The sequence below is a fragment of the Mchenga conophoros genome, linkage group LG7 (genome assembly GCF_057382185.1).
Source record: "Mchenga conophoros isolate Kocher_MC1m ecotype Shallow Benthic linkage group LG7, M_conophoros_male_GT1.1, whole genome shotgun sequence".
NCBI lineage: Eukaryota > Metazoa > Chordata > Actinopteri > Cichliformes > Cichlidae > Mchenga > Mchenga conophoros.
The window spans coordinates 51,593,454-51,863,453 of NC_140532.1; the positions used below are offsets into that span (position 1 = coordinate 51,593,454).

The following is a 270,000-nucleotide window of genomic DNA, read 5'->3' on the forward strand; positions in this document are numbered from 1 at the left end:
ACAACAATATAATGATTAACATCTGGGCAGTCGGGGAACACTTTCTGAATTAAAACTTAAAATCTCTGAGTTAGAAATCTAAATTAAGATTATTGTGTATGTGATGTGATATTTCTGCAACAGGTGTTTTGAATTTATTTTATGGGTTGGGTTGAACCATCACTAAGAAAGCTGTGAGGTTTTTCTTCAAGACACTGTCACACGTTGCTCTTTCCCGAAAAAAATGCTGTTAGGAAACACATTACATAGCTTTTTAAGCATGACTAAACCATTTAAAAACATGTTTGTAAATGCCATACTAGGGAAGAGGATATAAGTATTAGCTAATACCTTACTAATACTTACTAATAAGTCTTACCAGCACTTTTTTTTTTGACTGATTCTATAAAAAAGTAAAAGATGTTTTCTTTTTTTTCCGGGCACCTTGCACACAGCCTATCAAGCTTAAAAATAAAACCAGGACAAACAGATTCAGGGATAGCTTCTTTCCCAGAGCTATCACCGTAGTAAATAAGCTCAAAAACAACTGAACCTATTCCATACTGTCACTGTCATTATATTATGCTGCTATTCATACTGTCATTATATTATGCTGCTATTCATACTGTCATTATATTAATGCTGCTATCCTGTATATATTGTACATACTATTGTTTGAGTACTTACGATTGTTTTTTTTTGTACTTTTTATATTTTACATTTATATTTATTATTGAAACTTGCACCAAGGGAGTGGCACTCCAATTTCGTTGTACTCTGTACAATGACAATAAAGGCTATTCTATTCTATTCTATTCTATTCTATTCTATTCTATTCATTGATTAAAGGTTCATGGTATAATATCATCTTTTAAATCCTATAAAAGCAATAAGGCACAATGATGATAATTATATAATATAGGAAGGCACAGTTATGTCTATAATGGCTTTGCTCTACCACCTGTTTTTAGACCTAACTCTTCAGAGCGTGTCGTGATGTTACGCAATTAGACCATAAGTTGAACCCACTGGCACGTAGAGGTGGCTTGCAAGGAATTCAAAGGTGAGCCTCACACTGTCCTGCAGATTATGTGTGTTCTTTCCACAATCACCATTTTGCTCTCAAACTGTGTTGTGGCTCTCAGAAGGCACCAAGGCAGAACCAGCTCCACACTATCACAGGCAGCAGCACTATTAGCACATAAAAAGGCAGGTAGAGAGAATTTACTGTGGGCGCACTGATTATTCATTCATCAACGCATAGATACACATTTTTATTCTCTCCAGTGCTTCATATTCAGGCTATTTTCTTATGGAAAAGCCTGAATCTGGACGTTAGCAATGTTATTAGATTTTTTTTTTCTTAAAATGGCGTCTTCTTAAACATGCCTGGAATGCTATTATGAGCAGATGAACATAATGGGGCATTTATGGGCTTTAGGGCCCAATCTTTCTTAAGGAAGTGATTCAGAGAGCAAAAACAAGTGTGCAGGATGAGCATGAATTTGCTATGAGGCCTGAAATGCAAGTCCACATGAATGATTAATGATTAATTAGCATGTCTTCTCGATGTGCAAACAGGCAACTGTATACCAGCAGGATTATATTTTTCATTGGGCCAGTTTTCATCTTGTTTCATCAGTGCACGAGATAAAGCACCCTATAGAAAGCGATTCCAAACCAACTTCTTCATTAGTCATTCTCGTGCACTTTAATTTTGTTTTCTGAATTTCCCTGTAGAGTCATTTGGGCAACATATGTAGCTTGTTTACCACAAAAAAAGCCTTTTAAAAAATCTTTTGCTTATTTTTTTTAATCAACCCACATAAGTTTGTTATTTCTATCATTCCCATTCCTATATAATCTGTCAACAACGCTGTGGCGTTTATAATTCGCCTGGGAAGTTGTTACAGCTTAACAATTCCCTAAAGGAGCCACGGTATGCTTCAACAAGAAGAGCAGGATAAGTGCGAGAAGTGTGGTGATTGTAAATGAGGTTACAATTATTTCATCATGCAAATTCCCCTTCTTTACTGTTTTAACCTGAATGATATCACTTGTTGCAATGCAAGGAGCGGATCAGTTTTCAGTCTTGTCATGCTGCCGGCTGACTTCTTCCTCATTATAATGAGATGGGATTGCTTTAATACACAGAATTATTATATTAATACCTTCTTAAAGATAGTCATATTTATGTCAACCTTTGGGTCAGTCAGCACTCTGAATACGAATGATTCACTGCAGGATGTGTGGATTGTAAGTGCTCTGCTGTGCAACAGAAAATTAGTGTTTTTTAGAGTATTTAGTACTTTTATAAAAGATACTTGACAATATGTTGAAATTTGTTGCATTTATATACAAATCACAACATACTGATGCCAGCTGAAAAGCATGTATTTGCATATATTCACTTAATTTCAAAAGGTGTATCACAGATACAGCAAACAATCCTTCTTTATTTTTTATTTGTGCCTGGTTTTTGTTGTGTTGAGCCTGTGGCATTTGACATATCTGACATTTATTCTTCTCTTTGTTAAGAGCCTGTTTAATCTATACACCCTGCTTATGGCGCGCTCGCACTCAGAGTCATTGTGTGATCGCTTGACACCAAAGCAAATAAAAAGGGATGAGCAAAACGGTTCTTGGAATCAATTTTTCTGATATTACAAGCGCGGCAGGGCTCACGGTTTAAAAGTGAAGATGTTTTGGGTGGCAGCAGGGCGCACAAGCATATCAAGTGTCCTTGAAGCGACACAGTAGGGGGGGGGGCGTGTCATGTCTATCTTTGATGTTAAGGATTTGCAGTTGTGTTGCCTGCGCAGACCATGTCAGGCATGTTCTGCGCTTTTCTTTTTGTGATGTGGATTTACATTTTTGAATTTAAAACAGTTAATTTGACAGTGTGTGTTTTGTGTGTGAAGAGGGGGTATGTGTGTTAAAAAACAACAAAAAACCACTACATTGTTTTCAGTTTAGTAATCTATCCCCTGCACATGGTTGCTGTGTGAATGACATCCAAGATATGAGAGTAGGCATCTTGACACACAAAGAGAAACGTGTGCAGGTAGATGGATCCTATACGCATATGTCAAGGAGTGGCTGGCAATTACCAACTCACGAGTAGCTGAACATGGCCACTTTCTGTTTGGCTCTTAGCCGATTATGTTTGAACCAACTCCCACACTGAACACCACTCCTTTTGGATGAGAACTTTTTAATGACATGCATCACATCCTCTCCAACCAATTTAACATCGTCTACCTCCAGCACCTGCTCACGGTGAGTCCGTTTTCATCGACATGGCTTGAAAAAAAAAAATAAAAAAAATAATTTTATATATATATATATATATATATATATATATATATATATATATATATATATATATATATATATATATATATATGTGTGTATATATGTGTGTATATATGTGTGTATATATGTGTGTATATATGTGTGTGTATATATGTGTGTGTATATATATATATATATATATATATATATATATACATATATATATATATATATATATATACATATATATATATATATATATATACATATATATATATATATATGTATATACATATATATGTATATATATATATATGTATATATATATATATATATATATATGTATATGTATATACACATATGTATATGTGTATATATATATGTATATATGTATATATGTATATGTGTATATATGTATATGTGTATATGTGTATATATGTATGTATATATATATATATATATATATATATATATATATATATATATATATATATATATACATGTGTATATATATATATATATATATGTAGTAGCTTGTTTACAATAGAAGTATCAAGTGAAAAAGGAAAATAGCCACATGCTCACACTCTAAAACTCACACTCATCAATGTTACCACCCTTCCTTCTAAGGCAGAGAACTAAGAGATAAGAACTAAGAGATACAAACAACATGTGAAAGAAGCTTTGGGGTTAGTCATTAAGTGTGCGTGGAGAAAAAATGAGAGATTGAACTAAAGGGAATTAATTTTGTTCCTCTCATCCCTAAGAAAACACATCTAGGGAGCAATCTTAAAATATCTGGAGCACTGGAAGGGGCACAGAGATCCACAAAATGATGATCTTGAAAGAGATAACCACCAGCCCACTCACCACAGCTTTTATTGCATAAGCTAATTTGCAGTGCTTAACCTTTGACGGGGTTTTAAAGAGACAAAACTGAGCAACATGCACACAAGCCATGATTAGACATCTACACAATAAGTACATTAAACACAAAGCTCAGAACAAATTATGGGCAGACAGAGGAGTGCAGTGCAGTGGAATGAGCGGTAGATTGTTCATGACAGTATGCAAAAACTCATTCAAGTTCAAAATCACCCCATTCATTGTCCAGTTTGAGAAAAGAAGCTTTTTGTCCAAATGAGGATTCATATATTGCCACTTTACAGCTCCCACTAGATGATGCACATGTTGCTGACTCAAGAGAGACTGATTATGTAAGCATTTACAATCTGTTTAGGATTAGCAAATTTAATAAATTGTTTTTCTTGCAAACATGGCAGTGGTGTGATCTTATCGGCTCTCCTATCCAAAATTTAATTGCTCGATTAATCCTTTGTGAAATTATCCCCGGGGCCACTCCTGTGCAGCAGTATGTGGGATCATAAACAAAACTCTTTCAGTATCAAAAGTGTTTTTTTTGACATTTGATTCCTAAATAGATCTCCAACCTGCACTCACTGCAGCTAATATCAACTGATACACAATATTTCCTACAATATGAATAATTGTATGAATATTGTAATGACTGTAATGACTCAATGATATTCTTTGTCTCCCTGCTACCTCTCAGCAGTCATGAAATTTGTTTTCATTTTCATATGATAATGATAATCTTCGCTGTTTAGCTGCTAAACTGAGTGGAATTGACTACCCTTAATTCCTAATCCAGAGCTGTGATCATCCCTATGATGGAGTTTTTGAGTCATATTCTTTTTAAAACTCGGATATTGCTCTATAGTTTCACTGTTCTTCTTGTAATCCTAATTACAAAACTGATTATCACTGCAGAGTGTTAAACACAAACACAGTTTTTGGAGCTTTGACCTTGTAAACTAAAAAAAAAGAAGCGTTACTTTAAAAACAAATTACATGACGATATACAGGATCTGCACTTTTCATTGCTGGTGTGCTGGGACCAAATTGCTGACTAGAATAGACTCCATTAGACTCTCTAATCTGTGGGCGACCCATTATCTTGCATTGCATAACGTTGAATTTAAAATACTTAGATGTTCTACTGCAATTTTCCTGTCATGAAAGACAACACATTACATCACCTTACATAAAGACAATGGTAGCTTCACAACTGCACTGAGCACTTAAAGCATACTTTTTGGAAGACCCTTTACTTTCCTGTTTATTCAGATGAAAACGATGAAACTATATATTATAAATTTGATTTATTTTTTTATGCATCTGTAAACCACCACAGTGGATATGAATCTAGAGTTAATTCTAAGATTTGAAAATGGATTCTGTAGAAATTGACCCCACGCGAATATGGTTTTATTACTGGGAAGCATTTATTGATGTGACACTCATGTCTGTTCACACCCTGCTCCTCGACTTTTCAGCCAGTTGACAGTTCCCTCTGGTCTCTGGCTTCACTGTATATAAAGGGAGAAGCCTCATTAGACCGATTGCTGCCACCTGTCCCTCCAGCCTCCTTGGTACTGCCCCACTCCTCCCCTGCAGCTGAGCCAGGGACAACGCCTCCTCCACAGTAGCTTTCACTCTAACTTTAAATATGAGGTCCAAAAAAAAAAAAAGAGTTAAGGAGGTAAACATTAGGCTGAAAATCCCAAAGGAACATTTTTCTTTAAAAGAAGGAGTGCACTGACCAGCTCAGCAGAGCAAAAAGGCGCAGAAGACCACAGGAGACAACAAAAGTAGATGGCAGCAAAATTCCTTCCCCTTCAAGAAAAAATGCCTTGATCGCTAATCTAGCCGCATCAAGAATACTCTCGTCAAAGTGTAAATTCAAGAAAGGAATTGATGATTTGAGTGCTGCTTGGATTAGCAGGATGAAGTGTACAAGGCTACACTCTCTGCTCACATTCAGCCAAATGCTGCAAAAATGGTCAGGCGGCCCTTCACGGTGTAAATGGATAATGACCCAAAACATTCTGAAAAACAACCCAAGAGTTTCTCAAGGCAAAGGAATGGGATATTCTTCAGCGACAAAGTCATTCACCTAATCTCTATTCAATGGAGCGTGTTTTTCAGTTAGAAAAGACAAAACTGAGAAGGGCCCACAAATACACAATAACTGAGGATTGTCATACAAGAATTAGAAACAAGTCCATATGATTAAATTAAATTAAATTTTAGTTATATAGCTCTGAATCACAACATGTGTAACCTCAAGGAGGTTTATATTGTAAGGTAAAGACCCCACAATAATACAGAGAAAACCCCAACAATGAGATGACCTCCTATGAGCAAGTACTTGGCAACAGTGAGAAGGAAAAACTCCCTTTTAACAGGAAGAAACCTCTTCAATTAACACTTCAGTTGGGCCTTGATTGTTTAAAATCTACTGATGTAAGGAGTCATAATTAACAAAAATACTTGAGTGTCTATAAATGTATAAACCTAACTGTAAATGTTTATTTTATTTAAGACAAAAGCTGATCTGTTGTTGGGGAAAAAAACAAGCAAACAACAAGTAAAGAGTTGTAGATAGGTGAGGGTTAGTGTGGACTGGCAGGTGATTCCTCTCCCCTTGTGAAGAGTCAGACTAGGTAAGCTAAGCTAATCGACCACTGGCCTTTATGTTTCGTCCTGACACCCGAGAGTGATAGGAGACTTTTTTGCTCACAAACAAAAACAGTAACACAACTTTGTACTAAGAGAAAATGTGTTTGTTTAAAGGGCTAAAGTTATAGTGTCATATATGAGTTTGTCTTTGATCCACTTTCTGCTGAACCTTTCCTTTCATCGGTCTTAAGTGTACTCCCGGGAGTTTTACTCCCCCTTTCAAAAACAAATTGTCATCCACTACAGCAGTTGTAAGGTTTAGTCGAGACTTGGGCTTGTGGTAAATGGTTCTGGTTAAGGGAGCTAAGAACTTCAGCACTTTCATAGTTTTTCAGAAACCTTCTTCCTTCCAAGGCTGCTGGATTAGTGACTTCTCTTTGTTTCACTTCTAGACAAAAAACAACAACACAAAAACAAAACTCAGACAAAGGAAAGGAAGGAAGGAAAGTAAATTCACAAATAAAACAAACCCATTTTTATAATTTTATTGTGTTCATCAATATGTTACTCACCCATTTCCAGATATCTGCATCTACTCAGCTTTGAGCAGCTCTTTCATTTCCATTATGCTTTGTTGTACAATATTACACAAAAATGTCCACTAAGAATTCGATACATTATGCAAGACGGACGTATCGTGTATATTTTATTGCATTATGGTTCAGGCCTTATACACTCGGGCATTGTTACAATTATTACAAGCAGACATGTGACTGGGGCACTTGCATGAAAAACAGGTATAACTTTTGATTTGATTAGACTGAGCATTCATAAAAGCAGAACAATGTAATTTTTAAATAATATCTTCGCTTCATCATTATCATCGCTTTACAAGTCTTGCACAGGGTTCCTGCACCATTTTAAAATATCCAAACCTGTATCTTTTGGGACCTTTTAAGACCTCAATGTCCAAATTATGTGTCACAGTCAGGCTGTAAACAGGCCATAACCTGTAGCTGGGTATACAACTATGAAGGAGTACAATAATCCTTACACAGTGATATTTTTACGTGCCACAAATGAGAGCAAAGTGAATCTGTTTTTAATGATATCTTAGACAGAATCTACATATGTACCTTAGCTATCATACTTGTATGTAAAAGATGTTAACAGCATTATTGTTTTAATCTCATTATATTTTTCAGTAACACACTAATATATGCATGATGCAAGATTCAGTGATTACATTACAGTTACTATTGTCTTGTTAGGTTCTTCAGTTTTCTGCCGGGCAGATAGAAAGGAAAAGAAAAAATCAACATGCTACAATCAGCTGATTTCAGTTTCTGGTGCTGGGAGGTGGAAAATGGTGTAGTCTACATTTTTGCAGATAACTTTTGTTTTTACTGCATGAAAGGACAAGCGATAATGAAACGCAAACTGAGTCCAGAATAGAAACACAACTTTAGCTCCTTGAAGCCATCTGCACAGACAGCATGCTAACACAAAGCTAGCGAAGAACCCAGAGTGATGTTAAAGCTGAGCGCTGGCCAGCCCCAGCCCCGCAGCCAGACACTTCAAAAGGTAGCAAACTCATGCTTGTAGCATTGTAGCCTACGTTTCTATCTTTCATTTCTATCGTTATGGCCATCACTTTAAAGTTTCTTTGGTCGGATTTTAAACTTTGCTTTGTGTTGTTGGTTTTGTGTTCATATTGTAAAAAGTAAAAGAAAGATTGCTCGTGTTTCTGTATTCAAATAGGGATTTATATTGGTGTGTGGGACTGTAGCCTCAGGCTTATATTTTTAACTAGTAATTATGTGACAATGCATTTCAGGTTATTTTATAGAGTAGCTCTATAATGAGTAGTGTACTTTCTCAATCAAGTAATTAGCTAACATAGTGCATTTCTTTTAAGTAAAGTAATGCGTAATGACCCAAGCATTGGCTGCGACTCTCTTGCAAAAGAGATTTTTAATCTCATCTCGTGTTATTGTAGTTAAGTAAAAAGAAAAAAAATCTGACATACTAAAAGCACAGTTCTCAACTGTTTTGTTAAATTAGAAATGTCATGTGCAGCTACAGCTGGTACCAGTAGTGGCATTATTGAGCACTTCCATGAGTCAATCTGTAAAAGTGTGTGTTTAGACTCAGGCTCGAGTATGACAGTGCAATTTACAGTTTTCTTTCTTATTTTTGTCTTTACCCTGAAACGACACTTGAAGCTGTGAAAACATCTGAAATTGTTAATGAAATTAACCAACACTGGTTAACAGTAATTTGGTGATCATCGCATGTTTTAAGACCAACAGCAAAACTATTATTACGTTTTCTAATGAACTTGCTGGAACCCTGTTGTAAGACTTGCGCAAAGACCCTTTGCTTTTATGTTTTAGTCATCAGGAGCCACGCAGTGTGACGAAGCGCAACTCCAAGCAAAGTTTGTCCATTTGACAGAGGCACAGAAAGACAGAAATATTGAGAAACTGCAAAAACAGAGAGGTAGGCACTGTAATAATCCTGAAAACAGGTTCTGTGCTGTCGAAGCCTGACCTGAACTCCACTGAGGCCAAGGGGACTAATTGTTAATTAAGCAATGGTGATGAAAAAGAGCTCAAGTGTAAATGAATGTGTCAGTCTGAAGGAGCACTCAGACACACCTTTTAGCCCCACAAAGGAAAATCAGCATTATTTTAAACTTGACAGTGCACTCCAGCAGTTCAGAATGGCTGCTTATTATTCATGGTGAAATTGAAGTTCGGATGTTGTTACTAAAAGAGAGTTGAGTAAAAAAAAAGAAAACGATAAAAACAAGAAGGAGAAGGAAGATTGGTTATAAATTATGGGAGGCAGTGGAGAAGTCTTGGGCTTTTGGCTGTTGTGTGTGTGTGTGTGTGTGAGTGTGTCGGTCTGCTGTGGAGGTAAAATGAATTGCACCTTGGGGCAAAAAAGGAAAAATCTAAAAAGACTTTTTCTGAAGTTGAACACAAAATCACTGCAACTCCTTCTCTTAACAAGATCATCCCAGACTTTTCTGATGTTCAGCTATCAATGATGTAATGCTCGTCATCTATAGCATCTATCCTTTGCCTGCTCCGGTTGCCTCGGGGCAGGACTGGGGCAGGTTTAAGGCAATGTCTCTGAGACTGTCTCTCTCCTCCGTGATCTCCTGTATGTCCTGTTCAATGAGGGACAGACGGCTCTGCTGCTCTTTAGCGGCCGATTGCAGCTTCTGGATCTTTGAGCCTAGCGTTGGGCTCTCTACACTCCCGCGAAGCATGCTCAGACGGTGCGCTGTCTCGTTCAAGATCCGGTGAAATCGCTCCAGTGGCACATCCCCATCTGGAGGGAGGACAGAAAAAGAAAACGCTGCATAACAGACTTGAAAAAGATCTGTTTTTTTTAGACTGTGGTTTATTAATGGCTGTCCTACTTCACTTATTCAAACAGCACATAACCCAGCATTGTGACCTAATTGCAGTGATTGGATGATTATTCTCTCAAGCACAGTAGAACTGACCACAAAGTGCAAAACCTCACCTTTCTAATGAATTATAAAAATGATTTGACCAAAGAGGACATACAGTAGGTCAGATATATATGTCAGACCTAAAGGAAATGCTGCTCGGACTTGTGCACAGCAGTTATTCGTGTTTTACGGTCTGAGGAGTATTTCCATGTTTAATGAGGCATTAAAAGGCACCGAGCTCTTTAGTGGGCTGATATTTAAGGTATAATGAAAATTTATGGGTTTTATAGACACAGAAGAGCAAAAAGTAGTGACTTACCAATCTTGCTGATTAGCTCAGTTAGTGTAACAGAATAGGCCTCTAGCTGGAGCTTGGCTGCTTCCATATCTTCCTTTACGCTGGCCAGAGACACCCCAGGCTGAGAATTACAAGACATGCTCTAGAAACAGTCTTTTAAGCTGCACGCAGGATGAACAGATCGATATGCATAGATTTTTTCCTTCAAATATGTGTATGGCTGTGTTAAATACCTCTGAGGTAATCTGGGTGTTAGCTCTATCAGTCAGCAACTCCTGCACTGACAGCTGCTCTAAGGCAGAGTCTATATTGGAGCTAAGGTGAGCAGATGCAGTCCTGGTATGCTTAGCCTGGGTCAGAATGGCTTTGGATTCCTAAACACAAAAATGAGGGAAAGGTTAGCAAATGACTACTGGAAATATTCTGAAATGTTTATGAAAAACCACTAAGAGATCTATGGATCTGTGGATTGTGAGTGCTACTTTAATGTTTGCTTAGCTTTTTATTTTATATGTTAGCATGCTAACAATCGCCTAATCAGCATTTAAGTACCGCTGTGATCGGCAATATGTGACAGCATCACATATGGCCTTTTTTGATAGTGAGTAAAAATAAACATCAAAACTGAGTGAAAACATAACAGTCAAACTCCCATCAGTAAAATGAACCTGGTGCCCTCGTAGACAAACTTAAGATTTATACCAGCACAGACTTGGCTAATCAAAAGAGCACCATTAGATGTTAGCCTTAAGGCACAGACACTTAATATCAGCACTTGACAGAACAGCAGTATCATGTGATGAGAACTTGTAGTAGAGAGATGTGGCACTCAAGGAATCCTGATGAGAAATTTTCTGGGGAATTCTGTAATGTCAGAGATGGCGATCGTTACATTTCTTCCTCCAAAGAATCAATAATCTGCAACTGATGCATGCACACAGCTTGGGGTTGGGTTTATGTAGTGGCTGTAAAGTGCATTGGTGGTTGATCTTGGCTGTGTGTTTATCATCTGAATTAGCACAGTAGCTGGTCGGGTGTTGATATGAGCCAAATATGCTGATTGTATTAACACTTCGAATTGAGCTTAAATTAATCCTTGGTGTAAAACGTTGCAAAAAAGTAGGAAAACACAACTTATTTCATAGGGTTTTTTTCACATTTGACTTGTGATATTATACATGCAGTTTTTATGCCTCAGTGACTATTGAGTTTAAGCTACGGCTCTCCATTAATTCATTGACTGGGACTTTTAAAGTCAAAATAACTTCCCAGAGTTGTTACTCTAGAAGGTCTTTGGGTGAGATTAACTGGAACATTATTATTTGTGACATCATCTAATCAGAAGCTATACTTTTGAACAAATTAGGAATTTTGTTTTGTGTATCACACAAAAAAATGATTGACTTACTGCAAAAATGTTGTCAATTCCACAAATTAGCAATTCTCCAATTAACATCCATCATTTATAATCCCATTTGTTCAGTGTTATGGTTGGAAAAACAAGTATTCACACCTTTACCACAGCATGCGCTTTTTGTTCGGCGTCCTTTGCCGTGCTACTTGAGATGTTGGAGTGTTCCAGAGCTGGTTTAAGCATCTTCTCGGTCTCTGCGACTTTCTTCCTGACATCAGGCAGGATCTTTTCCTCCAAGGGTCTTGCCTTCTTGATTGCAGCCTTGGTCTGCGCCTGTTGACGGGGCCACTGTGTAACCATGCCTGAATGGAGATTCAAGCGGATGGATGTTATTAGGATTAAGGCATAATCAAAGTTGTATTAGATTAAAAAAACATTTGACTAAAAAGGTCACTGTGTACTGGGTGAATTTAATTTTTTTTATCCACTCTTTATTACTCTCTACTATTACTGACTGTCCAAGCAGACAAAATAACCTAAGACTCTCTTTATGTTTCATAAATGTCAATATTTAATTAATGAAGTTTAAGCTAGAACAACTCAAAACATTCTGGCTCTTTCTGTTTTTCTACAGAAGCCGCTATTGTGCTCAATACGTGACAAATGGGTCAAGACATTACAACCGTGATGACATATCTATTATATTAATACACGAGTCTCTGGGTCATACGGTGGTTTTCTTTTCATCTCAGTACTTGACATTTCAATTTAAGCAAAATAATTTAGTTGTACATTCAACAAAAGCAATAATGTACGTCAAAAAGATAGAGGCTTACGTTCTAGTTGTCTGTGAAGAGAGATTGCTTCTGATTCCACCTCTTTGCCTGTCACAACTGATGACAAAGTCACAACTTTTGCTCCGTGAGCTTGAGTTTGCAGCTTTAGTACAAGAGAAGGAGGATAAAGCAAGAAGTCAGTAAAGTCAAGTGTAGTTTATTAAATCTTTGCAATAATGTTTATTGTGTTTCATGTTATATTTTGTTCAATTATTGTGTTTGTAACAAAATATTCTTCTGTAATTTTCTATCTATCTATCTCTCTTCCTTCCATAGATAGGGTAATTGGAAACACTAAATTGCCCATGTGAGTACAAATGGTTGTCTGTGTCTATGTGTTAGCCCTGTGACAGCCTGGTGACCTGTCCAGGGTGTACCCTGCCCCTCGCCCTAAGACAGCTGGGATAGGTTCCAGCAACCCTGAAAAGGATAAGCGGAAGAGAATGGATGGATTTGTATTAGCTGATCTCAAAACGAACAGTGACGACGAACATTACGCCTACGTTGCTGACATTGCACGTACCTTACGTCTCCGTGCACATTGTTGATTGTAAATACTTTTCGCTAAACTCTGGGGTCTGTGAAATGTGTTGTCATGCATATCTATAATTGATTACTTTGCCTTATACAATGAAAATGTAGCTTGCAAAGAAGAAGAACAAAAAATATGTTTATATGACTCATTTCTTTTGTGTTTAAGGTTTTGCTGTATCACTATACGTAGTGATAGAATGAACATAGAAAGAATAACAATAAATTAACATACATTACTGTGTTTTAATAATTCACAGAACTATGCTGTTAACATGGCTAATAACCATCAATACTAGCAAACACTTAGTGTGGTTACCTTGCTGACGTTATTCACGCTTTCCATGCTGTTGTTGACTGTCTGTAGTAAAGGCTCCACCACTTCTCTGACCTTAGCAATGAGACCGTCTTGAGTCTGAACTTGCTGGTCCAGTTCTTTTGTCTGTTTCACCAGGGTCTCACCCCACTACACAAGAAAGGGGATAACAAGAAGCAACAGTTCTATTAGAATAAAGATCTTTTTTTTAATTGCTTTCTCTACTTTTCTCAACTACCACGTACACAAAGGGCACCTTAGCATATTTCTGGGTCATTTAACAGTGTATTCTGCTCAGACATGCTGCTGTGGTAATCACCCCCCCTCCAGAACAACATGTGCCCTGTGAGCAACAGAAGCTGCCAGAATCTTCTCTCCTGTGCCTCAGTGTGCGTCTTTCCTTGCAAAATATTAAATGAGAAAAAAACGAAGTGACATTAACTTCCAATTCCCCATACCTCTATCTCTATATGACCCAAGTTAAACAAACCAGAGTGGTTCCTTATATAAGCAGCACCCACACTAATTAGAATGAAATGATTGATTTATTGGTTCAAAATGCAACAGAATATGCTTGAAATCGTAGTGAAGATTAAACTGACCTCTGTTGTAAAGTTGGTTAGATGTTTGGTTTGGTTGAACTGAGTGTGATCAGCCTCCGGATATGGGCTGGCATCTGTCAGAGCCAGCTGATGTAAGAATGATGTGATGTTACCCAAGGCAAGCTTTAAACCAGCAGCTTCTTCCTCCAGGGCCAGCTGTTCGGCTACAGTATCGTTCACCTGCACCGTCAGGTTCTCCTTCTGCTGCTGCATCTGTGTGATTCTAAAATGAAAGAAGTACAGTAAGAATGTATCAAAACATATAATATATCCCCGATAGGTGGGAAACATATAGAAAAGTTTTTTTTAAAAAAAGTTCTTGTCTCTGTTCTACACAACCACCTACGTGCACATGCATGCTAAAAATGTGCTAGTGCTAACTTCTAGCTTCACATTGGCTTTTAACCACACTTTCCAAGGTGAAAGTCCTCTTCTAAAGCCACTGCACATTCTGTCTCTTTCTTCATTCTCCTCTTACAAGTCTCCTGTCATGAACTAGATTTTCTACAGCAAACGGTTCCCAGATGCAGTGCAGGAGTTCTCTCACTGAACATTTACATAAAAATATGGTGATACTGATATCAAAACATGATTGACTTACTGACAGACTGACTGAAGTCCAAAACATGTAGTCTATTTCAGCTTTAATGTAATATATTATGGGTCATTTATAAGTGTTCATATAGTGAGATACTATACTACAGGATCATTCGAATGTCACATATACTGTAAATCATTTTCCAAATAATAAGATGATCACAGCGTGCAATACTGAATGCAATAACAACCTTGAAACTAATTTAAAAAGTGCTTTTTTAATTAGTATGCGAGACAAATGTTTTTCTTTTGAATCGTGTGAACACAAAAGCTCATGCAGCGAAATTTCAGCCTTCTGTATTATCCTGTTTAATAAAAAGCCAACTTAAAAAGACAAAAAGTGAAAATAAAAAAATGGGTTGATTATATACAACAGCAGCTTTATACTGCTGAGGGATAGCTCAGTAGATAAAGTGATCACCCCATGGTTGGAAGGGTTGGGGGTTCAAATCCACTGAACGGCTACCATGAGGTACCCCTGAGCAAGGTACCGTCCCTACACACTGCTCCCCAGGTGCTAGATTGGTGGCAGCCCACTGAGTTGATGGGTTAAATGCAGAGAGAAACATACATTATTATTTATTTTGCAACCTATCTGACCCAGACACATTATCATATAATGCTGTATATTATGATGCATCAGTTGCAGAAACTGATGCACCAGTGAAATTAGTGTTAAAGAGTTTCCTTGTGTTTTAGACTTTATTTGCAAGAATGTACAGGACGTATACAGAGGTCCTCGTTTCTAAATTTAAAAGAAAGACGACCCACACAACAACTTGATGTCTCTCCCCTTCTCTCTGCTGTCTCAGAAACCCCCCTTCTTCCTGTAGAGCCGACTTCACTTTGCACTCAGCAGTAGGAGGTACTTGGCAGAGGGAGAGGAAATGGTAGGTGACATCAGTGTTAAAGAGGTGTGTTTGACTTTGTGACTTATGCTCTTTCTTTGACCAGCATGCAGTTTGCTGCTTGCTGCGGCTCAGTCACACTAGAGCAAAAATAGGACTTCGATTGAGAATAAGAGAATAAGCAAACATTTTCTGTTTAATTTATAAAACTGGACAGTTTTCCAACAAATGTCAGTCAGTGTGAAGCAGTCTGGAGTTTGTTTTACTTGTCTCTTTGCAATAGAGGACTGAACTCAGTCGGTTACCAGCCAGTTGTATTCTGGTTATATTTCTGTTTATAGAGAGATGTGCCTATGTCATTTTGCATTAAAGTATCTGTCCTGAAGCATCTATTTGTGGAGGAACTTCTGCTTCTGTCCATGAGGTTCTGACGGCAGTCAGGATACATTTTAAATGTTAATTTCTGTGTCTGTAGACCGATTAATTCCCCTATTATTGCAAATAAAATGGAACGGATTACCAATGACTACATTCAACTGCAGACTCACAGTTGATGCGTGAAAGTCATTTTAAAAAGTGCAAATAACTGCAGATGGTCACAGATCTAATCTCCAACTTCCAGGAAAACATTTCAGAGAGGTCTTAAGTTAAATGCAATAGTTTTTGTTGTGTCCAGTCTCCAACCATTGTTTATCCTGATGTGACTGTAGCATCAGAAATGGTTTGAGATGGTTCGAGCATCTTTGTAAAGCTATTCATAAAATTCTTCCTTTGCTCATGGTTTCGCATCCCCTCCATGTTTATTGTTATTTCCCCAACATCAGAGAAAAGAGCTTGTATAGTTAACTTGCTTTCTCTCCCTTGCAGCACTGTGCACAATATCTTGAGAGTGACATGAGCACATGAATTGCTTGTATGTAGTATAGTACATACAGCAAAAGTATGAATGCGCTGTGTTATCAGAGCACAGCTTTCAGGGTGGCTTTATATATGTGTGTGTCACTACACTTTTATTCTCCGCAGTCAAGACTTCTTGTGTGTGTGTGTGTGTGTGTGTGTGTGTGTGTGTGTGTGTGTGTGTGTATAAGACATCTGAGTCTCCTGAAGTTCTCCGTGAAAGAATAAACCTGGCCGCATAAGATATCCCCAACAACAAATCCATTTGTACCGCTGTAATTGGTCACTACGTTAAATACAGCAAGGCTCAAAGAGCCCAACCACAAATTTAATTTTTGTCCCTTCTGCCTTATCTCTTTCCCCACTCAGTGATTAATTTCATACTTTTATGTCTTCATTCAAAGATCCTCAAAGGCATGTTTTAAACCTATAGGGAGCCTTTCTTCATCAGAACAAGAAAACAGCCTGCTAGTGTGAAACTATGCAAATATATCACTCTGTGTTGTGAGAAAAAGAAAAGAAAAGGGAGGGGCAAAAAATGACTGCAGAATAAAAACTGCAACAGTAACTGTAGCTGCTTTTATTAAGAGATCTGAAACATGACTGGGGTTTCAACTAGACACTACATGTCTGCACAGATTTTACAAGACAGACTGGCTGGAAAGCTGTGGTTTAAGCTTTTAACGGTGACCTAGCATTGGCTAAAAATCATTTTTTGCTTATTTTCAGTGATTTAACTTTTCACTTTGCAATAAGGATGTACAAAATTGCCCCGAGACCTGGTGACATTTCTACTGGATGGTTCTGACTATGTTCAAAAAACCAGAAAAGGCAGTGAACTGCTGTTCAGTTTGTTATTTAAATTATTCTTCAACATTCTACTTTATGTAAAAGCTCAATCAGAAAGTAATAATATCTCCAAAAAACATGCAGGAAGGTAAAAACAAGTACGCAGTTTCCCACTAAAATGTAAAGTCCATTAATGTAGCTCAAAGTTGTGCTGAACAAGTGCTACTACCCCTTTGCTGTTGATGATTACAAACACTGAGGTGAATTGTTTCTAACAGTTGCAGTGCTGCCGAGTACTAGTGATACAGACCTTTTGTTGGAGACAGGTTGAATACCTTTGTCATTTTCTGATTGGGTAGCTTCCTGCCTATAAAATGCCTCTGATCTGCTTAAGTGCCACCACATGGGGAAATATGTGTGGGAAATGCAATTTTATGCTGCCCATCTGTGCGTAAACTGCTCACTTTGCATCCTATAAAGCGACACACAAACGCACGCAGACACACACACACACACACGCGAGCACGCACACAGTGCTGCAGTGCTCCGAAGATGAACACAACTCCTCTGAATCAAGCTGACTACTGGTAGAAGGGAGTAATCAATTTGGAGCTCCTCACTTCTTGCTCTCATCATGGCCACCGGAGGGCTTTTTGCATCATTCTGTCTAGCATCCAGGATAATCCTCAGAGCAATCACACGCTAGGAGATGCAGCAAGCGTGTGGCAAATCCAAGAAAGCAATAGGCTTACAGTTGAGAGAAGCTGTCTCCCTGTGGCTAAATGTCTTACTCCTTAACTCTAGTGTGCTTTAAGAGGCAGCAGCAAAGAAGAGGACCTTGAGCTATAATACAGTGATAGGTGCACTTTGTTATATACACACACATGGCAAAAGCGCAATAATCCAGGGAGTTGTAGAATGCTTTATGTGAATGTGAATTCATACAAAGCATTGTTTCTGCCTGTGCATGTCTACAAGAGCATATGTTTGTCGTTGTGCTCACTGCTCCGTTAGGTTCCTGATGTACTCCTCTGTAGAGTTGTCCTGCAGTAGATCCATCAGTGAGCTATAGGTCTGCTTTGAGGCTCTTACTGCCCTGTCGGCTATAGCCTCGATGTGGTCCGCTGTTTCCCTGTGACTACCAGAAGAAGAAGAAGAAGAAATAAAAAAAGTTAAATAATGTAAAAGAGGAATAAAAAGAGCATTACAGAACAGTAGAGTACTGCAGCTGCTGCAAGGAAAGAGAAAAATGGATTTCCACTCTGGATATTTTTAACTAGAACAAAGGTGTGACTCTAAAGCGCCGAGAGCATCGATTCACAGTAACCTAACCACAATGTATTTGACAAGCTAAAAGCCGGGAGTGATGAAGCTCCGTAAATTACTATTGCGGTCTTTGCTTTTAACTGACAACTCAAAGTCCATTGACCTAACTTACCTTTTCATTAGCACCTTTGAGTCATTGACCATAATGTTCCATTTGTTGGGTCGTGACACTGCCTCAAAAGGAATGAGCTGTGAAAAAGGTAGTGAGAGAAAGCGACATACTGAGCAAATGACAAAAAAAGTACAGCTCTGGTCTTGGAATGGCTCTAAGCTGTTTGGACGTGTTTAATTAAATCATATGAGGTCACGTAATTTAAAGGATTTTTCACACTTCAGCTGATTATTTTTAAAAGTGTTTTTGACACAGTGCTGTTTGCAGTCAGAGAAATTTTCATTTGTGTGAAAACTGTGTGTTTCTGAGAGTTATTCAGAAAAATACAGCATTGCGCTAAAATCTTGAACCACCTCTCATTTCTTTATATTTTGCTAGAAAACTAAAAATAGCTGCATTGATTTATTCAAATAGGGTAATCATGGAAAAACAGCACATGAGGAAAAAACTGAGTTTGAAAGTCAATATTTGGCATGGACACAAAACACAGCCTGAACTCTCTCTGGCAGCTTTCTTTAAGTCAGGGGTCTCCAACTCCAGGCCTCGAGGGCCGGTGTCCTGCAGCTTTAAATCTGTCCTTGATCCAACACAGCTGATTTAATAATAATAATAATAATAATAATAATAATAATAATGGATTGGATTTATATAGCGCTTTTCAAGGCACCCAAAGCGCTTTACAATACCACTATTCATTCACTCTCGCATTCACACACTGGTGGAGGCAAGCTACAGTTGTAGCCACAGCTGCCCTGGGGCAGACTGACAGAAGCGAGGCTGCCATATCGCGCCATCAGCCCTTCTGGCCAACACCAGTAAGCAGTAGGGTAAAGTGTCTTGCACAAGGACACAACGACCAGGACAGAGAGCCCGGGGATCGAACCGGCGACCTTCCGGTTACGGATGCGCTTCCTGAGCCACGGTCGCCCCAATTTAAATGGCTAAATGACATGTCCTGAAGCTCTCCAGAGGCCTGGTAATGAATTAATCATTTGATTCAGGTGTGTTGACCCAGGGTGATATCTAAAACCTGCAGGACACCGGCCCTCGAGGCCTGGAGTTGGACACCCTTCAGGAAAAGTTCTCCAGGCTTCCCGAAGGACATTTCAAAGCTCTTCACTGGATGTGAGCTACCTTTTGTTCTGTTCTTTGTCTACCAGTTGCTTTCCACATTGTATTGCATGATGGCTCAAAATCCACACTTGTCCTCGTTCAAAGGTTTATCATTTCTGATAAGATCTGAACCACCTCTGAATTAAACGTAGCCATAAACCATGACAGTACCTCCGCCGTGTTTTACAGATGAAAACAGATGCTCAGTGGTGTACCTCCCCCTGAACCTGTCTGTACATATTGACTGTTAGATAATGATTTGAGCAAAAAGTTTTAATTTGGGTTCTCATATGAACATTAAAAAATTTAAAAGACTGTCTTGAAAATACAAACCCCAAAATAGAAACTCAGTACATCAAAAATAAATGAACTTCTATTTATTGACATGTACAGTTCTGCCCTGTTTTTTTTTTTATTATTTTGCAATATTTGTCATATTCGACAAAGATTTAAATACAAAATGCAGATTTATTAGATCTACTTTTAAATACATCAATTCCTTTTTCACAGAGGATTAGATATGGTTGGATAGTTTAGACCTTTGTCTAATATGACATTATGTCTGATGATCTTAAACATGTAAGTGTAACAAATATTGCAAAAAGAAAAATGACAAAAGAAAGAAATCAAAAAGGGGGCGTAAACTATTTTACAGCACTGCACGTTAGAAAAGTTGTGATCAGCGAAACAAACCAGAGATTTTCTGGGATTTTGAATGAGCCTAAATACATGATCAGCGTTACAAAATGACCTGTGAACATAAGAGCTTTGTCATTTTGGGCTGTGACTGTCTGCATTCTTGCTCCACGTGGAAAAGAATTGCTGGTGAAGTTGAGAAATGTGATTGTGAGACTTCACAACACTGGAAAAGAATACAGCAAGATTTATGGCCAACTTAAAAATCAGTCGAAACAGTTTCAACAGTAATCAGAGGTACAGTACATGCCCTAGTACTACAAATCAGGATCCTTTTAAATGAGGTAGTACTTACACAATCTAAAAAACCCCAGACAAATGAAACCTTCAGACTTGGCACATGGGTTATCAGTAAAAAATTTGATTTTCTGTGACAGCTCAGAGAGCAAGCAACTCTCTTGCTTTCTCTCTGGCACAACACCGCAAGATCAAATTTGACTTAATTAACAATAAACAGGGAAAAGAAAAAAAAGTTTAATGAACATGGGGAGTGATGGTCATATAAGACCAGGATCAATTTGTCCAATGTATTTGGTAAGAACAAGGCCAGGACTACCAGAATGAACACACAGAAGTAAACACATGATGATGATGATGATGATGATGATGATGATGATGATGATGATGATGATTATATGAGTCCAAAAAGGTGTTGGGGGGGATTTGTTTTATAGCTGGAACCCCAAATATGCAAGACTATTAATAAAATAGCAGTAAAAAGTGTAATTATGGCCTCATTTGAGTCCAAAGACAGTCTTTTTAAAGATGTGGGTGGACACAGAAAGCATTATAAATAAGGCTTGAAGCTCAGTAATGGAATACTTAGAGCTTTGTTGTATTGAGTGCCTACTGTGTGGGATATATTTACAATGTAACGCCTGTAAGGTAATACAATTGCGAATCAGCTGACATGAAAGTTATATTGCACTGGAGAGTACTCAATACTTTTGCATGTTTATATAATGAACCTCCTTGTATAAATGTATGTAATCAAGCAGGTTCAAAGCAGGGGCATATGGGGGGGAGGGGTCCTAAAAAGGTCTGAAATTGCCTGAAGTTTTGTCTTAATAAATGTAGTGTTTATACGGTTGAAACCAGAGTCCTTCCCAGAGTGGCATTCAATTTGAAAAAATGCAAACAAAACGGGCAAACTGAATCAACAATTGACACACAAGCATTTTTCTTCATTTTAGTGGAAGGGAGGTGGCCGCTGTGCTTATTAATATGAAATTACATTGCTGTTGCTTCAGGCATACCCAGGTGATAAGCACAATGGACACACACACACGCGCACACACACGCAATCAGAAATAGAGAGTTATATATTGGCAAAACAAGCTCACTCATCTCTCCAAACCTAAATAACATGGCAGGAGTATCTATAATAAATTCCTGCAAGCGTCATGAAGAGACCGTGAAAAGCCTTGAGGCAGGTGAAGAACAAGTTGTTAATTTTAGCGTCCATCAACATCTTTGGGTTTTTGTTTCAGAGGGAGGAGTGTGCCACTCATATGGAGAACGGTGGGGGTGTGAGGGGGTGGAGTTATGGTTTTGCCTGGGGGGAATCTTTGTGGATCTACACAAAAGAGCAGCATCTAGCAAGGTAAACTGCAACCTCCCACACTAAAGACAATAAAAAAAATAATAAAAAAAAACATGCTACATACAGTGTCAGCATGCTAGCACACAGTATATAATGCAATGGCATAAAAGACTGATTATTGCTTACAGTAATATTTATAGTACTTGATTTAATATAAGCATATGCTTGAGCTATCATGTGCAATACCTTCTAACCCAGATAACAATAAAAATGTTCCAAAGAGGTTAGTTTGATGTTAGGACTGCTTGTTTTTGTCAATCTTCCCTCCAAAAAGTTCTAAGGAGGGCTACTTTTGATCAATTTCAAATTCCCACTACCAAACTTTGCTACACATTTGATACACTGCAGTATTATTCTCTGTCTAGCTCGCCTTGTTAAATCACTGGTTATCTAACTGGGAGTGGGCTTTCACTGTGAGGCACACAGGCACTCTACAGGGGTCGTGTATAACCGGTGGAAAACGTGCCGTGAGACTGAGTAGAACGAGTATGAATTATGCAAAGACAGTAAACAAGCAGGACTTTGCTGATGCTGCTGTGCTGACCTTTGGTGAATCTGTTATTGTTAATGTCATTCATGTAAGCTCACATTTGGATTCACTGGCAAAGGGGACTTTCTTTTTCTCCCAATCATTCACTCATACTATTGATTTTGACATTTTTTCTTCCTTTGTGGTGTGAAGGCCACTACCGGTGCTGTGAAACCACTCAGCTTAGCAGTATCTTAACTAAATCTTGTCTTGTTTAACTAATTTTGTTAAGTTTCTGCAATGCTGGCCTGCTGCTTGTGCTAACGTTTCCACACAGAGTACTATGAAGTACCCCTTTAAAACCAGTGGTATATCTATGATTTGGCACTAAGAAAGCCTAAGTCTTTACTTAGAATACCAATTTAAAATTTGACAATAGTGCATAGTTATGCTTAGGTCTGCTGTTCTGCTGGAAACCTGGGGCACGGCAATATTCATCACAGCTGAACAATGGCTGCAGGTTGATTTACTTCATGAAGTCTGTGATGGATAGCTCAGATCCACATGTCATCAGTTTTCTTCAGTGAAACTGTACAGAAACAACCAAAGGAAATTTGTACTGCAGAGTTAGCATAGTCAGTGCTACGAGCGGTTCCCACTTGAATACAAACCTTAGACATGATGCAGCACCATAAGCGCCCCTTCACTTGTCAGAACCTGTGTTTTTGTTAATGTTTCTAAATCTACAAACTCTATTTTTATCCTGGAAATAATCAGATTTTTAGTCGTGACACACTCACAGCCCACTCACAGGCCACTTTATTAGGTACAGGTGCACATCTAATCAGCCAATTACATGCCAGTAAGTCAGTGCATTTAGACATATTGTCATAGTCAACACCACCTGCTGAATATCAAATGAAACATCAGAATGGGAAGAAAGGTGATTTAAGAGACTTTGAATGTGGTGTGGTTGTTGGTGCCAGATCAGCTGGTCTGAGTATTTTACAAACTCCTGATGTACTGGGATTTTTTCCTGAGCAATCGCCTCAAGGGTTTACAGAGAATACTCCAGTAAGACACAGCTCTCTGGTTTGAAAATGCCTTATTCATGCCAGAGGTCAGAGGCGAATGGTCATGCTGCTTCAAGGCAACAGAAAATCCAATAGCTTCTTATTACAAAAAGGTATGTAGCAGTGTTAATTCTGACAGCAAATGTTTGTTTAGTTTTTTAGTCAATCTTTGGACTACAATTTAATTTAGTTTCAGTCATAATTAAGGCATCTAAATTCTATTAGCTTTAGTCAACTAAAGATTAAGATTTTAGTAGACAGAATCTTAAGTTAGTTTCCTCCGTGATTTCTATCCTTCTCTCTAACCTTACCGCACAAGGAGATTACTTCAGTTTAGATCATTTCCAAAACCCATTCCACCTTCCTGCACAACTTAATTAGTTCTGATTGGATCTTGTCTCTCCAGAATCCTTTCAGCAAAATTGTCATCATCATCAATGTCATCATCGTTTTCTTCCTTGTGTGTTCGTTTTTATTTAGTTATTGTCTTGTATTTGTCAGGAAAAACAGGTCGGTGACAAAAATGAAATTATTTTATTAACACACAACATGCCAAGACTGGAAGCAGATGAGCTGCAGCAGCAGAAGACCACACTGGGTGAACTCTCACAGGAAAACTGAGGCTACAGTTCACACAGGCTTGTCAGGCAGCAACTATATTTCCTGATCTGATGAGTCTCAATTTCTGCTGCAGCAACTGGATGGTGGGCTCAGATTTTGGAGTAGCCCACATAAAAGAATGGATCCATCCTGCCTCGTACCAACAGAGGCTGGAGATTCACTTCATGGAACAAAATCCAAGGAACGTTTCCAGCACCTTGTTGAATCTATGCTATAAAGAATTAAGGCAGTTTGGAAACCCAAAGGGTGTCCAAAGTGGTGCTAGCAAGTCATAACTGATAAAGTGTTTGAGGTGGCTACAATACTGAGGACAAAGTGTACATTTAGGTCACCTACCATATTGTCCAGGTCTTGTGTTGCCTGCTTCAGTTGTTTCTGAGACACTCTGATCATGTGTAGAGTGTCTGTGAAGGTCTGACACACAGCCCCGCTGCTTTCATCCTTCCTCCTCTCCTTCCCCTCTTCCTCTGTCATGCTGATGCTGCAGTTCAAAGAAGATGTAATGCCATGCAGCTGGGCTAAAAGTGTGCCTGTAGAGGCTTCCAGCAAGGAAAATTGTTTTATTAAGGCCTCCCGTGCCTCTGTAAGAACAAAGCAAATAAAACCACGTTAAGTCTTTCATGGATTTCTTCACCAAGAATACCATTCTTCCAACTCTTTGTAGCTGGAAAGCCGTATTTTGACACATCTCTCATTCTCGGCTCCCTCATTTACTGTGTTAATTCATGTGAGGACTCTCATCCATTCTACATATCGGTAGTCAGAATAAGCAGAACCATATGGAAATTTATCCAGATGCTCGTATTTTTTTTTTGCAATTTCACTTTGTTTGCTGTCGTGTTTCTAATTTAACTGGCTGCAAAGGCATTTTACAGAACAATTAGTACAATCTGTCCGCTTTGTTGCTTCATTTTGGGACATGCTTTACTTGTAGCTTTGACTCCGTGTCTGATAAAATGAGAAGGAAGGAGCTTGTGTGTGCCCACACAGCGAGTCCGTTGATTCCACATACTCATTAAATCATTACTGGGCCATCCAGTGCCTTAAAGAGCACGACTGGTAACAGCGTGTGTGTGTGTATATATAGCGTGGGTGATGGGAGGGCGATTGTTGGGCAACTGTTATCATGATTGCAACTATAATCATAATAAGCAGGGATTAGCGATGCCCTGGCTGTCATATAAACAGGGATTAAGTTGGTCACACGGCGCCCTGTTCTATATTGTTATGATTTGTCTCCATTTGGCTTGTGCAGCTGAGCCTGTAAGCCTTTTCCCCTCCAAAGATAATGAGGATATATCAACATTGTGTTAAAGTAATTGGGAGAGGTTTGCATTGTCGCCTTGCTTCCTGATTTAATCGCTTTGTTGCGTTGTATATGTAGCCCAGTCACACTGGAGGAGACAGACACAGAGCAACAGCAGCAGATTTTCGAAACGCCGGGAGCGGTTTCACATCAAGTTTCTGCGGCTGGTCTTGTATGTACTGATATGGCATGTTATCATCTCATAGCCAAAGCGTGACACAGCGGTTACAATGGCACATTAAGCGAGCATCATGTTTCACAAGGCAAAGGCTGCCAAGTGCCTCGCAAGATGTCACGACCACGGAGGAAACATTAAAAGGAGTGACAGCGGAATTATCTCGGCTCCTGGCTGCTGATACCTTGGAAGGCCAGAAAATCCTCCAGAGCATTGGGCAGAGTATCCTCCCTTTGGTGCTCATGCTCATAAAGCCTGGCCATGTGATACTTCAGCAGGTGGTGCCGCTTCCCGAATCTACCTCTGCAATCAAAGTGAGCCAGGAGCTTTTCCAAATCCTGCAGCCGAGTCCTGAGCTTTTCCGCCTGTAATAGCATCGAGATTTTTCACCGAAGGTGTGAATGAGAATACGGGTTTAAAAAAAAAAAAACAAAAAAAAAACACAAAACAAAAACACCACAACAGAATATCTATCTACCTCCATCTGTATTTATTTATTCAGATGCAAGGATTGAGATAGGACTCAGATTCTTGGTGCACCAAAACATCAAAATTTAGTATTTCACCAAAAGCAATGAATAAATGAATACCAAAAACAGGATAAGCACAGAACACTGTTTTCATGTCCGCATCCACTCACTATTCCCCGCATAGCGTGCGGCCGAGGAAAGCATTTCTGCAGATAACTAGATTAGACTTCTTAGAGAATGGAAGTCCGGGTCTGAAAATGGAATAAAAGTGCCGTGATTGGCAACAGTTTGCTGACCCCGGCAGTTAAAAAATAGTCCAGAGCTATATAAATAGAGCCTGCGATCTGGCTGTGATTACACCTTTTGTTAAGCTGGTAGCCGTACGTTGTGCACGTGTGTGCACATCACGTGTGTTCTGTGTTAGCAGGAATTTCTTGCCGATCACTTTAGAGAGCAATCATCAGTGTATTAATAAGGCCTCGTCAGCTTAACACCACTCAGATAAAACAGTGAGTGCTTTTTCTGAGTTATTCATTCTTGCATTTAATCAAGTCCCGTCCATTTTAAAAATATATAAAAAATAAAATAAAATTCTCCTCTAAATTCTGCTGTCATCCACGGGCTTTTTCACACCGTTCTTGATCGTCCCTCGCACGTCTCTGTCTTTTCTCAACCTCTCTCTCTCTGTGCTCGTTAGTCTTTTTTCCCCCCCTTTCTATGTTTGAACCACAGGAAAAGTAGGAGCGGAAAGACAGAGAGCGCGAGCAGCAGAAAGCGAGAGCTGGGGGAGACTCAGGACAGTGAGAGTAATTGCAGGTGTTCGCAGCAGACAAGGGTTGGGATGTTCACTGAATCGCTAACACTGTGGAAATCACAGCATGCATTCACACAGGTACAAGTCGGCCCGGTGAGAACATGCAGCCACTTTAGCCGGAACAAGAAAATGCACAGAGAACAGAAAGAACACATCTGCGCTATTGGATTGTCCTCAGAAGGCAAATCCAGAGACACGGCACCTTAGCATACAGACGTGGGCTGCTACAAATCTAAAGGGACAGAGAGGAGCAGCGCGGGAGATCATTTTTCTGTTTCACTGCACAGCCACTGTTTACTTGCAATCTACAAATACAAAGGAGCCATATGGCTGCCATGAGGGTCTACAAAGGCAGGATGTACTATGGGGACTGTGTTATTTCAGGATCAAATTGCCTCTCACGCATTAAAAGTGTGCCAAAAACACCTTGCGTAGGTGTGCAAAACAATAATATGGACTAGTGCACGGACCTGCAAGGAACATAGTGAGAATGTGGGAAGGTGCAGAAAATAAAGACCCAATGCAAGGTCAAGAAAGCTATAGTCTGAAACACTGACACCTAAACTGAAGCGATATTTTGTAAAATGCTACACGTCACTTTTATTAGAGTGTTTTAAGACTGAATTGTAGGCTCCAGTCGGCACAGCAGTTAGTGGTTTACAATATTGCTTCAGAGTAAGCTTGTGTGTGGCGTTTGCATGATCTCTTTTTGCCTGCGTAGCTTTTGCCCTGCTTCCACCTAAAGTCTGAAGACATGTTAGGTTAATTGAACGTGAAGGAGATAAAGTGTTTTAAGTTTATAGAGTAAAGCGCTGCATGTATATAAGGTTAAAATGTGACTCGCAGTCTTTAAGTGGTTTGAGTCATAAGTAAAACTAGAGAGTGCTATAGAAATGCACATAAGTACATTCAATCTGATCAGAATTATCTCACATTTTGTAGAAGAAATTATTGATTAAATAGTTGCAGAGTCAACACAGATAAAAAGGTCCATTCCTAAACAAAAAAGAATTCATATTCAATTCATGATGTCTACTGCTTCCTAAGTAGGAAAAGCAGGACTGCGAGGACCAACTGCAGCTGGTTTTAATTTGTACTTCTTTATTAACCTTGCACTATATTAAAACTCAACATTATTGTTTTTCATTGGGTCATTATTGCCAGATACTTTTAATAAAAAAGTTAAAAATCTATCCAATAACCTGCCAAAGATCAAATTACACAGTTAAACCAACTATCGAGCATTAAATAGCAAGACATTTTCTTTTGTAGAGACCACATAGAGCTCACAGAGGAATGAATATTGATGGACAAAAACACTATCGTGAGAAAAGGACTCTGTGCTGTCCTTCGTACACTCCAGATCCACCTTTAGCAGTAATAAATTGACGTGATTTTTGTTCTGTATGATTTTATCAGCCTCTCACATCCTTGTGGAGGAATTTTGGCTTGTCGTTTGCAGGTATATGCACAGCTCTCTTAAGACAAATTGTACTATTTTGAACTTTAACATTTAACATACTAACTGACACCTGAGATGTAGCTCTCAGGTTTTTTTTGCAATTTCTCAGCACTGCACAACTTGACCTTGGGTTGAATTTGCTGGGACGCTCTGAATGCTCCAGTAAACTCTCAAAACTCCTCCTTTTATAGAGGTGTTCACACCTGCTGATGATGTCTGTCAAATGCATTTCATTAGCAGCACCTAGCTGCACACAATCCTGTGAAAAATGCTTATTCATATATTAGGCCAGTGTTTCCCAACCACTGCGCCGCGGCACATAGGTCTGCCGTGAGAATTGATCAGGAAGATTATCTGGGAAACACTGTATTAGGCCATCCTAGCTGTCATGCTAACATCACATACTTTCAGAGACATTATCTTGGCAGTTGAAGTGTATGTAAACTTGGGTCCCGTTTTAACCGTGACATCCCATATAATTTCTTCCTTATTCTAACTTGAATGTCTTGTATGGCGATCTTTACCTGCAATGATGCTTTCTGACCAACAGATGGCACTCTTACAAATACCAAGTGCTTGTGTCCAGTTACAGCCGTCAGTGACGGCCAGCCACGCAAAGCAGATTTAAGGAATACACATTCCCAACACAGTCAACTTGTGTAGCTTTTTTGCTATCATGTTTGCCATTTGACTACAAATGCTTATTTTTATATGCTGTGCCCTAATTTGTCATTCGAAGCAGTAAAAATTTAAAAAATCCTGATTTTTTGTTTTTCTTCCAAACGCAAATATTAACGAACATAAACAATTTAACGAAACATAGACCCACCTGTTTCTTGACAAGGCCATAACAAACTGGGCATTCCTCGCACTGGTGTGTGGCTCTGTTGTGGAAATAGTTTAACTCACATTTGTCACACTTGTAACCCACAAAGCCCTGGCGGCAGTGGCAGGTGCCGTTACTGCGACACTGCATAGAAACGGAGCCCATCGGGTCACAGTTACAGGCTTGGTGAGGCAAGATGGGACCACAAGGGGATGGCAGAGCCGGGGAAGCAACAGAGATAAACATTTATAGAGTTAGAAATGCCTTCATGTGTGATCTGTATTAGAGGAAGTATTAGAGGATTAGAGGATGGCACATAGTGCAGTTGTGATGCCTCGAGTAAAGTACTGTACCTCTGCAACCTCGTGATGAGAATCCAAAGAAGCCCAAACGGCAAGTATCACACAGTCTCCCCTCCACTCCTGTGCGACACACACACTGCCCTGTGATTGGATGGCATGCCAGTGACGATGAGCCAATTGGATTACATTTGCATCTGAGGAAGGCAGGAAAATGACACATTAATGATAGAGTCTGCTTCTAAGAATAGTTATTACTGCTTTTCATACAAATCAACTCTGAAGCGCACAGGGGATCTGTTTACATTTCACATCCAATGCCTGGTTGGAGGTTGAAGAAGCCAACTTCGCAATAACTGCAATCCCGTCCGGTCACATGACTGAGGCAATGACAATTTCCTGTCTGAGGATGGCATTCATTTACATGCCCAGATGTTCCAGCAGAGCTGCAGCTGCATGCTAAAGGAAATAAACACAAAACTTGAAACAAAAAAATCTGTTTGCAGCTTGCAAACAGCTTGCGGTACAAGATACGCCTACTTTGTATATCTTCAACTGGCACACTGGATTTCTTGTATTTGTCATCTATTTAAATAGGCTAGTATGACGAACAAAGATAAATAAAGTTTTGATTTTAAGAACAAGCCACAATGATCCAGGAGAAACATCTAGGGATATGCATCTTTGTGTAGACCAATTTTAGTGCAGAGTTTGATACCTTTACATCGATCAAAAACGTGTGTTTTGGAATCTTTATTGTCTCAATAGGAGATGTGGGTTACTTGTTCGTCGTGTTCCAAACACATGTTGCTAACAGGGAAGCTGCAGAGTGCCACTGGTGGCCAACCTGTGCAACAATCATAACATAACAGGGTTGAAGTGTTTTTTTTAAATTTTCATTTCTCATCCTTTATAAATGATTATAGTAATATATCAGCAAATAGCTAACACAACATCTTGCTTTCACATCTGCAGTTATGAGTGATTTGTTTATGTTATACAGCTTGATTTCAGTCACCAGCCAAACCAAATATTACATTTCCCAGTTTATCAATTCATTATGAAAACAATAAGAAAAGACAAAGAATAGAATAATAGAAGTCCTATATCCCTCTGTGGTGTTGTTCTGTTCTGTAGAGGCTCAACTGTGGTAGAATGAAGCATAAGAAAAGGATAAGAAAATCAAAGGACAAACACGTCACAGCTATTACTGTTTCTGCTTTTGTAACTTCAGTTAGTTTTTTTCCCCCGCTTTCCATTCTCCCAGCCCAGTGAGTCTCTTCTTTTTTGTGTTATCTTTCTGACCCACAGCCATTTGTTCAAACCATTTTCAGCTTTTGCCTTTCATGACTCAAGACAGCTATACCTGTCAAGATAGAACTCTTGAATTGAAGGCAATTTGAATGGACTATTTTTTCCTCTTTTTAAAAGTCCAACCTGAAGGTCAAGTAGCCTTTAGTAGAATATGTCCATTAGCTTTCTGGTTGTAAACACAACAATATGACAGTATGAATTGTATGCTGATACAGTTTAAATGCAACACTGCCGGAAAAAAGGTTGAATGCAGTGGATGTTTCCAAGGGAAGCAAGCCAAACACATCTATAAGTGCAGGGGAACTCTTTCAGGAGACCCATCTTTCATTGCTCATCTTGCACTGACATCGTAGCGTCATAATAAATTACCGGCACACTCTCGGTTACTCACACTTGCACTTCTGGCCCACTGTCTGGTCCAGGGCGTTGCCGTAAAAACCCTGCTGGCAGCGTTCACAGTGATCTCCCTCCGTGTGTCCCAGGCACTTCAGACAGCGCCCAGTGACGTGGTCACATATTCCCACCGCGTTGAAGTCCACATTACCATTGCAGTTGCATCTCGCACATGGCTGAGCTGCCCCTGAGAGCCCTAGGGGGTCACCATAGTAGCCATCTTCACACCTCTGACAGCGCATTCCTACACAGAGAATGAGGTGAGAGAGAGACGGGCAGGAAATAGATGAATAGATGAGAAAGAACACTGCTGGAGGTCACCGTCACCCGACCTCAGCTCAAATTAAGGTGGAGTGCGCTACAGCCACCATCTTTTCAGTATCACGCTGTCGTGTGGAGACGCTCTGACTGCTTTGATCTTGACATAAAGCTCGTTACTCAGTGTGCTTCCCATCCATACGAATTTGTTTAAATTGTTCACGTCACCTGTCTGTCCTGCAGGGCAGTTGGTACAGACCACCTGTCCTGTCTCTGCAATTTGGACACAGCTGGTCTGGCCTGGGCAAGGGCAAGGCTGACAATCACCAGGTGTGCCAATCAAAGAGTTGCCATAGTAACCATCCAGGCAGCGCTCACAGGTCGTCCCGGTGGTGAAGTCTGAGCATTCACATACACCTGAAAAACACACAAAAAAGACACATTGGTAATGCACATGCACACCTGCTTAGACAGTGTTGTTTATCTCACAAACAGGGGACAGAAAACAACGTTTTCCTCATCACCAGCAGAGGACGCTGTGTCTCTGACCATCACTGCACCTACTCCCCATAGATACTCCAGCTCTGTTAATAAAAGGGAAAAAAAAGAAAAAAAAAAACATAGTGCTCTCCACAGCCCACCGCGGAGAGCGCAAGACAACTAAATTCACCCAGTCTATAATTGCTTTGGGAAAAATATAAGCCAAATGTGGTCCGAAAGACCTTCAAGAAGTAAAGCAATTCCCCCTCCAAGTGGGAGAGATTACCAATTCTATGATGTCCTAAAAAAAACAGAAAAAACAAACTGTTGTTTTGAAACCTCTTTTGAAGAACAACTTGCACCTTTAAGCCACTCTAAAGGATTTACTCACGTGCAAAATGTGTTGATATACATGCGCGTGCATAGAATCCCCGATGAATTCTGCTCGATTTACTGAGCTGCTTTTTGCCCTCATGTCACATTTCAAAATCCATTAAGCTACGGGTAGTGCTGAATGATATGACATGATAATCGTAGAAAATACCCACAGCAGTGGAGGCACTGATATAATGTATGGGTATATGGAGTGAATGTAAAGCAGCTTTCGGTGACCTGCCGTGGCTCTGAAGTCACACGCTGAATCGAAGAGACCTACGTAGCGGTTTGAGCAACAACTTCTGAAGCCATTAAGACAAAAAAAATTCTCACATGATTTAAAGTGGCACATTAGTGTACCACAAAATAATAAGTGCTAACATTCTTGGAAGACATTAATTATAAGGTATAAAAATAGTATCTGCATTTGAGTTTCTTTGTGTGACTGCGCTTTTTTTTTTTTTTGGTGCACTGCAAGATTTTTTTTGTGTTTTAGTATTAATCAAATATTATCTATATAATAATTAATTATATATATTATTTATATCTTCTACAGAACACCAGTAACATGAATCACAAATAATCTGCAGGCATGTGATTTTCTTTTTTTTTTTACTGAGTCCTCATTAAAATTTCCCATCACTCCCCTCATAGCCTACGGTGTAATTCAGTGAAAAGCTCTCTGCTGTGCATTTTTAAATCAGCTCACACTACTGAATATTGGAGTAAATAAATTCTTGCCTCTAGTTATGGGGGGGGGGCGGGGGGGGTCACCGCAACCAGTGTCCCCCCCCCCATCGTGAACCTGCGAGTATATGAGATGGAATAAAAGCTGCAAAGTCATTAGCGGTAACAATTATGCTTTTGCCTCATGAAGTGTAGACTTCTGGGAAAAAAAAAATTATTAGTTCTTCGACGATGTGAGGTGAATGATAGTAACTTTCAAGCATGTAATGCCAGTCATTTAAACAGAGCATTTAGCAATAATGATTGTTTCCAGCATGAAGAAGTGAGTCTTTCTTGAATTTCACAAGGCATTCCAATGACACTGATGTTGTGCAGTGTCAATCCCCAATGAGCCATAGTAAATTTAATGGCAGCAGAAATGTGCTGACTTTACTGAGTGTGAAGATGACTGAGCGTGATATGAGGCAGCGGAGCCACCGAGGGCCTCCTCGACGCTATTATCATTTTATCGGCTCCTCAGAAAAGCTAACGGCACGGATCGCAAAGTGACGCTGAATGGCAGGATCACGTGACGCTCCTCATCGTCATGCCAACCGCATCCCTTGAGAATCATTTTATCAATGGATCAATGACCGCTCACTCGGCCTGTTAATGAACTGGGATTTCTGTGATGCTAACGTCTGGAGCAGTGCGTTTTGAATCCTTTGACAAATCCACACAATCCTCCTATTCTGCTTTCACCTTCTCGCGCTCCTCCCCTTTCAGCTAAGGAGCCCTGCACTTCAGTGCTCTGCTCTCCTTGTCTCTTTTGTGATGGCAGAGCAATATTTCTCCTTGTTTTTTTTTTTCTTAAAGACGAGTCCTCCATCATATATATACATCACACTCCAAAAAAGCTATTTTCTACCAGTGCTTATTCTACCTGCGCCCCATCCCTGCACTCATTCTCTCTGCAGGAGCGCATTCATACCCAGGACTAATGCGCTTCATTAATGGAGCCACTTGTGGCCAATAGAAATACAGTGGAATGCATCACTGAGAGATAGCTGCAGGGGCGCAGGCGGCCACTGTGGAACAAATGAAAGACAGGCGGCTTCACTCATTTCTCTCGTTCACATCTGAGCATCATTCACTGCTCCTCTCTCAAACGGAGTCGTTCTTCCAAAGATAGCGGTTATCGCCGCTCGTGGTAGCTTGTAATAACTTTAGCACCAGATGGAGACAGAAAAGGAGGAAACATATTCCAAGGAGAGATGGTTCTTAAATATTTTTTTTGTGTGTGTGTGTGTCTGTTTTGTTTTGAAAGAGATCGTAGCCCAACTCTCCTCTGTTATTACATTTGCCTCTAAAGTCTCAAGATTTATTTTCTGACTAAATTGAGTTTCTTAAGATCACCGCGTGTCATCTGCACCATCTTGGGAGGTCTTTCTGAGAATGAAGGGCGACGTGTGGGGCCCTTGATGACGTGTGAAGCCAGACACACAAGGAAAACAAGCAACTCAGCTGTGCCACTTAAGTGTTTAGGCTACTCGTCACTTCACGACTCAGCACAAACACGCATGAAAATAATCGTGGACTATAACAGATTCCTACATTTTCTGCCCCCCCTCCCATGCACATTAAACAATACTGCCGCACGGATGTGATTTCACAAACATGAGTTTTTCAAGAGCTCCACATTTTCCAGGAGGCTTGTCTCCTTAGCCCACTGGAACATTAAAATGCTTCTGGCCAAGGAAATTTATTTACTAATGCATGTGAACACACTGCTTTAATGAAGGGAAGGAGGAAAGAAAAGCAGAGACAGAGAGAGAACTTTTTGGCCTGCCACTTTAAGGCCTCAAGGGTGGAAGCCGGGTTAAATCTGCTGCGCGACTGTTATGGCGATGTTGTTCTCTAATTTAACACAGATATGCTGCTAGTGACTGCTGCTGCAGATGTGGCTTGTCATGGGCTCTGAATAAGTGGACTGCTGCAGAGGAGAGAGGGAGGGGCAGTATATTGTGTCCAGCGCCATACATAATGTGTGCAGTACGGATGACTGGGGAAATACGTTCTGTCGTGCTGTGACTGTGGAAAATAAATGCATCAATTGCTGTTTTGTGTATAGACGCTGTCAGCCAAATTGTTACAGCCAAGGCCCCCTGGGTATCCCGGGGATGGAAACTCTAACAGCAGTGGCTGTAGCTCATGTTGCCTCACTCTGGCTCTGGGTTACCTAGATGTTAGGGAGGAGCTGAACAAGAGATTTATGATGTCTTATTAAATGCTAATTCCATAAAACTGCTTAAAAAAGCCAATCAATAATAATCTTAAACTGCTTATTCTTTTTTCATGTAATTAAAAGGTGAGACTGTTATCTGAGACTTAACTGTAAGATCCACGGTGAGCCGTGTTATATGGCATGAAGAGACAAACTCAGGATGTTTGACTACTTCAGCCGTCCCCTAGACTAAAGTACCTCAACAACTAAACATTTATGTTTATAGGTTTGGAAGTTTATCCATTTTTTTTTGTCTTTGCACATGTTAGATGGATTCCCATGCATTAAATTTGAATCGCAGCACTCACACTGTATAGATGTTAACCTCAGGATGAACTGTAACAACGTTGGCAGTTGCGTATATAAAGTTTTATCATCAGGTTAAAGCTGTTTAGTCTGTGAGCAAATAGCCATCAAACTAATGACAAACAAGCTCAAGTGAAAAGGGGGAACTACTAAACATTATAAACCCAGACTGCATATAAATGATTGATGTAGCAACCAGGATATCACACGTGCTTTGAGATGAGCACTTTGACCTCCACCATCTTGGTGCTTTTGAAAGTGGACCTGCCGACCGAGCAGTGCACGCTCACACTTGGCAATCAGAAAGTGCTTGCTTTGGGTCAAATCATCAGTAAACACGATATTTCCTTTCACTGCTTTGCTGATGATATTCAACTATATCGTGTCCTCAATCCCAGGATGGATAAAATCATCATACGCTTTGAGGGCATCCAATTCTTAACAGAATTTCCTTTAGCTGTTGACAATAAAACAGATTTTTTTTCTGAGACATTGCAAAATTGAGATTCATTTGCTTAGACTAGTGCATTTCACTTTACTCTGGTCTCAGTCAGTCCTCTCAGTCCCGTCTACAGCCTGTCCATAATGCTGCTGCTGGGGTCCTCATAGACACACGAAAAAAGAGATCATATTGCACCTCTGGTAGCTTCTCTCCACTGGTTGCCAGTGAGGTGTGGAATCAATTGCAAGAGCTTCCTGCTTGTTTACAAAGCCTCTCATGGCTTGACTCCTTACATCGCTGACCCCTACAACCCTATTCAGTTTCCAGGTCCCTCCGGTCAGATGCTTCTGGCTTTCCCCCACTCTAGATTTAAACCCAGAGGAGACCGTGTCCTCTCTGTGTTTACCCCCAAACTGTGTAACAGCATTCCCTTCAAAGTCAAATTTTCTCCTTTCTTTTGAGTCTTTTAAAATTATGCCCATACCGCATTCCAGATACCTTGGAGCGCATTCCAGAAAAGGAGAGAAAAAACTTGTTTTGGTTCATAGCATCACTAGCAAAACAGCACAAGACTGCATGAGACTTTGCACTTAAAAAACACATTAATAGACAGAGTCTGGTTAGTGCTCTACATATGGCTCATTTAGTGAGTCAATAATACATAACAGTGGCAGTACAAATGAAATGTTTACAGTTTTACTACGGTTTATGTTCAGTGCCGCCATCTTGGATTGCTAACTGGATTGGATTTACCACCTCAGGGTGTTATGGTAAGACTTTCCAAGAGGAAAATTGAAGTTAAGGGGGCATTCCACAAAAAGTTCTGACTGGGACTACCAACTTCTTCAGGAATGCACCATTAAACTTATTTTTACTTACTAGCATTTGAGTCTGTCTGTATCTTTTTTGTCCATGACTGTGTATGTTTAGCACCTACTAAGATATATTTCACTTATTTCTTATCTATTCTTTTTTTTTCTAATCCTCCTTTTGTACAACACTCTGATCTTCTTGAAAAGATACACTACATAGACAAAAGTACTGGGCAACCTACTGATTACACCTACAGGAGCTACTTAGCCTTAGAAGCCCACTCAATGAAGTTCCTTGTGCTCATGTTAATACCAAAAATGGTTTGGAACTCAGCAGTCAGTGAATCAGTAGAGCGTTGGTGACTGAGGACTAGACGACGCTGCCCTGTAACTTCACATGTTCTGTACCAATGAAGTTGATTGTGGAACATGTAGGAGAATAGACCTTTATGACTTGTTGCAGTGGCATCCTATTACAGCAGCATCGGTGAATTACCCATTCTCTCACAAATGTTTGTAAAGGCAGACTGAATGGCAAAAATCTTGATTTTATGGACCTGTGACAACGTGACTGAAAACACCAGAATTTGAAGATACAAGGTATGGCCCAATACTTTTGTCCATGTAGTGAAGGTTCACCTATCATATCAGGACATATACACACCAATAAAGTCTTGGAAGAGGCCATAGAAAATTATAATTGAAAGGCTATTTTCTCACATAAGACTATACAATCTGATTTGCAACCAGAGGAGTTGGCTCTTGCTGGCTTTTACAAAATATGCACATTTCCAAATTGGCTTCACTCGGAAGCTGCTTCATCTTTTGAATACAATCTGTGATTAAGCTTAAATAGTTAATTCATTTATTAGAACTGACATTGGCAATTAGTGCAAAGTCCAAAGCACCATCATGGCGGTAGATTTTTTTCCCCTCTTGTTTTTATTCTTTAAATCTTTGCCCATCTGTAAGTGGTCAACCATTCTGAATCCAATTAGTACCTAATGTAAGGAGCGGTTTTAATGTTCAATCCTCAGTATGATCCTTCTCAGGGCTTTTCCAATTGTTTCCAGCCAAAAGCATATTGCCACATCATTTTCATTATAAAATAATTAACACAAACAACGCAATAATGGGTTCATGTGGCACAAAACTGCAATTTAATATTGTTATTTTAAAAGTCAGGCATGATTAAAAACAACACTGGGTCTGTTTTATTCAGTCATTTAATTATTCTCTCTTTCTTTGCACAAATAGAATATTATAAATGGGAAATCACACACGAGGTAGGTATTTGTGCATTTTTATTAATGTGAAGTGATGGGATTAAGTATTTAGTTTATAGGGATTTGAAGAGGAAGCTCAGTTTGATCTGAGCGATCGTTAGCTGTGTTTGTAAGTCCACGCTGTGCATCCACAAACTGGGATCATTGGGCCAGTTTATAAATGCAGACAAATCACGTGTTTTCAGCACTTGGCTTTAATATTCAGGCGATGAAGACGGCCAGCTTCATTCAGTCTATCACACGCACCTGAATACAGCATGTGCATCTCCTCCAAAGCCGCTGAATAAAAAGGTCTTTCTTTTCCTTGTTCTGTTTCATAACAGCATATGCTTGTTTCTCACTTTGACATTTGTGCAGGGCCAAATTTTTGAATAATGTGCACTGGTTTTGCATAACTAAATGTCACGCCCACTGCAGTCTGGTGGAGGAGGTCAGGGAACTGAAGCGATTTTTTTTCTCCTGGTCTGGGCTTTTGAGCAGTGAAGTACATTGAAATCAGGCTAATAAAGGCCATCACCCAGAGTACCTGTCTCCTTGCATCAATTAAGGCACAGATGAAGAAATGACCAAGTGTGCTGCTTACTGCATGCTCATTAGAATGCCAAGTTAAACTGGAGAATGCTGTGAGTCCGTGTTTACCAACAAAGGGGCACTTTAGAAGGAGATAGAGGAAGTCAGGGCGCGCATTTCCCAAATGCCTCCTTAAATGCCATCGTCAGCCTCTCTAAGGTCATTAGTTGGAAAAATCTTTCAGAGAAAGTTGAGGCAGAAGAACTGATACAGAGGGAAGCTGGCTCTAGTGGTGGTTTATTCAGCCCCTTAATCTCTCTGGTGGGTTGCATTTGTTGCAGGCTAAGCCCTGAAATGCCTGGCCTGTATCAGCATGATGGGATATGAGGAGCGACAGTGAGGGGAAAAGGAAGTGAAAAAGTGCAAAATAAGACAGATGTAGTCCGTTACAAAGCATCTTTCCATGTAATTTCTACTGCTGATCCTATTTGGCACGCTTTACTTATCTCCTCACGACCAGCACATTTATTCTACACAAAAATAAACAGAAAGATAAACAATGTGCACACTCTCTCTGCCTGTCTTAGCTTCTAGTCACACTGTCAGTGATTGCAGATTTGAAAAGGTTTCGACCTTTCCCTGATGAAATCAGTTCAGACAAGGAAAACTCAGTGCAACGAACTAGCTACATCCATAAAATTACACAGAAAAAAGGAATTTTACCGACCTGAACACAAACAAAAGATATAAAAAAGAAAAGAAAATTGAAGCAATGTCCTCAGAAATCCCCCCACAAGTATTTATACTGGTTACTGAATTTGTTGGTTTGCACTCACTTTCAAAAAAATCCAGAAAACAACAGATTAGTAAAATGTAATAAATCGATTTGCATGTCACTGAATGAATTAAGTATTTGGTCCTCTACATCCCAGCCAGAATTCTGGCTCCCACAGACTGGCTGTGTGTCCAAGAGGCACACAGATTACAAGGAAACAATCAATCAATTACCGATCCTGCTGATCTCAACTTGTTATGTGTACAAAGTACACCTGTCTGCATAAACAATTTCTTCAATTCCGACCTCTCCACCACCATGGGCAAGACCAAAGAGCAGCCAAATGATGTCAGGCACAAGATTGTAGACCTGCACAACACTGGCATGGGCTACAAGACAATCAGCAAGAGGCTTGGCGAGAAGTTGACAGCTATTGTTTGATTATTCAGAAATGGAAGAAATGTAAAATGACCATCAGTTGCCATCTGTCTGTGTATCTACATGCAAGAGCTTATCTCTTGGGGTAAGGATGATCATAAGAAAGGTCTATTGAATATGAAATTGCAACCCAAAACTAGAAAGGTGGAACTTGTTCATGATCTGAAGGCAGTTGGGAACACAGTCAGCAAGATCATTGGTAACACACTGCACTAGATTGAATTGAAATCTTGCAGCGCCAACAAGGTTCCCCTGCCTAAAGAAGCACATGTACAGACCTGTCTTAAAAAGTTTGCCAGTGAACATCTAAATGAGTCAGAGAAGGTTTGGGAGAAGGCGCTGTGGTCAGATGAAACCAAATCAAGCTCTTTGGCATCAAACCGACCCACCATGTTTGGGGGAAGAAACTGGCTGAGTATGACCCAAAGACACCATCCACACAGTCAAGATGGAAACATTATGCTTTGTTCTAAGGGTTCAGGATGACTTCACTGCACTGAGGGCCAATGAAAGGGGGCCTTGTGTTGCAAAATCTTGGACCAGAACCCCCTTCCCTCAGTCAGAACACAGAAGATGGGTTTGAGTAGGTTTTCCGGCATGACAGTAACCCAAAACTTACCACCAAGGCAACAAAGGAGTGGCTAAAGAAGAAGCACATTAATGTCATGGAACGACTTAACCAGTCTCCAGACCTAAGTCTGATAGAAAATCTGTGGAAGAAGTTAAAGCTTCAAGTTTCCAAGCAGCAGCCAAGAAACCTAAAGGATTTAAAGAGTTTCTGTAAAGAGGCTGAGAAGGGTTCTTGTCTTCTTGTACTAAGTCAAGTTTTGCTGGAGGATCAAACACTTATTTCACTCAATGACATGCAAATCAATGTATAACTTGAAAACCCAAGTCTTTTGCACAATGCTGTACATGAGATGGATGTTGCAGCTTTTATATATACCGACCACCTCCCAGTGATGGTAGTGTTTTCTTAAGACGTAAGTATAAATGTAACGCACCCTGTAAGAGAACACAGGCCTATTAGAAAGAGGCGCTAACAGGGGAACTCAGATAAAGCTCCCTAACACTCACTAACCAGCACAGTGTTGAGAGCATCGTGTGTTTCAATTGTTTCTTTGATTAATGAGCGCTCTCCTGCAATATGGGGTGCATAGAAAATTGAGTGTTCCCATTTTATCTATACATTATAATTATGCCTCCATATCCCCCTTGAGATCATAAATTAGGGCCTCTGCCCAGTTTTATGGATGGTGTATATGCAATTACCACAGCCAACATGCTATAAAGAAATGCGTCCGGTCCTGTGGTGTGGTGTAGTAAAGTAAAGGTTTGTGAAACTGTGGAAACCTATAGTGTACACACATGTTCTTTTTTTTTTTTTTTTGCATTCTAACAACATGTGTCTGACTTCATCGGCCCTGCAGCACAAGAGCTCGGCAGAGAGTTCCACCACAAATATTAACATTTCCAATCTGTTGTGCTGCTCTACAGCAAATAGGACCGACACGACTCAGGGAGTGTTAATAAATCATGATTATGAAGCACCATTGGCTGCAGCTTCCCTCGGCAGCCAGCGAATAAATTCCATCCCAGTTTTGTCTGTGGGCACACCCCGCATGATGATACAAGTCGTTAGGTAATTATACAGCAATTAAGATTCTGATAGAAGAAACAGCAGGTTGGTCCGCCCTCCTAGTGACACACGATGAACAGGATGTCTCTAATCAACTTACTTTGATAGTTCCCCTTGACCAGAACTTATAGATTCATGGAGCGCCTCTCTTGCTTGTTTGCTTGCTGTTATATAAAGGAAGCCGGCTTGTGTTCACAAGGCGACAAGCCATCATCATTCATTTCCAAAAAAAAAGAAGAGGATAATTTTAACTAGCTTCCTTTTCTAATAAACAGCCAGCGCTATTCAAGTGTCAGTCCAGGGGACACATCATAAGAAACATTTATAATACATGACTCAGAGGACACATTGCTTTCCTCTCATTCATCATTTGCATAGTGTCTGAGCCAGGTATATATTTTTAACGCATCCTGAAAAGTGTCTGTGTGGGTGTGTATGTGTGTGTGTGTTTGTTCAGTGAAAATTGTTCATAATTTGAGGAGACCTGACAGGGGAAAATGATAAAGATACGATTACGACACTCCAAAGTATCGCTTGCTGTGTATAAACCACTTTGATGCCAAAACTGTTAAGCAAGTTCATGATTGAGTTAATAAAAATTGCACGGATTGTGTTCAAACGATGCTGAAAACACAAAACTGATTTTCATTTATTACCTCCCCACTTTCCCTCTCTGTGGTCCAAGTTGAAGTACTAATGCTACTACCTCCTATTTAAAATAAAAGCATTTGTTCGCCTTCGTAAAAGCATAAAAGAACAGCATGGACTACTATGCCAATATAAAGGAAATACAACAATGAAAGACAGAAGGCCACATAGGGAGTAAAAACTGGAGAACGCTCCCCACAGAGGGGAGTAAAGGACGTAAAAAGGAGAAGAAAAAAAACATAACAAAGTCAAGGTGACTGGTGAGAGCAGGTGGAGTTTTTAGCTGACAGGAAGAAGGAAGCGGGAGAGAGCAAGAGACTGACAAGGGAGTCTGCCGAACAAGAAGAGGCAGAGAGGGAGAGAGAAAGAGCGTGTGACAGAGAAGGAGACAACCAGATTGAGAAGAGACATAAGAGACAGGAAATCTGCAAGCAAATTAGACATCATTAGCCAAGAGGCGGTTAACAAGTCTAATTAGGGGAGAGGCAGGCAGGCAGTGATACTAGACTTGCTTCCGGACCTCAGACACATGCACACAGAGTCAGTGATATAACCCACACACACTCACACACACAAACATAATGCGCACTCTCAGCCAAAGCTCCAGGCATCTCTTAACTAGGTCATATCTCTGAGTCTTCAAGTTGTAGGGTAGGAAAGAAGACGGGTAAGGAGAGGAAGAGAGAGATTGAGGGAAGATAAAGGATGGAGGGTGAGACCTTGGATGGGATAGTTGTCTGCTCTTGGTGAGATGGAGTCGTTTAAAAGCTGTGCGAACGAGATAGCGTGGAAAAGGCTCAGGGAGGAAAATAAAGAGCGCACGCTGACAGACATGTAAGCATATCTAAATAAGCGCACACAGGTTGACTTGTTTACACACCCAACAGCTGCCGTTTTACTTCTGTCATTTATGGAACGTTACATTTGGGATGTGAATGTGAAAGCGTGCTCCGACTGCTGTTATTGTCACCCACAAGAAAAAAAGTCTGGTACTTTAAATACAGACTCTTAGATTATCTGTTATTATAAAGATTAGTTGAAATGAGGATACTGCTGTATTAGTAGAGCCACCCAGTTTTTAAGTTTTGAGTGATAGCTTGCCAATGCTCCTGAGGGATGGCTGAGCTACATTCCCTTGAAGTGATGATGACTGAATGTCAGTTCTAGAAAGACTAAAAAAAAGAAATGTTTCAGTCAAAGAGCCTCCATCTTTCTGTTCTTCCCCTCTCTCACGGGCCCAGTGATAGAAAATATTGTCTCAAGAACCCGTGATGATCCCTCGTGTCATGTAACACTGGCTGAATACTTCAGACTTCATTTTAGAACTAGAGATTTGGATCTGTATTTTATTGAATGGCATTATATTGAAATGCCCTTTTCCCAAATTCATTTGGAAAAAGGGCATTGCAGCTCCCTCCTCGTGGAATCAGATGCAACATCTCTTAAAACTTTAAGAGCTGGTCTCGCTAAATGTATTTAAGGTGTTTTTAGGTAACCTGGAGGCAGTTACTTCAGGCTACAAATGTTTTTCATGAATATTACGACTCACCCAAGACTATGCCTTTTACTTATGTTTTGGGCTTTATTGACAAAGAACTTCAAGAATTTTGGTGGTTTTTGCTTTTTTACTACTTGTACTACTTTTTTTTATCACTTGTAGTAGATTTGCATACTTGCCTGTTCTGTGTGTATTTACTACTGTTGATTGTCCTGGACATCATTTTGGGGTTGGAACACAATGCTAAATTTTGCTCTACAAGGGCCTGATATCCTCCCTCCTCTTAGAAACTATATCAGGTAAAAAGACAATTCTTTGTTTTTAGATTCATCAGGTCACAATAAGCCCAAATAGCAAAGAGAAATTTAAAAATGCATGCCATGAAAGAGTTTGGGTCTTAGGAAGTTAATTTTAGATCCCATTACATTTTTCAGTAACACAGTAATGTAACGCATTACTGGGCTAAATACAGTAATGACATTATAGCTAGAATGACGGTGTTACTTGCGTTACAAAGCTCCTTCAATTATCTGAGGAAGATTGAGCAAATAAACAAATAAATAAAAAAAAGAAAAAGCAAAAAAATCAAATGACTGCTTTGAAGTCTCTTTGGGCTGGCTTTTAACTCTTTGTGTTCTTGGTTTTGTGTTCATGTGTAAACACTAAAAGAAAGATCCTATTTGCCGTCATCAGGACAGGGATTTGTGTCAGTGTGTGGGACTGTAGCCTCAGGTTTATTCTGTTAAGTGGCTTGGTAATGCGTAACTAATGTAGCAAACAGCGTAACTGATTACTTTATCTGGCAAGTAATTAAGTAATGTACTACATCACTTTTAAGGAAAGTAATGAGTAATGTGCAAAACTTGTTTTTTTTTAGTAATGCCTCCGACATTGAAAAAGAGACTCTATAAACAATAAACACTAATAGAAACTAATCGTGGCATTATTGAGCACTTCCACATGAGACTAACGGTAAAACTGTACTCAAATATGACACAATGAAATTTACACTTTTCTACTTTTTTGTCTTGATTCTGAATTGACACTTGAAGCTGTCAAAACAATATGTGAAATTATTCACAGTGGTTTGTTACTCTTATCTATCAGAAAGAGCATTTCTCATTCTTTGTTTGCAAATAATGTTTTAGCACATTTAGGCAAATGACCAGACACAGCTGCTGGGAATTGCGACAAATGTCAGTTGGATTTGTTTTTGTCAGCAAAATGCATTTTACTGTTTTTCTATAAGACGAGTAGTTTAACTCTCCAAAGTTAGTTTTTTCAACGTGCAGGTCATCAAATGTAGAATAGTACAGAAAAGCCGACATTTCATAAATTGCATTGTTATGGAGTGGCTGATGTGATCAACCAGTAAATTTGTTTCCAGGTGAAACGCAAGGAAAGCTTCAAGGAAGGCATATATTGCCCAGCTAGCTTTGCTCCTTCAAGTCACACTACATAGAGACTGTTGCTGACTGGATGTTTGGTAAACTTAGTATTCTTTAATTGATTTTGAGTGGTTGCTGGAAGTTTCTGCGTTTCCTGGCAAATTGCTGGCAAGATGTGTAGTCCCGGACTAAGTAATTAACGGTTCTGGTAGCTTGCTTGCTATCGCTAGCTTAAATTGGACACAAAGAGATATACGGTGGTGCACCAAAAAACACCTTGCGGTTACTTTGGTTACTAGGAGACTTTACAGGTTTAAGTCATGAGTATTTTTTTTACAATTTTATGACACTTGAGAGACACAGAGTTACAATCATTTCTGATTCTGCTCAGAGAAAAACATTGAAGCTAAAGCGTGCCCTTGGAGAAGAAACAGGAGTAATAATGTGTGATATTACAGTATATGAAGGGGGAGACAACACAAAATAGGAAGATGTATTTTGATTTGTTTACTGTTTTGTCTCCTGTTACACTGCAATAGAAAGCATTTAGCATCAGTAGTTTACATGTATTTTTTTCTTTTCTATCCAGTGCAGTGTTATTGTTTTCCATTCTCAATTACATTACTATCCCTGCAAATTTACATGCAAATGTGAGTGCTCTTTTGCCTGACAATGTAAAACGTTGTGCTCCTGAAATCAGCATCTAAACAGTATTCAATTAGCAGTCAGTTATCATAATAATATTCTGGTACAGTGGGCATTCAGCAAGAGGACAAAAAAAAGGAGGACAAGAATTAGGACAAAAGGAGATGAGAAACACACTTCTAGGATTTTCCAGGCTCATCTTGTTTCCTCCCACAGCCCAAATACAGTATTTTTGGTTAATTAGTGATTCACAATTGGCTGTAGGTGTGGATGTGTGTGTTTCTCCATTATCCCTGTGATGGACTAGCATGGTGTACTCAACATTTCTCCACTGTATGCTGGGAAAGAATCCAGACCCCCCTGGTAACTCTAAGCTGGATAAGGCCCCAATCTCACAGGCTTAGAGACCAGTCGGTGACCCCCTTGCTACTGCTGATGATTTGGAAAAAATGTGGAAGGGTTGCTGGCTGGGTGAAATCAATTGCAAAAATACTTGCTGAATACTAGAATCCCGAGCCTCCTAGTAGATGCACCTATGATATCAATTTCAAAATCCTACGTTGCCTTGTTCTCAACTTATTGCATTCACAAGATTTTCAGGAAGCCTGGCCTTTGACCTGAACCTTGAGATCGAGGTCACTGAGATTTGACCTCGCCCAGGATTTTTAGTAGAGACACTTGTGGTATCAATTTCAAATTCCTATGTCTCTTCATTCTTGAGATATTGGATTCACAAACATTACCAGATGCAATAAATAAGGAATCTGCAAAACTGCATTATGCGAATCATTACTTCTTCTTCTCTATTGCATTTTTCAGCTCTACACCTGCCCCCTAGGATGAGGAGGATGTGCGTGGACTCTTTTGCACTTCTAAACCGGACGCCATTACCTCCCTGCCTGCTGCCATCGGCATAGCCCGCATTGGCTCTACATAGATTCACCACAGACCTCCAGTAAATGGACCCTGTGACAATGGACAGATGGACGAATAGATAGCGAGCTATAGGCTATTTACAAAAATCCACCTCTATTAAAAAGGATTATTCTTTATTATTTAGACCACTCTTGACTTCTGAATTCCATGTGAAGTTTGCCATATGTGTTTTCTTTTTTATATTTATACTCTCCAAACTTTAGTTTACACTTCTGACCAACACTCAAGATGTTTTCTCGTATACAACCAAGGCCCCCCAAAGACACAGAGAGATTAAAAAAAGCTGTTTTGACAGACTGTGGCACACTCCCTATAAGTAGTACGTTGACTGTGAAACTAGTGAAGTGCACCTTTAAAAATGAAATGCACTTGATTTATGAATTCAACATTTTCATGCTTTTTTTTCCCTACTTCAGCTGGAGTCGCTGAAACAGAAATACTGCTGACTGGCTGTCAGTGAAGTGGCACCAAATTCATTATGAATTCCTGACATTTTTCTAATTTATCACATGAACACAGCTGTGTACAACGCAATGTCAATGTTTCACTTATTACCTGTCTCTGGATGGCACGTTCCATGCTGGTGGCAGTTGCATGGAACGCATGCCGAGAGAGGCCCTCTAGCAGGCTCTTCCCGGGTAAATCCGGGGGCACACTGTTCACAAAACTGGCCCGCAAAGCCCGGGGGACAGGAACAGGATTCCACCCACAGAGCAGGAGGAAAGGCTGGGTCAGCTGAGACGACTGCTGAGGTCATGGTTACTCCTGCGAGCTGTGATGTGTCTGGCAAGGAAGGAAAAGGAGGAATGTCAAAGATGTTAATACAAATCTTTCTCTGGAATAAGCGACAGGTGCAAGTGTGTGTGTGTGTGTGGTGGTGGTGATAGTGGGAGATCTCTGCATCTTGTTAAGCAGTAGGTTATTAGCATTTGTTGCAGTGCCGTCCCTCTCTCCCTGTCTCATTATAGGTTTTGGCCTGTGTTTACATTTTACAGTCAGATACACACATGCACCCACACATACACACTAACACAATAACCGATTCATCCACCCACACGGCCATAAATGCCGCACTTAATGCTTGCTTACACACATGTGCCTGCACGTGCCCACACACGTACACTTGTGATCCAGGGACTCTTTGATATAGCAAATGAATAAATCACTGCAGCAGAGCAAGACAAGAAAAAAAAACCAGACAGGAGACTCTGTGGAGGTATGTCAAACGTGCAGTTCCTGTGGGGTTTTCAAGATCCCGCTCTCCTCTCATGAATAGTGATGGGAGCAGGCCATGCTGAACTGTATCCCTCTCACCCTTTACTGCCTGAGCCACAGCCGCAGAACACAAAATTACTTTTGGTGTACATTACCGTGTCCGTTTTCAATAGCCAGACAGACGATAGACGGACAGATTCTATGCACGTATGACTATGTAGCAGTTGTCAGATAAGGAATAAACCAAGTGTGGATGAGCGACTGCATAATGACCTGAGTGGCAGAAACGGCAAGGGGCAAGACAGTGGAAGAACCAGAGGAGAGGATGGACCTTGACATCTAACAAGCCATGATTCAGAGATTCCTTGAGCGGTGATGAAAGACGGTTCATTTACACCTCTGAGGGATAATCAGTAGGCAAGCCAGTCCTCTTCCCTTTCCGCAACTTGCCTTAGCCTCTACCCTTTACTCTCCAGTAGCTCCTGAATTCTATTAGCTCGTTCAACGGGTGGAAATGTGCAATTAAAACAGTTTTCAGATACTGAAGCCTATATTTTGGTTAATTAAAAGGCTTCCATTTTAAGTCGTGCTGCGCAAGTTCTCTCCATCAATCCTTTTTCTGCAGGAAACCTTGTCAGAGCAGTTGAGATTTTACTTGCAACAAATGACTTTACAGCAGCCTGGCAGACTCTGACAATTTAGGTCTCCTTAGGCGCCTGTACATTTAACCATTAAGCCATTGATTTCCCATAAACTTTCAATACAGCCACACTTGCTTTTCAAACCTAATTTTTTTTTGTGGTGGGGAAAATAAAAGCTCTTTACTGCGACTGTCATCACAGCCTTGCCTTAGTAACCTAAAGACAATACTGTCACTTAAGTAATACAGTTCTGTTAATAAGACACTCTCTGTGGTGCAGGGAGAATTTTAAAGAATGAAGGAAAATGTGAGAGGCAGAGATGAGAATGATGAGAGGACAGCTTTATGGGGTTTGGATATTAAAGTTTGTTGCACCGCCTGCAGCGATAAAGCACTTCTAACACTGTTTGAGAATGAGTTTGAGACCTAACACAAGTTATTAACAGTTTCTCCCCCATAATGTGCAAAAGATGCAGTGTAAACTGTGTGCTTGACTTTGATACCACGTTCATGTGGGTAGGTAGGTGGGTGGGTACAGAAAACAGCTTGATGGAATATGCATGAGTGTGCCTGTGTGTGTGGGTTTTTTTTATTTTTGTGCCTAAACGCCATGCATGTGGAACTACATAAGAGTCTGTGTGGTGACGCCTGCACCAAGCAGCTAATTAAAATGGTGTAAGTAAGTGTGAGGAAGCTGGTGATTTTGTCCAGCTGTTCTGTCTCCTCCACGCTTTAATCCACCGTAATGCCTCTCAGATCCCGCTGGTTCATTACAATACAAACTATCAAATTTAAAGAACTCATCGCAAACATTTGGGAATAAATGTCCCGTTCTGTTGCAGAGCCAGATAGGGGACAGTTGAACGATTCCTCGAGCACAAACACCAACACCGATTTACTAGCAAGTTCTGCTGCAGCTTGAATAATGTGTTCCTGTCTGGTTAAAGAAAACGGTCATAAAAAACAATGATTTTAGTAATTTTGTAGGCCTCTAAATGTTGGCATTATTTGTAAATAGTGCTTTCAGAAAAATAGATTTGATAGATTTTATTTGCTCCTACAGCACATACCACCCATTTAAGGCTCCAGTGTAAGTCATGTAAAAATGAATTGGATATGCTTGTTGGGACAAGTTCATAAACACAAACCAACACTTACAGTTGTGTCCCCCAGCATTGCTGATCTTGAGAGCCGTCAGGTTGTAAAGGAGGAGTTGGAAGTCAAAGGCAGAAAGAGCAGGTTTAAATCTCTTCTCGTTTTCATCAAGCCTGTCAAAAAGGAAAACAGCAAACGTGTCATTTATTTAATATTTGCTAAAAGGCCTGCAGGGCTTTATCAAAATTTTAATTTCGAATGTAGTGACCTGTCGAACAAATTTTAAAGACTGTTGGACACATGAAACACATGCAAATGGAGAACATTGCATGGCATTTTTAGGGGGAAGATAATATTAACCTATTATATATGAAAATCCAAAGAATTGGGATTTATAATAAATGATTTCTAAAAACATATAAATGTTAAGATTTGCTGACAATGTTCATTCATTCAATCATACTGGCTCACCCAGACATATATACACAGAGATAGGGCTGCTCGATTATGGCAAAAATGATAATCACGATTATTTTCACTGAAATTGAGATCTCGATTATTTGACGATATTTATTTAACCCTTTAAGACTTACCATAGAACCAAGTCCGCCAGAGCTTATATTATTTATTTTTTTACATGCTGTAGTGCCATTTTTGGGAGCATTTCAAGTTGCTATACATCAATACAACTGTTATAGCCCATATTTTAATAATATGTATGCATTAAGCCCATAGTAATTACATTAATTGCAAAAAAGTGCAATAAACTACAAAAAAATTGAAAATCGTTTTTGTTTTTTACATATATTTCTACTTGGAGAAATTTAAGAGGCTTATCCCTCAAAACTTTAAATACAAAAAAGTTGCAAAAAATAGTTTCCCACCACAGGAAATTTATTTTGAGTGTCTTCATAGTTTTATTTTGGAGATACAGCAATTTTTATATACTGCAGGAAAAACAAAAAAACAATCCTATGATGCAAATTTGCAAAGAAAACAGCATGTGCATCAAAATAAACTATTTCCAGCAGTGCAATATGAGTTCTAAGCATCCCAGCAACTATTCAGAAAAGTCAAACATGACTTATAAAAACACCAGTATAGGTTTTTAAGGCCTACAAGTAAAAAACTACATTTTCCGCGAAATGACGTCACTTCTGGTTTCAGACAGGAAATGGCGGACATGCGATAGTTCGCGTTGAGTCTTTTTCAATGTGGGAAGTGTTATGAACAGCTGATCGGATCGGCAAAGCGTGTTTCTGGAATATTATGTTTTTGTTCCTGCAAGCGCTTTTTATGCAATTTTTGCAAAGCTATATGTGGAAGGAAACCGTGACCGAGGACAAGCTGATGGCATAAGATGTAAGTAAAACTGTAACAAAGTTTACACACTGTGTCTACTTGATCCACGTCTGACTCCGCAAACCCATAATGTTTCCACACCACTGAAGTTTTTTTTTTTACCTCTCTTTTCAACCAACGGCAGTCACTCTCCTCTCCAAATAACTTCTGCTTAGCTTTCCGAGCTTCCCTCGAGTCCTCTTAATTGTTGTGAGGCGTGTTCGAAATGCAGAGAGGTGCGCTCGATTTGCCACACGGAGCAGCGTGAGAGTAAAGCACGAGGGTGGGGCTAATAATTGGCTCAGTCATTTTTAATGATCGTTGAAAGCCCAGATCGTAATCGTGATTAAAATTCGATTAATTGAGCAGCCCTACACAGAGACGTATGTTACAAGTAAAAAGAGATTTGTGTCCTACACATACAAAATATGATTAATCTAAACAATTCGATCAACTGTCTTATTGCCTCTTGTGATAGATCATATGATCCTTGCATATGTCTTGACCGTCTATGTCAGTTTACATCATGGCAACCAACTCTTTCTTGAGGGTTTTCTTTCTCCAGACATGCTGTTTTTTTGCACAAGCTCTTCAGGTTTCTTACACTTGTTTTCACACTGTTTATGTGCCAAAAGAGAAATGATTTAAACCAGTTTTGAAATGTGATTTCACTAATTCATGAGCCCGAGGCACTTTGTCAAGCTAGCCATGCAGTAGTGGTTACACTTTGACTTGGATTGTCAGCTTTGTTCTTCATATTTCAACTTGTGATCTTTAAAAAATATTACAACTTCAATCTTAATACTTTTAGCTCATTTTCCACATTTAACTTTGTTCCCCATGTTTTCCATAATGCACCCCTAAAAGTTGGTATGAAACACAGAAAACAATTCAAAAAAGAAAACAACCGAATGTAAATATGCTGACTTCAACATATATTCAGGGTCTTCATCACAGAGATTTGCCATCTGTTGGAGGATGTTCTGCTAAGGCAGTCAGCACAGCTGACATCTGCCTGTTTTACTTCTGGCATCACGCGTACTTTCCATCTTGATGACAGGTGCTGTGTCAGCTCTGCGCCGTGTTGTTGTGTTGAAAAATTTTCACCCGCTGTTGTGTCAAGGTCCCAAAGGTAAGGAACAGCCGAATTAAGTGATATATTCATATACTCTCCATTAAGGAATGACTTACAGGTAACGTTGTCTAATATATGGGACTCAGCACTGCATCATTACCAAATCGTGTTTCCCATTAATAAAAATATGCTCCATTAGTCAAGCTATCGAGTCTGCGGTTACAAACGCCGTCCCAATACATGGAATTTAATCCACTAAACATTTTTATAGTACAGATAATACCAAGGATGAAATAGTAAGAATTACACCTAGTATTTGCTGGCTATTGCTTTAAAATTTAATTTGAATGTCCAAAAAACCATTAGATACCTGTTTTAGAATACGGGGATTGCTTAATTCATCCAGCACCATCACCAACCCCAAAAAGTTTAACTTGTCCAACACTTTAACTTATTCTGAAAATATCACCTTTGTATTAGCCTCAGCTTTAATTTGTGTACCAACCTAGGACTAAAAAATATAGCACACATTGAAGTGCCAAGAAGTGTAGTTCCTCAAATGGACAAATGTAGAAATATGCAGTCTGTGGCCAGACAAGCTTGCTAGCATTAAGTGAAAACTTAGCTTTAACCATGTCCTAATATGATCATTTCCAGCTCCAAAAATTAAACAGACAAATAAATAGTTCATTTAAAAAAAAATAAATATGTGGAAACATACATGGAAATACTGTGTTTAAAGCAAAAACATTGTTTGTACAATTCTAATAAGCTTGTAAGTTAATATTTGGAATACTGAAACATATTTAAAATAAAAGCCGACACACTGAATTTAATATTTTTTATTTTATGTTTGTTTATTTAATTGTAATTCTGAGCATTTTGTGGCTTTTGGTGTTTTGGGAAACTAAAAATAATAATCAAAATTCAATAATAATGATGATAATAATAGCCCTAAGGTCTTATGATGTCTTTCTAGCGACTCTTCCACTGAGAGCATTTGGGATGAAGCTTCACAAACAGTAGATGAATCATCTGAAGGACCAGGTGCATCTCTCAGGTTTTTTGCCAGGTCATTAATTAGTTGAAAATTGTTTCCCTTGTTAGCTAAATGTAAAGAAATGGGGACTGATTCAAGACCTTTGCACAACACTCAATAAATAATTAAATAAATGAAAAAGCAATTGCAATAAAGCTAAAATACGGGCTTCATAATTGGAGTGAACAAACTAGTGGATGCCTTTTATCTTTTACAGTATGTGTTCAATGTTAAAAACAGCGCCATGCCTTTTCAAAGCTAGTGTCATTGTTCACGCTTGTTTAAAAAAAGAATAAACACGATGGTTGTGCCCCTTTCTGTCTTTTTTTTTGAAATTGGTAATACATTATGAAATCAAAACCTTGTCATCACAGACAAGAACCTTAAAAGAATGAATTGCGAAACCCTTGGTTTGTTAACCATATCAGGCTAAGTCAGGCTTTTTATGTGCAAGTGTTTGAGGGCCTCTATTTTATTAGGTCAATTGTTCTCAGCATGACACTAGCTCACTTTGAAAATGCTTTGTTTTCTGCCTGGCCTGGGTTGTAGCATTCAGATTCACACTGTGCATGTTTATGTGTATGTATGTGTGTGCGTGCGTGCGTGCATTCCTGGCTTGCCACACACTCTCGCCGGATGCGGCGGGTCCTTGTTCCCTGGCCTGACATGTAGGCACAGTAATAAAGAGAGGCAATTACAAACTGGGCCTCAAAGCCATGGTAATGGAGCTGGTCAGACAGCGATAAGCAGAGTGTGCATGAAAGTGAACAAACTCCCAGTCATGCTTTCCCCATGGAGCGTCAGTGTCCTTTTTAATCAGCACCAAGCAGAGCGCGAAGAGCCACACTGTAATTAAGGCTGCTCCACGGAGGATGAGAGGAGATCATCAGGAGAGAAAAGCCCAAAAGAATAGCGGGCACACACAAACACAAACGAGCACACACAAGTACCCTTAGAGAGGACAGATAGAGATACAAGGTGAGCAAGATAGCAAGACACAAGCAGTGTATAAAAAACAGAGGAATGATGAAGTACATGACTGCAATGTAGATACCAAAAGATACAGGCATACATGTGGGAACATGTTATGAGCTATCCATTGTGCCAATCTGTCGTTGTCTAATTAAAGTAACTAACTATGAGGTTCATTTTAATTACTAGGAATACAAATACATGACCCAAAAACTGGCATATTAAACCCAAGTTACTTGGAGTAAATGATGGTTTCAGACCAAGCTATGTTCGGCAAACACTCAAAGATATTTACAATATATGCTTCTAATGGAATAAAATAAAATATTTATTTATTTTGGAAGCAAGCGAGAGTGATGTTATAGACTATAAAAAATGGATGTAGCCATCATTTAGTTGCAAATTGGTTTGTGGACTTGCAGTTCTGATTTGAGCATTTAGGCCACTGAGGGCACTCTACTCTAACAACAGCGATCCCCTTTTTGCCATTAGAAAGAATGCCTGGAGGCTAACACCGTGTATATACTCGGTGTGGGTCTGTGACGCAGATTTGTTCTTTAATATTTCTTCTACACCTTCTGCACAACAGAAACATTTCAGAAACACAGCACTTAGTTTACACAAGGTCTTTTATTTTGAAAATGTCCTGACCCATATGCCTTTCCAAACTATACGGTTGGTGCTGTGAGGTAGAGAGAGCCATGGATTTACAAGCATTGCAATATGATGCAGCTGGCCCCAGTGGAAATCACATATAAGCCCATCTTTTATATACAGTCTATATGAAGTTTCTCAAACAGGCCTGAAGAGGGTCGTTGTATCATAAATAAGCCAAAACTACTTTTCACAAGCATTCATCTATGTAGTTTGTTGAAAGACTACTTTTAGCATTTAAAATGGGGAAGAGCTGATACTTTATGTTATGAATTGCAAGGGCTTGGCATCTTATCACATGAATATTACAGTTTTTTCTGAATGCTTAAACCCTAACTGTGATTCCTGTAGCACAATCTCTAAAACTATTCAGACTTATAGCAAAACCACTCACTGAGTTTGCAAAACTAAAAGCACAAAAACTGCTTTGCACTCAGTTTGCAATTTTGTAATACACACTTTGCAAAACTGTAGGCACAATTCACTGCACAACACTCAATTACCAAATTTCCAACACACTCCTAGCAAAAGTATACACATGTATGGCTATCATTAACACTAATTTGCCAACTGTCTGGCACACTTTCACATGTGAAAACTTTTTTAGATAATTAGTTCACTTTGCAATCAGCCTAAGCACTATAATACAGGTAAGCTGTGTGTGCGGAGTACAATGGAGGGAGCAGAAAGAGTGAGAAGTAGAGGAGGCCGAGGAAGAGGACGTGGAGGTGAAGAAGTAGGATGAAGAGGACGACAAGGACAAGGAGGAGCAAGAGGAAGACGAGGAGGGGGGAGAGGAAGCATGTTCACTGCAGACCAAGAAACCCATATAGTCATTATGGCGATTGCAAATAATCCTATACTTGGAAATAAACACTTGTGTTTGTTTTGATGTGTTTGAATAAACACCAGTACTTGAAGTTTGGATCCCTCTATGCTTATGGATCTATGACAGCAGTATGAGCTCAAACTGACATAGCCTACCTTGTGCACAGAGAAAGCAAAAGCCAGATGTGTTTTGTATTCATACCATCAGTGTGCAGTTGGCGCATTGTGTGCTTAGTAGATGATAGCTTGTGTGTACTGTTTGATACGGAAACACCATTTTTACGAAGGTGTGAAGAGTTAATCTAGCTGTGTTTGCTTTTGCAAGAGAACTACAATGCTTTGATGATTGGGTGACAGGTTTTCTTATTTGTGTGAAGAGTTTTGCAAAATTAGCCAATAGTTACAAATAATGTGCTTAAGCAATCAGAAAAAACTGTAAGCTTACATGGTGAAGCACAAAGCGCTACAGGCAAGTCAATAAAACCTCTCCGCCTACTGATTTCAAAGGAACAAAAAGTGAACAGAGAGAACATCAGAGAGAAGAGTGAAAGCTACCTCATATACTGTAAGCCATTCACCCCCCTCCTCTCATCAATCCCCTCCACTTGAATCCCTGAGCTTCCATATATTTCTTCTTCAACTGATTCCGAAATGATCTCTGCTATCAAGTGGGAACACAAAGCCACTTAACAGGTTAAGATATTTATCATTTCTGAATGCAGATGCTGTCAGTCAGGAGAGATTTGGCGCGTGTGTTTATGCTCATGTTTATTTATGCTTTCGCCCAGCTTTGGCAAAAACACTTAGAAGCACATATATTTTCACTTTCTGAGCACAATTATTTTTAATACTTGTATTGCATCTAATTGTTGCACATAAAAAAATTAAATGCTAAACTATTTGTGTATGTATGTGCGAAGAGAAATAGAGGGAATGATACAGCGAAGTGCATCTAAGCATGTACCTGACAAGAGTAATAAGTTCTGTGGAGAACTGTGGAGAAGAACATTTAATCACTGGCTCTTTCCCCAAGCTCCACTGCATTTCAGAGAGAGGATCAACAAGTCCCTTTAGCCAGGGCTTTTGGTGGTAAGAGAAGAGTCATTACTGGTGCACAGACACCAGTGACAGGCAGGGAAGAATTGGACAGAGAGTCATAAGCAGTGTGCCAGACGAAGGGCTGAATCCTTTTTTGATGGACCGGGCAAAGAAGACATGCTCTTCTCAGCTTAAAAAACAAGGGTAAACCTAAGCCACTGTTCCATAATAAGATTATGCACAAGAACCAGAGTACAGATAAGAGCTCCCTTTTAAAGCAAACAGATATTAGATGTACCAATATTGTAGATCACTGTCAACTTGTTTGCAAGTTTATCATGTAAGAGGCACTGTGAGTCAAAAAGAAGTCAAGAAAGAATAAAAACTGGAGCATCACGATTAGTAGAAACTGTAACTTTAATAATTCTCCATCCATCCATCCATCTTCATCCGCTTTGTCCGGGGCCGGGTCGCGGGGGCAGCAGCCTAAGCACACAATGCACCCGACCCCTATGGCGCCTCCTGCGGGTGGTGGGCCTGCGGGAGGATGGGCCCATGTCTCCTCTTCGGGCTGTGCCCGGCCGGACCCCATGGACTAAGGCCCGGCCACCAGACGCTCGCCCTCGGGCACCCTCCCCGGGCCTGGCTCCAGGGCGGGGCCCCGGTAACCCTATCCCGGGCAGGGTAAACTGTTCCCTCGGTGTCCTTTTCATAAGGGTCTTATGAATCGCTCTTTGTCTGGTCCCTCACCCTTTACTTCACTTTAATAATTCTGATTATTCTTTTTGATCAAAAAGTACTGAGTGTTTCAGTTTTAGCTAAAAACGATTTCCCCCCCTCCTATGAATTTAAAGTGAACCAAACAGAGAGCTAAAGGGAGGGCAGAATTGGACTTGGTATTCATGCACCAATCCATTTTCTTCCACTTATCCCATTCAGGGTGAAGGTTCAGAGTCGAAGAGCTGCTCCCAGTTGTCATGGAGTGAGAGGCAGTGTACCAATGGACAGGTTCCCAATCTGTAACAGGACTAACACATATAAACACACAATTCACATCTATGGACGATTTAGAGCCACCAATTAATCAGCTCTGCAAAACCTTCGGGGAGGAAGCAGAAATATCCAGAGAGAGCTGATGAAGATGTGGGGAGATGAATGCAAGCTTTAGTGGATTCAAACCCTGGACCATGTGGTGCTAACCAGAGGTGTGGACTCGAGTCACATGACTTGGACTCGAGTCAGACTCGAGTCATTAATTTTATGACTTTAGACTTGACTTGAAAAAATGTTCTAAGACTTGTGACTTGACTTGGACTTTTACACCAATGACCTGGGACTTGAATTGGACTTGAACCGGTTTACTTGAAAAGACTTGATATTTTACCCCAAATATAAAATTTAACATGCATATTATATAGAGATTGAAAATGTGACGTCATTCACGGGTAGAACCGCAAAGGATTCTGGGAACTCGTGGCAAGCGGTACTAGCGCACGCAGGCTTTCAATTGAAACCAGTCACACAGCGATAAAAAGAAACACAAAAATGTCAAGAAGCTGTTGTGTTATTAACTGCAATAGCCGGTCGCATGACAGCCACGGGAAGCCGACGGGTAAAGAGATCGGTTGTTATCGGATTACGTCGTTGAAGAGAAATTGTTCGAGCCATGTTTTCGAAGTAACAAAGAGGCGACTGGATTGCAGCCATTCAAAGATCAAATATAACGTCCCAGAACCCTCCAGCTCACAGGTTAGTCTGCTCCAAGCATTTACACGAAGGTCAGTGTTTTTTAGTAGTTAATACGTCATTTTCATAACATAATTAGTGATATAGGTTACAAGCAAGTCTGGCGCTGAACAGAAATTGTCGCGCTATGCTCCTTTATTTATTGTGCATAAATAGTGAATTGTCCTGACACAATATTGCGTTTCGCTTCTGTTATTATGGTACATTGACAAAAACATATACTTTTATTCACAGGATAAAACAGGTTTTTTGTATCACTAATTGCCCAGTATGATTACAGCATACAATATTATTGTCACTGCTACATTTCTGTGATGGGTACCAGAAATTATTTCCACTGCTAATTAATTACCGTTGAGCTCAAAGGTCCTATTAATAAACGGTTAACGAATGTGTATTTATGACGACAATTTGTGAGACTGGTAAACTTATGATACGTACGATGGTCTTTCGTTCTACACGGTGCATTTCAAGGTCCTGTACCCATCCGTCGGTAAACTGTACCTGGGCTTGTTGCAGTGACCTGAAGTTACTAAACTTCATGAGTGTATGCACTCACTCCAAGAACCGTATGATTATAAATATGCATATAAATATGCTACAATGAGATAGCTGACTTCATCTAACTAGCAAATGTTGTCCAGGCTACGTTGGTGATACAGTTTTTTTTAATGTGTATGATATTTTTGTCATGCGATTTTAAAGCTGGTCCTACAACCGCATCCAAGAATAACATGCAGCTTATCTCAGAACTGTCGGTGAAAATTATTCTTGGAGCTAGGTTTAATTGAGCTGCATTTTAAAGAGGTGCAATTTCACAATTTGTGTATATTTTCTACGTTCACTTTTGTCATGTGTTGAGAAAAACACAGATTTAAAATTACATGGTCTAATATTTACATTTAGCATAACTGCAACATTATTTTTTCGTTGTTTTTTTTTTAAAGACTCGAAAGGACTTGAAATTCAAAGTTTCAGACTTGTGACTTGACTCGGACTTTTACACCAGTGACTTGAGACTCGACTCTGACTTGCCTGACATTACTTGAGACTTGACTTGAGACTTGAGGATAAAGACTTGAGACTTACTTGAGACTTGCAAAACAATGACTTGGTCCCACCTCTGGTGCTAACTACCACACCAATGCGCCATCATGCAGATCTCAGTCTTTTATGATGAGTTGAAGGGGCTCACTACAGGATACATTTCAAATTAAAAGCACAATTTTTAAGAAAAGTTAATATAGTGGCAGTTTACAGGTAGCAAAAAAGCGGCCTTCATTATTTAAAATATTATCTTACACATATTATTGTTTACTGTGGTGTTACATTCTATAAACTGATTTTTATCCATCTGTGCTGTGTAGCTCACTCTGACAATAAGCATATTAAAGCTGTGTCCACACTGGAAGCGATTTGCTCAGCGTGCACCATTTTGAAACTGACTACTAGTCGCTTGTGGACATTTCAGTCTCCGGTTCCCTGATATGTCAATCAGCGGTTTCCTGCACTGACACTGGTAGTCGCTTCAGTTGGTTGCCTACAAGCTGAATTTGAAATTTGTCTCGCTTACCCACTTCAAGTCGCCAGCAGTTATTTTGCCTGCAGTCGCTTGAAGTCGCCAAATGTTATTGGTATATTATGCTCTCTGATGGCCACATCACTTCCAGTGTGGATGCAGCTTTAGAAGCTACTGCTGTAACAGCTGTGTGAGGCTGTAATTAAAGCAGTGCTTTGAGCTCAATGCTATTGCCAATAAGTTCCCGTGCTCTTAGAGGCGAGACTGTTATTTAGATGTTAAGCAGTTTGACCACAGCAGCTTAACATGTTAGCATTTTAGCGAGTGATAAATAACAGTAAACACAAAGCACAGACACTAAATAATGCTGCTAAATGTAGTTATGCAAACTGACCGGAGGAAAACATGAATGACCTACTTTGTGAATTATATGAATGTATTTATTTATATAAAAAGTGAAATAAAACTGGTAATAGGAGATGGTAAGTTTATAATAATAGTCATTACTCTGATCTAAATTTACTGCTCTTGTATTGATGTTTGTGTCAATGGCAGTGGCAGGTGGGTTTCATAGTTTGCATATGAATGGGAAGCTTTAACACTGGATGTTGTTTTTGAATAAATTTTTGAAGGAAATAAATCGCTTTCTTTTGTTGTCATGGTCCGCGGCCCGGCGTCCGGGGTGCTGCTGGGATGTCCACGCCCACGAGCGTGGCTGCTAACCCCACACCTGCATCCCATCCCAGGCGATCACCAGGTGGACTATTTAATCCTGCCCTACCTGCTGCTCCACGCCAGTCCGTAGTCGCCTCTCAGCGATCACAACTCGGCGTGTTTTTGTTTTCGAGCCACCTGCCTGTCCACCTGTCCGCCTGAGATTTGGTTCACATTCAGCTTCGCCGTCTCGACCCCTTTTGGAGCTCCACCCCCCTCTGGTTCACTCGGCCCGGCTATCACCGTGAGACGCACACTCCACCTTCCCTCGTATGCTGCCTTTGTTCCGCACCCCAGTAATCTGTCTCTCTTTTTGTTTTACAGCCTCTCACAGCCCCGCTCTCGGCGTTCCCTGTGCGGTCCCTCGGTTTCTTCTGGTTTCATACGTTGTTTTTCTGGCTACCCTCATGGGACACCTTTAGTTGCAATAAAAATTACTTTCTTTATTCGCTCCTACCCTAGTGTGTGTGTTCTGCTACTGGGTCCTGCCTGCGCTCGGAACTTCGGTTCATGACAGTACGGACTGGCCAGTATGGACCCAGCAGATCCACTCCGCTCCGCTATTAATAAACAGGGCGCTATCCTCGGTCGCCACGATCAGCAGCTCCAGTCTCTCCAAGACCGTTGTCAAGAGCTCAGTGACACTCAGAATAAATTACAAACTAGGCCGTCCGACCCCGTGCACCGCGGCGTGTCGCCTCCGCCGCTGGAAACCTTCCACGGGGAGCTGGACCTGTGTGGGGGGTTCCTTTTCCAGTGCTCCTTGTTTTTCAGTCGCACGCCTCACGCGTTCCCCACGGATACTGCTAAGATCTCCCACTTCGTGGGATTGTTACGGGGGCGTGCTCTAGCATGGGCTGAAGCCTACTTAAATTCTCACCCCATTCGTGATTGCGATTACGATGACTTCCTGGAGGAGTTCCAGGCTACGTTTTCCCCTCCGGTATCGGAGGACGATGCCGCGCAGAAGTTGCTGGGGCTCCGTCAGGGGCGGCGCAGTATTGCGGAGTACCGTTACAAACTGGATGAAATACGACTGCAGATCGCCACTCGACGGACTTTTAATAACTGTTCGTGCATGATTTTCACTGAAACCTGGCTGGACAGCGCCATTCCCGATGCGGCTATCGATCTAGCAGGCCGCACCGCCTATCGAGCCGACAGGTCTGCGGACTCGGGTAAGAAGACTGGCGGGGGGCTGTGCATCTATATTAACAACCTTTGGTGCACGAACGTCACGGTAACGGAAAAACTGTGCAGTACAGAGGTAGAACTGTTGGTGTTAAAGTGCCGTCCATTCTATCTCCCTCGGGAATTTTCTGCCGTTTACATCTGCGCTGTTTACATTCCACCAGATGCTAATGCTAAGCTAGCGTTAGCACAATTGAGCAGCAGCATCAATAACAGCCTGGTAGCACACCCGGACAGTGTCTTTATTGCGGCTGGGGATTTTAACCACGCGGACCTGAAATCTGTACTTCACAATTTCCACCGTAATGTGAAGTGTGCTACCAGAGGAGATAGAACGTTGGACCAGGTGTACACCAACATGGCGAATGCGTACAGAGCCCAGGCTTATCCCCACCTGGGTCTGTCAGACCATCTCTCCCTTCTGCTACACCCAATATACACACAAAAGATCAAGAGCACTGGGATTACAACCAAAACCGTGAGAACATGGCCGCAGGACGCTATTCCGATGCTTCAGGACTGTTTCCACTGCACAGACTGGGATGTATTCAAGGTGCAGGACACTGACAATCGTGTCGCATTGGACAGTTACACCTCCACTGTCTTGGACTACATCTGTTTCTGTGTGGACAATGTAACAACTTGGAAACGATTCCGTGTGTTCCCTAATAATCCACCCTGGATGACACACGGAGTTCAACAACTTATTCGAACAAGGAACAACGCTTTCAAATCCGGGGACCAGGAGGCATACAGTGCTGCCAGGGCCAACCTGAGAAGAGGCATCAAGACTGCCAAGCAGCAGCACAGGAGGCGTATCGAGGCCAGGTTTGAGAACAACACAAACCCAAGGCAGGTCTGGGAGGGCATCAGGGCTATCACGGACTACAAAAGAAGAACACCATCACCCTCAGCCGACAGTTCTACTCTGGCTGAGGATCTAAATCTCTTTTATGCCCGTTTTGACAGGGAGAACACCGACCCTGTCCTGTCCCCTCTCCCCTCAACCGACCCTGCTCCGGTCCTGAGCACTCATGAGCTGAGGCGTGTGTTCCGGAGCATTAACACCAGGAAGGCGGCCGGGCCGGATGGAGTGCTGGGCCGGGTGCTAAAAGACTGTGCTGCGGACCTGGCGGACGTCTTCACCTCTATATATAACACCTCGCTGTCCTGTTCACTGGTACCATCCTGTTTCAAAGCAGCAACCATCGTTCCCATCCCAAAACAGTCAAATGTCACATGTCTGAACGATTTCAGACCTGTGGCACTCACCCCCATTCCCGCCAAATGCCTGGAGAGACTGGTCATTAAACACATCAGAGCTGCTTTTCCACCATCCCTGGACTCGCACCAGTTTGCATACAGGGAGAACCGGTCAACCGAGGATGCGATCGCCACAGTGCTGCACACATTACTGAAGCACTTGGAACACAGGAACACCTATGCACGGCTCCTCTTTGTAGACTACAGCTCGGCTTTTAATACCATCCGGCCATACAAACTCCGTCCCAAACTCCACCAACTGGGACTTAACTCCTCTCTGTGCAACTGGATTGTGGACTTCCTCACTAACCGTAGACAGAGTGTCAGAGTGGGTAAGAACACCTCTTCCACCCTTGTGGTCAACACCGGTGCCCCTCAGGGGTGTGTTCTGAGCCCTCTGCTATACACTCTCTTCACCCATGACTGTATTTCCTCCTGCGCGTCCAATCTCATTGTTAAGTTTGCAGATGACACTACAGTGCTCGGACTTATATCCAACAATGATGAGACAAACTATAGGACAGAGGTGCAACAACTAGAGTCATGGTGCCACGACAATAACTTGGTCTTAAACACCAAAAAGACCAAGGAGATCATTGTAGATTTCCGGAAGAGGGGCCATAACAACCATCTGCCTCTCTTCATTGGCAGTGAGGCGGTGGAGAGGGTGAGCAGTTTTAAATTCTTGGGGGTAACTGTGACCGAGGACCTGTCCTGGGGCAACCATATCACCTCAGTTGTACGGAAGGCCCAACAGCGCCTCTACTACCTGAGGAGACTGCGGAGCGCACACATTCCCAGATCTCTGATGTTGAACTTCTACAACTGTGCCATCAGCAGCGTTCTGACGTATGGATTTCTAGTGTGGTTCCCCAGCTGCACCAAGGCCGATCAGCAAGCACTCCAGCGGGTGGTGAAAGAAGCTGGCAGAATTATTGGAACAAGTCTGCCAGAGATCAGTAATATCTTCCCCACTCGCTGTCTGAGGAGGGTGCACAGTATCCTGCGGGACCAACATCACCCTGCGCGCCACCTTTTCCATCTGCTACCCTCAGGGAGAAGGTACAGGTCTATACAGGCCAGAACATCCAGACTGGCCAACAGCCTGTATCCACAGGCTGTGAGGCTCCTGAACTCTCTGCCCCCCTCTCACGGACAATAACCATATCCAACTTCTTAGTAGCAATGAACTGGTCTGCATTGGTGCATCATATCTTTATTCTCTTCCCCCTCCTGCCCCCCCCCCCCTTTCTTAAATAGATAACTATCATATCTGATATCATATCTCACAGTACAATAATATTGAATGGGTTGCATTGTTGTATTTTGTCATGTTTCTCAGGTCTTTGAATTTCTACGAACATTATTGCTAAGGATTGTCTTATTGCATTGGAGTCACACTGGGTTAAATATGTACACTTGGGTTTTAAGGGGTATTTATTATTTTCTTCTTTTTTTGGGGTTGTATGGAAGCCCCAAACGCAATTTCATTGTTCTTGACAATGACAATAAATAAATAAATACTAAATACTAAATACTAAGCCTATGGGCTCCGTATTGCGCCCCGGGTTTCGCGTTTCTCCGCCCCCGCCCCCAGCTGCGTGTGCGCGCTCTCCGTCGCCGCCCCCGCCTGAACCCATGCAGATCGGACGCTCTCGGCTTTCTCCAGAGGAGAGGGAACGCCGATTTCGGGCTGGAGAATGTCTGTACTGTGGGAGGCCCGGTCACCGCATCGCTGTTTGCCCGGTCCGCCCAAACGACCCGGCCCACCGGTGAGTCCGGGGATACAGGTGGGCAGCACTCTAAGCACTACTAGACCCCGATTGTTACTGTCCGTTACTATCGTGACTTCTAATCAGACTTTTACATGCCCCGCGTTAGTGGACTCCGGGGCGGAACAGAACCTTATGGATGAGAAGCTGGCTAAGAGGCTAGCTGTGTCTCTTACTCCACTCGAACCGCCCATCCCTGCGTCTACATTAAACAACCAAGTGTTTGCATACATAACTCACCAAACCGCGCCTGTACGGTTAATCACATCAGGTAACCACCAAGAGCAGCTGTCCTTTTTCACTTTTCCTGCTCCTGACACCCCGCTTATCCTAGGCTACCCCTGGTTACAGAGACATAACCCACACATAGATTGGGCCGGAAAAAGTATCGCGAGCTGGAGTGTGTTTTGTCTGGCGAACTGCCTGAGGTCAGCCGTTCCCTCCGCCTCAACGGAACGGAGGCCCGCCCCGCCACCCGCGCCGGACCTCTCTTCCGTGCCCCCCGACTATCACGATCTCCAGCAGGTGTTCAGTAAAGATGAGGCGCTCTCACTCCCGCCTCACCGTCCATATGACTGTGCTATCGATCTGCTCCCGGGTGCATCGCTGCCCTCTAGCAGATTATACAACCTGTCTCGCCCCGAAAGAGAAACCATGGAGAATTACATCCAGGAGTCGCTAACTGCAGGACGTATTAGGCCGTCATCCTCTCCCGTGGCTGCGGGTTTTTTCTTCGTGGGAAAGAAAGACGGGACGCTCCGCCCGTGCATCGATTACAGGGGGCTGAATGACGTCACCGTCAAAAACAAATATCCCCTCCCACTCATTAGTTCTATTTTTAACTCACTCCAGGGAGCTACGGTCTTCACCAAACTAGATCTGCGGAACGCCTACCACCTGGTACGGATACGTGAAGGCGATGAGTGGAAGACCGCCTTCAATACTCCACTAGGGCATTTTGAATATCTAGTGATGCCGTTCGGGTTAACGAACGCCCCGGCGGTTTTTCAAGCCCTAGTCAACGACGTGTTACGGGATTTCCTGAACGTGTTTGTTTTTGTTTACCTGGATGATATTTTGATTTTCTCCAAGACGCTCGAGGACCATCGCATCCATGTGAGGAGCGTGCTACAACGGCTGCTCGAAAATAGACTGTACGTAAAAGCGGAAAAGCGTGAGTTCCACGCCTCATCCATTTCCTTCTTGGGCTACATCCTCGCTGGTGGGCAGGTGAAGACCGACCCGGTGAAGATCAAAGCAATATTGGAATGGCCGGTTCCGGAGACACGAAAGAAGCTTCAGAGCTTCTTGGGGTTTGCGAATTTTTATCGCCGTTTCATTCGAAACTACAGCCAGGTGGCCGCGCCTCTCACCCAACTCACCTCACCCAAGGTGTCTTTCACATGGTCCCCTGAGGCCCACGCAGCCTTCGCTAAATTGAAGCGATTATTCACGTCCACACCCATTCTGACCCATCCTGACTCTTCTAAACAGTTTGTTGTTGAGGTCGACGCATCTGATGCGGGAGTCGGGGCGGTTCTTTCCCAGCGGTCTGGGCCCCTGAACAAACTCCGGCCGTGCGCCTTTTTCTCACGCCGACTCACCCCCGCGGAGAGGAATTACGACATCGGCGACAGGGAACTCCTAGCGGTAAAACTCGCATTGGAGGAATGGCGTCACTGGCTGGAGGGGACCGAACAGCCCTTCGTTATATGGACGGATCATAAAAATCTACTGTACCTTAGAACCGCCAAGAGGTTAAATCCCCGTCAAGCTCGCTGGTCCCTATTCTTCGCCCGCTTCAACTTCACACTCTCCTATCGTCCCGGGTCACGAAACATCAAACCCGATGCGCTCTCCCGTCTGTATTCCCCCGACAGCGAGGCGCGCCCCCCCCCCCCCGCCACCATCCTGCCTGCCTCCTGCGTGGTGGGTGCTCTCACCTGGGAGATTGAGGAGACCATTCGCCAAGCGCTCCCGGGGGACCCTGACCCAGGGACTGGACCGCCAGGACGGCGCTTCGTTCCCGCCGCCGCCCGGGGAGCAGTCATCCACTGGATCCACACAGCACGATTCGCGTGCCACCCGGGCGTGAGCAGAATGGCGCGCCTCCTCAGCAGACACTTCTGGTGGAAATCGCTACTACGGGACGTGAGGGACTACGTGTCTGCCTGTGCCGTCTGCGCTCGTAATAAATCATCCACGAAACATCCCATGGGCCAGCTCCACCCACTCACTACTCCCCACCGGCCCTGGTCTCACATCTCGCTCGACTTTGTTACCGGTCTCCCCACCTCTTCTGGAAAATGTGTCATCCTCACCGTTGTGGATCGGTTTTCTAAGGCCGCCCACTTCGTCCCGCTAGCCAAGCTGCCCTCGGCTGCTGAGACTGCCCAAGCGTTAGTCACGGAAGTCTTCAGGCTCCACGGAATTCCCCTGGACATTGTCTCCGATCGCGGTCCCCAGTTCACCTCACAAGTGTGGAGGACCTTCTGCTCCATTCTCGGCGCCAAGGTCAGTTTGAGTTCCGGTTTCCACCCGCAATCCAATGGGCAAACTGAACGCCTTAATCAGGAGCTGGAGACTATGCTGAGGTGCGTAGCCAGTCAAAACCCCTCCTCCTGGGTTACTTACCTGCCCTGGGTGGAGTACGCCCACAATACTCACACCTCGTCCTCCACCGGCTTCTCTCCTTTCGAAGCGTCCCTCGGGTATCAGCCTCCGCTCTTCCCGGAAGAGGACCTGTCCCTCTCCGTCCCGTCGGCCCCTCATCACCTCCGGCGCTGCCAACGTGTGTGGCGCTGCGCTCGCCGCGCCCTCCTGCGCGCAAAGGAATGACAGGCGCACTACGCCGATCGTCGCCGCGCCCCAGCCCCTGACTACCAGCCGGGACAGAAGGTTTGGTTGGCTGCTGGGAACATCCCGCTCCGGGGCACGTCCCGCAAACTGGCTCCCCGTTTCATCGGGCCGTACGAAGTGGACCGAGTCATCAACCCGGTGGCAGTCAGGCTCCGGCTTCCGGCCTCTCGGCGTGTGCATCCCACGTTCCATGTATCTCAACTTAAGCCGGTCCGCCTCAGCCCCCTGTGCCCTCCTTCCGAGCCCCCTCCTCCCGCCCGGCTCGTCGGCGGCCATCCGGCCTATGCGGTCCGGCGGATCCTGGATGCGCGCGGGCGCGGGCGCGGCTGGCAGTATCTTGTTGATTGGGAGGGGTACGGCCCCGAGGACCGCCTCTGGGTCCCGCGCTCCTTCATTCTGGACCCTCGTCTCATCTCTGCTTTCCGTGCTTCTCTCCGCAGGCGGGGTCCCGGCCGGTCGCCTGGGGGCGACCCTTGAGGGGGGGTACTGTCATGGTCCGCGGCCCGGCGTCCGGGGTGCTGCTGGGATGTCCACGCCCACGAGCATGGCTGCTAACCCCACACCTGCATCCCATCCCAGGCGATCACCAGGTGGACTATTTAATCCTGCCCTACCCGCTGCTCCACGCCAGTCCGTAGTCGCCTCTCAGCGATCACAACTCGGCGTGTTTTTGTTTTCGAGCCACCTGCCTGTCCACCTGTCCGCCTGAGATTTGGTTCACATTCAGCTTCGCCGTCTCGACCCCTTTTGGAGCTCCACCCCCCTCTGGTTCACTCGGCCCGGCTAGCACCGTGAGACGCACACTCCACCTTCCCTCGTATGCTGCCTTTTTTCCGCACCCCAGTAAACTGTCTCTCTTTTTGTTTTACAGCCTCTCACAGCCCCGCTCTCGGCGTTCCCTGTGCGGTCCCTCGGTTTCTTCTGGTTTCATACGTTGTTTTTCTGGCTACCCTCACGGGACACCTTTAGTTGCAATAAAAATTACTTTCTTTATTCGCTCCTACCCTAGTGTGTGTGTTCTGCTACTGGGTCCTGCCTGCGCTCGGAACTTCGGTTCATGACATTTGTATTTTGTATTCAAAAGTGAAACACACCTAATTACCATCCTTACCAGCCTAACAACATAGAAATTAGAGTGGATACAGATTTTAGATGAAGCAAACAGCAGCACAAAAACAGAAACTATGTCATGAATGTAAATATGCAGTCAAAGCGACATGATTATACACACAGTACACTAATACAGATACCTGTTTTTCCTTTTATGCTACCGTTGCCTTAGCAGAAATAAATTCTCTCTGCTTTCCCCCTTACCTAAAACTTCAGTATCTCTGTAATGGGTATCTCTGCTTTTACCCACCACACCAATGCCAACAACACTGTTCTGTCCTTTGTCAGATTCAGTTTTCCACCATCAGAGAGAACACTGCACAAGTACTGACTCCTGCGTAGACTGTCAACATCCATAGTGAGATTCTAGACAAGCACAAGCAACGTCTGCGCACAGCCTCAAATGCAACCACAGCCTAATACTCCAGGTTAACACTGCACAACATCCATCAAATCAGCCTTTTCCTCTCTGAGGAACCTGGACAGCTCTTTGCTCATGCTCTAATCATCTCCAATTTGAACCACTGCAGCTTCCCTTCTAGCAAAGTACAGCTTACTCAGAATGTTGTAACCTACTGTAGCTTATTTCAGGTTCTTCAAAATGAAACCTTGCCTCATTTGGATGTTTTTTTTTTCAATGGGTGCCAATACACAACTTAATATTGCTACTGACACTGTAAGAGTGTGATCCCGATGGAGGCACTGCAGGACTGTTTTGAGCTAACAGAATAGAACATGGTCTGTGGAGTACAATCAGAGGACAAAGCAGAGTCCCCCAGCTATATAACATTGTATTTTTTTTTATGTGGACCCTTCAATTTCATTAAACGGTTAGCTGTTTTCTTTGCTTCACTTTAAACAAGCACTGGGAAACAAAGGAAATGAAATCCCGTCTTAGGGTAGAAAAGGGGTTTGAGGGCTGACAATAGGGAGGAAGTTAAGCTGGTCTGTTAGTGCTGAGAAGGAGAATAAAAGATTGATACAAAGGGACATAATTGAAGACAAACTACAACAAAACAGTGTGCAGGAGGTGTGGAGTGGGATGAGGATTACTTGGTACAAGATGGCAGGCCAAATGGGGAAAGTGAATAAAAATAGAGTGAATAACTTAAGCCCAGTATTGAAGAGGTTCATTGTGGAGACCAGGCTGCTTACACCTACTACCCCGGGTTGACAGGCCTAATTAGTACAACAATGTGACTGATTACAACGCTGCTTCCCTGCCAGGGTTCACCTTTACAGTCTCCGGTCATTCAGACTCCAGAGTTGCAGCTTTACTGAGAAGGGCAAGAATGAATCCGGGTAGAACTGCAGGAAGTCTAATGCTAGATAAAAGATCCGATTAAGGATTTCAGCCTGTGAATATATAGCTGAGGGTCAGTGTCATCGAAAAATGTTGGTTTTTTTTGATGATACCAGAAGATGGAAAGGCAGCTCATGAGCAGTGACACGAAGCTGCTTTTTTAGGATGGAGTGACGTATACTTTAAGAGTCTGCCTTTTTAGTATGCTGGAGAGGCAGACACTGAACAGCCAGAGAATCCAGAGAATAGAGTTCAGGATATGTTCATATTTCTTTGTCTGTATCATCATATAATATGCTATAATACTCATATACCCATAGTTTAAAAAAACCCCAACAACATTTGTTTCTGCCCCTTGTTCCTGTCTGCAGTGGCTGTATCGAGGCCACTCCTTAACTTGATTTCAAGCTAAGTGATGAAGGACAAAATCTGCTGTCAGCTTCAAAGTGATGGCAGTGGTTTCTTGTGGATGTTTCGGGCTTTGGTTACCTTGATAAGCCTCCAATGTATTTATGTCAGTAAACAGTGTCCTGCACTCTCATTGGTTGTCTATTGAATCACATGCCTGGAAATGAAGAAACTTTTTCCTGTCCAGTGTTTATTTTGTCCATAGCAGCTTGAATCAACAAATGTCATTCCGTTTGTCTGGTCTCTCATTACGATGTCACAGCGAATCACTTCTAGTGTGAACACAGCTGAATTATAAAGTTAATTCACTTTAATGTAATTTAAGAGTGCATTATTGCACAGAAAATGGACTTTATTAATTTATAGTGCATAGAAATTCTCTTATTGAGGGATCTGATCTTTTCTTCCAGTAGGTACAGGAGGAAAGATAGAGCAGGAGTATAACTTCTAATATATATTTATACTGACACAAACATACTGGACTCATTTAGAAGAAAGAAATCCTCTCATTATCATCATCGGGACTTGTTTACAAAAACAAAAACAGCTGAGGGTCTTAATGCAGTAAAGAGAAACTGCAGGCTGGCACAAGACAACTCAATCAGCGCGTAGTCTCAGTTTCCAAACGGAGATGCTAATCAAGAACACAAATGATTACAACTGACATACACACAGAATATTATAATCTAATAGAGCAACACCAAGAAAACAAAACAGCAGACTGCTGCAATGTAAACACCATCAGCTCTGTGCGGCAGGAACTGCGAAGCAGCTTGATTTTGATTGCCGCCATCTTCATCACAACATCCAACCTGTGATTGCTGCAGTGTTCAAAAAGTTGGTGCGTCCCTCAAATTGCAATATGAATCACCTGCCTGCAAGATCTACACATTAGAAAGATTTACCATAAGACGCATCAATGCATAAAACCGCTCTGTAAGTTTATGTTTATCTCTATATTTCTCTGCATGTAAATGTGATCTGATTGCTACAAGACATAATGTGCCTCCACATGTAGTTGTGGGAGGCTACAGTATAAATTATAGAGTAGCTTAGTAAGTGAAACTACTCAAACATTAAAACTGCAGCTGTTAACAGCAAAGGGTTGCAGTGGGTCAGAGATGCATTAACTCACACACTCATAGCGTCATAAAAAATATAGGAAAAGTATTTCATTCAAACCTAACTTTGCCATTAACGAAACTCTCTGCACATACAAACTCACACTTTCATTTCCCTCAGTAAACTGTCCAACCATCAAATCTTTACACTTCCGAATGATGAGAATAGAACTGTGACTTCACACTTGTCTGTACCTACACAGCACATTCTGGGCATGTTATCTATAGTTAAATTTAGCTCCATTTTGAGTTGATATACCAAGCGTCCTCTAGTTTCACCAACAGCTTCAATATTTTTGTTAATCTGTATGACCTGCTGTGATTTTTTTCTGATTTTCTGTCACATTAGCTGTCACAATAGCGGCTGCTCATATTAAACGAGATTTAATAATGAGGTCTGCATATGTGCATGAAATCTATGCGAGCCGAAAGCTTAGGCGTTACCCTGCTTTTAGTGCTCGATTCTTCCTTCTCTCTCTTTGGTTTGATTGATGTCAAATGGAGAGGAATGGATTTTCTTGCATGGTAAACACAGACACAGAAAGAGCTTTGGGTCTGAGAGCTTGAAACTTGAAAAATATTTTCCACTGCTGTGCTCGGGAGTACACTGCAAATAGGATTTCCACTTGTTTTGGTTGTTTAGGATATCTATATTTGTTTGACTTTTTCAAAGAAAGTACTACAGAAATGACCAACAACAGCCAAAAGCCAACAGTTTTGTTTCTTCCACTTCACTCTTTCATCAACAGAGCCCATAATGAAGCTGTAGCTTTTTCTTTCTTTCTTTTTTGTTGTTTGAAATTTAAATGAGACATTTTAATCACAATACAGACAGTAAGAAAAGCTTAGTGTTACATTATGGTCTTGTGAATTTTTCCATAGTTTTCAGCTTCAAACACGTGTGTGAGTGTGAGCATACTATATGTTGGGTCTCACAGACCTGTTTATATTGCAGTGTGTATGTATGTTGTCATATGGTCCTTGGAATCAGTGCTTTGTCAGTAAAGGGCTTTTGTATCTTTTAACAAAATATTAATATTCATTCATATTAAAAATTAATATTAACACTTTGAATATCCATCCATCCATTCGCTTATCCTTTTCAGGGTCGCGGGGGGGCGCTGGAGCCTATCCCAGCTGTCATAGGGCGAGAGGCGGGGTACACCCTGGACAGGTCGCCAGTCTGTCGCAGGGCCAACACACAGAGACAGACAACCATTCGCACTCACATTCACTCACACATTCACACCTAGTGGCAATTTGGATTATCCGATTAACCTATCCCCACAAGCTGCATGTCTTTGGATGGTGGGAGGAAGCTGGAGTACCCGGAGGGAACCCACGCAAACATGGGGAGAACATGCAAACTCCACACAGAAGGACCCCGGCCTGATGGTGGAAATGAACTCAGGACCTTCTTGCTGTGCGGCAACAGTGCTAACCACCGTGCCACCCACTTTGAATATAAATTACAAAATGAAGTTTTGGAAGACTGCCTGTGCCCATACACCCATTCCACTTCACACCTCTTCCTGGTCTCTGTCATCCAGCCAATATTGCAATTTGTTTGGCTATAACTGATAGGATACGTGACATCTTCACTCTCCCGCAGTCTTCAAACTGTTCATCTGTAGATAGAATTTAGTGCTCGAATCATGTCTGAAGTAGAAGGTAAGACCCCTCTCTAAACCAATCCTTTCCTGTCCTTTCTCAGGTACCTGCCTGACCCAGACCATAGCGTAGCTGCTGAATGTGAATCCAGAGGCTCATCAGTTTAATCTGTGTTCATGCCCACATGTCTTTGAATTGTGAGACAATTCTTTTTTTGTTTGCTGTCTGTATAGGCATTGAAACTAGTAAAGAAGAAAATGAAAATGAAGAGATTTTTATTTATTTTTTGTGCATTTGTTTGTTTGTTTGTTGTGTCTCCTGCTAATTCACTATCAGATTGTTATGTCACTGCAAATGTGCAATCAATTAATGTGTTAAGTGATGTGTTTTATTTTTATTGTTATTAGGAAAGTCCACTGTCAGTTTTCACATCTGTCTTGAGCTGACAAAGTGTAGTATTTGGTAGTAATTGGCATGAATATTTTTGGTATTATGTGTAGTATTTCTAAAACAAATTTGTGGAACTATCAGTTTATTTTCCTCACTGCTTTTTGTGTTGTGTAACTGCTCTCAGTGGAATTCACTGTTTATTTACCTTTTTTTTTTGCCTGTCCCATTTGGATCTTTAGCCATCAGAATTGCTGTCTGAAGGCCAAGAAAGATGCCAAGCGAATTTACTTTACCAAGTGGATCATCATGGCCTTGCCATATTGGTGCATATGATTGACCTTTATTATAATTATGTATTTATTTGATTTTCGGTTGTTACAAACGGGCAGACATGACTGGGGGACAGGACAGGGAGAAAGAATCAAATAAAGAGAGGGAGAGAAAGAAAAATAGAGGGGAGAAGAGATGGTGAGAAAGGTGGGACGAAAAAAAAGAAAAACAAACAAAACACCTGGATCACCTGTATGGAAATAAAAAAAAGAGCAACATAATAAATACAACACCATCACAATAAACTAGCTAACAGTAGATACTAAATATTACATGCTATTGTGCATCACGCAAGATCAACAGCGCACAATGTTCTTTGAGGTAGCAGCCAAGAAAGGTCTAGTTTGTGTCTGTGAACACCTGTGTGTACACCTGTGTGGATCAGCATGCTTGTATTCAAAAGGTTTCTCCATGTAACAATCTGCTAGGGAGTGTGGGGAGCCATAGCCCCGTCCCCCAGGGCAAGAAGCAGGTATGGAGGAGATCCAGGTACCCCCGCCCCCAGAGGGGCAAACCGTACTCGGACCCAGGAGATGTAACCCTTCTCTCTGGGGTGGAGGAAAGCAGACCACCTTGTTGTCTGCAGTAGCAGGGAGGCCCCGCATCCCAGACCCCAATCTGACAGCCAGCACCTCCTCCCAGCCCCGACGGTTAACAGAACGGTGAAGACCCCAAACCTCCCTCTGCCTGCTCATATGTAGTGTTACTGCGTGCTGTTCTAAAGTGCATTTAAAACCCAGGAGGGCATGGTGCTTCCTGCCAGAGAGCAGCACAGTTCCTCCCGAAAAAGCTGTAGCTTTAGATAGGTTCATGCTAAAAGACAAAGCTGTTCCATCTATAAAGGGAAATGTTAAAGAGTTGGAACTGCAAGCTGCAAGTAACATTTCACTGAAATCTTTGTACTTCATTAGACAAAATGGTTTTCTGTGAAGGGAATGCTTGTATTGTGTTCTTTATAATTCTTTGAAGTATTTAAATTAGTTTATGTTTTTTACAAGACTATTTTAGAAGTCTGAAATTGATTAATGGTTGCAAGTAACCTCCGGTGGATGAGATCTTCCTTGACTTCCTTAAGGCTTAACATGCTTTGGAGCTGAAAAGAAAAGGAACCAGAGGATAGATTCCAGCTTCAGGAACATCGCACTCCTCAGTCACTCCTCAGAACATCACATGCTGGAAAGTCTATGCCAGCGTACTGGAGATAAGAGTTCTTCCAATAGTCAAACTTTGGATCCAGGAAAAACAATGCGATTTTCATTCTGGTCCTGGAATGCTGGACCAGCTCATTATCCCTTTAAGAATATTCAAGGATTCGTGATAGCTTGCCAGCTAGTCTACATGTGATTTATGGACCTGGAGTATGTTCCTTTGGGTGTGGTTGTGATTATTTGGGTTCACTGAGCAATAACCTCCAGTTTGCACTGGGAAATATGCAACTCCCCAGTGGCTGGGATGAGAATTAACATCTTCGAGTCCTGTTTTTCAGCTGGAAAAAAGTGGAGTGCTCACTTTGGGTTGTGAACAATTTGCTGCTACAGGTGTTGGAGGTTAGGCATAGCACCTGCAGTCATGGGGATGCTGTACAAGTCTGCTGTGATGAAGAGACAGCTAAGTGTGAAAGCAAAGCTGCCAGTTTACCAGTAAGTAGTGGTGCAACAATATCTCACGGTTCGGATCGGATCACGGTTTTAAGTCACGGATCGGATCAATTTTTGGATCAGCAAAAAAAGAAAAAATTTTAACATTTACCTATTAACTTATTTAAGTATTTTTTGCCTATTAAAGACATTCAACTCAAGACTCATTCCACGCAATTATATAAAAACAAATTAAGGGCAATATAGGGCAGTACAGGGCTTTGTATCTACCACTCCGCTGTGATATAATGAGCTGTCATGGTCACGTAGCTTTCCGTTGACCTGGAGGTCCACCCATTTGTAGTTGGGCAACAGAAGATGCCTGGGACAGTTCAGCCACAACTTTAAACTTTTCCTGCTCATACATGCTGGATGTGCAACGGGATATCATAGCGTGGCTCAAGCACATTCATCATAGTTTAAACCCCTTGTTTTGCACAACGGAATACGGCCTCCCGTCTGCAGCTAAACACCCCAGTAGCTTTTGTAATAGCTTTAGCCCGGTCGGACTGGGCAGCAAAGGGCTGTTTAAATGCCGCAAACTCCTCTGCTCCTCCACTTGGACCACCAGCGCCGGCCATAACTATCACTTGACAGACTGACCACGCGCACCATACACAGACTTTTCTTTTTCTTCTTTTTCGAATCTTCGGATCACGTGCGTGCCAAACCGTGGAGTAGGATCGGTTCAGATTACGGATCAACTGTGATCCGTTGCACCACTACCAGTAAGTCTACACTCTGACCCTCATCAAAGCCAGTTTAGCTGGTTCTGCATTTTACTGGGATGCCCCCTGAAAGGCAAAGTTTTCCAAGTACATTCTACCAAGAGGAGGCCACAGGACAACCCAGAGCACACTGGAGAGTCTACATCTCTGGCTGACTTGCAAACACCTTGGAGGTCTAGGTGTCTCTGCTGACCCATACCCAGATAAGTGATGGATGGATGGATGGATGGATGGATGGATGGATAAACGTGACTAATAGTGATGTGAAATTTACTTCATTGGTGAAGTTTCAAGTGGAAAGAAGTGGAGTCCCAGGATAAATGTATATAGGTGGAAGAAAGCATAAGAGGCTCCCTTCAAAAAGGAGTCAAGACAGTACAATATAAACGCATGTATGAGTGGAGATAAATGCTTTAAACTACTTCCACACAATTTCAAGATGGTTTCTTACTTCAGTTTATGAGATTTACTTCTACTGTTAAGTCATTATGGTGGCAGGCTTCAGTATCATGACTCAAGCCTTACTTTACAGCTTGTGAAAATATATATGTTTTTTCCTGTTCTGGGATCATCACTTGCTCATATCCAAATACTGTGGAAATTGTAAATCATCTGATACTTATATATTGCTTTTCTACTCAATTTGAGCACTCAAACTGACTTCCATCACAAGTCTTTTTCATCCAATCGCACACATTCATACAGCACTTCTATTTTCTATTCAAACAGTATCAATATGTGGCAAAAAAAGGAAAAAAAGAAGGATGCATACCAGTATACCAGTCCTTCACATGAACGGAGGACTCAGGGATCAATCCAAGCACCTGAGCTACAGTGTTTAGGTTTCACTTAGGTTTACGTCTCTGATATTTATGTGACCATTTTCATATACTGTTTTTATTTGCTCCTTCAACAGACCAATTTTCTTCTTGGAAATCAATAATGTTTTTCATCCACTAGCTGTGTGTGGAAGCCTGTATCTAATTTCAAGCCTTGGTGTTGGCACGTGAGGCTGCAAAGGGACCACTACTGTCTGCATACACACTCTACCTCCAGGCTATAGACACACCCTACACTCCATCCAGTGCTCTGCAAGCTGTCGCTATAATCCACTTAGCTCTCCTTTCCATGCTACGACCTGGTCATCCTTCCAGCCCGACCCCCCTTCTCTGCCTCCTTGAGCTTAATAGTGGAGTGACCTCCCTACTCCAGCCAGAACATCCGACTTTTACAAGTTTCTTCTATTAAAGAAATACCTCATATGCCCTCTCTTTCCACTCGATAAATTCTCAAGGCTTTTCTATTTTTGTGGACTAACGTCCCCTTTTTCCACAAGATTCTGCCTTACTTTATAGTTTTTAATTGTTTAACTCTTTGATTTCTTTCCAATGATTTTAGACCAAAATAACACTCATCTATAATTGACTGAGACAGGACTCTTCCAGACACTAAACCAAGGCACAATGTACATTTCAATTCCTTTAATTTTAAATATGTTTATATCGTCTATCCTGTAAAATAGTCAGATGTCTATTCATATTAATGTACAGAATTCACCTGCTTGCTGCTACTACTGCACATTCACCCAATGTGTATATATATATATATATATATATATATATATATATATATATATATATATATATATATATATATATATATATATAATGTTCTTCCTCTACAGCCCCCCCAATTTTTTTGCACATGTCGAGGAGCGTGTCAGGCTACATTTCACTGTGTGTTATACTTGTATAACTATGCATGTGACAAATAAAGAACCTTGAACCTTGAACCTTTTGACCCCAATAGAATTACTATCAGTATCACTTTTGTGAATTTTGGATGCATTTTCTCTGCTCCACATATTACATGTCACTGCAGGTAAGACCATCTGCTATATGTATAAAATGTAAAAATGGAAACGCAACGTGTGCCAGATCTACATGACAGCCAGCGCATGAGGTAGTTGGCTCATCACCGCGTTCATATCCTGACACTCTGCTGGGACGGTGACAGCAAAGTCAACGTGGGTGAGCTGTAATCGGTACTGAATAGGATATACTCTTGTGACTCAGGCGACAGGGAGATGCACAGATTCAAAGCAAAACAAACATATCAACATACAAGCTAAGACTTTGATATTTTCTAGAGGGACAAAAAACTAGAACACATTCAAACACTCAAAAATTATGAAACCTCTCAGTGTGGTCTTGTACCTGATGGTGAAAGAGTGCCGTGGTGTGAGGCCAGGGTGACAACCAAGCACTGGTTGGGATGAAAGGTCAGCAGACAGAGTGATTCCAGAGCCCTCGAGGACCAGGGCAATGTGGTCGGGCAGCAGCTCGGGGGTCTCAGAGGCAAAGGTGATGAAGAGAAGCTGGCCATAGCTGTAGACTTTGTGACCCAGGAATTTCACTAGAGTGGTAAGGGCAGATGTTAGAAAGATGCATGGATGGAGTTTTATTACTGGAGTCTGAGTCAGCTCTGTGCCATCAATGTAGTAAATATAGAGCTAAACTTTTGTGTATAAGCATGGTGTTTTTGGAAGTAGGATTAATTGTTTTTGTGCTTTTCAAAGAATCTGCCAGTTCCTCTCACTTTGAGTTGATGTGTGTGTTCATGAGGGCAGTGGAGTACAAGCTTTTTGAGATCACGTGGAGCACTGCAGGAATCTGCGTGTAATTACCCACCCTCTAGGCTTTGGCTCCTCATATAACAGGACTTCAAAGCTTTTTAGCTACCACAAGATACCCCCCACTACCGCTACCACCCCAAACTGGCCAAAAGAACATCACACAAGAGTTATATGCTTCTGATGTATAAAAATAGGCAAAAATCTTCCACTTTCTCATTATGCAGATTTGAAAAATGTAAAAAGCCCAAGCCATTGTATAGATCCTGTACAGTTTTGCTCTAAAAATGCACAAATTATAACAATTTCTATTTAAAGAAAAAATAAAAAAACAGAAATAAAGCAAGCTGCCGTTCTCTACAATACCTGGATGAGTGAGTGGGCAAAACTGACAGGTTGCACGCTTGGTTGCCATCTTGTTTTTGAGCGTAATGGTGTGTGAAGTACATCCTGAACTCTTTTGGGGGTTGAGAGGGCTGTGGACTTGAAAGAATCGTTTTGCTTGCGAGGGGCCTCTGGCGTCACTCAGAACAATTCACCTGTCTTATCATCTAATATCTGCTCAACCAGGAGCTGGCTTTTATTATCTGGGCTGTGCCCTTACATGTGCAGCTTGCCCTCGCTGTGACGTCCACAAGCGTGTTAATCGATGGTTTTTACTTGACCTCTCTCTCACCTGCCTTTTTGCACTGTGACTTGAAGTGTTGCTTTTCACCAGTGCTGCTCGCAATTACCTGACGATTTGTTAAAGTGCCTTGGTTAAGTACTGTTACACTATTGCTTTAATAAAATGAAGCTTAATTATTATTTCGATTTGGTCTGGACCGTGTTTCTTCTTTTATCACAGTATGCAAATTATCATCAAGTAAATGATGTTTAATAAATGTATAACACAACAGATTCTTATATAGGTAGTCATGCTGTAGCTTCAGCAACTTTTCCAGTGAGACTTTTGTAACTCTAATGTAAGGATTATTTTTTTTCCAACATGAAGTGACAGACTATTATGTCTAATAAGCTGCAAGCTTTCACACATGTTTAACTCCTCTCTGGAGGGGAGAGGGAGGGGAAACAGGAGGACAAAGGAGGGAACAACTAAGCTGTAGTGCCTCTTCACCTCACTGTGCAATACCTTTTGTGCAATACTTTTGTAAATAGTCAACGGTGCAATAGACTCAATACTTGAAATGTGCAATTCACTTGTATTTTTATTTTTATTCCTATTTATTCTATTTATCCCCTTTGTATATTTTATTTATATTGTCTCTGTATTTATATATATGTGTGTGTGTATAACTCTGTAACTTCTGTCGGTGCTGTGCTTTTTTGGAAATCGAATTTCCCAGAGGAACCCACCCGAGGGATTAATAAAGTTCTATCTTATCTTATCTTATCTTATCTTATCTTATCTTATCTTATCTTATCTTATCTTATCTTATCTTATCTTATCTTACATAAGAAACCAAGCTCAAAAACCAAGCCAATGCATCACACTTCCATCACAGTTGCTAACATTTTTTTTTCTTTTTTGCAACAATGCATGAACGAGGGATCGGCACTGTGTTATTGATATGTATTAATCCCTATCAGTAGGATTAGTATTTGTGGGAAATGAAAAACAGGCAGTAATAAAAGGGAGAAGGCTTCAATTACACGACCAATCAATAGCACTCGTCTAAGTCTAATAAGGCATCATTCATGTAAACACAAGATCAAAATCAATTGAAACAGGCACAGCGAATCAGAACAAGGATAAGTGGTTTCACAAGCAGCTGCTGAGGACGAAACATTTACTCATTTTGAAATGAGCTGTCGCAGGTCTTAGTGTAATTTCAGAATCAATCGATGTTCCTAACTGTTAAAAAAACAGGTCAAGGTCAAGAAGGAAAAGAGGCTAAGCTAACTCATTGACCAATTAAAGACTAATTCCTTCATAGAGCACCTTCTAAACATCTAAACCATTAGAAAAAATGACCAATATTGCAAGGCCAAGATGTTTAGACCCAAAGACTGAAACACCTCCACATGATGCGGTGATGCAAGGTAAATAATTCAAGTCTGCATTTCACAGCAGTTGATAAACACAATTCTGTTTAAAGCTTTAACACTGATTTATGGATCACATGGGGCAACAGCTAGTTTTATTAGCATTAGTTTGCTGCAGGCTAAAATGCTCCAGCTTTCATTTGGCAGATCATAAGACAACAAATGACTCCAAATTCAGGACTGTCCATGTGGACTGGAGGTTTGGCAGCAATAAAAATATAGATAGTCAAGCAAGATGTGTAGCTGTCTGGCTTGTCATAATGTGCTCTATATAATGGTGTTGCATTTACTTGGTCAAAACTTCTCTACTGGTATAAATTAATATAGTTTTCTTTTCTAAATTTATTTTATTAAAGATGTAAACACAAAAGATTTTAGTAGAAAACACAAAGGTTATAAAAGAAAGAAAGAAATGATCATCTACTAATACACAAATAATGTATCCTAAGACATGCGGCCAAAAAAAGGGAAACATTATTTTGTGTATTTATTTGTATATGTTCAGATGTACAGTCAGTAATTTCTTACCTTTCTATAGGCTTCATGTTTTCAGCTATATTTCTAGTAAACGTTTGCTCATTTATATTTTTAATTAAATACATTTTAAAAAAAACCTTCTACAGATTAAATCAGCATGGACGTGGGGGTGTTAGGACTAAATATATATATTTAGTTTCACATAAATCTGTAACAAAGCATTGTTTAATAGACAGAGCATGTTTATGCATTCAGTGTTGCTCATGCTATGCGGGCACCAACGTTCAAAGTTACAATTTCCCTATAGCTTATATTTTTTCTCATACAGGGTGACATTTTCTACTATCTGAGCTGTTAGTAAAACTAAACAGAAAAAATGATCACAGCATAAACTACATTTTTCAAAACTTGTTTTACTGTTTTAACAATTGCTTTGGCACTTTTTGTCTGACCACTTTTGTTAACCAGTGATGGGTTGTACCTCACCAAAAGCCTCTAATTCATGTGTCAAAATTAAGCTTTTATTTCGTGGAATAAATGGTGGCAATTACCAAAATGACAAGTTTTTTGACATTGTGTAAGCCAGGGTGGGTGACTTTTTTTTTTAGATTAACAATTTGACTAAATGAGAGTGGACTTATTTGTGTCTCTAACGCTGTAGTCCTATTAGTTTTCTACCAAAGAACATTCTGCTATTGTACATCACTGTAAGGGAAAGGGTAAAAGAAAAAAAGGGAGACAGTTACTCAAGGACTCTCAGTAAAAACAAATGACGTTGTTGTGTCAAAGTTGTGTCAGTTGTATACAGTTTGAACATTCTTGGTCATGTATATCCTCTTAGTCAAAATTAATTGTGTTTCTACAAATGAATTAATTAATGTTTTTACCCTCTAAAACATCTGATCATTATTTCATTGTGTGAGTCATCACTTGCATAATAATTAATCTGTCAAAATCTGAGGTAATTGTAAAACATGCTTATAGAAAATAATGGTAACAGAGCTCTGACAATTTCTAAACATGGAGCAGACAAATTTGTCTATTATAGATTTTATTTGTAACGCCTGTTCATAGAGGAGAGAGAAGTGTAACAATTGGATGGGACGGATGTCCCATTCACACCATTTTGACCCTTTTGCAGTGCAAAGGAGAGCATTGGGTGTGGGGTTGATGATAATCTATGGCCAAACTGAGTGGTAAGATTTCCTGTCATTCCTCACACTGTTTTGTTCTAACAGCAGTTTTATTTTTAGCTGCGACCATGACTGATGTTTTACAAATCTTTGACTTAGCTTCATGTGTTCTTGAACAATACCTATGGATGCATTTCAATAAAATGGAACTTTATGTATTATCTCTGCCATCTTCTCTTTGAGATGACATAGATGAACTCTTTTATAAGGTTCTGCCTCGACCGTCAGTCTCTCAAACACTACACAACAAGGACTCAAAAATGTATCACCACCAGCACCAGATCATTGTTGCACTGTAAAAACAGTCCAGGTAGAGCTAATTTATTTTGGAATCAGACAAGTGTTTATTACCAACATTTGGGTAGTGATGCACTGTAATGAGTAATGTAAGAAACTTGGGCTCACCGAACTATTACTTTTGAAATGATTAATAGGAAATACATACTGAACATCCCGTGCATAACTGTGGGTAATGAGCCCAGTAATACTATTGTGTGACTAAGCTAATATTCTCTCCTAAAGTGCTCCCTTATGGTGGTGAGGGCTTCGTTTTCAGATGTAGCTTGTTGGCTATTATTCTGCTGGGGGTTTGATTTACGTCATGTGGTTCCCGGGAGTTCTCTCTCTGTCTGTAAGGAACTGAGGAACCAAGGGATAATTACTCACAATCCTAATAGACCATCGAAGAATAGCCCCACTTGCAGGCCAATCTCCAAAGTAATGAATCACTATAGAAAAAACAATGAAAGGATTATTCATGCGTAAGTGTGATTTGCAGTCTGTGTATTTCCAAGGATTTATATTCATTCATCATCTCACATGAGAAATTGGGGAGGATTTAAAAATGTAACAAATAAGTAAATAGTGCAGCGTGCTGTATTCATGTGCAACTTGCTTTTCTACTTCATGAAAAATTGATTACTCAATCAACTTCAGTCCCAAATAAATCAGCAAGTTACCACTAAAAATAGGTAACAAAGTAAAAAGTTACTTCAGAAAATGGGATAAAAACAAACATACATACATTTATTTTTTTTAAAAAAAGTCTTCCTTCCTCTTTGAAGTTTTAACTCAGCAAAGACTCTTGTAATGTATATATGGGCTTAGTACCTAAATTCACATTATATAGAAAGAAAGAAAGAAAGAAAGAAAGAAAGAAAGAAAGAAAGAAAGAAAGAAAGAAAGAAAGAAAGAAAGAAAGAAAGAAAATGGGACATGTAATTTCCAAAACATAAAATAAGGATTGTAAAGTAATCAGGTTTTGGATTTGCCATCAAAAATAACTGGGTGATGTTGTGCTATTCTGTACAGTTCATGATACAAAACATTACTGTATATACAAAAATAGATTTTACCCACTAGTTAGTGAAGTCCAGTTTTAAAGCTTTAATTTAGCATTTTAGCTGCTGATATTTTGGAATGCTTTCAACGAACAAGTTATTAAGTAAAATAACAATTTTAAGGCATAAGAAACTCAAGCAAGTTCAATTTTGTGTTCTGCAGCATAGGAGACCTTTTAGCTGCTCCCACAGAGACCATTAAGTCACCACATGGTTCCACCTACTGTTCGCATTTCATCCTTGTCATTCTCTCATAAAAATGTCAGTAAAGTTGTGATTGTAGTATTTCAGCATCTAGCAAGCTCTACTTATGAAGAGCTTGGAAAACAAATTAAATGATAGTAATTTTACATTCTTCAAAGGTCAGAAAGAGAAGGCTAATGGATGGATTATGTTGTACTGGTACACAACAGACTGTTACATCCATGGTCACTGCTCAGTTTGGTACATATAAAAGTGAGAGATGCCATTCGAAGAATTAAAAACGTATTTTATGGGAACGATCAGCAAATTGAAGAAATTTCTATCAGATTACACCAGATACTCTATACATATAGAGTTCATCATGTCTCACTGACCATTAAAACTAAAGCTAATGTAGAGTATTTTTCTAAAAAACTGCCAAGGTTTCCAGTTATGCTAGGAATTTCTTCTAGAAAAACTTTGGTATTATATCTTTAGTAAAACTTGCCAAATTCCACCTTTATATTAGTTTTACATTGCCTGGAGTTCGGAAAGCAGCCTAGATGTCTCATGTAACATCTGCCTGTATTGTAGAATGTATTTGGTTAAAAGACCAGAAAACCTCAAGGTGGCATCAGTACAGGTCAGCTGACAACAGCTGGTTTTCAAAGAATAAAAAATCCGTCTCTGGGCTGGGACCCGGACCGGGCCTCGGGGGCTTGGGTCCTGGTTGGTGTGTTGCCGGGGTTGTGGGCGGGTGGGTGCATGGGGGCCCAGCCCTGGAGCAGGGTGCCGCCGGTGCGTCGAGCCACCTGGGGGGCTCTTCAACTGGTGGGGGAGATTGTCACATCTTGCAGGAGCTTTCCTCTCCTCAGGAGCTCCCTCTGCAGGAGGGGGAGATACAGGAGAGGTGGAGGAAGATCTCAGCCTGGGTGTTTATTGTCTTATGTAGTCTGGAAGATGAGTGGATGGTGGGGTGGGTGCAGTTTTCTCTGTGGTGGGGTTGGGTGGACTGTCCCGGGCTCTGTGGGGCCGGGCGGCGCTGCTGCACTGGGCCCGGTCTGGATGGGCCTGGGCCCCCTTTCCCTGGCGGGTCGCGGAGTATGGGGGTGCCTACTGGGGTCAGCGGGGGAGCTGGCCCCAGGGAGGGGTCACTTGCCCCTCCCTTCCTTCCCTCCCCATCTCCAGCTGCCTCCCTCTTCCCGCTCCACCACAACCACCCACACATGCAGGGCCTTGGAGTAGGGGTATGTCACCAGGGTGCAGAGGAGGCTACCCCCCCCCCCCCTCTGTCCCCTTCTGGCTGCCTCTGCCTCAATTTTATCCCACAACTTAGACATTCACATTACTCACACTCTCATTACACATACATATAGGATCTTGGGGGTGGGCACGATACACGGAGTCCAAAGTACCATCAGGGTGTACACCCCACCCCTGGCATCGTTGCCCACCTCTCAATTTTAAATACACGTAGACATTGAGGGCTAGCAGGAGGGACCATGTGCTTACCTGCTGCTCCTTGGCAGGTAGCTCCAAGCCCTCCTGGGTTTTAAATGCACCTTAGAACACACATGCATCAACATTACAATGAGCGGGTGGAGGGAGGTTTGGAGTCTTCTCTCACCCCCATTCTCTGCGACCTGCTGGAGCGGGGGGACTAGGACTAGGAGGAGGAGTTGGCCGTCCGACTGCGGTCTGGAGTGTGGAGCCTTCCTGCTGCTGCGGAGTCGGGGCGGTCTGCCTCCCCCCACCGCAGGGAAAAGGGAAACACCACCTGGGTCTGGGTGCAGTTCCCCCCTGCAGGGGCGGGGGCACCTAGACCCGGTTTGTAGAGTACGCTTGGGGAGTGTGATCGTGTGTACAACGTCTCTTTATGTCTGTCTCCACGTTGGTTGAGTGTGGAGTAAGTGCATATGAGAGCATGAGGGTGGGAATGGATGTTTGTATCTGTGTGTGCCTGTATGTCTGTGTCTATATGTCAGGTTGGGTGTCAGGCGCCACCTCTCTGGGGACATCTCAGGCCCTCCAAGGTTTGGAGGCCTATCTCCCCCTACCACCACTTCCCCTGCCAGTGGCGGACCCCCTCAGACATCGGTGCGTTGGTGGTTCTTTGTGTCCGGGGATGGGCGTCCAGGTACACACCGGCTCACTCCTTGGCGGCCGCTTATCGGGGCCTGGAGCCTGGGGCTCGCTCGGGCCACTTCGGAGGTGGGGTGCCCCCGGGCTCTCGGCCTGGGGCTCGGTCACTCAGGCGCAGCTGGCTGCCGGCGGAGCTCACGGGCGCGTCACTGCAACTCCCCCTGGCTTCTGCTCCGCGGCTGCTGAGTGAGCCCTCATCTGGGACTCTCCTCAGCTCTTTCCGGGACAGTGGCGCAGCTGCCCCTCTGTTGGTCTTCCTTGGTCTCTTGTGTTCTGGGGGCCTCTGGATGTCTGGAGTTTTGATCTCCTCCACACCTGCTTCACGCCCTGGAGGACGGGGCTGTGGCCCCCCCACACCCTCTAGCAGATTATTACATGAAGGAACCTTTTAAAAAAACAAAAAACAAGCGGGTCCATGCTCACAGGTGTACACACGGGTGATCACACCCACAAACTACACCCTTTTTGGCTCCTACCTCAAAGCACACTGTGTTCTGTTGATCTTATGTGCTGCACAATAATGTTTAACATTTAGTATTTACTGTCATATTCCCATATATCATTGTGATGTTGTTTATTCTATTACTCTTGTTCTCTTCTGCTTGTTTTCTTTTTTCTTTCTCAGCAGGTGATCCAGGTGATTGATATATGCATTTTTTTTTCTCTGCCCGTTCTGTTGGTTTTTGTCTTTTGCCCTTCTCCCCCGTCCCTCTTCTCAGCTGTTTCTCTTTCCCTCTTTCTTTCTCCCCTTCTTTCCCCCAGTCAAGTCTGTCTCGTATTCAGTAAGTGAAAATAAAATAAACAATAAAAGGTGAATCAAATGGACCATTACGGCAAGGCTGGGATGGTCAGTTTGGTAAAGTAAATCCGTTGGGCATCTTTCTTTGCCTTTAGACAACAATTCTGATGGCAAAAGAGCCAAACGGGACAGGCAAAAAAAAAAAAAAAAAAAAAAAAAAAAAAAAAAAGAATAAAAAATATAAATATACAGTCCACCACATAAATTATTAGTCTTTTATACCTCTTCCCAAATCCGACATTCATCCTTGTGCTAAGTTATTAGCAAAAGCCAGCTTGATTAGCATGCTGCATAGTATATATTATAGTATTTTTTATATCACAGAAACAGATAGTTAGTGCAATGCAATGTAAAATGAAATATTATTATTTAACTCACTAAAACCGGGTAAAAGATTTCTTGGATGGGTTGCTAGTATAACTAACCATATGGCTATTTATAAAATTTTCTGGATAAGTGATAAATAGAAAAATAAATAATAGAGGTCCAATTTAGTGGCCTAATAACAGCTAGTATCCCACTATGCACCCACCTGACACTCAGCAGCAAATCTCTAATATATTTATTAGTGATTTTCATACCTTTAAGTCTTCTATAGCAGTGATTATAGAAATCACAGAAGTTCCCAACTGATAGAGGTGACCTCGAAGTATCCAAATACTAAGTAAACGAAGCTTCAATGCTTCTTTTACTGCTTCCTTTAGCAGAGGAGACCTGGGACCATGCTTTATTAAAAGGGAGGAGAAAAGGCAGTTCCATAATTCATAACAAAGGACCACCTGATAATTCATGAAAACAATCAACATAATAAACAAAGTGTATGTAAATGTTAACTGTAACTACCTTTTCTATTTCATGCCATTACCTGCAGATATATTTTGAGGTTTTAACAACTGCCTCTTAACCTCCCAGCAGAAGATTATGAGCTCTATTAAGTGATTAAAGTGTGTTTAAGGTTCTGTATAATCAGTTTGCATGAATGTCCTTTGCTGTACTGCAGCCTTTAGGATTATCATAATTTCGTTTTTATTTGAGGTCAGCTGCGATAAGTGATGGATAGAGAGAATTTTAATGCAGTCACAGAAATCCTAAACAGGGCGGTGAAAAAGAGTTACACTGGATAACAGCAGGTAAATATTAGAAAATAAGATGTATTGAATGTTATAGGCTATTGGACAGACTTACTAATCAGAGGAAATTACTGTGAGACGAGTGAAGGTCGTTCACATTCTCAGTGCACCTCTCTTCTGTTTTGCTAATTTTTACCAGTTCTACTCACCTTTCCTTCACCTCAATGTTGTTTTCATCGAGGTTGAGGAAAAGAGGTTAGGAAAAAGAAAAGGAGGGACTTTTCAAGCACCCACACTTTACTTATGGACACATGATATTAGTTAACAGATTGTAGACGATAGACCTGCCCTTAAGTTATTTTTTTTTTAAATAAAACAGCTTCATGATCATGTTATTTTTTCAACATTTGCTCATAAGAATTAATGTACTGATAAGTGTATTAGCCTCTTTTTTTGTTTAAAGCAAAAAAGAGGGTGAATGAACCTCAAAGTCTCTTACACTAATGACTCACTCTAAATTAAAATAACTTATATCTTGCTTGTTTTACTTTCAGATATAATGAGGTGTAAAAACGAGTAGATTTAATTTGGTTTGTGTCAGAAAAACCAGGTGAATTCAGGAAAAAAACCGTTTCAGGGCATGGGGCCTTCCACATTAAACATGCAAAATATGCTCTCTTAACTCATTGGTTTTCAAGGTGCAATTTTCATAACCTCTGAAGAGATGCCAGGTTGGAGTGAGACTCCCAGTGCGCCTTTTGTTAAGTTGAACCACTGACTGTCTATGAGCTGTTGGTGGCTTTGTAGAGACAAAACAATAGTACCATCAAATTTCTCATCCAAATCTTGGCAAGAAAATGATTAAATGCATTTCCTAAAATGTCAAAAAGTACTGCTCTAGGCAAAAAAATACCAAGCATTCACTGAGCTTCTCCAATTGGTTGGTGTTCTCTGTTTATCATTGTGCAGCAAATATCACTGTGTTTCGGACTGTTAGTCAGACAAAACAAGATATTTTAAGATGTCATCTTGGAAGCTGAAGGACAAAACTATCAACAGTGAAATATATCAACAGAGAAATTGCTAATAAAAATAATAGCTGCAGCCCTGGGTCATTGCAAATAAATGATGCGTGCATTTGAATGAACAACAACAAAAGCAGCAAAAAGAAACCAGAGCTGCAGTTTGAGCCACTTGATCTCCATTTTGTTTCTATGAGTCTGTCAGAATGATCTGAAGTCCGCTCACTGTGCCACCTTTGACACTGTGCCAGAAACACATAAAGCTGCCATCACAACAAGTGATAGATGCCCGTATAACTTTTGGGGAATGGAGAAGCAGTTCCCAATCAATCAGAGGGTTTAGACTTTGCTCCAACCAAATTAAATCAGCTCCATTTCAATTAAATCACTGCTGCCTCACACAAACCGGAGTCCCACTGAGGCTCTAACATCGACCACCATGCAGGCAATCTGACGGCAAAGGCTGGATGGACAAACCTTGAACTTTTAAACAGGTTCAATACTCTCAGGACTCTAAAAGTCTGACACTAAACTGCACCGCCTGCAGGCGCTCTATGGTCCCATGGTAGCTGCAATAGAAACGTGATTCCAGGAAAGGAAGGAAGATTTTATTCATAACCAAGCTGACTGATAAAGCAAAACACATCACAGAAAGTAAGCACATGCAGACTAGTGTACTACACATGAAATACAGAAGCACAAAGAGCAATTGTATATAAGAGAAATATACTAGGGCAGCGGTCCCCAACCCCTGGGCCACGGACCGATAGTCGTTTGATACCGGGCAGCGAGACCCATATGGAAAAGATATATATAAATCTTATAAAGTTTGTATCTGTCTTGTGTGAAACTTGTATGAAAAGCATACAAGAGTGAAAACAGATATAAGATCCCTTGAAAAATTATATAAATGAAACTTGTATGTTTTGGATGCTTACTAAAACAATATATGAAAGTAATGAGAAAGTGGCCACTTTCCAGAGTAAATCATATAAGTTTTTACTATTTCTTTTCCATATGGGGAGTTAAGTCTCGGATGTGAAATATATGGTTATCGCTATTTTTTTAAAATCTATCATTAACTTGGTTTCCCTGGGTCTTTTCTCGTGTGTTATGAATACATTTTCCTTTTTTTTTTTGTACCGGTACTGGTTTTATTTTGTTGTATTTATCTGCGAGACCTTAAAGACCAGTCCGTGAAAATATTGTTGGTCATAAACTGGTCCGTGGCGCAAAAAAAGATTGGGGACTGCTGTACTAGGGGACTGTGGCTCAGGTGGCAGAGAGAGGTTTTGCAGTTTGGTTCTTGGTCTGCTATGTGGACCCACAAAATCCCCACTTTGAAAAAACATTGACTGGTCTGCTAACTTTTTGGGGGGTTTCTATTGTATCAAGTGTATACCTCTCCTCAAAGTTTCTATTATGTCTTTTGGTCATTGTTAAAAAAAATTTAGATATGCTTTTAAATGGCTAATAAAAAAATTACATGTGATCAAATGGCACTGTATGGTTTCAAGATTTCATTCCTGCTATCCACATTGAGATATTTAACAACATGCAACCAAAGATGGCTTCCAGAACCAAAAGTCCCATGCCTAGAGATGATGTATATTCTAGAGATGGACCGATCCGATATTACGTATCAGTATCGGTCCGATACTGACGTAAATTACTGGATCGGATTTCGGAGAGAAATAAAAAATGTAATCTGATCCATTACAGTTTTTTACAGTCGCTAACAAGCGTTTGTCCAAACAGTTGTCACATTTGCAAAACTCTAAACACAATTAGCACAGCATCGGTCTGTTGTGGCCATACCATTCACACATTTCATGTCGTGTTCACCCAATATGCAGTCAGTGAACACATTTCCACAATGCTTACATTTTCTTAACAGACAAGTTATACCTCCCAACAAAACTATGGACTGTTCTTGTAGTATCTACGAATGTTAACACACAACATCCCACAATAGCAAAAACAATATTCCAAACCTTAGATACAGTATAAAAACCTCTGCTTCTGCAATGATATGTCGGTGGATCCGACATACCAGGCGGTTTTATCCCAGGTGCATCGACTTGGATAACATCAGATGTGATGTTGATGAAAACATGTGGCCTAACCCTGAAGATCGCAGAGATTAGATGCAAATCTTTTGCCTTTTTTTAGCCCCCCTCCCCCTCCCCCCCTTTTTATCTTGGCTTTTTGCTGTTGTTTTTTTGTTCAGAATGCTCTTGTGTGTTTCATGGATATTTTGTTCACTGTAAGCAATACTGTAAAACTTTCTCTGTCCTATCATACCGTGTTTCTACTGTACCTCCTGTGGTAAACAGTAAAGAAACAAAAACTTGTTTGCTTTTTACTGGAATGCTTTTGAATGTGAACATTACTGTACATGTGGACATACAGTTACCAACCAAGACATTTCTGGTGTCAATATGGTGGATTGCATGTTTCGCATGCAAATACCTGTGAAACTGAAACATAAAAATCTATGCAGTTTTTGTAATGTCAATAATAGCCAGTATTTTGAAACCTGGTGTACTTTGATTGACTGCATGTACCTTGTGAAGTGAAAACAAGTGTTATTCTTTGACAGACTAATTTCATTTTGAGTCAGATTTATAGTGTTTTTGTACAGTTAGTGTGTGCAGAGAACGATGTGTTCTAATTTTGAAATGAGGAGTTAGTATATATTTAACAAAGTGTATTTTTGGGAAGGATATTATCCATTTGGCCAATTGTGTTTTGTAGGTGTGGGTCTGTGTTAAGAGTTTAGAAAAAGTATCTGAAGTATGGGTAGGCGCTTGTTAGCGACTGTAAAAAACTGTAAATATCAAAAAAGCACCTCACAAAACTTGCAACACGGCGTAACTCGGCTCATAACAGTAGCATGTTGGAGCAGTATGCAGCACGTGATAGAGCGGCTGTGTGTATTTGTAGCGTAGCTACCAAACCAGCATTTCATCTCCAGGAAGTTATCCCAGAGAGAAGTAAAGCAAGTGTGTAAGTTCATCTCTGAATGTTTGTAAAGCATTCCCACGTTAAACTTAACAACCGATATATGGAGAGACGGCCTCTTCTCTCTCCCTCCCTCTCCTGCTGCTACTTCAATAGTGAAACTGATCAATGATCAGCTGATCGGCTTTTCTGTCGTGAGTCCGTCTCTCTTCTTTGTTTTTGGCCCACTTTGCACCAGAAAGAGGAAACCAGCGGCTGAACAACAGCAGCACGTTTAACCTTGATAAGCTGTTGTTAGAATTTATTTAACATTACTTTCTACACCAGGATCATTTTCTGCGTAGCTGACGGCTGGTAACTGTGCAGGGGCGGATCTAGCAAAGTTTAGCCAGGGGGGCCGATGGGGCATGAACTGGGAAAAGGGGGCACAAAGACATACTTTTCTTTCTTATTCTCATTTAAAATGTCTAGCTTTTAATAAATAATTATCTGAATCTTACACCCAAAGTCTTAATCTGATGTAAAATGTATAGAAGTCCATTACTTATATAGTAACTGTTAAGTCTAATATACCGTAGTAAGCTATACTACTTTTTCTTTTGGGAAGGTACCATCTGTGCAGTCTGCAATTCTGTAGAAGAAAGATGTTGAATCTATTTAATTATTTTTGAAAAATAATTTATTTCTGTGCATTTTTTTTCACACTGCATCAAACTAAAGTTCATTACGTCGATTAAGCATCATGGGGTGGAGGGTGGGGGTGGTTCCCTATTTTTTTATTTTGTTGGGAGTTTGCAACCCTATCAGTTAGGTTGCTTAATATTTCCGCTAAGTACTCTTTAAAATACCAAAATAGGGAGGATGGTGCAGGTTTAAGTTTATTAGATTGATCAGTATTGCTGAACTATGAAATATTTTGGGTGCAGTGTATTTTTTTACACACAGGTATAACAGAATAGCTTTAGTGTTGTTTATTTAAACTTGAATATGAACTTATACAAAATGCAGCAAGATATTTAAAAAAAAGTTTTATTGATTAAAAAACACACTATATCGGATTCATATCGGTATCGGCAGATATCCAAATTTATGATATCTGTATCGGACATAAAAAAGTGGTATCGTGCCATCTCTAGTATATTCATATGCAGATGTCCGTGTGTAATTAATGGCAGCTCTGCTGCCATTAGTGTGCGTGTGAGTAAATGCAAAACACATGCAATACGCTTTGTAAAAGTGATGAAGTTTAAAGATGCTATAAAGGCTAAGAGCAGACTATTTTCTGTTTTACAGTTTTTAAGAATTACAGCTGCTTCATATACTTCAGAGAAGAGGACACAGTGGAGTGTGAAGCAGCGTGAACCTGTGATCTACTCAGATTACTTGTGTTAGCTCTGAGGGCTCTTGTGAAACCCACACAGAACTTTTCTAAGAGGAATTCTGACATGCTGTTCTTTTATTAGAGTGTTTACACCAAAAGTATAACTGCAGGGCAGTGTGTTTGTGTGGGCAGAACATTACAGGTACACTGCAAGTGAGAAGATCCAGGAAGTCCACAGTGAATGATATATGAGGTTTATGGGGAAAGCTTTGGAAAGTTATCAATGGTGTGTTAACACCAATAAGAAGAGACTCACATGTAATAATATTTTTGCCAAGATCAACCTCCAATTTTAAAGTGATTCCAACACCAAGTGCCAAAAACTGCAGTTGCTCAAATGGCCACTTGAGGCCGGCTGCAAAAGTGATTCAATTCCTGGCAGAAATACAGCAGAAATAAACACGTTTACAGCCTGGTATAAAAAAACAGCTTGGGTCTTTATAGCTCTTTCCCTCCTTCATGACTGCACGGGGAAGTGACTTTCTAAAGAAATTATCCATTTAAGGCATAAAGTTAGGAAAGGTAACCAGTCTGAGTGACAGATGGCTGTCATTTTGTGTAAGGAGCTGGCTGGTTAGTTTTCCTAGCAAGTACTTTTATAAGCAGTTCTGATTTCTTCACGCCACAATTAGCATGGGATTTATTATCAGTGAATTAAGAATGTGCCCTACTAACAAAAGTACCTAGCCAGCGCTAGCAAAGCTCAGCAGTGGTCATATCTGCTAGATTAAAACTAAACACCCCCCCCCCCCCCCCCCCCACACACACACACCCAAAAAACCCCAGAAAACAACAATAGACATTAAACCACCAGGTGATTGCTCAATGCTCACAACCATCTTTTATTTACTGCCTGTGGTCAAGACTAAAGAAACTCCAAGAGGGCACAGATTTTTTTGCAGAGCCTGAAATATTGCCTGTCAGGATGTCTTTAGACGTTATCAGTTTATTTCAAGCATATTGAACTGTCTCACTCAATCACTCAGTCTAAATTGGCTGACTTTTGCTTCTGCTCTGTTTCTCTTCACCTCAGTTTTATTTTTATTCTCATTACTCCCTTTTCCATGTTTGCACTGCACTCCCCGATTTACATTTGCTGCATCTCCCTTCTGTTTTTGTATACCCTTCCAGATGATGAGGCCACTAGACTGAATTACATGCAGACTTAGTTGCAGGTAGTGCTCAGGCTGTGTGAGGCCCTTAGCTGCCACATGCAGCTTGAGTCAGACTGACAGGTAGCCTGGGGCTGATATCACGGATCTTCTTTCTCTCCCTTTCACTCCTCAACTATATGCTGCTCGCCTCCCTTCTGCTAGACATTATTGCATTAAAATTCACTCCCCCCCCACTTCTCCCCTGCTTAAGGCTTAGCAGGTTGGCATGTGGTGCATATACTCAAATCCACACTGCAAGCTTCTCCAACCCATGGCTGCAAGGACTTATGTTAGATGATGTCCCCTTCAGCATGAAACAGTGCTCAGCCAAGAGAACCGCCGTTACTGTCCAGCAGATTCAAGTGGTGACCACAGTTGCTGGAGGCAGGTCAAAGCAACTGTTTAGGGTGGTACTTCATGTTTGTCTGTGATAGTTCCTGGCAGCCACACTCGAGCGTTCCGTCTGTTGAGTCACCGCGGGGACTTGAACTCAGCCTGTGTCAACTGTCAAGCAGATGTCCAGGATCGGAAGGAGGGGAAGTGGCAATGCTTCAGAGAAACAGCGTCCTCAAGTACATACACAAATACTCGTTCGTAAATGCCCACGTATATTAATTTACTACTTGACAGACTAGCGCTGAAAGGAAAATAGAAGGGAGGACAATTTGAGATGTGAGCAAAAATGAAAAAGAAAAAAAAAATAGATCTTCACACAGCGCAGAAGAAGGAACAATTCTGACAGCCCAGCTGGTGTAAGTGATTGTTTGATTGTCATGGGGAATTCAGGAAACTCGACTGAGATTCTTTCTCCCTTTTTCGTTTCACATAGTGTCTAAAAAGGCTGCCAGCCTGGCCAGCAACTCCTTGCTAAACACTATTAAGGAAATATCTGTGACGCCCTGTCCTTCTCCTAGCTATGGCTGATATTTCTGGAGCAGAATGAGCCATGAAGATCCCCCAAAACGTGCCACTCCCTTGCTTTACCAGTTCAATAAAATAACAGATGATTGAATCCCGTCCCTCAAGTGACAGCTCAAGGCGAAAGCAAACTACGGTGACAAATACATTTGCGGCAATCACAGAAATTGTGTTTTGCATGATGTTCGAGGAGGAGTTGTCACTGAGAATTATCTCTTTCTTTGGTGACGAACACTGGAGAGGGATTTCAGCACAAAATACAAATAAAAAAAAAATAAAAGAAGAGGAGAAACCATGTGAGAGAATCTTCCAAAGCTGCTGCTCTGGTCTAATCTTTAAAAAAAAAAAAAAAACTGTACACATGCACAAATATGAAAAAAAGAGGGGAGAAAATTAGATCATTAATGGGGATGGTAAAGCAATAGATGTGTGCATTTATTATGTGGAGAGACAACATAAACAAGTACTGCACAAAGTAGATAAGCAGGCTGTCACAAAGCTGCTGTTGGCCAGTGGGGGCCACTAATCTGAGTGCTGTGGACTACAGAGGCGTCAATATAGAGTGTGTGAACAAGAAATGAACTTTTCAAAACATTATTAACTATGTTAATTTCTAATTACACACGCACACACACACACACACACAAACACACACATATACATACATATATATATATATATATATATATATATATATATATATATATATATATATATATATATATATATATATATATATATATATACACATATATATATATATATATATATATATATATATATATATATACACATATATATATATATATATATATATATATATATATATATATATACATATATATATGCATATGCTTGGGCATATAAGCAATCATAATGCATGTGTCAGGACATGTCACCACACGCGCGCACATTTGAGCATCCATAACTTACTAATGCATTTATAATGACATTATATAAATTATGCCCGACCACTAGGCCTTGTCACATCGTCTTTCAGCTGTGAGTTTTTCATCTTCCTAAAAAAAGACACCTCCAAATGGAGTCGTTCCCTGTGATCGCCCGTTTTGGGCATTAAACCTCCAGGATGCAGAGTTAATGGGATTGCTCCTGTTTTGCTTCGGGCTGCGGACTGCACAGTGGCTAGAGGCTGGTGGGGTGGGGGGTGGGGGGGTGGGGGGGGGGGATTTGATGCTTAGAAGCGACTTAGTGGAGACAAGAAGAAACCAAGCCAATTTTCACTTTGTTGCTTCTCCAGCATGGCCAAGACATCCAATTCCATCAGGCCTTTGCTCCTGGCACAGCTGATAGAAATGGGCCCTAAGTCCTGTGGCAGGGCCAGCTTATTCCCTTATCTTCTAATGGCTCTGATAAGGGATTGGTAAAAGCGGTGACAGAATAACCACCGCGTGACCCGCTGCCAAAAAAATCCTGATTAATCTCACTAACGAACAATAGGAACAAGCTATGGATATTACAGATACTTTACTAATATCATTTACATATTTGTTTTGAAGAACAACAGCTGGGGCTGTTTTATCACTAATAACGAATAAAATCTATTTCAGCGAAGCTTAAATATCTCCCTGGGGGATGCAGCCCACCTGTTGAGACTGCGGTAACAACAACAATCTGAGCTTGTGGATTCGTTCAAATCTCTATTATTTTTCTTGCCGACTCACCGGGGGCTTTGTAGAAGCCAGTGTCCTCTTCTGTAAGAGGCAGCAGGTAGACTTCACCTTCCTTCCACAGCAGGGGGTAGTCCAGCCCTCCAGAAAACTCTCCCAACCAGCCTTCTTGATCTGGAGGTGAAAGACATCGCATCTGCTAAATATTCATGTTCACAAAGAGTTTGTATGTTTATTCTTACAGGGGTTATCTGTCCAAACAGCTTTGTGTAGGTTGCAATGTATGTTTGTGTATGTTTTCTGTCTTTCTTTCATTTTTTGTTATCTAAAAAATAAAAGAAGAGAAAAAAACAGCTTTGTTCCTGAGAGCTCAGCACAGAGCCAAATGCTGAAAATGGAGTGAGGACAGAGGGTCAGGGAGAACAAAGTAAACATCGCTGGTCTCGTTAATTTTGGCTCAGTAATAAAGCTCCCAAGGCAACAGGGAAACCTCATTAATGGCTGGGAAGACAATACCTTCAACGAAGTCAGAAGTGATGTTGACAGCAGCATAGTGATTGGACGAGGAGCAGGCCAGCGAGTGGCCATAGCAGAAGCACGGTTGGCAGCCTGCTGGGTTTATTTGCTGGAGATTGAAAAATCCTGGCTTGCATCTGCAGGTACACAAACGCACACACACACATCCCCGTGCATAAAAAAAGTCATTAACATGCAGAAGCTTTAGTCACACCTGATTACAGCTCCTTACCTCATCCATGCTGCACTGTTATATTCACTATCTATTTAAGCTTTTTTTCAGTTCAGCAGTTTGGGCGCAAGTCGCTGCACACATTGCGGCGTTTTAAGAAGAAGAATGGAGCTCAGCTGCTAGCACCCTGACCTGCAGGCACTTGCTGCCATGTGGGTGGGACAGGAACACCGCTAAAAATCAGCCACTACACTAGTCACATTACACAGGAGAGGAGCTTGCTCAACCACCCGTGAAATCAGCCAAAAAGTCAACAAACAGGGAGTACAGAATTATTCAATAGTTGGAGACCTGGGGCTGTGTGTATTGCTAATGTCATAGTGAGGTTATCTGTTTGATCCTCTATCCCACAGGAGCAAGATAGAAGCAGAAAGGGAGAAGCAGAGACTATTGACACAGTTTAACAGTCGCTTGCACTGCTTTAGTTGTTAAAATGACAGATAGCTTAAAAATGTTCAAGCAAGTCTGAATCAAATTGTTCTTAAGCCCTCTGTTTCTGCTGCACCAGCCGACTGGGAATGAAATTTGCAAAGTTATTTTCCCCTTAGGAGCGATAATGAAAATGATTTTTTTTCAAAAGCGATGCTAAAAAGAGACCAAACATAGGTATATTACATAATGTTTGGATGTTTTATTGTAAAAGACCTTTACAGTTGGCTTGTTTGTTCTTTATCTGGGAAACAAACAACAGCACAATAACCAACCTGTTGCAGTTCTGTCCCTCCACATTTTGCTTACAGTAACAGCGTCCATCCAGAGCAGAGCAGTCACCCACACTGCCACTGAGGTCACATTCACATGGCCTGCAGAAAAGTAGAAAATAGTTTAATCTACTGCATTTAGCACGCATGTATAAAAGAGAAGCAGAAAAAGAAAATGGGCAGGAAACACTGAGATGAGGACAATTTGATGTGAAGACATCCCTGATGTCGGTTTCCTCACTTTCAAGACAGCAGATGTTCAGCTCTGAAAAACCACAGGGTGTCACGCTCAAGTAGATATTAACAACACGGGTTCTTGTCTTAAAACTTGAACCTGGGCCTTCACAGTGTTTCTGCCATCACCACAAAGTCATTTTCAAAAGTACAAAATTTTCTTCATAGCAAATCATTAACACCCAAATCTGAAATTTGAAGGCTGCGTAAAACGACCTCAATTAAAAAGCAAGTAAGTGTAAGTATATGGATCAGCAGCGTGTTGGATTTTTGTCAGATTTTGTTTGATCACATTTATTGACTGGTTACTTTTTGTTTGAGATTGAAACACAGGATCTATTTTTAATGAGGTGCAATTACAATAACTCAATTATCCCAAGGCAAGCAGCCTCTAGTTGTTTCTGCTCTAGTGGTCTGGGTAATTCACGCATCAACTCAATAGCCTGAGTTTTCAGCACGAATGAGAGAAAGTGCTGTGTGTTTGTTCGTGTGAGTGTGTGTGTTTGTGTTTGTGCATGTCAATATCATCTAAGGGAAACAATTGCAGATATTAATGTACCGTTTTGGTATGTAATCTTTAGAAAGGGAGGTTTAATATTCTCTTGATCAAGCCTACTTTTAAACCTGCATTTACAGACTTTTTGTTAGCTGAGATACAACCTACACAAATGGCTATCTGGATCATTTGCTTTAAGCTCTAGTTTGGTCTCCACCAGCTCTTGGGGAAAATATCTATTCCTTTAAATTTCCCTCTAATTTAGCTGATATTTGCACTGCTTTTTGCTTTACAGTGGCTTTATCAGTTCTTGTTTGCATTAGCTTTATCGGTTATAGATAACCAAAACAAATAGCTGAATGGTGTTAAAAAGTTCTGTAGAACTGGGGAAGCTATTCTGTTTAAATTTAGCATTTTGAGGCATAGCTTAATTTTTCATAAAGAAATGCTTACTGTAGAAGCTATAAAGTCAAATGAATGAGGCTAAAGCTCAATATCTATTCTTTTGCTTAACAGTCATCCCACAGCCTGTTGTCATAGTATCCAGGTAGAAGAAATAATATTAACACCAAACATTCATTGATATGCCTTTCAACACTATCGCAACTTAGCATTCCCCCGGCAGATAGAAGGGGGTCAGGGAGAGCTCGGATAGACTTCTTATGAATATGAATTTTACAACATACAACACACACACACAGACGCACCTACACACACAAACACACAGTTGTGCACACACACACATAGATACACCTTCCTATAAATTTACATGCAGGCTCATGTGCACTCATACTTAGTATGAGGCTCTCAGTTCAGACAAAGTTGAAATGCGCTTTTCATCATAAAAATGTATGCAGCTGGTCAGTGCATCTTCACGTTCCAATAAAGGTTGGAAAAAAAGTCTGACTGAACCCACTCCCAGTAAAACAGGTTGAAAGCAAGTCTGTATCTTAAACTCGGTCTGACCCAATGAGCTCTAGTATACTGAAACTTAAAATCAGAGCTTAGTAAAACACATTATAATAATATTTTACTTAATGCATTAGTAATGCATACAGTTAACACATTAAAGCTAAACAAATCATGATCAATAAAGAGTAAAAGTGTAATTATTAAATTATTTATTTATCATGAACAACTCTTCATTGTCAACTAGTTGCTGGCAGTTAAAAAAAGAAGAGGAAATGTTTGAGTCAATCATGAATTGATGAATTTGGATAAAACCAGATCAATGCTACCAACTACATAAAGACACTCAACTACCTTTGGAGAAAAGTAGAAAGTTTTACAGGCTAAGTTTCTCCTTGGCTTTAGCTGCAGCTCAAGCTGTTCTCTGAAGATTTTGAAGGCAGCAAGGCTGGATTCAGTCACCATGGCAACATGAAGAAGACTGCATGATCTCTTGCTCGGTTCTAAGGGGACTTCAAACACCAGATCTTTCGTTTCTGCTATTCAGGACTGCTGGCTCACCAATCTGAACAACGACCATATGCGGTAGGAGGGAATTCATGCAAAAAGTTTGCAATGACTTGGCAAGACATTAGACCAGCCTTTTTCTTTTCCCTTTTAAAGTTGATGATACTGGTAACATTTCTTTGGAAATGTATTATTTAAAGTTGAGTAGGAGGAAATGAAGTTAAAAAAAATTTCAGCTGTTGATATAGACCTATGGCAATGTATTTCCATGTTATAAGCAAATAAAATAAGGAATTGATTCAAACTTATTTTAACCTCCTAGGACCTGCGTCCACATATGTGGACATCACCTTTTGGATTATTTAGACAAAAATACTCAAATTTGCTCTTCAAGGGCCTGATATCTACTTACGAGGACATTATACTGCTACTGTTCTATCGAAATTTTAAACAAATATCCTCATATGTGGCTCTCATTTTTCTTTAAAACAAAAATTAGGTTAAAAAAATCTGGTAATTCTTTGCTTTTACATTCATCAGGTCCCAATCAGCCCAAATATCAAAGATAAATTAAAAATGCATGCCGTGAAAGAGTTTGGGTCTTAGGAGGTTGAGAAAGGGTGAGCAGAAACAGTAGATCTGGCATTCTAAGTCGATAGCAAACTGAACGAAATGTCTTAGGACTTTGTGTTTCTACTAGTTATATTTACTGTGTACTAAACATGAAAAAATGTTTTGTTTCATTTAACTAAAAATCTTACAAATTTCTTCAGTGAGTTCTTTGTTCTCCATCAGTTCTAAAAGAAAATCTGTTTCTTAAATGCAGTTGTGTCCACCACCTACTCACTAACTGTGTGTCCAACTGAGTCTAACTCCTTATTCGCCACAGAGTGATGCTTGGACTTGTTGTCTTTATATTGTGAAAACATCCCTTTAGCATTTTTTAGTTTTGGTGCTAATATATTTGGTGTCTAAAATAAATAAAATTAAAGTAATTTATTACCTAAATTTTAATGAAGTTTCTTATTGTTTCTATGCCGATGACATTCAGCTGTATATATCTTTTAAGCCTCATCATCTGAATAGGCTCTAGTCCATAGCACTCTAGTCCAGTGTTTAATCCAGGTTAGTGATTGGCTCTCTGATAATGAACTTACTTTAAATATCAACAAGACTGATAGATGATTATAGCTCCTCCTGAACTATTTCCTAAAATCAGTCAGGCTCTTACTTCTCTTTGGTCAAGTCCAGCATTTGAAATCATGGTGTAATATTTGATTCTTTGACTTGCATATAAAATCGTTGCTTCTTTCCTGATTCTTTCATTTAAGTAACATTCCTAATTTGCGACATATGGTCTACTCAACTGAACTATAAAAAATTTTTTTTCAAGCATTTGTGTCATTGCATTTATCATGTGTGTTGACCAGCTTGGACAAACCATGTCTTTTGTGCTTCCAAGCTATACAGTACAAAATTCTGCAGCCAGACTATTAACACATTCTAGCAAGCATGCTAAGATAGTCTTTACACTGGCTTTCAGTAGATTTTAGGATTTACATACAGGGCACTAAATGGCCCGGCACCACATAATATATCTCAGCTTCTTACAAAATACACTGATGCTTGCTGTCTTCTGATAAACGTGAAAAAGATTTTTTGACTTGTGTCACTGTGTGATGAGTTGGGGTTTAGAACATGTTGGTTTGTTCACAGTTTGGTATTTAGTAGGTTGTGTGCCATGGATTTATCTGAGCTTCTGTGCTGGATATAACTGCTTGTGGTGGCTGAATAGGGCACTAATGGGAAGAGTGAAACTGAACAAAAATAGTAAAAGATACTTTGAAAACAAAAACTTTAAAATATAGCTAGACAGGAAACAATGCATTTGTGTAATGTAGACAAAAATAATATGAGGTTTTCTTGATAGAAGTCAGACAACTTCTGCACACTTCCATAAAAGGGGATAACCATGAAGTAATTCAGTGGACTCCGAACATACATAAAGCAAAAAAATCACATTGGCGTAACTAATATTGTGCATGATGAATATACGTGACACCCTGAAATAAAAAGCTTAATAAAACTGAAATGAATTTTATCCATGTGGAAAATAACACTGCACTTGGTGGCTTGCTTGTTACAATGCTTGTTAGCAGTTTGACATTGTGTTTGGCACATCCTGGTACTTGCTGATAAGGTCACTAATTCACAGTAGTGTCACGTCGAGAAATTTGAATCCTTTTGTCCTGCTTTGCAGTTTGATAAATTCAGGCTTTGGGAAGTTAGGTGTCACATCTATAAAACAGGAAAGCTGTATGAAATGTAATGTCAGTGAGCCTTGTGTTCACTAACATAAAATGAATGCATGTATACTGTATATATTACTATATGTATGTTGCTCACCTGCAGCCACCGGGGCCTATCGAGTGAAAGCCAGCCTGGCATGTGTTACACTTTTCTCCTGTCACACCTTCCCGACAAGCACACCTTCCTTCTACATCACATTGTAGACTCACAGATCCTGGAAGGGTTCAAATAAAGAAAAATGTAATCATAGTGTTGGACAAGAATTATGAGTATTTTCTATAAATATCTATCTATCTTTCTATCTATAAATAATGAACATTTGTTTTGAATTTCTGTTCCTGGAAGAGAAGTATATAACCTTGCTTCTACACTGTAGCCGATATAGTGAAGCTTTAGTTAATGGAGAAAAAAGGCCATCTGGGGCAGAAAGAAGAGAAAAGGGGAAGCCTGATGGAGTCTGCTATAACCTTTGATCAATATAATGGACTCCAACAGCTCTGTGCCTTCACCGCACACTATTTATATGAAGAGGAAAAGATAGTTAATGTTTTTTGTTCACTTTTCTCTCTCATTCTCTGATGATGGGTGAAGCACAAACATAATTTGTGCTCCACCACCACTAATGCTCCTCCACCTAAAGTTAGGCCTTGCTTAATGAGCAATGAGTCTTTTCATTGATAATGTTCAGTGAGTCAACTGGATCAATTTACACCCGCATGGGTGAGTAAATCCATGGATTTCCTTAATGATCATCGTGGAAGCTAAGGCAATGATAACTAAGATGAGATTGAATGAATTATAAATTGAAAAAGATTCTACTCCTAGGCAAGTTTGGTGAGCTGATGGGACGTAGAAAATATTAATGCAGTGCCATTAATTTTTTAAAAACATTGGCCATAAAATTTGTAAAATTAATCCTATGAGTCCCATTCATTTGTAGCTAAAGCTTGCATATGGTGCTTTTTTGTGCCAGTGTGGCATTCCAATTTAAACATAATTACATTTTCTCATGCAGGAGAAAACAAAAGTAGCAAGTAATGACATTGGCATGGATCATAATTAGGGCTTCAGTTATTATCAAAACAACTGAGATTTTTGTGTCTGCAGTTTACCGTTGACATTGCAGTTGCAGGGTAGGCAGGGATCTTCTGTAGATTTCCGGTAGTAGCCATTTCTGCAGCGCTCACAGTGGGGCCCATCGGTGTTGTCTCTGCAGCTCACACATCGCCCCCCACTGCCAGTGCTCCGGTACTGTTCCATGTCAAACACACATTGGTCTGATCTCCCACTGCAGTTACACTCTGAGAGTGAGGTCGGTGGTGCAGGAAAAAAAAGAGAGAAGAGGTAAGAGGTCAAGAGAGGAGAGCTGCTAAGACGAGGAATGACCAGCCGCAGGGGAAGATACAGAAAGCAATGAAGTTAAAAAAAAAAAAGGATGGCAGAAATAGATGAAGTGGAGAGACACACAAAGGGTATATGCATGTGAGAGATTATGTGTTCTGGGATTGGATCATAATTTAGAGTCTCATTGCTAATCTCATTTCACACAGGCCTAATGAGGAGCCAATCGGCTGTCAGGGGGCACTTAGATAACAGTAATTCATGTTTGTACAAGAGCAAATTACTCAGCTGATAACACACCACCACAGCTCTCATACCCTTCACATCAAATCCCTCTTTAGTTTACAAGTTACCCTGAGGGGGGACTTAGGTGAAATTGCCCATTTTATTATGAATCAAGCTCCCAGTTGAGCTAGAAATAACCATATGATTACCCTTTCTTTTTAATATCTGCACACGGCCATAAACAATCAGAAGAGTCTGTTCAGTGACAGGTTGCTTCTCCCCAAGACAAGAACTAACAGACTTAAAAACTCCTTTGTCCCACACGCCATCAGACTGTTTAACTCCTCTCTGGAGGGGAGAGGGAGGGGAAACAGGAGGACAAAGGAGGGGGGAACAACTAAGCTGCAGTGCCTCTGCACCTCACTGTACAATGTTGTTTGCCTACTGGTGGTGGTCAGAGGGCCCGGTGGCGCCAGTGTCCGGCAGCCTCGCCTCTGTCAGTGCGCCCCAGGGCAGCTGTGGCTACAATGTAGCTTGCCATTGCCAGTGTGTGAATGTGTGTGTGAATGGGTGAATGACTGAATGTAGTGTAAAGCGCTTTGGGGTCCTTAGGGACTAGTAAAGCGCTATACAAATGCAGGCCATTTACCATTTACCAATACCTTGTGCAATACTTTTTGTAAATAGTCAACAGTGCAATAGACTCAATACTTGAAATGTGCAATTCACTTGTATTTTTATTTTTTATTCCTATTTATTCTATTTATCCCCTTTGTATATTTTATTTATATTTGTCTCTGTATTTATATATGTGTGTGTGTGTGTGTGTGTGTGTGTGTGTGTGTGTATATATATATATAACAGTTCTGTAACTGTAACTTCGGTCGTTGCTGTGCTTTTTTTGGAAGTCGAATTTCCCAGAGGAACCCACCCGAGGGATTAATAAAGTTCTATCTTATCTTATCTTATCTTATCTTAATAAGAAGTCTCATTAGTATTTAACTTATTTCACCGGTTGCTTTTAAAACCTAACATGTGATGAACTTGGGCTCGGTGGTTAAGGACTTTAATGTACAGAGCCTTCATTTGTTTGGCTGTAACTTATACTGCATAGATACAGTTACTAGCCACAAATCGAGGCTTCGCAGGGTTAAAAAACCTACAACTATTGTGACTGCTCTCATTTCCATATATATTTAGAATTTTAAAAGTAATGAGTTCGTAATTATTGTTGATTTAGCACATATTAATCCATTCCTTGGCTGTGGCTTAGCTCTTCTTTGGGTACAAATCCACCACCCTTCTGTGTGGATGTTGCAGTTGTTCTGGAGGTGCTAACATCCAAATAAACGCAGGCATGAATCGGAGCATGAATTTCTTTTGGTTTTAATCTTCGGCTTAGACTAGCAGCCTCTCACCATATGATAGCTTGTATCCGGCCCTCCTATGATCCAGAATTGGAGAAAGAAAAAGCATATAGGAACCCAACAGCAATCATTCCCAGCAGCTGTTTCCAGCCCTCTGACCACTAAAAGCCCAATTCTTTTTGTCCTATTTTGGTCTGTACTGCATCATTAAGGGAAACTCAGGCACTTTAGCTCCTAAATGCTCATTAGTTTTTCCATTTGGCTTGTGGCTGCCTGTATTACCTACAATCATACTGACTATGATCTTGCATCGACAATGTGATAAGCTACATACAGTTTGATTACTGATACCGCGTTAATTTGTACACTACATTAGTAAAAGGTTTACTTCAGTGGTCTCTATGGTTCATGTAAATGAGGTAAGAACGGCAACTACTAAGTTTTCTCATTTCTTATGCATTGATTATGTGAGTCCGCTGAGGTGCGAGTGACGTTAATTTCATCATCAAACACTGAGCACAGGGGTCTATGCTGACATCCAGGTGCCTAGCAATATTTTTGTGACCACACACGCTCATCTGCGAAGAATTTACATTTCAATGCACCAACTACGCACGCACCCCAGGTGGCGGATTTCAAGTGGACTTCAAAGAAGTATAACAGGAATGACTACTTGGCCGCTGTGTCTCCAGCTGTCCATGTCCATGTCAGTAACATAATAAAGGCTTTGCTGGTAAGAGCTTATGGAGTCATGTGGGTTTTGAGCGGGTCGGTGTGTGAACGCACGTCTTCACACTTAGGATGGGACTTCTTAATTGCTTTGTGCAGTCACTGGAACTAAGGAATTTGTGTTTAGTAAACATTCTGATTCCAGACTGTACAGACTGCTTATTAAAACCAAAATACCTTGTTTTCTTTTCCTTCAAGTGTTAAATACAGAAGATGAGGCAAGTGGGTGTGAAGTCTTTGAAGTTGTTTAAGGGCACCTTTGATGAAGTTGTTCTGAGTCAAAACATGTAATGTAACAAATCACTTCTGCTGCTGAATCATTAGTGAGGGAATGTGATTACATTTTTTATGAGAAATCTACACAAGGAGTAATTGACGACTGCTGCCTGCTGTATCTGAAAATTAAATTAAAGAGAATGGGAACTAAAACTAAAAGTCGTGGCTTTAAATCCCCAATGAATTTAAAAGTGCCAAAAAGTTTTTTCAATCAAACATGAACTGAAGAATCAAGTCATTATCTCTGGATTCATCAATGTGAGTTACCTGTTTGCGTTTAATAAATTAGGTTTATTCATTGCTGCAGCTCTAAAACGCCATCCTTGAGTTGTAGTTCAGATTATTGTAAAAGATACAGCAGGAACCAGCAATCTTTGCTAGGAGAAGACTTACAGATGCAACATGGATACTGAGGTTCTTGGGAGAATTAGATTAGGAGTATGGAGAATTATTGCACATGGGTAAACTGAGAGTTATAAACAGCAGTACCAGTGACCGATTAAATTATACTGTTACATATTGTACTGCAGTAATTCACCAATGCATGGACAAGGAGAACAGCTGGTTTTCTGGATGGCTATGATCCTTGATAATTCTGTCGGCCTTACACAGACATCAGGCAGATCTTTTTAATGGCGGGATAGCTCTTGGCAGTGACGATCTCTGATGGCTGCCCCAATCTCTGTCGTGATTTCCAGCTTTTAGCAAGCAACTTCCATTCCAAAACTGTCATACAGCCTGTCACCAGGCTGTCGATCGTGCTTCTGTGGAAGATTCAGGAGATAGTGTCTTGTAAAACTAAGTGTCCTCAGAAAGTATGAGCACTGACGGGCCTTTCTGTCCGTGATGTCCATGTGAAGGTTCCAGGATAGATTCTCAGTAATGTTCACACTGAGTAAGTTGAAAGTGCCTACCACTTCAATGTTAGCATAGCTAATATGGATGAGCCAGTGTTCTCTTCTGGATGATAGTTCACTATCATCTCCATTGTTCTGCTGATGTGAGAGAAAGGTTGTTGGCCTGTTTAGCTTTGTCGGCTGTCTCATCATTGTCTGCAATAAGGCCTACAACAGTCCTATTGCCTGCAAACTTAATGATGATGTTCTTGGAAGTGAAAAAGGAGCACAAGAGTACACTAAGAAATCGCACACTGTGTTTTCAGTGAGCGAGGAGGAAGGGTGTTCCCGTTTTCCAGATGGGTGAGGGCAGTGTGTGTTGCCAAGGCGACTGTGTCGTCCATGACTCTGCTCCTTCTGTGGGCAAATTGAAGAGGGTCCAGGATGTCGGGGAGCAGCAGATGTGTTTTCTGACCAGCTGCTCAAGGCACTTCATGAATGTCTAACTCTTTATATTTTTTTACATATACATTGGTATTTGTTCCATTTCTTAGTGGAGCAAATACTAACATTAGACAAATATAACCAGTCCAGTTTGTTACTCAAGTGGAAACATGTCCACCTAGCCCGTCTAGGCCAATGATATTTATGGCCTGAACTGCAGTTCTCATCCTTCAAAACACATCTGCTATCCCCAGTTCAACAAAATCTGACAACCACCCCACCTACAAAAATAAAAAGTTTCTGAATGACTCACTTCTGATTGACGCCAGTGGGTAGCTACAGCACAAATACAACTGGTTGTCTCAACTTGTCACCTCCCATTCACTCTATCTTTATCATGTCAGGTAGTGGTAGTGTGACTGCTGCACAGGCGAGCTAATAGCCAAGTAGAAATACTGTCAGAAACACTGTGAGACAGTCACATTTCAGCTAGTGCTACAAATACACATTGATATTTCAAACAATATTTACTCATTCATAAAGACAACGTATTACAGTGCAGTGCAAGATATCTGGCAACCAGGCTTTACTCTTTTACCTGTAAATGTGGTTCTCTATAGTGAAACAAGCTACAGGGCAATCAGAACATGTTACTTCTGATCATTCGAACTTTAGCATTGTTATGAATCTGTTTTTACTATAAAGCTCTATTTCTGGTGTTCTCTTTTTTTCTTTACTATTACATTTTGTAATTTTTTTAGTGCTATGATTTTTTTTTAGTGTATGTGACTATAATGGTTTCGGCTACCCAACTGTATTTTATATTACTCTACACTTTTTTTTTTAACATTAACTGCCTTCGATGTTGGCCGTGTTAGCCTCCTTTCTTGTGAGACATCAAACTGCTGAGCACATTATCATAAGCATGTTACAGTACAGCATCTTTGCCATCTTAGTAACGGGGTGTAAAATAACTGTAGCTGAGCAGTTAAGGTTTTATACGTATGTGGGACGAAGATTGCTACCAGCAGAAAGGGAGAGGGGAGCTGAGGCAGAACAAATCATTTGAGGCTGTTTCTCAACAAGTTTAACATGAAGACTCCCCCATACAGCTCTCCATAACTTGTGTTAGGTTATCTCGTCCACATTTTTATGTTTGCCCACCCACTGCTGTCTCTTTAACATGCTGTTACAAAAGTCCTGTCCTGGGGACCACACAGCTTGTGCGTCACTGTGGAGGCTTCATGCAAGTAAGTAGGCGCTGTTAGCTCATTGCTGAGTCTGATGATATAGTTCACAAAGCACTTTAAACCTCCCAGAATGCTACGGCTCATACATTCTTGAGTGGCCTTTAGGGTCGAAACCTACAGGATTACAACAGGAATACAGACTGTATTGCACTCTTGATTGTTTCCATCTATCAAATGGGGTTTTATCAGTTTAACAGTGGCACTAGCTGCACTTCTTGCTGGACCAACAATGAACAGTGCATTATGACAATCACAACTAATGGTGTGACTATAAGGAGCAAATAAAATAACAACCATAAACCTTACCATTTATGTCTTGTTTAATCTGAGCAATTAGGGTAACTCAGAACCTTATGTTTAAGAGTGGAAAATCTATCGATCACAAAGCAAGAAAGTTCAATATATTTATCAAGTAAATAAATAAATAAACACAACTTTTATTACAAATACTGTTGTAATTTAGTTTTAAAAATGATCTAAACCTACCAAACCTGATCTTTATCTGACTGCGCTGCTCACATAACGGGAGCGACAGTTTTACCGGAATACAAAAACTAATAAATGTTTATGGATAATTAGATTAAAAAAAAACAACAACAACAAAAAATCCCAAACAAAACTATGGAAAACTGCCAAATCTGGAAATATGGTTTCATTTCTGTCTTCTCAAAATTATGATTGTGTAACAGATATGAAACAGGAAAGTCTGTAGTTTTTAGTTGCTTCTAAGCCTCCCTGTATTTTATATTCCAGTCCATGTTGTTGTTTGTTGTTTTCTTATGTGCTCAATAAATCCTCCGTATTTAAAGTTCGACTTGTTCTTTGTCATTTTGCCTCTTAATAAACCCCTACTCACCTCTCCCTGCTTATCTCTTTTTCGTTTGTGCTTAGTTCTTTACGTTTGGGTTTTATTTTCTGTGTTAGTTTATCTTTCTTTTTGGACTTTTGCTGGCTTGGCTCTGTGACAAGGCTACAGCATCCTGTTTTTTGTTAATGTATTCATAAATTCATTAAAGTCGCTTTGTTTTTTGTGCAAATTGATAGTCTGTGCCCTTTGTATGAACTTTTTGAACCACCATACGGCACAATAATCTTTTGAGAGAACCACAATCCCGCATTTATGTTTATTCAATAAATGAGGCACCAAAAAAATCAAAAGTGACTAGAAGCACAAGATGTAACTTCTACTCTGTATTTACATACATGCATTTATAATTAAGGTTTGCTAGTTAGGACAGAACCTCACAGGAAGAAGGTTCTGCGTGTTCTCCCTAAGCGTCCAGAGGCATTCATATTAGGAAAATTATTGACTTTAAATTGGTTGAAACTGTGGATGTAATTGTCATGGTTGTTTGCCTCTCAGTGAAGAACAGATTTATCCCACCTCTAAACCAAAGGTCATCTGGAAAAGTCTCCAGCAACCCCTGAACTGGATGATGGCTCAGTCACACTAGAGGAAAAAAAAATCGGATGGCAACTTCTTTACAATAAAGAAAAATCAGTGGTTTTCCTGGAATCCCACCAAATGTTTTTGCACTCAGTGAATCAAGTTCAGTTTTGAAACCCAAACCTCTGGACAACCATTTTTTGATCACAAGGTGATTGCACAGGTTACCTGCTGAGAGGCAGCCTGTCTCCAAACCACTGGAGGCTGATAAAGTTGCAAAGGTTTGTAAATAACTGCAAAATCATGTATAGACACTGTCTAAATCAGTCTGCACCAGTAAGCACAACTTATCAGCAGCCAATCTCTTTGCAATATGTGACTTGTCGTACCTAGTTGCCAACTGGTTATATTCTGGTTAAGTAAGATTGTCAGCAGCTATGTCGTTTTGCAGTTAAATAACTGTCCAGTAACTATTGGTGGAGGCATTTCTGTTTTAGATCGTTGAGGTTCTGGATGTACTGTGAATGTAAGTGGACTAAATGAATTTATGTGTATGTAGATTGCAACAGATAGTAATTTTTGCCAATATTATCACTTAATTGTGATATTTTCAATTTTGGAAATGTGTGGATTTAAATGCTACCTGAAGCTCCTGCACATTGTATATCCAATGATCACATTCCTCCGTTGCTCATGCAGCACAGAAAGTGTTGCAGGTGACAAGACAGGTCAATAAGTCAACAAACAAAGGTCCAAGCTCTTCTGTGTGCATCTTTACTGTACATTAAGTGGATGTTTCATTACATTCTGCACTGTCCCTGTGAGAAACATGGACGGTACTGTGCCCTCAGTAAGACTATGAGCCAGTGACACTAACTTTTAGTGAGTGGCCAGTCCTGCAGCATTCAGACTCCTACTGAGGGCTTTCAAGGACTCTTTAATTTGCAGATTATGCCTATACAAGCGTGGACGATGCCCTCTTATTGCTCCTTAGGGCGTTGTCTCAGAGAAATTAATCTGGACATGCAGTAAAAGCGAAGTTCTTCTTTATCTCCTGTGGTTTTAAGAGCACATGACCCCTCATAGCCCAGAATCACCACTTATTTCTGTGTGGCATGGCAAAGCATAAATAATCAAAGCTAAATAAAAAGATGTGATACTGTGATATGAAGGCTGTCTCATCATTTTGATTATTTTGATTATAACTCCTGCCAGCATCAGTCTGGGAGTTAGATGTTTGATCAAAGATCAAAAAGACAAAAATCACATATGAGGTTGTATTTTATTTTGATTAATTTTACAGGGGCAGCCAAAATGTTCATGCTGATCATTTGTTTGATGAGGTATGTGATTTTAGGATGTGAGTGTTCAAAGATGTTGATTTTACAAACAATTTCTTCTTCTTTGTCCATTATTATTATTATCATTATTATTATTATCTTATCTTGTAAGCAATAAATACCCAAAGTGTCTGAGCGTATGCATAGTAAACATTAATATCAGTGCTGTGTATTTTGTGGCCAGTTTACCAAGCACTAGTCTTTATTTTTCCTTCTTTTAGCAGCAAGGAATGATTTTGGGAGTGTAAAGGAGGTTGCCACCCTGCGTCATCTGCAGGGGAGGTAATGTAAACCACTCTTACTGTCTTCTGCCCTTTATATGAATAATTTCTTAGTGCTGTTGCAGAACACATTGCAGAGAGGGACCAAAATCCCTGCAGGCACAATGATTTCTCATTTTTACATTTAATTTGCTGGATGAATGAGACGTCCTGCCAAGAGAATATAGAAAAGCAGCAGTGATGAAGCAGCCGAGGCAGAGTCATGCTTCACATACTGTATATGTATAAGACTTTTAGCGTACTACATGGGACCTGGCCCCCACGTGGTGATGGTCATCATGTCATGACCACCACCATCATCTCAGCTTATCCAAAGTACTGATGGTGATTATTATTTTTGTTATTAAGTCTGTATTTCTTTACAGGAGTCCTCCAAAGTCTCATCTCTAACATAATAATGCCATAATTCTCACTATCTACTTTCCTTCTTGCCAAAAGAATGTGTAATGACACACTCTACAGTAATACATACAAAACTGGGACAGGCAATTTCATACATGTTTTAATCTTTAATGTGTTTTGAGGTTCAATGCAGCAAGGCCTCATAAATGTGTTTTATATTGCATTTACTTCCAGGAAATATGCTTATTTGTTCTCTTGGCAAGAGTTAGACATTAAGGAGGCATCAATTTTTCATCTAAGCTTAAATATGAGACTAGAGCTCACTACACCCAACTTCAACATGGCATTAAACCACAAACTGATGTTTTTTGGGTTTGTTTTTTTCAGATAGATTTGTGTCACTGATCCAACAAACTTAGTGTGTCAATCAGCCAACTTAAGTGAATTGTTGTTTGTGTTTGGACAAAGTCAGTCTGGCTTTTCCCCCCTGCTTTCTGGCTTGGTTGGATTGTATATTTATCCCAAGGTTGATTGATTTTGATTTTTCAATTGAAAAATTCCACTCTTTCTCATCTAATTCAGTAAGAAAGCAAACAAACATATTCCCGGAAACAGTGCCTTTAAGAGTATGCTAAACCAGTGTGATGGTTTGGTGTATAAAATGATATAAAATATAAAGATTTCAACTTAGAAGCCATCATGTTTCGCTGCTGTGAGTTATACTGCTATGATAATAATGTTTGCTTAGTAGCTAAACATCCTATAAATCATTTTAAACCTTTTAAATATGTTGAAGGTCTTTGAGTTTTATTGGGAAAGCTGATTTCTCTCTTCCCCTCAGAGTCATTTACTTATATTATAAAACCACCGTTTAGTATAATGATGAGCCATGATGAATAACATAAAAGGCTCGCACGCCCCTGGTTTTCAGCCGGGTTTTAGGGACAGCAGGAGCAGCTGGTCCATGGACCTCAGTGATCTTGAGGGAACATATGGAGTTAAGAGCTCAGTATGGTGGCAGTGATCCATTAAAAGTTTAAAAAACAAATAATAAAATCTTAGAATGGATCCAGAACTGAACTGGGAGCTAGTGGAGAGATGCCAGGACGGGGAAATGTTGTCTCGTTTGCAGGTTCCGGCTAAAAGATGAGCTGAAGCACTTTGGTCTGGGCGTTAAGGGAAGCTTTTCTAAGGCTAATATAGAGCGCAGTGCAATCGTCCAAGGGGCATTATGACTGAAGTTGAATAAGACGTTCAAAGATTTTACAGGATAAAGTGGATTTGATTCTTTATGAAAGTCTCAAATGATAAAAATGAGCTTTAATAACAGAATTCATCTGCTTATCTAGTATAAAATCACAGTCCAGTGTGATAGCAAGGTTAGTCACGTATGAATGCAGGGGACCAGGTCCAAGACACGAGGAATCACAAACACCACTGGGTCTGAAAACAACGATCTCAGTCTTACTTTCATTAAAATTCCAAAAAATTAGGCCATCCATGCTTTGATATCTTTCAGACACTTCAGTAGTAATGTAGGACAGCTGACATTTCTTTATATATGATTTGTTTGTTTTCAATGATTCATTTCTCTGTCCTTTTATTATGTCTATAGGGAAGGACTTTTTTCTGAGTTTCCTCATCATGGGTGAGGTTACAAACCATTACTTATCTCTACCATCCAAAATATATTAAATTTAAATTATCTCAACATATTAGCACAGCTGTGACACAGGGTTTCATTTCAGTTGCTGAAAAATAGGAATAAAGCTTGTTCTGCTGTGGTCAGTGCTGTTCTGACTTGTTGTGGCCTGTAGGTAGTTAAGGTTATTTATGATGTAATGGAAAACAACTGTGATGAGTCCTCAGTCATGTGCCAGATGAGGCGAAAAAGTCTCAACGTAAATAAACTGGAGAGGGTTTTAGAGGGAAAAAGTTTTCAAATTTATGTGACACTGGGATGTAATGGGGTGTAGTGTGAAATAAGTATAGTACCATTCTGTACTGGTTAATGGTTTGAGGTTGATTGGACTGAGTTGGAAGTTTTGTCAGATAATGCAATACCTATTTTGAACTCAAAAAGCTCACACAAGAACTCCTTAGCTGTAGATTTTCTTTTACTTTTGGTGCACAAAAAGAAGAAACTGCATTGACTGAATGTGATGGGATATTTTTCTTCCACTGTACAAATCCCAAATATTATAAATTTCTACAAAACCATATGAACAATATGAGATCTGATTGTGTTACTGTATGTGTAATAAATATTATAACTATTTCTCAGACTCTGTAATCACTTATCTGTGGTCAGAGTTTCAGTGCAGGATTTGGTGAAAGTTGTGCAGACTGGTTTGCTAGAAAAATACTTCACATTGTTTCGTATGTCTGTATCAAAGAGTGAACATTTTCCAGTTAATAAATGACTAGACTACTTATTTAATGAAATTACCAAAATAAAACATTTTGACATGTGACCATACATTTAATATAACAGGATTATATAGCTGTATGCAAAAGAAGTACTATAATCCAAGCATCAAACACACATTTACTTTTTCCTTTTATCATTTATTCAAACTTTATCATACTTGTACTTTATTTAACTTCATGAGCTTGGGATAAAGAGAAGGTAAATGTCAAATTCAAAGGTTTTTATATGCTAACAAAGAATTTATTGTAATCTTTCTATTAAAGTCTTTTTGGGATTCTTTTCCTTTGTCTAGCCTAAAGTCATGTGAAAAAGAAAGTTTTCGCAGACCTCTATGCAGTATTCTCGATATATACACCCCATATTTCAATAGCTTGTAGAACTTGACTGTGTGACTGCAAAGTGCCCAAGAACTGTGGCTACAAAAACAAACACAAATTGCTAATCCTCCACCATTGTGTCTGTGAAGGTTCTCAGTCATCCAGGTCATCGTAGTCAAAGGAGCTTGCAAAGAAAAGCGTCTGGACTTCTTTAAGTTGCTTGAAGACGTTTCACCTCTCATCCGAGAAGCTTCTCGGATGAGAGGTGAAACGTCTTCAAGCAACTTAAAGAAGTCCAGACCCTCCACCATTGTGCTTGACAGTTGGTATGAGGTGTTTTTGCCGACATTTATATAGAATTGTTGTGGTTTCCAAAGCTAAGTCATGTTGCCAGGTTTGTTTTAGAGAGTTTCTCTGGCAGCCAAACAAGCCATACTTGTTCAGTCATTTTGTAATTGTACTATCAGGAGCTTTAATGTTTCACATGCTAACTGAGACCTAGCACTTGCGATTTGTCTGAGCATCATACAGTCTGACCTATGAGTGAACTTGCTGTGACATCCACTCCTGGGTAGATTGTGACACTATATTGACACACATCTAAATGCTCCTGAAAGCAATTTGACAAAACCTTTTACACAGGTGCACAAACTTACTGATGATCAAATACAGTTGATTAACTAATCAACTGCAGACTAAGTAAGTGTCTTGGTATTGTATATTCTACACCAGCTTATCATCATTTTCAGCTTAGTGTGAAATTAATGTTAGAAAAATTTCTCAACCTGCAATTGCTGATGATGATCTTGACCTGGCTACTTTAAAGCAAGCTAATTTCATGAACATTTAGCAGCTGGGTTTTCAATATTAAATGTTTATAGTTTATATATCTATGTGGGTTTTATGCTAACGTTGTTGATGCTAATACTATAATAAAACCTTATTAATGCTAAATAGCATGATTATTACTGGGTGCTACCCAACCATCTTTTTTCACAGCAGGAGTTTAGGGGGCCGAAATAAAATGTTAAGTATGTGATGTATCTACCTTGTTGTCGACCTCACAATAGGTATGCAACAAAATGATCACAGTATACAAGCTACAACGGGATCAGCAATAAATCAGTGGTTTAAAAAAGGGGATTTAAAGCATGTACCTACTGGAACAGCCTCAGGCTAAGCCACTTCCAACATCAAGCAAACAACAAAAAATGGTGAAGGCCCAAAGCAACCTGCCCAGGCTATAAATGATTTCAGTCTCAGAGGGGGAGAATCTTGATGAGAATGACGTTCCATTGCACTCCTGATACGCATGCACGCACGCACACACGCACGCACGCACGCACACACACACACACACACACACACACACACACACACACACACACACAGAGCAAATTGTAGCAAAAAGGTTTGTGTTATTTCTCCACACCTTAAGACCAAAAAAACCTAGCCAGGTAAAAAACAAAAACTAAACAAAATACAGTCTGAATTCAAGTTTGTATAAAAAAACCACACTAATATTAAAATTACTCATAAACACACAGAGTCACGTTCACATAATATTGAAAAAACTCTTGTAAAAAGCCACCTAAAGCTTCCATTTACCACCTGCTATTGCTGTTCAGACAAGAACAACAGCAAAGACAGCGGTAATAATTGCAAGATTGTCACACTTTTCTTCCTTTTCTTCTTTTAAATGAGGCTCTAAATCTGAAACTCCCCGAACATTGTGCCCTGTAAAGATCATAAATTATGACTGATGGAACTGTGACAGTTTTTTTATGTTTTTATGGCTGAAATAAAGCTAAGAAGATAAAACAGATGCTTTTCTGTTAATCTGCAAAACAGAAATTAGTCATCTTATTAACAAACCATTTATTTTAATCAGCCTGCTGATATTACTGCGAGCCCTAATTCTATGTCAAACATGATCATCGTCACATGGTATTACAAAAAAAAAAAAAAAAGGTAACCATACTCTTTCTTTAAAACACGATGGGTAATGTGTCAAGTGTCATTTTATGTGGGAAGATTATGCAAATTTTCCCAATTGACCAAAGCATTGTGCTGACACATTCCATCCAGGGTCAGCACTGGGTTATTTGGAATGACTGTACTTGTGCTTATTCGTGTTGTTTTAAGCATTCTGGTAAATGTGGGTAATCGTTTACTTAACACTGCAGTGCTTTATCTTGTGCTGAAATGGAAAGCCTTTGAGGAATCTGATCCTTCATTCAAACCCATTGCGTGTGCTCACAAACAAAAACTGCAATGATTAAGAGACAAATTTAATAAATTGGATTTTCTGAGATGATCATATATGATATGAAGCTACAAGTTAATTATTGGAAAGTGAGCAGTAGCTTAAGTTTTAAATCTCTGGAATATGATTTACTATATGCAGCAAAAGACGTGACTGCAGAAAATAGGAAGTTAATTAACTGGGTGTCACTTGGTGTTTGTTTTTAAAAATTCATGTTTTGTCTTTATTATTGCCGTATTGTTAGCCTTCAAGAGTTAAAAAATCTTTAAAGGTCTCATCTGGTGCAGTTTATTTTCAGTTCTAAAAGATTATCTGTGTAAAAATATCAATTAAAAGAGATGCTTGACTCACCAGAGTCTTCTGGATGTTTTTTTGTTCATTTTTTCTTAAACTGACGTTGTATAATCTGGGTAGCTAATTTTTAAATGGGCCACAAACATAACTTTAATATCTTTGTGTTACTATGTTTTTGCTCTGTTAGTAGCAGCAGCTGCTGTGTGCTAATCAATTTATATTAAGATAATGAAAACCTTTTACATTAAAGTCTATTGAGAAACAAATTTCTGTTGTTATCATTTTAGCTTTACTACCTGCTGATTTAGAAAAAGTTGGAAAACTGGCTTACTACTAGTACCACTAGAAAAAACTAATAATCATTAAAAAAAAAATTTTTTTGAATAGCAGTCTTTAAACAATGACCACATCAATCACCATCATCATCAATAAAATGATGTGGCACTCTCTCTGCCTGTATGGGTTCCCTCTGCATGCTACAGTTTCCTCTCACTGTCCACACGCGAGACATGCAAGTTAGATTTACAACGTTTAGGTGTGAATAGGGGTGTAAATGGTTGCCTGCCTCTATAGTATGTGTCAGGCCTTTGACTGAATGCTGACCCGCAGGGTGTGCCCTATTTCTTGTCCAGTGTCAGCAGGGATAGATTTCAATCCATGGATGGATGGATGGATGGATACATTATACATCCACAATAAATGCAGAAAAATGTGTTTAACAAGAATACATCTAAATTCTCTGAAATGATCCATATTGTTAACACACGCCAGTCTACATGTCGCTATGAATGTTTGCAAATCCAAACACTGCCCTTGCTAATATAATGGGTTGCATGGCTAATAAATTACAAAATATATATAACACCCAATGCCTGCCAGTGAATCATATCAAAACTTACAGTGTTTTATGTAAAATTATCATAATTGAGGAAAGGACGTTTTTATGTAGTCATAAAACTGGAGATAAAACACTAAATCTTAAACTTTGTACTGCAGCCTATATTATTTTATAGCTCGTATAATAAGGCATGTTTTTTAGTTTATGGGGTAATATATTTTAAAGGAAACTTACCCTGTAAGTCCTTCATTTACAGACTCTAACAAGATTTTGCATCGTGGGCCTGCTTACAACCCACTTTGATCTTAAGTGGGCCGGACAGGTTTAATCCATGAGATATCTCAAAATAAGAAAAAGAAGAGTTACTTCAATAGACTGTCTCAGTTTTTCTACATGATAAAGAAACACTATAGTAAATGAAAGACTCAGCATGACTCTTTGGGCTTAAACTGTAAGAAATTCATTTGTAAAATTACTGAAAAGTCTGATATCTCATTGCCAAGACTGCCCTGTAATCATAAAGTGGCAAGTTTCTGTTCATTCAAAGAAAATTCTCATTATTGATTTAACTGTGTACACACTGTAAAACAAACAGACGTTTCTATAGTACAGGAACTTTTTTTTGTCATTTAATTGTTTATTTATTACTTTATTAATGTAGTATGAATGGCTGTGGGTGAGGTGTTTGTCAGTACAATAAGTTGTTTATGAAAATGCTGTTAATAGTCCAAAATTTATGTCCTCCTTCACATTTTCCACAGCTGTCCAGTGGGCCAGGTTGGAGTCTTTTTTGGGCCGATTCTGGCCCACAGACCTTATGTTTGAACCTCTTCCATTCGACAACACTACATATGTTTATGTAGACTGTCCAGCCTTTTGATGATGAAGTTTAATAAAATAATATTTTGTCAGAAATTAGTTTAAACACCAAAAACCCTGTTTTTTTTGTTTACATGACTCTGTGTATTTAGTGTATGTTGATTTTGATTTGCTGATTGTAATCACAAGTAGTTAAAAGCAGTGATTACTGTTTCGGCGTTGGCTGGGGCAAACTCAGTCAAAATGAATCTTCTGCCAGACAGAGATGAACAATTACAATGAGCATTTGGTTTTTTGCACTTTCGCATTCTCTGGTGCTTTTATAAGGTGTCTATAGTAATGCACAGAATTGATTACCACCTCCTCCCACCACAACTCTTCATATTCATGAAGCAGATGTGAGGAAGCAGTTTAAGAGTCTGAATGCTCGAAAAGCTCCCGGCCCAGACGGTGTGTCTCCTGCCACCCTCAGACACTCTGCAAACGAGCTGGCCCCAGTGTTTTCTGGCATCTTCAACTCCTCACTGCAGGCATGTCATGTGCCTGCCTGCTTCAAGTCCTCCACCATAATCCCTGTCCCCAAGAAACCTAGGATCACTGGACTAAATGACTACAGACCCGTGGCTCTGACATCTGTGGTCATGAAGTCATTTGAGCGCCTAGTTCTCTCCCATCTCAAGACCCTCACGGCCCCCCTCCTGGACCCCCTGCAGTTTGCATACAGAGCCAACAGGTCTGTAGATGACGCCATCAACATGGCCCTACACTTCATCCTGCAGCATCTGGACTCCCCAGGAACCTACGCCAGGATCCTGTTTGTGGACTTCAGCTCTGCCTTCAACACCATCCTTCCAGACCATCTCCGAGGCAAGCTTTCCCAGATGAATGTGCCTGATCCCATCTGCCGGTGGATCACTGACTTCCTGACGGACAGGAAGCAGCACGTGAGGCTGGGAAAGAATGTCTCGGACTCCCGGACCATCAGCACCGGCTCCCCTCAGGGCTGTGTTCTTTCTCCTCTGCTCTTCTCCCTGTACACCAACTGCTGCACCTCCACCCACCAGTCTGTCAAGCTAATCAAGTTTGCAGATGACACCACCGTCATTGGGCTCATCTCGGACGGGGACGAATCTGCCTACAGGAGGGAGGTTGAACGTCTGGTGTCCTGGTGCAGCCACAACAACCTGGTGCTGAATGCCCAGAAGACAGTGGAGATTATTGTAGACTTCAGGAAGCACACAGCCCCACTCCCCCCCATCATCCTGACTGACACCCCCATCACCTCTGTGGACTCATTCCGCTTCCTGGGTACCACCATCACCCAGGACCTGAAGTGGGAGCCCACCATCACTTCCGTCATTAAGAAAGCCCAGCAGAGGATGTACTTCCTGAGGCAGCTGAAGAAATTCAACCTGCCAACACGGACGATGATGCAGTTCTACACTGCAATCATCGAGTCCATCCTCACCTCCTCCATCACCGTGTGGTACGCTGGAGCCACTATCAGGGACAAACAGAGACTGCAGCGTGTTGTGCGCTCTGCTGAGAAGGTGATTGGCTGCAGACTCCCATCTCTGCAGGACCTGTACACCTCCAGGACACTGCGGCGTGCAGCTCGGATCTCAGCTGACCCTTCTCACCCTGGACACAGTCTGTTTGACCTGCTCCCCTCAGGCAGGAGGCTCCGGTCCATTCGCACCAGAACCTCTCGCCATAAGAACAGTTTCTTCCCCTCTGCTGTCGGACACATGAACAATAACCATATGACTGTTCCCACCACTAACACATGACCCTACGCTGTGTCACTGCATCATTCCATGTTTGGCACTGATCACCACCTGCACTCATGTATATATCATGTATATATCTATCCACTTAGCACTTTTAATTCTTATTCTTATCTTTATATTTTTATGACAGTATGTTTGCACTGAAGCACCGCAGCAATTTCCTAATGTTGTAAACCTGCTCAACATTTGGCAATAAAACCCTTTCTGATTCTGATTCTGATTCTGATTAAGTTGGGTGCAGAAGTCTATTTAAGATGCCATCTGCTCGGAAGCAAGTGCAAGAGTAATTAGAGCAAGTCTGCTGCTTAATAGAATTCAGGGGAAAAAAAGAAGGGTTAATCGTCAGCAGGATTCAGCTGGAATGCATGGTCTGACGAGCCAAACCCGATAACACTCAGCTAAATCACATATACAAAAGCAACGGTGGGAGAATGCCTGCAAACATTTGTGCATATGAGCCAAAAATCAAATATACACAAATCTTCCAGGGATCTCTCAGCTGTTTGGCTCTGCAATCAGACAATTTTAAATACATCAGATTATTTCCTTTACTGGCAACTTTTGCACACAAAAATAGAAAAAAGAAAAAAAAGGTCATCTGCGGTGGCAGACGTATTGTTAAATTATGTGTAAAGCTGAGTTCAGCATAATAAAAAATCATTCAGCCTAGAGCATAATGAAGATCAGTAAAGTTCAGTGATTTCCACGAGGACTTCCAGACTACGTGCTTTTTATCCTCCCCAACAGTGATGAGTGGTTGTATTTACTAACTCGCACAATAAAAGACAAAAGGTGCATGTGAACATATCGAGATTTAAGAAATACTGGGGATTGATGTGAGGTAGCACACTGATGGATTAAGTGGGATCTCTGACAGCCTGAGAATGTCATTTGAATTTAACACTGGCACGTGTATTTTCCAGATGGCTGCACCCAGTGGGTTCACAGTGTCACCCTTGGATCAAGCTACTCACTCAAACACTCATTGGCAGAGTCCCCAGTGGCCCTGGCCCAGGGTCTATCCTGGTAAAAGGGGTGACATCTCTGGCAGTCGGCTCCCTCTGTGTGATGCTGGCAGGCGCAGACCAGGTTACCATGTTCTCGCTCAATGCACTCGCTGGCATGGCCGTTACACTTACATCTGAGGGAAACATCGATAGTTAGGTAAAGTCTGCATGTACAAGCTTTTGTTTGTCTCTGTTTTTCCTCCTCTTTTTACTCACACAAATTTGGACACAGTTATGCACACAGTGAATGAATTTGAAGGCGGAAGGAAAGCGGGAAGGTAATTCCCCCGTAAGAAGTTGTCACTTTCTATTATCCTCCACCGATGAAAACGTGGTCTGGGGTGAGGCAGGGCTTTTATTCCCCTTCAGCAACTACACTTTTCAACTGTGTTAATATGCCACTAATAATACACTCACACTCACCCAGTGTATCAGAAACAGCAACAAGTGAGTGCAGTATCTCTAATATTGGTAACCAGTGTTGGTCAAGCTACTTATAAAAAGTAATCAGTAACTAATTACTGATTACTTCCCCAAAAAAGTAATCTTGATACCTTACTGATTACTTATTTTCAAAAGTAATTAATTACTTAGTTACTTAGTTACTTTTTAAAAACACGATTTACAACCTGAATAGGTGATAAAGCGATAGATCTTTCAGCCCGATTCTACTTTTTCTGCATAATCCATCATACAAAATGTAATCAAATGGAAAAGTATCTTTTTAAAACTTCTCTTATTAGTTTTAATCTTTTAACTTTATGCATCAAACAAAGATTTAATTATATGCAACATTCTCTGACTGGAAGAAATTTGTTCAACATTTAAACCTATTTTCTGCACATTCCAGCACATAAAAAAAAAAATATATATATATATATATATATATTTGTGTTTACACTGACTCTTTCAAATAGATGCAAGTAAAACACAGCAGAAAAGAAATAAAGTCAAAGACTAGCAGTCCTGTTGCTCTATTTTCACCTGTATAGCAGGCGGAGATTTGCCCTGGTGCAGGTGTGCCGCAGCGGTCAGTTGAAGACTCTCTGTGAATTTCCCATTACGTCGTAGCGCACTCGGTGCTTGCTTGGAAGTTTAGGGGTTTTTTTTCGCTGTAAAAAGAAGTTTTCTTCCCACGCACAGCGCACACTAATGTTTTTGTCACTTTTTATGGAATCAAACTCAAAGTAAGGTCAGTACTTCCACGCTTTAAACGCTGCACGCTCATACTCTCTCCCGCACTCGATATATGATCCATTGTTGATCTGCACACAGCTGTTGTCACGAACGTCGCACTCGCTTACGTCACTGTCATGAGACATTCTCGCAAAAACGGTTTTAGTAACGCAGTAACGCAGCGTTCCTATGGGAAAGTAACAGTAATCTAATTACCGTTTTTGCAATAGTAATCCCTTACTTTATGCGTTACTTGAAAAAAGTAATCGGATTACAGTAACGCACTGTTGGTAACTGTGTTAGTATGTGCAAAAGCATTAACTCTATGCTTTTCTTTTTTTAATTTATAAATGAAATTTTGCGTCTTCAGTAATTATAATAACTTCCAAAATTAAAAGTCAATATTTGTGAGCTAAACGTGATTGTTTAGTTCAGTTTTCATAAGACTGTTATCTGCTAATTTCCTTCCCCTCTGCCTGTGGATTATTTCCTCTGAAGCATGATGACAGATATGCCTTCCTGTGTGCACTATTTCCTGGCAGTGTCACTGGGTTTGTCAAGTGGCTGTGACAGGGGTACAGGCACTTGTCGCTGAGTGGTAAGCTGTGTCAAATTTAGCCAGCTGTCCCAGAACCAGATGTATGCTTGCCTGAGGCTCACACCCATTCGTTTCCGTTGTCTCTGAGGTGCTTCCGATCTACATATTAGACTGCTAGAAGTGAGGTGTGAATATGAGAGTGTTGATCTGAAATATACTGGCAGCATGTAATGTGTGCACTTTAAATTTTCTCATAGATATTTAGACATCTGTCTCATGAGTGGGTTGTTTCCAACATTACTTTATTTCGCTATACTCAAAATATATTCACTAAATTCTGTCTTCACATTGACAAAGTTAGACCCCGAAGCTTCCTTATATAACTTAAGCATACCCTGCTGACCACTGAGCACCTCCGCTGGAGCACCTGAGGTTAAGGGCCTTTCTTTGATGAGACAGAGGAAAGTGCTGTTTTCTCACTCCAGGGTCCAAGGTTTTAACTAGCGAACTTCTGGTCGTAAGCTTGTTTTTCTTACCTTAAAGCCACCACAGCTCTTTTTGCACTATTGATATATTGTAGAAAACCTGGAGGATTTTTTAATAGCATTTGGCTTGCTGACTTGACCTGTAGCGTGTGGTGTAAAAACACGTGTACTTGGGCAGAAAGCACCAGTATATGGCTAATGGCCATGTGGCTCTCTTACCCACGTGCTGTGACATTGGTGGGTAATTTGTCATCCAGCTGAAAGATCCTAAGTGTTTATGACAGATGTCAGATCAACTTTGCGTTCTTTGTGAGGGCTTCATCTCAGCTGCTTAATCGTTTGGTTCTATCTGCATTGCCAAGGTGCAGCCTGGTCTTTGGTACCATGTCCCCTTTCATTACTATGAGTAATAAACCCGAGGATGTGGAAGGAGAATTGAGAATTATCTTGGTTTACTTTCATTTGATGCCAACTTGACAGGCAGAAAGCAGGACAGAATATAGGTTCAGCATGTTATCTTGCCATGGCCACACAGAGTCATGGTACAGTAAAAAGAAAGTTCTAAGGGTTTATGTATCAGGGCATAGTAAAAATCATCTTGTTCTTAGTAAGCTTTTAGATTAGGTAAATTCAAGCTCAGATGAATAAATACACTGTAAAATTATTTAATTAACAACATTTAAGAATGCAGAAGCAGTGTTTGAAAAGCTAAGCACACCCTTACTGCTTTCATAGAAATTAAGAAGGTAAGTAGCAGCCAGTTGTTGCTAATCAAAGGCATATGATGAATTGATCATCAGCAAAAGCAGAAATTTCGGCAGTTTGTGGGTCCAGAGCATTCAGGTGTGTGTTAACACAACGCTAAGGAGGAAAGACATCAGCTGTGATCTTACAGAAGCAATTGTTGTTGCCCATCAATCTAGGAAGCGTTAAAAGACCATTTCCAAACAATCTTAAGTTCACCATTTTTCAGTGAGAAAGATTTCTACAAGCCCACAACATTCAAGACAGTTGCCAGTCTCCCCAGTAGCAGATGCCCCAATAAATTCACCTCAAGGTCAGACTGTGAAAAGCTTATCTCAGACACTACAAGCCTCAGTTAGCATGTTAAATGCTAAAGTTCGTGACAAGAAAAAGACTGATGGCTTGATTGGAAAGAGTTGCTAGGAGAAAGCCTCTTCTCTCTAAAAGGAACAACACAGCATGGCTTAGGTTTGCAAAGTTGCATCTGAGAAAACCACAGGACCTCTGGAAGACTCGTCTAGTTTGTACAAAAAGTGGAGCTGCAGTGTTCCTGGTGGTGGAGGGGTGATGATTTGGGTTTGTTGTGTAGCCATAGGACCTGGACACCTAGCATTCATTGAGTCAACCATGAACTCCTCTGTATACCACGAGTGTTCTAGAGTTAAATGTGACATCTGACAACTTTAGCTTGGCCCGAATTGGATCATACAACAAAACATTAGTACTGACCATAACAGCAAATCTACAACAGAATGGCTGAAAAAGAAAAAAGAAAAATCAAGGTGCAATCAAACTTCAACCTGATTAACTGCTTTGGCAGCAGCTACAAGGTGCTGTGAATAAATGACTACCTAGAAACCTCAGTGAACTGAAACAACATCGTTAAGATGAGTGGACCATAGAAAAGGGTTACTGAATCATGGCATAGACCTAGTTTTTCAAACAGTGCTTCTGCATTTTGTTAAATGAATAGTGACACGGGATAATAAGTTAGGTGCACTTGTTCATCTGAGGTCGTATTTACTTCATTTGAAGACCTGCTAAGAACCAAATGCATTTTATCATGTCCTGATACATAAAACCTTAAAACTGATCAACTTATGATATACTGGGTAAAATCTGTGCTTTGCATGCCCAGCCACCTACCCGTAACACCTCAGCCAGGGAATTAGTTTACTTTAAAACACATTTGGCCATTTGGTACTATATAACTCCCTTAAAAAGAGATGCTAGTGAAGTCGAAAAATCAAAATTGCTTAAGCAACACTAGTTCCCAACATTTATTATTTCAGAGAGTATCAAGCATGGTGACATTGCTTTGGCACCACATTTTCTGGTGTCTCTTACCTGCCACCCACAGAGAAATCAGAGATGGCATAGAAGTACGAGCGCAGCACTTTAGCGTCTTTGAAAAACTCATCTCCAAAGGTGTTAAGCCTGTCCAAAGAGATGAGCAGGTCAGTGGCTGTCACCCATTCCTGGAAAAGAAAAAAAAGAGGAAATGATATGGGAAGAAGAAAAGATATACAGGGTTAGCCAAAAGGAAAAGAAAAAAAAATCAATGTAAGAGAACCATTGTCGGGAAGTCTGCTGGCTGCTGCCACTCTTGGTGACACAAGAAAGCAGACAAGAAGGTTGGCAAGAGAAAAAAAAGACACTGGGCTTCAGTTGAAAGGGGTAAAAGAGTGAGATATATAAAACAGCAAATGTTGACAGCAAAGAAAAGAGAGGAAGTTGGAAAGAAGATATGGTCAAGAAAACTACAGTGTAACAGCAGAGGGAGAGCAGATATGATGGGGAGATAATGAGTATGGTGTAAGAAATTGAGTTAATGTCACAAAGAGGGCTGAATAAAAAGGGGATTAATGGAGACTAAAGCTGAAATATGAAAAAAAAAACATGAGAAAAGAGACAACATTGCAGCACTGCTTCAGTATAATGGATGGCACTTGGCAAAGCTCCCACCACTGATATGATTTAAGCTCTTCTGTTTGAGACTACTGCAAAGGTACAGGCAGGATGAAGCAAGAGTGGGAAAAGAAGGTAAAGAGGGATAACACAAACAGTGGAAAAGCTAACGGGAAGTACAATAGTGGGTGCAAGATAAAAGCGAGGCCAGGTAAAGAGAGAGCAAATGACGTTTTCTTTTTTTTTTAACAGAACAACTTTAAAACAAATAGCTGGAGAGAAACTTTCTTTTTGTTTCTTGGCTAGTTTGGGACTCTGTGGGAGTCCTGAGGAAGCCTGTCATGCTTAATGTTTTGAAGCTTCTCCCCAGAGATGTCTTTGAAGTCTGGCAATGGGAGACAAGGAGATTGGAGCGGATGAGCCTCAGACTAAAAACATGTGTGAAGAGTTCATTCATTCATTTTTTAATCTCATGTACCATGCATTTTACCATCCATGCACCCCTTACCATATAGTACATTACTCTGCCAATTTTAGACGATTAAACATAAAACTGTGTCATTTACAAATGCCTTGTTATCAAATTCTGAAGTGAACGTTATACTTACATGACTGAATTACAGAAAATCTTTACAGACATGTATGCCTTACTGTGGATGTATCATTCAAATTTTCTGTAGTGCTGGAGCAGGTTTAACATATGATTGACATGTGCACCAACAACAGCTAAAGGTGTGTTGCTAACTGTAGGTTGCTTTTTAATGTTAATTTGCATATGCTGCCAACAACAGTTCTTTTTATTCTTTGAGTCTGTGTGGAATCATGGTTTTGGAGAGACCTAGTAAATAGCAAGACTTACTACTAAGCTCTTTTGACCATTTTTGGCTTCTTCTGGCAACATGATAGCATCATAACCATGTATACTATAGTCTTTACACGTGTACCGATTACGCACAGAACATGGGTGTGGCTTGAGGTTTCCCATGGTGTACCAAATGGCACATATACACATTGGTTGATCAGAAAAGTAGCCATGCTGTTGACTGACTGAATATGGAAAAGAACGAAATATTAATATTGTAATTTTATAAAGTGTACCTTTCTGTAGCTTTTTCCTCAACTGTTTCATAAATGGATGGCTCAATATATGTAAACATTTTCAGTAGGTTGTTCTTTAATAATTTTGATGATCTGGCCAGCCCTGACTACACTGGTTTTAAAATGAGTTTTGCATCCTCTGTATTAAAAGATCTGCGGACTGAAGAGTCTCTAAGAGTATAAAAAAATGGCTCCAAAAACACTTGATTGGAATCAATATAGTATCAGTGCACATTGAGAAAATTTCTATTCCTCTGCCTCTTCATAGTTAGCATGTAAAAAACCAGAGTAAGGTATTAGTCATGGTTCAGCAGAAGAAAATGGTTAATTGGGAGATAGCAAGAAATGGAAAAAAAGGTGACATGCCTGAACCCTCTAAGGCTCTCTTCACAGGTCCCTTCTGTGATGTTTCTTAGTTTAAAATAGCCTGAGCAGCACTGCAGTAAAAGTTTATAACTAAATTATCTTTAGAGGAGCTGCTTCTGGGGGGCTTTCTTGTGCTGTCAGCAGGTCCAGCATCCTCCTATTTCAAAGGAGACAATCTTGGGATTTAGACCACCTGCGTGGTTAGTGCCTCCAGATCCAAGAGACATACTGCTGTGGCATCAACTGGTCTCAGTCCCCATTTTGAAGCATCTGGTGTGAATGCATTGCACATGCTCCTGATTGATTTTGCAATAAATGGTCTCAGTATGACTACCAAACGTGGGTCAGCTGTGTCAGTAAATGCTATAAAGAGGACTATTTCAACTGGGGTCAGCAAAGTGCAACTTGTGGTAAAGAATGTAAAAACCTGTAATTAACACTTCCTTTTTTAAGATTTTTTTTTCTTTTCTTCTAATTAGAGCAACCAACTGAAGGTTGTAACTGACAACTCAGAATTGCATCTGTCACCAGGCGAGGACAAACTCATTCACCTCTTGCCTGAAACGTCTCTTCATGTCTCTGTATCTTGTCTTCATATGTTCCTTTCCGCCAGTATTATCGTTCTAGTACACTTCAGATTTTCCATAGGGTTCTGTGCTTTTGCAACCTATTGAGGATATTTGGTAGTAAGAGTAACTAAAATGTGGCAGAACTGCGTGCATGCTATTGTTCTGAGACTTGCTTTATCGATTTTTGCCCCTGCTTGACTCGGCTCTACAGACTAATGTGCTTTGGGATGATGCTTTATGACCCTGATGCATTGAGAACACCGATGCTCATTCTTCACTTTGCAGTACGCTACCTGAATATGACTATATTTTCATCCGTGGCTTCTGACAGGAGCTGGGAGCACAGGGGATCAGATATGACAGAATATCACACATCCTCTGCAATATGCTTACAAAATGTCTTTGAATCTTCATCTTTTTCTACTTTGTCATCCATGATACGCTTGTCTAGAGTTGGCTTATCTCATGGGTGTGATGCCTTCATAATGTCCTTGTAATGAAAAAAAAAAACTCTCCCTGATGCACAGCTGACGAAAAAAATGTAAAAAAGGCCACATACATAAATGAAAACAAGCAGTCGTCTGAAAGTCTTTGAGTCTGTTGTACGAAACACTATTTATAGCATCTTGCACATTTTCTGTCACAAGGAAAAGATTTCTTTTTCTTGACTTACACTCAAAATAGTTGAAGGCTTCCTTAATGAAAACTGATGCTGAGAGTTTTCAAGCATGCTATTGTTTGTTTAAGGCTGCGGGGATAGCAATGCTAAACCCCACAGCAGAAAGGGAAACTGGTCATCTGCTGCTAATTTATCCACAAATAGGATATATAGTTTGTTGTTTTAATGCTTTAGGTCTGTTTTTGTCAAGTGGCAACCTCTAGGCTGAAAAGCATTTACAATAAAAATGCACACATTAAAAGAAAAAAGAAAAAAAGCTTTTGTCACTATCTTTTATTTTCCCCATTGCTGGAGCAGAACTGGGTTCAGCTGAGAATTAGCTACTAGTTCTGTGCTTGGCATCACCTAAGCTAATTTGAGATATGCAAGTGAAATGTTAGTGGTGCTGGTGCCTGTTGTTGCATTTTAACGCAATTATCTGTCAAATAATACAGCTTTCTATGGGGTCAACTGTACTAAAAGGCCATCCAAGAAGCTTGTGCTTCAGCTATTTGTTTGTTATTTAGCTGTAATTAGGATTAGTCAGTATCTTTGTGATGCTCCTAGTTTACATAGTCTATAGATGCACTCTGTTTCTCAATCTTGCTAGCATTATTTGATAACTTAGATAAATATGACTTCAAAAAAAGAAAAAAGAAAGACAAAAAAAACAGCATCCTTAAAGGCAAAGTTAAGGCTTCACAATGACAGGTATCAAAACTGAATGGTGACAGCACAGGAAGTACTGCCATATTTTATATACAGTCTACTGTGGAGAAACATTTTTATGTGATCAAAACTTTAGGGGCTACTGGACCAGCCGCTTTGTAAAATTAATAAGTAAATGATTAACACTACTTAGCAGTCATTTATACTGAAACACATGCCTTTACTACAGAGGGGCCAGGCTGGTATTTCAGTGATTTTAAATCCCAGCCTCCAACTCAACACACTCATAAATGATCAAATGCTTAAATTAATTCTTAGCATTTTAAAATTCTAACACACATTAAAAGCAAATACTCTTCCATTTATCATAGAGTACACGACCATTATTATACGGAAGAGTAATTAGTAATGCTCGGTAGAACAGTGTTAATTGTGTAAGAAAAAAAAAAGCAGATATAGTTCCAAATATCACTTAGTCTACTGAAAGGAAGCGGTTTCTCAGGGTTAATTAGTAGTCAGCCCAAAACTTATTATTTGTGCAAAGCACAGCAAAAGCTTAATTAACTTTGATTCTCACTCCCTTGGAATTTTAGTCCACAATGCTACAATGATGCTGACTTAGGCTCTGGCGCGTGAGAGTGGCAAAAAGCCAGTCCTTTGTCTAAGACAATAAGCGTGTAATGATCAAATGGGCAGGTTCACAGACATGTATCTGACCGCACATAGTAAAGTTGTTTTTTATTATTATTAACATACCACACACAGCTTTAAAATGCATCTTTGCTCAGGGGCTTACAACCTCCACCCTCACCTCTAAAATCTCTCTGGTCTTTTCTTCCTCCTTTTTTCCTCCACTTGTCTTCTTCTCTCCCTTCTCCCGTCTTCTTTCCCTGTTTCCTTGAACTCTGAAGCCTCTGGCTGCAGGCGGTGACAGGAAAGGGAGCAGTGTCCCTCATTCCAAAGTTAATAACTTTTTAATTTAATTGCTTAAGTTCACTGTGCCCTCAATATGTATTTTTTCCCCTTTACTCATTGGCATTCAATGCCGGAGCTCCAATTTGCCACACAGCTTTCTAGAGTGTAAGAGAGAGAGAGGCAGAGAGACCGCGAGACACTGAAGGAGAGGGGATGGACTGGTGGCAGGGGAGACAGACAAACCGTTTTAATGGATGACTGAACAAATTAAATTTGAATTCATACAGCAGCTTTCATCTTCTGCATGATTATTGAAAAAAAAAGAGCTTTACAAACTTGACAACAAGGCTCTCTTTGAAGTAAGCCGTTACTTTAGGAGGTGAGTGTTATTTATTTCAAATAAAAATCTAAACTAGCAGTGAAAACACAGTCCATTAGATCAATGGTGTTGCAAAGAATGCTGTGTGTTTATATGTGGCATGTACACAAGTAAGACAAAAACACCTGCGCGTTTAAACGGCGTCTTAGTTTTTATTTCATTTTGCTTTGACCGCTCAAAATTGCAAGAGACACTTTCTAAAAGCAGCAGATGAGGCATGTGAAGTCTCTATATCAAGACCGCACACGCCTCAAAAACCGAGGCACAAGTAGCAATAGTGAAAAAGGATTAAGATGCTAATAAAACAGACAGAATGCAATTTCTGTTTTAAGCCTCATGAAAAATGCATAGCTCTGTACAGCCAATATGCAGAGGAAATGGCACACTGACATGGCGCATAGAAGAAGAGGAATCAGTTAATGCTCTGTTGACAGTCTCTTTGTAAAGTGTTTGTTTTCAACCCCTGACACAAGTGCCCAGCCTTTATGAACCTTCCAGGCAAAAGTTTCCTGAGGGGGGGGTTTCCGAGGACAATTTCCAAGAAAAAAAGATACATTATATTTACAATGTATCCCTTTTCTTGAAAACTGTCCTCGGTTGAGATGTCTTCATGGTCCGGTGGTAAAAACAGTGTCAATAAGATGGACATTATATGGTAGACTATGGCCTATTTTGCACCTCCAGGGTATGCTTTTACTCCATTAGCTGGATCACTGCACATGTTTATAGAAATGCAATGTTGCTACAAACAATTCCGAAAATAACCGGGCAGTATTTGCTCGAGGCATTTACTCTGATTACATCAATGTTATGAAAAACACATTCTGTCTGAGCAATGGCATTAACAAAAGGTACTGAGGCTTGTTTTATAGATATGGTTTCACAGAGGCTAATCACTGATTACATTCGTGGTTTAATTTTTTTTTCTTCTACATTTCTGGGGGCAGGGGGTAGAAAATAAAGCAAGGTGAAGCCAAGTGGCGAGCTTACTGAAATGTTTATTTTAGATGTATTGCATGCTCCATAAGATTCTGTCACCTACTATATTTTTGATTGAATAAAGTCTGTGCTGCATTTTTCTGTACAGCACCTATCACGGTTTCAGAGAGACTATAGCCTATCTCAGCTGCCACAGGGTGAGAAGACAAGTCGCCACTCTGTCCCAGACATACAGACAACCATTCACTCTCAAGTTAGCGTAACCCAACTCCATGCGTGTTTTTGGACTGTAAAAGCCAGAGTACCCAAAGAGAACCCATGCAATCGGATTTGAACCCAGGACTTTCTTTTTAGACATGCTTTCAGAAGTTTGTAGCACATAGACAAATTCAAAGTGCAAGCTTTTATTATTTGCCCCATTGAAACCCATTTTAATACACTTTTTTATTTTTTTTACTTATGTGGATATATATGTGTATAGCATGTATTTAAGTATTTAGTAAGTTAGTTTAAATGTTTAGCAATAATTACCAAATGAAAAAATTACGTAAAGTTTATTTGGTTTTCCAAAAGAAACAGTTGTGATAACAGTAATTCAGGAACATAGTTTCCCCATTCAAATTATAATGAATTTAAGTGGTTATAATCGATATTTAAGTCATAAAAATATAAAGGGCTATTTCTGAATCCCCATCTATCATCCTCTATATGCCTATATGTTGTCAATACATACAATGGCAGTAAGAAACACTTTTTTAATAGTTCAATACATTAACATTACGTTTGCCTTCAGATCAATTCATTGACCTTGAAGGAGAGGTCAGAGGTGAAATGTGTGAGGTTTTTAAACCTTTATATGGTACTTTCCATATGTTGACAATACACACCACACTTGTAAGAATCCTAGTTTATAAATTATAAGGCTTTATGTCGATTTTCAACCAATAAATCATTAAGTTGACCTTAAAGACCTTTGTGCATTTGAGGCTAATTTTAATGGATTACTAACATGCGCCCACTCTACACCCCTGCAATGTTTTATCAGAATTCATTCTAAACTTTTTGAGCTATCATGTTTACAGATGCACATGTAATCATAGTGTTTACCATGGAAACTTCAATTTTGTCTGAACTAAGTAGTAATAAATACCAGGCCACCCTTTCCTTACTGTTTTTAAGTTATACCTGTAGTTTAGCCACTTGATGTTTTTAATCACCTATCTCTAACAACTGCATAGCAATTAAAATGTGTGTAGTTTTTTTCTACTACAAATTTACTACAAATTCCCTTAAATGAAGAATGTATAATTCTAAGACTTAACCCTGTGCAACTCTACAGATGACTTTTGTGTCTAGGGAGACTCTACGCTTTCTTAAACAAGTTGGAATCTTTCAGATGCGAACAATTCTAACCAAGTCGGTGCAACTTCCTTAATCCCAATGCTGTATTCTAAATGCATCACTGCAATCAAGCAGGACAAGCACAGAGAGTCCATGACAAGATCTTTGGCCTTTACTGGTCCTGTTTTTGTGCTATAATACAATCTAAAGCCTGTCTGAAATACTTCAAGTAAATCCTTCCCTCTCACATAGTTGATCTTGAAGAACTTTAGAAGTAAAACAAAGGCTGGAAATCTGTACATAACAGGCTAAAATGCCTGGTCAGTTAAAGGCTTTTCAATTAATGATTTTATTACTGCCACCTTAAAAACTTGTGGTACATAGTCTATTAATAATCATTTTTCAATTGGCAGATTTTATTTGCTAGTTCAATGATAAGCCTTAATAGACATGTCTAATAGATATGTTGATGGTTTGGATTAAGTATTTATTGATTTTAGCTCAGAGTGATCAATAGGAGAGAAGCAATCAAAATAAAGATAGCATTTTCTAAAGTAGCTGTAGTTAATGACACGTCTGTGACATTTGTGGGATGCCTTGGATTTTTTCCCCTTCTAGTAGTTAACATTTTCAATGTAAAAATGGCACCTTGTCTTTTACCTCTGTGCATCAGTAAAAAAGCAGCTTGTAAGCATTCACACAGGTGCTAAAATGTGAATGTTTTTCATTTGTATCCACATATGGCATTTTAATCATAGTCACACAAAGTGTGGTTTAATGAAGAGGCTTTAGGAGATGAAGGACTTCTTTAGAGTGTATGATTTCTTGAGATATTATTTTGCAAGGCTGCCAGATTCATAGACAACAACAGATGTGCTGTTTATACCGGGTACATAAAAACAGGATTTCTAACAATACAAGCCCTGCGAGTAGCTGTGAGTTTAGTCTTCTGGCTAATATTTGCTAATACTGATCAAACAGCTAAAGCTGATGGATCATTAATCATCAGTATTACAAGTATTTGTTTAAAATCTGGACACACTCCATGTCTGGGAAATGTTAACATATGTTAAAAAAGTGTTATAGAGCAAGAGGCAGGGTACACACCTGGAATCGCTAAAGGAGAGCAAGACGTGAGAAGACCATTTTAAAAAGGAAAATCTACTACTAGACTTTAATTTATTTCTGTTTAGTTTGTATACAAATGAATAATGAGTCCCAAAACAAAACTCAAATGCTACCAGGCAAGACAAATCGTAAAAAGAAACTATGCATTTCCTGATAGTAGTCTTGATTCTGAAAGACAGCTATTCAATATTTGTGTTAAATGATGACAAACTTTAAGGGATTCTTTACAGTGGACATTTCAAATAACATACCTACGTGCATATACGCGCTTCCCTTCCTTGTTGCTGTCTCCTTCCTTTTTACGGCTCTTAATCCTATACTCAATTAAGGCATATTATGGGTTTGTAACTCTAACCACCAACGGTTTTAATTGCTTGTTTTCTTCCTGTTATAATAGTATTAGTAGCTCAAGCAGGAAGTAGCATGGCAGCAATAAAGAAACCTGTGCCCCACCATCTTTGTTTTGCTGATTCACTGTGTTGGAAAAAAAGCACTCCTTTGCATTCCACCAGCTTTGATTTAGCATCAAAGAGGATGGCTGATGTGTTTTTGTCTCTGCTCACTACACCCATCTGTCCCATCACCCTTAAAATAGAGAAGGAATGAGAGCTTGAATGAAAGAAATGGTGCAATTGATCCGTCTTTTATTCTAATGGGAGAACAGATCACAGTCAATTATGGGTCTTCTCATCTTGTTGTTTAAAACAGAGAGTGAGAGTGGAGTGAATGGGGGGAGGTGGAATGAAGGAGAGCGGGTGTTTGGCAGGTCTGTTGAGAGATTTGCCACCCAATCTATGTATTCTTAGCTTATATTGATCCTGCGCTGCTCTATAATCAGTGGGTCGATGTCCTCCAAAGCATACTGAAATACAGCCAGCAAAACCATTAATAGTCAGGTTTTAATGTAAGTAACACCTGTATACCGAATACCTACCCCCCCCCCCCCCCCCCCCAAAGAAAAGATCTCATGTTGCTACATGGCTTTACAGTTTAAATAAAATCATCTTAAGGTTCAAGAGGCTAATGAGAAATGCCAGTAATCCACGTTGCTTGAAAAGGTAATTAAGCACTTTTTCTAAACAGTGACTGGTATGGTTAAAAAAATATTTTATATATACGTATACATACATATACATATACATACATATTAGGGGTGCAACGATACTCGTATCGATATTGAACCGTTCGATACAGTGCTTTCGGTTCGGTACGCATATGTATCGAACAATACAAAATTTGTAACTTTCCTTCTGACGATACTGTCTGTGTTGAGCGCTCAGTGAATCTGCGTTCGACTACTCCGCCTAGGCTGCACTGTCGAGCGCAGATCCACTGAGCGCTCAACACAGACAGCATCGTCAGAAGGAAGAGCGCAGGGCAAGCTAGCGAGACAGAAGTTAAGCTCTCCTTGCAACATGGCAAATTGAACCTCCCCCACCCTCATTCAGATCTGGCGTTTGGAATTATTTTGGTTTTCATGTGAGGTATGACCCTGAAGGTAAGCGCGTCATGGACTAAAGTAAAACAGTGTGTTGGATGTGCCACGCAATGCTCAATTACATGGGTGGGAACTAGTGTGTTAGCGCAGTTAGCTCGTTAACGTGTTGGCCGTCTAGCCCCACGCACGGGGCGATCAGGGGTAGCTCGTTAACGGAGATTTGCCGTGTTGTGGCGTTAACGTCATTTCAACGAGATTAACGCTGACAGCACTAGTGGGAACACAACGAATATGACTGCGCGTTTACGCCGACATCATCCTAGTGCAAAGACAAGTGGAAGCAGACAAAAACAACAAGCATGCATGCTACAAACTTTACTCGAGTCATTTAGACAGCCGTTAGCACATGATTCTCCTTATGGGAACCTGATATGTTTAATATTGTGGCGAGCTCAGACAAGGAGGAGACGGAGGTGTCGTTTGGTCTTGCTTCCCGTGAGCTAGCCAGGGAGCACAGCCGTTTATTGACATCTGCAGAAGAACACTGCCGCTAGCTAACTGCTCAGCGCGGCAACAGCACAGCAACAACAACAACAACACACAGGGCGCCCTCTGACCCCGGAAGGACACACCGTCGCAGCGAGAGGGCGTCACCCGTCACTATGGCAACATGAACAAAACATAACTGTACAAACAGAACCCCGAACAGCCCTGACCCGCTACATAGCCCCCACCTAAAGGGTCAGTCGTCCCCGATGACCCCATTACCCCACACAAAGTCCTGCAAATGTCCAGGTGCCTTCTTTTGGCGCACCGGCCGGTCACGACCCGCGGGGGAAAAGTCACTCGGGTCAGAACATGGGGTGCCACCATCATCCCACTTCTGACACCAATGTGGCGAGCTTAGACAAGGAGGAGACGGAGGTGTCGTTTGTTCTTGCTTCCCGTGAGCTAGCCAGGGAGCACAGCCGTTTATTGACATCTGCAGAAGAACACTGCCGCTAGCTAACTGCTCAGCGCGGCAACAGCACAGCAACAACAACAACAACACACAGGGCACCCTCTGACCCCGGAAGGACACACCGTCGCAGCGAGAGGGCGTCACCAGTCACTATGGCAACATAAACAAAACATAACTGTACAAACAGAACCCCGAACAGCCCTGACCCGCTACAATATGCTGCTGAGAATATAGCCCAGAAGAAGCGTATAGTATAGCTTTGATTTTGGAAAGAGCCATTTTTCTGTAATAAACTCTCTTTTCCAAAGATGAGTGATTCCTCAATCAGATACAGGGCTTGCAAAATCACTAGCCCGACGTCCCGGGGCTAGCGATTTTTCCAGTCGGGCTACCAAAATCTATCTCTGCCCTGCCCGTCCGGCTATTGTAGGAAGGAAAAATATATGTCAATGCTTTTGCATTGTTTCGGAAATGTAGCTGGGTAATTATGTCATTGGCATCGATGAGCCACTGTCAATATGTGACATATTGAAATCGCGTTTGAATTTGCGCTTGTTTTTTGCTTTCACTTTGCAATCGCGCGAACTGTGTATAGAGAGCGACAGTACTGATTGGTGAGTGATGATAATTTGCGCACCAATTCCTCTGACATCGTCTTATCAATCGTTAGCTTACTATGCAAACATGACAAGTGAAATCTCCCGCAGCAAGCTTAAACATATGAGAGGTTGATCGCGCAGAGAATCGCTGACCGTTATGTGTGTGTGTGTGTGTAAAAGGAGCAGGATATATATTTTAGTTCTGCTGAGCCAAATAAGACAGGTCAGGGTTAAGAAGTGACAGCCAAAGAAAAGCTTACCACAAAATGGAAAAGTTATGACAAATCAGACTATAAGGCGAAAGGAAAGTGCAGGTTTATGGTTTCATGGACAAAATAATTTCTGTGGCTGCAATATGACAAGCTATATAACCGCGGCTGCACATAAGTGGTCCGCAGGTGCGCATTCGCTGTCAAAAAAAAAACAAAAACGCGCACAAGATATGAAGTTGCAACGCGTGTTTGCATACATAAGTTTTTCTGGAGGAGGACAGACATTTGTTTAGAACTCTTAAAGATGTCGAAGAAGCAAGCTCCTTTAAGCAATTACTGTGTTGTTCCTCCACCTCTAAACAAATGTCAGAAGGAGTCCGAACCACAAAAGAAGCACGTATTCTCGGAAAAGTGGTTGCAGGAGGTGAGCTGGCTTCAAACAAATGATGAACGCACAGAGATGTGGTGCGGAATGTGCCGTGAAAATCCCACTCTAGTGGACAAAAACAGTGCTTTTTATATGGACGCAAACGTGCGTTGCAACTTCTTATCTGGTGCCCGTCTTTTATTTTGACAGCAAATGCGCACATGCGGACCACTTATGTGCACCAGTGTAAATAACATAATGTTCTGTCGGGTGTGTTGTTGGTTTTCTCTCGATTTCTGAGTCGACAAGCGCCTTTGTTACTGGGACCAATCATTTTAAGAAAGGCCCCCATTAGAACCCATGAGAAATGCAAGAAATACATTATTGCTCAGTCTGCAATATCTTTCCCAGAACAAACACCAATTGCAAATAACATACTAAAAATAAACCTGAAAAATCTGTTTAGAACAGCGTACTATGTTGCAAAGAGTGAACTACCACTGGCAAAATTTAGCAGCGTTTGCAAACTTCATAAAGCAAATGGCCTAGATCTTGGTTCCACTTGCCTCTTACCCGTGACTTCAGTGGAAATTTCAAATTCAGGATCTGACACAGACTGATTCAAGTCCTACACAGTTCTTACAAGTTCATAGAAATTTCTGTTCAATTAGAACCAAGTATTTGAGTTGATGATTGTAATTTTTATACAATGTTGTAATTTGTTTTTCAACAATTTTTTTGATTAATGTGTTGTTTCCTTTACAATATTATACTTTAATGTATAATATTGTAAAGGAAACAAAACATCAATCAAAAAATTGCTCTCTTTTTTATTCGGGCTACTTAAATTTATTTTGGGCTACCAAAAACTGAAGAGTCCCTGCCCAAAGGGCTACCAGGGATTTTGAAATTTTGAGAGCCCTGAGATAAATTTATTTTTGTAATTACTTTTGTTTCAGCAACATTCAATTTAAAAACTGTACTTTTGAGTTAAAATATATATTTATAATTTTAATAAATGACAAATTAAAAAGGCATGAACATTTTTTTGTATCGAAAAAATATCGAACCGTGACACCAAAGTATCGAACCGAATACTATATATATATATATATATATATATATATATATATATATATATATATATATATACATATAATGGAATGCCCTTTAGGAAAATATTATATATATATATTCCAACCAAAGTCTGAATATATAGAATGAAACTTGAATATATAGAATGATCTTCAGAATATATAGAATGAAACTTGAATATATAGAATGATCTTTTGAATATATAGACTGAAACTTGAATATATAGAATGATCTTTTGAATATATAGAATGAAACTTGAATATATAGAATGAAACTTGAATATATAGAATGAAACTTGAATATATAGAATGAAGCTTGAATATATAGAATGATCTTTTGAATATATAGAATGAAACTTGAATATATAGAATGAAACTTGAATATATAGAATGAAGCTTGAATATATAGAATGATCTTTTGAATATATAGAATGAAACTTGAATATATAGAATGAAACTTGAATATATAGAATGAAGCTTGAATATATAGAATGATCTTTTGAATATATAGAATGAAACTTGAATATATAGAATGAAACTTGAATATATAGAATGAAGCTTGAATATATAGAATGATCTTTTGAATATATAGAATGAAACTTGAATATATAGAATGAAACTTGAATATATAGAATGAAGCTTGAATATATAGAATGATCTTTTGAATATATAGAATGAAACTTGAATATATAGAATGAAGCTTGAATATATAGAATGATCTTTTGAATATATAGAATGAAGCTTGAATATATAGAATGAAACTTGAATATATAGAATGTATGAACCTCTTTTTTAGAGATGATGTGTTTCTGAATTCTCTGCCTTTACAAAATGGCATCAGCTGAACTATTTCAGTACTTTTTAGAGCTTGACAACTGTTTTGCGACAGCTGTTCAAATTGCAAATTTCCATAGTCCACTAGTTGTATCCTGTGGTTGTACAGTGTTCGAACATTTACTGACAACATTTGAGATATGGCCATCCAACTAAACCCCAAGTCTCGCATATCAGTCAGCTCAGTAGCTGGTATGTTGTACCTAAAAGAGTTAGAAACAAAAGAAGAAATATGTTAACTTCTTTCTTATTTCTTGCATTCATTATCTTGTTTGCCATCTCTTGAATCTTTCAAGTGCCATACACATTATGAATGAATTTGTTTCCATTTTTATCACTTACCTTGGCCTTCCTCTTTGAGATGTAGAATGATATAATGAGCCCATAACATGTGCTTCAGCTTCTGCTCGAAGTGTTAGCTCAGTTGACATCTCCATCAGTGATTGATAAATTCCCTCAAGAAGTGTGCATAATCTTCTCCCAGAAACATTTTGTTGAACATTATTCATGAGCACTAGAAATGTTGCAATAATGAAAACGAGTTCTTCAAGGTGACGTAGTATAAATTCAAATTATTTCTACCATTTGCAATTTGAACAGCTGTCGCAAAACAGTTGTCAAGCTCTAAAAAGTACTGAAATAGTTCAGCTGATGCCATTTTGTAAAGGCAGAGAATTCAGAAACACATCATCTCTAAAAATGAGGTTCATACATTCTATATATTCAAGTTTCATTCTATATATTCAAGTTTCATTCTATATATTCAAGTTTCATTCTATATATTCAAGTTTCATTCTATATATTCAAGCTTCATTCTATATATTCAAAAGATCATTCTATATATTCAAGCTTCATTCTATATATTCAAGCTTCATTCTATATATTCAAAAGATCATTCTATATATTCAAGCTTCATTCTATATAGTCAAAAGATCATTCTATATATTCAAGTTTCATTCTATATATTCAAGTTTCATTCTATATATTCAAGCTTCATTCTATATATTCAAGAGATCATTCTATATATTCAAGAGATCATTCTATATATTCAAGTTTCATTCTATATATTCAAGAGATCATTCTATATATTCAAGAGATCATTCTATATATTCAAGCTTCATTCTATATATTCAAGAGATCATTCTATATATTCAAGAGATCATTCTATATATTCAAGCTTCATTCTATATATTCAAGAGATCATTCTATATATTCAAGCTTCATTCTATATATTCAAGAGATCATTCTATATATTCAAGAGATCATTCTATATATTCAAGAGATCATTCTATATATTCAAGTTTCATTCTATATATTCAAGTTTCATTCTATATATTCAAGCTTCATTCTATATATTCAAGAGATCATTCTATATATTCAAGTTTCATTCTATATATTCAAGCTTCATTCTATATATTCAAAAGATCATTCTATATATTCAAGTTTCATTCTATATATTCAAGCTTCATTCTATATATTCAAAAGATCATTCTATATATTCAAGTTTCATTCTATATATTCAAGTTTCATTCTATATATTCAAAAGATCATTCTATATATTGAAGCTTCATTCTATATATTCAAAAGATCATTCTATATATTCAAGTTTCATTCTATATATTCAAGTTTCTTTCTATATATTCAAAAGATCATTCTATATATTGAAGCTTCATTCTATATATTCAAAAGATCATTCTATATATTCAAGTTTAATTCTATATATTCAAGTTTCTTTCTATATATTCAAAAGATCATTCTATATATTCAAGTTTCATTCTATATATTCAAGCTTCATTCTATATATTCAAAAGATCATTCTATATATTGAAGCTTCATTCTATATATTCAAAAGATCATTCTATATATTCAAGTTTCATTCTATATATTCAAGTTTCTTTCTATATATTCAAAAGATCATTCTATATATTGAAGCTTCATTCTATATATTCAAAAGATCATTCTATATATTCAAGTTTAATTCTATATATTCAAATTTCTTTCTATATATTCAAAAGATCATTCTATATATTCAAGTTTCATTCTATATATTCAAAAGATCATTCTATATATTGAAGCTTCATTCTATATATTCAAAAGATCATTCTATATATTGAAGCTTCATTCTATATATTCAAAAGATCATTCTATATATTGAAGCTTCATTCTATATATTCAAGTTTCATTCTATATATTCAAGTTTCATTCTATATATTCAAAAGATCATTCTATATATTCAAGTTTCATTCTATATATTCAAGTTTCATTCTATATATTCAAAAGATCATTCTATATATTCAAGTTTCATTCTATATATTCAAAAGATCATTCTATATATTGAAGCTTCATTCTATATATTCAAAAGATCATTCTATATATTCAAGTTTCATTCTATATATTCAGACTTTGGTTGCAATATATATATATAATATTTTCCTAAAGGGCATTCCATAATATGTATATATATATATATATATATATATATATATATATATATATATATATATATATATATATATATACACACATATATACATATAAAACTGGGTCTTATATATAAGACCCAGTATAGTAAAGCTTGTGTACTTTTGAAATGAATTACAATCAACACAAGTAATTAGAGGCTTAAGTTGTCAAAATGAGAGTTGCACACCTGCAGCGATGACAACTCATTAAACGGTAAATAAATAAACGATTGATTTATTTAACTGGTGAAACATTGTGTAATAATCTTATTTTGCATTACTGCAATTTTCCACAGCAGTGGTCATTAATTGAATTAATTGAATCATAATGTGTATGCAGTAATAAGAACAAAAGTATTGCGCTCTACTTCACTAAGCACGGAGTAGGCATATCAGAGGAGGGGGTGGGGGAACCAGGCAGGCAAGTCGAGCTACACGGCATCACACCATACACACAAAACATACCCCACTCTTCTGCTCACATCATATACCAAGCACACCCTCTGAATTTAAGCAGAATCTTTTTCCCCCTCTGACATGTCAGTGGCACTGTTGCCTTGCTTTGCTGCCTCCTGTTTCAATCAATCCACCGCCCCAGCATACACCTGTAGGCTCTGGTGGATATTTACTTATCACTCCCCAGGTTTTCTGTGTAGTATATTTGTGAGCTTGGAGCCTAGATGCAGAACTCTAAATGTTTTCTGCTGCTGATATGAATCAATCATTTTAAATGGGAGCTGCCTGACTGCATTGATTGTGTGGAATCTTACTGGGAGATTTGGCCCAAATTAGTTTGTACACATAAAATTAATCATTAAATAAAGTGGATCATATTTTGCATACTTCCCTAGTTAAGATTTAATGCTCTGAGATACAGTAGACAACATTACAGGCTACATGAGAAAAACGGAAAACTGTTGAATACAATAAACTAGTATACAGTATAAGCCGGTGCTGACTGACATACCCTTACAAACCTAACTTGTTTTTCTTTTTACGGATGGAATCCTGTTAAGCCTTTTTACACACTAATGCAATAATTGATTGATTTTTCTATTCAGCTGGTCACAGTGGTTCCACATATACAGCACTCTGGGAATTATCACATAGATGTTGACTGAGGAAGAGACACCAGAATCAAAAGTTGCTTTTTACTGATGCTGTTCCTCTGAGACAAGCTGTAACTGTGGACACACCTGTGAGTCAAACTTTGCAAGACAGACAGATACAAGAGTTTGTGTGTGAATGAAAAGAAAACCAGTTCAATCAATAGACATTATATACTGTATACTCATAGGCTACCTGTTTCCCTGCACAACACAAATCTGATCAGCCAATCAGATGCTGGCAGCTCATATTTAGCCATACGGACATGATGTCAAGATGTCCTGCTGATCTTCAAACGAGCATGAGAATATGGAAGAAATGTGATTTGAGTGACTTTGAACATGGCGGGGTTGTTTGCCCTTTAGTGCAAACTGAGCATCATTAAATGCCACATGCATGAGTATTGTTACTGTGTCCATCCTTTTATGAACACAGTGTACCGATCTTCTGATGGCTGTTTCCAACAGGATAATGCACCATGTCACAAAGCAACAACCTGAAACTAACAAGGTGTGCCTAATAAAATGTCCAATTTCCTGAAGTCTACACATCTATATGCCTGTGAAGGTTCTCAGTCATCCATGTCATCGTAGTCAAAGGAGCTTGCAAAGAAAAGCGTCTGGACTTCTTTAAGTTGCTTGAAGACGTTTCACCTCTCATCCGAGAAGCTTCTTCAGTTCTAAGGTCAAATGGTGGGAAGTCCCAGATTTAAACCTAGTGGGAGTATCCCCCCGCAGAGGGACAAAAGGACCCCCTGATGATCCTCTAATCGCCTGAGCCAAGGTGTGAAACTGGGCGTGGGTCCCAATCAGCCAGGGTTTCGGGTGAGCTCATTGTGAAACCTGGCCCCACCTAATCATGCGAATTCCTGAGATCAGATGGCCAAGGATGTGAGTGGGCGTTAAGGCATCTGGATTATAGATGGCAGAGAGTTGGTGTCGTAAACCACCGCCTCTGTTCAAAGATGGTCGCTCACAGTGGACATAGATGGCTTCTTTCACTCCTCTTTCAAATCATCTGTCCTCTCTGTCCAAAATGTGAACATTGGCATCCTCGAAAGAGTGTCCTTTATCCTTAAGATGCAGATGGACAGCTGAGTCTTGTCCTGTGGAGGTGGCTCTTCTATGTTGTGCCATGCGCTTGTGAAGTGGCTGTTTGGTCTCTCCGATGTAGAGCTCTGGGCATTCCTCACTGCACTGTACAGCATACACCACATTGTTAAGTCTGTGTTTTGGAGTTTTGTCTTTCGGGTGAACCAGTTTTTGTCTGAGCGTGTTGCTGGGTCTGAAATGCACCGGGATGTTATGCTTGGAGAATCATCTCCAACTCAGCCGCAGCTTCATTTGTGACTAGCGGAACTTTCAAACAGCCGGTCTCTGCATTAAATGGGTCGACGAGGAACGTAATCTGTGGCCTTTTCAATTGTAGATCATGGAACCGGGTCACAAAGCGTTCGTGCAAGTTTTCAATCAGCGTTGCATATCTGGCTCTTTGCTTACTCAGGGCAGCGCTGGCGACTTGCCCGCTGGCTTTTAGCAGAGTGGAAAAATGCGTTAAATCTCCCTTTTGAATATGTGTCTTGAACAGCTTCAGTTTGTTGACAAACACAAAAAACACACTTTGCACCAGGTCAGGCAGCATTTTTAACTTACCCTGCAGGGTCAGGTTCAGTCTGTCCAAGTGACACAGCATGTCGACCAAAAAGGCCAGATCCATAATCCACTTGAGGTCCGAGAGCTCGGGATAGTCCTTGTCCTTCTCTTCCATAAACAGTTTCACGGCATCCAAAAGCTCAAAGAAGCGAGAGAGTACCTGGCCTTTTGACAGCCACCTCACAGTGCAGTGCAGCGGCAGGTCACCTGGAAGCCCTTGGTCCAGCTCAGCGATGAGATTCTTGAATTGCCTGTGGTTAAGCGCATGTGTGCGGATATAGTTGACGATTTCCATCACAGGCTTCATGACGTTACCTAAATTCAATGATTTAGACACGAGTTGCTCCATGTGGATGATGCAGTGGAAATTCCAAAAGTCAGGAATAGTTTGGTCAGCTTTGCACAGCCCACAAGCCCGTTCACAGATCCCATCATGGCTGGTGCTCCATCCATGGCTATTGCATTTAATTTCGTTATGGGCAGATTTGCTTTTTCAAATGCAGCCATCGCGGTTTCTTTCACATCTATGCCACGGGTTCAATATCCAGGAGTTTTTCTTTGATCACACAATCGTTTGACACAGACCGTGCAAATATTGCCAACTGAGGCTTGTCTTGTATAACACAACTCTCATCCAATGCCACACCAAAATACTCACATGCTTGAAGGTCAGAGTGTAACTGTGATTCAATAGCCGTGTTAATGTCCGATATTCTGTGTTCAACAGTGTGGCGGGACAGTTGGACGTCTGATACCATGCGTTTTAATTTGTCGTTTTCAGGAGACAAGATTTCAACAACGTCACTGAGGCATTTTTTAACGAACTCCCCTTCACTGTATGGCTTTTTAGCCCATGCAAAGTTCCAAGCCAGCTGATAGGATGCGAGCGTTATGGTCTCTGACCGCTTGGTATATTTTTGGAAAAATTGTATCTGCTTTTCTGCATGACTTTTCAAAGTGGCCAACTCGTGCTTGCGAAGTTCAGTCCCTTTTGGAAATTCCTGGTCGATGTTAGCATGGAGTGAGCTGAAGTGGCGCTGAAGATTTGAAGCTTTGAAATGCGCTAATGACGTCTGATATATAAGGCAGAATGGCTTGCCATTGCGTTCAACAAAAAAATAGAAACTCTCTGTTAAAAACGTCCTGTGTTCATCTTCATATTGTCTTTTTGCTGTGCATTTTTTCCTGCCATTTTAAGGGCCAACTTGCTCCTACTGGGAAACTTTGCGGTATTTTCATCTCACACACATGCGCATTTGATGAAAATACCGTATTGAACTCAAGTGATGCAAACGTGCACATTTTAAAACAACAACACACAAAAAAAAAACAACACAAAACACAAACACAAACTTTGATATGAACGTAAGAGCCGCATGAAACCAGGCAAAGAGCCGCACGCGGCTCGAGAGCTGCCGGTTGGCCACCCCTGGTATAAAGTATAAAGACACCTTTTTGGTTAATTGTTGAAATTCTTCAAGATGAAACATACGATGGACCCAACAACATGCAGACATTATGAGGTTGGCGAAGGATTCATTAGCTTTGCTAATGATTTCTATTTTTCCTTTTTTTATGCTTTTAACTTTCCCTCACACAACTTCTAACTGAACTCTAGTGGTCATAAAAGATTAAAGTGTCCGCAATAGCCTGTCTTTCTTTCACACTAGTTATAACTCTTGGACTACCTGCTTCCCATTCGTCCCTTATATAATCCTTAGTCCCTTAATTACTTAATCCCACATAATCCTTTCATGGCGAGAAAGGCATTTCTTTCTGTGTTAATTCATGAAGCTGAAAAAGTGAACTGAAAAAGTAATGCTCTTTTCACAATACCTCTTGAAAGCAGCCTGTCCTTCGAGCCTAGAGTTTAGCCTGCTATTGTCCCAGCTGCCGTAGTCAGAGTTTTATAAGAGACAGATACAGAGGCCAAAATAGCAGCACAGCGGTGAATGGCTAGTGTGAAGGGATTAATCAGAAAAAGACAGTTTAATAATTTCTAAACTAGAAAAGTGGGGTGCAGCTGTGTTTTCTAGCAAGCATTGAACTTCTCTTATGCAAATAAATAAATATATATATATAAATAAATGGTGGCTCCACCGCCATAAGAGGTGAAACAAAGCAATACACACCAGAGTGGAAAGAGAGAGCGAGAGATGCAACAATGAAGCGGGAGAATAATGGGAGTGTGGAGAGAAGATTCTTGTGCTTGTAGAAATATCCAGAGTGGTCTTTTTTTGACAGTGGGTTAAGAGGCTATTGCTAAGCCACAGACATATTTATTTTTTCATTCACTCTCCTTCCATTGTTGTCCTAGCGGGAGAGATGGAGTGGAGTCTTTTGGAGTCCAATCCAGTTCTGTCGTCCTTTTCCTCTTTCATGCAGCTGTTTGTCATCTTACTGACAGTTGCCTGCCACACAATGTGCCGAACCTCTAACAACACTAAAGCTAATCCAATAGTGCATTTCATTTCTATTTTCACTGCAGCTAGATGCAAGGGAACCTTACATAGCAGAGATGTGGCGAGAATGTCCTTATCCTTCTCAGCGCGGCTTAGCTCGTGCTTGAGAGATGATGTGGCTTCAGTCGCTGCCTTCTACCCTCCGTCTTTTCCCAGTTTAAAATGTGATCACTCTTGAAGAAAGCAGCCTCTTTCTGCTCTGCAGGAGGTGGAACAAACATCACCCATTTAAAGAGTCTTAGTTGAGGACTGGATTTTTTTTTCTTTTATGGAGACAGCGCGTGGCAGAGGAAGCATGTGTGTGCTGTTGTGGAAAGAGGTGGGCACCATAATTGGATCTGAGGTGTGGTCAAACAGTTTTACAAATAGGCAGGTTTTAACAAAAAGTTTGTAACACCAACAAATGACTATGTGAACGATTTCACAAAGATCTGCGTATTTTTCACTGAGGCCGTTTTGTTTTTTTATTTTAAAATCCAATTTGTATATATTCAAATATTCAAATCAAATGTTCCTGAAACGAGCAAGCGTGGGGGGGATGAAAGCCTGCAGAAAACCATGAACTTCAACAGAAAGAAAAAAGACCTGGATTTAGTCATGTTACGAATAAATCACCTTAAATGTCATTTGTAATGGTTGTATACTGTATAACAGAACATTTTGGCAGGACGAGCAACACAAATCTTCCCCCACCATTCTCATGTTTAGGGTAGGTTAGGCAAGGTTAAATTGCATATCCCCCAGATATCCACACTAACTCTTCTTATTTAATGATGCGGAGGAGGATGGCTTACTTTACAGAAGTGCTAGTTTGGCTCTGTCAGGTGTATTTTCACACTAAATTTTAGGAGGAAGGTCACATATAAGAATGTGTTATTATTATTTTCTGGAAGACGTTGCACAGGACAGGAGGAAATCTGACTGCGGACTGATCTCAAGGAGCCGGACTTTTGTTGTAATGTTTTAAATGAGTAGACGTTCCCCTTTTTCAAGGTCTTACAAAGTTTTTCTTCGGATATTGTGTCCTTTTTTAAAGCCCTTTTACACTGACCAGTGAATCATTCAAGTATTAAGTAAAAGGTCCTAACTCAAAGGATGAACCTGTTAATGATATGCGATACTGCAAATTTTTGTATTGATTGAATACCAAGTATTGAAGGCCAGTATTACCAATACAAATACTAATAGTTTTAACTTATAAAGTCAATTTATGTAGCAGAGGGAAGTGTCATGATTTCTGAGATGAATCATTATCAATTTTCTGAATTCTAATCACAGTTTATTGACCACTGAATCACTGTGATTTTTACTTTCCATAGGAATCAGTTAACACCATAAAACAAGCCTTTCAGCCTTTTCTGTATTTGAAACTGGGTTTTTTTTGGAGATGTGGAATGTAAATGTGTCTGTCGCTAAAGCACTTTGGACCAACTTCAGTTGTTTAAATGGGCTGTGTATGTAATAATGAAACAGACCTGACAGTCAACACAAAAAGGTTATTATATTCAAACATTTTTCATAGCTCATGTTTAATTTCCAATAAAATAATGTATGAATTGTACCACATTTCAGTGGGCAGAATATATTATCTGAATGTCTGAATATAGTCTAAAGATAATTGGTCTGCTAATGTAGCAAGTATGACGACCAATAACACTTTAACATTAACTAATGCTGAAGCTCCAACATCAGTCATGATTGAAGCTTTACTTTCACCAATATATAGGCTACCTGGTTATTCTTTGCCTCTCTGAAAGACTGTGACAGCAGGCTCTGGGTCTGTCTGAGGGATTTACTTCCTCCTCTCTTCAATTCTTTCAGTGCTTGTTCTCTTTTTAGTGGTCCTTTATGTCTTTATATAAGTCGGTGGTGTTGCCACAGTAGTGAATTTCCTTCCAACACACATTGCAGTTTGCAGTTATTTAATGTAATGGTGTAAAGTGCTTCAACACGATGCTTGCATTCAAAGAAGAACTTTGAACATCCTTCAAGAAGCCTGGAGAACTATTCATTAAGACTACTGTGAAGAAAAGTGTGACTGTTTATCTTTTAGAACTGTTCCTTCTTAAGTCAGTAAAATAAAGACTTGCTTTTATTCTGTTAATGTTGTGAATCTTTGAGTAAAGAAGGGAAAGTACAGTTCCTTCTGATTAAAAGGGTTGTATGAGACTATCTAAATACTTCTAAATACTACTGATTTATGTTTCCTGCTTACTTGTAAGGCCAATAGAAATAGAAAATAATGGCCTCTGAATTATTGTGGGGCTAAGTAAAATTTTGATAAGCTTGATTAAAACATACAATGTAATTTTCATCTACTATATGCAAATGAATATTAAATGCAAATCCTAGTTGATATAATTAAAGGAAAAGGTTAATTTTAGCATTGCTCAGTAGAATTTGTCCACTGGAACCAGTTGTAAATGCCAAATAGCCAATGTACAACTAGCCAATGTACTCTAGTATTGGGTACTGTGGATTTATTGGCCCACGTGGCACCACAGTTTGTTTCCATGGCAGAAGGATGTGGTTCTTGCCTTATGTGTGTCATGTGAGTATCTGTAACTCACAACTGAATTGATTTAAAGGTTGCAGAGGCCTGAAGCCTACCCTTGCTGCAATAGTTTAAGAGGTGGGGGACAGCCGGACAGGTCGCCAGTCTGTAAAGAGCGTTAGTTTGAAGCTGAAATTCTTAATGTGTATAATAACCCAAGTTAAGGAAGGGACGGAGAAGGTGCCAGTGTTGTGAAAAACTATGAACTGGAAATGACAATCCACATATTCTCAGGTTGCTTTTGTGTTTTACACCAGTGTGTGCGCGACAACAAGTGTACATGATCCATCTGCACACGAGGCCTCTCGTTCTCCATCGCTGTGTATTTGTGGAGGAAGGTGAACGAGCCCCACCCACAGTGAAAGTCAGGAGCATCGAAGCAGTGGAACAAGAAATTACAGCAGAATGACTTCCGTCTTATAAAACTGAAGCTTTCTACACAGCAGACACGATTCCTCTCTTGGTTAGTAGTTATTTTAGTGCATTCTCGGGTCTGTCTTTTCATCCTCCATTTCTCTTTACTGTTCTTGAATGTTGCGATGGAGCATCTCCCAGCTGTTAACTGTTATGTTACCTGCACTTTTGATTAAAGCCGCAAGTAAGAGGGATCGCATTTAATAGAGGTCCATTCTCCCTGCACTCATCATTGCTCCCAGTGGTCGTTGATAAATCAATATGCAGGACATTTTTACTGGTATAGCACCCAGCTCTGTCTACAAAGTTATGAATATAAATATACATTTGTCTTTACGTGTGCTTTTGCATTAAATTTGAAATATAAAAGTTGTATAACTTACAGCTCAAAGCTCACATTACTTTGCATGTATATATGATTTATGTCATTTCAAGTGACTTTATGGCTTTGAGTATTTAAGGTCCAGCTAAAAATAAAAATAATAATAATAACAGTAATAATAACTCTCTCATAATTACAGAAATAACTTACAAATTCAATGTTTTGTCATCCCAGGATGCCAGGACGTAAATTACTGCCTGTCAGAAAACACTGGCAATGGCAATATTAGACTCGGAGAGGTAACGGTCCTCTTCTAAAAAGGGAACAAGGTCCACATTTGGTAGCTGGAGGGCTGTTGGTGAAATAAGTCACCAGTTAGTCAGCCAAGAGCCATTGATTTGTGTCCAGTTTGGGAGCATTGTGCTTTCCCCTTTCCGTTTCACTTGCTTTTTGCTTTGGTTTTCACTCACTGGTCTTATTAAGCACAAAACAAAAACAAAAAGAGACCTACTTGGTTACAATTAGGACAAGGTTGTGGTTTGTGGTGAAATGCTCCATTTAACAACATTATCCCTGCAAATTAAATAACGACACTAACCCAGTATGTTAAATTTGACGCCACAGGGTCTTTCATATTTGTAACATGCACGTCACCAGTGCCAAAATCCAGTGTGTATCAGTGTGTGTTTGTAAGTTGGCAGTGGCTTTAGAAAAAACAAAAAACAGCTGCATATGAGTCCCCGGAAATGTTTTGCTTGAAATTTCTTTGGTTAATTTATAGGATCCACTGCTTGCCCACTGCATACTTTCTTTCCACTATTTTCAACCACACACACACATATGTTTCTTTCATATGTTCATAAATAGTATTAGTAATGTATGAAGCATATGGTTCCTTCAGTCTTGTAGGATCTCTATGTCCTAATTAGACAGCTTAATTTATTTTGACATGATTACTTTTGTCTATTTAGAACATACAGTAATTATCAAGGCTTTCTGGTGGTCGATACTTAATAATAAAGGAATTCACCCAATGTTTTCCAACTTAAGTTGCAATATAGGAAACTTGTGAACAGATGCATGTATGAATGCATACTCATAGCACCATCAAAGAAAAAGGAGTGGCTGCATAAAGTACTTTATTTTCTCATTTTTAGATACGGTTCACCGTGCCCACCCCTCCCAGACTCGCCCACAAGAGACTTCCATTAATTCAGCACAACCCTCTCAAGGCTTCATCAATGTTAATCAGAGCTAAACATAACATGCTCGAAGGCATGCATATACATGCATGGCTACGGGATGTTTGTTTGTGTGAAAGTGTGTGCAGTCGAGAGGCTTTGATAAAATCAGTGCTCGAAGGGGGGGCAAGAACATTACATGCACTTATAAACTTTACGTCAAGTTATGCGGTGCTGTTAACACTGTTATCACGCGAGCAGCTGTTACATCCAGAGAAGCCTGCTGCTACTGCTTATTCTCACATTTAGATATATTCATTTCCTCTAAGAAAATTAATATGAGCCGAAGCTAGCACCCATTGTGGATTATCATCAATGTAATGTATCAAATATTTTTTTTCATGTTATAGCTACATGAATATTTGCTATTTATGATAAATATGTATTTTTGAATGCATTTTGGATTTTTATTTTTTTTAAAGTTTTTTTCTTTCACTTTTCTACAGTTTATGATTATATTAAGTAAAGAAAACAGCTTTGAAAATCAGTGGCAATGGGTCTGATGGAGCGATAGATTCCAGTTTTTAAATTGTGATTCAAATAGCCATAAATACATACAGAGGAGAGGCATAAGTGAGTGTCTACAGCCTCCTTAAAAGCACTGAGGCTCTGTCATGGTTTGGGTCTACAGTTGAGCAACTGGTGTTGGATATCACGTCAAAATTGATTAACTTATTTACACAGAGAAGTATAGATATTGATCCAGCATGGAATGCTATCTGATTGGCAAAAGTGACATTTTAGCATAACAATCATCCGAAACACACTGCCAATGCAATAACAGCATATCTGGAGAACACACAATGAAACACTATCAGTCATGAATACATGTATACATGTCACCCAACAAAATGCATCCTCACCTGCAACACCAAGCTTTGGTCAAAGTTGTAGGCACTGGGCCGACCTTCCAGTGTGGAGAAAGCCACGTTTCCTCCAGTGAGGGGCGAGATATCGCTGAACTCGTCTGTACATAAAGCAGTCCTTTCATCATCCCCTGGGCGAATGTAACCTTTAGCGTCTCTCTCGTAGGTCTTTCGACAAGAAGCGCTGTAATACTGGTAAGGTAACCAGGGCCCATCGTTTTCTGTACGCTTGTAGATGGCAAAGCTCTCTGGTCGACTGGTGTAGAATTTCAGTCGTATGTAGGTTATCTCAAAGGATTTCCCTGTGAAAAACAAATAAAATATGAATTAAAAGGTCTAAATGAGTGCAGACAATTTCAGATTTAATTTGTGAAAAAGAAAAAAGCAATCACTGCAACTAATAGCTCGAACACAATTGAGGAGATGCAACCAGATTTTTCATTTGACTTGCTGTTGAGGATTTAGCAAATCTGCTCGTCTTGTGCTGTATTTGTTGCATCGTAAATGAAGAAATACAAAGTGTTGGTTCAAAATACATCAACTAGATCAGCGGTCCCCAACCTTTTTTGCACCACAGCCCGGTTTAATGTCAGACAATATTTTCACGGACAGGCCTTTAAGGTGTCGCAGAAAAATACAACAAAATAAAATGATTCAACCCAGACAAAAACAAAAATAATAATAAACATGAATTCACTGTCTAATTGTGTAACTTTACTCCCGAAAAGGCCCTTTAATGCTCTCTGGTTGCTATGGTAACATATAAATATTTCTTTCAAAATAAGACACACAACTACAACACGGGAGAAGACCAAGGGAAACTGAGTTAACGATAAAAACCCTGAAAGCCATAAATTTTACACCCGAGTCTCAACTCTCGCACCTCGGTACCAAACAACTCACAGACTGGTACCGGTCCATGGCCCGGGGGCTGGGTACCGCTGACCTAGATACATTTGTGATGGTATGAGAGGAAGAGGTTATAAAAGGATGCCACTAACAGTTGCCTACCGGTTTGCATGCCAGAGTCAGGAGGGGATATTTTTCTTTACAGCACTTCCTGTTTAGACAACTGCAGTAGGGAGGTCAGTGATTAATGCTATAGCTCTTGTCCTAATATAGAAAGCTGACATCTTCTTCCTGAATCAATGCTTCTTTTTGATTGAGGGGTGTTATTACCCCCACTGTTTACTCATTGTTGACAGTTCAAACAATAACCTTGGAGCCATATCGTGGGGGATTAACTGGGTAGACACAAAATGAAGTCATATTGAGACCAGAATGAGAAGAAGCATGTAGAAACTCTCTTAACAGTCTTCTTCAGTGCACTCTGGGGTATTTTTTCTACATCATTAGATACTAAGTCTCAATCGCTCTGCACATTCGTGGAGGGGTGCTATCCGCTGGTACAGCCGTAATGACATCTGTTGCTATTTTTCTGCCAAGTCAGAGCTAGGCATCTTTGTCTCTTGTCTCTGCAGAAATCTCTAATGGTATCATTCCTTTGGGATCTCTAAGATCATTTAGCTTTCATTTACTCACTGCGTGAGGTGAGCTCCGCCCTGCTGGGACTCAGGCAAGAGACATAAAAGATGCACAATATGAAGCAATTGTTGGATATCCCCTGCGATGAAATGTAGACTAATTGCAAATGATATTTGTATGTTTTTATGCCTAATGTTTAATGATTCATGATCCATATTCACTCAGGAGTGCATTAAAATATTCATTAGTTTATGTGGGCACAGCAAAGGGATTTTTTAGTTGTTGAACTTAATTTAGCAAAGTAACATATAACAAAAGAATACCTGTACACTGTGTACAATGGTGAAATGCATCCAAATAAGTAGCATTCTTACACTTCAGGAATGTAAAATGAACATCTAATCCTTTTTATGAATAATGTACAATTATATTTTACTCTCACGAAAAACTCTAAAAGTTATACAATATTAAGTGGTCAAAGAAGTGTATTAAAAATCATACTCCCTGAAAGTAGTGTTGTAGATATGTACTACTTGTAACTTAATACCAAGAGGGACGCTATTGAGCACTGAGCACGGCCGGTAAAACAGTTTTCTTTGACTTTACAGAGCAGATCTAGAATCATGTGCATTAAAGATCCAGCCTAAGCTTTCAATGTTTTCTCCAGATACACAAACGCACCGCTGATATTTTGGCAATGTTTATTGAGAATAAGCGTCGTATGCTGGAGAAGTTCAATGTCTGACTTGTTCTGACTCATCCATGTCAACTTGACACAGCTACTCTCATCTGCCCAGACTAAACCCAACACAAGCACTGTAGACTGTTTACATTCTGTTTAATCTCCGAGCGGAGATTTTTGAAATCAACAATCAAATATGGGAGTGGATTTGTCCTCTGATCACGCTATATCTCAGAGTTTGAGACCAATTCTTACACTGTGACAGGATTACGTGTCCTATGTGAGCCGATGCTCAGGCTGTGAAGGCGTCCCACCGAATGAGGCAGACTTTTATCGTTGTTTTACATCAGAAACAGGATGTTGCTTTTCTTTCACTGCGCTGAATGAGAACCAGCTGCAGACATCAGTGGGTGCTGTTAGAATGTGTGTGTGTGTGTGTGTGTGTGTGTGTGTGTGTGTGTTTGTTTGTGTGGCTCATCCAGTCTTTGTGGGAAAAAACCTGACCCCAATTCCTTACCAGCAAACTGCCTGGCATTTTTTTTTCTTTTCCACCCCTTCTTCCTCATTATGTTTTGTTTACTCCCCTTGAAGCAGCCCGACTCCCCCTTTCCTCTTAACTCTTCCACAGACCCGCTCTGACCTGGCTGCAGTGTGTGTCCCTGCGTCCCACTGCTGTGTTTATCATCGCTGCATTTGCCTGCGTTCCCTTCAGAGAGCGCTTGTTTTGTTTGGAGAGGCAAAGGGAAACAGTGATGTCTAAAGAACCCCCCGCCAACTACCCAGATGGATCACACAGTTTTCATGTGAACCAAAAGTATGCCACGCATACAAAATTTAGGGATATTCAGTTACATAAAAGTGTGTGATGTGAAAACTTAGACATCATTCACTTAGGAATGCGGTGTCAGGATGGAAGCATCAAAGCCGCCGGGTATAGGAAAACAAAGTTGGCAGATAGGGCAGTGGGAGCAAAGGTCAGTTCAGTCTCAGGGAGACAGACTTGTAGGTGCTGGAATAGTTAGAAGAATAACAAACTCTCCAATAACAAAGAAAATACCTTTGCAGCAGCTGGAGCACTGCCACCTTTTTCCAGAAAAAGAACTAGCCAGAAAATATAAACAACAAAGCCTCAAAGCACAGTCAGACATCTGCTTGCTATTGGAAATCAATACTCTCCATTTGATTGAGGTACTTCCTGTTTTCGGAGCACGTGACGTAACCGCTCATCTGTGCGCTGACATTTTCAACTTCTCTCATCATTTTTGTCCTTGTCTCTTTTTTCTTTGAAACACATCTTTCTGACAGGGAGGACTCATCTTCCCTCTACTGCATAGGTAGGGGAAGATTATTGGGGGATAAAGAAAATGTATGTGTGAACAAGTAAAAGCCTTCCCTGAATGCTATCAGCCCAAATAAACCCCTGCTACAAAGATACTATAGATACATGTTACAGACTATACACACTGAGAATATAGTTGGATAGATTTTACTCAAGTTCAGAAAAAAATCCATGCATTCCTCTTTTTACCAAGTGAACCAAAGCCCTCACTCCCAGGCAGGCTAGGGCAGGCAAGTGGACACTGGCAGGCACTTCTCCAATAAACTTGTAACCCCAAACTGAGAATGCAGTCAAGCTATCTCCATTATAAAATATTTGATCTGCTGCTCGACCTCTGTATTTATTCTATTTGTTTATTGATAATATAGATAGCCTTCCAGTAGCTGTACATTAAAGCAATACATTATAAAATAGTAGGGCACAAACCAGAAGGTGAGGGCTTAGGGAATGTTTTAATAAGGTATTGTGTCAGAGTGAACTAACTCTGTTATGTAAACATATTTCTGGGAATACGTCTCTCAAGGTTATTGAGAAGAATATTTAGAATATTTAAATCAAACATGAAAACTGATTTATTAACATTTGCAACAATCAAATTACATGTTTAACACAAAACAGAGCATGTCTACGAGAGGCCAAACGGAGTGCAACTTAAGAAAACACCAGCAATAAGAAAAACGCTGCAAAAGCACACAAAACAAAACGGAAATGGGAAAAACGACAACGGAAATAGGAAAAAACACAAGGGAAGTGTTTCTGGGGAGACAATAACCCGACGGACCAGTTGCAGGAACCCCAAACATGGTAGGCATGATTTATCATGATTCATATAATACTGATGACATATTTTTAGGCTAAAAGTTAGGCTAATACGCTTTCATCTTTTCTTTCCTCACAAAACCGATAGAACCTCCAGTTCTTTTAAGTGTCTCCCAGTGCAATTCTTAGCATATTTTGGTTCCTGCAACTGGTCCGTCAGGTTATTGTCTCCCCAGAAACACTTCCCTTGTGCTTTTGAAAATCAGTTTCTGTTTTTCCTATTTCCTTTTTGTTTTTTCCTATTTCCGTTGTCGTTTTTCTTACTTCTGTTATGTTTTGTGTGCTTTAGCAGCGTTTTTCTTATTGCTTGTGTTTTCTTAAGTTGCAGTCCGTTTGGCCTCTCAGGGCCACTGTACATGCAGTGTTGCCAACTTAGCGACTTTGTCACTATATTTAGTGAGTTTTCAGACCCCCTTAGCGACAAATCTGGCAACTTTTTCTGGTGTTATTGGAGACTTATTTATCTTTTGCATTGTTATTAATAAACAGAGAAATTAAAATCTACAAACCCAATGTCGGATATAACAGAAAAAAGCAAAAAGCACTTGCTTGTCATTTTGTTGGAACAAAAGAGGCATTTGAATAAATTCCACCATTTGCTTCTTTGAATGAAGTTTGTTTTATAAAAATAAAACCCAGAGGAGATTTCTTGCAATGCCATTCTACTGAAATTGGCAACAATGTAATTAGAGTGTTTTTGTGAGATAGTTCCCATTTAATTTGAGTGAACTGAGTGGAACTGCAAAAATAATCATTTACACCTGCTTTTAACCCCAAAATAGCACTTTTGTCAACATCAGCACATAATAAAAAAATCAACAAAGACGTGAAAAAAAACCAATTGTTTTTTTCCCTACTTTTAGCATCTAAAAAGTATCAACTTTTCCTAAAGTTGACTTTGTGAAGTATGAGTTTCAGTTGCTAGGTATAGCTTAACTGGAATACAGACAGATCTCATTTTAGCATTCAGGACCATTGTCATTTTCAGGACTATTGTTAGCTGTGTAGGCTGATTTGTTGTGGGTGTGCTGTCTTGTTAACAACCTGCCTATGGCATAATATAGGAAGAAGACACTGCTGACTTCTCTTCATTTGGGAAAAAACAATTTTGTGTGTTTGGACTGTTTCTGTATTTTTTGCAGGCAGAATAAAGCCAAAAGAGGGGAGATCGGGAAATTTCTCTGTTCAGACTTTGAATCAAATGTGCTTAATATAATGCTCTGCATAAAAAGTAATTAAAATTACATCAGTGTTAAAATCGACGTTATAAGAAATAAGCTAAATATTTTTCCCGGGTATGTCAAATACATATATGAACCATCTTGGTGATAAGAGACCTTTAATTGCAGAAAGGCACACAAGCCCAGCTCAAAAAAATAAATGGAACGGGGAAAATAATTGCATAAAAAGATTTGTATTAATGCGTTTTAACAGTAATCGCCACATTTTAATTCAGTTATAGTGCCAAATGTGCTGTGCTGCTTATTTCAGCAGTTTTGCACAGCATGGTAATGGGATAATGATGTTAATGGCTGGAGTGAGAAATGTCAAATGTGTTCACAGTGCACAAAATGTGCGTCAGAGGCATTTTTTCAGGGGGAAAGAGGACACAAAGAAGGCAATTTAAAACAAAAACAAAACAAAAAAAAAAAGATTTAACTTGTGTGTCTGATTTGCAGAAAAAGTCCCAGGTAATGCAAATTAATTTACCTTCCTGACAAATATCTATTGCCTTCCAAATATGATTCATGTAAATGCCTCGCTAACTTCCCGTGTCCCTCTTCTTGTTATTCTTATTATCATAAGCTACTTATTGCCTACAGTTTCTCTAAAAAACACATGATGGCTTCAGTTTCATTCATAGTCAGTTCTATATCTGCAAAACTGTGAATTTAACCTGTAGCAGAAGATTAATGCTAATTTGTAATGACACCATGTGAAAGTGTGGATGTCAAGTTTTAAAAAAAAAAGGTTAGATAACAGTCTGATTTGTTTTTAATGCTATCTATGAAGGCTCTGTGATGTGGTGCTATCAAAGTTTGATTCTGGGCCGAATCATATTCTTAAAATAAGTTGAGTGGCAGCCAGAATTGAATGGGTTCATACTCCATGACAGCATGTGGGCTAAATTAACGATACTGTGAGCCTGAAGACCGTTACTTTTTATGCATGTCAGATGCAACTGGTTATCTTCATGTAAAATCCCACCAAATTCTCAGACACGCTCTTGTGAAAGTGTCCTCACTGAAATACCAGAAGTCTAAGCTATGTCTGGGCCAAAGTGTTAACCTCAGAGTCAAGGCGGCCTAACAAAAATCATGTGTTCTGCAGCACATCTGTGTTGGATTAAAGATTTCTCCATCAAAGGCCTCACAATACACAGAATAATGCATGAAGATATGGGTGTCCAGAAACCTAAAAAGCTGATGGTATCAAATTTCAGTGTGCAAAAAAAAACAACCCTAACATGTACTGTATTTCTGTGAGATTCACACCAGACTGGAGTCTATCTGCAGTCTGTAGAGGCTCAGATCATCAAAACAACAAATGCAGTCCCGTATTATAAACATATTTATACACAACATTAGTATAACAGAGACTATAAGTGAACTCTAGACATAGCTATTAGACCAAAGTAACGTAAAGACAGATATTTAAATTAAGTGTTCAGGATGTGTGCTCTTACCGAGGTGAAGGGTGAGGTTCACGGAGTTGGGATATTGGATACGAAAGTACATGGACTGACTTTGCCACCATGTGGGCTCCTCATTCCGGTGGAAGTCTGTCAGGAGGCTGGTATTGTGGCTTAGGTATGGATCTGAGGCATCACAGATGTGGCATGAACGAGTTGACCCTGTCTGCATGCAGTAGTCCTCAGGTGGAGAACCACACACATTGGAAGCCACCACCGTGCGACTGAAGGCAATATTCTCAAACTTGGGCATACAGCTGCTTGGCACACCCTCCTCATCATAGCAGGAGTCCATAGCAGCCCAAACAAAAAGGTGTAAGTGCAGATGAAGGGAGAGCAGAAGGGCAAGGACAAGAGGTCTCACAGTAAATGATGTATCCATGTCTACAGCAGTTACATTTACACTCCACAATCAAACATCCACACTATGTTTTGACAAAGTGATCCATACACATGAAGACCCTGATTTGAGAAAACAATCCAAGAATAGGAAATAGGTCCAGCTCAAAAGTTTCTTTGTCTGTTCTTTGTGGTGTGCCTCTGTTAGATCTCCCACATATGTTCTCCCTCTGTGGAGTGGAAGTTTATGCAGGAACTTCTCACATCGGGAGCAGCATGAGGCAGAGGAGGGACAGGGGTGGGGGCTTGAGGATCAAACGGTTCATATAACTTCTCCACCTGCTGGTCGATAGACACATTACACCATGACCAGCTTTAGATTTTGAGTGGATATGAGTGAAAAAATATCATCTGAAAGGAAGACACATTCAACATCCATTTAAATATTGCAGCACCGAGGTTTTTCCACCACCGAGTAAAAAACGTAACTGGCAGTTGGCCCCACAGCGGGGCGTTGTGATAAATGCTGACTGTAGTGATTCACAGTGGAAGACTGAAGGTGCTGAAACTGTCTGGAAAATTTCAGCCGGCACGGGTCATCTTCATAAAAGGATGTTGCTCAGGGGAGTTCTGCGACCTAAAGGGGCAATTTATTTAAAAAAATGGAGAAGTGAAAGAGCTACACTGCTTTTTCTGCAGGATCCTCTCGAGACCCAGCTGTTATGAAGAGTGAAAAGTGGTTTGCGTATCTTTGTAATTCACGCTGACTGCTCAGGCTCCTATAAAACATCCATCAGCGTTTGATGTCACTTAACCAGCAACCTCGAGGCCGATAGCTGATAACTCAACAACTCTGTTGTCTTGTCCAAAGACAATCACATGAACCACAAGAGCTAAAATACAAAACTTTAGTCCTCACACCAGTGGGTGACGTCACCCACTCTTGCATACTGCAAAGCCTTGTATTAACAGTCTACATCCTATGAAGTTGCCTAGATAGCTATAAGAAGATAATGCGTGATATCTTTGCTCTTAACACTAACTTGAATCATCAATGTTCAATTTTCCGAAGGGATTGCAATTGAGGTACAACATAAGTACCCAGCAAAGAAATGTATGTTTTAGTTATTATTATTATTATTATTATTATTATTATTATTATTAGAAACCTACAGAGAAGGACGTGGTAGATTTTCATCACTTTCTTTGCTGTTACTAATTGGATCATTTGCTGAGGTTTGTACATACTTGACCTGTGGGAAGATCTGTGAGAACCTGAAAAAAGGTTGTAGAATAGCCAAGGCCAGAGATGACCCACACAGACACTTGAGAGGCATACTCATCTCCAAGATCGCAATGTGCAGATTTCAAGCAGGTGTTGTTGGTGAGTCAGACATAAACATGTGACTAGTGTGTTTCCACTGTATGGCTGATATTGCTCTCAAACCTCTACAGACACCTATGTGTAAACTGTGATTCCAGTCAGTGACTGTACTCAAACTATCTAACCAACTGTTCTGCTCCATTACTCAGTTTTGTCTAACCTAGATTTCTATATGTATGCAGTTTTAGTTTATGTACAGAATAGAATAGATACATCGGACATAGACCAGTTAGTGGACATCAACAGGAGATTTCATTGCATTGATTCACCATCAAACTAACAACATAGATAAATCTAAATCTAAAGTCATAAAATCTAAAAATGCATCTGAGATATAAACATGAAAGAATAGAACTCAGGTGTCTATATGCTATGTCTGGCAAATGAAAAACTGTACAGGATCTTCAAAATAAATTTAGCAGCAAAACACAACTCTACATCACCATTTCAGGCATGCTGTGCTGCCCTAAATATACAGCCATTTATAACAGTCAATGAGCAGGTACAGAAATGTGTATATATGGAGAAAGAGGAGAAGAGGAATGGTTGCTGCGGGTTATAGAGTTAGTTTTATGAATGCAATTAAATTATTATTTGTAATTTCAGTTTAAATATATATCTTATACAATACAAACTGTATATGCTATAGTACACAGTACATAAAACTATCACGGATACAAAAATGTCATGGATGGTTCCATTATGGCAACATTTTTCGATTTTATTTTCAAGAGAAGCTGTCAATGTGCGTGAAAATTTCAAAATAAAATCTGCGGGATCCTCAGGTTTATTTAAATGCTCAGAATGATGCTCTACAGGCTGTCATCTCGCTAACCGGAGCCTCAAATGGGAATGGCCAAGACCCACGACTGACAAGTGCAACAAGTGTTTGTGGCGAGACGCAACCAAATAATGCATAATGGCATATCCTCTGCTCTAATCCTCTTTCTGTCAATGACTTTACTAATTCTGAATTCCATTTGAAGTGTGGAACAATCATCTGGAAGCCGGTGAAGGATTAAAGTGACACGACTGTGACACGACTGTTAAAATCATGAAAGGATAAATGTTGACATGGGAGTCTTTGAAATCAAGAAGAAGATGGATAAAAAGACAACAAAAGGAAAGTGCAATTAGCATGAAACAGAGCGAGACAGGTAGCGTCTACAGATGTGCTTAGATTCTGTACATTTACGGTCCCTGTGGAATTTATGGCAATGTTTTCCCCCATGTCGTTGTGATTGCCTTGATTTATCGAGGCTCTGTCAGTACCCAGGCGAGGACGTTGTAAAAGGGACCGCATCAATTTGCAGTGAAATCCTCGGCAAGAAAGTAAGCCCGGCTTCAAATCTGCTCGAATTCACGTGGATCAGCCATGTAATGAAGAAACTAGCACCTCTGCACACAGACAATAAATTCATCGAGGCACAGTAGTTCACCGTCACTGATGAGTATGAGAAAAGACAACTTTTTCAGGGGATACAAGTATATCTAAATTAACTTACAATATGCACCGAGAGGAGTGTTTGAACCAAACAAGAAAGGCAGATGTGTGAAACTGTTGTGCTACAGCAGAAACCCATACGGTAGCGCAGGGATACAAATGAGTTTGCCTGTGTAGTTCTGTTGAATCTGGATGATACTCCACATTCATTTGCAGAGAACAATCTTTTTCCTTTACCACATTTGGCATGCTTGAGAATGAAAGTCTTTTAAAACAATCAGCCAACCGAGTCTTATTCTTGACTTCAAAATTGTGGCGACAATTTCAGATGGCTGAACAAACTCAGCGTGTGGCCTGCGCAAACTTGGCATAAAGTCTGCAAAGCACCTGAGGGAATACTATTGCCTGGGACCCCCTGCTGCTTTGTAACCATTCAGACAAGTCTACCTCAAGCTTTCCTGTGACACGGAGGGGAAAAAAAAAGAAAAGACAGACCGCGCTTGCAGCATACGGTATTCTACTTGTCAAAATCACTCAGCTGAGTTCATTCAAACAATTTCAATTTGAAAGTTCCACGTCAATTACAAGCGGGAGGATGCAAATACAGGCATGTACATTGTGTACACAGCCTTTATGACTTTCTTTTTCTCTGTGTCAGTGTGACAGCTGCATCACCAAGGAACTGCCTTAGAAAACACTCTCTTGTCACTTCCATTCCGGGTCCCGAAAAGCCAGATATCACAAAGATATGATGTAAGCTGACACATCTGGATGGCTTGGATAAGTTTTAGCTGTCATCTGTCATATCAGAGTCCCTTTGAATCCATGGCTAAGCTGCTGATTGGACAAAACGTTTGAATGTCATCAGATAGGCGACGCCCTTTCTGAGAGTGAATTTGGACAGACTGTGAATTTCAAACAGAATATGTATTAAATGACATTATTGCCAATCTGTTCAAACAACTGACAGATTTTCTTCTCATCTTTTTTCTCTTCTGTTTTTGCCAGTGCTTTCCCTCATCCCATGTAATACAGTACTTCAAACTCCACTTTGCCCTCCTACATTATCTACTCCTCCTATTCTCTGTGCATCATTCTCACCTCCCCCTCTCTCAGTGCCACAGATCCTTTAGCCCCCACCTGCCACCCACCTCTTTCATGCTGCAGATTGGTGCAGCTGGCTGTCATGATGTGAGGCTTGCTGCACCGACACTAGCAGGTATGGCCTCCTTTTTATGATGACACAATGTTGTAGTGATGAGTTACGCTTTCAAACAGTGATTTGATGTCACAGCTGTCAGCGCTTCACTTAGCAATGCAGGAGCTGGCTGCCATATCCCCGCAGGGAATGTGTTATCTGAAAAACTAATGAGCGCTGCACATCATCACAAAAAATTTCCTGACATTACACGCGTTTAAGAATGTCCTTTCCCAGCCTGACAAAAATATATTACCTTTGCGGTATGCATAACAGGGCTGTTTATATGTCAAACAGATAAGTTTTAAATTTGGAAGTCTGCGGGGACCAGAGATGGACAGTAACGCGTTACTGTAATCCGATTACCTTTTTCAAGTAACGAGTAGAGTAAGGGATTATTATTGCAAAAACGGTAATTAGATTACTGTTACTTTCCCGTAGGAACGCTGCGTTACTGCGTTACTAAAACCATGATTTTTTTGCAAGAATGTCTCATGACAGTGAGGTAAGCCAGTGCAACATCTGTGACAACAGCTGTGTGCAGATCAACAATGGATAATATATCGAATGCGGCATGCAGCGTTTAAAGCGTGGAAGTACTGACCTTACTTTGAGTTTGATTCCACAAAAAGGGACAAAAACATTAGCGTCCATTGTGGTGGGAAGAAAACTTCTTTTTACAGCGAAAAAAAACCCCTAAACTTCCAAGCAAGCACCGAGTGCGCTACCACGTAATGGGAAATTCACAGAGAAACTCGCGGATTCTTCCACTGACCGCTGCGGCACACCTGCACCAGGGTAAACCTCTGCCTACCCCACTCCTGCTTTACAGGTGAAAATAGAGCAACAGGACCGCTAGTCTTTGATTTTATTTATTTTCTGCTGTGTTTTACTTGCATCTATTTGAAAGACTGAGTGTAAACACAAAAAATATTTTATTTTATGTGCTGGAATGTGCAGAAAAAAGGTTTAAATGTTAAACAAATGTCTTCCAGTCAGAGAATGTTGCATATTGTGGCGAGCTCAGAAGAGGAGACGGAGGTGTCGTTTGGTCTTGCTTCCGTGAGCTAGCCAGGGAGCACAGCCGTTTATTAACAATTCCAGAAAACACTGCCGCTAGCTAATGCTCAGCGCGGCCACAGCACAGCGAAAAAAACAACAACAACACAGGGCGCCCTCTGACCCTGGAAGGACACACCGTCGCAGCGAGAGGGCGTCACCTGTCACTATGGCAACATAAACAAAACATCACTGTACAAACAGAACCCCGAACAGCCCCGACCCGCTACATAGCCCCCACCCAAGGGGTCAGTCGTCCCCGACCCATTACCCCACACAAAGTCCTGCAAATGTTCAGGTGCCTTCTTTTGGCGCACCGGCCGGTCACGACCGGCGGGGGAAAAGTCACTCGGGTCAGAACATGGGGTGCCACCATCATCCCCTGCTCCGGCGTCTGCTCCGGCGTCTGCTGGAGCGAGCGGTCGGTACAGTGAGAGCCTGTCCCGGTGCAACACCACCACACGCCCCGGGCCCGGCATGCGGATACGGTACACCACGTCTGTTAGCCGCTCCACAACCTCTGCCGGCCCTTGCCAGTGACTGCAGAGTTTGGGGGACACTCCTCTCTTGCGAACCGGGCACTACACCCAAACCTTGTCGCCAGGCATGAAAACCCCCCCTCGGCACTTGGTGTCGTAGGCTCTTTTCTGTCGTACTCCGGCGCTGGCCTGGGCCTGGCGGGTGTAGTCATGAACCACCTGCAGCCGCTCCCTGAGCCTCCTGTAGTAGTCCATCTCTGGCCCACCATCAATCTCCGGCTCGGGGGGGACCCGAACACCAGATCCACAGGCGTCCGGAGCTCCCATCCAAACATCAGAGCGGCAGGTGTGCACTGGCTGGACTCCTGCACCGCAGTCCGATACGACCAAAGGACCAGGGGCAGATGTCGGTCCCAATCTCGCTGGTGTTGGCTGGTGAGAATGGCGAGCTGGGTGGCCAGCGTGTGGTTGAAGCGCTCAACCAAGCCATCGCTTTGTGGGTGGAGCGGTGTGGTTCTCGTTTTCTCCACCCCCAGTCGCCGGCAGATCTCCCCAAAGACCTTCGATTCAAAGTTACGCCCCTGGTCACTGTGGAGCTCAGCCGGGACCCCAAAACGGGTGAACATCTCCTCCACCAGCTTCTCAGCCGTCGTCGTTGCGCTCTGGTCCGGCACCGCGTAGGCCTCTGGCCACTTCGTGAATTAGTCCATAGCCACCAACACATACCGGTTCCCTGACTCTGTGACGGGGAAAGGCCCCAGGACGTCCACTCCCACTTTTTCCATTGGGGCCCCCACCAGGTACTGTTGAAGGGGGGCAGTGTAGCGTTGAGTTGGGCCCTTCTGTGCTGTGCAGGTGTCACAGCAGTGCACATGAAGTTCCACATCCCGTCGACAGCCAGGCCAGTAGAACCGTCCCCTGAGGCGGCGGAGAGTTTTGGCATTCCCATAGTGTCCTGCCCCCACCAAGCCGTGGACCAGCTCAAGCACCTGCGACCGCAGCGACCGAGGCACCAACAGCTGCAGGAGATCTCTGCCCTGACCGGGGGCCCGCCATCTCCGGTACAGGCCATCGTGGGTCTCCAGATTGTTGTGCTGGGAGTAGTAGGCCTTCACTTCGGGCTCCTGTCCCGACACCCCCGTCCAGGCGGGGCGTTGCGCCGCCTCCAGCCAGGCCCCCACCTGAACCAACGTCGCGTCGGCCTCCTGCTCCCGCTTCAGCTGCTGCGTTGTCAATGGGAGCCACCCCCTTCCGCCGGCTGTGGCCTGAGCACTAGCCACCCCCAGCACCTCCTGGGCCCGCTCTTCCTGTCGCAGGCAGTAGCGGCACTCGACGGCTACGCAGGGCCGTCTGGAGAGGGCATCAGCGTTGTCATGCTGTCGACCTGGCCGATGCTGGATCTCGAAGTCATAGCCCTGAAGGACCTCCAGCCAGCGGGCCACCTGCCCTTCTGCGTGTTTGAAGTTCAGGAGCCAAGTCAGAGATGCATGGTCAGTGCGCAGGAGGAACCGGCAGCCGTGCAGATATGGCTGGAAGTGCCGCGCCGCTAGCACTATGGCCAGCAGCTCCCGCCGGGTCACGCAGTAGTTCCTCTCGGCTCGCCCCAAGGCACGACTGAAGTACGCCACCACCCGTTCTCCAGCCTCGTCCTGCTGGGAAAGGACCGCCCCGACCCCTACATTGCTAGCATCAGTGTCCACAATGAAAGGTTGCCGGGCGTCGGGGTAGGCCAGGACTGGGGCTCTGGTGAGGGCCTCCTTCAGCTGTGCAAAAGCCGCAGCACAGGCATCCCCCCAGCCAAACAGCTGTCCTTTGTCAGTCAGGCGGTGGAGGGGGCTGGCCATTGTCGCAAACCCTTTGATGAACCAACGGTAGTAGGAGGCTAGGCCCAGGAAGCTCGGCAGTTCTTGGACGTTCGAGGGAGTCGGCCAGTCCCGGACCACAGCCACTTTCGCGGGGTCAGTGGCGACACCTCGAGCGCTGATCACATGGCCCAAGAACGTGGTCTCTCTCGCCAACAGCCGGCATTTCGCAGGGTTGAGCCACAGCCCCGCTCGTCGGATGGCACTCAAGACCTCGCTCAGGTGAGACAGTGCACTGTCGAAGTCGCCACCATGCACCAACAGGTCATCCAGGTACACAACGCAGCGGCTACGAGGGATATCCACAAGCACCCTCTCCATCAACCTCTCAAACGTCGCTGGCGCATTGCAAAGACCAAATGGCATGACCCTGAACTGCCACAGCCCCTGTCCAATGGTGAATGCAGTCTTAGGCCTTGCGTCGGGGCTAGCTCCACCTGCCAGTAACCGCTGCGTAGGTCGAGGGAGCTGAATCAACTGGAGCCGGTAACGTAATCTAGGGCCTCGTCGATCTGCGGCAGCGGGTACGAGTCCTTCTTGGTGACTGCATTGAGGCGGCGAAAATCCACGCAGAACCTCGGGCTGCCATCCTTCTTCCCCACCAGAACCATGGGTGCCACCCATGGGCTATTGGACGGCTCAATCACCCCAGCCACAACCATCTCACGGATCTTCTCCTCCGCTACCTGCCGTTTTGAGAGGGGCAGCCGGTGTGGGCGCAGACGGATAGGCTGAGCAGAGCCGGTGTCGATGGTGTGCTGGACCAGACTCGTCTGCCTACAGTCTTTGTCACTGGCGGCAAAGATGTCCACATTCTCGTCCAGGAGGCACCTCAACCGCTGGCGCTGGTCGACGTTGAGGCCTACGCAACTGCGCTGCCAAAGGTCATCGACAGCCTCGATGGTGTCGGTCGAAGGAGGTTTGTCGGGCTGAAAGGCTGAGGCTGAGGCGAGTGGAGATCTGGCGACTGGGGGTGGAGATGACCCAGAGCCACCGGCATCCGAAATCTGCTGAGCAGCAGCTGCCTGACGCCTGTCTCGTCTGGTCCCCGCTCCCTGCTTTTGGCCGCGATGGAGGGCAAAAGTCTCTGCGCCAAGAGTGACAGCTAGCTTTGCGGTGCCGACGCAGACCCCCCAGCGGCTCAGCAGATCCAGGCCAAAGATGCACTGGTCTTGAATGTCGGCGAGCCAGAAGTCGTGCACCAGCTCTAGATCCTTCACTCGGATCCGCAACGGTTTCTTCCCCCACATAACAGTTTTCTCCCCCGTCACTGTCATCAGCTGGGTGTCCGTGGGCAACCAACCCTTCACCAGTGGCCCAGATGTTTCAGGGAGCACGCCAGGTCGTAGCAGGGAAATGGTAGACCCCGTGTCCACCAGGGCCTGGCACGGCTGGTCCTCAACACAGCAGCTCAGGTAGAGTCCTTTGAGGTGCCCAACTCGGCCCACCACCGTGCATCGTCCTTGGAGGGGGGCAGGAAGCTGGAGCGGTGGTCCCCTCGCTACACCGCTCCCTCCTCGTTTCCCTGAGGCTGCGTAGTTCTGGTCTTCGGGGCTGGTGCTGGGCAGTCACGCGCCATGTGGCCAGGCTCATCGCACCGGTAGCAGCGGTCGGTCGGTCGACGAGGACGCCTCCGGGGCACCGAGGGTTGCAGCTGGGAAATCTCAGCGACCTTCCCGTCGCAGTCTGCGGCTCTGATTTGGGGGTAGTTTGGGGGGGGGGGGGGGCGCCTGCTGGTTAGGTCGCAAGGTGAGCACCGGCTCGGCCCTTTCAGCCTCAAGGAGCGCCTCACGGAGGGTCTGAGGCATGGCCAGGTGGACGTGTTGGCGTAGTCGCTCTGGGAAAAGTCCTTGCAGAAAAGCATGCAGGCTAAGCTCCTCACGGGCTGCTGCTGGGAACTCCGGGTAGCCACGACGAGCATACAGCAACACGTCTGCTGCGAAGGTGCCCAGGTTCTCCCCTGGTCGACGGCTCCGGTTGGTCAGCTGCTCTCTGCTCTGATCAGTGGAGTGCCACTGCCCGAATCGCCTCTCGAGTGCCGCGGTGAGGGCCTGGAGCTCATGCTGCTCTGCCGGGGCTAGGTCGAGGAGTATCTGCAGTGCATCTCCCTCTAATGCTAGCGCTAGGTGTTTAGCAGTCTCCTCTTCGCCCCAGCCACTATGTCTGGCGGCCAGTCGCACTTGTGAGAGGTAGGGCTCTAGCGAAGTTAGCCTGTTGTATTTCGGTACCTTAACTGGCGTGGTAGGCATAACTGCTCGCGGTTGGGGGCTCGACGTGTGGGTCGACAGAGGTAGCCCATGAAGCATTGCCCTAGCATCTGTCGCGATGGGCCGCCGCCGCGGTGCGCTCGCGCCATCGGGACACGTCGGGGGACTTACATGGCCGCTCACATCCTCTCTCTTCAATCGCCAGTTTCCCAGGTGGGGAATGTTCTCCTCGACAGCTTGCTCCAGCCTCTGAATGTCTCTCTCCATTACGGCGAGGGTGAGCTATCCCACTTCTGACACCAATGTGGCGAGCTCAGAAAAGAAGGAGACGGAGGTGTCGTTTGGTCTTGCTTCCGTGAGCTAGCCAGGGAGCACAGCCGTTTATTAACAATTCCAGAAAACACTGCCGCTAGCTAATGCTCAGCGCGGCCACAGCACAGCAAAAAAAACAACAACAACACAGGGCGCCCTCTGACCCCGGAAGGACACACCGTCACAGCGAGAGGGCGTCACCTGTCACTATGGCAACATAAACAAAACATCACTGTACAAACAGAACCCCGAACAGCCCCGACCCGCTACAATATAATTAAATTTTTTAAAAGATTAAAACTAATAAAACAAGTTTTAAAAAGGGACTTTTTCATTTGATTACATATTTTATGATCGATTATGTAGAAAAAGTGGAATTGGGCTGAAAAATCTATTGCCTTATCACCTATTCAGGTTGTAAATTGTGTTTTTAAAAAGTAACTAAGTAACTAAGTAATTAATTACTTTTGAAAATAAGTAATCAGTAAAGTAGCGGGATTACTTTTTTGGGGGAAGAAATCAGTAATTAGTTACTGATTACTTTTTTCAAGTAACTTGACCAACACTGGTGGGGACTAACTTGCCAGAGTCAACTTATAGTAACTATTCAAGGACTTGCCGTTTGTGGCACTTAAGTCTTGGCGTTATGTTTCACTTGTGCAGCATGCTGCCTGTTCACACTTGTGGTTCTTAGAAATCTGTTGAGATTTAAATGTCAGAATTTCCACAAACCGATAACACAAAATCAGGAAATAAGTCATGATTTGGAAAATGTCTTCTAGTTGATTCATGGAGGGGTGGGATGAGTTGTTAAACACTGCAATAATTTTCAGACAGTCTTTAATGAGAAGCATTTGTAGTGCTGCACTCAGTTGTTCACATGAAAAGTGACAGAAAGAGACCTGCAGGGAGAAGTTCAAACCCTGGCTCCTTTTCACGTCTGCACAGGTGGCCATTCACAATGTGAAGCCGAACTGTCAGATCCTGACAGTGGAGGGTTGAGGGGTTTCTAAAGCTGTTCAACCATCTGACAAGCAGTTGTGATGGAGCATAAATTTTCACATTAATACACCAATACAAATGGGATTTTGACATGTGAAAGAAGGTAAAACATGGGTGTAAATAATAAAATGAACGGTGAATGTTTCGTGGCTGATGTTGTTTCCAGGTTGTGATATTGCTAATGGTGCTTAATGCTGGCAAAGCTGGCTGTTGGTGAGAAGGTGACAAACAGGAAGGTCATTAATAATGGGATATTAATAATACATGTTAGTAAAAGTACTGTTAAAATAATATTAATAATTATCTCTGTCTTTAAGTCCTCTGGTTTTATTGACTCTATATTGTCATTACTCTCTCATGTGGTTCAAAAAACAAAGACTCAACATAAATATACCATAAATACAAAAATAATATTTAAACACAATTTATCTGGTTAACATCGTCTCTCTAAGTAGTGTTGATCAACTTTGTTGTGTACTTTAGGGGCAATTTGTCGACTTCAAAGTCTTATATAACGTTTATTTGGCTTTACAGCATGGGGACACAGGGCAGAACAAGGAGAAAGGATTTTGAAATTGTGCTCCAAAATTGCTATAAACTTTAATAAGCTCTGTAAGCCTTATAATATGACACTTTGGAACAGTGTTGCTGCTGACGGGAGGACATTTTTCTGTGATTTAAGGGGCCCAGAGCTAAATAGAGGCCGTGTAACAAACCAAGGATTGTAGATCTTTATTGTGTATGAGCTGTTGTTAAGCTGTTGTCAGAGGCCACGAATTTACACCTCTGTACCTGTTACTGCATTCCTCTGAGATTCCCTCTGTTATTGTAATATCGAAAGCAAGGAAGGCCACATTTTCTTATCTGGCTGTCCACCCGTCTTCTTGAAACCAACAGCTTTTTATTCAGAACAACCCTGGCTTTAGTAATTAGTTGACTGTTGATTAAAAGGGGTTTTGGAGAGAAAGAAGAGATCTGGCAATTACCCAGCATATTAATCCCCTTCAATGGCTTCATTAGAATGCTCCACGCACCCTGGCTTCAAGTTTTACATTTAAATTTGACTCTTAAATTTTTACACTCCAATTTGCACTTTTAATTTGCTCCTCCCATAATTGGACAGAGCTGTTTTGTGCTTGAGTTGCTTTGTAAGTGGAACCAATGTTCTGCCCTCCCATTTTCCTCACTGACTATGGGGCCCTAAAGGTTTGGAAAAGAAGAAGAGGCCAATAAGTTCTGTTTTTTTCACGTTTTTAGCTTTATTCACTCCCTCACTTCCACTGCACTACAGGTGTAAACAGTAGCCCCTCGTGAAATGATTAAGGGAGACAAGGTGATGCGGCGCATTTGCTTCACATACTTGCTGCACGTATTACGCTACATGTACTTGAAATAATTTGTGCTTGATATGACTTTTTGTGATTCGAAATATGCGGAAACTTAGTTCTGCAGTGAGGATAATGGCAAATTTTGTACCCCTGCACAAGGGAACAATAGAATGCAGTTTATATGGAGGAGGGGAACTTTAAAATAGATATTAGCTGTACTTATATTAGGCATTGTATGTAGAATATATAGCATAGATGCACAATCAATCAAATTCTGATCGGGATCATGTTTTTGAGCATGATAAATGAACATTTACTGAGCGATAATAAAATGTGCTCTGCCAAAAGACAGCAAAGCAAAACGCAAATGAAGCGCTCCCTAAATCACCGCCCAAACACGTGTCTGCTCTGTTCCCTGGACTGCACAGCTTGAAGTTTCCTGGACTAGTCCGAACGAATATCACTATGTTAAAAGACAGATGAAAACACAAATCAAATGTCTGGCACACCAGAAGGTGTAGCGTTTGTCCCTCAAAGGAGATGATCATCCGTTTCTTGGAAATGACTCAGCTTTAACACCAGTGACGGTAACCAAGAATAAATTGTGTGCAAAGAGTACTGCATACAGCAAAGAGTTTTGTCTGGGCTGCAAAGCAATACAACTGGCTGAAAAAACACCACAATCTTCAACATAATGAACGTGTGAATAAAGGCCAATAAAAAAACAAAACAATGCAGTGGTTGCTAACATGAATCATCCACAAATCAGCTTGTCTATAAAAAACAAGACTGTACAGCGTGCCTTTGTATATATCCAGCTCACAAAGCTGCGCTCAAATCACAGAAGCAAAAAGATATGTGTGAGGAACAAAGGCCGACATACAGGACAAAAGATATCTTATCTCCTTGAGCAGTTATTTCAAGTTGGAAAACATGTGCCGTGTGCAAAACCTTGAGTACAGAATGGAGTGAAAGTCTTTATATTTCACTTCAAGGAAATGCACTTAGGCGAGGTGAATAAAAACCTTTTTTTTTTTTGTCTGCAAGGAAGTTCAAATCAACAGGAATAAAGAATAATGTCATGCAAGTGTTCTCAATTATTTCACTTTGTGCTGAGTTTGGGTATCTTTTAAAAAAAAAATAATTCTGTATATATTACTCTACTGAATTTACAGATGTGCAAATGTGAAAGCAGTTTAGAGTTTCAGTAACAGTGCAATGAAATTTCTTGTCACTAAAATCAATGAATAAATGTGACAAATAATCGACCAAAATGATTGTGATAATAGTGATTTTTAGCACCCTTGCTACTGTATCAACAAAAATAAAACAGCATGCTGTGTGTAAAGAGGAAAGGAAGAGTTATCTTCATGCAGTAAGCTTTCAGATACCAGGCAATCTTTTTTTTTTTTGGTGAGAGTGTGTCGTGCATAGGTCAAACACCTATTTTTTTTACCACAGAGAGCAAATTCCAACATCCATTCAAGAGTTTGTTTGTAGCATTTCCGATGAAACAAAAGATCACTGGCTCACTGACCTGTGAGGCTAAAAGGGACAAAAGCTAAAAGTTACACGGTCTTTTGGTTTTTGCCCGCAGCCACTCGATTTCAAAAATGCAAAGTGGGGCACAAGGTGCAGTTTAGGGCAAGGAATTTCTCTAGGAATGTCTAATGACTCAGTGGGGACTTCCTGCGACTTCTGTTTTCTTACATTTCTCATTGTTTATAAATGGAAATCCAGCCACCCATCCCATCAGTCACTTGGGTGCTGAAGCCTGTTGTTATTTATTTTTAACATTTTTTTAAAAAGTTATTTTATGGATTTATATCTTATTATCAATTGATTCAATATCATTTCAAGATTGCATTTCACCTTTCCTCTTCACGTTGTTTATCTGCATGCAGCTAAAGCCTGCTCAAATATGATTGATCAGCATGACTGCAAATACAAGCAGAAAGCTTCAAGTGTAAATTAATGCCTTGAGTATTATATTGCGTCTGCAGAAGGGCCAACTATTTCTCACGTTATCTCCTTTGTTTGGATGAATGAAAGGCTAGAGCTAGAAGTATTTTGTCTTGTGTTGGAAATAATAGACTTGATTCCAACTAATATAACGCTTCCTCAATATACCTTCTTACTCGGAGGTTACTCCATCATTGAAATAACAAGTTTGCTTGTGTCACTTTTATTGATGTGTGCATGCCTGCATGCATAGAATGATAGAGGTGTAAATAGTGAGACCACCTTGTTATAATAAATCCAATATATTTTGACTTCTTGATGAAACTGACAGCATATGCACAACGATTTCCCAAGAGACGGAACAAAAACGTGAAACCTATTATCATCCAGTCCCGTACCTTAACTAATGGGGTGTGTATGTGGTGACGGATAAACAAGATTCATTCATGCTTAAACAGATCCAGGGCTGTTTTGAAGTGTTTCACTTGGATATTTTTAAAAGTGCCATTACTTTTGTCTCTCTTTCTTATAATCATGCTCATCATTCATTTTTACATTATGCAAGGTTCTTGTTTCAGCTTCTAACTACCCACATGCTGTATTTATACACACACTTAGAAACACACATGCAGGCAGAGAGAGCAGGCCATTAATTTAATGGCTATTCCACCTTAGATGAATGGAAAAGGGGAATGTGTGTGCTTATGTTCAGTCTTTGCAAATCTGACCTCTGTGCTATGTGACTGTAGCCCGCCCACACATGCATCTACGCACACACACACACACACCACTGCACACGTCTTACCTTCCATGTTTTTGCCCATTTTCTCCTTTCTCCTTCTCTTATTACAATATATCTCCATACCACAAATCCATGTAACCAAGCATGAATGCGTACACACACACACACACACACACTCACACACACACACACACACACACACACACAAAGTTATACAACAGACTGCACCTTAAGGCCAACAGTTACTGCATAATGGAGTTAGTGATACATCCATTGGCTGCTCTGCTCATTTAAAAGTCAAGGGAGGAGACGGAAGAGTTTGGGAGGAGATGGGGTTACTGAAAGGCCAGAGACTATAGAGCAAAAACTGCAACACAAGGGGATAGGAAGAGACAGTCCTATCTCAAGAAATGACACCACGGTTTTTTGTTGTTTTTTTTAAAGTAAAGCGGCCTCTAGAGGCTGTGTTAAGAAAAAAAAAACTGTCACATATTGTCGTTGCCTTTAGATGGGTAAAAATTCAGCAGCCCAGTAGTAAAAAACAACAACAAAATTTTACATGTGCTTGCTGTTGTTAAAAATTGTATTTTAAGCCAAACTATAATCTTTGCATAACCCTCACCATGTACCTCGCCATAGTAAAGTGTTTGTGTCATCACACTCTACCTGCATCTTAAAGGTTTTTCTTTCATGGTAAATTCTTATGTTATTTCAGGAAAGCTTACATGGCTTGCAGGTGCATTCGAAAGCATTAATCCATGGAATCACTTTAAGGGGGAGAATGCATGTGTAAACAAGGCCAGTGAGGTGCACTGAATAATGTGAAGACTTTCCTGGGTCTATCCAGGCCAAAGTTGTTTTTCAGTATTTTATTTTTAGCACCGCTGCTGTTATTATGACACAAAATGCAGAAAATGAGGGGAGAAACTATATTTCGATACTGGCTTTATTCAAATGGCCGACCTTCCAGTTAGACTGTATGAGCTTTCAGCCTAAATAGTGTAGTGGACTGGAGCTCAGAGGCATAAATTAAAGCACTAAAAATGACTTAATTGCTTATTTATATCAGAGTATTGCAACATAATTATCATTTCAAAGCAAAGAAGCAAGGGATTATCGTCGGGTAGCATTAGTTTTAATGTCCAGGCTGTTGTTATTCTTTTTCATGTGCTGACATGCATCCTCTGATTCCTACAGGCATAGCTTATAATAGCATTACAGCAGTGGTCATTTGTCAGCTAATGGTTTTCCTTATTGACCTCTCTAAGCCTTATCTCAGTGTGGTGGCTGTGATCACTCCCGAGGCTAAGGACTGTGACGTCCACTTGCTAATTTTCTTCTTTTGCTCAGATAGCTGGCCCATTTTTCTTATCCCTTCTTCCTGAAATTTTGTTCTGCATGGTTAACCTGACAGGATTTAGTCTGCACCAATCTCTAATTTCTCCTTCCCTCTCTTGATGCTTAGTCAAAAAATATGTATGTTTAGCCATGGATGGAGCGTGTCTGTGTATGTGTGTGTGTGCATGGGTTGTGGTGCACAAATACAGTGCATTTCCAAGGTGCTCTGTGTGTGTGTTTGTGTGTGTGAGTGTGATGAATAGCTGCAAGGTGATAATGCATGCAGATGTTCCTGCTTGCTGGTGTAATTACACTACATGTGTCTGCTCTTTCTTTCTGCAGTTGAACTAATGTGCATTTATAGGAATGGGCAGGTGAGCACTCGGTGTATATTCGTTATTTGCATGTGTCTGCGATAACTATATTCATTTCTGTGACCAAACCACCCCACGCAGCTCTAAACATTTGTTTGAACACGATCCCACCTTTCACATTTAATGTGCTGCACACTACTCCAGTGCTTTTTGACAGAAATAGGAAATGGTAACCGCAAAGCCACTACATGTATACAAATCATGACATCATTTCCTAAGAGGGTTTGATGTCACAGTTAAAGCTACACTGATGTGGTTTTGTTGCTCTTTCTTGTGCTTATTTGCAATTTGTTTTCATTCTACCTGGGAACCCCTAAGCACAAATATCATTCCAGTTCTATTATTCATTTGGCATTGCAGGAAGTTACATGTTATCCCTTTAATAAACACAGATTTACCCTGCAGCCCATGGGTGGGTTGATGGTGAAAAAACACTAAAAATGTGTAGTGTTAAATAAAATGACTGCGTTGCATTCATTAAATAGTAAATCATTTGAGAAAAATCTGCCTCAATGCCCATGTTCCACTTGAAGAGAGCTTTTAGTATCTAGTATCTACTTTATATGTCACAGGAATGGTAAAGAAGGTGTACTGATTTATGCATTACCGCATGTCTACTTAACTCCTCTATGGTGGATAATCAGTGGACTATATGCTCTCTATGCAGCATTGACCCTTTCCTCACTATTCCACCTTGTGAAGAAGATTAGGACATTAGGATCAATGCAAATGCGCCTGACTTGCTTATTTTCATTGATAACAAAACAACGATTGACTCTACTTGTACACTATCGGAGTAAAAGGCCAAATGTCATGGTGAAAGAATAAACAGTATTGAGCAAGCAAGTGCTTGTTAAATTTAAAAATTACCTAAAAAAATCTCTGAATAGCTTTTTCATATAAATGTAAATATAAATTGATATCTTAAGAACTTCAGCTGCTGCATGATGTAGCAAAGCATACCACATTATGATGTTCTCTCCACTGTGCTTGACTGTTGGTGAGGTTTTTTAGTTAATGTGCAATGTGTTAATGTGTTCTTAATGTGTGTTTTTTCAAACAAGCATAATAAAGGGTTAGGACTCATTCATTACTTCTTTCCATTCATACCACAGTCATCCTGTTTTTTTTCTTATAGTAAGTATGAGACAACACATTTTAGCAAGCTGTGAAGATACCTGCAGGTGTTTTGCTGTTATCTCCGTTTTATTTTTCACTCTCTGTGTCATCTTTGCAGGAAGTTCACCCCTAGGGAGAGAAGCTATGGTCCTGTTGACGATTTGTCTTTTTATGTACTGATGAAGGCGCTTCTTTAAAAATGCTTTAGTCGCCTTTCTCTTTGAGTCACACATACCAATTTTTCTTGAGAGGAGCAGAGTCTAAAGAAGTCAGGTACTTTCCTAGCATGCAGAGTGTTTAATTAGTGAGTTTGTTCATCACAGAGATGTAAAGCACATCTGGTTTTGTGTCATAATTTTGTTTAACTTGTGTTTTATCTATGAAAGTGACTTCCGTGAAGATTAAACGACATTCGATGCTTATTGAATGCATGTTTTTATGCCTGGATTTATTTATTCTTTAAAGTAAGGATCCTTAACCAAGCTGCTGCAAGAGAAGAATCACAGATAAAATGACACAAGCTAAATGCATTTCGTTTTGTTTTGTCCTTTAGCGAGATCTACAGGAAAATAATTTGACTATTTTGTTGTAAGATTCTCCATTTTCTATCCTCACATTTCATGGCTTAGGCTAAAATGGATCTTTTCAAACCTGTATGTCAGTTTTGTGTCGACTCATGTAAGTCTGTGGGTGTTGTAGGTGTTGCTAGCTGGTGTAAAACTTTGGATGAGTGCGTTGTGTAAAAGCACACTTGTGATGATCTAAGCACTTCTGTTGTTTGAATCATTAGGGATGCTGCAGTGTACCATAAGAAAAAGTCATCCTGGACTAAACTGGAGGACAGTACATGCCTCAGCATATATCAGTGTGCACCCTTATTCTTGGCCATCCAGCTCATTATTATTTCACCCCTCAATGCTTCATTCCTTCACCCCATCAGTCTCTATCTAACTAATCAGGTTGTATTCCCTCACCTTGTGTTTCATTCAGGATTTAACCTCTTATGCAAATTATGTACAGACTTTTGTACATTATACAGATTCAGATATTGCATACCAAGTGCTCTGACCTGAAAATACATCCCAGCATTTTAGTTGCAAGCTGGTATTGACTCAATAGGTTTTTCAAGTGATTTAAGTAAATGCCAGTCACTGTAATTGGAATATTTATCTAGGTATTTTTCATGGCTTTCTTTGTAATAATAATGGTAAAAAACAAAAAGAAGATTAAAGATCTATGAATGGTGGATTTAAGCCATTTGGTCATTACAGTAAAGTGACATGTAATTCACCGCTCCCTTCAGCAACAATGTCCCCACATGTCGCCGCCACTATTACAGCACTGACATTTCCTTCATCTGTGACTCCACATCTCTTTTGGACAGTGATTCCTCCAGTTTTCTGTCATCAAATGAAATCAAGTAAGTTTTATATAGCTCAGATCACAAATTTGCCTCTAGAGGCTTCACGAGCTGTGCAGTATGCTGTATGACAATGCCTCTTCTTAGACATTCCATTTGGATGAGAAGATAAAAGCCATTTAAAAGGTAATAAATGCAAGAAACCTTTCAGAATGGATGAAAATGCTATAGATGTAGTGTGTACAGAATAGATGAGAAAAAAAGGCAGAATTACAACATGAGTCACCAAATCACAATCCTGCCCTCCTCATAAGCAGGAGTAGTTTTTTTTTTTTTTTTTTTTTTTCATTTGTGGCCAGACAAGATGGCGGCGCGCACGGGTGCAGCGGCTCTTAGCTCTCCAGTTTGGTGCTCGTTTTTACTTTTAATGTGGATATTTTTGAATGTTTGCAACGCCGCCATCTCTTCCAGTCGCCAGAACCTAATTGACCTAGGTTTTAAATATAGTTTGTCTGTTTCTGGCGACTATCAGCGAACACACAACATCCTGGTGGAGATAGCGAGACCGCCAGGGTCACCGTGGATGGTCTGCCCGCCCAGCAAGCGTAGAAGGCGACGGAGGGAAAGAAAGCAGAAGAGGGGATGCCGGTCGGGCTCAGACGCTAGGCTACGCAAACATCCACACCGGCCAGCACTTCCGAGCCTTTTCCTATCGAACGCCAGATCCATCACCCACAAACTTGACGAATTGGAGCTACAGATAGCCAACACAAGCTTTGCACGTAACTGCAGCATTATTCTTATTACGGAGACGTGGCTTCACCCGCTGATTCCCGACGCTGCAGTCGAGTTAGCAGGCCGCACGCTACACCGGCATGACAGAAACAGCAACTCAGGTAAAAGCAGAGGAGGGGGGCTATGTGTTTACGTGCATAACGAGTGGTGTTGTAACAGCAGGATCATTCACACACACTGTTCTCCTGATTTGGAGGTTCTGGCAGTCTCGTGCAGACCTTTTTGCATCCCGAGGGAGTTTACAGTAGTTATTGTGATAGCTGTTTATATACCGCCGGATGCTAACGTTAGCACGGCTCTCAGCCTCTTGCTCAACACCATAAACAAACAACAGCTTGCCCACCCCGATGGGGTTTTTATTGTCGCCGGCGACTTTAACAAAGCGTGCCTAAAGACTGTGCTTCCTAAATTTATCCAGTTTGTGGACTTTGCTACGAGAGGAGAACACACTTTGGACCATGTCTATTCAAACATCAGGCATGCTTTCAGAGCGACACCCCTCCCCCACCTGGCTGGATCTGACCACCTCTGCATGTCCCTCACCCCCACCTACATCCCCCTGCTGAGAAAAACAAAGCCCCAGACAAAGACAATAAAAACCTGGCCTGAAGGAGCCCTTTCTCAACTGCAGGACTGCTTCTCAACAACTGTATGGGATTTATTCTCCAGCCACAACCTCCAGGAGTACACGGACACTGTACTCTCGTACATCAGGAACTGTGTTGACAATGTCACCGTCAACAAAAGGGTCAGGGTGTTTCCAAATCAAAAACCCTGGATGAATAGCGAAGTGCAATCCCTCCTAAAAAGCCGCAACACTGCCTTCAAGTCAGGGGACAGGGCTGCGTATAGGGCGGCCAGGGCAGACCTGAGTAGAGGCATCAGGAAAGCTAAGGCTGCCTATAGGAGGAGGATTGAAGATCACTTTGCTGACAACGACCCCAGAAAAATGTGGCAGGGGATCAATCACATTACCAACTACAGAAGCAATAACCAGGCAACATCTAGGACTGATGCCTCACTGGCTGAGGATCTAAACCGTTTCTTCGCCCGCTTTGAGACAACCAAGCCCTCAGCTGCCACACCACTTCCACCCGCCCCCAGCACTGGCACACTAACACTTAGGGAGCACCAAGTGAGGTGTGTTCTAAGGTCAGTGAATCCCAGGAAGGCGGCAGGTCCTGATGGAATACATGGAAAGGTTCTCAGAGCATGTGCTGACGAACTGACCGGAGTCTTCACTAAAATCTTCAACCTTTCCTTGTCATCAAACACCGTCCCGCCCTGCCTCAAAACCTCCACCATCATCCCCATCGCCAAGAAGACAGCTGTGGCCAGCCCAAATGACTACAGGCCTGTTGCACTTACGCCTGTAGTGATGAAGTGCTTTGAGAGACTGGTCTGTCAGCACATCAGGGCCGGTCTGCCTCCCACTCTGGACCCCCACCAATTTGCCTACAGGACAAATCGTTCCACCGAGGACGCTATCACCATAGCGCTCCACACTGCGCTGAGTCACCTGGAGCACCGAGGAAGCTATGTGAGAATGCTCTTTCTGGACTTCAGCTCAGCATTCAATCATATCATCCCGGAGATCCTGGTCCAGAAACTGTCTCACCTGGGACTCTCCACCCCCATCTGCCTCTGGATCAAGGACTTCCTGACAAATAGACCACAGTCTGTCAGACTCGGCCCCCACCGGTCCAGCACCATCACACTCAGCACCGGGTCTCCACAAGGATGTGTTTTGAGTCCCCTCCTGTTTACGCTCTACACATCCGACTGCACCCCTACCCATCTCTCAAACACCATCATAAAGTTCGCGGGTGACACCACAGTGGTTGGACTCATCTCAAGGGGGGATGAGTCGGACTACAGAGATGAGGTCAACAGACTGACTGAGTGGTGTTCAGTTAACAACCTCCAACTGAACACCACGAAAACTAAAGAACTTATCTTGGACTTCAGGAAGGGCAGAGCAGACCCGGCCCCACTTTACATTCACGGGAGCTGTGTGGAGAGGGTACACTCCATGAGGTTTCTGGGCGTGCAGATATCTGATGACCTCTCCTGGACTGCAAATACTACAGCGGTGGTTAAAAAGGCCCAGCAGCGTCTCCACTTTCTGAGAGTGCTCAGCAGGAAAAACCTGGAGGAGAGGCTGCTGGTGACATTTTACAGAGCCACCATAGAGAGCATCCTAACGTACGGCATAACAACATGGTATGCAGGGTGCTCAGCTGCAGACAGGAAAGTACTGCAGAGGGTCATCAACACAGCCCAGAAGATCACTGGCTGCTCTCTGCCCAGCCTGGAGGTCACTGCAAACTCTCGGTACCTCAGCAGAGCTGGCAATATCATCAAGGACCACTCTCATCCCAGCAACCAACTGTTTGAACTATTACCGTCAGGCCGACGGTACAGGTCACATAAAACCAGGACAAACAGATTCAGGGATAGCTTCTTTCCCAGAGCTATCACCGTAGTAAATAAGCACAAAAACAATTGAACCTATTCCATACCGTCACTGTCATTATAGTAATGCTGCTATCCTGTATATATTGTACATACTATTGTTTGAGTACTTACGATTGTTTTTTTTGTACTTTTTATATTTTACATTTATATTTATTATTGAAACTTGCACCAAGGAAGTGGCACTCCAATTTCGTTGTACTCTGTACAATGACAATAAAGGCTATTCTATTCTACTCTAGTGCTAATATGTCACACATCTCTACCAAGAAGCTCCAGAGTATCATGGGAGTATCATAAAAACAACCGTCATCATTGAAATAGTCATTCTCACTCTTAATATGGCCATGGTGAATCAGCCGGTAACTAGGTACAACATTCTCTGGAGGAGGAAAAGGAACATAGACACTTCATGTAAGGTGAATAAAAGCAGATACAGCATGTTTGACAATGAAGGTTAAATAGTCATCGCAAACAGGATGAGAATTTTAAACTTATCTAATACTGATGTCATGCTTGATGATGAACATAAGCAGTAGTCATCCTCCTACCTTACAATACCTATTTTTACTTTACGTAGTAATATACAGTGATCTGAATCCCCTTTGGAATTGCATCAGGGAATTCATCTGGGGTAAAACTTTGCCAACTCGACATGCAGAGCAACCGGCAGTGGCAAGTGTAATTTCAACAGTATTTCTCAATTTTTATACAAAATAAAAAAAAAATGTTGCTAAAGTAAATGAAGAAACCTGGCAGCACGACTCTTTGGGCTGAAAATTGTCCGAAAATGTGTAAAACATTTGCTACATTAAGAACCATCTGAAGGTCTACTAGAAGATGTGAATGCAGCATTATGATCAATACTAGGAGAGTGTTCGAGAGAGAAGGATAAAAATCCAAAATAAATGCATTCAAGGTGAAGCCAAGGTCAGGTTTATTTATATAGCACATTTCCAACAGCTGCACAAAGTGCTTTACAAACTAAAGTGCAACTAAAATAAGTAAAAAACACAACAATGTTCCTTCACATTTTCTAAAGCAGTCCAGTAGGCCAAGACTGTTTCTGGTTGCCCAGGCCTTATGTTTGACACCCCTGATCTACATTATAAAAAGAGAGGTGAGCCTATATTAAATCTAAGAGATTTACTCTGACAAAATCATGCATATGAAAAAGAAAAGTGGGTTATTGTCTGTTATGTATTCATTCGCGCAAAGCTACAAATATGCATATTATTTTTAAGGTCAAAGGTGGGTACCTGTATGACTGCATCCATATAAGTCTGCAGAAAATTCACATATTTTACTCAAAAATGAAAATTCCTAGTGGCAGAGTGGTGCAGTGGTTAGCACTGTCACCTCACAGTGAGAAAGTCCAGTTCTAGCTGACTGTGGCCTTTCTTTGTGCATGCCCTCCCTGTGCCTGTGTGGGATTTCTCTGGGTACTCTGGCTTCCTCCCACAGTCCATGTGCCTGTTAGGTTAGTGAGCTGGAGCTCTGTTTTCCTGTGTTAGCCTTGTCACAGACTAGTGACCTGTCCAGCGTGTGTCCCACCTCTCACCTCAAGGATGGGATGGATTCCTTGTAGTCCCGCAGCTCTTAAAAGCCTTAAATTTCCCTTAACATGCAAACCACGAGAATGTGCATCGTTTTTCACATGGTCTGCATTCCAATTGCTGCCCAGGTGTTCTGTGTTTAAATGCAGACCATGCACTGTATCGACATCATCGCGATTAGAATTCAGAGCACACGGCTATAACAGTAGTGCAGAAACAGTGCAATGTAAATTATTTGAACATTACGGCTTTAAAATGTAGTGCACTATTATAGCGCTGAATATTTCAACTGTTGTAAAGTTCAAGTGAGGCAATTAAGCGCCATATTTTCCTGGATGATATATTGCTGGATAGAGATAATATATTCACCCCCCCCCCCCCCCCTTTTTTTTTTTTTCCTGCTGAGTGTGAGGGGCCAAAGTAGTGGACGGACAGACCACTTACCCAGGATTAAAGAAGCTCTGTGTGTCTTTACTGATATTGCTCTCTTTCACACACTAAGGCTTTATAGCATATTTTCACTCTTGCCCCACTCTCACTCTAATGATTCCAATCCTATCATCTTTCTCTCTCCGCTCCACCAAGGCCTTATACTGTCTCAGCTCAACAGTCTCTGCCTTCCTTTCAGTACACAATCTCCCTTTATCATCCTTAATGTTTTCCTTGCCTTTCCTCCCTTTTCTTTACTTCCTTTCTTCCTCCCCTCTTAATTTCTCTCCTCTCATCTCCCACCGTAGTCCCCTACTGCTCCCTTGCTTCCAGCTTGTCAGATAAAGGTGAAGATCTCCTTTAGAGTGCTTGCCTCTGCTTTTTTCCTTTTGGGGGATTTTTTTCTCATTTTTTCATCCCATCTCCTTACTATAGACTTTTCTTTTTGAGCTCTAGTGGTGGCATTTCTGATTGCGCTGGAGTATGGAGGGAGATCTTTACAGTGAGTGACCTTTGTGGATTTCTAAAGCTCATTATTCCTCATTGGGCTCGGTTGTGGCGCTGTGGGGAGTGGCATAAGTCTAGTGACAGCTGCTGCTGAGCCAATGCACATCCTGGTGAATCTTTTTTCTTTCTTGTTTTTTCTCTCTCATCCTTTCTTCTCCACATTCCCTTTGCCTCTGACCTTTTTTTCAGGCATTTCACCAACATTTTCTCTGTTTCTTTTAACTTAACCCTTTCTGCGTACTGACTTTGATCTTTCCAGATTTTTTTTCTTGTAAGAAAGCACACCTGTAAGTGCATGAATGAACTGAACTGTTGAATTGTTTTTTTTTTAAACTTTTTAGTTTTGCAGGTAGAATTTTGAAAATGTGGATTTTTTTTTACGAATTTACAGAAAAGGTTGTTGCAAGGCAAAGTTTTAGCTTCTTTTATAGTTTTTTATTCTCTCTATAGATTCCATGTGTGAATGAGGCCTGCAAAGCCCACAATATAGAGGAATGCATATTTCAGAGGCATCAATATTATGATTCTGCAACAGGCACAATAAACTTCAGCTAACATTTTCGTATGTGTTTCACTTTGGCAACAGTACTGATAAATTCCTTCTCAAAGTTACCATTATGTGATAGCTGAAAGATGGATCTATTAAATTGTATTTTATTGTTACAAAAGACGAGGGTTATGAAAGAGGGAATTGGTTAGAGGACAATGCCGCGCACTGTACCTAGTATGTTTCATCAGAACTAATTCATTTCTGTCACTGCCTTGACAATATATCATGCAGATGACAAAATTTCATTGGCAGAAGGAATCTAGTTCTGCTGGCAGGTAGAGTGTCAACAAGGAATATATGATGAATAACTAAATAACGAAATGTAAAATTGGTCCCCCAACTCCAACCAAGGAAGCAAATGATTTGTTAAGTCGCCAAATGTTTGTATGTTAGTTTATGTGTGATATATGATTGATCACGTAAAGTAAATGTGCATCACGGCTGTGATCAGCATATTTTTCGCTATCCTTCTTAACAGTACTGAATCATTGGTAGCCTTAAGAGGAAGATGTTATTCTCTGGAGAAAATATGCATACTATTATTATCCAGACACACATGCATTCAATACAAATGTCTTGAGCTGTCCCTCATGTCTTGTTTTTAATAGGTGCATCGATTTATTGAAACACGCACACATAAATGGAAATGGCGTAGATAAGGCAAAAACAGGGAATGCTAGGGAGTCATTATATTTTGCTATGAAAAATGGGAAATAGGTACAGTGAATTACTGAAACACGTGTAAGCATGTTTCAGTAAATCACATATAGTGGCTGTCCAGGTTTGCTTTTACTGCATTGGCAGTGTGTTTGGGATAATTGTCCTGATAAAAAAAAACAACAAAAGAAGCCACTGCCAGTCAGACACTTTCCCTGGTTCATTAAAATGACATAGCTTCCCTGTCTTTTTTAGATGGCTGTAGACACTGATGATTGCACAGACTTCCTGATTTCTTCCATATATACTGACAATGATTTTAACAAAAATTTCAGATTTGGATCCATCACTTCATAAGTCTTGCTGCCACTGATTTTCAATCCAGTTCTTGTGTAATATGGCATACCTCAGCCTTTTCTCCCTGATTCTCTTCCTTAAGAATGGCTTCTTGACAGCCATCCTTCCACTGAGACCATTTTTTAACCTATTTCTTAAGCACATGACTTTCACATACTATTCATCTGCTGTTGTTGCATTTTTTTATGTCTGCCAGTTTCCTGAAAATCTTTTAAAGACAGACTGCATACAATGCCAAGATATGTCAAGTTTTAGCTCTTTTAGAAAGTGAAAAAAAAAAAGAAATACTATTTTATGCCTGTCAAACTGTGTTATCCATTTCACTTATCCTGAAGAAATGGGAACAAATTATATGTTTTTGACAGGGTGCTAGCAATAAAGTACCCAAAGATACTATGTGCCACATGAAAATGGTCAGGTACAAGAACTGGACTGAAAATGAATGAGCAAAAAAGACCAGTGTCCAAAGAAAGACTTTGAAGACCTTCAGAAAGCCCAGAGAAGTATTGCTTAATGCCTCATTAAACAATTATTTTTGAAAGAAAAATATAAAAAAACGAGGGGTGGCTTAAGAGTTTTGCACACTACCGCACATTTTCTTAACTGTTTTCTTAACTGCTTATCTAATTCAATATTATAAGGGAGCTGGAGCTTATCACAGATGCCATTCCCACAAATTTCAAAACATTTTAATTACCATTACGTCTTGATATTGTCACAATGTGCTGTGCAGCAGGCAGGATGAAGGACCCAAATGCAGACTCCAAAACAGCTTTATTGCTGACACAAGGGAAAGAATACAAAACTATACTGGAACATGAATAACCTAGTAAATGAAAAGGCACACAAGAGAAACACACAGCCAGGTATGAGGGAGATCATGATGCTGGACAGAAGAAAGCCAAAGGGGTTAAATAAACAAGGAATGACGAAGGAACAGGAAACTCATGGGGAACACAGCTGGGGCAAAACAACACAACGAGACAGAGGACGCAAAGCTAACCATGACACATGACACAAGGTACCTTCAAAGTAAGAGAAGCAAAGCAAAACATGGTGCACACAGACAGGAGACTATCAAATTAAAACAGGAAGTAAAGGGAACACATGCACAGACACAGAGACATAAATGGGGAAACAGATAACATGAGAGGCAGGGGAACTCAGAATGAAACATGAGGGAAAAAAGACACAACAACTCACAACAAAGATAATCACATCAACATAGAAGGAGACACAGAGGGCAAAGGGCCCATAACATCATAAAGGACACCTCACACCCTGGACACTCCATGTTCGAACTGCTGCCTTCAGGTAAACGGTATAGAACAACATACACAAGGACTAACAGACTCAAACACAGTTTCTACCCAATTGCAATATCATGTCTCAATGCTACTAAAAGTAGATGACTTTCATTGCCCCTGTTGTCATTTGTGCCCTTGATGTTGGAATGCTTTCAGACATGTTTTGTTGGATGCGCTAACAAATTGATTGAGTGATTGATTGTTTGAGTGATATATCAACTAGGTCGTATGTTGAGTGTCTGTATGGGGCCTTAGGCCTGGATTGCTTGGGTGTATCTACGGTATGAGAATACTGTATTTTATATGTATTTCTATCTTTTATATCCTATCATTATAGTTTTTAAGTATTTAATTATAGTTTTTAAGTATTTATCTTTTGTGATGTTGCACTGACCAGAGACATCTTTCAATTTCATTGTACCTGTGACAATGACAATAAAGAATATTCATTCATTTAAACTCATTAACAAAAAAAGCCATCACTTGCAATACATAGGACAGCCAAGAAACTGACCAGTGCAGTATAGTCCACAGCAAGTCCACTCAATTTGTAACAATTTGTTCATTTTTAGTATTTAAATAGGGTTCATACACATTGGTTTATATACACATTTCCTAATACCAAAGTTATTACTATTTGGAGACAAAAAACAACAAGTGAACTAAATTGCGGGCGGCACGGTGACACGGTGGTTAGCACTGTTGCCTTATAAGTTAATTTCCACCATCAGGCCAGGGTCTTTATGTGTGGAGTTTGCATGTTCTCCCTGTGTTTGCGTGAGTTCTCCCCGGGTACTCTGGCTTCCTCCCACAGTCCAAAGACATGCAGTTAGTGGGGTTAGGGTTACTGGAAACACTAAATTGCCCATAGGTGTGAATACGAGAGTCAATGTGAGCGCGACTGGTTGTCTCTGTCTATGTGTTAGCCCTACTACAGACTGACGACATGTCAAGGGTGTACCCTGCCCTCACCCTAAGGCAGCTGGGATAGGCTTCAGTGCCCCCTGCGACCCTGAAAAGGATAAGCAGATGCGAATGGATGGATGGATGAACCAAATTGTATCTGAAATGAAATGCAAGTTTTGAGTTTCTCCAATCATTTAAGTAAGTCATTAAGAATTCATTTCAAAGAGAAAAAAACATTAAAATGCTTCATATTGCTTGTACTTTGATATGGCTGAAATATTCATGCCAGGCCCAAGGCATAGCTCAGGGCCATTTTAGTAGAAAAAAAGATGTAGTTTGACATTCATCCACTAAATAAGTTTAATGTGCAATTAAAAAAAAAACCTTCTATTGTGCGTTTTACTGTGTACTAGTTAGGGTATATCTTAACGATGAAATAAAGTTTTTGTGATTGTGCAACAATATGCTAAACTACTCACAATCTTAATGAAATGATTTGTTTCTGGGCCCATTACTTAAATAGGCTGGGTTAGGCTCTTTGACATGAGACATTGTGTGATAGTTGAGCGTGTGTCACGAGCAGTGACAACACAGAAAGCTAGTAAGTCAAAGTAACGTATAGTGTAACTGCTTAACTATATGTCTATAGTAGTATACATGAAACCCTTTCAAGCTTGGAGATTGTTCAATCAGAATGCAGATGGGCCGCAACACATGTAGGTGTTGAATGAATTAAAGCTACATGCCAGTTTCATTTCTTTTGGCGGCAAACGACCTTGGTAAACATCCTATATATATTCAGTAATAAAAGTTCAAGAGAATTGTGTGAAGGCAAATCATATTTTCATTGTCAGCTGGGTATACTTAAATGAAATGATCAAGAGGCTAGTAATTCAAAGATCAGCTGGATGGCCGTGGAAGAGCATACATGAATAAATAATGCATGTTGTATTCAAAGGGTAAGTGCAGTCACTTTAGACACACACATGCTGCTGATTAAATTTTCACAGAGTTTGTACAGATACCGCTAAGATCCTTATTCCAGATGGTACGCACACAAGCTGATTTTGGTAACACCCTCTTCACACAACACAGCACCTTTGCAGAAACAGCAACTCGCCTCTCTTGACATGCTTAGCAATTTCAGGCGTGTAACGACAGAAGCTGTAATTGCAAGTCACTGAAATTCATTAGCTAGTTTCCTTGCACACCAGCACAAAATCCATAGAGAAGTGCCCTTTTGGTGAGTATGCCTTCCCCCAGAGAATTACTTTAATGGATGAATATACGTGGATAGAGTTCACACAAAATGCCCATGCATATCTCGTCCTGTTGAAGTGAAATGACAGATTCTTGTCAGCGATCACTGCAATGAAGCTTCACCAGAGGACTAGATAAGATTGACATTCATAATAGTTTAACTCTTCTCCGAGCAAAAAAAACAGGCACTTAACCTGTATCAAAATGTGGTGAAGTTAAAACACTCATTCATAGGTGTGATCAATATGCTGTAGAACCTTGTAGTAAGTAAGTAGTAATCTGATTGGTTTAAAATTGTTAAAAGCTTCCTGTATAGCTTTATAAATGCAATCTAAGCTTTGTGTTATTTATTGCATGTCAGTATCAACAGAACAGCAAACCAACAACCTCTGTTACAATCCTGAGATCACATTTCTCTACTTGATTTAAATTATTAACAGCAGGCAGCCTGTCATCCTGCTTCTTTACATGTAGTGTCATGAATATTATACCAATTACTATATCGATTTACTTCTGGCAAATCCAATTTGTTTCTCAAATTTGACCTTTAGTGCTGACTGTCTGTACTGTAATTTGCAATTAATCAAGCTGGTTTGTGTGACAAAGCATTTGTTGCCTTGGTAACAGCAAAGGCATATGTATGTAGGGTGTGTCCAAAGGAAATAAAGTCAGGCTGCCAGCTACTGTAAAAGAACAGAAGCATCCTTTAAAATATTCATCAGACCAACAGAGGAGATGCAGCCAGGTTTCATGGCATCATCATAGACAGCTGCACTCTTCATGTGACAACCAACGTAAGAATTTGAGTAGCCAAGCTGAGATTCATATGTAAAACTCAAAGGGAATTAGATTTTGTCTGCATGTGCCAGAATTTATATTATGGTTACCTGTCTGTCGCCACATGAAAAAAAAAAAAAAAAAACCCTCCCCTGGATTGTGAAATGAGATCTCAGTGGATCCGCCTTGCTCTGGTGTATCCAGCAGATGCTCAATCGAACTCAGACTGGGGAGTTCGGTGGCCAGGTCAGCAGCCTGACGGATTTTGTCATGTTTCTCACACCATTCCTGAGTAGTTATTGCAGTGTAGCAGGACATATTATTCTGGTAGGGAGTGCCATTGACAAAGGATGGTTGCACTGATCTGCAACACTGTGTACATGAGAGGTGCAGCACTGTCCAACACTCTTGATTTTGCTGCCAAAGATTTGCTTTGTTTTTTTAGTTTATCAGATCAGAGAAATGTTAACACTGACCATTAGAGAGCTGAACAAAAGGCATACAAAGAACTTTGGAATGTCCTTCAAGAAGCCTGGAGATCTATTTCCAAAGACCTGCCTAAGAGAGTTCAGACTGAATTCAGAAGAATTAAGGTTGTCATAGCAAATATCGACACTCAAGCTCAAAACTTATACAGACTGTATGCTGTATTTCCATTCATGTTTTCACATCTTTTGATAAACTAAGCCTATTTGCAAGGTTGCTATTAATGGCTCAAGACTCAAGACACAGTACTGTACATGTTACAGTAACATTTTCATGCTTTTCATTATCCCAGCAGAACATCAGATTGTTAAATATTATATTTTACTACTGGTGTCATGTCAGTGGTTTTGAAGTTGAGGTTCACTGGAAACTGATGTATTGCATGCAAGCTGTCGCATCAACTTTATATTAGTGTTTTTTATTGACAGCAAATATGTTGACAATAGATTCTGCATTTTCAATTCAATATCAATTCAGTTTTATTTATATAGCGCCAAATCACAACAACAGTCGCCTCAAGGCACTTTATATTGTACAGTAGATCGTACAATAATAGATACAGAGAAAAACCCAACAATCAAATGACCCCCTATCAGCAAGCACTTTGGCGACAGTGGGAAGGAAAAACTCCTTTTTAACAGGAAGAAACCTCCGGCAGAACCAGGCTCAGGGAGGGGTGGGGCCATCCCAGTTTGGGAGAGAAGGAAGACAGGATAAAGACATGCTGTGGAAGAGAGACAGAGATTAATAATAACAGGTGTAATTCAGTGCAGAGAGGTCTATTAACACATAGTGAGTGAGAAAGGTGACTGCAAAGGAAAAACTCAATGCATCATAGGAATCCCCGGCAGCCTACGTCTATTGCAACATAACTAAGGGAGGATTCAGGATCACCTGGTCCAGCCCTAACTATATGCTTTACCAAAATGGAAGGTTTTTAGAAATGACGGAAATATTTATTAGGCTTTCTTTTGGGTTTTGTTCAAAAACGAATGACTTCATAACATCACATATGCAGGACACCTTAAACTAGTTGTTTAATTAAGCAGCAAGGCAGAACAAAATCAGGGTGGTATCAAGACACAGGGACTAAACCCCAATTCAACCAGACCCAGAACTGATCCGGAATTAAAACAGGACTACAACAGTTCAAAATCAGGACTACTGAGGACTTAACCAAGACAGAACCAGAATCAAAACACTGAAAATCATCATAGACCTGCACTACACTTGTTTTTTAATTCTACCAAAGTACACTATTCAGATTCAGAAAAGTTTATATAATAATTCAGCCTTGTTGTGCAAACAAGCCTGCACAACTTAAGAAATATAGAATTTGAACAATAACAAACCTAAAAAGATACACTAGGTACAAAATACAAGTTCTGATGAGTTTTGGCAAACAAATATTTGACTAACTGTAGCTTGCCTCCACCAGTGTATGAATGTGAGAGTGAATGAATAGTGGTATTGTAAAGCGCTTTGGGTGCCTTGAAAAGCGCTGTATAAATCCAATCCATTATTATTATTATTATTATTATTAACATGTTTGTCTCACCTGCTCTTGTTCCATCTCTGTTATGTCCTCATTCTCCATCTCCCTCTCTGTTCCTCTCTCACTCATCTTTGTGCAGACAATCAAGCCAAACACCAACATCATCAAATATACAGCTGAAACCAGATATTTACATACAGATAAAAACACAAACACTTTTTTAATTGTAACATCAAATCAGACTAAATGTTTATTTTTTTAAGATTGATAAATATAAAAAACATATTTGTTAAATTTAGGAGTAAAGAGAGAAATTGTCTGTATTTCTTAGACCCAAATTGTATTCAAAATTGAGCCACACTTATGGAGCTCCACAATTCTTTTCCTGGTGTTTTGGTTGATATCTCTTGATTTTCCCATGTCAAAGAAACAGGCTCTGTGTTTTGGGGGTGCCTTATATGCATCCACAGGTGTTGTTACGGCCGAGACCGTTTTGGACGAGTGACAGGACTCAAACGCAGGACGCCGTACAGCTCGTAAGTAGATTTTAAAAATAATGTTTAATGTTTCCACAAATATTCATAAACAAAAAGGTGAGAATAGACAAGTACGACGTTCCACCACTGAAACTAAGTAATGATCTGGTCCGGGTCAGAGAGGACAGCTATTCCGGGGATTGGACTGGAAAGTAAGTCACATTCGATCCAGGAAAAGGTCGGGGTCACTGTAACAGAGTGCAGATGTTCAGATACGGATAAGGAGACATATGAATATGTTGCTGGTTCAGAATCCTTCTTCGTACTGCGTACTTGCCAAAGGAGGTCGAAGATGACGTAGAGGGGTGAGTAGTCCGGGTGTGAAATCCAAAAAACTTCTGGCGTGGAGGCAGAGAGGCAGGTAGGTAATTCGGGTATAGCCTGTGAGACTGCCAGATGGTCCAGCATCCAAATAGGTGCTCTTCGACAGGGGTTGACAGTTGGGTGTAGTGATGTTAGCAGAGAATCTGGCGAAGAGAGATTGAGTACGCTGGCCTTAAGAGTCCCCGGCTAAATTACCCACAGGTGTAAGCGATCAGCAAAAACACTGAGGCCCCTCCCCGGGGTGGAGAGGCCGGCTCGGAGGGAGACACACTGGCACACACCCGGACCATGACAGGTGTGCCACCAATTCACTCAAATGGACTCTTCTTGTCACGGTTCTGGGTCCGTTGGACCCAGTATTTTGAGTTTATTATATTTTGGTTTAATTCTGCTTCATGGATTGTTTTCTTATTCTCTTGTAGTGATGATGATGATGATTATTACCGTATTTTCACGACCATAAGGTGCACTTAAAAGTCTTAGATTTTCTTCAAAAAGTGCGGCGCGCCCTATAGCGCGGTGCGCCCTATGTGTTGTAAGGAGGATGTAGTAGAGAACACCATGAGAACGTTAAAGGGTGAAGTGTGGGCGTTGATCGTATATACCGGGACAATCGCACATACCTGTCTAAAAGAACAGGTATGTGCATTATGCAGGACATCGTTGTTTTAACAACCCTGAAAATGGCAAAGAGACACGCTTACGAAGCACAGTTTAAACTGAAGGCCATCAGCTACGTGGAGGAACATGGAAATCGAGCAGCGGCGAGAGAATTTAAGATTAACGAATCGATGGTTCGCAAATGGAGGAAGCTGGAAAACAAGCTCCGGCAGGTCAAGAAAACGCAGCTGAGTTTCTGCGGACATAAGGCGAGGTGGCTCGAGTTGGAGGAAAGACTCGAGCGGTGGATCATCGAGCAAAGAGCGAGCGGGAGAAGCGTTTCGACGGTCACCATTCGGCTAAAAGCAGTTTCACTAGCTGAAGAGATGAACATTGAACATTTCCAAGGAGGTCCGTCTTGGTGCTTTCGTTTTATGAAACGGTGCCATTTTTCCATCCAGACCAGGACTACAGTAGCGCAGCAACTTCCAGCGGATTATAAGGAAAAGCTGGCTATCTTCCGCTCCTACTGCAGCAAACACATCGGTGACAAACACATCCAGCCCAGCCACATCACAAACATGGACGAGGTCCCGCTCACTTTTGACATCCCGGTGAGTCACACTGTGGAGAAGAAGGGGACCAGCACGGTAGCGATACGCACAACGGGGTATGAAAAGTCTTCTTTTACTGTTGTGCTTGGCTGCCATGCTAATGGACAGAAACTGGTGATTTTTAAGCGAAAGACTTTGCCTAAAGAGAAGTTTCCAGCAGAAGTCATCATTAAGGCAAATGAAAAGGGCTGGATGGATGAGGAAATGATGAAAGACTGGCTGAGGGAGGTGTATGTAAGGAGACCAGGTGGTTTTTTCCATGCATCACCATCGCTGTTGATCTGTGACTCTATGCCCATCTCACAGCCGATGTGAAAAAACTTGTGAAGCAAATGAACTGTGAGCTTGCTGTCATTCCGGGAGGCCTGACAAAGGAACTCCAACCGCTGGACATCGGTGTGAACCGCCCGTTCAAAGTAAGGCTGCGAGCGGCCTGGGAGCGATGGATGACCGGTGGAGACCACAGTTTCACTAAGAGTGGAAGGCAGCGCCGGGCGAGTTACGCCACAATTTGCCAATGGATTGTAGATGCTTGGGCTAACATGTCTGCTGGCACTGTTGTTCGAGCTTTCGCAAAAGCCGGCATCGTTTCCGAGGAGCCGCACGGCACGGAAAGTGACTCTGACAGTGAAGAAAGTGAACCTGGCATGTTTGATGGAGATTTAGCGCAGCTGTTCAATTCAGACACAGAGGATGAGGACTCCGATGGGTTTGATTGATGATAAAAATGTGAGTACCAAACTTTGTTTTGCTCCTGCTTTATTTTTAAATACGCACACTTGTATGCTTGTGTGTTGTTGATGATGATGACGATTATTGGTAATAAAAATGTGAGTACCAAACTCAGTTTTGCTCCTGCTTTATTTTTAAATATGCACACTTGTATGCTTGTGTGTTGTTGATGATGACGATTACCGGCAATAGAAATGTGAGTAAGGTACCGAATTCAGGTTTGCGCCCGCTTTATTTTTAAATACGCATACGGTACTTGTATGCGCCCTATGGTCCAGTGCGCCTTATGTGTGTGTTAAATACAGTAATGGCACACATAACTGAGACTGCGCCTTTTAGCACAGTGCGCCTTATGGTCGTGAAAATACGGTAGTTTCTTGTTTCTGTTTATCCGTGCTTAAGGATTTGTGGTTTCATGTATTGTTTGAGTTCCATGTATGTATTCCATGTTATTTTGTCTCTCAGTGTCGAGTCTGCGTTCTTGTTTAGTAATTCATGTTTCCTGTTTTATTGTGAAAGTCTTTGTCTTATGTTAGTGTGTGCAGCTTGGTTCCCCCCGTCTCGTTAGCCCTGATCTCTCCCAGCTGTGTCTCCCTTCTGTTGCCCATTCCCTCATTACTACCCTGTGTATTTAAGCCCTGTGTTTTCCTGTGCTCGGTGTCGTGTCGTACCCTCAGATCATGCCTGTGTGTTCCAGTTAGTGGGTTCATGTTTGGTTTCTGTTTTGTTGGTGCCACCAATAAAGCTGTGGTTTTCAGTTATATTTCCATCTCAGAGTCCTGCACTTGGATCCACATCTCCACCTGCCCGCATACAGAGCCCTGACACTTCTAACCTATCAGAAGCTTCTTAAGCTCAGAATGGAATCGTCTGGAGTTTTCTTATCACTTAAAGACACAATAAACTTAGTGTATATGTACTAGAGATGGCACGATACCACTTTTTTACCGATATCATAAATTTGGATATCTGCCGATACCGATATGAATCCGATATAGTGTTTTTAATCAATAAAACTGTTTTTTTAATATCTTGCTGCATTTTGTATAAGTTCATACTCAGGTTTAAATAAACAACAACACTAAAGCTATTCTGTTATACCTGTATGTAAAAAATACACTGCACCCAAAATATTTCATAGTTCAGCAATACTGATCAATCTAATTGTTGGGTCTGTCTAGCACAGGCCCACCGCTGGAACGAGACAATTTAAAAACACAGCAAAAGCATTGAACACCAAGTAGGCAAAGTTCTTCGTGTTACTCATGCACGAGGGAGACCTGCCTGGAGCCAAGTGTCGTTCCACCACTTGACCTCCTTCAGACTCTCAGCCAGGTTCCCCATAGCACTCCTTTTATTGTGGTACCATGAATATGCACAGAGTCATTAACATATAACATCTTACATAGGTATACATGTGAACAAAGAATACTGTCTGTGTGTGTGTGTGTGTGTGTGTGTGTGTGTGTGTGTGTGTGTGTGTGTGTGTGTGGGGTCAGAGTGTGACCCCATAAAGACTTCCCTAAACCTGCTGGTCTGGAAGTCCAGCAGTTCATCTAAACAAAAGGCACTTAGCTTAAAACAGATATAGGTTATAGGTTAGGATATACGTTTATCCTACCATAAAACAATAAGAGAAGGTACGACCTCTCCCATGCTCCCAGAGTGCTCTGGAATGCACAAAGTTTACAGACTATTAAGGATCAAACCTCTACCAATCTAAAACTAATTATAAAACTCTAAGCATATATAAGTAGATATTTCTAAGCATAAATGACAATCAACAATACAAAACCTAACACTAATAAACTTAAACCTACTCCATCCTTCCTATTCTGGTATTTTACAGAGTACTTAGCAGAAATATTAAGCAACCTAACTAATAGGGTTGCAAACTCCCAGCAAAATAAAAAAAATAGGGAACCACCCCCCACCCTCCACCTCATGATGCTTAATCGACGTAATGAACTTTAGTTTGATGCAGTGTGAAAAAAAATGCACAGAAATAAATTACTTTTCAAGAATAATTAAATAGATTCAACATCTTTCTTCAACAGAATTGCAGAATTCACATATGGTATCTTCCCAAAGGAAAAAGTACTATAGCTTACTAGGGTATATTAGACTTAACAGTTACTATATACAGTAATGGACTTCTATACATTTTACATAAGATTAAAACTTTGGGTGTAAGATTCCGATAATAATTTATTAAAATCTAGACATTTTAAATGAGGCTAAGAAAGAAAAGTATAATAATAATAATAATAATAATAAACTTTATTTATAAAGCACACTTAAAAACCAAGGGTATGCCAAGGTGTTTAACAAGTAAGATAGAGAATAGGAGGAGGATAATAGAAATAGGACCAAAGCAAGTACTAAGTATGCAAGCAGATAACTGTCACTGATACATAGGAAAGCAACAGGTACAGAGCAAACAAGAATTTAAATGAGCATAAAAGTGCATGATATAAAATCATAAAAGAAATATTAACTAGAGGGAAAGGCAAGATTGAATAAGTGGGTTTTTAATCGTGATTTGAACAGTGCAATGGAATCAGATGCGCGGAGGTCGAGAGGAAGGGTATTCCACAGTACCGGGGCAGCCAGAGCAAATGCATGGTCACCCCGGGACTTCAGCCGAGATCTGGGTTGGGTCAGAAGTAGTTGAGTGGCAGATCTGAGTGTTCTAGCAGGAGTATGTGATTTGAGAAGTTCACTAAGATAACTTGGCGCTAATTTATTAATAGTTTTGAAAGTAAGGAGTAATATTTTAAATTGAATACGGTACTTTATGGGCAGCCAGTGCAAGCTAGCTAGGACAGGAGTAATATGGCAAAATTTCCTGGTACCAGTCAAGAGGCGGGCTGCTGCATTTTGGACTGTTTGCATTCTAAGAAGAAGAGAAGAGGGAAGACCGTAGTACAAAGAGTTATAATAATCCAACCTAGAGGTCACAAAAGCGTGAATAAGCTTCTCCAGGTCCTCATGCGGAACATAATGCCTAGCCTTAGAGATAAGGTGCAGTTGGTGGAAGCTAGATCTCACTACAGCAGACACTTGCTTATCGAGTTTGAGCGAGCTATCCAGCAGTACACCCAAGTTACTGACATAGTCACAAGAAAAGTTAGCAAAGGAACCCAGGGCAGCACAGAGTTGGGCACGAGGGATTTTACTGTTGAACACCACAATCTCAGTCTTCTTATCATTTAAAACGAGGGAATTACTCAGGAACCATTCTTTGACCTCCCACATGCATTCTTGAAAGTAGTGCAGGGACACAGCAAGGTCGTCAGTAAGTTCAAAATAGATCTGTATGTCATCGGCATAACAGTGGAAGGCGATATTGTATTTTTCAAAGATTGCACCTAGAGGGAGCAAATACAATGGAAAGAGAATAGGGCCTAAAACTGATCCTTGAGGCACACCACAACAGACTAGAGCAGCGAGGGAGAGGAGAAGGTGCCTAAGTTAACGGATAAGGATCTATCAGCGAGGTATGATTTAAACCAGTCGAGGACAGTGTCTCTAATACCCACAGTGTGCTCGAGTCTTAGTAATAAAATGTTATGGTCCACCATATCAAAGTATTGATAATAATAAATAAGTTTATTATTATCAAGCTTAAACGTGCTGCTGTTATTCAGCTGGTGGTTTCCTCTTTCTGGCGTGAAGTGGGCAATAAACAAGTGTTGTGGAAGTTTTCCATTAACTGAGAGCCATGTTAGACTCAGGGAGACTCTGCTGACCGTCTGCCCCGCGGTCATGCAGGCTCTCCACAAGCTTGGTTGTCTGTTCTTTGTGTGTTTTGATTATAGAATGTCAGCTACCGCTCACCGCTCATCTGCAGGCTTTATTTAAATACCTTCTTCAGGAACAAAAGGTAGTACACAGCTGTTTCACACCTTAAGGTTCACACTCCCTTGCTACCTCCCAGAGTCCTCAAAGAGACAAAAGACTCTTCAATTCAATTCAATTTTATTTATATAGTGCCAAATCACAACAAAAGTCACCTCAAGGCGCTTCATAGATACAGAGAAAACCCCAACAATCATATGATCCCCTGTAAGCAAGCACTTTGGCGACAGTGGGAAGGAAAAACTCCCTTTTAACAGGAAGAAACCTCCGGCAGAACCAGGCTCAGGGAGGGGCGGCCATCTGCTGCGAACGGTTGGGGTGAGAGAAGGAAGACAGGATAAAAGACATGCTGTGGAAGCGAGACAGAGATTAATAACAGATATGATTCAATGCAGAGAGGTCTATTAACACATAGTGAGTGAGAAAGGTGACTGGAAGTTGCTTTCTTCCTGTGGAGTTGTTTGCTTTCCCCAACTTCCTTACTAGACCCCCACCATTTGTCTTACTGTATGAGTGTAAGACATGTTAAAATCCAGTAGCACAAAGGCATCATACAATAAAATAATGTGATTAATACATAAATAAAAGAAATTCCTATACACAAGCAAGAGAGACGGACCCGCGACAGAAAAGCCAATCAGCTGATCATTAATCAGTTTCACGATTGAAGTAGCAGCAAGAAGAGGCAGTCGCTCCATATATCGGTTGTTAAGCTTAACGTGGGAATGCTTTACAAACATTCAGAGATGAACTTACACACTTGCTTTACTTCTCTCTGGGATCACTTCCTCGGAGATGAAATGCCGGTTTGGTAGCGAGGCTACAAATACACACAGCTGCTCTATCACGTGAACACACTGCTCCGACGTGCTACGGTTATGAGCCGAGTTACGCCGTGTTGCAAGTTTTGTGAGGTGCTTTTTTGATATTTAATGGATTGGATTACACTTTTTATTTCTCTCCGATATCCGATCCAGTAATTTATGTCAGTATCGGACCGATACTGTAATCGGTAATATCGGATCGGTCCATCTCTAGTTTTGGCTTCCTCTCATGGTCTTGATTACCTTGACCTGTGTCTTATTCCTTTCCTTTTTTTTCATCCCCTTATTAGTGCAGTAATCCTGCTGAGGTAATCCCCTCTTCCTCCTTGTCTTTGTGTCATGTGTTATGCTCCATCTTATGCTTCTTCCTTGTTCCTCAGGCATTGAGATTTTAGTTTAATCCCTTTGACTTAGTTTGTATTAGAGCTTTTTGTCAGGAATTAAAGGACCTCATCTGTACTCAGCAAGTCTTATGACACTTTGTCTTCCAGCCCTTCAAATATTCCAAGCTTATTTGCACACTTAACAAAAACAGCCAAATAATCTATATAATGTCATTAACACTAGAATGATTAGCCTTTTAACCTACCCTAGAGAACTTAGGTAAAAAGTCTCATACCCCCCCCCCCCCCCCAAAAAAAAACAAAAAAACAAAAAAACAAAAAACAAAAAAACAAATTAATTAATTAATTAATTAATTAATAAAAACAGGTCACTTTGTTTACATTTCTTGCTATGTGCTTATGTTTTCAAGAGATGGAGAACATGGAAACATTTCACATACGGTATACACTGGAGATTTAGAGTCTTTAGGCTACTTGTGTTTTCTTTGGGCATACTAGTGTCTTTGTGTTCTGTGAACTGGCAGCACAGGCTGTGGATGAGAGAAAAATAAAGATTAGAAGGATTGGGACTTAGAAGGAAAACGGAAAAGGGTTTTGGAGTAAGGGCAAGGGAAGTAAACAAAGGAACACAGGAAACTGAAGAGAGAAAGAAGAAACAAGTGTGATGGAAAGAAGCAGGCGACAAGAGACACGAAGAAAGAAACAAAGACCGCCTGCATTTAAACACACGTGTCAGCAGGTCTTTATGTGCATACCTCTACAAATATCTATAATAAGGAGTCATTTTGAGATGCAGTATAATAAACAAAAATCACACGTTGTTATTACTGATTACATACAGTAGTTAGGTCCATTCATGGGGCTGTTTGGGTTGTACTCTCTGTGCCTCTCTCTTGTATGTATCTAACTCTGACAAATTGCCCTGTTTGGGCTTTTTTTCTGTGCAGCATATCTTATTTTATGCTGCACAATGTACAAGGAAAAAGAGAAACAGCCAAACAGTAAAAGGTAAGCCTCCAAGGAATCTATTGTATGAGAAGAAGTCTTGATTTAGTCTAAGGTTGCTTGGATATTACCCTTATTTAAGACAGATACAAACATTTAGTAAGCAGTTTTTGCTTATAGTTCTTTTTAATTTGCTAATAAAACTTACCTTTAGTGTTTCCCTTGAGCTCCAAAGAAATGTTTAGTTGAGTGACAGGACCTTTGATACCAGACAGGCAGGAAATGGAAGAAACCAACCGTGGACTGAAAGCAGGGGGCAAAAGATTGTGTTTTTTGGAAATGTGATTATATATAATAAAAAAATATAAAAACATCAATATTGGTAAATTAATCGTGGCCTGTAAAAAATTATTTGTTGGTTTATTCTATTATATTAGAGATTTGTGGGGATAGGTTAATTGGATAATCCAAATTGTCACTAGGTGTGAATGTGAGTGCGAATGGTTGTCTGTCCCTGTGTGTTGGCCCTGCGACAGACTGGCGACCTGTCCAGGGTGTACCCAGCCTCTCGCCCTATGACAGCTGGGATAGGCTCCCCTCGCGACCCTGAAAAGGATAAGCGGAAGCGAATGGATGGATAGTTTCCTTCACTGTTGTTGTTGCTGCATTTATTTAAAATACTAAATTAAAAAATACAAAAAAATCAACTTTACCTTATTGTGTCTGTGCCTTACTTGTTGCTGATATCGAGTATTAAATATGTGTTGTGTGTTGGCAGTGGCTTCCATTGACTTTAATTTGCAAGATGGTTTCATTTGGTGTGGGATGAGAGAAGCACATCTGCTGCAATTTATGATCGCCAGTAAAACCTTCTAATTTATGTTCCTTTCAATGCATCTATCAATTATGTTTTTATTAGCAAACAAAATAAATTAGTTTCTTTACTTGTGCTGGTAAAATATGGCATGGCACGTGTAGAAAAAGACATTTCTTATAAAAAAAAAAACAATCTTGAGCATTGCTTGAAAGCTCAGCCTCATTCACTGCTGTTTGATGCTAACAGTATCGCAGATGTTGGCTCGTGAACTTTATCTGTCATGTTAGCTAATTTGTTTGAAAACAGACTGTGCCCAGATACACAGATGCAAGGACATGTCTGCGCGTTCTATATATGAAAACATTTCATAGGGAAGAGGACGAGTAAAAAGACGTTTTCGGGATTTAACTTCCTTCCTAATTTCCTCTGATTTTCTGTTTTATTTTCCGTCGCTTAAATCTGTCATTCTATTTCTCAAGCATAACTCAGGCATGCTGAGCAGTCACTGCCAGCATGGCTGCAGGCTCAACAATTCTCACTCTTGTCTTTTCAGTGTCTGAATAGAAATCAGATAGAATTGACTGTATCGGCTATAAACAAAGAGAATATTCAGTCAAATCTCCAACCCCCTAATGCTTGATAAAAGCAGAATTTGACGGGGCATTTGTTGAAAATAGCTGGATGGGAGCAGAATGAGAAGCAGTCGGAGAGGGGAAGAAACTAACAATGTAATTCAGATAGTTCAGGGAGGAACTACGAGATAAGGCAAGTTTAGGAGTGCAAAGAGACGGAGAGAAAGTGAAAGAAATAGCGGGAAAGATGCAAATGTCCTGCGTCGATAAGCAGGGAGACAATCTCAAGCGACATATGGAGCAGTGTGGAGAAGGAGCTCCTTCAGCATGGGCCTTATCTGCAAAAATACTCCTCTTCAGCCTGATTGAATGACTAATCTCCAGTTCTGACAGCATAACAAGACTAAAAGTACACAAAGACACAGAGCCTGAGGAGGTGGAAGAAGCTGGTCAGACTGGGAATACTGCAGGGCATTTATCTGACGGACAAAGGAAAAAATTGTGTATATATTTATATATACGTGTGTGTGTGTACTGCAAACTGAAGAATTGCATAAATTACTTTGACAAACACATGCCGTTTAACAAAAAAAAAAAAAGGGGGGGGGGGGGGGGCAGAAAACTCTGTGGATATAAACACACACAAGAAAATGAATAAAAAGCATAAAACAATGGTACATGGCTGGTTATGCATTTTCCTGAACATGGATAAGTGAACGTGACACTTGAGTCATTTGTCATGCAAATTTCCCCAAGGAGCCTCACCTGCAGCATGCCTGAACTCTCCCTTACCCACCACTGCCCGCCACTGATTTTCTCATTTAGACCTCCACAAGTAATTAGAGTTCATTACGAGCATTCCTGATGCAATTATTTGGCTAATGGAACCTCATTAAAAACCTGCAGTCAACTTCCCCCATTGTTTTTTTCCTCCTGAAACGTCGTTCATACCTGTTATTTAGCAAGACCTTTACTACCACTGGTGGAAGAACAGAAAAGAAAAATGTAATAGCCCAATGGAAAGAAAACAAGATGTCACAATAGTCAAATGATGGAAATCAGAGCACCTGCCGACAGCTTTGAACTACAGTATACAATAACTAAGATCTGCTGTTTTGATTCCCTGACGACAAAGCTGACAACTTTCTGAAAAGCCCTCAGAGTGATATCTCCATATTATTCATAAAAGGAAGAAAAATCATCGTCTCACTGCTCTCACTGGAAATATTTATATTTAAAGGGAGAACTTGGGCAGTCTGTCTTACACATAAAGTTGAGTTGTCTGTAAAAACAAACTAGCCAACACATTTCAAAGGGCATGACTTTTACTTTATAGGTGACTCTCATTTAAAAGTTTCCCAAGGTTTTATTTACTTAGGAGTTACATTTCATAGAGTTTACTTTGTAAATTTACTCATACATCTAACTTTTTATTTATTGTTTATTGTAGACTGTACCATTTTTTATTCTTTATCTTGCTGCTGTAATACAACAATATCCCTGGGATCAACAAATCGACCTACTTACCTGCCTACAGACTAGAGGGTGCCAATCTGCAAGTGACCAAATCAGTTGCAAGAGATTTTGGTACAGCATCATATACCTCTTTGCAACCACTTTTAACTTTCCTTAATCACTCGAATACACATTTTGCCCTAGCTAGTAGTGGTTGCCATCGGATCACTGAGTGTGGACTGTGCACACTTTTCACCCTCCATGGCTGATACCTTGGCCAGGGGCAGAAATTAGAGGGAGGATAATGAGGTTAAGCTCCAATTATTCTGCATTCTATGAAAAATAGCAGTGTCATCTCCAGTGTGTCACTGTAAATACATTTGTAATATTAAAAAATATTATTTATAGAAGGAAAACAATACGTTTGCAAGTTTTGAAAAAAGGGTCATCTTTTCACATAATCCAGAGTGGATTTACTAATACCTATTTTACCTCAAGCTAGTATAAACAATGGATGTGTTACATATTCCAAAGTAATGTATTACATGTAACAGACTGCACTAAGCTCGTGTCACATGAGTTCTTCGATTATCTGCAGGATGAACAAAGCTGCTGACTTCTATTTGTGTACGATGATGAGAAAAGTATTGGTCTATAGCATTTGAGGATCAGCAATATGGACCATGGGTCCCGTTAACAGAATAGTTTGTCACTAATGGAATTTTAACAATGATGGAAAACTTTCCAGACTGCCCATCTTTATGACAGATTATTATGTAATTCATATGCAACATTGTTAAGAACAGTACTAGCAGCCCAAAGTATGGACTGTCTCTCACATAGCATAGCGTAGAACATGGTTTGTCAGGCAAAAGAATAACAAATGATATGGAAACGGGTTCCCAGAGGGTTAAAATCAGAGATAGAGATGTTCTGATGCATTTTAATGCATTGATTTTTACCATAGAGATGCGGCTCATATGCTCTAAAAACTGATGGAGTATTATAAAATCAATGCTGAGTTAAATGAGAATCCATGAGAATAATTTGAACATCATGTGAATCAACCAGTGATGTTCCTAATTTCGGTTGACTTTTACTTTTCTTTCTTCAACATGTAAATCAGCATTTGTAAAGGTGGGAGGTTCTTTGCTAACTTCATTTTTCATTGTGACAGTAGAGCAACGGTAATCAAATCAGACTGGATATGAATATTTTCTCTTTAGAAAAATCTCTGAATCACTGAAAAAGTTTAATGTGATCTTAAATATGGACATTAGTTTAGGTTTTATAAAAAGAAGGTTGTGGCTCAGTGCAAACTTCCTCTGGGGCAGGAAAGCCTATCTGTTGTCTTTGGAAGTGACTGCTAAAACAGAAGGCAAACACAAAGCAATGAACAAATAACCGCAGACCCAGAATAATGTTAAAGCTTAGCCTGTCCCAGCCAAACAGTCCAAAATTGGCTTTCAACAAAAGCAGTGACCAACAGTTCAGGCTTGTGTTGTAATTAATGTGTCATCCATTATGTGACAATGCATCCTGGCAATGTAAAAGTAATGTAAGAAGGTGTGTAGCAAATTACCTTCTACAGGTCAAAAGAAATAATGACTAATATCTTAGACATTACTTTCATTTTAATACGGGCCCCAAGTGCAAGTGCAGATGGTGATGGTAAAAACACCATCCCAGCTTGCACTGGCAGGTTTTTAGCAGCCATATTATGTCTGCTGTACCATATTCTGGCATTAATGTGTTGTAAGATGTCATCTTCAATGTGAAGGAGTTTAAAATGATCTGTAATGTGAGGTTCAACGAGCAAATACAGCAAAGGAGCCTGAAAATCACACACAAGTGCTGCAAATCTCAAAACAATTTCAACAAATTTGTGTTTGATTTGTTCAAATCTGTTGAAATTCAAGCACTATGAAAGCGTGTTACCCTAAATATCCCACTTGAGACACAGTAATATGTTGCCTTGTGACCCTATGAAACAAGCACAACCTAATGAGAATATTACTGAAGTTAAACCAGGTCAGAAAACAGGCTGTTTGTAGAAACTAAATGTGAGTGATGCACAAGCTGGTACATGAGTATGATAAGAGAGTTTATTACTTTTTGAAAACATTGCCCATGGCGTGTTACTGAGGCCGCTGAATAGAAAATAAACCAAGTTCTTTAAACTACATAATTCAACTATAAAAACCAAGATGAGTGACATAAAGTTGTAAAGGACTGTGACTATGCGCTTACATCATGCTGCTCCCAGATCCCTGTGCACATGGGCAATGTTTCATCTGAGGCTTAAGCTATTCCCTGTTGAAAGATAAGGAGCAATGTGTTGATGCATGTTTATAAGCTTTGATTTAAGCATTTTCTCATTCAGGAGCATTGCTACAAAGCCAGCCATGCAAGACACGCTGGCTTGCTTTGATATGACCAGACATGAATCATGAAATGACTATTGATTTTTTTTTTGGAAAGGAGCGATGTTAAAAGAAGGCCTATTATGCAATCCATTAAGAGATGAAGGAAGCAAATATGTTTTAATCATTTTCTGCTACCATTGTCTTAAATGTATTTCAAGCAAATGCATGATAAATGTGATTGGTGAGGCAACCAAATCATCTAAATGCCCTATTGTCTTGTGTGTGTGCATGTGTGTGCAATGTGCATGCATTTAGTAAGGTTTTAGGCAAATTAAATTATGAGTCACTGTATGTATGTAGTGTTTGTAGACACTGTGTACAAACATAGCTCTGGATGAATACTGTACTTCCAATTTAATAACAGTTATCTTCTCTGCAAAAAAGAGCTGCAGAGACATACAGCAATTGGTTCTCTATGCAAAAGAAAGAACACAAACACATGCTAATTGTTTTTGATAGTGTAATATGGTGGTTAGTTACATGAAGGGTCTAAAGGGCCTAGAATTGTATTCATTTATGAACTAAATCAGTTTTATTCTTAACATCTTGATGCTAGGACTGTGGTTCTCTGATGGTATCACATCCTATGAGTTTGACTAGTGCTGTTAGTTTTTAAATTAGATTTTAAAACTCTCTTGTAAGCAGTGTGCTACCTTATTTCTGTCTCATTTCTGTGATGCTGTTATTGTTAATGTGATATAATCGTAACCAAAAGAAACTGAATTAATTTCTTTGTAGCATGGCAGAAAGTCTGTGGCTAGTTTCCCGCATATAAATACCAACCACTGATCTGACAGGTAATTTTTTGTAACTTTAAAAAAATATATATTTTCACAAGTCACAGTAGCATTTTAATCCACTTCCCAGAACATCCTGAAGAAAGAGATTACTAAACCAATGGACTCACTCAGTCACTGTATCAACAGCTTGTTGACAAGTTAAAGAAGTTGGTCATGCTTGCCGCTTGCCTCTATAACAGAGCTGTGAACAAACAACTTGTGTGCCACAGTAAGTCCTGACAGCGCTGGTAAACAAGTTTGGGGAATTCGTATGAATGTATTTAGAGTGTTGACATTTTGAGTAAAGAATGAAAAAAATAAAATCCTCAATAAAGCTATAAAGCTGTCTGCCTTTTCTTTTGCTTCCAGAAGCTGGCCATTCAAAAAGAGAGTGGACTCATAGGGAGGAATGCCTTGAGGAGACTGTAAGTAAAATGGCCTATTATCATTTAAAGATATGCCAGTTGATCCCCAGGATAAAATTAAATGTATGGAAAAGTACACAATATGTCATGTTTAAACAAACAAGACTAATCCTTCTGGAAAATGTGACCTTTTTAGCAAAAATCCCAAAACAGCACTTGTACATATTCAAGCGGCGTTCAGACTTCTAGTGCCCGTACAAATCATGACTCATGTCCTCTGGGAGCAAAGGAGAAAGTCTGATAGTGAGCAACAAGGAGTGATTATAACGTGCACAAAGTGCATCAAAGAAAGAATAAAGGAAATCAGAAAGACGGTGTACACTACAATACAGTAATCAGGCAACTGTTTACTTAATTCTGTTATCTTTGCCTGTGTTTCCTCTTTGTGTCTCTATCCATGGTGCTGAAACAGTACCCTTATTAGTCCAGGGATATTTTCACCATGAGCTGTGTTTTACAGTTACATATACCCGTGTCCTTAAAATAGATTAGCTGAGGAATGGTGCACAATTAATTTAGTCTCTAATGTTGTACATACCTTTTTTTTAAAAAATGTGTCCCATAATTGAAGATTCTGAAATGTTTATTTTTTTTTTATTTCAAATGATTATGTATCTGTATTCTGTCCATTTGCACTGATATCTTAGTAATGTGTGCACCATAGTTTAACTGGAAAACAGGATTTGAGCCATATGAACATATAAAAATATGTTCCTCCCTGATAACAGGAGGATAGAGCCTGCTGTGAGATGAATTCATTGACAGTAGCAATAGAGAGGGGGTACACTTGATAATGAGGCATTGCATTAGACAGCTAAAGGCACGGCGCACTTTAAAATGAGTGAGAGAAGTGTGAGAAGAAGAGGGTAGAGGAGTATAAGATAGAACATGACAAGACTGTTGGATCTACACTTATTCTCTCCAGCTGAGCTGTAGCTTGATCGCAGCACTGGGACTAATTTCTTGGCAGTTTTAAAGGAGTCTGCCTTTGTAGGCGGGCGAAGGTTTAGATGGAATAACTTGAACATATTTCCCACAAGTCCCTGAGTTTGAGAATTGGGACAGTGTGGATTGCTAATTGAGTCAATTATAAGGGTATGTGTGAAGGACAGCTAAAAGCTCATGTTTTACATGTCAGTTCACAACACATCAGAGAGGCAACTTTCTTATGTGTGTATGTCCACAGAAGAACTATGTGGGTGCAAAATTGTAAAGTTACCACTTCCTAAACCCCAGAAACCATTTACATACAATACAATAAACCCCATGCTTGTAACTCTCGTCATCCTTTTAGACAAGCTTTTCAGTAGTTGATGCTTTTTGCAATGTAGCACACGCTGCTCCTATAGCTTCAGCAGCAATTTCAGAAAATATCAGCCTTTCTGAAATTTCTGAGGGCTACCAGCCTCTCACAGAGGTTTGAGATGAGAGATGCTTTCCTTGTGCCTACAGGGAACCCTAAAACACACACTAATGGATTATAATGAGCTTAATTTGCTCTAGGATGAGTGATAAGGCTGTGAGAGCACCGAGGCATATCTTAAGCTTCCATTTTCCCCATATTTAATACGGGGGAAGTGAAGACAGAGGAAAGAGGCATTACGATAAAGTCAAGTAGGCAGAAGAGATAACAAACATGATTACATTATGAAAATCCACTTGTGCTTTCATATCACCTGAAAAAAGCACACTATATATAGCCAGTCTGTGTTAGGACTGAGCAGCCGGTGAAGTTACAATTTCTAATAAGAAAAATGAGGGCCAGTCGTTTGTTTTGATGCATGCGGGCTATTATAGCATTATTATACATCACTAGAGAAGGCACTCTGGCTGAATCACAAAACCGCAAGACCCTGCACTGGAGTTTTTACAAGGGAAATTAAACTCACTTGTTAAAAGGTAAATAGACATTTTTGTTGTCACTGTGCAGCATGATAGTGGGTGTGCAACCAGCTGGTTTTACCTGGCGCTTTTGTGGGGTTTTTTCTCTTTTTTTTATCATCTGGCTCCAAGTAAGAACGAACTGTTATCTCTGTGGGTTCACGGACCATAATCCCCTTTTCAGTATTCTGTTTGAGCTTTTGGAGCATGATTAGATATGGCAAACGTGTTGATCTGCGAATGCCGAACAGCTCAAATGGAATAGAATGATAAAATACGGTTGGTTTGCCTTTGTAATGGCTTACTAAAGTACAGAACAGATACAAGGAAATGGGCTCAGAGTGGCTCACGCATAATTTGAGCGAGTCACCTGTAGCTGGTTGGGAACATGTGGATCAGACCTCGGCATCGCCGTCCTCTCAATCCCCTTGAAGATATCATTTTTCTCAGTCTTCGTCTTCATATTTATATGCAGAGACATACCTACAATCACAAGATGCTTCAACAGTGTCAGCTTTGAAGTGGGCAAACACAATGTGCTTTTCTGGTCTAATTAATGCACCAATTAAGAAAAAGGAAAACTGGCTTCCCAAGGGCAGCTTTCCCATGCTTTACTAATTAAATCTGGGAAACATGAGTGATATGCTTCCTGATCAGATGTGACACCTTGTTTCTTGGTGCAGATAGCTACACTAGGTACACCCAGCCACCCCACCGCACGGAGACACACACACACACACTCACACACACAAAAACAGGTACTGCGATGTTTAGCATTTTGTAGTTTGCACTATTGAAAATGAAGCAAATTGCTACACGGGACCAAACTAAAGTCAGTATTTAAGTTGGAATCAGATAATATAATTCACATAATACATTCTCTGCGAATTTGACAGTGCACAGAGACCAACTCTGGAAAGTTTTGATGGACACTACATGCAACAGAAAATATGAGGTCGGTCAAATTTGGTTTTCCAATACTTTAAGCACAAACAAAATTCAATTCTCCTCAAGTAGCAGCAGAAGTCTGAGAAGTTACTATTTCAAGCACTGCTAGGGAAGAATTTCTGTGCTTTGACTGACACGTTATTCATTATTTCATACCAAGAACTGGCATTAACTAAAATAAACTTTTATTCAATTTACTTTACAGAGTCTTGCCTCAATTTATTACTATATGCATAACTTCCCCTTTAAACTACAAGTGTAAAATAAGCTTGAGGTAAGCCGGCACCCGTTATTGTTGTATTCACTTTACACAAACATTAAGAAGTAAATGATAAACTTATTGTGCTGCCGTGTCCGTTGAAGCAAAAAAGGAAAAGAAAGGAAGAAATTAAAAAGTTCTCGTCACAGGAGGGCAAGTAAGGCCAGCTTTTCAGAGTAAAGACAATCTGATTTAAATGCTAAAGTTAACTCATTAATCACAATTTAAATGCAGCTCACTATAAACATGTTCTGGATTTCTGGCAGACTGAAATGTAACCTCTATTAGGCATGCCTGAGCTTTACTGGGTGGAAATAAACTCCAAAGAAGCATTAAAAAGTGTGAAAGCATTAAATAACATTCATTCTACAATTGTTATGAAGTGCTGTTGGAATTTTTAGTAGCTAAAGATTGTTTTCTACTTACTTGAAATTAGTTGCCAAAAAGAAAAAGAAAGAGCAAGGCTACCATGGCAGGACCCTGCAGTTGTCTGTGCCCTATTTCAGTGTTAGGGAGTAACGGAATACATGTACCGCCGTTACGTATTTAAAATACAAAATATGAGTAACTGTATTCCGTTACAGTTACCGTTTAAAAAGGTGGTATTCAGAATACAGTTACTTTGTTGAAATAAATGGATTACACGGCGGTACTTTCCTGTTTCATTTTGTCGCAGGTCAGGACTGTTTGGGTTTTGTTTGACAGCTACGTTCTGTTGTTCCAGGCGGCAGCGTTATGGTTGCCATGGTTACAGGGCGACGCTCTCTCTCTCTCTCTGCGACTGCGTGTTTCCTGGGTGAGAGAGCGCCTTTTCGTTGTTGTTGTGCTAAGCTAACAGGCAGAATGCTACAAGCATAGCTCTAAAGAATGTAGCATCATGGGCAGTGTAGTCCGTGTTGCAGGGAGAATGGACTGCCATACACGTTATGGGTCTGTGAGCGAGGAGGGAGAAAAAGGCGAGTGGAAAGGTACGAGTTGTCATCGAGGAAAAACGGGAGCTGGAAGCATGTAAATATAATAATAACCACTTCAGCCAAGAAGAGTGCCTGACGAGCCCAGTTGTAAGTACGCTATTAAGACTCGACTGTACACCGTGTTCGTGTTTTCCTCCGAAACAATAAGTTCCGTTGGAGCAGCCTTTCAACGCCTCTCTCTGTCTCTCGCAAGAAAAGTTGACCCACACAACAAAGTAAAGCTAGTTTTCGGCTACGAGCCGACAGCGACCCCGCCGTATTAGTCAGAGGTCCCTTTACTACAGTTCGGAGTCGCGAACCTTCAGTAATAGTAATAAATCACACGGCAATAGTACATTCACGTTGTTGTAAAAAGCATGATAATATATTAAGTAATCCAAAGTATTCAGAATACGTTACTGTCATTGAGTAACGTAACGGAATACGTTACAGAATACATTTTGGGGCATGTAATCTGTATTCTGTAATGGAATACATTTTAAAAGTAACCTTCCCAACACTGCCCTATTTAAACCGAATCCTTCTCATTGCAATTTATTTCAATCTATAGCTTTTACATTGTATCAGAGATTAAAAGAAATGCAATTTTGATCTTTTGTTATAAATTACTTGGCTGAATTCTTTATCGCCTGGTCGTTATTTTACAATTTTTTGACAAAAAGAACGACATCTAAACTTCGACAAGCGTAACAAAGAGATAATTTCAGAGGTTATCTGTCAGAAACTTGATCAAGGCGCTGCAGCTGTGATTCATTTTGCATTCAACAAACCTGAAGCTGACAAATAGAATTAATTGCTTATTGACAAGTTTTGCCCTTCCTTTCCTTTTCCTGGTTTCCATCTCTCTCTCTTTTACAAGCTTCTTTATTTCATTCATTATTATTCTCTCTTGGCAAGAAAATTAACAAATCTTTTCAGAGTGTCAGTGGCAACCTGGTGTATTTATAAATGCAGCACTGTGGAAGTATAGGAAGAACAATGAATATTTAATGGCTTTGTTCTTGTCCTCACCTTTCCTCCTGTTGATCCATCCTCTCCCAGCTCAAAAAACCCTACACAAAGCCAGCAGTTTGTTTATTCTAGGTCTTCAGCAACTGACCGCAAACAATATTGGGTATCACTGGCCCATGACTATCATATATTGCTCATTTTAAACAGTTTCTTTTTAGTGATGACATTTTTACTTTTACTTTTTCACCTGGTTCTACCTGTGCAACAAGGTCTTACAACTGTATCAGGTGATCAGTTTTGTTTATTTGCATTACATTTGCATTTGAACACATACATTTCTCCAGAAAAGTCAAAGCCACAGTCTCCAAACCACACATTGTAGCCGGTCTCCCTGCCAACTTGTAAACCTTCGCTTTCACTCTTGCTGCTGTCCTTTGGTCACAAATAACCCCTGGCACTTGTCTCCACCCACTTCACTCTCCCTTTGCTCTCATCTTCTCCTCTCTTGTGCACTCTGTGTTGCTTTGGATGGCAGACCCCAGGAATTTAAGCTCATCCATCCACTGCTCCTTGCAGCTTCACTGTTACACCTGTCTCCCTCTCATTTACACATATATTCTGTCGTGCTTCTACTTACTTTTATTCCTCTCCTTTCCAGGGTGTACCTACACCTCTACAGGATCTCGTCCACCTGCTCCGAATTCGCTAAAGATCATAATGTCATCTGCAAACATTACAGTCCATGGAGATTCCTCCCTGACCTCATCTGTCAACCTGCTCATCTGATCTCATCCCCTGATCTAATACCAACCCCACCTTGAAACTACATAGCCACAAATGAAAAATAATTCTGCAGATCAGAATTGCCCTTATATGTTAGTGTTTTGCAGCTACATATTCGTACTTGTAAATTGGAGCATGGAAACTTTTCAAAGAATAACAGTTTTCTCAGAAGTCTGTCTCAACCTTGCTCAACCTTCCTTTTCAAGACAGTGTCACTCTGCACCAGGTCTGTGCTTTTGATTGTTAAGAAAATAATTAATTTCTTCAACACAAGGTCTAGACTGGAGAGTCTAATTACAGGAATGGGCAACATTTGGTACGCTGAAATCATCTGTTAGGTGAATAGAATATCCACATTTATTGGATTTGACTGCTGGAACATATAAAATCATCATTTTATATCTTAGCAAATTTTGATGAACAGCAAGCCACCTTTTGTTGCCAAAATATTTGATTGCTCCTTAAAAGAAAAATGTTTTGTTATTATCTTCAAATGCTGCCTATTTTGCAGGAAGGTGTCCTTTCATGTATTGCATTCTTATCCTGACCTTAACTTCCCAATGTGAGGTCCTTTTGATTTGTTATCCTGCATTTTAAATTTGGATTTGTGTGTTAACTCTAATTAACACTTCACTTCAGTCTTGAAATATTTATATTTCATTATAAAGCAAAAGCAGAATAAAAATAAGACACCATTAACATTACTACACTATTACACATTATACTGATACTAACTAGTTGATGAAGTAAGCAGCAGGTTGGGTCTGATGAAGTCATGTCTTACAAATGTGCAGATGAAGAGCTGGTTCAGAAAAAATACAGACAGTGAGTCCAAGGGCTGTTTACGTAGTCAGCCTTCACAGCTCAGTTAGTCACTGTGAAGGGCAGTCTCACCCCCAACTCCTGAAAGATTTGCACTTGATTAGCACTCGATAATACTTCAGCATCCTGTCTGAGCACAATAAGCAGCCCAGTAGTTTCTGTTTGGGATAGATACCACAACAGTGTAGCTAATTGTTCCCTACTGGTGTTGTCACTGCTGTGGGACTTTTCATCATGGTAGAAATTATATTACAAGCTTGTTGCAGCTTAGCAGGTGGGAGACATTTGCCCTCTTACATATGGTTGACACTTTATAACTACACTGTCTCTGCATGTGGACCTTAATTGACTCAATTGACTCAAGCTTTAAGGTTATTGTGTACTGTGAGATTTGGTATAATCAATCACATGAGGCCTTACAGTGTAATCAGTAAGCACTTTTAACCACCAAATCAATTTGCACAAGATACACAAGATGCTGCTTCAGATCATTCTGATTGCCATTATTGTATTTACGTGATAGTGTAACATTTGGCATACAAAAAGGTGAATATATTGTCTTCTCAGCTGAAGCAATGCCCAGCAGTCTGCAGATCTCTTTGAGTTGTTTTTTCTGTTATCTTCATGTTTTTTGTAAGTGTACGGCAAGGCGCTCAGTGAGAAAGCTGACTATAAAAGAAGCAGTCGAAATTTTGAAAATAAATGTATGAAGGTGCCGCCACTAAAATGTATTTGCCTCTGTCCCCACTGTACCGATAGCTGCTGTTTATATTTACTCTGTGTTCTCAGTCTCATGTTTTTTTTCCCGCCTTATGCACATCTGAGCCTGGACTCCTATAGTATACACATGCAATGAAGAGCCCTGAGCCAGAGAATGCTCCTTTTGAGGGTTAGCATTTCAAACTACTTCATTCCTTACTAAAAACAACTCAGGTGTGTCAGGACTTAATTTTTTTTTGCCTGCAATATTGTTTTTCCTGTAGGATAATAGTGACAAAAAGGGAATTTGGTTCTGTGCTAGAGTGCGCCCCTTATAGCTGTTTGTGCTCACATCAGTTACGCTCACATGGCTCCATCTACCTTTGGTTGGTTTGCCATGTGTATGAATTTGAAAAAGGTTTTAGCCCGCAGAGAGTCTGAGCCCATAATGTGTCTATAATCCTGAAATGTTGCTTCTAGAAGTGTTCTTTCAGCATCAAGATGGAAAATATGCTCTCCTTGGTCCAGTAATTGCAGTTATAGACTGCGTCCCCTATCGTCTTTGGGAGAAAGACTTTCTTTTCCTTATCCCTGTGAGATGGAAAGCATGAGGTGACTTTAACCAACAGTCACAGTCGCTTTCATAGATAGATAGATAGATAGATAGATAGATAGATAGATAGATAGATAGATAGATAGCATTTATGAATCCACAAAAACAGAGAGAATTTCATTCTTCAGCAAAGACTTTAAATTCTTTAAACGGTGTTGTGGGGTTTAGAGTGTAGTTAAGAGTGAAAGCAGTGACCCTGGGCTTTGGCTGAACCTACATAGGATGAATTTTTAAAAAATAATACTGTGTCACTACATCAATTCTAGTGACTGTTCAGAGTCTCAGCAGCCTGGCTCATTCCCTTGCAGCAATTTATCCTTGTCACATCTGCCTGTGAGTTCTTCATCATATAGACTCTTGATCATCTTCCTCTGCGTTTATTGTAGTAGATAATATCTGACAATTTATGGTAACAATATAGTATTAATTAGCTTGCCAGAAAGGTTAGGGTATTTTCTATAGAAATCATGTGTGGATTATATTTCTAGTCTCATGGAGAAGAGAAGCATCCTTTGTCAGTAACATTTACATTTCTGCATGAAAGAAGTATTATAAAGAATAGATAGTAATAATAATAATGTATGTTTATTGGATAGAAAGTTCATTATATCACAGTATCGATCTCCTGGTCATCCTTTGGTATGGTCCTCCTGAAAAATCTTCTGGCTGTCTTCTGAAGCAGCTGAGATCTCCTGGCTGCCCTTTAGACTACTTCTGCCTGAGGCACGAAGTCTCCTGCTCTGCTGCTCTCCAGTCCCTAGGCTGCCTGCTCGAGGTCTCCTGCTCACCTCACCTTCAGTCCTAGAGCTTTGCAGTGCGCCTCAGTGCTCCTGCACTGCTCGTTTTCATTACTCATTTCAGCAGCATGGTGTGTTTCCTGACTCCCTAATAGATCCCTCAGTAATCATTACTAACCAACTGTTTCCACCTGCTCCCTGCCCGTTGATCGAGTGTGCCATGTTGTCTTTGTACTTTTGTACTTGTTATGGACATGTTCATGTTCGTGGCTGTTTTGTTAATTTGCTTTCACATATCCAAACCTGCACCTGTCTGCAAACCTGACAGTCAATCTCTAAGCTTTTGTCATAGTCATCATTTTCACAATTCATGTCATTTCACTGCACCTACTTACCTGTTTGTCACCGTCTGAGACCATGACTCTGAGGCCTTCACCCATACCTAAACACTTACAGCTCTACACAGCAGCTTTATTATTCTATTCCCTTTGTTATTTGTGTACAAAACCAGAGTGGAACACACTTAACTCATAAAAATAAAATGAAACTAAAATATAAAGAGGCAGCATGTACTGAAGCATGTGATTAGTCTGATAATCTTTATAGCTCAAGATATATCCAGCAACAAGCAGAGAACAGTATGTCATTAGTGTAGCTCTATAACAAAAAATCAAAAAGGGAGGACTATGGAAATATGTTTGTTTGTGATAAGAATGTGATTTGTGTGGTCCCCATGACTGGACAATTACAAAATATAGTAAATAAACTCAGCCAGGAAGCCAGGAAGGTGAATTGATAAAAAATAATAATCAGGCTGACTGAATTAATAGAAACAATATTGATAGCACATTGTTAACACATCAGGAGAGAGGACTTTAATCACAAGTTATTTGTACCCTGTTCTTTTGGTGTTTTAGCTCTATTCTTTTAGTTAGAATTGCAATAGTGTTAGGTAAAGAACAAATATAGACTCGCTTAAAATCCTTAAAATCCAAATTCTCCCTTAATTAAAAAAACTGATGAATTAGAGATTTTAAATGGACCATATGAGGTAAATAAAATGTATAGAGCAAAGCACAAGGATAAGGTTAAATACGGATTAGTGTTTTAAGTGGTTAGCGACTAGAATAGAAAAGCACTAAATAATTATGAATGCACTTAAAATCTGTTTCCATCTTCCATTAATTCTGACACTGTTTTAAGAGAACAGGTTGGTTTTTAGGATGTAATTTTTTTTTTTTTTTTTTACATTTCCATCTCTTATTGCAGACAATACATATTCCAGAGCAGACACGACACCACGTCAGTGTAGGAACCAAACCCCTTTTGTGACACAGAAAACATCGTTTTAAGCCTAAATTAACTTTGCTTTTCGCTACAGGCTCATACTATTATCAGAGGTGCGCTGAAAACAGTCGACTTTTGAAGTAGATGCAGTGTCTGTCTGCTGTGTGATTGGAAAATAAGACTGTGCAAGATGTGGAACAAGCAGTGACACAACATGTGGACAGGGACTTGCTCACACTAATTAGCATGCAAAACAAAAGAGATGCAACTCAGCAACTATGGCACCAATAATCTATGAGAAGACAACAAACAATGTGGTGCAAGCTAAAGGGTATCTTTGCTGGAACATACACATGAAAAAGGTATGTTAGTTTGTATATTTGAATGATTATTTATGGCTGTTGACATTATTTTTTGCTGGAGATGCCCCCCAGAAAACAGTAGGGTATTTAATGCTCTGGAAAAATGACTATCAGCAATTTAATGTTTTTCCAATCAAAGGAACTGATTTAATTGGAAACCGAAAAAATTTGCACATCTAACAATGAGTATCTGAGGAAGTAATGCATGAGAAGAGAAAACTAGAGTTTATCATGTTAATTGTAACTAGTTCATCTGTGAGGCCATATTAGCATCTGCTGAGAAGAAAGGACTGATGTATGTAAGACAGCTATATCTTTGCTGTCATGGAAACATAAATACATTTTTCAACGGACAGTGGTGGTGAATGGTTAAGAACAAAGGCTGACAGTGTTCCCACATGGCATACTAATATATTCTGGGTAAAAGTGTGGTTCTCTCCTCGTTAATAGCCTCCTGGTCTGACAGATGTGTAGGGGTGGCTGCCATTCACCCTGCGTAATAATCCAAAGTGTGCATTTAAGCAACCCATTTTCAACCAGACTGCCTGCAAAAAATACACAAAAACAAAGTACATTTTTTTTAAGACTAATGCACTTTGATACAGCCACAGAAAACATGCTTGATGTCTTTTTCACAGAGCAAAATTATCGTGTTAGGGCATTTATTTTTGTCTTATGATCAGAAAACAACTTTCAAATGTCTGTGGCTGTTATGTTTCTTTTTTGGTGACATGTAATGATTCAGATATAGAAGTTGAAATGATGAAAATGAAACAGTTTTCGGACATGCATCATAAAAAAATCTAAATTCTTGGATTATATTGTGATTATTTTTTCAAAATGTCAGGGTAATCTAACCATTAGCTACTGCAATATATTTATTCTGGACCGCCATCCCATAGCTGACACAAACACTCTCCTCTCTAGTACCACACATCTGTCCTGCAAGGTTCAAATTCCAATGTTGAACAAGTAATTGGGTATGTGTGCATGTCTTACCCAGCAAAAGATGACAACTATTGTTTCACTGTCACAAAGGTAGCTGTTTAGTACCTTGTTCAGTATATACAAAATACAGTATTTGCATCTGCTAGCTAACTAGCATTCCTCAAGTACGTTTTAGTGGTGAGGGTGTCTATAATAGTAGTTAATACTAAGGAGGACAATAAAAAGGAGCATCATTTTCATTAAGTGATTGATTGATTCTCTAATTTAGTATTACCCTATTGTATTAGAAATGTGACGTTACATAAATGCCATTGCAGTACTGAGCGTTCAGTGATTTCTTTCCACTACTTCAGTACCACTTCACAATACAAAGACCTTAAGAATCTAGTTCACAAGCCCACAAACCCCATTTCTTCTGAGGTTCTGAAATCAATACAGTATCAAAATTGAACATACTTTTTGTTTAAACAAACAACAAGTATGTACAACATCTTATAGGTCCCTTGCTGACCATGTGCATGTGAGCTCTGTGATTTCATAGCTGATTTCTAAGTAGCACAGAGGTGCTTTGCTGTTTTCAGAGCCCCGAGGCATTACAGTGGAATAATCTTTGCAGACCACCTGAAATGTGAAGAGAAAATAGGCAGTGGAGCTAAAGAATATGAGTGCTTCTATGATTCAGTTGTTGGATAAATGTAACAGTTACAGTACATATAGCTGGAGTCAAAGTAGTGTCAAAAATTAAAGACAACAAAATTGCAGCCAGTAAGCAGCACTTCCAACTAGATTTGACAAAAAAACCCCCAAACACTTATATACAGTTTTCCATATGTTTAAAAGTGTCCTTTTAAGTAAGGTATCTCCTAAGTCTAAAAGTCGTTGCGACACCAGTGCCTTAATCTTTTTAGCAGGATAAGTCAAACATGACATAAGTTCCCCCAGAATAACAGAAAGTAACAAAATAACAGAAACCAGCTTTATATAAGAGGATCACGGCTGACTCTGAGAATGACCAAAAATAAAACAATTTATATACGGTCGGAGGAAAGGCAAATATGTTTGGATACAGCGCAGAGGTCAGAATGATGATCATTTCATCTACTGTGGAAAACAGTAATCTTTCTAAATAAATTGCTGATTTGCCTTTGAAGCATTTTTAACAATTTTGTAAATGTTTTAGATATTGGTGTGTGTGTGTGTGTGTGTGTGTGTGTGTGTGTGTGTGTGTGGTACAGTATGTAAGTACATACTGCTAACTGGTTTAAGCACTCTAAAGACAAATAGATGCACTCTGCTACTCCACTGAATTCTTTGTTGTTTCTTTGAGATTTGTAAAATAAACTAACTAGGGGCGTAAGGTCAGAGCTTCTACTAGAGGGTTATGAGGAATTTATTGATGATTCACACTAAAAGCAGTAAGACCCAGAAAGTTTCCAGTGCAAAAAGAGACAGATAAATCAAGCAAGTAAGCAAGGTTATGAGAAAAGAGTGAGTACTGCTCTTGCCTTCTAAAACGCTCTTATTACCAATGCCCTCTTTATAATCACGTCCTCCCACAAGAATGGTGCAGCAGGAACCATTTTAAGCATAATATTTAATCGGATAAAAGAGACGGAAACGAGTTCTGAGGGTAAATGGCCTGTATTTTGTATAGCGCTTTTATTAGTCCCGCCTAGGGACCCCAAAGCGCTTTACACACCCAGTCATCCACCCATTCACACACTGGTGGAGGCAAGCTACAGTTGTAGCCACAGCTGTCCTGGGACAGACTGACAGAAGCGAGGCTGCCATATCGTGCCATCGGCCCTTCTGGCCAACACCAGTAGGCGGCAGGTGAAGTGTTTTGCACAAGGACACAACGACCGAGACTGTCCGAGCCGGGGCTCGAACCGGCAACCTTCCGATTACAAGGTGAACTCCCAACTCTTGAGCCACAATCACCACGAGGGTGAGGGTGGCTGGCCTTCCTTTAGAGATAGTGTGAGGAGTTCAGCCATCAGGAGGGGCTCAGACTAGAGCTGCTACTCCTCCAGATCAAAAGGAGCCAGCTGAGGTGGTTTGGGCATCCTGCAAAGATGCCTCCTGGGTGTCTCCTGGGTGAGGTGTTCCAGGAATGTCCAACTGGGGGGAGGTCCTGGGGCAGACCCAGGACACACTGGAGAGATTATATCTCTCAGCTGGCCTGGGTGCTTTGGTGTTCCCCCGGACAAGCTGGAGAAGGTGACCGGGAAGAGTCAGGTTTGGGCTTCTCTGCCTCGGATGCTGCCCTCACATCGGACATTTAACAGACCTATTACCATGAAGTATTGATCTTAGTATTATGTTTGAATATGAAATTGCGACTGATCATCAGCCCATGCCCGAGCCTGGTTCTGCCAGAGGTTTCTTCCTGTCAGAAGAGAGTTTTTTATTCCCACTGTCTGCAGAGATGGACATAAAGTGAATAGTTTTCCTGTTCTCCATTTAAAGTGAGACCATATATGATTTGTTGAAAAGCACCCACTGCTATTACAAGGTATAACTGTCAGCTGTTAGTTATTTTAAAGGCATTTTTCTGTGGTCAGCAAACATGCTCATTATTGTCAGTTTGTACACATCTCTCTAAAGTTTGCTAACAGCAGCCACATTGCTACTGACCTTACAAAGAAAGGCTGCAATGTTACAATATTTTGAGTGCACTTATATGAGCTAGGGTGTGTTTTAAAACTCATGAATTCAACTGTTCATCTGTGGGAGGAAGGCAGTTTTTGAGTTGTAAAACTGCTCAAACAAGGCCAGTGGTGGTAAATTGGTAAATTGTAGTGAATGGAACAAAACTGTTCATTGTGGAGACACACAAAGATATTAGATTCATGGTTGAAGGATATTCTGTCATAAGTGAAAGCGTTTCATCTAGTCAAAAGGAGAGAAAGGATTAAATAAGTTGTGTTGAGTGAGTGAAAAAGTGGGAGGAATTGTACATATAACGTTTCATTGTTACTAATTCACTGGATTGATAGCTCTTAACAAGTAAGCACAAATGTTGATAACATTAAATTGTGTCGTCAGGTGAGATTATGTTTTTTTTTTTTCAAAATAGGTATTGCACAGATGGCTTATTCTTTATTGTGCTGAAAACCTCCTTAATGGACTTTTTATGTTTTTGTTTGTATGAGCGATGATTAAAGTAGCTCTTGCGTGCACCCATTTCAATGATGTTCTGTTGATCAGTATTTATCAGAATAATTAAAAGCCTGCAACATAATAAAACCTTTTTTTGAGGATCCAAAGTCTGTCATCTGCTACTGACAGTGATGTGGTTTTCTTTCTAAAGGAAGAAAACCAAACATATTCAGTTATTGCTACAGTCACAATAGAGAAAACAGTGATTGGAGACAACAGCATAACCAAAACAAGAGCACTCAGAGCGCACAACTCCCACCGAAGGGCAAGGGCTGTACTAAAACTTTAATGTTTTATGTTGATGTCAGCATTGGTAAGATGGAAATCTACTGTAGTAGATTCATCTTTTTTGTCATTGTGAAGTCATATTATGTTCTATTGAAAATACAACATATTATGTATTTATGTTGTAATAAAATAAATGCTTATGTCGCCCAATGACCAATGCATTGCTTTAAAGTTTAAAGATGATCCAGTGGAAACTAAACCCTTTTCCTAATTTGTACGATGCTGACCGATGACCTATGACCTTGAAGCATTACATGTTCAGAATTTTGTTGCAAGCATGGCATGTAAAAAAATTGTGTATTTTATCATCTTTACCAATATGGTTGAGGCAGAACTGGCTACAATCTGGCTTCTGTGAGCTGTAAAAATGTAAGATTTTAAGATATATTCATGCAGCATGTAATCTTTATGGCATAGGGTGATGTCATGGGGCATCATATTGAAAAAACAAACGAATGTTCTACATGCGTTTCATATGATATATTACTCTATATCTGTCTCTTAAAATTTTCTTAAAATGTGTTTTAATGGTCAATACCGACCATGTGTGCTGACAATGAAAGTCAAGATCCAGAGATTCGTGTTCCCAGGATGGCAATTTTACTACAAAATGACATGTACACTTGAGAACTTTGGCGTTATATTGGAATATAACAAGAATACAGTCAGGTAGCTACCAGATGAGTGAAATCCTCTAATGCAAAGAGACACGTCATAGATGATGCAGAGTGACTGACTGTAACATTTCTATCTTTAGAAATTAGATGGTTTTTATTTGTGAATCTTGGCCAATCTGCACGTGACAGTCAGTCCAAGTTGGACTACTATTGCTTGGACACAGGATCCCTCTCACAAGGTGGCCTTTGTAATCAGTATGGAATTGAAAATGGCAGCTTAGAGATTAAGGTACACACTCAGCCTCCTGGCAACCAGCTCATGACTATTTGCAACTGAATGTGAAAAAATACAGTTAAACCACTTTTTCTAGTCGCAAGAAGGTTGTCCTTTTATTTCAATCTAGCGTGACGGAGCCATAAGGAAAGAAGTAAAGTCAAAGCACACAGGTTTCCTGAAAAAAAAAGTGTCATTACCTGGACCACTGCAGCAAGTAGGGACAGAAATAAAGAGGATGACAGTGACAGGTTAGACAAATATTGTATGTGTGTGCAGGAGAGGAGAAAGAGTGCCAGAGGTGACACTACAGGCAGTTTGTGTGTGAAGTGCACTTGATGAGGTGTGATCGGCCTTAATTCAAACCTCATCAAGCTGCTGGATGTCAATCCAACCACCTTCAGACACTATTTGACTTCTACTCATTTCATCACTCTGTTTCAACTCAATTCAAGCGAACAGAGTGCTGTGACAGGCTGTATTTAAGAACAATCCTTTTAATATTTTCACTAAGCTGCTGAATTTTTTCAGTGTTTCTTGTTTCATAAAATGGACCACGTTGGGTTATTTCATAGAGGAAAGTAAGTCTAATTTAGGGCCAAATAAGGAAGTGAAGAGAAGTGCACTTTTTTTGTTTCATTGCTGTGAAATGGAAATGTGGATAATACCTGACAGAAAAACAGATGTGGGTAACATCACACCTGAGCAAAAAGAGCTTAAAGTTTAATCAAGCCAGTGCAGTGTACTGGTGCAGAACATCACACCTCTGTCTTTTACCCGACTGAACAGAATGAGGGAAATGAAATCAGCAGGCTGGGATGTGGGCTGTCTGTAATCAGGTTTCACCGCCCTTCCCTATCGACTGCTGGGTCAAGATCATATAAGCATGCTGCTGTGTCTGCCCACCATCCTGTCTGTCTGTCTCACATGCCCTCTACCTCGATTCCAGTTTCACTGTTTCTCTCTCTGTAATGTTGCTGTGCTATGAAAAATGCCAGTCAAGGAATCAGAGAATAAGTGTGATACAATTTTAGTTGTTATTGGATTAGGATCAATTATAAATTAAAGCTCCTGATTCTTGCATTGTGACATTAACAAATAGTTCGATTAGTCTGAATTCATTCTTAATGAATGGCTCCTTAAAAAGAATTCATGCACAGTTGCAATAAGCATAATAGAGGCCAAACCCTAAGAGTCTATTGTGATAGGCACTCAGTAACAACAACAGCAAACAAGTGTGATCACGCAGAGTTCTTATGGTGGTATTCTATGTTTGCAGGGAGGGATTTTTATAGTGCACAGGAGATGACACAGAGTCAGCATGTAATGAGCCTTGATGAAACTTAATAGCAGTATTGTGAGATGGGGTGCGCTCCATTTCACTGTGATGGAAGAGCCTGTCTCTTAAAGATCCATTTGTGTCTTACCAAGGTCAGCATTTTGTCTTTAATGAGAGTAATCTCATGGAGGTGCAGTAAATACTGGAGCTGCCACCCTTACTTGAATATATATGAACATTAATAAAAGATTAGTGACACACAGAAACAAACAAATGGCAGCTCCGTCTCATGTTTCTTGCCTGAAGCCCCAAGTCACATGAACACAAACCAACAAAGCCCAACAATTTTGTGGTCCACATAAACAGTGATGTGATCCAAAAAGCAGAGTTAATTAACCCTGTAATTGAATGACATCACTTGAACCACTTCTGTTTAGTTAGCATTACGATTACATACAGTATTTGTGCGACATTGTTCTTTCATGTTATGATTCTGAAAGTTGCCCAGTTTATTTATTTGAAATGGTTGCGCCAACATAGCTAAAAAAAAATGTCATTCTCCAGCTGACCAGTTTATCAAATGTGTTAAATATTTAGTATCCCGGTGAGGGTGTTGTGATTGAGCAAGTGAACAAGCTGTCATCAATAAACAGAGCTATCTCTGGAATTTTGTTTATGCCACCATCTTCCAGACAGAAACTAATCAGCTTAGGCAAACAAGGCCTGGAATAAACCTTAATGATCCCTCACCTCTGAAAATCACTGTCAATCAGTCTAGCTCACTCAATCATGCTTTATTTATCCTATAAGCTCACAAAATTTTCTTCAAAATCTGTTTTTTTTCTCCTTCTTTTCCATTTCTTTTAGTTTAGAAATTAAATGAATCAAAATAAAAAAGATCAGGGAACCATGTGAACCATGCTGGAGGACATTTTTTCTGTCCAATTAAGGCTTTTCTTTCTAAACAAACAAATCTTAAAAATACCCAAAGAAATCTTAATCCTACAGCAAAGAGTAAGATAACAGTTTTAGTAAACATCTGGGGCCTGTTCTTCGTACCGCGCTAAGTGAGTTAGCTGGATGAGATTGTTGACGATTTCGCGTGATCCTGGATCGTTCGGTTCCCCGAAGCCCATCCGGGACTTGCTGTCATAGCAACAGAGCCGTAAGCGTAAACCTGCTGGGGAGCAGGTTTACTTTATGTAAACAGGATTAGATCGCGGCCACGCAGGTATGCCCGCGTCATTCATACGAAAGCAACAGCGATATTCCACCACTGTTTCACCATAAATAAATAACATCAATGTAACTAAAGACAATGCAGCACCTGATCCATTTATTGATTTCACACAGGTCATTTCCTAAAAAAGGGAAATGTACTATTAACATTCTATTACATGTATGTGATTATTACAGATTTAATTCATATTTCAGAGTAGCAATTGTAAATTACTTCGTGTAATCAAGATGAGAGACCACGGCTATAAAAGCGAAGGTGGATTTGGGAAGTCTGTCGCAGCCATGTCCTGTCCGTATACGCGAGCCACCCATTGCGGAAGGTGCAAGATTGATAAGGAGAGTCCTCAGAATTCAGCGTATATTGCGGGACAGACAGGATCCTTTAGCTCAGCGCGACAGTGTGCTCATAGAGAGATATCGATTTTCCCGTGAGGATATTATTTACTTAACCAACTTGTTGACGAGGGGGTGCAGGACCACCACCTGTCTTTTTTTGCTCTGCCCTTTTCTTGGTTGCTGTTATAAACAAACAGATTATTCCAGGGTCTCTTTCCAAGAGACTAAAAGCAATATAAGTGATAAATATTACCATTCTGTAGAACATTCTTATATTTCACTTTTACCTGTTCCCATGTTCTAGTGGGTCCTGTCGTGGCTCTAATGTGAAAGAGGATAAAATATAACATATTATAATATAATGTAATATAATATTGGATAATATAGTGTAATATAATAAATCTACCCTACCGCCTACTGGTGTTGGCCAGAGGGGCCGATGGCGCGATATGGCAGCCTGGCTTCTGTCAGTCTGCCCCAGGGCAGCTGTGGCTACAACCGTAGCTGCCTCCACCAGTGTGTGAATGTGAGAGTGACTGAATAGTGGCATTGTAAAGCGCTTTGGGTGCCTTGAAAAGCGCTATATCAATCCACTCCATTATTATTGTTATTATTAAATTACTTACGAGTTTAATTTGTCAGCAACTTCCTGCCAGCCCTCGCTCCTTGCTTTTGCAGCCTTTGCAGTGTTCCCTTCTCCTTGCTTTTGCAGCCTTTGCAGTGTTCCCTTGCGTTCTGATTAAACTCTGAAACTCCTGAAATCCCTCACTCAAGAGTTCTTGCTCTGCTGCCGAAAAATACCGAGCCGAGCGCGCTCCGTCGACATTTTCGCCGACCAATCAGAGGGTTGCCGATCAATGTTTCTACTATCGATGCGTAGCCCCTTTTACGACACCCAGTGATGTCACATTACTGCGTCCAGCTGTACTAATCGTCAACAGCAGGTGTGTTCGGGGAACCGGATTAGCGCGCTCACGGTTAGCGCGATGGTTTGGTCTTGGATGTTTCATTTGATCTTGGATGTAGTAAGCGACGTACGAAGCACAGGGCCCTGGCATTAAATCTGCTTGTTTGCCATCATTTCCAAACAGAATTATCCTTGGAAATGCTTCACACTCTAACAATATATCCAGCCAATATCCAGTCCATCCGATTGTATGAGATCTAAGGTCAGAGCTCAAGAAAATTAATCCTGTAAAAAAGAAAAGCAATTATTGTTTATTTAAATTTAACCTTGACCCAGTTTTTACCAAAGCCAGCTCCAACTGTTATTGTTATCTGTCATCAGACAAAATTTGAATATTATAACTTGAAAACTGTGGACACTAGACTCCAAACAATCATACAGACAGAAAGACAAACAAATGGAACCAATTACATAGTCCCTCCCTGCAGGTAGAGAATTATTGTGACTGTGTGTCCTCTTGTTGCCTTTGAAATGTTAGCTTCAAAGATGGGGATCAAGCCTTCAATCATTCACAGTCAGCCATCATCAGCCATCATCAGAGTGACTTCAGTGCATCAAGGTGGTGATAAAACAGCAATAAAACAGCAATGAGAGAGAGTCAGTCTGCAATCAGTCTGCAATTCACTGGGGTCAAGTTGGTAATTACATGCAATCTGTTTCCATCAACATACATAGAACATTCACATTAAACAGAAATCCACATTAACAACTTACATTTGAAAAACAAATATCTCCACAATAGGTGATGGACTTGCTGCAGGATGGCAATTTAGATACAAAATGACATACACACTTTAGAACTTATATAACCAGAATACAATCGGTTGGTTACCAGATTAGTAAAGTCTGCTATTGCAATGAGACGTGGTATAGATGACGCAGACTGATTGATTGTAATGTGTCTGACAGCTATTATTTAGACATTTTCCTCTCACTAGGTGACCTTTGTAATCGGGAGCCAATCAAAAATGGACACTCAGAGATCAAGGGTGGTACACACCAACCAGCTGCTCACGGCAACTATTTATTATCACTACCTGTAACTGAATGTGAAAAAATACAGTTAAACCACTTTTACCTAGTCACAAGAAGGTTGTCCTTTTATTCCAGTCTAGTGCAATTGAGCCATAAGGAAAGAACTAAAGTCAAAGCACACAGGTTTCCTGAATAAAAGTGTCATTACATTGACCACTACAGCAAGTAGGGAAAGAAATAAAGAGGATGCCAGTGACATTTTAGACAAATATTGTATGTGTGTGCAGGAGAGGAGGAAAAGAGAGAGCTTCAACAGAAATAATCATGTAAAAGACAGAAGTTATTGTTGATTTAAATGAAACCAATCTCGACTTCAAGATCATCTCCTAATGCATCTCTGGACTGCTTTGAGCAATGCTGCCACTGTATTCTCATTCATTCAAAAAAAGAATATACAATCACAAAAAGCTCCAATACAATAAAAAGATACTGACTAACAAGAGGGGTCTAAAGAGGGTCTATAGTGCTCCTCTTGGCAATGTAAATGAGTTTGGCACACCAAGGAGGTTGGGTTATGAAAAGAAAAAAAACCACGTGGATCATGATGTGGAAGTGGGACGTGCAAGGGGACAAACTGGGATTTCCAGTGAGTGATCTGAAAGTAGCACGTAAGCATAATAAAACAAGCTTGATTGGTAGATAGAAATCTAAATGAGATGTAATTAGTCTCCCTAAGTTCTTCCATTTTTTCACATCTTGCATGAGCAGTTGCAACATGCTGTAGAAAGTTTTATGTGAGTTACCCTCAGAATTATATCAACGCCATGCTTAATTTTTTGAATAAGATCTACTGTACCGTATATTTAAATGTTCACTAGACTAATGAATACCTAGAGTTTGCACAGGTTAGAGCATAAGTAGTGTAAAGATTTGAAACTATAAGCTCTGAGTGTCACCATGACTGCAAAACCACTTTAAAAGAGGCAGTTGTCACTCCTCCCAGACTACCTACCTGTCACCTGAAGCGCCATCAAACCTGCTGTGACAAACTGACATGAGAGGCGTCTGCAAGCTGTCTTCCAACCAGACAGCCATGTCATCTTATCCAGCTCCGGGATAGCATTTGGAAAACCAGGGGATTAAACTGAACTTTCATTTAATAAGCAGACAGCATTCCAAAGATCGCTTGCACGTTGACACAATCTTGTGAAAAGTGGTATTTGTTTATATATTGATGGGGAGAGCAGTGTCAGTGACAAAACCATCAAAACCATCGCACTTGTCAGTAAACCAGCGGGCATCCAGTAAGCCTTTGACAAGATTTTAAGTGGTCAAAGGATAAATGGCAACTTACCATCATCATAAATCTGTGTGATTAGCACTTAAAAACACAAGATTAAATAATACAGAACTATTGATCATCCTATTTAACCATTCATACCAGTCTTCTGTGTGTTTGAGTCTGTGCAGTGTTATATAGGAAAAGGTTTTGTGATTCTGAATAGAAAATCAAAGTGCATATGAGAACTTAATTGCTTTTCTGTCTGCTAGTCCCTTGATGTCTCTGCAGCTCTACAAACTCAGAAAACTCCCCTATGCTGGAACTTGACTATTTCCACAGACCTTTGCACAGGACGACGGCACAACAGCAACCGCAGCTCTCTCCTCAACTTCACTTTCAAAACTCATCTCATGGCTCCCCAATCAGTGACATCTCTAATCTCTTTATATTTACCCCCTCTACACGGCTGAATAACCTCAATGAATCCCGTCCCTTGTGTTTGAAGATGCCCATTATGCCATACTATAATTAGGGAGTTCTTTAATATGAATATATAGATGCTCCAGTGGGATCATGCTTTTTTCTTCCATTTGTAGACTATTTATATTCTCAGTGACATCTCTGCTGTAACTCAAACCCAGACATCCAGGACTGTTTAATCTTAAACGCCCCAAATTTGTACACTTAGTATAGCAGGACATCCCCCAAAGGGATAGTGGACACCTTCTGGCACTTTGTTCAGCTTCTTGTCATCTCCCATCTGTGCTTCCCCTTGCTTAGCCTTTCAAATTTTAGCTTTAACCTAAAAAAATATTTCAGGTTTTCCTCTCTCATTTCCTCCACAGGTTGCCTCGAGCTGGTTGTATCAAATTCAAAAACCTGGCGTTTGAATCTAGCACCCCTATAGCCTTTGGCCTGAGTTTGCTATCACAGGACGGTTACAGATCTCATCTTCAAGCTATCTTCATGAGCCTCCTCCTTCCAAACCGTAACCTAGTCAGTCTCAGTGAGTGCAGTTATAAAAAAAGTTATAAAAAAAGAAATAAAAGACAAACAAACAAACAAACAACTTGAATAAAAGCTGAAAATGAAAACAAAATTAAGCCTTTGTGAGTTTAATTATCTGGGTTGATGTTAAAAACATGTCTTTTGTTTCAGTAGCCTATCAACATTCAACAACACTGAAGTATAGGTGACCCTTTTAACTAATAACCAAACAATATAGTCAAAGGAGCTTGCAAAGAAAGGCGTCTGGACTTCTTTAAGTTACTTGAAGACGTTTCACCTCTCATCCGAGAAGCTTCTTCAGTTCTAAGGTCAAATGGTGGAGAGTCCCAGATATAAACCTAGTGGGAGTAACCCCCCACAGGGGGACAAAAGGACCCCCTGATGATCCTCTAATCGCCTGAGACAAGTTGTGAAACTGGGTGTGGGTCCCAATCAGCCCGAGTTTTGGGTGAGTTCATTGTGAAACCTGGCCCCACCTTATCATGCGAATTCCTGAGATCAGATGGCCCAGGATGTGAGTGGGCGTTAAGGCGTCTGGGAAGGGATCTCAAAACTGGATTATAGATGGCAGAGAGTTGGTGTCGTAAACCACCGCCTCTGTTCAAAGATGGTCGCTCACAGTGGACATAGATGGCTTCTTTCACTCCTCTTTCAAACCATCTGTCCTCTCTGTCCAAAATGTGAACATTGGCATCCTCGAAAGAGTGTCCTTTGACCTTTAGAGGCAGATGGACTGCTGAGTCTTGTCCTGTGGAGGTGGCTCTTCTGTGTTGTGCCATGCGCTTGTGAAGTGGCTGTTTGGTCTCTCCAATGTAGAGGTCTGAGCATTCCTCGCTGCACTGTACAGCATACACCACATTGTTAAGTCTGTGTTTTGGCGTTTTGTCTTTCGGGTGAACCAGTTTTTGTCTGAGCGTGTTGCTGGGTCTGAAATACACTGGGATGTCGTGCTTGGAGAAAACTCTCCTGAGTTTTTCTGATACACCGGCTACATAGGGTATGACAATGTTGTTGCGTCTGTCTTTCTTATCCTCCCTCACTGGTGTCTGATCTTCTTTTCTGTGCCTCTTTGCTGACTTTAAGAACGCCCATTTAGGATAGCCGCACGTTTTGAGTGCTTCTTTTACATGCATGTGTTCCTTCTTTTTTCCTTCAGGCTTAGAGGGAACATGTTCTGCCCGGTGGTGTAGGGTCCTAATTACTCTAAGTTTGTGTTCCAGAGGGTGATGGGAGTCGAACAGGAGGTACTGGTCCGTGTGTGTGGGCTTCCGGTAAACTTCGATGTTGAGTTTGCAGTTCTCTTCAATGTGCACAGCGCAGTCCAGGAAAGGTAAACAGTTGTCCTTTGTGTCTTCCCTGGTGAACTTGATGTTTTTATCCACAGCGTTAATGTGCGCAGTGAAGGATTCCACTTCTTGTGTCTTGATTTTGACCCAGGTGTCGTCCACATATCTGTACCAGTGGCTGGGTACTCTTCCTTTGAAAGAGAATAGAATAGAATAGAATAGAATTCAACTTTATTGTCATTGCACATGCACAGGTACAGGGCAACGAAATGCAGTTTGCATCCATCCAGAAGTGCTTTAGTGATATAGATATATTACAATATATATTAGCAATAGTATAGATATGTAAGTATACTACAGAAATGGGTCTATTATGGTATGTTATAATGTACACGGTATGAAGTATGTTGTGAATATTCTATAACTAAGTATGTAAAGGCTGTAGTGAGTACAAGCTATGTACAGGCTATGAACAGGATATAAATATGAAAAAGTATACAGAATATGAAATAAATAACTTTAAAGAAATCTGAGATATACAGCTATACAGAAATGGGAACTATGCAAGTTGTAAACAGTTGTAGGATTAAAGATTATTGAATGTACAGAATGATTATTTACACAGAGCTATACAGTAGTGCAGTTAAGATAAGTGAGGGTGTAGATAGTTTCTACAGAGGCTATATAAAGTGCTAGTGGTTGTGAGTGGTGGTTCACTCCATGTTATTATTGTGTGTTTGAGGGTACAGTTGTCCATTGTGGGTGTGTGTATGTTCAGTCCATGAGTTTAACGTGGGTCAGATGTCAGGAGGCAGAGTTCAGGAGTCTGACAGCTGTGGGGAAGAAGCTGTTCCGGTACCTGGTGGTCTTAGTCCGGAGGCTCCTGTGGCGCCTCCCAGAGGGCAGGAGGGTGAAGAGTCCATGTGATGGGTGACTGGGGTCTTTGATGATTTTCCCAGCCCTTTTCAGACACCGCTTCCTGTAGATGTCTTTTATGGCAGGAAGTGGTGCTCCGGCGATGCGCTGGGCAGTTTTCACGACCCTCTGCAACGCCTTCCGGTCCGAGGCAGAGCAGTTCCCGTACCAGACTGTTATACAGTTGGTCAGGATGCTCTCGATGGTGCAACGATAGAAGTTCACCAGGATGTCTGAGGACAGGTGGTTCTTCCTCAGGGTCCTCAAGAAGAAGAGGCGCTGGTAAGCCTTCTTGACCAGCTTGGAGCAGTTGGTCGTCCAGGTGAGATCCTCGGAGATGTGGACTCCCAGGAACTTGAAGCTGCTCACACGCTCCACAGCCGTCCCCTTAATGTGGATGGGTGGATGTGGGTCAGCATTCCTCCTGTAGTCCACGATGAGCTCCTTGGTCTTCTCGGTGTTAAGCAGCAGGTTGTTTGTGTCGCACCACTCAGCCAGACGATCCACCTCCTCCCTGTAGGCGGCCTCATCGTTGTCACTGATGAGGCCAATCACCGTGGTGTCATCTGCAAACTTAATGATGGTGTTGGAACCATCAGCAGGTCTGCAGTCGTGGGTGAAGAGGGAGTAGAGGAAAGGGCTCATCACACAGCCTTGTGGTACACCGGTGTTCATTGTGATGGTAGATGAGCAGTGGTTATCCAGCCGGACATGTTGGGGGCGGTTGGTCAGGAAGTCCAGTAACCATTTGCAGATGAGGGAGATGATGCCCAGGTCTGTCAGTTTCCTGATGAGTTGTGAGGGGTGGATTGTGTTGAATGCTGAACTGAAGTCTATAAACAGCATTCTGGCGTAGGTGTTGTTGTTGTCCAGGTGTGAGAGGACAGAGTGCAGTGCAATGGAGACTGCATCCTCTGTGCTCCTGTTCTGGCGGTATGTGAATTGGTGGGGGTCCAGGGTGGGGGGGAGACAGGATTTGAAGTGTGCTAGGACTAGCTGCTCTAAGCACTTAGTGATGATGGGGGTGAGTGCTACTGGGCGGTAGTCATTGAGGCAAGATGGGTTGGAGTTTTTGGGTATCGGGACGATGGAGGTGGATTTGAAGCAGGCTGGTACCACAGCGTGGGCCAAGGACAGATTGAATATGTCTGTGAGCACTCCTGCAAGCTCCCCAGAACACGCTCTGAGAACACGCCCGGGGATGCCATCTGGACCTGCAGCCTTGTGGACATTGATCCTGCTCAGCACCGCTCCTACATCGGTGGGGGAGAGAGTCAGAGGTTGGTGGTCTGGCGTCATGTCTGCTTTGGTTGTGGTTGTGGGGTTCCCTCGCTCAAAACGAGCATAAAAGTTGTTGAGCTCGTTGAGGAAGGAGACATCAGAGGATGCGGGGGAGGGTTTGGTGGTCCTGTAGTCTGTAATGGTCTGGAGTCCTTGCCACATGCGTCGGGGGTTGGAGTTGGAGAAGTGTTCTTCTACCTTCTTTTTGTAATGGTGTTTGGCTTTTTTGATGCCCTTCTTTAGATTAGCCCTGGCTGTGCTGTAGGCGTGTGCATCTCCTGACCTAAAGGCGGTGTTGCGGGCCTTCAGGAGGAGACGAACATCCCGGTTCATCCAAGGCTTCTGGTTGGGGTACATGGTGATCCGTTTCTGGGTGGTGACACTGTCTGTGGTTTCGGAGATGTAATCCAGTACAGATGAGGCGTACTGGTCCAGGTCTGTGTGGGTGAACATATTCCAGTCTGTGTTTTTAAATCTGTCCTGGAGCACTGCGTCTGTCCCCTCTGGCCACACTTTAATTGTCCTCACAGCAGGTTTCACACGTTGGATGAGTGGTGAATACCTAGGTGTGAGGAACAGGGAGAGATGGTCCGATTGTCCAATGTGGGGGAGGGGTGTGGCTTTGTAGGCTCCAGCCAGGTTGGAATACACATGGTCTAAAGTCTTGTCTCCTCTGGTGTGGCAGGAGACATGTTGGTGGAATCTGGGGAGGACTGTCTTTAAGTTGGTGTGGTTGAAGTCGCCAGCAACAATAAAAGCAGCTTCGGGGTGTTTATTCTGGTGTTTGTTAATGGCTGCAGAAAGTTCTTTCATGGCCAACCTAGCATTAGCGTCGGGGGGGATATACACGGCAGTGAGTATGATTGAAGTGAGTTCTCTGGGGAGATAATAAGGTCTGCATTTGACCATTAGAAACTCCGCATTAGGTGAGCAGTGACTCTCAGTAGTAGTGGAGTTCATGCACCAAGCATTGTTAATATAAATGCACAAACCTCCACCTCTGGTCTTGCCGGAGTCATCTGCTAGCCTGTCGGCTCGGTGTGTGTGGCGTCCTGCTAACTCGATAGCATTGTCCGGGCAGCTGTTGTTCAACCATGTTTCGGTGAAAAACATGACATTTGAGTCCATAATCCGTCTGTTGTTAGAGATGGAGAGCCGTATCTCATCCATTTTGTTTGCCAGAGAACGGACATTGGCGAGGAAAATACTGGGTAAAGGCAGCCGGTGTGGTGTTAGCTTTAGCTTAGCCCGTAGCCCTCGGCGCCTACCTCGCCTTTGTTTACGATCTCGGCGCCGTCTGCGTGCACTTCCGCCCGGCCGGGGAGAGTGGGCAGCCTCCGGTGTTCTGGAGATCTCTGGGATGAGTCGGAGATCGGCGATAAAACTGTTGGAGTTGTGAGTCCAGATGTCCAGATGTCCAAAGAGCCAAGAGCCTTCCTTTCCACTTCCTCCATGTAAAGGTTGGCTACAATAGGTGACACGGGGGAGCCCATGGCACAGCCATGTTTTTGTCTGTAAAAGCCTTCGTTGTATTTGAAATATGTTGTGGTAAGGCAGAGGTCTAACAGTGTGCAAATCTGATCGGGTGTGAAGTTGGTCCTGTCCTCCAAGGAGCTGTCTTCTTGTAGTTGTTTTCTGACAGTCTCCACTGCCTCCATGGTGGGTATGCAAGTGAAGAGAGAGACTACATCAAAGGACACCATGGTTTCATCTGGATCCAGGGTAAGTTTCTGGACCTTGTCGGTGAAGTCATGGAGTTCTTGATGTGGTGTGGGGTGTTCCCCACGAGAGGGAGGAGCAAGGATGGTAGCAAGGTGTTTAGCAATGTTATAAGTGGCTGAGTTTATGCTACTGACTATGGGTCTGAGTGGGACAGCTTCCTTGTGGATTTTAGGAAGTCCGTAAATGCAGGGTATGGCATCCCCTGGGTAAAGGCGGTGATATGTAAGGCGGTCAATAATTTTGTCCTTTTCAAAGTCTTGAAGGCAAGCTATAACTTTCTTTTTGTAGCTGCCTGTGGGGTCTCGCTTTAAGGCTTCGTAGGTATTGTTGTCACTGAGGAGAGTAGTGATCTTTGTATGGTAATCTGTAGTGTTTAGGACCACCGTGCATCTTCCCTTATCAGCTGGTAAGGGAAACTCGGGCTGATTGGGACCTACACCCAGTTTCACACCTTGTCTCAGGCGATTAGAGGATCATCAGGGGGTCCTTTTGTCCCCCTGTGGGGGGATACTCCCACTAGGTTTATATCTGGGACTCTCCACCATTTGACCTTAGAACTGAAGAAGCTTCTCGGATGAGAGGTGAAACGTCTTCAAGTAACTTAAAGAAGTCCAGACGCCTTTCTTTGCAAGCTCCTTTGACTACGATGACCTGGATGACTGAGAACCTTCACAGACAACCAAACAATATAGATCTAAACTCAAGCTCAAATGTAACCCTTTGTAACCCAAAAAGCCCACTGCTGGCTGCTTTGCATTTCACCATAATGGCCACAGATGGCTAGCATGTTCCGTAAACGCTATATTTTAGCATGCTTTAATAATATCAACAATTAGCGATGTTTGACTCAGGTCAGTTAAATTAAGTTGATTCATCATTAATTAATCCAATTCAAGTACATTAAGTTGGAATAACAAAATTGCAGCAGTGCTAAAGCAATTTAATGATGTGGAAATCCTTTCCATATTTTTTTAATGTTCATTTAAATAGTTTTTAAAAAAAAAATTTGCGTAGCTAAAAAACTGTGCAAGGTATGGGAAAAATATTCGCCATGGGGTGCTGCATGCAAATAAACATTTAAGTAATGAGTCCCAGTGCACTCTTTATATCCAAGAAAACATTTGTCACTGAGTATTATGTATTTTGACTGCAAAGTGTGGATGAGGCTAATTTCTAAAATGCCTATGTACTTTGGGTCAATTCTCTGCCTTTTGATCTGAGAGTTTGATGTTTTTTCCTTCTCTTTGTTGCATCAGTCATACGCTAATGAAAAAATAAATAACTTGGGACAGTGGGACACCAGGTTCCTCTTCCTCCCGTGTTATTCCTTCCATTGACTGAGCGCTCTATTTTTGTTCATAACCTACTGGAATTGTAGTTCAGTTTTCCCCCACCATCCTTTATACATGTATGCATCGACTCGTCTTTCAGACCTGCTTTAAAGTCTTTTGTTGTTTTCCAAATCCTGTGGTAACAGTGGAGCCAGAATAATTCATATGGCAGCTGGGATGCATTTGGGTGTAACACCTCAGGCCGTTTATAATTCACTATTCTGCCATTGTGTTCTAAAGATTTTCCTGAGCTTCCAGATAGAGAATGAGAAAGCATCCAGCTCGCTACCTAATGTCCTTTTCTTGTGCTTCCCCTTTGGTTTGTCTGTGGTGCTCCAATTCCTGATCACATCATCTTGTTACTCACCCCCTCCCCCAAAAAGCTCTCCATTTATTACTTAAGAGCTGAGAGACATCAAGCAGTAGTTTGTCTTGAAAGGTGCAAATTAGCCCAGGATCAATAACTAGTTTTAAACTGGCCTCATTGTGGTTACCTCAAGACACCATGGCAGTGTGTTCATACTTGATTTGGCTCAGTGTACTCTAGCTGTAGCCGCTCCAATCACACATTCGCATTAAATCAGAAAAGCCAATATGAATAGAAGTCCCTTGTTATTAGACCATAAATTAAAGACACGATTCCTGAGATTTCACAGAGGACCTTGTATTTGATGAATCATGCATGTGACACAACCAGTAAATCAGTTTATAATGTGGAGGTCTTTTGTGTGATGGACAGATGGAGCTAATTTATTCATATGGATTCTTGTCTATACATATAACACAACATACAAGAGGACATACATTCGCATTACATTTCTTTTTGAAATCCTTATTAATCTCAAAATAGCTTTTTTTAATGTGTTTTGTGTGCTCATGAATAATAGAAAAGTTTTTTTTTCATTATATTTTGGATCTTTGAAACTCATTAACATGTAACTGGTGAGAAGCACTGAAATTGTTTCTTCCAACTGCAGACCTTAGTCCTCTGTTTTACTTTAATAATGTATCACAGTCAAACAGGAGCCACAGGGTTCATATAACTAAATAAAGCGTCTCAGGAATGAAAATGTATGTGCCTAGGCAATTTTATCTGTGCTGCTATTATATCACGATGTGGGCAGCAAGTGCTGTCATATGGAACAATTAGATAGGACTTGTACAATTTACTGGTCAACTGACATCTGTTCCCGAGCTTTGATTTTCCTTGGCGTATCATTCCATTTAATAAGGGTTTCCTCTTTCTTCACTATTTTGACATAACATGTCTCTGAAAGGTCACATATGCAAAGGGGAAAAAGGTCCATTGAAAATCGTCTTGCATGCACTGTGTGATAGTGAAGCACTGAAAATTAGGATCTTTTTTGTAAAAGGACGACAGATCTCTCATGTTTTAGTTCTAAGCAGGTTTGAATTGGACTGCAATCATACTGTCTATTGAAGGTAAACTAAAGGTCTGGTTGTATTAGGAAGTATTAATAAAATGTTAACATTTTGTCCTTGCAAATTAAGTAGCATTAGATGATTGGTCACAAGCTGATGACTAACAAGCTTAGCAAGGCAGAAAATGCTTGCTTTAGTCTTTCAGCACAACCCCAGCTCAGAAGTACTCTGATGATTCTGCATTGGATATAAAGTGATGGGCAAGAGGATGAGTACAGAGCAGTAGTGCAGTCTGAGAGCAATCCTCCTGAATGTGAAGAAAACCAGGCAGATGGTGACCGATTTCAGAATGAAGATGACAATTACATGACCTGTGTCTATCATGGGATGCGATGTTCATCTGGTTCACCTGGGTATCCTCATAAGCAACATGCAGGAAGATCAACACAGCAGTTAGCAGTTATATGCAAGAAGGGGATGAGCATGCTCTAAAGAAGCTGAGACCCTTCAACATGAACAGCAAAATGTTGGAGATCCGTGTGTTGTGGCAAGTGCAGTGTATTTGGTCTGCTGGGGAAACAGCACTAGAGCTGGTAACACCAACAGAATAGATAAACTGATCAGGAACACTGGTTTTGTGGCAAACTGGACAATTGAAGCTGTGGTGGAGAGGAGGTCATTGAACAAAGTGCTATTCATCATGGGTAATCCTGCTCAGGAAGTGGAGCACCTTCTCTAATAGACTGATTCAGCTCCACTGCCACAAGGACAGACCCAGGAAATCTTTTATACCACATGCAATAGCTCTTTATAATGCATCTTTGTTCAGGGAAGACACACCTGACTATACTATGACTCACCTGTCATATTTTAGTTTTCACAGTTGGTCATCGTGTTTCCATCTTTTTTTTTTTACAAGCCTTCTGACTGAAACACTTTCACAAAATTTTCTTATCTCAATATTCCTTGCAAGAGTGATTAATCTTGGATGATAGTCTTAAATCCCCTCTTTGACTGTCAGCGTTGTTTTTGAGTGAGTCGATATTGAAATAAATGAGGCGCTGATGTTCTGCTTTGTTTTCTGAAGAAAAATATTATGATTAATGCGTAATTCACCTGAACATGTAGGCCTGCTGATTTTGGCCAGCTGCAGTGCATCCAAGTTGTTTTTTAATTTGATAAATAGCACTTTAATTTATAAAACACATACCTTTGCTTAAAAAATAGCATTAACCACTTAATATCATCCATCCATCTATCTTCTTCCGCTTTATCCGGGGCCGGGTCGTGGGGGCAGCAGCCTAAGCAGAGAGGCCCAGACCTCCCTCTCCCCAGCCACCTCCTGTAGCTCATCCGGGGGAACACCCAGGCGTTCCCAGGCCAGCCGAGAGACATAATCTCTCCAGCGTGTCCTGGGTCTGTGAGGTCTGAGAGGTCAGCCACCCTTCAGAGGAAGCTCATTTCCGCCGCTTGTATCCGCGATCTCGTTCTTTCGGTCACTACCCACGGCTCATGGCCATAGGTGAGGGTAGGGCTTTTACACTCTCTTCACCACAACGGACCGGTGCAGCGTCCACATCACTGCGGCTGCAGCACCAATCCGTCTGTCGATCTCCGGCTCCCTTCTCCCATGACTCGCGAACAAGACCCCGAGATACTTGAACTCCTCCACTTAGGGCAGGAACTCATCCCCGGCACTCCACCCTTTTCCGGCTGAGAACCATGGCCTCAGAACTGGAGGTGCTGATCCTCGTTCCCGCTGCTTCAACCTCGGCTGCAAACCGTTCCAGTGTGAGCTGGAGACCATCACCTGATGAAGCCAACAGAACGTGTCAGTGGGATTAAGGAGGTTCTCGAAGTATTCCTTCCACCGCCTGACAATTTTCTCAGTCGACGTCAGCAGCGCTCCGCCAGCACTATACACAGTGCAGGTAGAGCACCGCTTTCCCCTCCTGAGACACCTGACGGTTTGCCAGAATCTCTTCGAGGCAGTCCGAAAGTCTTTTTCAATGGCCTCTCCGAACTTCTCCCACACCCGAGTTTTTGCTTCAGCCACTGCCCGAGCCGCATTCTGCTTGGCCTGTCGGTACCTGTCAGCTGCCTCCGGAGTCCCACAGGCTAACCAAGCCCGATAAGACTCCTTCTTAAGCCTGGTGGCTCCCTTCACCTCTGGTGTCCACCATTTGGTTCGGGGATTACCACCACGACAGGCACCAACCACCTTGCGGCCACAGCTCAATGCAGCAGCTTCAGCAATGGAGATGCTGAACATGGTCCATTCGGTCCCCAGTCTCCATCGGAATGCTATTGAAGCTGTGCTGGAGGTGTGCGTTGAAGATCTCGCGGACTGGGGCCTCTGCTAGGCGTTCCCAGCACACCCTCACTACGCGTTTAGGTGCACCAGGTCTGTCCAGCGTCCTCCTGATCCAACTCACCACCAGGTGGTGATCAGTTGACAGCTCAGCCCCTCTCTTTACCCGAGTGTCCAGAACATATGGTCACAGGTCTGGTGATACGATTACAAAATCAATCATCGACCTCCGGCCTAGAGCGTCCTGGCCGCAGTATCACTTAAAATCATGAACCGTTTAATTTCTTAATTATAAAAGGCGGTCCAGACTTGTTTTAAAGGCCTACTCTGTTATATCACTGTTCTTAGATTCAAATCTTTTTCCCTTCTAAAATAGAAAAACATCCACACAAAATATTCATCATCATCTTCATCTATCTTCCAACAGGACTAACACGCACAATATTATTTATATGTTTTAGCGAAGAAAAACAGCCAAATGTGTTTTTAGTTTGCAGTAGGCGGTATTAAAACGCCTTCCTGTGCCAGGCTCTTTGTAGGAGAGGCTGAGCAATTATTGTATGCTCCAAAGCAAAGCACTGGCTATTGGCCGCCCCTCTCCGTGTTGCCCTGGCAGTGCTGCACTGTTATTGATAAAGTTGATAAAGAAATGCTTCGGCATGCACCTGACAGATTAGACCTGAAATCCCTGGGGTGCAGAACAGCTGCAGCCAGACAGCATACACTAAGTCCCCCGACAATCAGCAGCTTACAGAAAATGTCTGGCTCAAGTGTGGGAACTGGGAGGAATGTAATTTTCGGTAGATTTGTTTGCTTTGGTTTGTCTTGTTGCTTTGAGACAAGTTTAAGGTGGATCCAGAAGCTGTCAGCTGAAAAATTAAAGCTTTTTTTTAAACAGCTAAAACAGGACTGATAGGACATAAACAAGTGTCATTCAAGAAACTGGCTAGTTCCCAACACTCCGAAAAAAAGTGAAGACTAAACAAAATTCCCATCACATTCCAGTCTATGATGAAGGCTCTCACATGCAAATAGATTAAAGCCATTTGATTAGTCCTGTAAGTACACATATCTACACACCTGTGCGGGATCTGTTGAAGCTTTGCTTTAAGCTCCACAGTTAGTGGATTGATCCTGCTCTGTCAGCGTATGTTCAGGGAAAAAAGTTGGCAAAAAGTTGGAATTCTGAGTTCATGTGCAGATCATAAATACAAAGTAAATATGAACATTATCATCAAAATATAAGCTGCAGCAGTCTAGTAAACAGTGGCACAGATTATAAGGTCATTACAAATTTTTGTATTTCACATCCCATTAGGATTTACGTCAATGTGTTGTAATGGCGTAAAACTGCAGTTCGTGCATTTAACACATTTTACAGTCCACACAACAAGTTAAAAACAGTCTGTGTTGAAAAGCAGCTGCCTTCAGATGTTCGTGTGTTAAATCTATTTAACTTCACAAACTTGAACCTCTACAGAGCATCAAGTAAAAATGATTCAATTTCACTTGTGGGTAGAAATCCAATTAATCTACACCGGTCTATATATTTGATAGCTATTTCACCTCATCCAAAGTGTCAGTTTAATGGCATGGTTATGTAACTATTGTAATGCCCTCACCAACCAGTCTGATTAAGCTACAGTATACTGGGCCAAAGTACAGGCTCAAGAGACAGATGCTAAAATGCGCAAGATTAGTGAATAGCTGGAAGGTTGTGACACAAAGTTAAAGAAAACACAAATGAACAGCTTGAAAGATTCCATTTACCAAACACTGAAATAAAATAAAAGAAAATATTGCCATTCTGCCGTAGCGCTCTTACACTGGCATATGTGTTAAATCTGAAAAATGAACAATGCAACAAAATGGCCACAATTTCATAAGAATAATAAAATTTAATAACACTAAAATTCTCTTTCTTAATTTCATTAAATTCTGTACAAGTCAGTAATTATATACTCTGGCAACTGAGCAAATATTAGTTATTACTGCATCACTGCCTGTTTCTCCAGATAGAAAAGTATTTAGTCAGGTGTTAAGTGAGTTTGCTCTCTGTGGGTGTACCCAGTAATAACAGTCATCAATAGAATGTGGGATCTGTTAATCTTACCACATCCAAGTGTTTCACCAGGGGGAAAGATGGAATGGGTGTGTTCCTTCTCCAGTGAATGGAATGATCAGACCGTTGGGCAGTTCGCCACGTCCTTCAGAAGGTATCAAAGAAAACCCACAACAATAAAATACTAGTAATTGCATTGGTTCATGTATTTTTAATTACATCAGGCCAATTAACCTTTTCATCTAATAAGCACTGTTTTAGTGATTTTACGTTAGTTATGAACTATCCCATGGAGTGTTTACAACATTAGCTTTTTTTTGTTTTTTAGCACTTTTCAAACCATGAATTATCATTTAATGACCATGAAATCCACTTGTTTTTGTATGTTAAATCATCTACTGAAATTTATTTCAATATAACAAACTCCCTTTCTCTCCCCAGATATCTTACTTAATACATTTTGTGGGCTTTCTGTGCACATTTTTACCTCTCGCAAAAAACTGAACATATTTTTAAGAAATACGTTTTACAGAACACATTTGGTACTACAATAGCCTTTTATGTACAACAAAACAGAGCTTTAGCTAGCTTTCAAGATGAAATTCTCCTATAGACCCCCAAAAATATGTCCTCCATACTGTACATGCTGTACACATGTATACAGCACAGTAGTGATTCAGCATCTTCAATTTGCACAACACAAGAAAAATATACCCACTTAGATATTAGATAGACATGCCAACGCCATAACGTAGCGGTAAATTCACTCTGACAGACAGCTTCCCCACCTCTCAGTCACTTATACTGTTACTCCAGAACACTTCAAAAAAAAGAGGACTTATTTTCACTCAGATTATTTTTCTTAGTTACTTCTCTGCTTCTTTTTGTTCCGTGTGCTGCAGTGCATCTCTGCTTCTGGCTGCCCTGGCTCCTGCTACATGCTAGGAGAGAGGATGCAGCCTTCACTCCAGTAGGATTTACCAAGAGGTTAACGTGGGCCAGCATGGTGTTCTGACATATTCAATTAATGAGCAATTAAATATGATAGGCAGGTTAATACACAATGTCAAAGACGTTACTTGTAATTTTTCATGTACTTCCAGCAGACAACACCCATACACTCGCTCAGTAATAAGAACATAATGACATCACATGACTTTTAATGTATGGATTTTTCCTCCTCATGCTCAAGGTGCAGATATAACATTGCCAGCATGGCACTTCAGCTTCTAGGCAGCCCTACAGCAGAGGGGTGAGTGAAATGGAGTAACGATTTTTAATTGGCAGAGAGAAAAAAAACATACATTTGTGGCACAGGGATATGGACAAACATACAAGAAAGACACAGCAGGAGAGGAAGATGAGACATTGTTGTCAAAGGTAGGGATTGCTGAGCAAATGACATTTTATAAACTGGAAATTAAAATCTTACTCATCACATCCTAATCATCATTTTCCTATATTATATAAGGTCTTTTGTGAAACATCTCATTATAATTATGTACTATTCAAAGATTGCATAAAATGATGTACCAGGCTGTTTACTGCAAGCTAAACTGTACTCACACGAATGTTTAGGGTCAGGACAAAAATGTAAGTTACAAAACAAACAACGGCCCAAAAAAGTCAGGGGCTAATATATTTGGGTTCTTTATTTCATGGAAAACTAATTCCCAGTGACATAATGAGAAATTAATGTAAAGTTCCTGTGCTCCATTTAGCATTCAGAGTTATCCAGGAGCTATTTATTAAGAAAGTACCTGCAGGTTCACAGTTCATGTAGAAACTCTGCTGAGACAGCTGGTACACTTTTTCAGATTCAGTATGATTCAGTATCCCGCAGTCTGCTCTTAGTTTTCTCAGCTTTCTTAAGGATTTACGTGTTAGCTATTTGTTCCCACCTACCACTGAGCTTTTTCATATGGTTTGAACACCAGAGGAGGTAAAATATAACAAATAGGACACACCAATCCATCATACTTAGCTAATGAAAGATGAAAAATGATTTCTTTTAATGCAACCCTCCACTGGTTACAACGTGGCTCATGAATACAATGCACTCGCTTTGTGTTTGCAGTATGTGTTTGACCTATAAGTGAGCAGTGATATCCACAGTCCCAAAAATCAAGCAGTGTAAGACGCTCAATGCTGGGTTCCCGATAGTGTTAGGGCATGTGGCCCAAGAATCCAGGTGAAGGTTGGGCTTTTGTGGCCAAGCAATTAGGTGGCAGGTGTTGTGTGGTCTGGCAGGAGGAGCCTGGGCTGTGTGCCTGTGGGCACTGATTGACAGATGGGTAAAAGAGTGAACCCTGTCTGGAGAATCTCCTGCCGTTTGATGGATGGGGATGTGACTGAGGAGCACCAGCGCATATTTGGATGCAGCCTATTAAGACAAGAGGCGAAACTTGTGCCATACAAATAGCATTTATGCACAACCACTTTTTAACCTTGTACATGCAGTATGTTTCATCTGTGATCCCCTTCTATCACTGAGCTAATACAGAACAAGAAGATTTCTTCTTCCAATCCTCTTAATGTGTAAAACTGGTGCTAGAATTAGGTTGGGTGGTTAATCTACTGTAAACTGGGCTTCAGACTTGTAGCCTTGTTTGAACTAGGATTTACTAGTCTGGGGAAAGATTTTACCCGAGAAACACTTCTGGCAACATCGTGTTTTCTGTCAACCATAAGAGACTTTCTCTCATCCATTCATCCAGATGTTCAATCATATTCGTCATAATAATGCGTGTACAAAAACACTCAAGTGCACTACATTTGGGTCACCTAAGGGTTACTGCCTGATAAAACAGAAAAGTCAACATTTTCTGCAGCTGTGGAGTGGAGCTGCTACTTGGACAGCTATGAGACGGAGCAATGTCTCCAGGGATGGGATAAGTATTCCTCAGCACTGACACTGCCATTTAGCTATAATAAATAGTTCTTTGAAGTAACATGGTTTTGTTTACACATTTGAGGGGTTACCTGTATTACTTTCAGCCTGATATTTAAAAAATTTAATTATGTAAGTCCTCCAACCGAAACAACCATACAGGAAGTTTGTCACTACCTTTTAATAAAGACCCATAAGAGATGGAAGCAGCACATGATAGCTGCCACTGCTGAACATGACTGTCCCTTTATAATATTCTGATGTATGTTACATGCAGCTTAGGTTTAGGCAGAAAAACAACTTGTAAATAAATGTGTGTTACATTTTTTTGTCCTTGTGGCTGATTTGACAAAGACACTCATCACAACAATTACACAGTTGTGATCTTGTCAGTCCCAGACAGAAGGTCTCTCAGCAGGTTTCCAGCAGTTCACCTGTCTCCTGACTTGAGTAGCGGCACCTTGATCAGGAAACCCAACAGATGGGGATTCCCCAGGTGCACCTGAAAGGATATAGAGCAGATGAGTCAGTATTATTAATTTATCCTTACTTCATGAGCAGTGTAACCATTTGAAAGCACTATTTCATTGCACTCCCTTATATGCTAGCTGAAATAAGTCTAACCTGTACTCTTGATGAAGTGGCTAGTAAGCACAGTGGCTATTTTACCTTTCCTAGCATTCTGGGGTCCCTGTGCAGGACCTTTTCTGCAAAATCTCCACATTTTTAAAATAGAAAAATCACAATTTTCCTCCGTCTTCTCCTATCTGAATTGTGGGCTCAGCTGACTGAAACGTGTGTTTTCCCCATCCAATCCCAAAATTTTTTTTTTAGATCAACTGTGTTAATACAGTATGTCAAAATGAAAACATAACTGTAAATTCAGACACGTGAGGTTGTGCTGAAAACAATGATACTAAACAAGGCAAAGTAAATAACACACAGAGTCGACTATGAAATCTGAGCAGGGCAGATAGTAAACCACACACACTGCCTCTATTAAAACTAATAATAGTAATTCATTCATTACACAGATTAAATTAAAGTGAATTAAATAAAATTAACATTAAACAAATGGACTCACATATGGATGCATTTTAAGGAATCCATATGTCATTTAACATGTCATTTTATCTTCTTCTATGAAGTCTTAATTTGGGTGTGTAGGCAAACGGTTATCTAAGGAGTAAATGCCAGACTCGGATTCAAACCACTGGTTAAAATTGTGTGATTGTAAAAATTTCCATTTCACTTTGAGAATAGTTTCTTGTTTGCCTGTATTGAAATATTTAAAGGGAATTGTGATACCAAATTAAGTCACTTTCAAGCAAGAGGCAGCAAGAGGGCATGCTTGCCACCTGTGTTCATGTCTTTTACAGGTCAATACTGTTAAGACACAGTGAAAATACAGACACATAGAAAGACATCATCTACAGTAATCAAACATATTAATAGATTTATAGTGTATAATGTGGAAGCTATTAAAAAAAAGCACAAAAAACATGTTTTTTAATTGCGCTTTATAGACAAACCTAAAGAACTAACTCACTGTTTCACTCAATTCAGCAGTCACGAGTTTCTGCCACATTTGGCTGTAATATTGTTTCATAAATCTAATTAAAAAATGTTGTTCATTGGGGGCAAAGCTTGTTTAATTATTAGATGCTGCACAACCCTCTTTGGATAAAAGTCAGGACACTACATAAAATATATATAAAAACAAAAAGCAATCAATTTGAAACTCATTAAAACCCTATATCTTCTACGTAGACAACAAAACACGCATCGAAAGTGAGAACCTTTTGTTTAATTGTATATATTAATTTAAAAAGGTGATGCTGAATTTGATGCCAGCCAATTTTTTAAAAAGTTGAATCTGTGGTGATAAAAGACCAGAAAAGTTGTGTGCTAGGAAAACATCAAATGAAAGAACATTGCAGAAGCTTATCATGCTACAGATAAGGAAGAGTTTACCCTCTTGCTTCCCTTCTCTGGGCTAAGAGATCAATAACTTATTGGTTAATAACAAGTTATGGACAAGGTTAAAAACCCAAATTAAACTATGGCTACTGGGCCATCAGGCAGCAGAGTTATTTTGTAGAAGAAATCCACTTGCACTTGCTCAGGATCACTTCTGAAAAAAGGGAAAGGGAAGGTCTCGCTAACAATACAAAACCAAATTGTGTGCATATTAGAAGAGCATGACTCTGTAGGACAAGAAATGACTGCAGTGAAAAATAGGGCAAGGGGAACGACAAACAGTTGAAATTTTATAGCCAACAATAATAGAAAAAAGTTTGCTATAGATTTGACTGTAGCAAACCTTCTGCTGTGACTAGAACAAAAGTTTCTCACCTACTTTTTGTTTTGGGTTGGATTTTAGCCGGACAGTACGAGCAGTTACAGCCGATTCCAGTGTCCAATCACATTAATCCATGACTCATTTGTGTATTATGGCTCGTATCAGTGTGAGCAGAATCAAAATCTTTTGACCTAGAACTCACTGGATTAATGCTGTAAAAGCACATGACTGTATATCCACCACAATTAAAATTGATGAGCCCACTGTCTGAATAGGGCTTGCTGACTTTTTATTGATTTCTGCACCACTCACTCATTTCCTATATGCAGTGCAAGCCACTGATTCTTGTTAGTATTCCCCTCAACATCCCCTTTTAATGCCTTCTCCACAAGAAAACATGCAAGCAGCTCAACAGCCTAAAGAGAAATATTCATTATTTTATCATTGCTGGTGAAGGTCACTCCTGTCTATGAATCCACTATTAGCCGTGTCATTGGATATCAGTCTAGATTGAGACCATATTTGCAGACTGCCAATTATAAAGGCTAATATTTTTATTTGCATTTGCATAAAGCTGGGTTCATTATTCTCATTGAAATGTCAAGTTAGCTGACAGACATGCACACACTTATAATTTTATAGCTGCTGCATAGTAGGGTACACCATAATAATACTACTATGAATAAAAGTCATTTATGTGCTTTAGAGAAAGAACATTTCAAAATTTCAAGATATGGTTAAAATCGTGTCTTGAGCCACTCCTCCCCCTCCTTTTTTTAAAGTTGTCTTAAGCAATAGTTCTCCAGGCTTTCTGAAAGTATTACAAAGCTTTTCTTTGGACATTCCCTGCTTTATCACTCATTTTTAGGAAAGGGAAACAAGGAGAAGAGGCTGGCAAATTACACAAGAACTGTGGAGGGCTGAGTCCAAATTTGAGATTTTTGGTTCAAATCATGAAGGAGGTCAGGAGAGAGGCACAGCAGTGAATTTCTACAGCCATCTGTACATTGCAGCGGAGGCTCTGTCGTGATTTGTGGCTAGATGTTCAGCCAGTTAAACGCAATCCTAGTTAAAATGTATCTATTTTTCATAGGAAAGCATAAAGAAATGTGGGATGGCTCAAGACTTTTGCATTGTAGTGTCCACCAAGCTGATCAGATGCAATATGGGTATCCAATGTTTTTTATAAAATCAACACCTGTTGAGAGAAAAAAAGATAAAGGATTCATTCTCAATGACAAAAACAAAATCAAGACAATCGTAAAGTATGCTAAAATATCTCCACACACCAAACACGTTTTTTTTCTGTAGTGGTTCCCAAAGTCATCTTTGTAGAGGATTCTTTCTGAAAAGACTACTAGAAAAATTGATATAATACTGTTCTCTACCAAAACAAAAAATAAATAGACGTTCTACTTTTGGAAGAGGTGAGAGCAAGCTGATATTTAAGAGTGTTTTTTCAGTAAAAACAGAGGTGTCACTGGTGCTGCACAGCTGTTTGTTTATATTCTCTCTCTCGGTTAGAAGCATTGGAAAAAATATGTTTTCATCAGCACCCCAGAAGGGATAGTAAGCAAGTGCTATCTCACACAGACACATTCCCTTCATCAGGCATAAATTTAACTATGGTACAAAAACGATTTCTGGTGTGTAAATGAATGCCTCCCGTACCTTAGACGCATCTTCGACAGGCGTAACAATTGCTATCAAGCCCCAGAATCACCCTAAAAGACTCTAAATTAACCGAGAACACATTGCTCATTGCTTCATCTCCACATTAAAGGCATCTGCAGCATTTGCAGTAATTTTGTGTGATGAGGGGTTTTTTTTGTGTTTGTGTGTGTGCGCGTGGTCTGATTGCTCTCCGGATTAGTTGCGCTGTCTCTGTTTCTAGCTGTTTGTCCCTTCATCGTCATCTGTTTCCTCGAACAGATCAGTGCAGATTGGGTCCAGCCTTAATCTGAGAGGTCCACATTGCTAAGGCAGCTGCTGGCCGACCAAGAGGTTGGCACTGCTGCCACCTTGTAATGACCAGGACAGCTGGCGTGGCACAGGCTCGCATCGCAGTGGTCGAAGACAGAAGTGTGCCTCTGCCATCTCATAGCAATGAGTATTACTCTGAGTGCCAAAACTTTTAGTTATACCAGATTTGCTAGGAACGCATTTGCCATTGTGTTGCGCATAAATCTCAACTATATGGTTAACTATTATCATACTTAAAGTACTATTACAGGTACAAATGATACATTTCCTCATTCCCAACTTTCTTTATTTCTCTTGCTTTCATACGGCTCCTCTTCTCTCTTCTTCTCTAGCACAGATTCTCTCTTGGAGTGTGCTGCAGCAATGCTCACAGGGCTAAAATCTGGATGGATTACAGGGTCTAACAGATGCTTCTACTGTTTCCAATAGCTCCCCCAAATCAAGCAGAACGCAAATATGCATATGTGCACATTCTGGCCGGTATTTATGTTACTAGGGAGTAGTCACTCGAAAGCTGCAAATAGTGGAAACGTCTGTGGCGCTAATGCAATAGTAAAGCCATTTATTGGGGGGAAATTGTTTTACATACAGACTATCAAGTGGTCATGAAACTCCTTATTTCTTTCTCTTTTTTTCCACTGAAGCTTAAAGTCTCATGTGGTGGAAGCTGCTGAATGTGGCGAAAACACAATTGCAAAACTCAGGGCTGATCTTAATACTTTCATCTGGAGCCCCCTTCACCCAGCTCTCTGACAAGTCGGTCCGGCCAAACAATTTGTGAGAATCCTCAGTAATTCTCTGCTCTTCCTCCCTCCCCATCCCTTTCAACTTCTTTTTTCTCCCTCTGACAAAGAGTCACACTGAGGTTTCTACACAGCAAAACGGTTTGTTCGGCTTCTCTTAAAACTCATCTAGACTTCTTTTTTTTTCCTCAGGGAGGATACGCGCTCACAAAACGGCCATTTACTTAAAAAAAATACTAAACGGAAACACATAATAGCGATTGCACTTCCATGCATAATTTAAAGATTTGAGGGCACAGGAAATGGCTGCGCATTTTAAAAAAAAGAACACACCAAAACAGAATATCTTATTATACAATGTTTATGTCCTCGTTACAGCCCACTGATAGAGCCACTAAAACAGCAGTTAACAGCTTCTGTTCTCTCAAGGGTATGCAAAACTCGGACTCAATCGGTGATGTACAATAACAATACATAGAAGGCACAGGGTTGGAGCTTCAATTGATTGCATTTTTATGGTAGAAAAACTTTGTGGTTTTGTGGGCAGTGGGGTGCAAATATATGATGATGCTGTGATATTTTGCAATTGTCTCGTATAACCCCCACTTTTGCCATGTTAAAACGCAAAAGAGCACAGAAATCCAACCATCCATCCAGAAATGTCAATACAAAATGATGAAACTTGGAAATGAGAGATAATGTTTACATTGCGTTCTTAAATAAATACTGCACATGTCATGAGCTCGTGCCAAAAAAAAAGCAAAGCAAAGCAAAACAAAACAAAAAAACTTAACCATTGTTTTGGGAAGCAATTTGTAACAGATGGCTGGATGTAATTATTTTAGACAGAAGGAATGAGGGAGGCAAAATACAAACATACACAAGGAAATGAAAATATTGCTTGATGCTGAGATAGAATAGATAGGCCCTTTTTTCCATGTCAACAATATTTATGTATATGAAGATTAAATTAATTGAAATAGAAAATAGTCTAACGCTGAAACAATATAAAAGTAAAGGTGCCATGGTTAGATGGAAGTCATTATATTTCGGCTCTGGCTAAGCCAGGTTGATTTACAACATGCAATCACATCTGATTTTCTTTTTGTTTACCAAATGTGGCCAGTTTATTTCAACCATGTCCTTCTTACTCTGTTTTGGCATATTGCACCTGTATTTTTTTCACAATATTTCATGAGGCTTTTGTGTGATCATTTGTGTTCCAATCAGGGTTATAACCAAATGAGTAAAGTTCAGAACTTTTTTCTCTTATTGTGTCATGTTTAAGGTGTAGCACCTGTGCTCGGGCGACCCGCACCAAAGTCTACACTTTTATAGAGACAAAGTCCTATAACTCCGTTACAGTCAACACAACAAATTTTGTGTTGTGTACAAAATTGACTTTATTTTGTATTGCTTTATGTCTTTGGTTGAAGAAACTGTGTATGTATGGAAGATAAGCGTTGTATGAACAACAAAAAATTAATAAATCAAAAGATTTTCCCTTCACTTGACGTTAAAATAGCACAAAGGAAAAAGTTACACGCCCAGTGACTCTGGTCCTACTCTCATTCGTTCCTCATGCCAAAACCAGACAATACAACCAAATCATAACGATCATAACATAATTGAATCCCCATGTCTTTTCAAAGTAAAAGCCTACACAAAAATGACCATGGCCCACACCTGTGTGACTGCACAGCTGGTTACAGCCATGGTTCAAGTTACACTTTTAAGACAGTTCTGATAATGGCAGCGGTTTCAAACATGTAGACATTGTAGATTACTGAACCTAGAATTCAATGTGAAAACCTTCACTTTTTAAGTGGTGAGTGAGGAATGAAATCAAACTGTGCTTTAAAAGTACACTGGCTATAAGTCCATTTATTTAAAAAGACATAAATAAAAGGACGTGTGGTGAAATGAAACGTTTTTGGATTGTGGGCAGCATATTGTGCATTCCAGCATGTTGCTAAAATGCCTGAGGGTTCATGTAATGAACTGTCATAATGTGCGTGCCTGCTCGTTTCCTGTTTTTCTTGTCAAACACATATGAGGTATATTGGAACAAAATCTGTATCTGCAGACAAATCGGTATAATATACATAGCTAGACAGACAGAGTAAGCATCTTATACTGGGTGACATAATGGACTGCTTAAATGAGGGCAATAAGTGATATGGGAAATGCACCTTGATATTTGGTGAAGAAGAAAATGAGGAAAAAATAGTATGAAGTTAGTGAGGATCTCAGGAAAGAGAAACACCTGTTAAGTTTATATGAACAGCTGGTCCAGTGGCAACCTTGGGGAGCGTTGAAGGATACAGGCTTTGTGGGACTGTGTGCAGTTCTCTTGTAAACATCTACAATGTATTCATTAGCGAGTCTCAAAGCACAGAATACAGCCAATAAAAGACATGCATTTGCAGATATTAAAGGTTTTAAGCAGCACACATCCTAGAGTCGTATGCACAGATCTTCCTTTGGCCTCGTTCTCACATCTTCATGTGTGATTTCAATCACAGTCACTGTCTTAAAGCTGGTTATTTGAAAACTCTAAGGAGCTCTTTTATCGCAATTTTATGCCCTCTGTGAAATATGAGTCATTGAACACTAAGTTATGGAGAGGGTCAATTCAATCTTAAGGAAACTGCTAACAGTCAAATCATTTTTTTTCTCTAAAAATATATTTGAAATTATGACCTTTTAGACACTTTAAAGCACATGCTTTGAGGGAGGGCACAAGCACGGTGCATATTTGGAAAGCTAATCAGGTTGTCCTCCTGCCTAAGCTTAAACTCAGACCTATGGTTTGCAGGTTAACAGATCTTGATGTTTTAATCCTGTTCATCTAAGGTGCATCGCTCACCATCTGCTTACCATACCACCCCTCAAACCTTGTAGGCATATTAATTTCCTTGTAAATAATTTAATTTGTGCCTTCAAGAAACAGCGACCTTCTATTCATAGTCATGTATCTACATTTTATGCTAGAATAATTTAATTCATTTAATTAAATTTTAATCAATGCCTCTGGAACCCGACTGTTGTTTTCTTTGTTTTATTTTTCTTACATGTTTTTTTGGTTTGCTTATTTTATTTTATGTGCTTTGTAGTAATATAACTACTGGCATCTTTGCAAATTCTGTGACTCATCTGTACTAATTGCACATAGGCGCTGTAATCCTTAAGCATTCTTAACAAACTTCCCCATTGATATTTGTGTTGCTTTTCTTTCTTCTTTCTTTTTCAGTTTCCGGTGGCATTTCTGTTCATTTTAGTGTTTGCATTTCACGGTGAGTTATTTAAGTCAGTTCCGAAGGCTGTAAGTGCTTGTATGTGCATAATGAAACCCTATATTTATAGTATCCCCGCTGCATACAAATATGTATCACAACATGTAGATCTAAAGCAAACAGGCAGAGTAAGTCTGCTATAAAGGCTGCTCTTCATTCCCCTGTGGAGGTTCAATCAGGTGTGACTCACGGTGAATAGGCTTGGAGGACAAATGGAATTCATAGTGAGCCGTCATGCTGACAAGCTTGTCATCTTCCTCCCCTATAATTGTCTTTCCGTGTCTCAGCAGGTCAGCAGAGATACGGCTGAAATCTGTAGTGTTGCATTTATGTCTCCCTGTCAAGTCCAAGGAAGGCTCTAAATAAGGGATTTTTATCATGTCTTTAGATCCTCTTTTGTCTTCAGATGCAAAAATTTATTGTGATTGTCAAGATTCACGGGTTCATGAGGATCACTGCTTGGTGCCAAACTTCACTCTTGTTAAAATGCATTCCTACCCCCTGTTGTTTTATTTTGAAACTTGAATTAATGGCTGTCTTGGCCATTTGGGATCAGCAAAACTGGGATGTAAACAGCGTTGACATATTACCCCCACATTTGTTATTAAATACTTGCCTTTCTTTTTGATATGTGTCAAAGGAAGTCCCATAGTTCATCCAATATCCAAAGTAATAGCAGCATTTATCCTCCTTTCTTTTTCTGTTTAGCTGCTAAATACTCCACCATGTTCTCCGGTATGCCACTAACAGTGCTAGAAGTCAAAACATGGGATGTAATAAAAAAAAGACCTGAAGTAGTAGAGCTTGTGTTTGCAACTGTTATTTGAGCCACTAAATATGTTTAAAATTTATTAGGGTAGATGAAAGAATAAAAATTTCTTGGCAACGCTTGAGTAGCATTCTTTTCTCCAGTTGGTAACCTTATGAAAAGTTAATCCGAAAGCATGTGCTCAAGATCTTTTTATGTGTGAACTTGGCCAGGGTGAATTTGTATCAAAAGGGCTGGAACTGGCTGCCAAATTCAAGTGAAGGCTAAAAGCATGAAGACCTTTCAAAGCTGAGCGGAGCCACCCCTGTGTAAGACCTTGTCTGTGAGCAGCATTGTGAATTGTGCTAAAAGCTTCAGTTGCAAAACAGAGTCAACTGGTTTTTCTTTTGTTTTGGTTTTTTTTTTTCCTGTATGTAATAATCAATAACAAGCTTCCCTTCCCTTGTGTCTATCCTTGACAGAATTATTAAATAAATAATAATATGTTGTAATATGAATTATAAATATGTTTTAACATATAAATATGTATGCACACACACATGCATTAATAAATCCTGCTTCACCAACATCTGATGTGATCTAATTATTAAGCTCAGCGACATCTGAGCCTGTATGGTGTTTGCTATGTGTTACCTGTTCTGACATAGACTTGGGTAGCATTGGCTGGGAACCCTTACTGGACATGTGTCCTTACAAGGGCTTGAACCAATAATCTAGTGTTTTGAAGACAGTAAAGTGGCCACTACTACAGCAGGTGTGTCCACTAGTGCCTAGAAAAGGCTGGCACAAAGGCTTTGATCATGGCAACACAAGAAATAATAATAATAATAACACATTTTATTTGAGGGCGCTTTTCAGAAACCCAAGGTCACCTTACATTTGCAGGCTGTGCAATTCCTGTCCTATCAATTGCAGTAGACTCCTCCCTTTATGGATTTGGGTCTTTATTATTATTATTATTATTATTATTATTATTATTATTATTATTAAAAGTAGAGTTTGACATAATATGTGTAAAATCTGAATGCATTCCTGCCCTCTTCATCTGCTTTGTTCTTAACACATTTTTTGTGTCACTTATGAAATTTGGTGGTGCATCAGAGCTGGACTGTAACACAACTGGTGCATTTCATCGTGTCTGTTTGTAAACATAAAAGCTCAAAAGGTTTTAAATGAATGATGCAAAGGTGTACAGTGGAGTCATGTTAACAAAAACATTAAAATTTGGCTTACATGCACCAAGATCTTCAAGGTCATCTTTATTTATCAAAAATTGACAAAAAAAAAAGGCTCAGAACTTGAAATGATTCTCATAAGTGTGGTGTGTAATGTGAACATACAGAATGTAAGATATAAAGATTTTAAACTTTGTATATGCTTTGTATGAAGCTTGTATGACCTCTGATATCCTTCGAGGTCAACAGATATGAAGGCCAGACTTATAATAATGCTGTATAGAGTTATTTAAAACGATGTTACTTACTGCCATTGTTTGTATTGACAACATATAGACATATAGGGAATGATATTTTGAGATTTTTACACAGTACTTTGAACCTCTGAACTTTGAACCTACTTTCAAAGTTAAAAAAGGTCATACTTCCATTAAAAGTATTCAGTCTTTAAAACTATCCTTAAAAATTCTACTGCCTTTGTGTGTATTGGCAACAGTTTGGAAATGATACGGATGTGGGGATTCTAAATATCAAATTGTAGTTTGAATCCAAAACACATTTGATCTCTGATCTAACGTTTTCATTTCACATCTGCATTTCTTTCAAGTTTACCCTAAAACATGTTATTTTTACTGCACTACAAACATCTTAAAATTAATTTGAAAAGAAGAAAGAACAAATGTATATATACAAATTACAATACTATTCCCTTAAAAGTAAATACTGCACAGAGAGGGAGCTGCCTTAGCGAAGGTTTGCACTATCTGAGTGCTACTTGAAAGTGAACTATGCAGTACAGAATAGAAAACACCTTACACAAGATGATTCATACACCAGTTGAAAACAGAAAATCCTAGTGGGTAAGTGTAAGTATAAGCACCACAGGGGTGCATCGATAACCAGGTTAAATAAATAAGCGGAATATTTTTTTCTCCTTTTACGGAAAATAAAAGAGTGTTCTGGTGCTGTTGTACTGACCTTTATTTAATTCAACTTGGATCTTCTTTTTTCTGTTTATAAACTTTTTTCTGAAATAGGGCATGTTAGAAAAAAGTTTGAGAACCATGCACTGGGGAGTTTCTGGAAAGGAAACAGAGATGTTGTCTAATTAAGAGTACAAGATATTAGTGTGAGTGAGAGAACCTTTGTATCCATCCAGAAAGGACTGAGAGATTTGCCAGCATGACTGACAGCTGTTGATGGTCCTGATTTGAGGATGACTAAGTAGGGTAGTTCAGAGTGATAGTTCAGATTGTAAGTGTTAACTTACAATGAGATGTAAGTCGTAATAGGTCAAACCCTAACTGTAACCCAAAGGCGTCTGTTTTTTATGTTCACAAGCATGTTCACACAAGTAATAATAATAATGATAGTAATAATGATAATAATGATAATAATAATATTATTAATAATAATAATAATGAGTCCTGTGGTAGTCAGGCGAGCAGGTGGAACAGACAGAAGGGAAGCTGAAGAAGAGCGAAGTGTACGAGGAGGTGTGTATGCATGGAGAAGATCAGATAAATATGCAGGAGCAAGATTATGAAGCACTTTAAAAGTAAGAAGCAGGATTTTGAAATTGACATGGAGGTGAATTGGAAGCAAGTGGGCTTTTTAAGAACAGGTGTTATATGTTCAGTGGATCTAGTTCTGGATATAATACGTGCAGCTATATTTTGAACTAATTGCAATTTATGAAGGGATTTATGAGGTAGACCATAGAGAAGAGAATGACAGTAATCTAAACAGGATGTGACAAGAGCATTGACAAGTATGGCGGTATTGTTTGGAGCGAGTGAAGGACAAAGGCAGTTAATATTATGAAGATGAAAATAGGAAGACTGAGTGATATTATTTATATGTGCTATCGAGGATGACACCAAGACTCTTAACCTGAGGGGAGGGCATGACAACAGAGTTATCAATGGATAGTGAAAAACGTCTAGTTGGAACTTTAGTCAGTTTTGATTTGGTGCCTATTAAAATAATTTTTGTTTTATTGCCATTAATTGCGATTTATTATTAAGAAAGTGAGTAAACCAGACCTTGATTTCACTTAAACAGTCAGAATGAGTGTGGGTGGGAGAGTAGCTGTGAGTTTGGAAGATAAGTAGATCTGGGTGTCTGTATAGCAGTGAAACTGGATGTTATGTTTTCTGAAAATGTTACCTAGGGGTAGGAGATAGATGATAAAAAGTAAAGGACCCAGGACAGAGCCTTGGGGTACACCGGAATTAACTGGAGTAGATTGTGATCTGTGAGTGAGTAACTAAACAAACGGCCAGAGAGATGCAAAGTAAGGCGAGTGCCAAACCATTGACGTTAATAAATGCTAATCTATGAAGAAGCATGCGGTGGGAGATAGTATCAGTGATAGATAGGTGATGAGTCCAGAGTCAGCTGCAAGCAGAAGATCATTTGTGATTTCTACGAGAGCTGTTTCTGTAGTATGAAATGAATGGAAGCCAGACTGAAACTGGTCGTAAATGTTATTTCCAGTGAGGTGTCTATGAACCTGTGCAGCCACTATCTTTTCCAGAATTTTGGCTTGGAAAGGCAAATTTGAAATTGGCCTGAAGTTATTTAGATTGGAAGAGTCTGAACCTTCTTTTTCAATATTGGAGTTATTATTGCAGTTTTAAGAGAAGATGGAACAGAACCAGATATAAGACAGGAGTGTATGATATTAACAACCAATGAGCCAAGAGAGGGGAGTGAAGTTTAACAAAATTAGTTGGCAGTGGATCAAGTTTACACGATGATGACTTTAACTTAGTAATTATGGAAGATAGCTGAATAATTGTAGGTAATCCAAATTTGGATGACAGTTGTGTAGGAGAAAAAAATGCAGTTAGAACAATTGACCATATCACAAGTAGAAGGCAATTGTTTAGCATGATAAATAGCTTCTTTATAGTGCTGCATATGACTGAGATACATGTCCTTATGAATAGTAAGTCCTGTTTTCCTGAACAGACGTTCCGGGCGGCATCCAATAGCTTTAAGTTGGCGAAGTTCAAATGAATACAATGGGGCTGAACGAGAGAAGGAAAAGTAATCTTCCAAATGACATGCATCAAAAACTACTCATGTTTTTCATTATTTTTAAGTCAGGTTTGATCTCCAAATGCTACAATTAGTGTCATCACCTATGACAAGTAGGACTTAAGGGTTTAAATTACAATAAAAAAAAAGACCTTCTCACAATCACAAAATGTCAATGTTCTGTCAACTTTTCTCATAAGAATCAGATTTCAACACTTTTAGGAAAGTACTTGCAGGAATAAGTGACTACTGCTATTTGTGATTTATTGAATAACCACCTCATCGCCTTCCAACTTTTAAAAGCCATATATGACTGAGGTGCATAGTATTAAATTTAAACTGCTTTATTCTTTAACTGCATTACATAAAAGTTAAATACCATATATAATTCTGCCTAATATGAGTCAAATATCTCCATCTTAACAATTTGTACCTCTGGGTGTCATTGTTAGGGTCGAGTCTATTATAAACCTCGCTAAAGACTTAGGTGCACAAAAGTCTTTAATCTTCTAATGAAAAGGTCGGTAACATTACACTGACCACTTCCCCACTGTCCGGCCGTGGGTGCTTTTAACCTCTCTCTCTTCTTCTCACCTCTTAGTTTTTCCTCTTTCTTCCCCCTCTGCTTTCTGAGGTTTTTCCTCACTGCCAGTCTGCAGCTCGCTCAGATGTTACCCCCTTTGTACCTTTCTATAGAGCTGTGTTCATATGATGGCTTGTGATCTTATGATGAAATGAATCCTAAATGTCTTCACTCTACAGAAGCCTGGGATGCCTCTCTATCTGTCGCTCAGTCTCTTTCTCTCTCATTGGATAGTGTGTTTGTGTGTGTGTGTGTGTGTGTGTGTGTGTGTGTGTGTGTGTGTCTGTCTATGTATTGGGGGGAATGATAATGGCTCACAGCTGTGCATCATCAACGTACGATCATTGCCTCTGCAATCTCTGTTAGAATAGATGCCCAACCTGACAAGTCTTGACAAGGCTTTTCTAATTTCAGCTACATATTGTTGCTGTCAGGTTTCTGAGCTGCTGTTTTACAGGCCATTTAACGTTGCATTATGTGAAGATGCTATCTTTCCCTGACTTCAAGAACATAGGTGAAATTGTGAATTATGTTCAGGCATAAATAGTATTCTAGGTATTCTCAACACATGCAAAAAACGAGAGAGAGAGAGATGCTTAAAACAGCTTAAAACTAATGCCAACAATTGTGGTATGGGAAATATTCCTTAAATGTCTTCCAATCGAGATTAAATTACACATAACATCGATCTTACATACCATAAAACTACAAGGTAACAAGAAATTTCTTTCAGTATTTGTAAATACCATATACGCTGATACCTTTCAGGAAAAGAAAAACATAACATTAAACACAGGTTACTGTAAAATTGGCTTCTGTTGAGTCAGACCTAAAAACTTAACTCTTCTGAAAATCATTTTGCTTGATGTCCCATTGTCTCATTTAGAAAACAGTCAACACACTGTAAGGGCATAAAAATGTTTTAGTGACCACCTGGATTAGGGAAAGTTTTACGCAGGCAGACTCACGAGAATTTATGACTTCCACCAACCATTCTTCACCTTTGTGGTCTTGAAATGTTAAACATACAGAAGCTGGATTTCTACAACCAAGTGGTGCAAGGAGCAGAGGAAATCTAACAGAGGTTTTTGGAGGTTTTTTTTATCTTGTCAAAGTCCAGGAAAGACAAGCAGCTGAATTCATGGTACATTGGTGAGCACATTTGTTTCAAAGAATTGTATTTTATAGAGACAGACCTACAGTACGGTAATAATTTTACTTTAATAAACAATTACATTGACATTATAAGGGAAATACTAAAAAAAACAGTACATGGTGGGGCGACCGTGGCTCAGGGGGTTGGGAAGCGTATCTGTAACCAGAAGGTCGCCAGTTCGATCCCTGGGCTCTCTGTCCTGGTCGTTGTGTCCTTGGGCAAGACACTTTACCCTACCGCCTACTGGTGTTGGCCAGAGGGGCCGATGGCGCGAAATGGCAGCCTCGCTTCTGTCAGTCTGCCCCAGGGCAGCTGTGGCTACAACCGTAGCTGCCTCCACCAGTGTATGAATGCGAGAGTGAATGAATAGTGGCATTGTAAAGCGCTTTGGGTGCCTTGAAAAGCGCTATATAAATCCAATCCATTATTATGGTAAAATGTTAATTTTAGGCTAAGTACTGTAATATTTTGACAAAATGTTGTTAGAGCGTAAATAGCATGCACAACGAAAAGCAGTGTTCATGCTGGTAAATCTAGCTGGCACCTGTCCATATGTTTTTGGATAGTGATACTTTTGCTAGATGCACCACCACAGTCTCTTGGTTTAACTGCACTTGTATGCAAACTTTTTATGTAAATATTCTCTTTTCTCATAAAATTTACAACTAAATAGAATCAGCAGTCCAACACAAACCATGAATGTTGTGTAATATGAGAAACAAAACACTACAATGCCAAACTTTGTAATGATCTGGTTAATGGCCTTCAATGAAACCATCATGAACTACAAAGTCAAAAGTTATTTCACTGTCCTGTATATACATACAAAATATGACTTCAATGTCTTCTGGAGGCAGAGGTTAGCACTGTAGTTACTGTAAAAGAAAACTACTGCTATAATAAATTGGTGTAAAAATACAGTAAATGTACACTTTCCCCTACAGACAGTCATTTCCTTCTGGTTGGATTCAAAGAGCGAGGTCAGACTGAGGTTATCATCATTTTTCTTACATATTGATCAGTATATGCTGCTGGGAAATTAGAGGTCAAAAGGTGTCTAAGAAAAACAAAGGTAAATACTAAACATGACAAAATGTGGAGAGAATGTTCCTCCACACCCAAAAGCCCTCCGAGGGATTAGTTAACCAGTGTAAATTACGGTAAAACTTGTGAAATGACATGGGCTCTGAGACCAATTAGGTTCAAGGCCTCCAGGCATCGGTGAATATATGGCTGCTGCACCTCCTGAGAGCATGTTTCAGGTCAGAGAAAAACAACATAGAAAACAAGCACAAACACATGACCACACAGAGGGAAGAAATGTTTTCTAACCCAATCTTTTATACATTATGCATGATTGTAATGAGGTGAAGTGATTTAGTGGCTCTCCAGTGTGTCACGTTTTTCATCCATATGTGACCATTACTTTTTTTTTTCCTTGTGTAGGTCCATGTATTATTTTACAAAGAAACTGTATTATTAATTCATCCTTAGAATCCTTCACAGCCTGTGATATTGATCATGGAATAAGAGGTCCAATTGCTTGTTCAAGCACATTTCAGTACCATCAAGGGGACTTGAGGAGATTCCTTCTTTTGAAATGTTGTATTACATTACAACATTTGTTGTCAGGAGAAATACAAATACAGGCTATAACAAATTGCATAAAAGCACATTCAAAGTATTAAAGCAAGCTGAAACATCTTTGCCCTCTACATGCAATTTCAGAATGCTGCATTCAGAACAGATGATGGTCTATTTGTTAGCAGCTACCTCACTCACTCACTTTTTAGCAACACACTTCAGAAACTGCTGTCACTCGATCGTGTTGCTGGATCGTGACTCAAACAGTTGGCAGTTCGTCTTGTAACCGGAAGGTTGCCGGTTCGAGCCCTGGCTCGGATAGTCTCGGTCGTTGTTTTCCTTCACCAAGACACTTCACCTACCGCCTACTGGTGATGGCCAGAGGGGCCGATGGCGCGATATGGCAGCCTCGCTTCTGTCAGTCTGCCCCAGGGCAGCTGTGGCTACAACTGTAGCTTGCCTCCACCAGTGTGTGAATGTGAGAGTGAATGACTAGTGGAATTGTAAAGCGCTTTGAGGGCCCCAAAAAGTGCTATATAAATGCAATCCATTATTATTATTATTATTATTACCTATTACAACTACAAGTATTGACATAAAAGTCTTTTTTTTAAGTATATATAACTGGGTCATACACAGTTATAAAATATCAGGGAAGATTTTAAAGAAAATGAAATTATGTGTATAACCTACTATTAAAAGATTAATGCCTGCACTAGGAGCTACATGACTGTGAATTAAGTACACTGAGACAGGAGAGAAAAGTACTGAGAAGTAAACTGATTGGCCATTTTATGAAGATTTATTGAATAAAAAAAAAGTAACACCAGCATTTGTCTGTAAGAATAAATTAGCAATTTGCCAGAAGCAGGTGGGGGAACCTGGAGAAAAGATTTTTCTTTGTGTACAAGCTGCAAGAAGCTGTCGTGTACTGCCACTCGGAAGATGCTTCACTAGCTACATAGCTCATTTACAAGCAGAATTTGAATGAATCTAATCAAAATCACCCCCTTAAATATAATAATTGATAATATTTATATATAACATTATTTGATGTCTTCTACCCTTGATGTGTACCAGTCCAGCATACTGACTCACTATAAAAATCATCACATTACTGCAAACTAATGCACTAAACTACCTGGTATTTCACAAGCTACCTTTAAGTAACACAGTATTGCTATATTTAGCTTAATTTGCAAGGTTTTTCATAGAAGCATAATTCAGAAACATGCTGTGTATAGATCCAATAACTGATAAAACATTCAAATATGAAATAAGGTATTAGATACAAGTGTTAAATTTCAGGTTTGTTAAATTTATCTCGCCTAACAGTACTTACTTTTGAAAATAATCTCTCGTTCTTCTCCTGTCCTGTCTATCTACATCTTTCTCCATCTCTCATAGCATATATCTCTGATAGTGTCAGAGCCAATTTAATCTGTAAATAGTGTAATAATGCTCAGTGTGTGGCAAAAAATGTTGCCCGTCTGTTGTCACTAAGGAGAACCTGCTACAATATCCTTTTCCAGGCTTGACTAAGGTCGGGATGTGAGTAAATGTAAGTTCTAGACACCGGTTGCTGTCTAATGCAGATCATCATTTCTACTGCGACTACAGGAGCCTGTGAGCACTTTGCATAAAAAGTAACAAATGAGATGCCTAATGAAGAAATCATTTTGCTTTACGAGATATACTGCAATCCCTGCAATCCATCCCTTCTAAAAAGCTGTCAAGCCAGAGAATTCAAAAGCTAGCTTAAGCAAATCTAACAATTTAACTTAAGAAATAAAATATTTGAAAATCCCCTACCTTTATGTAACGCAATAGCAATAACTGACTCATTATTGTCAAAAAAAAAAAAAAGTCTGGGAAGCCATGCTAAGCCAGATATGACCACAAAGCAACTGAGGTTCAAACAAAGTTGTCTTCATTTTATATGAAATGCAAAAGAAATATAAACAAAGAATATAAATTTGACATCAGTCTGACAAAGACAGAACAGAATACTGTTAATCCCAGCTGTAAAACACCAGACTTTGAATGAATCACCACGTCACAGCTGAAGACACTGTGTGGTATAACAACGCCAGGCCACACGAGAGTCTTAGACAAGTGGCTTACATAGGTCAACTTTCATAATTGTCTCAGGGACCACTGTGACCCATTTAGTCCCACTGTGTTAATAACGTTGACCTTTATTGGTTTGACGAATCGCTTAAAGTGCACCCATTCATACAATATAAAGCTAAACTGCTGTCTAGAGTCACCAGCAACCAACAAGTACTGTATGCAGGAATGTTCCACCTGTACCACCTAATCAACAATACGTTTAATTACGATATCATGAATTCCAAATCAGGACGGATAATTGTGAACAGTTCTCATTAGATGATTTTATTTTCGATGTTTTTTTTTCAGTATGGTTGCAACAGAGCCCCTTTAGGCCTGCCAGGCTTAAAGAAATGTCTGCTGAACAGAACACCTGAAAGCAAGGTGGTATATACTGAACAAACTGAGCAGTGCCTTGGAACACTTTCCCTAAGACTTCAAAAATAAGCCTTGGCTTTTGACGTTCACTAAATTTGAAAAAAAAGAAGAAAAAAAAAGTGAGGTGCCAAAGACACAAACCTACATTAGCAACTACCTGCATTATCAGAGGAGGAATTATGCTCTCCAGAAGTTATATTGTTCATGGCCACGTATTAGGCACTCTAGTAAGAGCCCTGACTTCAAAGTCAGAGTGTGAAAATTACACAAAAGTGTCTTCTGAGCCACAGCATTCTGGCAGCTTTTCAGAAGCAAAAAAGAAAGTGTATTTTGCCCTATTTTATCCACAAAAATTGTAAAAACATAGGAATTTGATATACCTGGAAGTTGAGAGTTGGTTAGTTATTAGTATTCTGAAAGTGATTATAAGATAAGAAGCTAGAGCCTTTCAAATCATCCAGGTAGCTAATGCTTAAAATATGCTTTATAACTGATTCACACTATGTGAAAGTCTGACAACAACCTGCATTAGCCATATACCATCTTTTCAGTTGGTTTTTAAAATATATCTCGGGACACTGGACAGTGGATCATAAGTGGGCGGCTAAAACACACCTGTTTCTGTACTATTACGATATATTACTGTACTATTACAATTTAATTAAAGTGTATCACCTCTGCTAAAGGTCAAACGGCTTGTTATTCTGTGATTCATCCAACACTGCATTTATTTGGCAATGGCTTACAAAGAAAAGTATTTTCATAATTAACATACATATACAGTGCAGTAAAAAGTATTTGCCCCATTCCTGATTTCTTACTTTTTTACATATTTTTCACACTTCATATTTCAGACCTATATACAAAATGCAGTTTTTGAATGATGATTTCATGTATTATGAGAAAAGAATAACATACAAATCTGCTTGGTCCTGTGTGGAAAAAGCATTTGGCTTCAGGACGACTTGCTGTAAGTATTGGAACCATGAATTCTGCTCTCTACCAGAAAATCCTGAAGGAGAATGTCCAGCCATCAGATTGTGCCATGAGGGTCAAGCACACTTAGATTATGCAGAATGCAACTATGATCTTAAACACACCACCAACACCATCTCTGAATGGCAAAAGAAAAAGAAAATGAAGGTTTCGGAGTTGCCGGACTTAAATCTCATTCACATGCTTTTGTATGACCTTAAACATTCTGTTCATGCTTGAATACCCTCCAATGTGGATGAATTAAACAGTCTAACTTTCACAGACGTTCATACTCTGACTCATTGGAGAACAAGGTCCCAAGGGTGGCACAACCAGTTATTAGGCTCAGGAAGCAATGACTCTTTTTCACAGGGACAGGTAGATTTGGATAGTTTTTTTTTGTCTTTAAGAAATGAAATCCTCATTTAAAAACTGCATTTTGTACTTGGGGTATATTTTCCTTGTATTTGACACATAAAGTGTTTACACTACCAAAAATCTGGGGACAAATGCACAGACAAATGAGACATTTCAAAATCAAATGTTAACATTATTAAAGTGGCAATAGACAACTTAACCTTACCCCTCCCCTCGTGGCACTGTTTTGAAGGCTGGATTGCTTCTGTTTTAACATACTCACTAATATAAGCACGAGGTGATAAGCAAACAATGTTTCCACTTTCTATTTTTTGTCAGAACATTTTGCTAATCTTAAACGTTTCTTGCCAACTCAGTGTGACCTTTTGTTTAGTTCAAAAACTAACTGCAGAGAGAAAATGCCCACCTGTGCTTCCTCTGTTTTCTGTTGCCGGGTATAATCCTGTGTTAACCATTTTAGCTACCTGATCTATTTATCAATGTCTAAGAAAAAGAAAGAAAGAAAGAGAAACCCTTTTTTCCACTGGTTACACAGTCAAGCTTTCATTTTTTCATATCTGTGAGAGCATTTCAAAATTATGGCAAAAACAAAAAGGAATAAAAGAAGAACAACTCATTAACCAGTATCTTTCATCTCCCAGTGGAGGATCCAACCATTGTCATTTTGTGGGAATTATGATTAGACGTGATAGGAGTCATACAATCTATCTGCTTAATCAATATGCATCATACATGACTCTGATGTCACATCATTAGAAAACAATGTCTGGTGTTCCTTTCACATGAGAAGACAAAAGGTTTTCTCATGCTTTATATTAATTTGATACTCAAAACACAGCATTTCAGGTTTCATACAGTATGTTTTCTCTTGATCTTATTTGTATTGTGTAATTGTCACTAAGCTCTGCATTAACATTGTGTTTTTGTGTTTGCATTTATCCTGAACTCTTTATTCACTCTCAGACAGTAGTTCTTTGAAAATGTGATTAGATGCAAGTAGAACTCATCAATCCATGAAGATAAGACAGCTGCCCTAGAGCTGTGGATTACAGCCAAATGAATCAGTCTGTGGTGGAAAACAGCACCAAGTAAGTCAACCCACTACCCATTTCTCCTTTGCCAGCTGAGAATGAGTCATCTGATACTGATGCTTCTCTATCCCCAGCTAAATCTTTCTTGTACAGCCACTGGACAGAGATCCTCAAATGACTCAGTCAGAATTCGAGCAGGTATATTTGAAACCCTCTATTCTGTAATGTCTGTCTGTAAACCACACAGTGGAAGTCATGTCCATATTGGAGCACCCCACACATTGCGATTTATAGCCAGTGTCTACTCTGAGAGCCAGCGTTGGCCTCCAGGGGGCACTAAGCAAAAACTTCTGGCATACTAAAGGGTTCCTACATGACCCATAAGCCATGTAAATTTTGCATGGCTTATGGGTCTGACAACATAGTGGTCCCACTGCACTCCTTTGTGATCAATATTAATTGTGTTATTGTAAAGTTACCAATGAGCCAGTGAGGAGTGCCACCTGTATATTGTCTGGACCCCTGTGCAAAGGTGCCCATTGATGTTCATCAAATATAGTAAATAGTTATAATTAACTCTCACAGTTGCCTGCCTCAAAGTGACCAAACGCAGCCCCAGAGATGACAAAAGACAAGGAAGACAAACAGACGGACAGAGATATGCACTACAAGCTAGAATGCAAGATAACCTGATTACTTTCACCACACTCCACACTCGTATTGTCGTTTTCTCTTTCCTTTCTTGACCAGATCTTTTGTGGGGCATTTAGGCTGTGGATTATTCCTCATGATTTTATGGACTTTTCCTGTGCTGTTCCAAGACTGCACTCAAAAAAATAAGTCATTGGATGAACTCAATTGGACTGATGGCAGGTTTTCCACGTAATACATCTATTTTGGTCCAACCTAATCTACATACATCATGACAATTCAATTAAATTGAGTCAGTAGAACACAATTTCGTAAATACTGCTAAAATGAAAAAAAGTACATTAATAT

At 40.4% G+C, this 270,000-nt stretch overlaps 1 protein-coding gene across 1 annotated transcript; it reads right to left on the reverse strand.

Annotated features, from left to right (window-relative positions):
• Positions 1-7,451: 7,451 nt before the first annotated feature.
• lamc3 (laminin, gamma 3) lies at positions 7,452-161,842 on the reverse strand. The gene is made up of 28 exons (XM_085280052.1): positions 161,294-161,842; positions 154,280-154,584; positions 127,075-127,205; positions 122,752-122,918; positions 104,317-104,505; positions 103,301-103,418; positions 98,752-98,850; positions 97,816-97,952; positions 97,354-97,473; positions 78,567-78,765; positions 49,765-49,874; positions 47,307-47,534; positions 31,852-32,040; positions 31,364-31,609; positions 29,964-30,117; positions 29,713-29,855; positions 29,363-29,541; positions 25,972-26,152; positions 24,643-24,887; positions 18,732-18,808; positions 18,297-18,431; positions 14,163-14,385; positions 13,564-13,710; positions 12,714-12,816; positions 12,037-12,239; positions 10,757-10,897; positions 10,545-10,644; positions 7,452-10,098 (listed from the first exon to the last, which is right to left on the reverse strand). Exons 1-28 carry the CDS (start codon positions 161,679-161,681, stop codon positions 9,836-9,838), a joined length of 4,920 nt encoding a protein of 1,639 aa, XP_085136178.1. The 5' UTR covers positions 161,682-161,842; the 3' UTR covers positions 7,452-9,835.
• Positions 161,843-270,000: the final 108,158 nt, after the last annotated feature.

What these genes read in the sequence shown, in the direction of transcription:
- lamc3 (XM_085280052.1), bottom strand. Translation starts at nt 161,681, where the DNA reads ATGGATACATCATTTACTGTGAGACCTCTTGTCCTTGCCCTTCTGCTC. An exon ending in CACAAGACCTGGACAATATG is followed by an intron (nt 18,809 to 24,642) that starts GTAGGTGACCTA and finishes CCTTTTTCACAG; the next exon opens with CTCATTCCTTTTGAGGCAGT. An exon ending in AAGCGCATGCTGTGGTAAAG is followed by an intron (nt 10,898 to 12,036) that starts GTGTGAATACTT and finishes TTTTGTGTTTAG; the next exon opens with GAATCCAAAGCCATTCTGAC.